General features: G+C 48.8%; 4 protein-coding genes and 1 long non-coding RNA gene across 13 annotated transcripts in view; 4 read left to right on the plus strand and 1 right to left on the minus strand.

The window, feature by feature from the left end:
- Positions 1-687: 687 nt before the first annotated feature.
- On the plus strand, positions 688-131,753 carry NOTCH2 (notch receptor 2). Of its 4 annotated transcripts, XM_048861934.2 has the most exons (33): positions 699-1,222; positions 22,166-22,247; positions 33,318-33,577; positions 34,083-34,418; positions 42,046-42,168; positions 64,154-64,387; positions 65,845-66,000; positions 72,957-73,145; positions 74,364-74,477; positions 76,945-77,058; positions 81,916-82,149; positions 83,375-83,485; positions 87,191-87,383; positions 91,291-91,436; positions 93,509-93,628; positions 93,745-93,897; positions 97,684-97,912; positions 103,131-103,332; positions 106,611-106,764; positions 107,832-108,016; positions 110,115-110,247; positions 114,790-115,035; positions 115,797-115,909; positions 116,881-117,410; positions 118,390-118,737; positions 119,017-119,159; positions 120,212-120,422; positions 123,064-123,160; positions 123,604-123,772; positions 125,835-126,127; positions 126,547-126,694; positions 127,321-127,418; positions 128,075-131,753. In XM_048861934.2, exons 1-33 carry the CDS (start codon positions 1,147-1,149, stop codon positions 129,419-129,421), a joined length of 7,287 nt encoding a protein of 2,428 aa, XP_048717891.1. In that variant the 5' UTR covers positions 699-1,146; the 3' UTR covers positions 129,422-131,753. The 4 variants fall into 4 exon arrangements, 3 of the variants coding, with proteins under 3 accessions (XP_048717893.2, XP_048717892.1, XP_048717891.1); XM_048861935.2 differs by lacking the exons at positions 116,881-117,410; positions 119,017-119,159; positions 120,212-120,422; ... (4 more) ...; positions 127,321-127,418; positions 128,075-131,753 and having other exon boundaries at positions 696-1,222; positions 118,390-118,508; XR_007358112.2 differs by lacking the exons at positions 65,845-66,000; positions 72,957-73,145; positions 74,364-74,477; ... (22 more) ...; positions 127,321-127,418; positions 128,075-131,753 and adding an exon at positions 54,789-54,883 and having other exon boundaries at positions 691-1,222; positions 64,154-64,243.
- A 41,303-nt stretch (positions 131,754-173,056) lies between these two features.
- On the plus strand, positions 173,057-199,794 carry HMGCS2 (3-hydroxy-3-methylglutaryl-CoA synthase 2). Of its 3 annotated transcripts, XM_048860626.2 has the most exons (11): positions 173,057-173,231; positions 174,911-175,365; positions 177,975-178,100; positions 184,915-185,079; positions 186,215-186,383; positions 189,395-189,490; positions 191,708-191,878; positions 193,818-193,924; positions 194,755-194,880; positions 196,050-196,173; positions 199,077-199,794. In XM_048860626.2, the coding sequence occupies exons 1-10, from the start codon at positions 173,119-173,121 to the stop codon at positions 196,154-196,156; spliced, it is 1,635 nt and encodes a 544-aa protein (XP_048716583.1). In that variant the 5' UTR covers positions 173,057-173,118; the 3' UTR covers positions 196,157-196,173; positions 199,077-199,794. The 3 variants fall into 3 exon arrangements, with proteins under 3 accessions (XP_048716583.1, XP_048716585.1, XP_048716584.1); XM_048860627.2 differs by lacking the exon at positions 189,395-189,490 and having other exon boundaries at positions 173,060-173,231; XM_048860628.2 differs by lacking the exons at positions 189,395-189,490; positions 191,708-191,878.
- PHGDH (phosphoglycerate dehydrogenase) lies at positions 199,722-214,088 on the minus strand. Of its 2 annotated transcripts, none has more exons than XM_048860630.2 (12): positions 213,842-214,088; positions 212,866-213,017; positions 211,594-211,659; positions 210,382-210,436; positions 210,191-210,289; positions 209,117-209,249; positions 208,236-208,384; positions 207,167-207,319; positions 206,607-206,739; positions 205,041-205,168; positions 204,274-204,502; positions 199,722-202,484 (listed from the first exon to the last, which is right to left on the minus strand). In XM_048860630.2, exons 1-12 carry the CDS (start codon positions 213,977-213,979, stop codon positions 202,447-202,449), a joined length of 1,473 nt encoding a protein of 490 aa, XP_048716587.1. In that variant the 5' UTR covers positions 213,980-214,088; the 3' UTR covers positions 199,722-202,446. The 2 variants fall into 2 exon arrangements, with proteins under 2 accessions (XP_048716587.1, XP_048716586.1); XM_048860629.2 differs by lacking the exon at positions 199,722-202,484 and adding an exon at positions 203,056-203,399 and having other exon boundaries at positions 213,842-214,087.
- Positions 214,089-214,161: 73 nt separating this feature from the next.
- LOC142072989 (uncharacterized) lies at positions 214,162-225,508 on the plus strand. Of its 2 annotated transcripts, XR_012669632.1 has the most exons (3): positions 214,162-214,515; positions 215,054-215,192; positions 220,272-225,508. It is a non-coding gene; the product is annotated as an uncharacterized LOC142072989 (long non-coding RNA). The 2 variants fall into 2 exon arrangements; XR_012669631.1 differs by having other exon boundaries at positions 214,162-215,192.
- Positions 225,509-228,206: 2,698 nt separating this feature from the next.
- PDE4DIP (phosphodiesterase 4D interacting protein) overlaps positions 228,207-284,481 on the plus strand; it is a 152,576-nt gene continuing 96,301 nt past the window's right edge. Inside the window, exons 1-5 of one of the 2 annotated variants that reach the window (XM_048861884.2) lie at positions 228,207-228,462; positions 246,095-246,150; positions 251,414-251,634; positions 255,818-255,928; positions 278,110-278,186. In XM_048861884.2, coding sequence (XP_048717841.2) covers positions 228,230-228,462; positions 246,095-246,150; positions 251,414-251,634; positions 255,818-255,928; positions 278,110-278,186 — 698 coding nt within the window. In that variant the 5' untranslated portion in view covers positions 228,207-228,229. Of the gene's footprint in view, positions 228,463-236,635; positions 236,810-246,094; positions 246,151-251,413; positions 251,635-255,817; positions 255,929-278,109; positions 278,187-284,481 lie in introns of those variants that run through there. The other variant, XM_048861887.2, reaches the window with a different exon arrangement.

Below are 284,481 nucleotides of genomic sequence, written 5' to 3' on the forward strand. Positions count from 1 at the left end.
AGACAGGAAAGTATCTATTTAAGTAGATCTAGGCTCTAGACTGTGTTATTTTATATGTAGCCATGTGTTTCCAATACTACTTCTTGCTTTCACTTGAATCTCTACTCATTGTTAAATAAACTTGTACTTACTTTCACTGTAAACATGTCTAAGTGCTGTGTGTAAAGCCGAGCACTGATCTGAGATGGGAGTTGGACTGGTAAGCTGGAGAATACAGTTCCTTTGGGAACAGTGGGCTGGGAATCCTGTGAGAGATCAGGGACTGGACCCTCCAGGGTGATGCTTGGAGGATGCAGGGGTTGGAGCATGCATGCCCTAATCTGCAGAGCCAGGGGTGCTAATGAGGCCTAGAGGGCAAGGCTTGTGTTGCCATGCCATGGCAGGTGGAGCTGTACCATGGCAGATAGTGAAGTCCCTCACAGCCTGGGAAGCATGATGTTCCCTGTCCAGCTGGCCTGTTGGGTTCCCTTGCCCCCCAATAGGACTCCCTGACTTAGGGGGACAGCCATCTATTCCCTTCTGACCCCCCACCCCAGGACTCCCTAGCTTTGGGGGAGGGCCAGCTAGTTCCCCTTATCCCCTATAGGCTCCCTGTGGGGGTGGGGTTGTCTAGTTCCCTTCTGACCTGGCTCCCCCAATAGGGCTCCCTGTCTTAGGGGGAGGGCTGTCTAGTCGTCGTCCCCTGCTCCCTCACAGGACTCCGTGGCTGAAGAGGGGTCACCTGGTCCCCCCCGCTCCCCCACAGGGCTCTGTGGCTGGAGGGGGGGGTCGCCTGGTCCCGCCGCTCCCCCACAGGGCCCCGTGGCTGAAGGAGGGGGGGGGTCGCCTGGTCCCGCCCCGCTCCGCTCCGCTCCCCCACAGGGCTCCGTGGCTGGAGGGGGGGTCTAGTTCCCCACACAGGGCGCCCTGCCGGGTGCCCACGGGTCTGCGGCTCCCAGCCCGGAGCCCCCTAGCGGCCGCTCCCGGCGGGCTGCGCCGCGATCCCCGCCGCCGGAGCCGCCCGACCGCGCAGGAAGCGGGGGAGGGCCGAATGCCAGTCCCTGCGAAGCCGAGTTCCTGCGCGCAGCGCTGCTGAAAGATCCCTCCGCGCGGCCCCCGAGCCGCCGCTTCGCTGCCGGGCGGGCTCCGGCGCGGGCTCGGGGGGCGATGCGGGAGCAGGGCCCGGCGCTCGGGGCGCTCCTGATGCTGCTGCTGTTGTTGAGCCGCGGGGAGCCGGCGGCGGGTGAGTGCGGGGCTGGGGCTGCCTCCGCTAGGGGGCGCGCTGAGGGGACGGGGCGGCTGCCCTGCCTGGGGACGGGGGTCTCTGGTGGTGGGGGCTGAGCCTGTCCCGTGCCGGGCTCCGCGGCGCGGGCGTCTCTCTGCCCTGCCCTCGTGTCCTGGGGTCCCCTCAGCGTGGGGGTCTCCCCAGCGGACTGTCCCTGCTCCAGTGTCTGGGGTTCCCCTCGGTGCGGGGTCTCAGCCTTTCCCCTGTGTCCTGGGGTCCCCTCAGTGTGGGGGGTCAGCCCCATTGCCTTTGGGTCCCTTTGGTGCAGAGGTCTCTAGGGACTATCGCCGCCCGGTGTTTTGTAGTCCCCGTGCTATGGGACGGTCTTTATGGGGGACTCAATCTTGACCCATTGCTTTGGGGTCTCTTTGGTTTGGGGGTCTCTGGGGAGCTCACTCCTCCCCAATCATCCTGAGCCCCCTGCTTTGTGTCCTTGGAATCTGACCTCTTCTTCTCCCTGCCCCAGGGGTTGCTGCCAGGCCTGGAAACTGTATGATGGGGCTTCACCAACATCCCTGAAACTCCCCAGGCTAGTCCCCGCATCCTGCCTGCGGGGATGCTCACGGAAAGAGGAGAGCACCCACTGCCTCTGCCAGCCCCTCAGACTGGGGGCAGGGAGAAAGACGGCCAGCCTGCCTCAATACAAATAGGGATGTGTTAATGAAACTCTAAAAATCAATAGGGGCAGCTTTGTGTTGGGATGCTAGGCTGGGTCCCTGTAGTGTTTACTTAGCAAACACAACTGCTTAATGCCAGTGCATGAGAGCCAGGCAGCATATCTGACCAGAAACTAAAGTGGAAAAACTCTAGTCTCTTATTTTGGCTAGGGAAGTGCAGAGTAAATAATGAAAGCTCCATTAAAACAATTTAATCCATTGTTAATTTAAGGTGTTCATGGTAGCAACACAGGGAATTAAAATAATCATTTTGACTTTAAGGTGCTCCTTGAAGAAGAGCAGAGTACCACTTGAGGGCCAAAGATAACCAGTTCTGGCGGAGTTTGTCCTGGGAGGTGCTGAGCACCCTCAGTTCTCATTTACTTTAGTGTGTTTAGCGTGTTGTAGTTGTGACACTATTGGGAGTGTAAGCAGGATGAATCACTACCACCTGCTTACAGCATGAGACAACCTTGTCTGTGCCCAATGGGAAAAATTCTCTCAAATCTGCCAACCACTGGGAGGACAAATGCTCCAGGCTTCATGAATCCCACTCTTTCGCTCTAGTGGCTGGTAATTAGCGTGTCCCACCTTGATACGCTCAAGTGCCCAGTTCCTTATCTTCCGGATACCCGCACAATGTACACTATTCCACTGCCTCCATGGAAGCAGTGCCCCCCAGTTCACTAGCTTCACCTCAGTTCAACACTTTCTTTAGTGCAAGGCAAGTCATGTCTATAATAAATCCAGATAGAAGTTTATTTAACAACACTAAGATAAAGATCCAAAATAGATATAAGTAAAAGGATTGGAAACACAAGATTTACATGAAATGCAAATCTCGAGCCTATAATTTTTAACAAGTTCTGTTCCCATCTAATAAGGTATTTCTTCCCAGTGTTCAGTCCTTACAGCACTTGTCCAATCTAGAGAGTTGGGATCTACTTTTCAGGAAACACTCACGCTGGCAGAGTGTTGCCTCTGTAATGGATAATGTCTTGTGCCTTTTCTTTGTCTCTGATACGGTTCCAGACTTTTGTCCCTGTTCAGAATCAGAGTGTTTCATTAACTTCAGCTGAGCCCTGAGGATCCCTTATTCAGTCTCATCTTGGGGTTCTTTTTCCTTTGTAAATGCTCAAGTCTGCATTTGGTCCAGCCTGTAAATACAGGGCTGTGTTAGATCAGGTTGAAAGTTGTTGACTGCTCTCACTCTTGATTGAAGAAAAGGAGTACTTGTGGCACCTTAGAGACTAACCAATTTATTTGAGCATAAGCTTTCTTATGCTCAGATAAATTGGTTAGTCTCTAAGGTGCCACAAGTACTCCTTTTCTTTTTGCGAATACAGACTAACACGGCTGTTACTCTGAAACTCTTGATTGAGTTAGTTCTGAGACCCACCTCTCCTCAAGTGACATGCTTCATCTCATACAGTTTTGGAACAGAATTGTTCACATTTTACATCTCTCTTAAAATATTTCCCATACAATGCGCAATAACTATGACAATCAGCTAGTTCTTAGTTTTTGGCAGAGACCATGCACAACCCCCTACGATGAATTATCGAGAAGATGGTTAGACACAGGTGTAATATACCTGCCTGGGCATGTCTATGTCACAATAAGGTTAAATCTAAAGTATTTAAGAGCATAGCTTGGTGTACAATACTGTGAATGTTGAACTTGTTAAAGGAAACTCTTGAGTAACAAGACTAGTAATTTCATTTCACTAAGTGTTTTAAACACATAATGAATAAATAATCTGGAAGCCCCTGCTTTTTGAACATATATTGTTTAAAGGAATGATTTAAAGGTTGAGCTTTAGTTTAATTTGGAAACATTGGAAAATCAGTTGAAAATGGTTAGGTTCTCTAAAAATAAGAAAACCTGATAAATTAGCAAAATAAAAACAAAACAACTGAAATGCTGTAATTTCCATTGCTTTCTAAAGGAAAAAACTAGAACAAAAAGAACTAGGTTTTGAGAAGCACAGTTTCTTCAATTATTAAATTGAAGGCCCCTATTGAGACAAAAACAACGAGGAGTCCTTGTGGCACCTTAGAGACTAACAAATTTATTTGGGCATAAGCTTTCGTGGGCTAAAACCCACTTCATCAGATGCATGGAGTGAAAAATATAGTAAGCAGTATAAATATTACAGCACATTGAGACAGTAGCTCTAGCTACTTGGAGGCACACAGACTTCTTAAAATTACTTTGACTCTTTTTAACTATGTGTTTAGTAAATATTTAAGGTATAAATAATGTGAACAGGTCTGTAGAGCTGAAGATCACACTATTTTTCATCATTTCACTATTACTTTCTTGAGACTGTTGGGAGAGGTCAGGTTGCACCTGTGTTCTGGTCCAGATGGAGAATATAGCTCACGTTGTCTTGAGAGTGATAGTTGCTGTTGGATTTCATACCTCTCTGAGAAGCAATCTTTTTGGTAGATTAATTTGTTGATGGCCTTCAGTACACTAATCAGTCTTTTGTTCTTTATTATCAATACAACGAATTCTAAATTTCTCATTCGTTTATGCCATCCTCACAGGTTGCCTTACAACAGAGATCAGCAGCCTTTGGCCCGCGGCCCACCAGGGAAAGCCCCTGGTGGGCTGGGCCAGTTTGTTTACCTGCTGCGTCCACAGGTTCGGCCGATCGCAGCTCCCACTGGCCGCGGTTCACCGTCCCAGGCCAATGGTGGCTGCTGGAAGGGCGGCTAGCACATCCCTTGGCCTGTGCTGCTCCCTGCAGCCCCCATTGGCCTGGTTCAGCCAACCAGGGCCAGTGGGAGCTGCAGTTGGCCAAACCTGCAGACACAGCAGGTAAACAAACCGGTCTGGCCCTTCAGGGGCTTACTCTGACGGGCCACATGCCAAAGGTTGCCGATACCTGCCATAGAATCGTAGGACTGAAAGGGACCTTGAGAGATCATTTAGTCCAGTCTCCTGCACTCATGGCAGGACTAAGTATTATCTAGACTATCCCTGGTGGGCGTTTGTCTAACCTGCTCTTAAAAATTTCCAATGATGGAGATTTCCACAACCTCCTTAGGCAATTTATTCCAGTGCTTAACAACTCTGACAGTTCAGTTTTTCCTAATGTCCAACCTAGATCACCCTTACTGCAATTTAAGACCATTGCTCTTGTCAAGTGGGGTCCTGCAGGGCAAAGGTGCTGACTGCCTCTGTTCCTGGGGTGGGGTGTGCTCTATCCCTGCTCTGCCCCAGGCCCTGCCCCCACTCCACTCCCCAGTCTCTCACCCCCACCTATCTGTTCCTGCCTCTGCCCATTCCTACCCCGTTCTGCCTCCCGCTTCTTCCTGTCCCTGCTCCTCCCCCTCTGCCCCCAGTGCCTCCTGCATACTGCTGAACAGCTGATCATGGCGGGTGGGAGGTGCTGGGAGGGAGGGGAGGAGCTGATCAGTGCGGTCTGCTGGCAGGTGAGAGGTGCTGTGCGGGAGGGAGAGGCACTGATCCCAGGGCTGGAGCACCCACTATATTTTCCCCCTGGGTGCTCCAGCCCTGGAGCACCCCTGGAGTCAGTGCCTATGCTGCAGGGGTCAGTTCTGGGTCCCATTCTGTTCAATATCTTCATCAATGATTTTGATAAAGGCATAGAGCGTACACTTATAAAGTTTGAGGACGATACCAAGCTGGGAATGGTTACAAGTGCTTTAGAGGATAGGATTAAAATTCAAGATGATCTGGACAAACTGGAGAAATGGTCTGAAGAAAATAGAATAAAATTCAGTAAGGACAAAGGCAAAGTACTCCACTTAGGAAGGAACAATTAATTGCACTCGTACAAAATGGGAAATGACTGTCTAGGAAGGAGTACTACAGAAAGGAATCAGAGGGTCATGGTGGATCACAAAGCTAGATATGAGTCAACAGTGTAACACTGTTGCAAAAAAGCAAACATCATTCTGGGATGTATTAGCAGGAGCGTTGTAAGCAAGACCTTGTTGTACAGATGACATGACAAAAGAAGTGGATGGAAGAAATTAATACACTGGGGGTGGAAATTGTGCTTGGGGTTTGACCAGTTGTGGCATGGAAAGCGAGAACTTGAGCAATTTTATGCCATGGTGTGGTGAAGAGTGAAGATTTGCATCTTCACTCTTGGGCCCTGAGTAGTCTGATTAATATAAACTACCCACACCTGAGAGGTTTCAGAGTAACAGCCGTGTTAGTCTGTATTCGCAAAAAGAAAAGGAGTACTTGTGGCACCTTAGAGACTAACCAATTTATTTGAGCATAAGCTTTTGTGAGCTACAGCTCACTTCGTCGGATGCATACTGTGGAAAGTGCAGAAGATCTTTTTATACACACAAAGCATGAAAAAATACCTCCCCCCACCCCACTCTCCTGCTGGTAATAGCTTATCTAAAGTGATCACTCTCCTTACAATGTGTATGATAATCAAGTTGGGCCATTTCCAGCACAAATCCAGGTTTTCTCTCTCCCACCCCTCCATTTGTGCTGGAAATGGCCCAACTTGATTATCATACACATTGTAAGGAGAGTGATCACTTTAGATAAGCTATTACCAGCAGGAGAGTGGGGTGGGGGGAGGTATTTTTTCATGCTTTGTGTGTATAAAAAGATCTTCTGCACTTTCCACAGTATGCATCCGACGAAGTGAGCTGTAGCTCACGAAAGCTTATGCTCAAATAAATTGGTTAGTCTCTAAGGTGCCACACATACTCCTTTTTCTTTTTACCCACACCTGGAAACAGTCAACACTTGCCTGCTGGGAGAAATGTTCCATTTACTTTGTGGATAGGATTAGTCTGATTTTGGACTGGGTTATCTTCCTCTATGATGGTAGAGCTATGTTTGGAGGCAAAAATTATTTCCTTAGTATGTTTTGGCCAGTTTTTCTCAGTAGTGATTGGAGAGGTGAGATTACAGCCTTGAAAGGATCAGTGTCCTTGGTTGTAAACCTGTGGTGGATGTTGGGACCATTATTTTCAGAGATAGCTAATGCCTCCTTGTGGGGCTGCAAGATGCTGGCTTTGCTCAAACTAATGATTCTTCCACCTTTGCTTAAGAAACTCTCTTGACACTAAACTTCTCCAACTACTGTTGTCTCTAGACCTCACTGTCTGGAAAAGGTTGAAGAAGGCGGAGGGGAAAAATAACTCTGGCATCATCTGATGTCATCTGACTTTCTAGATTTCTCAGTCAGTTTTAGATCTGGATGTAGTATGCAGACTGAGCTTGCATTATTGGTCGAGGCTCTTCCTAGTGATAGATAAAGGTTAGTTGTTGATGCTGATCTTTCAGTGATACCATTGGTCATAAGATGATATTCACCAGTGTTGGGCAAGAAATACTTTTCCCAGCCTATGAAAAATTTCTAGGTACAAATTTTCCCAACTTGGGCTGAAAAGTCAACATTTCAAAAATGTTCACAAACCGAATATTTGAAATTTTTTTTTGGTTCAGGTCACTTTGATGTAAACTGTTTTCTGTGTTTTATTTTTACTATTAAACTTCAAAGTGAAAAGCTATTTTGAACTGAAAAATAATCAGGATTTTTTTGAATATGTCCAAACAAAACGTCTTGACAATTTCAAAATTTAATTTTCAAAAAAATGGAGTAAAAAAATTGTCAGAACTGACCTTTTCCTGCAAATGTTTCGGTTTTGACAAATCAGCTTTTTTGTCAGATTCCCAACCAACTCTAACGTTGACCCACTTGTGGTCCTTGGGAGTGAAGTAATTGGAACTACTGTGAGGAAAGAATGGAGCCACTCACAAAGTATTTTTGGATGGGTATTTAACTGCCTTGAGGGTTCTTGTGCAAGGAGCCACAAGTTTCTGATGCCAGCCTTTTTGCTTAATGCAGAATGAAATAGATGTTATGATCTGGACTACTCAGCTCTGTCTTTTCATGCAATGCAGGTGGTGTAGTGACTTGCTTTTCCTGCTTGAATGAGTGGCTGAGCTGAAGCGCAATCTATAAAAGATTGAAGTGATGGTAGGTTCTGGGAAATGGAGGTGATGTCAGGAACATCTGCTCTTTCTAGTGAGAGAATATATCTGATGATTGTTACTGATGTTCACAGTTTGGGGGCCTTTTTTGATCAAACAGCTGCAAGTAATAGGCGAACATAGGCATTTTTATTTTTCCTGTGTGGGAGATTGCATCCTTATCTCTTGGATGCAGACCATGCTACAGTTCTCAACACCTTTGTTACTGCTAGATTGAACTGCTGCAATGCATTCTCCATGGGGCTTCTCTGGAAGGCATTTGGAAATTTCTGCTATTGCAGGAGTTAGTGGCCTGCTTACTTAGGAGTGGTGTGCCTAAGTAGTATCCTTGCACTTCTGTGGACTTTATTAGCTATCCATTTATTTCCAGATGCAATTCAAGGTATGATTTAGATTTACAAAACCCTTCATTATTTGAGCCTAGCTACCTTATACCTTTCTCTCATTATGCATCGTCTAAGCATTTAATATCCGCTGGAATGCTCTTGCTAACAATCCCAAGACTTGAACTCTTGACATAAGTTTGGAGGGGGCATGGGAAGGCTAAAGAGGTAAGTTATGCTTGGTTTTGGAAGATGGCCTTTGGCTTTTGAGTCTCTTTAGTTAGATAAGGAAGTTCTTGTCAACTTAATCAGTTTTGTAGTTTATTTGTGCTGTCTTTAAATCACTAACACTATAAATCAACTGATACTTTTCTTTCATAGACGTTGCATAGGATTGGAACATCCTATTTTCAGAAAAATGTTCATATTGTGAAAGGGAGCAGTACAGTTGTGTCTTGTGAATGGTCTTGCTGAATTTGTTTGTTAAAAGGTGTTGCACTGTAACCTATGTTGTCATAGTTATATTGATCTTGAGAGGCTGGAATTTGGATGTACATTGTTTATCAAGTTATGAGGCAGTGAAAGGAGAACAGTCGAGTTTAGAACACTTGTTTCTTTTGGAATAGGAAATTTTATCTAAAATACCCAGTGGACATAATTTTTAGATGCATGTCACTTCAATCCCTTGTATTTCAAGTTTGTCTTGTTGGCTAGGATTCATGGATCTAAGGAATGTGGGGAGTGATGACCATTAACTTTGAGGCATTGCACACTCCTCCTCAGGGCATGTCACCCAGGCTGGAAAACGGGAGCCTACTTTTCAAAGCATCTATGTTAAAAAGCCCTTTGTAGTTACGTAGTCTTAGTTTCTATGAGCTCATTCAAAGGTCATCGTGCCAACTAGAGTCAAGTCAACATGAGGGCAGCATCTTGTCAAAGCCCCTCTGGAAGGAACAATGACTGTGTCATACTTAACACACAGTCCTCTGAGATCTCCAGAAAAAAATCAAACATTCTATTTGGAAAATACTCTATTTCTAGAGCATATGCCCTCTAAGAGTATAAGGATGAAAATGGAGCTTTGTATCTCAATAGTATATTAGCTTCTGCTATTTCTTCCATGCGGGATATCTTAGTCCTATATGTGCGACATCACTGGTAGTTGTTATGGAAATAATGCTGATGACAAGCATCGGATTATGCTTTCTGGAGGGTAGAAACTCTTATAAATCCTTTTTAACATTAACACTAAAGAATGACAGACAATTTTAGAGAGAACAACATAAGCATAATTATTTCTATATCAAACGTTTTTCAAAGTTTCCATAGAGACGTCAGTTTCTCTTTAGATCTTTAATTGTATTAACTAAAATGTTAGTTACTAAATGAGGGTACTTTATTAAAGCTTTTCTGTTTTAACCAAATACATTGTGTTGTAACTTTGGTTTTTAAGTTTTTAAATGGTGTTTTGGCTTTGTGTATTAGAAGAACTTCTTTCAGTCTGAAAATTATGGGAATGCAGGAAGCAATGGCTGTAAGGATGATACAGCAATAGGACAGGATCTATTGATAAAGAAACTGTAGTCATATAACTCACTCCCTAGTTCATTGTGTATTCTAACTTTACCTTTATGGTTAATTCTTTATAGCTAATAAAGGGTTGCATTCTTAACAAAATAAACCATTCAGGGAAGCAGTCATCATGATAAAAGCAAATCTTTTCCTAACAGTTCAGTCATGGTATATAAATTATAAAATATCTAAGGATGACTGCATGATGGAATTGGTATCTGGGTATGGAGTTCCTCACCTCTAGGTCCCTAGTTTCAGTCTGGTCCAGGCAGGACATTTGTGAAGTTCTACATCTGATGGTAGGAATGGTGTTTTGTTAGGACACGTGTTTGTTGCTGCAGGGGGAAGGGGCTTGGGAGGGGCTCTTTCTGGGGTTTGTCGTTCATACAACTGAGGGAGTGACTGTCTGGGTCCAAATCACATTTCTTCTGATCTGAGTTTCTCATGAGGCATGAGTACTCTGATTAGTAATGAAAAATATCTAATTTGAGCTTAATCATTAAAGTGATGCCATGGGCAGTGACTGAACTGTCTGAATTGGGAACAAAAATTCCTTAATTCCAGTTCTGGAATTTGGGCATTAGTCTCCAGTTCTGCACTTGGGAGGGCAAAAAGATAGGTCTTCACCAGCATCTGATTATTCAGGCTCTGACTGAGAGGAAGGCTGAAGAGGGATTATTGCAGGACCTAAGGTCTTGAGTCTGAGAGCTTGTGGGACAAGCCTTTGCTTCATTAGATGTAGTCAGAGGTTCATCCCTTAGACTCTTGAATCTATGAGGCCTAACCAGGATTTCTGCCTCTGCAAGTTCTTTTCTTTTCTCAGTATGGTTCTTTTAAAGGTCCTTTAGCAATTTTGCCTTTGATGCACTATAGGCAAAGTCCATAGTGTTGTTGCTCTTTTCCTATGAAGTCAAGAATTTTTCTTTAAGAGGCCACTTGAAAATTCTAAATTATCTCTCTTCTCTTTAGAAAGTCTGTGGCATCAGCTCTGTACTGTTCCATCCCTCTGGAGTTCTTTCAACATTTCTGTTGGCAAACCTTTACGTAATCTATTTTAGGCTTTTGTAAAATGTCTACTATCATTGGTAACTGTACATTGGAGAAAGGGCAATTTTCTCTCAACTTTCCATGTTCCTGGGATGCATGATTGTTCTTTTGCTGTTTTCTTCTTCGTTCTACCCAGTTTGTCACCCTGGGAAGCTACTGTTACTGCAAGAATGTTGTGACGGGTTCGGTCACAGGGACCCCCTTGAGGCTGTCACCTGATGAGCTGTAATTACCTCTGAGCCTGTTTTCCACTGCCAGCTTGGGACTCCAGAACCCTGCCTTGTTGAGCCAGACACGCTAGTCTGCTGCAACACAGACCCATGTCTGGTCCACGCCCCCAAAGCTACAGACTTTAACCAAAAACTACTCAGCAAGTCACCGATCTCCAGCATCCAGACACCCAGTTCCCAATGGGATCCAAACCCCAAATAAATCTGTTTTACTCTGTATAAAGCTTATACAGGGTAAACTCATAAATTGTCCACCCTCTAGAACATTGATAGAGAGATATGCACAACTGTTTGCTCCCCCAGGTATTAATCACTTACTCTGGGTTTACTAATAAACAAAAGGGATTTTATTAAGTATAAAAAGTAGGATTTAAGTTGTTTCAAGTAATAACAGACAGAACAAAATAAGTTACCAAGCAAAATAAAACAAAACACACAAGTCTAAGCCTAATACATTTAAGAAACTGAATACAGGTAAATCTCACCCTCAGAGACGTTCCAATAAGCTTCTTTCACAGACCAGACTCCTCCTTCGTCTGGGCCCAATCCTTTCCCCTGCTACAGTTCTTGTAAGTTCCAGCTCAGGTGGTAACTAGAGGATTTCTCATGACTGCAGCCCCCTTTGTTCTGTTCCACCCCCTTTTATAGCTTTGGCACAAGGTGGGAATCTTTTGTGTCTCTGGTTCCCCACCCCTCCTTCTAAATGGAAAAGCACCAGGTTTAAGATGGATTTCAGTACCGGGTAACATGGTCACATGTCCTGTGAGACCCCAAGCCTCCATTCTTTCCGGCCTGGCTCTCACAACACAGGGAGGCTTACAAGTAAACAGAGCCATTTACAACCAGTTGTTCTAGTTAATGAGAGCCATCAAGATCCCAAGCCACCATTAATGGCCCACACTTTGCATAATTACAATAGGACCTCAGAGTAATGCTTCATATTTCTAGTTTTAGATACAAGAATGATACATTGATACAAATAGTATGAACACACTCAGTAGATCAGAAGCTTTGTAATGATACCTTACAAGAGACTTTTTGCATAAAGCATATTCCAGTTACATTATAGTTACACTCATAAGCATATTTCCATAAACATATGGAGTACAACGTCACAAATGCCTTCTTTATCAAAGAGGTAAACCTTGCTTTTTACTTAAACATGGGTAAGGCTGGTCTCTGTCTGATCTCCGCTAATAAGGTGTTCTGCAGCTGTAGTTTTGCTGCTCAACACACTCCAGATGGTAGAAAGTGTTCCTTGCCTCTAATGCAATGAGTGCTTCAGAGCAGTGGGAAATCCAGCAGGGTCCCAGGGCTACCTTGAGGAGCACTGTTCGGATTCCTCGGTTCAAGGAAGAATTGATGTTCTCTCGTGTTCCTCAAATTTCTTACCGCTCTCTGGTAACATTTCTGTCTTTCCCATGTTCCGTTTGAGCCAGCTGCTCTTCACTGACCTTCCTAGTGCTTGGAAAAATTGTGGTGATGGCATGGGCTGCATTGATGAAGGAAACTCACAGCTGAATGTCATCAGAGTATTTACACTGGACTCATGGTCTTTCAGTACCTTACTGCAAGGGTGTGGATAAGGGTGGGCTCAACTTACGGTGGCTGGACAGTGATCTGTCCTCAGGGCAAGCCTGCAGGTTTGGAGACTGAATTTCCACTTTCCTTCATGGTGGGGTGTGTGTCTCCTGTTTGCCCCAGGGTGTAGCCATGGGTGGGTCTGGGAAGGTGGCCAGGGGTTGGGGAGAGAAAGGTGGGTAGAGAGAGGACGGGGAAGGGAAGTGCCCTGGGCTGTGTTGCTGTGCCTGTAGCCAGCTGGGAAATGCCTTCCCCACCATAAATCCCTGCCCTGTTGGAGGGTTGGAGACCAAAGCCCCAGCCAGTCTTCACCTCGCACTTTACTGATAAATGGATGCTGCGCCCCTCCCCGCCAACCCCAATGCCTGTGGGTAGGAATTGTCCATCTGTCCTTGTCCCTGAAGTCAGATAGAGGCTCCTTCCTGCCCTGGCTCTGCATCTTCTCTGCCAGTCGCACTGTGGAGCCCCCCTCAGCCCAGCCAGGCTCGTCGACCAAGGGAGAGTCCTGGGATGGGAAGAGAGCCCTGGGGTATGTCTGTGCTGCAGCTGGGAGCATGCTTCTGCTTACCAGCTGAACTAAACAGACACTCACTAGCTATACTTTAACTAGCCACCAAGTACAAACCTACCTGGACTCAGAGCCAGCTATTTTAGCATGCTAGTTCAAGCAAAGCTAGCACAAGTCCATCTATTGCAGTTGGAAGCATGAACGTGGTGTCGACATACCCATAAAGTCTGGTTACATTCAAGCTGGGGGTTTGAGTCCGAGCTTGCATAGATGTAACTGCACTAGCTTTGCTTGGGCCAGTGCCTAAAAACAGACGTGTAGCCAAGGCATCATGAGCAGCAGGCGGGGCTAGCTACCCCAAGTATGTACCCAGTGTCTCAAACGGGCATGGACTTATGGTGACCAGTCCCTCCTACCACTTCCGTGGCTGTATTCTGTTTTATTTTTTTCATTGAGCTAGCATGAGTATGCCTCCGACATACCTCAGGCTCGGATTGGGTGGGCCTCGGTGCTAATTCCAGCCCACCTGTAGCTACACCCCTTCCTTATTGATCAGTCTCATGTAATGTTGGTGTGGGTGCGGGAATAGTATTGCTCTTTGTAAGGACATCCAGATGAACTTGCTGAAGCCTGATAGTGATCAAGGGGATGAACAGTGTAGAGGAAACTTCACTGTGAGATATTGCTCCTGATGTCCATGGGCAGTGGTTTCAACATATCTGAGAACAGTTAGTTTCATGGAGTTTTCTCCAGTGTTGTGGAAGCTTATACCTTGGGAGTGTCTTGTATTGCAAGCTTTTTTTTCCCATGTACAGAATCTCACCATAGTAGCTTTCTCTAGAAATGAGGACTTAGTGCCCTGCTGAGGATCTTTAGTTTATCCTTCAGTTCAAACCACCTATAGTGAAGAAAGTTGCTGGGGCTTTACCAATTTCCATGCAAGGATCTGAGTACTTCTCTCGTCTGATTCATGGTTTCCTCTTGGTCTTAGCTAGATAAGCTGTGGATATATCTAAAGGTGTTAAAACCTTACACCCACAGTAACATAAGAAGCCAGGAAGATCAACACAGTGGGAGGAAGTCGCATTCTGCTATGTTAATTGAGATGAAAAAATTTGAAAATACTGGGCTTGTGGTCTTTTTATTGCTTTAGGGTATAAAAATGCCTGGAATGGCTTCTTAATTAGCATTCTGCTTGTTTTTCCATAGAACTATCAGGAGTATAAAGTCTAATCTTCCTGGTTTTGTTGGAGGATTAGTGGGAGGTCTAGGGGACGTTGTGAGCTCTTAATACCTTATTTGAAGATGTGGAATATTTAACGTTTTGAGTGAATTAATCCTTTTTTAATCACTGAAGTTAAATAAGTCTCTACAGAAGCAAAACAAAGTTTAATCAGTTTGATTTAAAAGGCCTTTCCCTCTTCAAAAACTTTTTATTGTCATTATTAACATACATGAACTTTTCATACAAGTATTAACAAGTCTTATCATAACCAATGTCTGCTGCCTTTAAAGACTCATTTGCATTTTGGCAACACCTTACCTGTATTTTGCTTATTCAGATTCCCAAAATGGTAACCAGTAATTATAAAATCGACTTCATCCTGATATAAGGCTATCATTTTCTCATTAAAAGAATTTTCTGTACTTTATTTCTCCATGCCACTACTGTTGGAGGAGCTGTCCTTTTCCAAAAGTGAACTATCTCACCATCTGGCTGCTAGTAATAATTCTGTTTATCGATGGGCCCTTCCCAGAGTCAATACTCTTCTTTGTACTGTAATCTGATAGATTTACCATGGGTTTTGTGGATAGCCTAACTAGTTAACTTAAATTCTATTTCTGTTTTTTTCTCTAAATTTTAGGGCATTCCCACCCTTTATGCAGAGAGGTCCCCATTCGTTCATATCTTTTTCAGCATTTGGCTCCTTTTTTATATATTTTCCTTAACTTAAATGGAGTGATGTACCATTGGTAAAATATTTTGTATACACAAATAGATAAGGTATTGATCCTTTCTCCAGATATTTTCCCTTTCTTCCAAAGTGATATTTATTTTAGATGCTCTTTCCATTTTTCTGTAGAGGTAGTCTTATCTTCTAGATCAGAGGTTTTCAACCTTTTTTCATTTGCAGACCCCTAAAAATTTTCAAATGGAGGCGTGGACCCCTTTGGAAATCCTAGGCATAGTCTGTGAACAACCAGTGGTCCGTGGACCAAAGGTTGAAAACCACTGTTCTAGATCCATCAGTAATTTTTCCTTATACCATGTGGAGATAACCAGCATTATACCTTTTGTGTTATCCCAGGCTGTTTCAGAGGTCTTTTCCCAAAATCAGTGTTTCTATCCTTGCTCATGGTCTCCTGAAACTTGGGCTTCCTAAATAGAATTTCATGTAATGCCTTAGTAACAAATAAGCCCAGACTGGTATAATAATATTCCCCATGAGTTCTTCAATGGTATTAATATCCATAATTTTATTATAGAATAGCTCTCTGATGGTTGTGTGTACCCTTTTCCCTCCTATTTATTATCTATTGGATTACATAATCCTTGAAATTCTAGATTGTTTCTGATGGCTGTAAGTGGGGACGGCAGGGTCTACCTGTTTATATCAAATTCCGTATCCACAGTTGTCACCATGGGACGTGGATATTTTTCTTTTTGTGTTAGTCTCTATTTCTCAGGTAAAAAATCAATGCACTACATTTATTTTTAAAGTCCTGTTTGATTTCCACCCCATGTTTACTGGGGTCAGCATGGTACAAGGCTGATAACTTTAATTTAGCTGTTCAATGGTATTTTAATAAATTTGGTACTGCCAGTCTCTCTTCGAGTGGGTCTATAGAGTTTTTTCTTTTTTTTTTTTGGGAACTTATTGGACCATACAAAGCAGCAGTGTGGCCTGGGACTTAGAAGACCGAGGGTCTATTTTTGTCTCTGCCTGCTGGATGACCTTGGGCAGGTGTCGTCTTCTCTCTGTGCCTTAGTTTCCCTATCTATAAATGTAATAATGATACTGATCTCCTTTGTGAAGTGCTTAGAGATCTGCTGATGAAAAACACTAGACAAGAGGGAGATATTTATTATCGTTACTCACGTTCTTTTTGGTATCCGTATTGGTTAGAGCCTTAAGTGGGAAATTTCATTATGGCATAATTAATTGTAATGGCTGGTATGTATCCAAGACATGTATATTTTTCAGATTGAAATAATGTAAGGAAAAATTCATATGCTGATTGAGGATAGGAGAGAGATTGACTATTAAATATTTTGTTTAGATAACAAACTCAAATACATCTTGTAGCTTTCTCATCATAGATTCTTCTATCTGTGTGTGTGTGTGTATGTGTGTATATATATAATAATTGTATAGCCTCATATATCCCTTAATTCATTAATTTTTCAGAATGTAAGCCATAGGTGGCACTAAAATTGGAAACTATTAGTATCACATTGTCTGCATGCAGCACAATTTTATGTTCTGTTTTATTAATTGTTAACCCCTGTTATGCTGCTATTCTGCCATATACTTTGTGCCAGGAGTTCCATAAAGAAGGAGGATAGCGTTGTCTGGTTCCTGTTTGTAGTTCGAGTTCTTGGGAGTGTACCCTATTAACTTTTGTCCCAGTAGAAGGGGAGTCATATTTATCCATGTCTTCATATTGCTTCCAGAACTCATCCTTGATAACAATGTTTCTAGGAAAGGCCACTCTACTTTATCAAAGGACACCTCAGCTTCTAAGGTTAACAGCAGACCTTTATTTGGGTTGTTCCGTTCTGCCTATCATGAATTACTCTTATGACTTGTCTGTTATCACTCAGTTGTATGTTATGGATGAAACCTGTTTGATCAGTGTGTATTAATTGAGGCAGGACTGTTTCTATTCTGGCTAGTCTTTGAAAATATTTTGTACATTGAGAACCAAAATTGGTTTAAATGAATCATGTGTAGTAGTTTGTCTTTGCAGCTTTGTTGTTATTTCTTATACCATCTTTCATTATAGTGGGAGTTTCCTTACTCTGAGAAATCATTAGCATGGTTGGCTTACCTGTAGTGATATCTAATATCTGTCATCATATAAAACTCTACTGAAAACCACTCTTGTCCTGGGATTTTTGTGTTGGCTTTGATTTTAATAGCTTCTGTGACCACCTTTCTTTATTGGTCTTTCTATGTCTATCAACTATTCCTGAGTTAACCTTGCCATGATAGCCTCAACATATTCTATAATTTCCCCCAAGGTGCCTTATAGTTGGACGCATAAAGATTTTGATTGCCTGAATTCAGCAATCTTTAACAGTTTTACATTTCACTACTCTTTTACATTTTATGTTTGTATTTGACTTGTCCCTTTTTTAATCTATAGTCAGCCTGTGGAGCTCTTTGCCAGAGGATGTTGTGAAGGCCAAGAGTATAACAGGGCTCAAAAAAGAGCTAAATAAGTTCATGGAGACTAGGTCCATCAATGGCTATTAGCCAGGATGGGCAGGGATGCAAACCAGGCTCTGAAGTATCCTTAGCCTCTGTTTGCCAGAAGCTGGGAATGGGCAATAGGGGATGGATCACTTGATGATTACCTAAAAAGAAAAGGAGGACTTGTGGCACCTTAGAGACTAACCAATTTATTTGAGCATGAGCTTTCGTGAGCTACAGCTCACTTCATCAGATGTATACCGTGGAAACTGCAGCAGACTTTATATACACACAGAGAATATGAAACAATACCTCCTCCCACCCCACTGTCCTGCTGGTAATAGCTTATCTAAAGTGATCAACAGGTGGGCCATTTCCAGCACAAATCCAGGTTTTCTCACCCTCCACCCCCCCACACAAATTCACTCTCCTGCTGGTGCTAGCCCATCCAAAGTGACAACTCTTTACATAATCAAGTCGGGCTATTTCCTGCATAGATCCAGGTTTTCTCACATCCCCCCCACCCCCATACACACACAAACTCACTCTCCTGCTGGTAATAGCTCATCTAAACTGACCACTCTGTTTATTCCCTCTGAAGTAGCTGGCATTGGCCACTGTCGGAAGACAGGATAGTGGGCTAGGTGGACCATTGGTCTGACACTGTATGGCTGTTCTTATGAGTTTATTGATCTTATTACCCCATCATGATACCTCTGTTTCAGCCAGCTATGAGTGCCTTTTCATTTGTCTCCAAGTATGGCATTTAGATGCCCGCTGAAAGCCTTCCCTTAATAGCCATACTCTAATTCTCTTAGGGATGTGCCCGGCAGTCCTAGCAACACACAGGGGTAAGCACAGCACCAGTGAGGACACAGTAATTCAGATGTGGCTTTGTACTGTGGCTGCTCACACCCAGCCGCCTATCACCCAAGTGAATGCTGCCGTGAAGATGTACTCTAAGAAAACAGATTTTCTGACAAAAGAAAAGTAGATGAAGTCATAGCAGCCTCCTTGGATAAGTTGCAAGCTCTTTCAGGCTGAAGAGGCAGATCAGTTATATACTAACCTAATGATTAATGAAGGCAGGAGGTATCTTGTGAGACAAGGGGTAAGAATCAGTGACAACATGACTCAAAAACCTTGTTTGATCCACTTGGTCCGTGTGCAACTTTAGAAGAAAGGTCTGGTCAGTCTATTTTGTCTTTCCAGATAATACCCTCTTCCTTCATGTTGAGCATACAGTAAATTTTCAGTTAACTCAATGTTTAGCATAACCTTAATATAATGTTTATTGGAAGCTTTACTTTTATTTTCTGACTCTTGTGCATAGCTTGGTAAGGTAGCCTAGATATGGCTTTTGATGTAAACAAAGTAACTGAAGTTGCTTATTTCTTTGTGTTCATTATTTAAATTGTCTTCCTGCATTTCATGGTAATTTTAGCAGTGCTTGCACAGAGAAGAAGCTAATTTTGCTAGGGGAGCCATAGACTCTAATTTCCCTTGTGCATTTAAAAGAATGTTTTCAGGTTAAATTATTTTAGCTTTTTAATTGAGTACCTCTTTCAATAATTTTAGATATTTGTAATGTAATTGGAACAATTTTAATCTTATTTACATTTGATTGTTTTTGTTTAATCTTTTTGTATAGTCTATTTTAATTGTCCAAGCTGAAGGAAGTACACAAAGTAGTCGCTTTCACTTCTGTTTAGTGAGTATTGGGTTATCATGCACTATCATGTACTACAGTTAAATGCTTGATTTGTACTGTCCAATTTGTACAACTATTGAATCTGACAACATAACCCTCAGTGGTTTAATGATCTGCTAGGCAGCAGTTCAAGGTGATGCTATTTTGTTGAGAACACAGAGGGACTTAATCATTTTCCTTCTGTACCAGTCTTTGGGCTGATAAACTGGGACAGAGGCTGCACATACTTCTTCCTACTGTAAGAATCTACTCTTCTTTGCCTGTGCTGCTGTACTTTGCTTCACGGGTCTGCAGGGTCTTTATAGAAAAGCTGAATGCAGTCAAGCTCTTATTTCCTTATTCTTGGCCATGCCAAGATGCTATTGAAAGTTAAGTCTATATTGGTGGCCAAATGCTAGTTACACTTTTGAGTGGGTTACAAAAAGTCAAATAGTCAGTTTTCATTGTAGTGACAAGGCTTCAAAGTGAATATGGAAATCTGTTTGCAAGTACTGGTGAAGTTGTAAATATAACTGTGGGGTGTGGGTTATGTGGCCATTTACTATGTAGGAGCTATGGATGTTGCTGGTAATTGGAGGAAGAGTAGGTCATGGGTGCAAATTGTAATCGGACTGAACTTTTTTGACAGTTGCTGGAAAATAATTGTTGTAAATCTATGTTAAAGCTCTTGTTGCCTAGTAACCCTGACCTAATAGGTTATCCTAAGGGGCTCAGAGAGGAATTTTGTTCATTTCCTGACTACTGAGCAGAGGCTGTACTGTCTCTAAGTGCCTCATTTTCTGAAATCAAGTTAATAAGAAACAGGCATTCACATTTTGTGAGGAATAGAATTGCTGTAGCTTTAGATATTGGACTTAGTTTTATTTTATTTTCTTGGGGCTGCAAGTGTACAGTGTTCCTACAAACCTCATAGGGTATATGAATTATTTACACGCTCAAGGATTGTTGAGAAATAACATTTCAAGCCTGATATAGTAACTGCAGTCCTTTCTGAGTTTGTCTGGTTTGCAGATGTAACTGGAACTGGATGCTGAGAAACTTTAGTAGGCCTGATACCTCTGCCTCTGTTGCTTTGTGTCTGGGGCAGCCCAGTAGCTCCGTTCCTTGTTGGAGAAATTCGTGTCCAGAATTCAGACCCTAAGGGCTGGTTGGACAAGGACTCCCCCTCCACCTCTGTTTTATCAAATTACTCCTGAATATAGGTGTCTGCTTCACTCAACAACAAGTAATCCAAATACAGAAGCTGAAGTTAAATGTTCAGGATTTGATACAAATCAACAAAAGCAAAACTGAAATAAGGGGCTGCCTGTCCTGCAGCCTGTGGAACACATGGGTCTGTAGATTAGAATAGCAGTGCGAGACGGGGCAATATATTACTGAAGCTCCTAGAGGCCTCGACCAAGATCAATGATGTTTAGTGCTTTACAAACACACAGTATCCTTAAGCTGACAGTCTAAATAGACACGGCAGACAAAGGTCTTGGGGACAAGTGGGGGTAAAAAAGGCACAGAGGTGGAGTGACTTGCTCAAGACCATCTAGCAGGCAAGTGACAAAACCAGGAGTAGAACCTAGGTCTCCTTATTCTGTTAGTGCCTTATCCACTAGACCAGGGGTCTCAAACACACGGTCTGCAGGCAGCCTGTGGAGTTATTTCCTGTGGCCCGCCATAGTCGCCTACTCCACCAGCAGCCAAGCTCCCTCCTCCCCCCTCCCTAGCAGGAGGGGGGATGCGGCGCGCTCAGGGGAGGAGGTGGTGCTGGGGCGAGGATTTGGGGAAGGGGTTGGAATTGGGGTGGGAAGGGGCGGGGCCTCAGGGACTAGACGAGTAGCCTGAGGTATGAAGTTCAGCATGTATGATTCTTTGCTGTGAGTAGTTGGGAAGAATTTTTGTTAAAAGTGGCAATGTATTTTGTATGCATAGTTACTTTTAAAAGTTCCTGCCATTGCAGCTATGTTGATCGTCATCAGTGTTACTGACCACATAAGGAATAGTTACAGGTGTTTATATTTTATTAAAACCCCTCTTCACATTACAGTTTTAAAAAAGTTAATACATTGACTTTTAATATCATACTATATTACTCTTCATTTTTTACTATGCTTTTGTATTATTGTATGAAAAGGTTTCAGTGATGCGGCCCTCAGGCCAATGTACTAGTCCTTATGTGGCCCTCGTGGTGATTTGAGTTTGAGATACCTGCACTAGACCATGTTTGATGCCTCGCTAAAAAGTCTCTAAATTCAGTCTACAGAATGTCTTTCCTTCTCAGTATGTAGATTCTGTTATACAAATCTTTGTTTCTTAAGAGCTAATCTGCTCCTGTTTATCTCCCAGCCATAATCTTCTGATCAATCATAATTGCCACATTAACTGTGATGTTTTAGCAATTTCTGGATTAATTTGGAGAGTAGCAAATGTATGTGAGATATTGAGGAACAGAGCCTCTCTTTTAATGCATATGTCCCTAGAGATTGGAAAGAAGGGATGGAAAAAGAGTGTGGTGCAGGATATTCTAAGTAGAAAGTTCATCAGGAGCTGTTTTATTTAAGGGTGGCTCCAAACCCAAGGTGTAAAGTTTGAAACCACTGTGTCCTATACATTGAAGTAATGCTACTGTCTTTGTTGTTTGCTAAAGTTACTGTGCTTTGTTTTGAAAGTCTGTCTGTTAAGAGAAACTAGATGTTTTTAGTTCCCCCTATGTTGCTCCACTACACAAGCATTGTGGATTTGATTCTTTTTGCAATCTCTTGGGCTACTTTTGAAGTTTTAAATATTAAACACTTCAGTGTTTTAATACTGCTATGATGTATGATGATTACTGGCTTAACTCTCCATTGCTTTTCTTTCAGCTTTACAGTGCCTAGATGATTTTAAGCCTTGTATCAATGAAGGAAAATGCATCTCCTATCGCAATGGCACAGGATACTGCAAGTAAGTAAGCTTTACTTTAATCCTGTCCTCTCCTCTGCTTTTCAATCCAGTTCTAACACATAAAGAAAACAACCCAAAGGCTGTAGCCAGGTTCAGGCTTAGTGTGAATTTTTGATTGACATGAAGAATCTTTAAACCCATGGTTGCCTTTGGATTATAGGCTGCGTACCTGTGGAAGAACAGAAAAATAGAGATTAGAGATGGAAAGACTTGTTACCGAGCTCTTGAAAATAGTTCCTTGCATTACTCTGGTTCTCCTTTGAGCACTGTCTGAATGTGTCCTCATACTTGGGTGATGCATGTCTCTAAAGCCATGGTGCCCAAACTTTTCCTATCTCCCCCTGCCCCCTTACCAATTATAAATCTGGCCGTGCCCCTCCTCCCCATTACTCCACAGTTGGGTCAGCAGAGGACGTTGGGCTGGGGGCAGAACTGGGGCTAGAGGCAGATCTGGCCTGGAGCCGGACAGGGAATAAAGGCAGATCTGGGCTGGGGGCAGAGAGGAGCCAGGGCAGAGCTGGGCTGGGGGCAGAGCTGGGCTGGGGTGGAGCAGGACTGAGTGGCGCTCCCTCCACACCCCGCCATGGGAGCTGGCCCAGGCCCTGCTATACACGCTCCTGAACGTTCCTCCAGGGCGTGCCCCACTGTTTGGGGACCACTGCTCTAAAGCGTAGCTTGGGACTTTCTGGCTAGCAGTTTACCCTTAACTTAATGTTTAACTTAAAAACCTGTTAGTTTTTGTCCAGGTTCTTAGACTGGGCCTTGATAGTTTGACTTCTTTACATTAAGTTAGGAATAGAGGCTGTGAAAGTGATGAACCTTATGGGCAGATTTCCCTATCCTGCTCCAAAACATCTGTAACTTGTAGCAGGTGAGAACTCACTCCTCTTCCAGCAGCTTGGCTTTATTTACAAAAGGAACTCACAGCTCAAAATCCAGGCCAAACTTAGCTATTTGCAGGGTTCCTCTGAACTCTGGTGCCAACCACCATAGGTTCTGTCACCTCTTTATCTGAGTGGGAGTAAAAAGCCCCATTCAGCACTGGGTCACAGGAACCCACCTAGTATTTCCTAGCTCATAGGGTTGGTTTCCTGGCAAATTCATGCAGCCTTGTTATAAATGTGACTTTGCTTTTTGCTACTGTATGGAAAATCTCTAAACTGCAACAGGTGCACTGGAGCCGTCTGTAGTTTCTGGAAAATGACATTGCACCTGTTTGAACACAACTCACTTTTGGTAGGTTAACTTTGCAACTACAAGGATGGACATTTTTTAAAAGCAAGCTTCACCTCTGCAGCAGTTGATGGTGTTGGTCATCCTCATTTGCTAAAGTCAGCTTCCCATTTGCCTGTGGTAAATGGATTTTTCAAGCCTTGCTTACTTCATTAATGTTAGTAGTACCATTTTGTAGCACATTGAAATCCTCTCTTCTTGGTGCTTACATTCTTCAAATATTTGTAGATTTCATCCCACCTACTTAGGCTGGCTAAGTAACCAGCTATTCGTATTTAGCTCTTTTCAACATTTTCTTCATAAATCAGTCCCTCCTGCCCCTGAATGTTTGTAACCCATCTCTAAAGTCCCGTCAACTTGTCAGTATCTTTCTTCTGATAGGGTGCCCAAAACTGAAAGCAGTATTTTGTGAAATTGCACCTGAGATGTGTAGAGGGAAAATCCTAATCTCCCTATACTGGGATGCCTTTTCAGTTACAAATTGATGGGGTTTTTTTTGCAGCCATTATGCACTGCATGCTAACACTTGCTGTCCTCTATCGCCTCTTAGGTTTTTCACCCTTATTGCTTTCCAAGTTTCTCCGTTCCATCCAAGGGTGAAAGTAAGTTGAGTGATTTACCGGTACGCTGGGGCCAGCTCTGGCCCCCGGAAGGGGCAGGGCCTAAGGCAGAAGGGGAGGGGCTGAGGGGGGGTCAGAGCCAGCCCCAACCCACCCTGTAAAATAAGTGCTCCCCCTCCCCCACCGGGGTAGCAGCAGCAGCAGCCTGGGGCTCCAATAGCTATTTAAAGGGCCTGGGGCTCCCCTGCTTCTACCGCCCTGGTCCTTTAAATAGCCTCTGGAGCCCTGGAGTAGAGGCGGCGGGGCTCCGGAGGCTATTTAAAGGGCCGGGGCGGTAGAAGCAGGGGAGCCCTGGGCCCTTTAAATAGCTGTTGGAACCCCGCCGCCGCTACCCCAGGGCTCCAGCAGCGGGGCTCTGGAAGCAATTTAAAGGGCCTGGGGCTCCAGCCACTGCTGGGAGCCCCATGGAGCCCCAGGCCCTTTAAATTGCCCCCTGGGGAAACCGGGCTGCCCCAGTACGGTGCACTGGCTCTTGCCGGTATGCCGTACTGGGGCGTACCCTCTTACTTTCACCTCTGTTTCCATGCTTTCGATTATTTGCCCCAGATGTATGAGTGACATTTTTTAGAGCTAAAGCTTACTTTCTCTCCTTATCTGTTAAATAACTTTGTTTCTGTCTTGTGACTGGTGTTGCAATTGCTCCCAATCAGCACCACTTGTAAATTTATTAATCAGGTGTCTGTCGAGGTGTGTAGATCATAATAAAGGTGTTAAATAAAACTGATTCCAACACTGGTCCCTGTTGTACCTTGTTACAAACGTCTCCATCTTGATATAGTCCTATTAATCGTGTTCTTGACTATATGACAGTTTTCAATACACCTGGTAACTTAGCTACTTTAAATTTCTCATTTAAGATTTTGACGCTGTTGGTTGTTCTACTAAATCCAGCTGTTGCTCACTTCACTGTCAAGCAGGTGTTTCAAGAGGGACACCCAAGTAATTTAAAGCTACGATTGCTGGCAATACTTCTGGCTGGTGGTAGCTTTAATCGTTTGACAAAAATGTATGATTTAGAGGTGTTTGTAACTCTTGCTGCTGCCTGCCTTCTTTTCTGGTAAAAGTCTAATGCAGGCCCAATCGTTCCTTACTCCCAGTCTCACAGCTCAATCCTTCTAAAGGCACCAATGAAAACTGAAGACATGCCGTGCAAGTTCTGACACCTGTATGACCTTGCACCAAATTTCCAGTTCTGGTTGAATGGTTTGTTCTTTGCAGAGAGGAAGGAAATGTAACAGAAAACTCAAACTCAGTCCTTTAAGGTGGAATTTCCATGTTGGCTGTTAGCATCCTGTTTTCCTTTGCAATAACTATGGGGAACTTTTAATAGGGGAACTTCCCATCTGCTGGGGCAACCTAAACTATTTTCTGAAATATTTTTATAGCTGCAAGAGTAGAAACATTGTGTTCAGGAAGCTGAGCTTTCAGACCAGGGCAAGTGGGCTGACTGTGGGCTGACTGTGAGCTCTCCAGTGTCACTCACTAGTTAGCTAAATCCCCACCCCTCCCACTTGGTTGTGTTTTTTGAGTTTGCTGCAGTACTTCCTCTGTTTGGCAATAAGTTAATGAGAGGCTGTCTTCCTCTTTCTTCTCTCCACAGAGTTGTTTGTTCCAGTGTGTTATCAGACTAACTTGTTAAGGCTGGGAGTAGGGGAAGATTTAGGGCCTGCAGTGGACTTTTCCCAGAAAGAAGAAAGGCAATAGCAAGAGTTATATACAGCTTTAAATCATACATTTTTTTTTCAAATAAATGGTTAAAGCCACCACCACCCAGATGTATTGCAAACAACCACAGCTTTAAATTACTATCCGTGAGGAACAAATGGACAGATGAAGTAGAAGCCCCATACATCATAGGTAGATATACACTGAATAAAAATTGGGTTCGACTAAAATGTTCATAAGCAAAATAACTAGTCTAAATGCTTGGCAAAGCAGCTAGAAAATGACAGCTTAGTACTGAAACCACTGTCATCAGAATGGTAATTCTGTACTGTCCATGTCCTGCTTAAAAAGAGACCTGGATTTAGGTTAGAAAAAGTCTTCTCTAACGTGGCCAACTTCTGGCGGTTAATTCTTTCAGGGTGGGGATGGAGATCTTGCGCCTGATGTTAAAGCCGTGTTGGATCCTGTATATTCTGTTAAAGCATACGGCTCTTGTGACTGGTTTATATATGCTTTGGGTAGCTCCGTTCCCACTGTGCCAGTTTTCTTATGGCACTGTTTGATGGTGCTTCTAATCTCCTTTATCCTTGACTTTGTAGTTAGGCAAATTCCTCCCTCCTGTTTCTGTCTATCCTGAGGTCAGAATTAATTTTCTTTCTGAGGTGTCTTTTCTTAAATACTGAAATATTTTTCTCAAATGGATTTTATTGACACAGTTAGAAATCAAAGAAGCTGTAAAAAGTAGTAATGCACTTGCCTAGACAGCAAAGAACTCCACTAAAGAGGCCTACAGCCTAAATTATAAAGTATTGTTCAGGGTATCACTGACCTGAGTTTTCAGAACAGACAGTGAAATGAATGCAGCTGTTAGAAGTGCTGTGGAAGAAGGGGGCATCTTGCTAAATTTGTACAGGGCCTTGTGCAATGGCCTGCATTTTTGTACACTTTGTATGCACTTAGGGGTAGGCAGAGGGTTGGGGTGTGCATGTTCATAAACCAGAGGATAGACCAAAAAAAACTTTTAAAGACTTTTAGCCAATTTCTGTCTCTTTTGAATTCTGACTTTTGCCAGACCCACAAGATCAAAAATGCAACAATAGCCACAGGCTCGCCATCACACTGTTCACCACAGTAACCTCCCCAGCAGCCCCAGGCCCTGAGCAAATGCCAGGTACCTCCCCAACACAGCTGCCAAGTTTTGTGCAATGCCATGTCCTACCCCTGCCTCTGCTTGGGGCGGGATGGTATGTTGACCATAAGCTGAATTCTGTGGTTATATGCAAATCAAAAACTTGGATAGAAGCTGCACTGCCTCCTGCCTTCAAGCTCAGTGGAAGGACTTAAAAGCAGCTTGGGTCCTGTGGAGCAACAGGATGGTGGTAAGGGGTTTCCAGGCCAATCTGAATTCATTTAGCCCATCCTCTTCTCCAGCACTTTGGCCAGCTCTTATTTCAAGTAGGCCCTTCTTAGCTGGCTCTTCTCAATCAGATTCCAGCTGCAGGGACCACCTGGGCTGAGAGATAGTGCCCCAGAATGCCTGCAGGGCCCAGCCTACAAAGAAGAGCTCCATGAACTGAAGTGGATGTCTTCACAGGACCTGCTTTCAGGGGCCAGGGTCAGTCCCAGATCAATCAGCGGAAAACATCCGCTTAAAACTTGAATTCAGAATAGGGGGTGGCCTTTCCCTCTCAGGATGAGATTTTTGATCTACCCCCTTCCCCCTCCCTTTAGGGATTGGAAGGAAATCCTAAAGGCTGAAGGAAAGGGAGGAGCTCCTCAAAAGGAGAAGTGCTCACTCTTTCCATCTAGAATCCAGGGGAAGAAGCTGGCACTATATTCCCTAGTCTCCCAACATTCTCTGGAGTTGGGCTATGGGGACAAAAAGCTGCCCATGGCCCAAGTGGGCAGGAAACACAAAGCTGAGTCTCACCATAGAGACTTCTGGTCCTTTTGTTGTTTGTTTATTGGTATTGCAGTAGCACCTAGGAGTCCAAGTCATGCACCAGGACCCCACTGTGCTAGACATAGTACAGACACACAACAAAAAGACAGTCCCTGCCCCAAAGTGCTTATAAGATAAATAGTAAGAAGAGAGGGATAAACTAGCCAGAGAATCCTGTTTTTCCTCCTGAGTCTGTATGGGAATCAAAAGGAAAAGACTGAGTAAAATCTGTCCCAGAATATTTGCAAACTGGGTCAGCTTTGTCGTGGGGCCTGCGTTTTCCCTCCAGTGATCCTCCAATCAAAACAAAGGGGGTGTCAAGTGGGTGCAAGCATTCTAGGAAATTCCTCCCTTCACATACCAAATTAGAACTATATGCTTCCTCCTGTGCAGCCCCAGATGATATCCTTAGGCCTGAATGGGAAACTCCCATGAAAACCAAACATCTGGAAAGATTAGCTAAAGTAATCTGCAGTCAGATAGACTGAGCTGGTGAATGTACCAAAAATGGATGTAGTACTGTCTGGCGAAGAACAGCCATTCAAACTGAAAGGACGTTTCTTTCAAAGGACCCCACAGAAGGGATAAACACAACATTCGGGAGAAACAGCAACTTTGGTAGCACAACTGCATCAGCGGCCTCCATGTGTTCTGCTGGTTCTGTTTCTTTGGCATTGACAGCATTGTTTGAATCCAACTCCTTGGATTTCCAGCTGTTTTTTTTTTTTATTTGAATAACTATCTTTAGAGTGTTTAGCGAGGGGAACATCTATTGTGAAACTTTTTGAGAGCCTGCACTAAGGCACTGTAGGCAATTGCAGACTGGAGCTGTGAAGGAAAAAAGTGGGTTGGACTAAGTTCTGACTAAAGTATTTGTGCTGGAAAGTAGCCCAGAGAGAGTAAAGGAGAAGCTTTAATTATAAACAGCTGCAGGGCTGATGCAGCCCATAACACATTTTTCCACTTCAAATTCTTTGTAGCTTTCAAAAATCATAATTGGAAATAGCCTATGTGTGAAACTTGTTCTTAAGTAAATGATTAAATTCTTGCAGAAGTAGACAAAGAAAGCTCACGTGCTTCTAGAAAGTGCCAGGACCAACTTCATGCTCCCATCACTGTTCCTGAGGGTTAGATGGAAAACTGAGGAGAAACAGTGGCTTTTGTTTGGAAAGGGTATTATTTCCTGTTCTGAGCCTGTCATTTTGGAGCTGACACAAGCTGCTATAATTTTAAGCTGTTCTCTGGACAAGTGGCTTTTTATGTAAAGAACTTGAAAAAGCAAATCTTTCTGTGCCTCATTACTACGGAAACTGATCCAAATTTACAGCAGTGGCTGGTGGATTAGAAGCATTCAAATCAGCTTGACTGTAGTCCTCAGAGTTGCCAGGCATAAACTGATCCACGTTTCTAGTGACATGATGGGGCATGTGTGCAGGGTCTTCTGTTTCTCAGAGTATATTGTCTCATAATGCTTATGCAGTAAATCAGCATTCTCTATACCTTCCTTACTTCCATACTTATTTATACCTAGCCTGGTTGCAGTCCTGGTGTCTGGCTGGTGGGTCTCACCCACTTGCTCAGGGTCTAACTGATCACCATCTTTGGGGTCGGGAATGAATTTTCCACCAGGTCAAGTTGGCAGGGAGTAGACCATTTTATTTTTTTGCCTTCCTGTGAAGCATGGGGCACAAGTCACTTGCTGGTTTGAATTAGAGTAAATGGTGGATTCTTTGTAACTTGAAGTTTTATAGTCAAGATTTGAGGACTTCAGTGAGTTAGACAGAGGCTATGGGTCTATTATAGGAATGGATTCTGTAGCCCGTGATGTGCAGATCAGACTAGATGATCGTAATAGTCCCTTCAGACCTTAAAGTCTAGGCATCTACAGCAGTTCAGATCAACTGAGGAGCTTGAGCCATCAGCCCCAAAGGAAGCAGAGTATTTTCAGAGAAGGAGCCTCAATTTCAGAATTTGCTTCCCCAAACTTGTTAATCTTGGGTCACCCTGCAAATCTTTTGTGTTCTCCCAGACTTTTTCTGGTGTGGAAGGGTAGGAGTAGATTAAAGAGGGTTATGGGAGAATTCTGGTTTGGGGGGATGGATGGAGAAGATCTTCCGTTTTTGGACAATGCTGCTTATTTATAGTACATGGAACTGTTCCTCTTTGTACATGTATCCAAAGCTTTTTCACAGATGATAAGACAAGAAGAGACCATTGTGGTAATTAAGTCTGACCTCCTGTGTAACACAGGCCACAGGTTAACCCTGAGTTAATTCATGTTTGAATTGGAGCAGAACTTTTAGAAAAACATCAATCTTAATGTAAAAATTGTTGGTGATGGAGAATCCACCATGACCCGCGGTAAATTGTTCCAATGGATACTTACTCTCATTTAAAAAAATGTGCCCTTATTTCTAGTCAGAATTTGTCTAGCTTCAACTTTCAGCCACTGGGATCCATGTGGAACCACACTAGAAACATACCTGCTTGAAGATGACTCCCTGGTTACAGTTGCATTTGGAGACCAGACAGTTTTTAATCCATCAGATGTGTGCATTTTAAACAAATTAGTAAACAGTTGATTTCAGTTCTGTTGCCGCTAGATACTTTGCCTTGAACCTCACTAGAGAACTAATCACTCTTCTTGGACTCAGAATCTCCCTCCCCTGGATCTGAGTAACTATCGCTGACTTAATTTGGAATTACTCATATCCTGGAGTGGGGAAAATGGAGCATCTGGAGTTCATCCCTAAAATATTTGTATTGTGTGTCATGTCTGATGCCCCTAGTTGCCTCTTAAACAAGATGTACATATTCTGATTCCTCATCAAACCATCTAGAATATAGAAAAATCTGCAGATTGACTGTCCATTTTTCTCTGCGTTTTTGATATTTTGGCTTATTTGATGTACATTTTGCAGGTTGCTCCTTTAGCTGAAGGAAATAAATGGCAGTTTCTGCTCAGTGCTTCAAAATGGATTGAAAATTCCTAGTCCAAAGGTCAGTCAGCAGATGGATTACAGCACTGACAGCACTGTGTTTACACAAGTCTTGCTTAGTGAGAAATAGTGATTCTGCACATATAAATCTTTATAATATTGCCCCAATTATCATTAAATGTACCAGTTTATTTTTGTATTTCTTAGAGATGGAAGAAAGATGGTCTAGCGCAGTGGTTCTCAAACTTTTGCACTGGTGACCCCTTTCACATAGCTAGCCTCTGAGTGCGACCCCCTGTTATAAATTTAAAACACTTTTTAATATATTTAACATCATTATAAATGCTGGAGGCAAAGCAGGATTTGGTATGAAGACTGACAGCTTGTGACCCCCCCCCCATGTAATAATCTCGTGATCCCCTGAGGGGTCCCGACCCCCAGTTTGAGAACCCCTGGTCTAGTGGTTAAAGCATGGGTGGGCAAACTTTTTGGCACGAGGGTCACATTTGGATGCGGAAACTGCATGCAGGGCCATGAATGTAGGGCTGGGGCAGGGGGTTGGGGTGCGGGAGGGAGTGTGTGGTGTGGGAGGGGGTGCAGTGTGCAGGAAGGGTCTCAGGGCAAGGTGTTGGGGTGGAGGAGGGAGTTTGGAGTGCAGGAGGGGACTCAGAGCAGGGGGTTGGGGTGCAGGGAGGGGTGCAGAGTGTGGGGGGGGCTCAGTACTGGGGGCTCAGGGCAGGGGGTTGGGGTGCGGGGTGTGGTGGGGGGTTGGGGTGCAGGAGGGGGATCAGGGTAGGGAGTTGAGGTGCAGGAGGGGTGTGGGCTGCGGCAGGGGGCTCAGGGCAGGGCTTCAGGGTGCAGGAGGGGTATCAGGGCAGGGGGTTGGGGTGCAGGAGGGGTGCGGCGGGGGCTCAGGGCAAGGGTTCGGGGTACAGGAGGGGGATCAGGGCAGAGGGTTGGGGTGCAGGAGGGGTGCAGGGTGTGGCAGAGGGATCAGGGTAGGGAGTTGGGGTGCAGGAGGGGTGTGGCAGGGGGCTCAGGGCAGGGGTGCGGGGTGCAGGAGGGGGATCAAGGTAGTGGATTGGGGTGCGGGGTGTGGTGTGGGTTTAGGGCAGGGGGTTGGGATGCAGGGGTGTGTGGCAGGGGGCTCAGGGCAGGGGTTTGGGGTACAGGAGGGGGCTCGGCAGGGGGTTGGGGTGCAGGAGGGCTGCGGCAGGGGGCTCAGGGCAGGGGGTTGGGGTGCAGGAGGGCTGCGGCAGGGGGCTCAGGGCAGGGGGTTGGGGTGCGGGTTCCGGCCGAGAGCCACTTAGCTGGAGTGGCTCCGGGGTGGCAGCGGTGCTGCACCGCTAAGGCAGGCTCCCTGCCTGTCCTAGCCCCGCGCTTCTTCCTGAAGTGGCCGGCACCACATCCCTGTGACCCCTGGGAGGGCGGGGCGCAGGGGGCTCCACGCGCTGCCCTCACCTGTGGGTTCCACACCCGAATCCCCCATTGGCCGGGAATGGGGAACTGTGGTCAATGAGAGCTTCGGGTGTGGAACTCACGGGTGAGGGCAGCGCGTGGAGCCCTCTGCGCCCCCTACTCCCGCAGGGGCTGCAGGGACATGGTGCTGGCCGCTTCTGGGAGTGGCGTGGGGCCCGCAGCACCACAGGGGTGGCCATCCTGTGGGCTGGATCCAAAGCCCTGAGGGGCCATATCTGGCCCTTGGGCCGTAGTTTGCCTACCCCTGGGTTAAAATGTTAGCCTGGGACATAGGCGCTGGGGATTGGTCCTGCTTTGAGCAGGGGGTTAAACTAGATGACCTCCTGAGGGGTCCCTTCCAACCCTGATATTCTATGAACACCTTCTATGAACTCTGTGGGTGCGCTTCACACCCACTGGCAGCCAGTTGAAGGGGGGGAGTGGGGATGAGGTGTGCTCGGGGTTGGGGGTGGAACTGGGTGGGAAGAGGCAGGCTGGGGGTGAAGTCTTGGGGGAAGGAGTGAGTGGGACGGTGCCTGAGGCTGGGCAGGGGTTGAGCACCCCTGGCGAAAGGAGGAAGCCGGTGCCTATGGCCTGAGACTTGGGAGACCCAGGTTCAGTTCCTGTGTTGCTAGAGGCTTCGTGTTCAACTTTTGACAAGTCACAGCCTCAGCTCCCTATCTGTGTAGTGGGGATAACAGCACTTTCCTACTTCACAGTGGTGTTGTAAGGGGAAAAGTACACTAAAGGTTTTGAGATGGATAATATCTGTTATTCAGATTGGTTGTTTACTTCTGCAGAGGACATTATTAGGTATAGCAAAATGGAATTAACTAATACTCAAGTTTAAAAATATTGAAGGGTTGGGGAGACAGTATCTGTCTGTCCATCAGTCGTATGGAGGGGCGGGGAGGGTGGGACAGAATGTTTTTGCCTCTCATTAAATGTAATTGGAGTTTCATTAAGTTTTATATATGAATTAATGTTATGACCTTATACTTTCAGGATGCTCACTCTGGACAGTCATAAATAACAAAAGGGCTTTCCATAAATAACAAATACGGTCTATGCATTCGGGTCTGTAATGTTGCTGTCTAGGTAGGAAAGACTTTGGGTGTTAATAGTGCCAGTACTGGGACCTTTCACAGTAGTAGCTTGCATTGTGAGGATCAGTGTGAACACACTGCTAATCATGATTTCCATTCTCTTGTAGGTGTCCAGAGGGTTTTCTTGGAGACTACTGTCAGTACAGAAACCCTTGTGAAAGCCATACCTGTCAGAATGGAGGAACTTGTGAAATCACATCTGTGGTCGGAAAAGCCACTTGTAAATGTGCTCTAGGATTCACAGGAGAGGACTGCAGATACTCTGAATCGCACATCTGCTTTGTGTCTCACCCCTGCTTAAATGGAGGGACCTGCCAACTGCTTCTCCAGGACACATATGAGTGTGTCTGTCCACCAGGTTACACAGGTGGGACTTTGTAATTGTGTCCTTAGTCATCCCCCCTCCCATTTGAAGTACCTTTAAGCTGGATGTACCCTCTTAAAAATGTTCTAGTGTTGCCCTAATATGCTGTCAAACTAATAGCTTCTGCACTGGAAATGAGAGCTAGGAGATATAGCATGAAAAGATTTTGTTTTTGTTTTTTTTAAAAGCCAAATTTTGGGCCTCTCACCCTTCATAGCAACACTTTAAAAATACGAATGTATTTTAATCTCTTGGGGCTTGTCAAGTGGGGAAACTGACCTCAACAGCTATTCTGGAAGAGATTGTGTATATCAGGAGTTATTCCAGAATAGCTATTGCACTTTAAATTCATGCTGTATCTTATTCCAGAATAACTGCCCCATGTAGGCAAGCTCCAAGAAAGACATCTCAGCTTTGGGGTGTCATGGGGATGGAGGGAGAGAAGTCTACATCTTCCATCCAAACAATTTCTGATTGACAGAAGTTCACACATGTCTTGGTCCTACAGGAAAGGACTGCCAGTGGATTGATGCTTGTGTGTCTCAGCCATGTGCCAATGGAAGTACGTGCATCACATCTGGAAGTGGGTTCTCCTGCACCTGCCCAGCAGGCTATATTGGCCCAAAGTGCGAGATGGATGTAAATGAATGTGCCATACCAGGACAATGCCAACACGGTGGAACTTGTCACAATTTGCTCGGTTCTTACCAATGCCAGTGCAAGCCAGGCTTTAGAGGACACCGCTGTGAGAGCACCTATGTGCCATGTTCACCATCGCCATGTATGAATGGAGGGACATGTCATCAAACCAATGACTTTACCTATGAGTGTAACTGTCTGCCAGGTAAATACTTAGCCCTTCCCAAAACCCAGCTGGAATGCAGTGGTGAAGCTGGGAAATCAAGCACTTAAGTTTTGGTTATTTCTGATATATGGTCCTCCTACAATATTGGAGTGATGTGGGGGCTAGGACAAAAGGAACATACGTTTGGATAAGGAAGGGAGCTGAGATGAAGGCTTAGTTGCGTGGGCTCACTGTTTCCTAATATGAAAGGGGAGGAGTCTCCTAGTGATAGGGAAGGAGAAAGGGGTTAAAGATCACAGGACTGGAAGGGTCATGGTAAGAAAACATGGGTGGGTTCTGGGGCCCAGGTGAAAAGGCTGAATATGTCAGTTAATATTATTGAAGAAACAAATTGCTCAAATTTACCGACGTCTGAGACAGCTTGATTTCTCAGCCTAGTGTTGCTTTCATGTTAACCTATTGCCTTTTAATTTCCCTCTTTTTTTAAAGAAAGACTTCGTTTATGGTTAGCAGGCTCTGCAGGCTTCATCAGTGAAGCTTCAGTTCCTTGAACTGGAGCTATTGGACCTCTGTGGTGCCCAATGTTTTGTTATGCCTTGTGCTAGAATAGGGGTGAGCAAACTTTTTGGCCCGAGGGCCTCATGAGGGTTGCAAAACTGTATGGAGGGATAGGTAGGGAAGGCTGTGCCTCCCCAAACAGCCTGGCGCCCACCCCCTATCTGCCCCCTCCCACTTCCCGCCCCTGACTGCCCCTCTCAGAATCCCTGACCCATCCAACACCCTCCCCCGCTCCTTGTCCCCTGACCGCCCCCTCCTGGGACCCCCCGTCCCTAACTGCCCCCCCTGGACCCTTATCCAATCCCCCTCCCCCCTCCCTGTCCCCTGACTGCCCCGACCCCTATCCACACACACACCCCCTGACAGGCCCCTCAGGGCTCCCATGCCTATCCAACCCCCACACCGTTCCGAGTCCCGTGACTGCCTCCCCAGAACCTCCGCCCCATCTAACCGCCCCCTGCTCTCCGTCCCCTGACTGCCCCCCGGGACCCTCTGCCTCTTGTCCTACCCCCCCTGCTCCCCGCCCCTTACCATGCAGCTCAGAGCAGCAGGAGCTCGCAGCCCTGCCGCCTGGCCAAAGCCAGCTGCGCTGCCTGGCAGGAGCAGCGGGCCAGAGCGCTGGCGGCGCGGCGAGCTGAGGCTGCGGGAGAGAGGGGACAGCAGGGGAGGGGCTGGGGGCTAGCCTCCCCAGCTGGGAGCTCAAGGGCGGGCAAGATGGTCCCACGGGCTGTAGTTTGCCCACCTCTGTGATAGAACCATTGCAGAGGAAAACAGAGATCAAGAAGTTCTAAGGCCCTGATCCTGCAAAACCAATGGGACTGCTCTGCTCACATGAGTGAAGTTACCCTTTCTTGCAGGGACGCAAGGTTGGATGGGAGCGCCTTGCACCTTTTCCCTGCAGACCAGTGTTCTCTGGTTAAAATCTGGACCTTAAATATAGTCAGGAAATGACAACATAGTTACCAGAGTAGTGCACCCACATATCATTTTGATAGTTACTGTTAATGTGTCTCATTATACAACATGTACAGTGTGGGTGAGTTCTTGTTGCTCTGAGAGCCTTTCCTTTGTATGTCCTGACTGACATTCATGTCTAAATTGGCAGTGTTGTGTTGTTGTAACTTGGTTTACAAAACTTCCCATTTAAAAAACATCAAAAGGGAAAAAAAGGTTGGTGAGCCAGGGTACTTCCACTGACTGCCCAGGTGAAGGCAAAAGCATCCCGGCATTCCTCACCCCAGTGCAACTAAGGCACCAAGAAACGTCCTGATGTTTTGGGAGATGATTCCTGGTGGCCTGAATTCTGACCCCTTCTGGTGGGAGGAGCGGGAGGGAAAGGGGCCAGCAGAAGAGTGTGAGGCACCAATGGAGAATTGAGGGAGAAGCTAGAAAGGCTTGAAAACAAGGAGTAATGGCTGAGCAGTTACAGTGGTGTCAATAGTATTCTCTTCAGTGATGCAGCTACTCTGAATGCACAGTATAGTTGATTGTAAAACTTTTAGGTTCCCAACTCATATGTGTGTGTTTATATAATCCAAATGTTGCAATTACTTAAGTCACATAGCTGAAATCAAGGGAAATTCCTGCATTCTAGAGGTAAATTTACCAAAAGCTATGCCAGTGTAAACACTTCTTATACTGGTATAATTTCATCCACACCAGAGGTTGTACCAGTTTAACTAAGTAAGTTCTTCTCCAGTTTTAGTCAAATTGGTATAAAAGCTGTGTAGACAATCCCTAATTCTAAACAGATGGAAAGTTTCTCAGGTCAGTCAGTTTTAGTAAATTACACTTATGAGAGATGTTTAACTTGCAGCATTTTAAACTCCTTTTAATTGTGGTGAGAATGAGTTTTATAGCTGTAAATATCTGACAAATAAGGAGTTGACTTGGCAACAGAATGTTAAACAAGTCAATAGAGGAAGTTCGTGGCTGGGAAAGTGACTATTCTTTGTTATCCATCACAATAATTACCAATTTACTAAGATAAGAACCCTAGGGAATTCCAAGAGCTTGTCCAGGAAAGAATCTGTCAGACTAGAACAGACTGTGTGTGAGAACTGGAATACCTTGTAGAAAGAGGAAATAACTTCATGTGTTTGATAGCGCTTCGTACCATGTCATACAACTGTGGCCTCAAACTGCTCTTTATTTAAACCAGAACATCCTAGAAATGTGATAGAAAAGGCGTATTAAATAGAATGGTCTATCCTGCCTGGTGTGATGCAGGGCTTTTCCTGTAGTATTGGTAGACACTAATCTCTCTAAAGGTATGTTTACACAGCCATTGGGAACATACTTCCCAGTGAGAGTAGACAGACGGGCTAGCTCCACTCAAGCTAGCATGCGAAAGATAGCAGTGTGGCAGCAGCAGCATGGGAAGTGGCTTTGGCTAGCCACCTGAGTACGTACCCAGCTGCAGGCTGGTCCCAACAGAGCAGGGAGACAGAAAACATCAGGTGTCTGGATGCAGCAAAATAATGAATTCTGTGGCATCTTGGAAAAATACTAAGTGTTGTAGCTGCAGTGTCAGTCCATGGGGCCCTGAATGACATGAATGGGGGCAGTTTGCTCCTCTGCATTAATTCAGACTTAGGCAGGCATAAATGCTTTGTTTTACAAGCTGAGAACTTCAAACATGCACCTTGACCAGAAGGGCTAGAAATCAGTGCCTTGTGCTAGAACGGGGTGAGCAACCTTTTAACAATTAAAGCTGAACTTTAGGACAATTCTGCAGCAAGAGGTGAGTTCCGCTACAAATTCAGCCACAGTATTGCTGAGTGTATACAGCCTGAAATAGGCATAAAAATCACACTACTAAAGTTTCAGCTGTATTTTATAAGGATTGAAATAAAGAAAATTGGATGGGGCATTTGGGAGATCAGAAGTTACCAAAAAACTTGACCACTTGCATTTTTGGAGCTGGAACTCCACAAGAGTGTGGCCCTTCATGCTTCACATTCATTTTGATCTGCTGTCCTTGGTAAGGTGCCTGGGGCTTTTGACTAAGCTTGGTGGTTGAGGCTGGTGGTTTCTATTCAAAGCCATTTCCATACACTTTTTACGCACTGCATTGCTCAAAACAGTACCTGACATGTGCGTGCTTTAGGAAATGTGTACCAGGAGATGTGTGCTTTAAAAATATTTAGGATGCTATGCACTGCTTGTAATGCCTGTTTGAAGTTGGCACAAGCTTCATAAAGTGCACACAGTACTTTCGTTTCATGCTGAGTTGCTGTATTGATCTAACTGACATGCAGCTTCCCTAATGATTGTTGTCCTGTGTTGCTGGCATCAACAAATAAATGCAAGGACAGGACCCAGTAGTTGGTAAATTATTCTTTTTCCTCTTCCACTGGCTGCTCTTAGTAGTATTCTGCAGGTGTTATTTACTTAGACCTCACAAACCCTCTGCAAGTTAGGCAGATGTGGATATCAGTATTTTCCTATGAAGAAACTGAAGCACAGAAGTCACTTGCAGCGTTGCCTTTGGCAAGTCAACTATGAGAACTAGGGTCACTGTTAATTGTGGTAGTGCCAAGGGCCAGCCAAGGACAGGGCCCCATTGTCCTAGGCACTGTACAGACAGCAATAGTACACAATCTCTGCCCTGAAGCATTTACCATCTCAATAGAACAGACAAAGGGTGGGGGGAGAGGATAACATACAAGCATAGTGATCAGTGTGGTGGCCTGCAAACATCCGGTTACTTCCACAGTTTTTCTTTTAACTTTTTGGGGGTTGAGGTTTAGTGAGGAGATTTGCTAAACAAAAAGAGGTGGGGAGGTATGAAGGGCAGGAGTGGAGACAAGCTGAGATGAAAAGACGAAGGAAGAGGGGATTGGAGCGAACAGCCAGTCTGCACAGCAATGTCCAGTCAATCCTGTAGAAAATAGACCTCTATGTCTGACGTCCCCTGCTTCTGCAGCTGCTCTACTGGCTTTGGTCTGTAGCTGGCTCCTCCCTGCACTTTCTTCCCCACAGCCATGTGGCCCTGGGGAGAGGAGTTGCCACATTGTCCTAGTGCCCCCAAAGCAGGGTTTCCCCTACATAGGTTTGGCCTGGAAAGTGCTGGGGTGAATGGGACTTGGTTGGGCCCCATTTTATCCGAGTGTAGCAATACCTGCTTAAATTGCTTCTGAGGCTGCTATCTGTTTGCTAGATAGATTGCTAATCTGCTAGATCAGTGGTTCTCAACCTTTTTTGGCTCAGGACCCATTTGTAAATGTTTATGGCCTGTCACAACCCAGTAAATAGTCTGGGGGTGGAGGCCTTGGGGTGGTTTCAGTTGTATTCTATCCACTGGCAGAGTTGGGTCCTGCCCGGCACTCACCCCACCCATAGTCTGGGCTCCTGCAGCTCCTGTGCTGTGAGGCTGGCTGGGTTTGGCTCTCTGCTCCAGGTGTTGCAACCTCTGGGGTTGCAGCACTGCTCAGGTTTGGCCCCACCCCGCTGACAGGACCAAATTTGTGTGAGTGGAGTTGTGACCTGGTTCATGGGATTGCAGGGCCACTGACTCAGATCTTGCCTACCCGGACTCCCATTGTCATGACGACTGGGCCAAACCAGAGTGGAGTTGGGACCCCAGAGGTTGCAGTGCCTGGAGCAGGGAGTGAGCCCAGCCAGCCCCGTGGGACAAGGAGCCACAGGAGCTGCCACGCAGCCCTTTGAAACATTCTGGTGACCCAGTTTTGGGTCTGACCCACGGGTTGAGAAACCCTGGACTACAATACAACTCTCAACCTTGGTTTCATTTTGCCTATCTGTATAATGGAAATAGTGATTTATTCCCCTCACAAGATTTCCCAGAGGACTAAACAGTAAATGTAGTGTAGGATTCAAACATGGGACGTGCTCCATGATTTAATAGCTTTCTTCTGTTTCTGTGTTTTTTACTCTTTAATTTTACACACACATCAAAGCACCTGAAATTCATATGAGGTACAGTGGAATTGCTAAATGTACAGTTCTCCTCTGGGCCTTGCCTGTTAGAGAACGGGGAAAGTCCTAATGTCACCAAAGCCAATGAAAGTTCCTCATTAGCTCTGGGGGCTGGCACTTTAGCTTTTGGAGCTGATGGTCCTGGGCGTGTTTGCTGCTCATGTTGGTTGTATGAGTGCAGCATGTGAACAATGATCTTGTCTTCTTACAAAATAATTTTACCTGGGGAAGTTTGGGGGTGCACTCAGTATTCATGAGATGAGACAGCTGGAAAAATCAGGGGTTGGAAAACTTTTCCAAACAGCCTAATTTCTGTGCGACCTCGAACTCAAAAGCAGGTTGTCCTGACTCTCCAATGCAGAGGTGGCCAACCTGAGCCTGAGGAGCCAGAATTTACCAATGTACATTGCCAAAGAGCCTCAGTAATATGTCAGCAGTGCCCCATCTGCTCCCCAGCCCCTCCTCCCTGCCGACAGCCCCCCCCAATCAGCGCCTCCTCCCCCCACCCACCACAGTCAGCTGTTTCACGTGTGCAGAATGGGGGAGGGGGAAGGAGCGAGGGCATGGCAGGCTCAGGGGAAGGAGCAGGGGCCTTGGGGGAAGGGGTGGAGTGGGGGCAGGGCTTGGGGCAGAGCAGGGGGTTGAGCAGTGAGCACCCCCCAGCACACTGGAAGTTAGCATCTATATCTTCAGCCCCGAAATCAGTGCCTAGGCAAGGAGCCGCATATTAACCTCTGAAGAGCTGCATGCAGCTCCGGAGCCACAGGTTGGCCGCCCCTGTTCCAATGTGTCTTAGATGCCTGGTCCTGTGAGTACACTTGTGAAACCTGTTCAGTTTGGGATTTATTTGATCTAATGTTCACCATGCTCTGAAGTCTGTGAGGTGGGGGAGCCCATGACCATCACTTCTTGGGAGCCTTCTATCAGATACAGGGAGGCACTGCTGCAGAGCTGGCATCAGAGCTACACCTCTCTAATCTAGCTCTGAGGTGTCCACAACAGAACACTGACACAAGAGGGGAAGAGTTCATGCTCTGGATGAAGGAGTTGTGTCATTGTAATAATCCAAAAATCCTCAGAGACTAATCTGATTTACAAGCTATATATTCTGGAATTGTTCACTCCAGCCACATTGAAATGCAGCCTCCTTTAGTACAAGAAGTGAAGAATGCCTTATCCAACAGAAACTGCAGGGTGATTTTAAGGAGGCGTGATGTAAGTGAGTTGGAGTTTGGCCGGGGTACAAGGATAGCTTCCTATGAGAAGTGCCTTGGGTTCTTCAGGCACCCTAAGTGGTCAGGGCATGAAAATCAAATTGAGGAGGGTAGAGGTGGGTAAGACTGGGGAGAGAATACAAGCAGGAAGGAGTCCCCAAGCAGAAAGGCTATTCTGCACTGGCCTGGAACATAAAAGGCAACTAAATATAGGGGAAGGGAGGAAGAATGAGACAAACCAGCCAAAAGGAAAGAGAATAGCTAGTGAGAGAAACTAAAATGGAAAACAGGAAAGGTTTATAAAAATGAAGAGAACAAGCCATTCATGTACATGCCATGTTACATAAGTATTGTTGTTTGCAGAGGCCAGCTGCGAGCCCTATAACTGTAAAGACCAGAGGGGGCGAGGGTTGGGAAGGTGGTTGCAGACTTTAAGAGGCTACCTGAGTTTTTATTGAGTAGTAGTTCTTCTTTCAGGATTTAGTTTATAGGTTGGGTGAGATGAAGCTAATCCAAGTAGACACACCTGGGAGCCGGGTATTATCAAGAGGCACTAACAGCTGCTGCAGCATGTTTCCATTAAGGCAACAGGGAAGTCTATAAAGAGAACAGAGAAAGATAGTAGGGGACCAGCCACCAGGTACTGCCTAGAATGGGGCCAGTTAAACTGCTGATGTTCATAACTCCTGGGATATGTTCTTGTTGCTTGGTCCGGCCCATTTCCCCCAAGCCAACCTACCTGTACAAGCCAACCTACCTGTACAAGCCCTTTGGGCTCAGTAATGGCAGAATATTGTTACTGACAAGTCTTGGTTCAGACTGCTGCTCCATTGTGCAGCAGGGAGCTAGACCAACAGGAAAAGCATGTTAAACACCAGTTCACACAGACAGGTAATCCTCTTTAACGGACCCCTGAAAATAATTTCAGTCTCATATGTTTCAAATTTGGCCAGGCTTTGAAGGAAGCACCTGCGAGCAGAATATTGATGACTGCCCAAATCATAATTGCCAGAACGGCGGGATTTGTGTGGATGGTGTGAACACTTACAACTGCCACTGCCTCCCACAGTGGACAGGTAGGTACTGTGTAACGTATTTCTGTTGAGGCTCAGTGGCTCATAGGACTGGGATGCAAAAGCTTTTACTCACCAGTTTAAATCTAGTTTAGGGTGGGAGTGTCTGAAAGCTGTTAACACCTGCTGAGTAGCCTGTGATGGTGAGTGTCAGTGACATTCTTAGCGGATGGTGACCACATCAAAGCCACCTCAACAATGGAGGATTAATTCCCATTTTACCACTGGGTGGTGGTCCCAACAGATCAGGGATAAGGTATATTGGTGAGGGGAAAGAGTGAGAGAATATATAGGAATCGTATGTTACTCCTGCTATGCCATTTCTTTTCTATGGCTTGACACCCATTGAGACTTTCACAAGCATTAAATAAATATAAAACAAAAAAATAATTGCACCAAATACATGTGACTGAATCTTCACTTGGATTGTGCCTGTGTGACTGCTGCTGGATGCTGTCACTGTACAGCTATAGCACACATTCCACAGCTGCATAAAAATGCAACTGTACTGTGTACAAAGTTGTGTGGTGGTCAGGAAAATATTGTACAAGATGTAAGAGAGCAGCCTACAGGACATGCTGTCTTGTTGAATGGTAAGATGATTCTGGCCTTCATAAAGAGCAAAACTAAGGGTATGTCTACACTACGAAATTAGGTTGAATTTATAGAAGTCGAATTTTTAGAAAGTGACTTTATACGGTCGATTGTGTGTGTTCCCACTTAAAACCATTAAGACTATTAAGTCAGCGGAGTTCGTCCACAGTACTGAGGCTAGTTTCAACTTCCGGAGTGTTGTACTGTGGGTAGCTATCCCACAGTTCCCGCAGTCTCCACTGCCCATTGGAATTCTGGCTTGAGATCCCAATGCCTGATGGGGCAAAAAACATTGTCGCGGGTGGTATGGGTATATGTCGTCAGGCCCCCATTCCCTCCTTCCCTCCGTGAAAGCAACGGCAGACAATCGTTTCGTGCCTTTTTTTCATAGGTTACCCGTGCAGGTGCCATACCATGGCAAGCATGGAACCCGCTCAGCTCACCATCACCATACGTCTCCTGGGTGCTGGCAGACGTGCATTGCTACACAGCAGCAGCTCATTGCCTTGTGGCAGCAGATAGTGTAGTGTGACTAGTAGCCATCCTCATCGTCTCCTGGGTGCTCTGGCCAGCCTTGGTCAGGTCAGTCGGGGCACCTGGGCAGACATGGGTGCTCCTGGCAGATCTCAATGAGGTGTGTCGGGGGCACCTGGGCGGACATGGGTGCCCCAGCGGACCTCGGTAAAGTCTGTCGGGGCGCCTGCACATAAATGGGAGTGAACTCAGGTCATTCTCTTCTTTAAGTTTTGTCTAATGGAGATTCAGTCCTGCCTGGAATATTGCCAGAGGGATAGCTCTCCCAGCCAGCAGCACCGTCTGCTGCCAGCCTACCCCTCCCTCCCTACGTGAAAGCAACGGCCGACAATCGTTTCGCGCCTTTTTCCGTGCGGGCGCCATATTGCTGTCAGCATTGTCATGCACCCGCCGCTTCTGCTGGCACTCTGCTCTCCTGCTCACACCATACCACGGCAAGCATGGAGCTCGCTCAGATCACCGCAGCAGTTGTGACCGCTCTAAACACCACGCGCGTTATCCAGCAGTATATGCAGAACCAGAACCTGCAAAAGCAGGTGAGTAGGTGACGGTAGCGCGGTGAGGAGAGTGATGAGGACATGGACACAGACTTCTCTCAAAGTACGGGCCCCGGCAGTGTGGCCATCCTGGTGGCATTGGGGCAGGCTCATGCCGTGGAATGCCGATTCTGGGCCCTGGAAACAAGCACAGACTGGTGGGACCGCATAGTGTTGCAGGTCTGGGACGATTCCCAATGGCTGCGAAACTTTCATATGCGTAAGGGCACTTTCATGGAACTTTGTGACTTGCTTTCCCCTGCCCTGAAGTGCCAGAATACCAAGATGAGAGCAGACCTCACAGTTCACAAGCAAGTGGCGGTAGCCCTGTGGAAGCTTGCAACGCCAGACAGCTACCGGTCAGTCGGGAATCAATTTGGAGTGGGCAAGTCTACTGTGGGGGCTGCTGTGATGCAAGTAGCCAACGCGATCACTGAGCTGCTGCTATCAAGGGTAGTGACTCTGGGAAATGTGCAGGTCATAGTGGATAGCTTTGCTGCAATGGGATTCCCTAACTGCGGTGGGGCGATAGACGGAACGCATATCCCTATCTTGGGACCAGACCACCAAGGCAACCAGTACTTAAACCGCAAGGGGTACTTTTCAATGGTGCTGCAAGCACTGGTGGATCACAAGGGACGTGGGATGGCTGGGAAAGGTACATGACGCTCACGTCTTTAGGAACTCTGGTCTGTGGGAACGGCTGCAGCAAGGGACTTACTTTCCAGACCAGAAAATAACTGTTGAGGATGTTGAAATGCCTATAGTTATCCTTGGGGACCCAGGCTACCCCTTATTGCCCTGGCTCATGAAGCCATACACAGGCACCCTGGACAGTAGTCAGGAGCTGTTCAACTATAGGCTGAGCAAGTGCAGAATGGTGGTAGAGTGTGCATTTGGATGTTTAAAAGCGCGCTGGCGCAGTTTACGGACTCAGATCTCCGTGAAACCAATATTCCCATTGTTATTACTGCTTGCTGTGTGCTCCACAATCTCTGTGAGAGTAAAGTGGGAGACGTTTATGGCGGCGTGGGAGGTTGAGGCAAATCGCCTGGCCGCTGATTACACATAGCCAGACACCAGGGCGGTTAGAAGAGCACAGCAGGTGTGCTGCGCATCAGAGAAGCTTTGAAAACCAGTTTCGTGACTGGCCAGGCTACGGTGTGAAAGTTCTGTTTGTTTCTTGATGAAAACCCGCCCCCTTGGTTCACTCTACTTCTCTGTAAGCCAACTGCCCTCCCCTCCCTCCTTTGATCAGCACTTGCAGAGGCAATAAAGTCGTCATTGTTTCAAATTCATGCATTCTTTATTAATTCATCACACAAATGGGGAGATAACTGCCAAGGTAGCCCGGGAGGGGTGGGGGACGAGGGAAGCACCGGGGAGAGGAGGGAAGGACAAGGCCACACTGCACTTCAAAACTTATTGAATGCCAGCTTTCTGTTGCTTGGGCAGTCCTCTGCGGTGGAGTGGTTGGGTGCCTGGAGGTTCCCCCCACCGCATTCTTGGGTATCTGGGTGAGGAGGCTATGGAATTTGGGGAGGAAGGTGGTTGGTTACACAGGGGCTGCAGCGGTGGTCTGTGCTCCTGCTGCCTTTCCTCCACCTCAACCATACGCCAGAACATATCAGTTTGATCCTCCAGTAGCCTCAGCATTGCATCCTGCCTCCTTTCATCATGCTGACGCCACCTCTCCTCTCGCTCATCCCTCCTCTCCTCTTGCTCATCCCTCCTGTCCTTGCATTCATTTTGTGCTTTCCTGGACTCTGATATTGTCTCCTGCAACGCATTGTGCTGGGCTCTTTCAGTGTGGGAGGCCTGCATGAGCTCAGAGAACATTTCATTGTGAGTGCGTTTTTTCTTTACTTCTAATCTTTGATAGCCTCTGGGACTGAGATGATAGGGGGAGCGTTGAAACATTTGCAGCTGCGGGTGGGGAAAAAAGGGAGATTAGTCATCTTTAAAAAGAGACTTTAAAAGAGATTTTAGAGAACAATGGGTGGATTCTTTCATGGTGAACCAAGCTGTTAACATTACATAGCATGTGTGGTTTCTTTACAAGGTCAAATTTTGCCTCTTATATCGTGGTCCTGCCGGTATGGTGTGAGATCACACACGCAGGGCTGGCGGGCAACAGAATTTGGCTTGCAGGCAGACATGGTAAGCCACAGTCTTTTGGCTTCTTTAACTTTCCTAACATGTGGGAACAGTTTCCAACAGCAGCACCCTAATTTCACATACCAAGCACCCATTGGGTTTGCCCTTTAAAATGGCTTGGCCATTTAAAAGAAGGGGCTGCGGTTTTCGGGTTAACTTGCAGCACAAACCCAACTACTGCCTGCCCCCTTACCCCACACACACTGAATTCTCTGGGATGATTGCTTCACCCCTCCCCCCACCGCGTGGCTAATAGCGGGGATGATTTCTGTTCAGCCACAGGCAAACAGCCCAGCAGGAACGGCCACCTCTGAATGTCCTCTTAATAAAATTCCCCTATTTCAGCCAGGTGACCATGAATGAGATCATTCTCCTGAGGATAACACAGAGAACGGATGTTGCAGGAAGGCCAGCAAACACTGGGACCATAAGCTGCCATGCTTTGTTATGCAATAATTCCAGACTACGTGCTGCTGGCCTGCCGTGGTAAAGTGTCCTACCGTGGAGGATGGAATAAAGCTGCCCTCCCCAGAAACCTTTTGCAAAGGCTTTGGGAATCCATCCAGGAGAGCTTCATTGAGATGTCCCTGGAGGATTTCCGCTCCATCCCCATACACGTTAACAGACTTTTCCAATAGCTGTACTGGCTGCGAATGCATCCCAAGTCTTCAGGGCAAATTAATCATTAAACACACTTGCTTTTAAACCGTGTATTATATTTACAAAGGTACACTCACCCGAGCTGCCTTCTCCGCCTTCAAGGTTTAGGAGCCCGGGTTGGGAGGATATTGGCTCCAAGGTGATAAACAATTCCTGGCTGTCAGGGAGAACGGTTTCTCCGCTTGTCTGGTGTGCGCTATCTTCAACCTCCCCCTCCTCGTCATTTTCCTCGTCCCCAAAATCCTCATCCCTGTTGCGTGAGACTCTCCCCTTGCAGGAGTCCCAAGTACAGGGGTGGGGCAGTGGTAGGGGCACCCTCTAGAATTGCATGCAGCTCATCATAGAAGTGGCGTGTCTGGGGTTCTGACCCCAAGCGGGCATTTGCCTCTTGGGTTTTTTGGTAGGCTTGCCTAAGCTCCTTAAGTTTCACTCGGCACTGCTGCGGGTCCCTGTGATAGCCTCTGTCCTTATGCCCTGGGAGATTTTTTCAAATATTTTGGTATTTCGTCTTTTGGAACAGAGTTTTGATAGCACGGATTCATCTCCCCATACAGCGATCAGATCCAGTACCTCCCGTTTGGTCCATGGTGGAGCTCTTTTGCGATTTTGGGACTCCATGGTTACCTGTGCTGAAGAGCTCTGCATAGTCACCTCTGCTGATGAGCTCACCACACTGGCCAAACAGGAAATGAAATTCAAAAGTTCACTGGGCTTTTCCTTTCTACCTGGCCAGTGCATCTGAGTTGAGAGTGCTGTCCAGAGCAGTCACAGTGGAGCACTCTGGGATAGCTCCCAGAGGCCAATACTGTCAAATTGTGTCCACACTACCCCAAATTCGACCCAGCGAGGTTGATTTCAGCATTTATCCACTCGTCGTGGAGGAGTACAGAAACCGGTTTTAAGATCCCTTAAAGTCGGAAAAAATGGCTTCGTAGTGTGGACGGGTGCAGGGCTAAACCGATCTAACGCTGCTAAATCTGACCTAAACTCGTAGTGTAGACCAGGGCTAGCTAAATGCATCAGTGTGATTATGGTGCAGTACCAGCCACTCCTTAGTTTGCAACTGACTTTTAATTAAATGTAATTTTGCCCCCACTTCAAAATCCACCAGTAAAGAAACAGCTGCAAAACTAGTAGACTACATCTGGAGCCAATGTAGAATTTTTCCTACAAATTGTTCATGAATTATGACCCTAAACACAGGCTTCTTGTACTCTTGTGGACCTCTAATGCGATTTGCTCCTTAAAAAACAAACAAACAAAGCTTAATTGTACTTTCCTATGAGATCTAGTAATCTTCAAAGCTGTACACTAGATTAGGCCATATTAAAGTTTTTTAAATACGAAAATCTCTGGATCAGCAGCTCAGGCAAGCGTAAGGTAGGGAATTTGGCTGCTGGAGACTGAAGGTTTCATAAAATCTTTCTAGCTTTTTTCCTGGTACAGATAATCAGCCTCATTGTAAACAGTCATAAAGGAGGCTTGTAAATGGAAAATAACTTTCCACCAAAATTGAACTTAATCAGAAAATTTGTTTTTAAGTGAAAACACATCAGCGAGTGAGGTGTCCCACAGCGTGACTTGTAACACTTTTCTCTATGTCCAAGCTTACGAAAAGAGTGGAGGAAAATAATTCATGTTTGAAGAGTGGCTGCCTCTCCTAGCCCTAACCTGCAGGAGACCTGCAGAGCACAGAACTGGAGAGAGCAGGGGCCTTGGAGGGCATGAGGGAGGCACTCGGTGGGAGAACCCGAGTGAACCTTTTGAGCTCTCATGCTTGCCCCACGCTGCAGACCTTAAAAGATTTGTTTTGACCTATAGCATCTGCAAGCTTTAAGCTGATTTGGGGGTCCTCCTGAGCCTTAGATTTATGGGGTATCCTTTTGACCCCTCTCATGACACTTAGTAATAGTCCACTGAAGAGGCCACTCTGCCTTGTTGGGGCATCATGAGCTTAGCTAGGCATACAGGTTTGTTGGCAGGGGCTGCTGACTAGCCCATCCTACAGTTCACGTGAGGGAGAGGTTCCTGATAGGCCATGAGCTTGCTAAGGCTTGTGGGAAGGTTGGGGCTATGGTTAAATTCTCAAGGCTTTCAGAGGCAAAGGCTGGAGTTCCCAACAGTGAGCACCTTGGGCTGTGGGCTGCTAGGCTCAGGAAGTTTTTCATGATCCTTCGAAGGCCCTTAAGGGGCAGAAGCGTTTACCCAGGCAGAGCCCTCCTCCTGTGTACATCCTAAGGTCTGCAGGAGATGGGTATTCTCTGGAGGATCTTACATGTGCATTAACAAGGCTCCCCTTCTGCAAAAGCAAAGGGAAGGAAAGGAATGCTGCATACCTTATCCCCTTTGCTCTCTAGAACCAGGCTAAAATTTTACAGAAAAGGTTTGTGTGGGAATTACCTTCATTTTAAGGTAAAGTTAAGGTTGTGGGCACATCAGAGCTTTGTGTACGTTACCTTTCAAGAACACTGGCATTTTAGACCCTGCAGACTTTAGACGCTATGAGAATTCAGAATTAAAGCTGAATGTATATGAATGTATACAACCCAAACTGCTTTATCCATAACAAGCAGTTCCACCTTCAGCAATACCTCAGCATTTTCACTGCTACCTCTACTCTGAACTGAGGGCTCGATTCTGTGAAGCGCTGAGGACATTAAGTGCCTTGCATGAGGTATTGGCACCTTACTGAAACAGGTCATATGGCAGGTGGCGATCAGTTATCAGTGTCACTGGACAACAGCTAAAATGTGGCCAGATCTTGTAACTGTAGCACTTACATTGAAAGAGCAAAGGTTAGCAGCTCACTTCGTCGGGTGCGTGCTGTGGAGAATGCAAGGGATGTTTGTTTTTGTACACGCGGGTCATTGGGGGATGGGTGTTTGTCACTGCAGGGGGTTTTCTCTCCCCCCACCCCACTGTCCTGCTGGTGGTAGCTTGTGTGGAGTGATCGCTCTCCTTGCAATGTGTGTGGTGATCGGGGTGGGACATTTTCAGCACAAGTCCAGGTGTTTTCTCCCCCACCCCCCAACTAAAACCCCTCCAACGCATTATCAAGGATCTACAACCTATCCTGAAGGATGACCCAACACTCTCACAAATCTTGGAAGACAGGCCAGTCCTTGCTTACAGACAGCCCCCCAACCTGAAGCGAATACTCACCAGCAACCACATACCACACAACAGAACCACTAACCCAGGAACCTATCCTTGCAACAAAGCCCGTTGCCAACTGTGTCCACATAACTATTCAGGGGACACCATCATAGGGCCTAATCACATCAGCCACACTATCAGGCTCGTTCACCTGCACATCCACCAATATGATATATGCCATCATGTGCCAGCAATGCCCCTCTGCCATGTACACTGGTCAAACTGGACAGTCTCTACGTAAAAGAATAAATGTACACAGATCAGATGTCAAGAATTATAACATTCATAAACCAGTCGGAGAGCACTTCAATCTCTCTGGTCACGCGATTACAGACATGAAAGTTATGATATTACAACAAAAAAACTTCAAATCCAGACTCCAGCGAGAGACTGCTGAATTGGAATTCATTTGCAAATTGGATACAATTAACTTAGGCTTGAACAGAGACTGGGAGTGGCTAAGTCATTATGCAAGGTAACCTATTTCCCCTTGTTTTTTCCTAACCCCCCCCCCCAGACGTTCTTGTTAAACCCTGGATTTGTGCTGGAAATGGCCCACCTTGATTATCATACACATTGTAAGGAGAGTGATCTCTTTACATAAGCTATTACCAGCAGGAAAGTGGGGTGGGGGGAGAGAGAACCTTTTGCAGTGATAAACACCCATTTTTTCATGATTTGTGTGTATAAAAACAAACATCTTCTGTATTTTCCACAGTATGCATCAGATGAAGTGAGCTGTAGCTCACGAAAGCTTATGCTCAAATAAATTGGTTAGTCTCTAAGGTGCCACAAAGGTACTCCTTTTCTTTTTGCGAATACAGACTAACACGGCTGTTACTCTGAAACCTGTCAAAGGTTAGTATGGTGATCAAACAGCACAGGTGGTATTGGAGGAGCATGTGTACAAAACACAAAAGATTAACGTTCTCTGGCACACATTTTCAATGCTTTATGGTGCACAAATTTTTAAGACCTATGAGGGCAGAGTTGCTTTAACATTGAATGTTCACACTTCCAGTGATTTGGATTTCTTTTAGGTTAACCTTGACTCTGAACTTTTGTGTTTCTAATTTTTAACTCATAATGTTCATTTAAAGGAATATACATTCAATCCAATGATACTTTCCTGGAACCTTAGCTTCATTTTCACAACAAAATTTGTTTGGAAATGTTAGTCTTTACCTGGCATCTCCCATGAATGTAGCAAACTACTTTTCATGCTAAGGGAATCTTCACTTTTTATATCCATGTCATTCTCCCATGTCAAATTAAATTAGATAAATATTATTTTATATTGTGTCCAAAGTGTACTGGGCACTTCAGACAAAAGACATGGTTGCTACTCTTTAGAGAGTCATCTAAATGGTGTAGCATGAGTTTCCCACCAGGATGTATCTTTCTGTCTTGAATCTTTGCATGGTAATGTGACATGTTGCCAATATTCCATGCCCATCCAACACAGCTGGGGGTCATCCTTTGTTTAATGTTACTACTACTTCACCGTAATCTAGTATGGTTATCACATAAACATTCAGAGAGGATGCTACTATTACAAGCCCACTGAGACATCCTCAGAATTAAATTGTGCCTCAAATCCAAGTGAATAATGTTGGGTAAATGCAAGTATTATTGCTATCAACCCTGCAGGGTTTGATACTTCTGTGGTTGGGATTTCTTAAAATAACCAGATATGGAGCTGCAGGAACAGATCTTTACATGTCTTGCATGAGTGTTTTGGTGAGGCATGGAGCATCTCTTGTGTAGCCAAACTAATTTTCAACTGTTTACGGCTGTAGAGTAGAGCTTTGCTAATTTTTAACTGAGATGGACTGGGAAGCAAAAACTGTTTCATGGAGTCTCTTTTGAAAGTGACAGCTCATACTGCTGGTCTCTTATGATTCAGTAAAGGTAAGCACTGCTTTGGAAGCCAAAATCCTGTGGGATGATCTTGAATTGATGCAGTGCCGCTCCACTTATCGCTTTTTTGGGAAAAAGTGTGGTCACAATTTATGTATGTGTAGGCAAGCTTATTACTATGCTTGGCCTATAGAGATGTTACATTTTGTGAAATGGTTGGAGGATGTAAGTGCTAAGCCTTCGTAGTGTTGTTCCACAGCCTCCTCTTGTAGAGTTTGGTTGTCAAGCTGAGTCCAATTTAAACTGTTTGTTTGCAATTTGAATTTCTCCTTTATAGCAAATCACTCTTAATCTCTGTGCCATGTCCTGTGTGGAGCAGTATTGTGGATACCTAATGTAATCTGTGCTGCATCCTGGGAAGAACAGGACTGTGTCGTATCAAAGCCCCTACTTGTTGAAGAAGCCATCTGCCAGGCGCAATTCTTTGTAGTCTGGCCCACCTCACATTGCAAATATGAATTTCTCTGTTGGTGCCCAAATTCAGCCCTTGGAAGCTGTTTGGTGCTTTCAGCCTAGTCTTCCTGCCCCTGCAGCAAAGCTAACAATCTGTGGAGACTCCCCACTCTGCTGGGGAATGCTCTTGGTTTTTCCTCTCCTTTACTCCTCTTCTCTGAGGAGTCAATCATGCTTTCATTGCACAATGTCCAGAAACTGTTGTCGTCAGTAATGATCAGCTGCTCTCACCTTCAAGAAGCTCAACTGTGGTCTACCTGTCATTGCAGGTAAACCCTGATGTCAGGCAACTTCCTGCATTTGTCATTGGCAAACTTTCTCAGGTGGTTCTTGGTGAAGCTCCCCCAAAATCATCTCTAGGTTTCTGTAACAGGGAAACCCTCAGAGGCAGACACGGAGGGAATGCCGCAAGCCGTCTGGTGGGTGGAGCCAGGAGGGCCAGGCCCCACATCCTGGAAGCAGAGGGGCGGGACAGGAAGAGGAAGTATAAAAGGCTAGTAGACAACCACAGTGGCCATTGTTTTTAGATGTCATCAGGGCTTTACCATAGCCCTTTGTTCATGGACAAAGCAATCCATGGTTTTTAAGGTGGAGAGTGCACCTGTTTATCTAAGGGGCATCTACATTCAAGTGAAGTGTATGTACAACCATATGGGGCCAGGGCAGCTGAATCCACTGGTTAACTTCAGCTTGGATTGTACTCAAGAAGTGGATTTGTCTCTGTCAAACCGTTCTTACTTTAAGCTTCTCTTCAGGCATGGGGGGTCGATGCTTTCTTACTTCAATTGTTGTGACTCTGGTCCTGTGCTTCTCATCTGTTGCACCAGGGAGCAGAGCTTTAGGCAGGATTTTTCAAAGGAACCCACAGGGTTAAGCATCCCAGCTCCTATATAATTACAGTGGGATTTGGGCACCTTTTAATCCCCGTGAGCATGAGCCTGCCCTGTGTACTGGTGAATGAAAGTGCCACAGTGTGGCTGGCAGCCTCCGAGAGGAATTTTGGTCAAGTCAGCCTGAAGTGGCATGACTTTTCTCTGCCAAGAAGGCTGACAAATATAAAAGAGCTAGAGTGAAAAAATTGCTGTAAGATCTTGTGCTCTCATTTCTCATGTTTAAATTTACTCTTTTCACAGAAACCACTTTCTTCAGTTTCTGTTGCAGAAATAGATATAGTAACAAGTAATACTCATTTTGTGGGGGCAAAAAACGGACTATGCACAGGATAATTTTCAGCACCATAGTACTTCTCCATAACATTTCAAGTGATAAAACAAAGCCTTTAAATTAACCCAGTTAGAAAGGTGATACTGGCCCTGAAATCTCAAAGTAATCAGCTCACTGAGCCCTAAGCTACTGAATATATTTGCTTCTAACTTTTCAGAAATTTTAAATCCTTACCCAACAGTGAGTGGTATAATGTTTGTGATGCTGGCAGGCCCTTCCATGGGAGTGCAAGAAGCAATGATCACCCTTGCACTAAAATGTACAGAAGCTGGTAAGAAGCTATGGGAGAATGCACACCTATTCCCTGTAGCATCTCCATTGGGGGTTAGCTGTTAAAAAGGGGGCAGGGATGGGAGGGGGAAAGGTTGGATTATGATCCCTTTTCTCTCTTCTACTCCCTGCACAAATTGGCAGAGCTAGCTATTGTTGGGGGAGGGCACACTGCACCCTGCAGAGGTGGCAGAGCTGCAGCTCAGGGATGCAAATTCTGGGAGATCCCAGAAAGGATTCCCACGTACTTGACCACAATTCATCCTGGAGTCTGCCATCCACATTCAGCTTCATCCACAGTTTGAGGGTAAATTCATGCTAGGTAAGGAAGTCTGGAATCAAAGGGATTTAAATTCCTGCTTTAGCTAAGATTGCATTGAGTATGAATTATGAAATATCAATCAGATCTTCAATATCATTCTGCGCTGCTTGCTAATTCCCAATAATGAGTCTGGATTAGCAAATGACCACTAAGGAAACAGTACAACTTTAATATGTTAGATGATCTCTGGTAGAATGAACATCTGCCAATCCGGAACACATGTTCCTCTTGTTCCCTCATGTTCGTAGTGATCTTCCAGCTTTGGAAGTACTCTTTGAATGTGCCAAGCAGTCTCTTGAGGGGCTTGTACATTGGCACTGAATGACATTTGCATAAACTTGTCTCCAAGATAAAGAGGGCTGGACTGCCGGTACTGAGTCTGGATTGGTGGGTGAGATGAGACTAACTGATAAGACAGTTGTTCTAACTCCTGCTGACATCATCTTTGGTCATTTTCTCCTACTAAGACCTGGTCTACACTTATAAGTTTGGCTTTCATAGCTGTGTTGACCATTCTCCCTCCCCTCTGACATAGCTATGAGGAAGCCCTACTTAGATGTTGTTATACCAGCAAAAATGTTGTTTTGCTCATATAATGTAGTCTGTTTGGGGAACTGGTATAAGCTGTCTCTCCACTGGGGCAGGTTGCTGGTACAGCTATACCAGGAAACCCCTTCAAGTGAAGACCAGACCTTATAATGAGGTGATTAATGTCTTTAGGTAATTACTAAAAATACATTGCTGTATTAGCTTGAGAACATGGAGCATTTTTGTGACTTTTGTATTTTGTCTTACAGATCTCTTCACTTACTAGGTCTTTTCCAAGTTTACTGTGTTTTCTAGAGGAGGTGAAGAGAGAGGGGATGGACAAGATGAAGAGTGGTTTAATGTGGTGATGTATCTCCTTTCGACCACTTCTCCATCACCATCCCATCCCAAAGCACTTCACCAGCCACCACCCTGTCAGAGCACCCAATCATTTCATACCACCAGTGACTTTCCACATCATTCATTTTTCTCGTTTATATTAGTGCCTCCAAAGAGGCCCCCAGGAGGAGCTGCATGTGCAACCACTAGATCATGGAACTGTTTTCGGGCAATAGTTGGCGGTTAGGGGCATGTACAATTCACTAAAGCCCAACATTTTAAGTCAGAAGGCTTAAAATCCCCTCTAACAGTACCTCGGTTTCTCTGTCTGCCTCATGGAGTGGTCATGAAATTTTTCCAAGTTTTCCATCATGTTATCTTAAAATGATTGTAGTTTATATCTAACCTAAATCAGGGATGCAATTCAGAGTCAGGTCTTATATTTGATAATAGATACACACTGGTAGTTTTTGCTATCTTGGGTTGCCTCCAGCTTTGCCCAAGATGGCAGATCATCAAAAAACCTTGCATTTAGGAGCCATTCCTAATCACCCGGGTAAGTTCTTTGTTTCAGATAGGCCTAAAAGGTGCTTTTTATGCCTTGGGGAAGAACCACTCTGCTGCCAGTGGCTGTGCTTGCGATGCCTACAAATTCTTCAGAAAGACCAAAAGACATGGGTCCAGCAAGGTGTTGTGGTGGTGCATGAGTTGAGGAGACCTCTTCTTGAAAAGCCTCCCCAGATGTAAATAATGTGTCCACTAAGCCTCCCCCAGACTGAGAGGGGTAGTCGTGGCTATGGTGCCTGGTGGAGAATTATTGAAATGAGTTCTAGGGTCTCAGAATCAGCGTTCATCTGATGTATTGTATCCATGAGATCTGATCCTGAGCCCTAGGAGAGTCTGAGAAAAGACTCTGACATTGAAACACAGGATTGCCATGTTAGAACGGACCCATGGTCCATCAGCCCCATTATTTATTCGCCGATGGTGGCAGACATTGGATGCTTCAGAGGAAGGGGCAAGATGCCCCACGTAGGCAGTTGTGGGGTAATCTGCACCACCATGAAGCTCTCAATCCCTTACAGAGATTGCATTAAACCTACATAAAACACCCATCCCTCTTAGCCAGATTCAAAATTCTTGACTTCAGTGACATTCTGTGGCAATAAATTCCAGAGTTTAATTATGCATGTGATGGGAATATTTCCTCTGACACATTTTGAATTTCCCACCTATCAATTTCATTGAATATCCCCTTGTTCTTGTGTTATGAGGCATGGAGAACAGAATGTCTTGATCTACCTTCGCTAGACCATCCATTACGTTATATGTTTTTATCATGTCCCTTCTTTCTCTCCTTTCAATGGTAATCAATCCATTTCTTCAAACTATTGCCACAGGAGTTTTCCATGCACCAATCAGTCTTGTTATCAGTGTCTGAAACCTCTCTATTTCAATACCCTTTTCGAGGTGGGAAGTACTGTACACAGTGTTCCAGATGAGGCTTCATCATTGATTTACATATATATATTCTGCATTATACTAAATTGTTAGCTTTTTCATCTGCACTTGCCCATTGAGCAGAGGTCTTCATTGACTTTCCCCTTCAATATACATTACCTTGCATTTATCAGCATTGAATTTCACTTGCCATTGTGTTGTCTGTTCACCTAACTTGGTTAGGTTTCTCTAACATAAATAACTTTGTCATATGGAAAGTTTGTTACCTCACTGCTCCGCCCACCTTTCCAGATCATTAACAAGATGTTAAACACTGGACCTAATGGAGATCCTTGAGACATTGTGCTGTTAACCTTTTATCATGATGAAAATTGACCACTTATTCTTACTATTTTCTTGTGTCTGCCAGTTTTTGAGCCATGACAGCACTTTGTCTCTCACCCCATCACTACTTAGTTTCTTTAACAGCCTCTTGTGAGGGATCATGTGAAAGGGTTTTTGAAAATGTAAATTACATCACCTGGTTCTCATTTGTCCCCTGCTTTCACATGCATGCAAGTCTAATTGGCGAAAGACAACTTTCCTTTCCCTGTCATATCTTTCAGATGTTTTTGTTCTAGTTTAAAGGATCCATTCAACCAATTCACTAGATACAAATGTGAGATTTACTGATTTGTAATTCCCCAGATCATCCCTCGAGAATAGGGCCTCCACACCTGGGCTGATGGGATCTGTCTCCTGCATTGGACTTTCTATCTGATCCACTTGGCAAAGCCCCCGTGAGACACTCTGAGCTTGTAGATGGTGTTATATGACCTGGAATCATGTTCTGCACTGATCCACCACTACTCTTCCTTAGGATATGTGGTATCAGGTTCTCTAATATTCCCTCCAAAGCAGTCTTCCTCTCTGCAGTGTTGGATGAGGTCTGCTGTTGTGGAAGGCTTTGTACAGGTCTATCTAGTCTATCTATTTGAAGGGTGCTCAATACCAGTTAGATCTGAGCTTAGTGCTTTGGTGAACTTGCTTCTAAGGAAAATGGGCATTGGTATACTTGATCACAAATGAACTCCAAAGGGAGTCTGGTGAGCCCAGGAAGTTCTTGAGAGCCTCTGTCCTATTAAATGTCTTCAACACTAAAATAAGGTCTGGTCTTCACTACGGGAGATCGGTGTTGCTGCAGTTGATGCAGCGGGGTCGATTTAGCAGGTCTCGTGACGACCTGCAAAATCGACAGCAGAGCACTTTCCGATCGACCTCGATACTCCAGCTCCCCAAGAAGATTAAGGTAAGTTCGTGGGAGAGCATCTCCCATCGACGCAGCACAATGAAGACACTAGGATAAATCGACCTAAGCTACGTCAACTCCAGCTACATTATTCACATAGCTGGAGTAGCGTAACTTAGGTCGACTTACCCCGGTAGTGAAGACAAGCGCTAAATCTAAATGGGTATTATTAGTGGGGAGAGGAGTGTTGACTTGAGCTGGGTGGGGGTTTTTCGGTAAACAGTAAATTCACTGAAAAATGCATTTTTGGGGGCACCAAAACTGTTCATGAATTTGGGTAGAATTCAGTAAATAGCTTTGTGTGAAGAAAATTGAAAATGTTGCTACTGATGTGGAGTGGGATTCTTGGTGGAGGGAGAAGAGCCAATGGGACATGCTTTCTGGAGGTACATCTGCTACTGTTTCTCTGAATGTTTCTCGGCTGCTTCCTCATCTCCAGGTAATGCCTCAGTTTTTCAGAACTTAGTTTACCCAGTGGCTGTGGTTCTATCTCTGCAGCTGCCTTGCTAATGAAGCCATACAGTTTTTTGGCATCCTGGAGCTCCTAGAGAGAGGTATGGAGATATCAATGAGGGCTTGGTGGTGCTAGGTAAGGAAGTCTGGAATCACCCTGACTCTCTCTTCCTTCTGTACCAAGGAAATCTGAGCACTGATACCAGGTTCCCAGGAAGAGTTTCTAATTTTTCTCCATCTTGCACTAGGCTGACCTTGTAGACTCTGCTGTGAAAGAGGTGCATAAAGCTGGGAACATGTCTTCAACCCCTGAAAACAGCCTACATGATTAAATGTGCTGGAAAGAAAAAAAAATTCCTTGGTGTCCTTAAATTTGAGAGCTGCCAGCTACCTGGCCATTATGGCCATATATAAAACTTCTTTGTGCTGATCAAAAGCTGCCCTTTTCAAAAATCCCATCAGAGATATCGGAAAAGTGTTTGCTCTGCAAATGGGAGCCATAGAAATAATGTACATCTAAAGTATCCTATTCTGTATAGTTGCTCTTGGAGAACTTAATCCCTGATGACTTCCAAGAAACAAAAGCACAGAAAGTACCTCTGTTTCATAGTCAATAAACATTTAGCGCTGAAGGTTGTTGTCTTATTCTGTCTGTTTTCTGTTTTGAAATACTACATGGACTAGGTGCTTACTCTGTACAAGGTCAGTTAGAGCCAGTCTTCATTTCACTGATTTCTCTGGCTCTGCAAATATGTGGGTCAGAATAAGATTGAAGTGGTTTCTTGGAGAAACTTGTTGTCATAAACATACAGCATAAAATCCCTCCTTTACCTGTAAGGGGTTAAGAAGCTCAAATAATCTGGTTGGCACCTGACCAAAAGGACCAATAAGTGAAGAAGATCCTTTCAAATCTGTGGGGGGAGGTTTTGTTTGTGCTCTCTCAGGACAGAGAGAGGGACCAGGCAGGAAGAAACCTTCTCCTAAAACCCTACCTGAAATAAGCATCTAAGATTACAAAAATTGTAAGTAAAGCAAGGAAATACGTTAGATTATCTTTTGTTTTAGCTTGTGAATTTTCCCTATGCTAAGTGGGAGGTTTAGTCCTGTTTTTTGTAACCTTAAAGTTTTGCCTAGAGGGGAATCCTCTGTGTTTTAAATCTTATTACCCTGTAAAATTACCTTCCATCCTGATTTTACAGAGGTGCTTCTTTTACTTTTTTCTTTATAATGAAGTTCTGCTTTTAAGAACCTGATTGGTTTTTAGTGTCCTAAAAACCCAAGGGTCTGGTCTGTGCTCACCTTGTTTACCTATTTGGTTGGTATATTATTCTCAATCCTCCCCAGGAAAGGGGGTGAAGGGACTTGAGGGGATATTTTGGGGAAACAGGAACTCCAAGTGGTCCTTTTCCTGAATCTTTGTCTAACTCACTTGGTGGTGGCAGCAATGATATTCAAGGACAAGGAAGAATTTGTGCCTTGAAGAAGTTCTTAATCTAAGCTGGTAGAAATAAGCTTAGGGGGTCTTTCATGCGGGTCCCCACATCTGCACCCCAGAGTTCAGAGTGGGGAGGGAACCTTGACACTTGTGCATCCCCTGCTCATTTTATATTCCGTGTATGAGCTTTCCTTTTATTAAGGAGTTGCATAGTTCCCCAAATTTGCATAGAAGCATAGAGGATTAGGGTTGGAAGAGACCTCAGGAGGTCATCTCGTCCAACCCCCTGCTCATAGCATGTTTGTGCTGAAAGCATTGTCCAACAACACTCCACCAATTCATATTGTGCATAACTGCAAATATACAACAAATGCCTCTTACAGGTTGCATTGGTCCAGATTCCAGTCATTGTGATGGGGCAAGGCCAGATGGCTATAGAATGTTGCATCCGATGAAGTGAGCTGTAGCTCACGAAAGCTTATGCTCAAATAAATTGGTTAGTCTCTAAGGTGCCACAAGTACTCCTTTTCTTTTTGCAAATACAGACTAACACGGCTGTTTCTCTGAAACCTATAGAAAAGTAGTGGGAGATAGATATATTAGCTCCAGGCTAAACAAATCCCTGGTACCGGGATAAGTGAAATGGCAGCTGCTCCAGGTCAATTAAGACACCTGGGGCCAATTAAGAACTTTCCAGAAGGCAGGGAGAATGCTAGGTTGATTGGGACACCTGAAGCCAATCAGGGGCTGGCTGAAACTAGTTAAAAGCCTCTCAGTTAGTCAGGTGGGTGTGCATGTCAGGAGCTGTGGGAGGAAGTTGCGCTGTTGGAGAGGCTGAGTAGTACGCACCATATCAGGCACAAGGAAGGAGGCCCTGAGGTAAGGGTGAAGTGGAGCTTGAGGAAGTGAAGGCTGCTATGGGGGAAGTAGCCCAGGGAATTGTACATGCCATGTTTCTAAAAGGTCAGCTACCATAGCTGATACTATTAGGGTCCCTGGGCTGGAGCCTGGAGTAGAGGGTGGGCTTGGGCTCCCCCCACCCACCTTTGTCCCCTGATTAATCACTTGAGACTGGGAGACAACAGCGATTGTGCAAGGAAGGATAACTTCTCCTCACCTCCCTCACTGGCTTATGATGAAAATGGCTCAGTAGACTGTGACCCTTGTCTCTAGAGACAGAAGGGTTATGTGCAGGGTCACAGTAAGCCTCTGAGGCTAGCGAAATCTACCAGGAAACATGGGACCCACAGAGGCAAGGACAGAGCTTTGTCATACTATGTTACAGGTACATCTGGAGAAACTCCATTGACTAAGTATTTTAGACTTGTTCCTTATTTCAGAGCTTTTTTTTGTCCCTCACAATCTCTGCTCAGGCTTAGTCTGTCTATGCAAATTTTCAGAGGTAAAATTTGAGTATATCTTGTGCAAGGGATAGATTTTTTTTAAAACAGTTTTTAAAAGACATTTAGGGTTAATGTTACTTTCCCCATTATTCTTAGCTAAAGACTTGTCAGCAGAGGCTGAAGATTAATCTTCAGAGAAACTCCCAAGAATAGGATTCACTGGGACCGAAGCCACAGGTTTCTTTAGGCACAGCTTCCATCCATCATCACCTCCTCACAGTGTTCCTCTTCCCCATTCTGGTAGCTCAGGGGCCAGGATCTTCCCTGAGGACATGGGGTTATATTTCCATTGAGAACAATGGGAGGCAGTGACCATCTTTTCTAAAGGCAACCCGTGTCCTCAGTCCCATTAAGAACAATAGATGATGATTACCACTTTGAAAGAGGGCAGTCCTTGAGTTTCTCTGAAGACATGCCAACTTCTGAGAGAGTAGCTTCCAGTCATGAAGAGTAACTAGAAAAATGACCACTAATCCAGTAGTGCCAAAACCAAGCATTTAAAAACCATAAGGCTTTTAAAAATACGTGTTGGGTTTTGATTTACCTTCTGGTTTTTGAACCTCTAGGGTTATGCTTGGGGCATGATTTCAAGCTTTTCTTCCTTAATCAGGAGGGTTGGAAACTTTTTAAAATGAGAACTGAAATTCTTATGTATTCACAGAAGTCCAGGAGTTGGGGCTTTAAAAAACACTAAATATCGCAAGATAAGATAAAATCCCAAGAGTTGGCAGCAGTGATTAATTTGAATTGTCTCCTCAAAAACGGCCTGATGCATTACTCAGCCTGGAGGGGAAACCATGAAAAGATGTGCAGGAAGATATAAGTGGGTGCAGGAGGAAAAGGAAATTTGTGTGTTGGGGGGAGGAAAATGTGGTGAGCAGGAAGGAGAGAGACACCAAGGCTCTGGTGATTCAAAGCAGCTGTAAACCCAGCTTAACTGGGCAGTGCTCTCCAGTTGCCTTGTGTTGCTCTAAATCAGTGTGAAGTGGCCAGAACCTAACTGAATCTGGAACTGAAAGTTACAATTTGAAAAAAAAATTCAGGATGAACACTACATATCTTCAAATTGTTAGTGTTCTGTCATAAAACATGGTAGTGTTCTCTTGGTTTCTTGTTTATGGCTCATATTTATAATTTAAATATGGAACTGATGTGACAAACTACATTAACATGGAGCTACAGTTGAGCACGTCAATAATTTAGAGCATTTATTAGTGGACTGTAGTTATCCCCCAAATTAGCATTATGGATCCAGGAAATTCAGAGCGAAGGTTAAACTAGCAGGCATGTTAGTCTGGAAATGCACAGTTAAATCACCCAAACAACCTTAACTCTGCAAAGTAGTGTCCCCATGATGGGAAAAATATGTATATACATTCGATATAGATCTTTAAAAATCAGTTTAATCTACTCCAGGACCACAGTCAATGCCTTCATTCTTACTGCATGGTGTCACGACAGGCATTATACACCTGGATTCATGCTAAGCCTATCAGACAAAAAAGGCCATTTGCACTTCTGGTGCTTTCACTGCAGCCCGCAAGCTGTTGAGAAAAATTTCAAAGCATGGCTAAAGCTGATGCCATTTTCTTGAGACTTTTCTTTGCAAATTCAGTGGACTTAGAGGAGAAAATAATCAGTCAATCTTTGACTGGATATAAGTTAACACTCAGAAGGCAAGAGAAACACAGCATCTTTAATGGATCTTTAACTCCAGGAGCATGCACTTTAGACTGAGGGTATGTTTACACAGTAAAAGTTCTGCACAGGTTAGCCTATTTGTGCTATCTTGAATCCAGCCTGTACAAGTAACAATAGGAGTGAAGACATGCAGCACGGGGTTCAGAACAGGTAATATAGGCCCAGCACAGACTTGGATATGTACTCGGCTTACTAGCCTGCTTTGAAACCCACACTTCTGTTGCCCTTAAAGCTTGCTTGGGTAAGCTAGTCTTGTGCAGTTTTCCTGTGTAGACATACTCTGAGTCTGCTCAGGCTTCTAGCAACATCTAGTTTATACTGGTCATGTCCAGAGACATGATGCAGATACCCCTAGGATAGGTATCTGCAAAACTACTCCTTGCTCATATCCCCATGTATATTGTGACAGGGTCGAGCCAGATGGCTACAGGAGAGTAATAGAAGGCAGATATATTAGCCCCAGGTTAAGTAGGTTCCTTTTCCCTGGATAAAGTAACAGGGAAGGTTCCAGAACAATCAGGAACCTTCTGGAGACAATTAAGACACACAGGCTGATTAGAACACCTGCAGCCAATCAAGAAGCTGTTAGAATCAATTAAGGCAGGCTAATCAGAGCACCTGGGTTTAAAAAGGAGCTCACTTCAGTTTGTGGTGTGCGTGTGAGGAGCTGGGAGCAAGAGGCACTAGGAGCTGAGAGTGAGAATGTGGACTGCTGGAGGACTGAGGAGCACAAGCATTGTCAGACACCAGGAGGAAGGTCCTACGGTGAGGATGAAGAAGGTGTTGGGAGGAGGCCATGGGGAAGTAGCCCAGGGAGTTGTAGCTGTCGCACAGCTGTTCCAGGAGGCACTCTAGACGGTGCATTCCACAGGGCCCTGGGCTGGAACCCAGAGTAGAGGGCAGGCCCGGGTTCCCCCCAAACCTCCTAACTCCTGGTCAGACACAGGAGGAGTTGACCTGGACTGTGGGTTCACGAAAACGGCCAAACTGAGGGCTGCCGTGAAGCTCCAAGGTGAGCAAATCCGCCAATATGCGCAAGACCCACCAAGGTAAAGGAGGAACTTTGTCACGATATGTTCTTCCAAGGCAGTGTGCCTCCCCTTTGACGTGCAGTGTGCCTCCCCTTCTAGGGCTGGAGGAAAATTCATTGTCACAATAACTAAATGGCCAGGAGCCTTTCTGTTGAGGCTGTGAACATGATAGTTGTGTTAATAGCTATGCCTGCTAAGGACTGGATTGGGACACTAACTGTTCAGACAGGGTACTGGTAAGCTGATGAAGTTGTTTGTTAGCCCAAAGGACTTATTTGTTGCAAGTACATCTATTTTCACTTGGCAATGCATGGGTCACCTCCATTTAGAGGTTAAAGCAATAGTGGGTACCTGGGTGTGTTTAATCAATTATGTTTTTCTTAGAAGTACTCCCAAGACTGTCATTTTCTATTCCACAAACTGTCCCGTATTCAGGATTTCTGACTTTCCCTCAGTTAGTGGAATGGCATCTTGTGGAAGGCTTTCCTGGAATTCTGTTAAACTCATCCTCTTTACTTGCCAGGTCAGTTTTGTACTGAGGATGTGGATGAATGTCAGCTCCAGCCCAACGCCTGTCAGAACGGAGGGACCTGCACCAACCACAATGGAGGCCACAGCTGTGTCTGTGTCAATGGCTGGAGCGGGGAGGACTGCAGTAAGAACATTGACGACTGTTTCAATACTCCCTGTGCTGCCGGGTCCACTTGCATTGATCGTGTGGCTTCATTTACATGTATCTGTCCAGAAGGAAAGACAGGTAAGGATGAGAAATGTGCATAGCTCTGGGATTGCTGTTCTGTGCTGCCGGCGGACAGCTAGAGGTGTAGGGTACCATTTCTAAAGTAAACTAAAATGTGCCTTTTAAAAAACTTTAAAAAGTGTTACTCATTTCTGGCTCAGGGAGCTCACACTGCAGGAGCAGCTCCCCTATTCGGTGAGAGGGTGTAAAGCACCCTCCTCTTTGTGACCATCCACCATTTGTGTGGAAGAGGACCCTCTCTTGGGAATGTTCCTAGCCATGCATGCAGGAGCACAAGTGAAAGGGAAGGTTTCTTATACTCTCTGCACCCTCCTCACCTGTGCAAAGACCAGCCAGCATCTGGCCTGTCACAGGATAAATTGTGAACAGTAAGATTATAATTGTTTAACGTTGAGGCTTCCAATAGAAATGCTTAAAAGCATAAATGAAGGCTAACAGGACAACCCTAACTGTCCTTGTGTGTGCACATGGCACAGGGATAGATCCTGGCTCACACCCAGGCCCCCTGGCACATTCGGGAAGTGTGGAGGAAGTGGCCTTGGACAAGGAGAAACTGGGGCAGTTTGGACTTTAGGGCAGGCAGCTGCATCACTGTGTGGGGCCCGAATGCTCTCTGATGGCACCCTGTGGGTGGTAAGGGACTCCTCTGTGACCAAGGGCAGGATAAACTGGCCACCCTGCACACACCAAGGGGAAAGACCGTTGTGATCCCTTATTTAAGGGAGGAAGAATTACTTGCAGACCCTGTGAGGGCTGTACTAACCTGAGAAGGTATGGTTGGATGGGGCCCTGTGCAAGAACTGGAATACAGCTTGTCTATAAAACCAGAGCCCAGGAATGGGGGGACTGGATTTTGGAGCTCCTGTGCCTCTGAGATAACACACCCATACAACTAAAGTGGGGAACTGGGACGTGGCTTCGTACAGGAGGAGTGGTGCTTTAAAGCTGCCTTACCTGGCCTGGTGGGGAATCCCCTGCAGGTGTAGATAAGAAGCTAAGAGCATTGACATACCAAGGGAGCTGCACTGGCAGTCTGGAGGCTATGCAATAGCTCCTGAGCAGGTTGAGGACTGAGGAAGGGAGCTGCATTCGTGTGTTCACCAGAAGATGTACCATGCTAGCTGGGGAGGGGAGAGAAAGAGGAAGAGGTGCTCCCAGCTGATGCTTTAAACACTAAACCATTATAGCATACAAGGAGTACTGACAAACGCTTTGAAACCATAGCAGTATGACATGCCATTTTATTATGCTGTACAGTACATGGTCAGATTCCAATGGCAAATGTCTGCAGAAGACATCATCTTCTGTCATGGTTCCATTTGCCTCTTGGCATGGGAAATGGGACCTAAATTAAAAAAATCAGTGTGGAGAATGCTAAATGTGTAGTGCAACCTGATGAAGAGATTTTATTCTTTTCAATGAACGGCTTAGTGTGACCTCCTTTGCTTCTGTAGGTCTCCTGTGCCACTTGGATGATGCATGTGTTAGCAACCCATGCCTGATGGGAGCTCTGTGTGATACCAACCCTCTGAATGGACACTACATCTGCACCTGTCCCCAAGGCTATAAAGGAGCAGACTGTACTGACGACGTGGATGAGTGTGCTATGGGTGAGTTCCCATCTGCTCTTTGTGCTTTTGCTAATAGGTAGGTTTGTGGATGTTCTACTTGAGAGACTGATGGAGGAACAGCTTGGCGAAGTAAGTGATCTATGTGATACAAAGGCCCAGGATACAGTCTTGCATTGTTCCATCAACAATTTCAGACTTACGTCGTACTTTTGATCCTCACAGCACTTTACGAACACTGTAACCTCTCTCCAGCTCTGAAAGGTAGGCTAGAATGACCACTCCTCTATGAAAAGGAGGACTTGTGGCACCTTAAAGACTAACAAATTTATTTGAGCATAAGCTTTCGTGAGCTACAGCTCACTTCATCGGATGCATGCATGCAATGAAGTGAGCTGTAGCTCACGAAAGCTTATGCTCAAATAAATTGGTTAGTCTCTAAGGTGCCACAAGTCCTCCTTTTCTTTTTGCGGATACAGACTAACACGGCTGCTACTCTGAAACACTTCTCTATGGGAAGCTGAAATAGAAATTAAATGACTGCCCAGATGTTGGAGTCTGTCACTGAGATCAGAACTCAGAAGTACCAGACTTCCAGAGATCCATCTTGTCAGAAGCCGGTCTCTGAGAGTGGGTAGTATTGGCTGCTTCAGAGAAAGGTGCAAGAAGCCCTGCGTAGTCAGTTATGGGATACTTGCCCTCACAGAAGTTTCCAATTAATCCCCAATACTTAGAGGTTGAAGCAAGAGAGCTTGTATTCCTTCCATAACTCTTCCCATACTTACTGCTATAGCTCTGGATATTCATGTCATCCATATAATATCTCTAATCCTTATTAAACCTGATGAGCTTATGGCCTCAATTACATCTTGTGGTAATGAGTTCCATAGCTAATTATGTTAATTGGAAAATGTTTCCTCTTAACCATTTTGTATATACCACCTTTAAATGTCACTGAATGACTCTGGTTTTGTGTTATGAGACAGGGTTAAGATCCCAGTGAATCTTCTCTGTATATTTTGTATACATGTATGTATTTATTTTGTATATCTTATCTGTCTGCTCCCAAGCCATTGTCTTCATAGAAGTTTTTCTATGTCCCTAATAATTCTTATCCATCTCAGAACCCCTTCCAATTCTTTCTGATGTACTGAAATCAGTAATACTGTACCATATTCCAGTTGGGGGCATGCCATTGATTTATATAATGGCATGATTTCCATATTTTCTATCCCATTCCTTCTGCATATCTAATAAACCCCACCAGATGATCTGATGGCCCCTTCTGGCCTTAAATTCTATGGTTCATACTCTCTTCAGGGAGTCTCAATAGGATTGATTCTCCATTAGGATCTTTGCTTGGCTCATATAATTATAGAACCTAAACTTCTATATAGACTTATGTGTAGTGCTGGTGGGGAGCCGGTGGTCGTGGTACATGTAGGTACCAGTGACATAGGGAAGGGTAGAAGAGAGGTCCTGAAGGCCAAATTTAGGCTGCTAGGAAAGAGATTGAAGTCCAGGACCTCCATGGTGGCATTCTCTGAAATGCTTCCAGTTCCACACGCAGGGCCGGTTAGACAGGCAGAACTTCAGGGTCTCAATGTGTGGATGAGACGATGGTGTAGGGAGGAGGGGTTTAGATTTATTAGGAACTGGGGAAACTTTTGGGAAAGAGGGAGCCTATACAGGAAGGATGGGCTCCACCTAAACCAAAATGGAACCAGATTGCTGGCACTTAAAATTAAAAAGGTCATTGAGCAGTTTTTAAACTAAGGGCTGGGGGAAAGCCGGCAGGTGTGGAGGAGCACATGGTTCGGACAGTGACATCCCTTGGGGAGGATCTACTAATGGAGATTCTCTATGACCTAGTAAGGAGGAGAGGATGGAAGATGATCAAATACAGGTAGGATCTGATGAGAAACAGTCAAATGAAGAAAATTCCCATTCAGTTACATCATGTAATAGACAGCTAAAAAGTGACAAGTTTTTAAAGTGCTTATACACCAATGCTAAAAGTCTAAATAATAAGATGGGTGAACTAGAGTGCCTCATTTTAAATGAGGATATTAATATAATAGCATCACAGAAACTTAGTGGAATGAGGATAATCAATAGGACACAGTAATACCAGGGTACAAAATATATCGGAAGGACAGAACAGGTCACACTGTTGAGGGAGTGGAGCTATATGTGAAAGAAAGTGTAGAATCAAATGAAGTAAAAATCTTAAATGAACCAAACAGTACCATAGAATCTCGATGGATAGGAATTCCATGCTCTAATAATAAGATATAGCAGTAGGGATATATTACTGACCACCTGACCAGGATGGTGACTGTGAAATACTCAAGGAGATTAGAGAGGTTATTAAAATTAAAAAAATTAATAATAATGGGGGATTTCAACTATCCCGATATTGACTGGGTACATGTCACCTCAGGACGGGATGCAGAGATAAAGTTTCTTGGCACCTTAAATGACTGCTTCTTGGAGCAGCTAGTCCTGGAATCCACAAGAGAAGAGACAATTCTTGATTTAGTCCTAAGTGGAGCACAGGATCTGGTCCAAGAGGTGAATATAGCTGGACTTCTTGGTAATATTGACCATAATATAATTAAATTTAACATCCCTATGGCGGGGAAGACACCACAGCAGCCCAGCACAGTAGCATTTAATTTCAGAAAGGAGAACTACACAAAAATGAGGAAGTTAGTTAAACAGAAATTAAAAGGTACTGCCCCAAAAGTTAAATCCCTGCAAGCTGCACGGAAACTTTTTAAAGACACCATAATAGAAGCTCAACTTAACTGTATACCCGAAATTAAAAAATCATAGAGAACCAGGAAGTGCCACCGTGGCTAAACAACAAAGTCAAAGGAGCAGTGAAAGGCAAAAAGGCAGCCTTTAAAAAGTGGAAGTTAAATCCGAGTGAGGAAAATAGAAAGGCACATAAACTCTGGCAAATGACATGTAAAAAATATAATTAGGAGGGCCAGAAACGAATTTGAAGAACAGCTAGCCAAAGACTCAAAAAGTAATTTCAACAGATGTTTTAAGTACATCAGAAGCAGGAAGCCTGCTAAACAACCAGTGCAGCCACTGGACGATCAAGATGCTAAAGGAGCACTCAAGGAGGATAAGTCCATTGTGGAGAAACTAAATGAATTCTTTACATCGGTCTTCACGGTTGAGGATGTGAGGGAGATTCCCAAACATGAACCATTCTTTTTAAGTGACAAATCTGAGAAACTGTCCCAGATTGAGGTGTCATTAGAGGAGGTTTTGGAACAAATTTATAAACTCAACGGTAATAAGTCACCAGGACCAGATGGTATACACCCAAGAGTTCTGAAGGAACTCAAATGTGAAATTGTAGAATTACTAACTGTAGTCTGTAGCCTATCATTGAAATCAGCTTCTGTACTAAATGACTGGAGGATAGCTAATGTGAGACCAATTTTTTAAAAGGGCTCCGGAGGTGATCTCAGCAATTACAGGCTGGTAAGCCTGAGTTCAGTACGGGCAAACTGGTTGAAACTATAGTAAAGAACAAACTTGTCAGACACATAGATGAAAATAATTTGTTGGGGAATAGTCAACATGGTTTTTGTACAGGGAAATCATGCCTCACCAACCTACTAGAAATCTTTGGGGGGGGGGGGGGGTCAACAAGCATGTGGACAAAAGGGATCCAGTGGATATAGTGTACTTAAATTTTCAGAAAGCCTTTGACAAGGTCCCTTACCAAAGGCTCTTAAGTTAAATAAACTGTCATGGGATAAGAGGGAAGGTCCTCTCTTGGATTGGTAACTGGTTAGAAGATGGGAAACAAAGGGTAGGAATAAATGGTCAGTTTTCCGAATGGAGAGAGGTAAATAGTGGTGTCCCCCAGGCAGAGGTGAAAGTAAGTCAGTACGGTCCAGTACGGTGTACTGGCAAGAGCCAGTACGCCGTGCTGGACTGGACCGGGTTCCCCAGGCTGGCGATTTAAAAGGCCCAGGGCTCCCTGCAGCGGCTGGAGCCCCGGGCCCTTTAAACCGCCTCCCGAGCCCTGCTGCCGGAGCCCTGGGGTAGCAGTGGCAGGGCTCTGGCGGTGATTTAAAGGGCCCAGGGCTCCAGCCGCTGCGGGGAGCCCCAGTCCCTTCAAAGCGCCACCTGAGCCCTGCCATTGCTACCCCAGGGCTCAGGCAGCCGGGCTCAGGCAGTGATTTAAAGGACCCAGAGTCTCTGCAGCTGGGAGCTCCGGGGGTGATTTAAAGGCCCTGGAGCTCCCAGCTGGAGCCCTGGGGCCTTTAAATCTTTAAAGGCCCCGCCTCTTCTGGTTGAGGCCACGCCTCCGCTCAGGACTCCGGCATGCCGGTAAGTCCTTTAAGTTACTTTCACCCCTGCCTCCAGGGGACTGTAGTGGGCCCAGTCCTATTCAACATATTCATAAATGATCTGGAAAAAGGAGTAAACAGTGAGGTGGCAAAATTTGCAGATGATACAAAATTGCTCAAGATAGTTAAGTTCCAGGCAGACTGCGAAGAGCTACAAAAGGATCTCCCAAAACTGGGTGACTGGGCAACAAAATGGCAGATTAAATTCAGTGTTGATAAATACAGTCATGCACGTTGGAAAACATAATCCCAACTATACATATAACATGACGGGGTCTAAGTTAGCTGTTACCACTCAAGAAAGAGATCTGGGAGTCCTTGTGGATAGTTCTCTGAAAACATCCACTCAATGTGCAGTGGCAGTCAAAAATGGTAACAGAATGTTGGGAATCTTTAAGAAAGGAATAGATAATAAGAAAATATTGTATTGTCTCTACATAAATCCTTGAATACTGTGTGCAGATGTGGTCGCCACAGCTCAAAAAAGATAGATTGGAATTGGAAAAGGTTCAGAAAAGGGCAACAAAAATTATTAGGGGTATGGAACGACTGCCATATGAGGAGAGATTAAAAAGACAGGGGCTTTTCAGCTTGGAAAAGAGACGACTAAGGGGGAATACGATAGAGGTCTATAAAATCATGACTGGTGTGGAGAAAGTAAATAAGGAAGTGTTAGTTACTCCTTCTCATAACACAAGAACTAAGGGTCACCACATTAAATTAATAGGCAGCAAGTTTAAAACCAACAAAAGGAAGTATTTTTTCACACAATGTACAGTCAACCTGTGGAATTCCTTGCCAGGGGATGTTGTGAAGGCCAAGACTATAACAGGGTTCAAAAAAGAACTAGATAAGTTCATGGAGGATAGGTCCATCAGTGGCTATTAGCCAGGATGGATAGGGATGGTTTCCCTAGCCTGTGTTTGCCAGAATCTGGGAATGGGCGACAGGGGAGGGATCACTTGGTGATTACCTGTTTTGTTCATTCCCTCTGGGGCACCTGGCATTGGCCACTGTCAAAAGACAGAATACTGTACTGGGGTAGATGGACCTTTGGTCTGACCCAGTATGACCTTTTTTATTACTGGCAATCACAGTTTTTCCCAATATAGCCTAATCTGCAATCTTTATAGTGTTGTTGCCGCCTCTCCAGTTTATTCCTGGTGGTTCAGATACCAGTGGACTGTTTGTGATAACAGTCTCATTTCGCTGCTGGGAGAAATAAGGAAAGGCAGTGATCCAGTTACTTCTGCCCCAACGGCAGCTGTTCCCTGGGATTAAGCTCATTTATCTGGCCAGAGGAGTAAAATGGATTGCTGATTGGCTCACTCACCCAGTGTGGGTTTGTTCTTTCCAAAGTGGACCCCAAAGTTGGGTCTGCATGCCAATGAAGTCATCAGCCACTGAGTCTGCACCAGGACATGGAGGGATGGACTAGATAACAGAAGCAGCTTTTCCATTGCAGCTCCCAGTGTGCAGAAGAATGACCCTGACAAAGGCCCACTTGCTCCTGGTGGCTCTTGGTCACTTGGGCTCATCAGTTATGTTGATGCTTGGTTACTTAGACCACTTAGTGCTCTCTCAAGAACCACTTTTCTCTTTGCTTCTGGTACTTTTTTTTTTATCTCAGATGTCTGATTCTCCATCCAGTTCAGGTTGTTGCTGTAGCACTTTAGGGTCAGTGTACCTGTTTCCTGAGCAAACAGATATAACCTTTCCATTTATATGAGATCTTGTTTTTCCCTGTTTGGTTGTTTTGGACCATCTCTGTGTCAAATCTATTTTGAGGATAATGCCTCAGAGTTTATATGGCAGCTGTTTCAGTCCTTCATGTGGTAGAGGTTAATGATGTTATGTCTAACAGCAAGGAAGCAGCTAGATTCTTTAATTACATTTCCAGACTTCTTACCATTTGTTTAGAAGTTACAATTTTTGCACAGCTAATATTTTGGGGCTTGTCTAACACATTTTCAACCTTGACACTGAGATTTTTGTGTGTGCCCACTGCCCATTGTACCTCTTGAAGACCATCACTAACCAGCATACCTGGTGCTGGTGTCTTCTGGAGAGGGCAATTCCTTGAGTGAGTTTTACTCCTCTACCCTACCTTGGACAATAATGCTGTGTGAAGCTCCTCTAGGAGAGGGCCCTAAAGGCTAGTCTGACTGAGATAGGTAGCAAAGGCCTGGCTGTCACCTGGGCTCAGGAGCATCCTGAAGGCCTCAGCCCTGAAGTGGGTGGGCAAGTTGAAGAGGTGATTTGGATATGAGGCCTTCAAAGAGGCTTGAGTGCCCTGATCCCCGGTTGGGTGCCTCTGTCATGCCATCTTCAGCTCCATGGGAGTGAGGAGAGGAGCAGTGGTACAGACCAGAATGCTCTTCTTGACCTGTTGATAAGGCTGGGAAATTTCTCTTCCTATCTGAAAACAGGATGCCATTGAATCTTTCCTCAGGTACAGAAAAGGCAGCAGGCACCTCACAGTAGAAAGAAGAGTCCTTTCTGCCCTACGCTTCTTGTCAGGAGGCAATGGCACGAGAAAGGCCTGACTGGAGATGGTGCTGAGGCTGTCATGACCAGAAAAGTAGATTCTGATATATAAATATATGTCTATTGCAGCAAACAGCAACCCATGTGAGCATGCCGGGAAATGTGTGAATACAGAAGGCTCCTTCCACTGTGAATGTCTGAAGGGGTACACAGGGCCTCGCTGTGAACTGGACATTAATGAATGTCTTTCCGAACCATGTCAGAATGATGCCACTTGCCTGGATAAAATTGGAGGGTTCACATGTCTGTGCATGCCAGGTAAGGGGACACTTTCCAAGCTGGGATGGGGCTTCTAGCAAAGATAGAAAAGCTCAGAAGTGTGAGGAAGAGGAGGGTTGTCCACTGTGCCAGAGTGTAATGGGAGTGCCCAAGAGCTGTGCTGAATGAAGTCACTGGAGATCATTTGCTCTGGGCAGATGGTTGTGAAGTCTTGCTGGTGTGTGAGGGGAGGAGAAAGCAGGGTGGTGTGAAGCAGAAAGAGAAACTAGTCTGTAATTTGTTAGTGAGCAAGGCCTAGCTTGTTAAATTAAATACAAGCACACAAATTGGTTACTTCTTAACCTTCTTTGTATCTTAACTTTTGGTTTTGGATAATTTCCCGGGCTTTGTCAAGTCTAGGTTTTCAATGTTGCAAGTGATGCAGTTCCCAGTAGATTGGGAAGCTATTCTATAGACTGATAGATATCACTATTAAAAATATTTTCTGACATGTTTGAAATCTTTACTCTATAGCGTTTACCACATCAAGTACACCAATGCTCTGTCCAACCTATTAACTTCCCTTTAGTAGTGACCAATGCCCAGTGCTTCAGGGAAAAGGGAAAAAACCAGTATGCCCTTGGCCAATTGTGCAGTGATATGCAAATACAGAAAAACCATTCCTTCATGACTCCACTAGGTAATGAGCTGACACGCTGAAACATAAAGTGAATTTAACCAGACTTAGTAAGTCTTATTCAGTAAGTCTAGTAACAAATGAAGGCGTTGCTCCACTCTTTCCAAAATCCACATACAATATTTTGACCCTGCCCTCCCGTGGGAGTGAATTTCAGAGTGACTACCTGCTGAGTTAAAGTTTTCTTTTGTTTTGTAAATTATCTCCTTTTATTGTCAGTGACTCTGTTGATGGGCACCAGTGTATTTGGTCACCTCCCAAATCATTAAAAACATAATTGTGTCTGTCTCTTTTCAGCATGCAGAAGAAAATGGTACATTTTAATTCAGATTTCTGTCTTTAATGTGATATTGGGAGATCATGCATGCAGCTCTGAAAATGTAATGTTCAAGTTGAAAACTCCACTGTAACTCATGTATTTATGCCTTTAAAGTATGGTCTCTTTACATCAAAAATGACAATACAAACTGGAATCTCTACTTCAGTTAAATCTAGTTTTGATTTTCAGTCCTGGAATAAGGTGTAGCCAACATCCCAGCACTTTCTAAAGCCTTTCTGCCATTCCTTGTTATCCTTTCCAGGGTTTAAAGGTGTGCACTGTGAACTGGAGATTAACGAATGCCAGAGTAATCCCTGTGTGAACAATGGAGAATGTCTGGATAAAGTCAATCGCTTCCAGTGTGTCTGCCCACCTGGTAAGGGTTCCTCTCCTGCACCACCTCTACTTCTGCTTACAAAGGGCACAACAGACTGTTGGAATGGAGCGAATGCAAATCTGCTCAGGATGTGCCTTCCCTGCAGAGTGCTCATGCCCAAGTTAGAATTCCTTTAAAGGAGAACAGAAATGATTAGCTGTAATACTTGCTAAATAAATTTCATATGCAACTACCCTGATGCAACATTAACACTGTGCATTTAACTGGACAAATGTTAAGAGTGAACATGTAGCTTTACACAGCAGCTACAGCCATGACTTCACTTGTTAAGAATGTCATGGTGAATTACAGACCAAAGTCTGTAGAGATTATATTTTAAATCTATTTTAATTTGAACCAGTTTTCATCCTCCACATAATTTTTTTTTGGCTTCCTCAAGGTTTTAGGTGAGAGCCTTTCCTCAGCAACACAACTTGGTTAAGTCGCTAGCACAGTACAGGGAGTCAGAATTCTCTGCAGAAAGGGGCTGCTGCTCATCTAAGGGACCAGCACCAGGTTCAAGGTCACCAGGTTAAGGTCCAATGTCTTGTAAGCCAACCGGGGGAGAATTAAATGCTTTTTTTCCTGGGCCAGCCCAGGGAAATCTCCACTTTCCTTCAGTCCCTTCCCCCCAGAAGTAGTCCTTGAGTCCTCTCTTCCCTTCTCCTGGTGCCACTCCATCACCATAACTGACACAATCTACTACCTTGTTGATAGGCGTTATCAATAACAAAGCGTTGTAAGGCATGGGGACATCTTGTCCTGTGCTGTACAGTGCATCCCATACTACTGTGTTAGCCTTAGCTGTAATTGTGGCTAAGGGGATGCGTTAGAAATAGATGAATTATTTCTTCATGTGGAGTTCCTCACTTTGACTGCCCGAAGTCTCCTCCATTTGTTGTTTTGTTGATGGCATCCTCTGTTTCCCAAGCATACCACTGTGGAGGGTCCTCCCTTTGCTTTGTTCTTGTTGTTCCATGCCACCCCTATTCTGACATGTCTGCACTGCAAATGAAGATGTATTGCTTTGCTCATGAAAGCTTATGCTCAAATAAATTTGTTAGTCTCTAAGGTGCCACAGGTACTCCTTTTCTTTTTGCTTTGCAAGTTACAGTATTACTAAAGTACAGATATGCAAGCCCATGTTTGCTTTAATCTAGCTAGGGTGGATAACAATAGCAGTGAAGATGTGGAGGCATTGCCTGTGGCATAGGCCAGCAACCTAAGTAGGTACCCAGAGTCTCAGGTGAGCTGAAACTGGGCCAGCTAACCTGTGCCAACATGTCCTCATTGCCATTGTTACCTGTGCCAGTCAGATGAACACTATAAGCATACCTTCACTTGCAGTGTGACATATCCTGAGTATCACAAAGATTGTTCCTGCCCTTTTGACTTGGAGGATAGAAGTTACCTCTTGGCAGGGTGTTTTGCTGGACCAGGAACCAGTTAATCCAGGGAGGGGTGCGGGCTAATGATGAAACACAGTTTGGATCTACCAAACTATATGTGAGCAGTTTTAAAGATTTGCTAAGAATTAATCCTGAGCAATACATCTGCCAAAGTCTGCCTACTCTTTGATGCAATTGACGCTGTGCTCAGAGATTTAATGGGGAAAAAAGTGGTGGTACTCTCTAAAGCTCCACTCAAGTCCAAGCTTGTTCGTTTCAAAGTGAGATGTTTCAGAGATCATATTTAGGCATTGAAGGATTTGATTTTTGTTGGTAAATGTAGGTAAATGTTGATTTCACAGCAAAAGTATTTCCATTGACGATAATCAAAATTCACAGATAAGCAGCATTTTCTTATATTTCCTGAAAACTTCTTCTTTTATTTAAGAATATTTACTTTGTATATTTTGACGTGATGTTGACAATGTTTTAATGTTAATAAAGCTTTACCTTTTTGACTCTCAAAATGTCTACTTTCATTAAATAATTATTGTCTGACCCCTCCATAATTTCCTGCAACTTTGAAAATTTAAATTCATAAAAATAGAAAAAATGCTTAAAAATGAGCATCAATACTATCTGTTGACATTATTTAAAAAATTGAATTCTTCTAAGCCTAATCATAATGATTGTCCTTCTTACTTTGAGGTAAGTAGCTAACAATATGACATTGAAAGTATCATTAGGATTCAGAGTTAACAACTCATTACGGTTAATGAGAAGAGTTCACACTTCTCCAGAATCAATTTCAGGCTGTCTGCAGACTCTGGCAGGTGGCCAGTATCCATTTCTTTGTTAACATTCAACACTCTTCTTCTTAACCATAAAATCTAAAGATCTAACAAATGAGAGCTTAAATTATGGAACCAAAATGGCAGTCACAAGGAGAAAAACTGGCTGGTTGAAAAGCTGCAAATTGGCCAGTTCTTCAGGTGGGCCTGTTTGAGGAGCAGGAAGCGACAGGGGATGGATTCTACTCTGAATAGCTTCAGGATTCTCACTTTCCTCTTGTCTTTCAGGTTTCACTGGAGCTGTGTGCCAGATCGACATTGATGATTGCTCCAGCACACCTTGTCTAAATGGAGCCAAGTGCATTGATTATCCAAATGGCTACGAATGCCAGTGTGCCACAGGTTAGCCTTGTCACATCTTCTCACATTCAGCGCAGTGGCTAGAGCCCCTTGAATAGAAACTAGAATGTGCAGCCTATGTAGTGAACAGAGATGGGCAGTGAAGCATTAGGTCTGTGCTGTCTCTGAAGGTCTTTTTTCCAGGAATCTTTGCTGCCTACCTCTCTGCAGCAGAGGGCAGCACTGAGTGTCTCTTAGGGACAGAAGTCCCCTGGTTTGTAACACCAAAGGATTCACAGTTGCCTAGAAGGAAGTCTAGCTTCACTTTTCAGTGTCATCACTTTTTCCATACGAAGAGTCCCTATTTATTGGTGTTTTTCCATTCGGGGATTCCCCAGCATGGAATGCTTTCTTTGGGACTTCAGGATGGGCCCAAGTGAAAACTGCCTGAGACCAAGAAAGATGGGTAGAGCAATGCTACACTGTATTGCTTCCTGCTTGTCTGCTTCCAAACTACTTAATATAACTGTGAGGAATGGGCTATGAGCGTACATGGTGCCTTAAAAGTTGAACACCCAGGAAATGTGGTACACAGTTAGTAGCCACCTGCCAAAAAGTCTGATTTAAGTGGTTTGCCCAGGGTCACATAGGAACTCCATGGCAGAGCCAAGGATAAAACCATCTTCTTCTGGATGACATTCAGCTCATAGGTTGCATTTGCAACCTCAAATGTGACAGTTCCTAACTTAAGTACATGACTTTCCAGCCTAAACTTTTTTAACATAGCTTTTTAATGGGCCTGATATAGCTATAAAAATTACAAGACGTCAGTTCAAACAGAAGGTTGCAGGTGCCTTAGAGCTGTCTAAGACCAGCCTTAACTCTTCAGCTCTGAGCAGAAACTGCTGAGTGAGGCTTCATTTAGGACTGGGTCAATTAGACTCTTATTCTGGACTGATCTTGGCCACTTATTTCCAAAGGTGTTGAACAAGTTTCCTACCCCTGTTCCTCAGTTTCCCACTTTGTAACATCTGATGCTATAAACCCACATCATCGGGGCTCTTGAGGCTCTAGAAACTGTGGTACAAGGAAAGAGGCCCCTGCAGCTGCCACTGTCTCAGACAGGCACTCTTAGTCTGGATGGATTCATTTTGGCTTATTATCAGTGAATCCATCCCAAGTGTCAAATTCTATTTAAAAAGCGGCTAAGGTAAGATAAGTTGTTTAGCAGCAATAACGTACTCTGCTCTGTACAGAATCCACAGAGACAGACTTGCCCCAAGACATCCTAAAAGTACCAGAGAACTGAACCCCTAACTTTAGATCAGACTTAAATAAAACATTCTTTCCTTTTTTTTGGTCCTCATTTTATGTTGAGCAAGTCCTCTTCCCCAAAGAAGGGAAGTGGCAAAGGGTGCCGGGAATAGTCTAATAATGCTACACAGGGAATGAGTAGACACTAAGCTGTTTGGGACAGGAGCCTTGCCTTCCATTATGTTTTTACAGCACCTAACACGTTGGCTCTACTAGAAACAACAGAATTTACCAAAATGGCATTTGGCTTTATCGGGACAGGTTCACAACAGTTTTGGAAGAGGAAGACTATGCAAGAAACAGCAGAACAGTCCTAAAATAGTGGAAGAAATTATCAAGAGTTGTGTAAATTTACAATCACATGAAGTCCTTATTATCAAGACTAGCTGTTATTCTAAAAGACTTTCTCTAGTTCAACTACAAGTTATTGGACTTGACATAGGAATTGCTAGGTGAAATTGCATGGCTTGTTACATAGGAGTTCAGGGCAAATGATCATGAAAAGTCGTTCTGGCCTTAAAATCTATGAATCCAACACAAGCCAATGGCTGACTGGGAAGCATCTCTCTTTATTCAGAAATGGCTCTGCAACATACGATATGACAAGATATCACACTGCAGACTATGCCATAGTTTTACTCCAGATTTTGTTCAGACATCAGTATCTCAAAAGAAGACCGAATTGCTATAGAACAACCACTAGAAATGGGAGCTCTAGAGCTTGTGGTTCCTGGTAAAGAAAAAATCAGTTTTCTCTGTTTAATGAGTTTGAAAGAATATGCAGGAGGATGTGTTTTGATACTGTTCCTCTAAAATGAACCTGGCACACACAGACCACGTCATCCCAGTTACAGAATGATGTATCAGGTTCCTGAGACTAGACTGTATCTCTGCCTCCATAAATCTCTCTTATTCCATCTTTTGACCGTGTTAAGCATTTCTATGAAAATTCTGGAAGTAGCATTTATTTTGTGTGTAATTCCAGGGATTAAGAAACCCTCTTCGAGACTCTTGTCAGAACATTGTGAATGGGTATGGTAGCAACTTGTAAACTGTGTGTCTCTACGATGGCTTGCAGTTTTAAAGCAACGTGATACCTCTTAATAGCTAATTCCACAGGAAATGCAATAGATGCAAGAGGGAAAGTTTCAGAAATATCAGAATGCAATGGCTCTAGGCCAGAGAAGAGGCGTTGTTACCACGTGAATTCTCTTTTGAATACTGATTGTGACAGAATAAATGTCACTAGGAAAACAAAAAACCCAAACCTTTTCTGGACTTGCAAGCAGCTGTGGAAAGTCTGTGCCTAACTCAAGATAGGGCGTGGTCCAGCTGATTTTCACTCAGTGTGAAGGGGAGCCTTAGTTATTAATCTTTAGCAAAGGCTGCTGGGAGGGGAAAGAGGGGTTTGCAGCCATATATAATACAGGGCTACCTGACTCGAGGGGTGCCAGGAGGAGCGGCAATACGAGAAGGGTGGGCTGCTCAAGGAGTGCCAGGAAAAGGCAACACCAGATCAGAGTGCTAACTAGATTGAGGACATGCAGGACCTTGAAAAGCAGGTGCTGATTTTGGGCACACAGGCTGGGGCCTGTTTCCCTAGAGAGACTTTGGATTTCCCAGAAAAGGAAAAAAGACATGGGGTACAATGAACATGGGCAGTTTTGAGGAAAAGAGACTGAAAGCAACTGTGAATGGCCATGCAGTTGAAATACTAGCGTGTCTGTTTAAAGAACTGCTACGTCCCTGGCTTCCTCTTTCCCTCCATTTCTGTGATGGAGACACTGAGAGCAAGTGTCTTGCATGGCATCATTCATTATAGATAGAAAAAAAGATTTTGTACCAGGACTCCTCTATTCTGCTCCATGTGAAGGATCATCCCCGACTATGTTCTCCAGGGCTTTGTCTGCTGTAATTCCAAATGTCTCAAATTATAGGGCACCCACATTATAATAGTGCATTAACAGGGCCTGAAAAATGTACCTGGCAATTCCTAGACCTAGGACTAAATCGTTCTAAGCCAGGGTGAAAAATGCTTGTCCTGCCTCCTTCAGTTTAAAGGAATGAATCAGTGGGGTATGACACTTTATAGTAATTAAATTTAATAGCTGTAGTATTGTAATAATATTTTCAGTCAGCTTTCTAATTAATAAATTTAAATATGGAGAACTCTCTACTGCGCAGAGGCACAGGAGGTGCATGTCAGCAGCCTTTAGCAGACAGCAGTGTATCACCTTACAGTTGGCTCATGGTTGGAGTGTTTAAAGGTTCTTGCCAGCCATGAGGACTAAAAGATTTTTGAGCTAAAACTTACCTTTTCTGCAGACCTCCAGGAAAGCTTCAGTGAAAAAGTCAATTTTTTCAAGGCCTGTGCATTAATTTCTTGTATTGACAAGAGTTAAGTCCTCTGGGCTGCTGGATAGTGGAAATATCTAGTATTATTACTCGTAGTCTAGTAAGAGAAGGGATTGTCTTCAGTTTGTTTCATATGGATGTCAATAAACAGTTCTGATAGTAATTTGAATATTTTCCTCCATAATTGCTCAGATTTGAATGCATTCTAGGTATCAGTCTCTGTTGCAAAGATTATCTATGCAGCTTTTTCTGTGGCACACTGTGCTTTGTGCACCATATAGGGTCTGTTGGCTTCTCTGGGGTTGGGAGATGGGTTACAGGTTAGGTGCCCAAACAGTTCTGTATATTCTGAATACAATTTTGCTAATTTGTTATGATGAACACTGTCAAGGTTCCTTCCCCACTCTGAACTGTAGGGTACAGATGTGGGGACCTGCATGAAAGACCCCCTAAGCTTATTCATACCAGCTTAGGTTAAACGCTGCCACCACCAAAGTGTTACGCAAAGAGCAGGGGAAGTGCCCACTTGGAAACGTCTCCCCCCCCCCCCCCCCAAATATCCCCCCAAGCACTATATCCCCTTTCCTGGGGAAGGCTTGATAAAAATCCTCACCAATTTGCATAGGTAAACATAGACCCAAACCCCTGGATCTTAAGAACAATGAAAAGTAATCAGGTTCTTAAAAGAAGAATTTTAATTAAAGAAAAAGTAAAAGAATTACCTCTGTAAAATCAGGATGGTAAATACCTTACAGGGTAATCAGATTCAAAACATAGAGAGTCCCTCTAGGCAAAACCTTAAGTTACAAGATGATACAAAAACAGGAATATACATTCCATTCAGCACAACTTATTTTATCAGCCATTTAAACAAAACAGAATCTAACACATATCTAACTAGATTGCTTACTGACTTTTTACAGGAGTTCTGACCTGCATTCCTGCTCTGGTCCCGGTAAATGCATCACACAGACCGAGAGAACCCTTTGTCACCCCCCTCCCCCTGCGCAGCTTTGAAAGTATCTTGTCTCCTCATTGGTCATTTTGGTCAGGTGCCTGCGAGGTTATCTTAGCTTCTTAACCCTTTACAGGTGAAAGGGGTTTTTCCTCTGGCCAGGAGGTATTAAAGGTGTTTACCCTTCCGTTATGTTTATGACAAACACTGTGTTATTGTGTTTGATATTCAGTGCAGAGGACATCATATAATATATCTCTAAGCATCTTAATCACAGCTCTTCATTTTTCTCTTAGGTTTTACTGGCACTTTGTGTGAAGAGAATATCAACAACTGTGACCCTGACCCTTGCCACCATGGTGAATGCCAGGATGGAATTGATTCGTACACTTGTGTCTGCAATTCTGGGTACATGGGTGCCATATGCAGTGAGCAGGTAGATGAATGCCAGAGTAACCCCTGCCTCAATGAAGGACGCTGCATTGACTTGGTGAATGGCTATCAGTGCAACTGTCTCCTGGGCACTTCAGGTACATAAAGCATAAGATGGCAGGGCAGATAAAACTCAAGACTTTAAAAAAAGTCACACTCTTATCAGAAATGATCATTTTTTATCTTCATGTAGCTAGTCATTTACTTCCCTTTTTATAATCTTAAATTTCTAAAGTGGGTCTTTTGTACTTTAGTTAGATAATTGTTAGCAGGAAGTATCAGTGTAAAATATGAAATACTAAGAAATTTCACACTTAAAATGCTCATCTGTGCTGCAAAGTGCAAGTCCAGGGCCTCATTAGCATCCTTACAGTGAGAAGACAAACATAAAATTGATAAACAAATAGCTCATGCTGTGTTTGCAACCAGCACCACTGTCTAATGGATTGAACATCTGTGAGTCAAGGATGCTACAAGGCTTTGACCCATCCTTTTTAATCTAAGTATTAGTAAGGGCATTCTGTTTGGGAAAATTGCTATAGGGAAAAAAATAAAATATTGAGAATTAAAGGGCCCTGATCCTGCAAACACTTAGGCAGTAATATAATGTCACTCTCACAAATGATCCTGAAGTCAATGGGACTACATTGCTAAAATTATTTTCTTTTTTTTAATTACAGACTTTAATGGCATGAAATCTGCCACTTTGAAACAACTTTTATTTCAGTGTTAAGAGTTTAGCCTTTCATACATTAACAAACTGGAATGTACACCATAACACATCGAAGATATTGCAGCATCAGACTTGATGCTGTTGAAAGCTTTACTTGCACATTTAGTTAGAGCTACACTTTTCTCTCCACTGTTCTTGCTACAGTTTTTGCTGTAACAATACAAGTAGTGTTTGTTGTACTCTGTATACTTAACTTGGGCAGTATTCTCTCTTACAACTAATTCACTTCTTCCCCATCCTCAGAATTGAGGCAGTCCCTCTCAGACTGTACACAGGTAAAACAGCAAAAATATTTTTCTTGTGTCCAAAATGGCTGATTCTTATGCTGGAAGGCTGCTGATTAGATACAAGGAAACAAATTCTCCTGTTACTCATTGACTCTATTCACCTTAATGGAGTTTCACCACACTAATAGACGAGGACTCAGAGCACCACGTGCTGATATCTAATCATATGCATCCCCTTGTCATGCCTAAGCAATTTGACTACTGCAATTTGAATTTGGCTGTTTTCAGGAAACTTACAGCATTGTTGTTTGTATGTTAGGGTCGGTCTGGTTTTCACTTGAATTTCATCACATTTATTTGCAGGGGTGAACTGTGAGAATAACTTGGATGACTGTGCAAGTAACCCCTGCATTTATGGAGTCTGTATCGATGGCATTAATCGCTACGATTGTGTCTGCAAGCCTGGAGTTACAGGTAAAATGTACTTTCATTTAACTAAAAGAAAAGAGTACTTGTGGCACCTTAGAGACTAACCAATTTATTTGAGCATAAGCTTTTGTGACACTTCAAGTGAGCTGTAGCTCACGAAAGTTTATGCTCAAATAAATTGGTTAGTCTCTAAGGTGCCACAAGTAGTCTGTATTCGCAAAAAGAAAAGGAGTAACACGGCTGTTACTCTGAAACCTTTCATTTAACTGATATTTGTCCTCAGTTTTGCCTTGAAGATAATCATCTCTCCCCTAGGAGGATGGTCTCTTCCTTCTAAGGCAGGGGTTCCCAAACTTGGTTCATGGCTTGTTCAGGGTAAGCCCCTGGCGGGCCACGAGACACTTTGTTAACCTGAAAACGGTAGCTGAAGTGGTGGCCTGGCCTGCACTGCTTTCCGCAGCTCCCATTGGCCAGGAACAGCGAACTGCAGCCACTGAGAGCTGCAAGCGGCCATACTGTAGATGCTCAGGTAAACAAAGCGTCTCGTGGCGCACCAGGGGCTTACCCTGAACAAGCCGCGAACCAAGTTTGGGAACACCTGTTCTAAGAGAAATTCTTTGTTCATTGATAGCAAATGGCCTATTTGATGTCTCAAGAAATAATTCATATTCTTAATGAGTCTCAGTGTCTCTTAATTTCAGCGCAAATTCTGCCCATTGGCTAAAGAAATGTCCTAACTTGGTGCCATGAATTGTAATTCTTTTGGGGTTATTTAGTCCAATTCACATGACTCTGGATCATTATTTCTTATGAAGCTAAGTCCCAGTCAGTGGGTTTACTTACAGTTTCTTTATTGGAACAATAAAGTTGTACATCATAGGAAGGGGTCTCTGTTTGAACAGAACTTGGAAAATTGGGCCAACTTGTATACAAATTAAATGTTTCCCCTTCCTTCTGCAAATATGAAACATTCCGTTAGTTTTATAATGTGCACAGCTACTATCCAGCTAGTATTGGTACAAAAGTCCCCATCAGCCAGCCTACTTGGATGGAGTTTATTTCATGGTTTAAATTGTTCTGTTTGTATTAAAATCATTTGTATCCTGCAAATGTACTAATTGAAAGAAATATTTTTGGCCCATTGTTTTAGTGATCTGAACTAAACATCACAGCAGACCAGCACCAATGCTCCTAATATTTTATGCAATGTTGTAGCTGGGTTAGTCCCATGATATTAGAGAGGCAAGGTGGGTGAGGTAATATATTTTATTGGACTAGCTTCTGCTGGTGAGAGACAAGCCTTTGAGCTTACACAGAGCTCTTCTTCAGGTCCTATGGTCTTTGTCTAAAAGGTCAATACATGCTTTGCCTGCTGTGAGCCAGACTGCATAATGGATTCATAAAATTAATGCACATGAGGGAACATGCTGAATGTCCTGTTAAAACAATCCCTTCAGCTAATATGTCACTATTTTTACTGAAAGATTCCAATCAGAACTAATCCAAAATCTCTTCTCAGAAATAGCCCCAAAAAGATATTACTAATTTTATGCATTTCTATTGACAAATCTTCTTTAACTTCCACCTGAAGGAAGGAAATTCACTTAAAAAAAAATATGGAGGCATAACTAAGCCCAAAGGGAATGAGGTATCATAGAATATCAGGGTTGGAAGGGACCTCAGGAGGTCATCTAGTCCAACCCCCTGCTCAAAGCAGGAAAAATCCCCAACTAAATCATCCCAGCCAGGGCTTTGTCAAGCCTGAGTTTAAAAACCTTTAAGGTAGGAGAATCCACCACCTCCCTAGGTAGCCCATTCCAGTGCTTCACCACCCTCCTAGTGAAAAAGTTTTTCCTGATATCCAACCTAGACCTCCCCCACTGCAACTTGAGACCATTACTCCTTGTTCTGTTATCTGGTACCACTGAGAACAGTCTAGATCCATCCTCTTTGGAACCCCCTTTCAGGTAGTTGAAAGCAGCTATCAAATCCCCCCTCGTTCTTCTCTTCTGCAGACTAAACAATCCCAGTTCCCTCAGCCTCTCCTCATAAGTCATGTGTTCCAGTCCCCTGATCATTTTTGTTGCCTTCCGCTGGATGCTTTCCAATTTTTCCACATCCTTCTTGTAGTGTGGGGCCCAAAACTGGACACAGTACTCCAGATGAGGCCTCACCAATGTCGAATAGAGGGGAATGATCACATCCCTCGATCTGCTGGCAATGCCCCTATTTATACATCCCAAAATGCCATTGGCCTTCTTGGCAACAAGGGCACACTGTTGACTCATATCCAGCTTCTCGTCCACTGTAACCCCTAGGTCCTTTTCTGCAGAACTGCTGCCTCGCCATTCGATCCCTAGTCTGTAGCTGTGCATGGGATTCTTCTGTCCTAAGTGCAGGGCTCTGCACTTGTCCTTGTTGAACCTCATCAGATTTCTTTTGGCCCAATCCTCTAATTTGTCTAGGTCCCTCTGTATCCTATCCCTACTCTCCAGTGTATCTACCTCTCCTCCCAGTTTAGTGTCATCTGCAAACTTGCTGAGGATGCAATCCACGCCATCCTCCAGTTCATTAATGAAAAAAAACGGCCCCAGGACCGACCCTTGGGGCACTCCCCTTGATACCGGCTGCCAACTAGACATGCAGCCATTGATCACTACCCATTGAGCCCAACAATCTAGCCAGCTTTCTCTCCACCTTATAGTCCATTCATCCAGCCCATATTTCTTGTTCCTGACCACTCTTGCCTTTGGACCTCCTCTAGCTTTGGGTGCCATGTTAGCCGCCCAATGACCTTCCTGCTGTTGTGCTGTTAAAATACTTCAGCACACTTGTGAATCAGAATATTCCAGTATTCAGGACCTGCAGTTTCCTTCAGGTCAAGGGCACGAGCTGGAGTGTGAAATAGATGATTCACTTTTTAAGGCCTGGAACGTTGGGTTTTTTTAAACTTATTGTAGTGCCCAATCTATGCCAGTCACTTTGCAGACTCACAGGAAGGAACAGACCCTTGAGGAACTTGCAGTCTAAGCATAGATGGCAAGTAGGCAGGGGTTAGGGAAAATAAGAAGCAGTATACTCTTTTATTTAATATACACAAGATCTAGATGCACTGCAGGCATTATGGCAGGAATGGGTGGGGATTCAAGAAATACTGAAATGTGGAAACGGTAACTGCCTATCTGATAAACCCAGGAAGGTTGCACCAGCCATAGTACAAGTATCAGGCGGTAGCCGTGTTAGTCTGTATCCACAAAAACAACAGTCCAGTGGCACCTTAAAGACTAGCAGATTTATTTAACAAATAAATCTGTTAGTCTTTAAGGTGCCACTGGACTGTTTGTTGTTTTTGTGGATACAGACTAACACGGCTGTTAGTAATCTGTTAGTAACGAATAAATCTGTTAGTCTTTAAGATGCCACCAGGCAAAGTACAATTACGTAATTTTCAATCCTCCTAAAGAATGTATATAATTTTGTTCCTGTGGCAATTCTGTTGTAGCTCTTTAACTGTTCCAGAAGGCTTATGAGATGTAGATGCTCTGCTCCTGATACCAACACCCCTATCTTTCAAAAATGTTGAATGCTTTAAACTCCCATAGTCTTAAACCTGAGTCAAAGCTGTCGTACCTTGCCGTATGTTGACTTTGTATTGATGATGAGTCACTGAATCTTGACAAATGTTTCTGTATGTATGCATGGTAAAGTTGTGTGTGAGAAATACTCGTTAACAAGTAATATTCTTTTCAGGTCCAAGGTGTAATATTGATATTGATGAATGCATCTCCAGTCCCTGTCATAATGGTGGAACATGTGTAAATGAAATGAATGGATTTCGGTGTCTGTGTCCTGAAGGCTTCCATCAACCCAGCTGTCACTCACAAGCTGATGAATGTCTTAGTAACCCTTGTGTACATGGAAACTGCACAAATGATGTCACTGGGTGAGTTCTAGCATCGTGTTTAGTGCTTTGAGATCCTTGTGTACAAAATGCTATATACATGCAAAGTATTCAGTAGGTTTGGGCTTTTTGACTATAAAATCTTTATTTTTAAGACCAGTTTCTAAACACTTCTCTCCAATGTTTTTTATGGAAAAATCTGCCTCAGGCCTTGACCACTGGTGAGTGATAAGAGCAGGAGGGCACTGACACATATGGAGTGTTTCTGTGCTTGAAAGTAGTTGGTTTTGATGGGATTTCTTCCTTGCATCTGGAGTGCCATATGCTAAATGTGTCATTTGCAATGAAGAAAATTGACCTTTTTGTTCCTGCTTGGTTCTCTTATTGGTTGGTTGCCCATTGGGCTTATTGTTAATGAGCAGTCCCAGCTTCTCTAAACACCTTTGAATGACAGTTTTTCAATAAATACCCTAAATATCATCTGCTGTGAAGATTCTGGTTCTCCCCAGTTTATTTCTTAATTAGACAACTGTCCAAACTTGTTTATATTGCAGCTTATCATGGCCACGTCACAGTCACCAGGGGCTAGCTGCAGCTCATCCCAGGTAGTTTTCTGTGCTATTCTAACACAGAGCCTCTGGCTGGTCATACAATCTTGCCCCTGCCATTCTTTATAGATTCTTATGCCATGCTTATCATCGTAGTATCTGAGCACCTTCTAGTAGTACATTAAGTGCTGTGCCTCATATGTGCTTTGTTCTCTCATCTCTCCCCCGGAGAAAAATTGTGTGTGCAGTGCAGGGCTTAGTTTTGGTAGGGTTTTTATTGTACATGTGGCTGTGTGTTTATATTAGAGAATACAGGTGAAGTGTGACTCACCCTTGGAGTGGTCTGGGATGGTCCTTAGTTCCTGCGGGATTTCTTTCGAAACTCTTAGACTGGCCCTTGAGAAAGTTCTGCCTGGCACACAGACAAACTTTACCTCAATTGTAAAGTGTTTTGTTGTGCCTGAGGAGTAGAGTTGTTGACCCCGGTTTTCATCCTGGATCTTTAGGTCGTCTTTTCGATATTCTGGTTCTGAGCCCTTGTGCACCTTTAAGATAAGGATGAGAACTGGATATTCTAGGGGAAGTCAGCATAGAGAGCAGAGGACAGATTTAGTGGTCTTGCGGTATCCCGTATTGTTGAGAGGCACTGCAGTGTTCTGTACTAGCTGGAGTTTCATAGGGGCTGAGGGCTTTATGCCCAGATATGTCACATTGTTGCAGTCCAGCCAAGGGGTGGTAAAAGCATGTACAACAGGGGCGAGGTCATCATCTGCCAAGATGGGGCAGAGTCTCCTAGCCAACCAGAGATGGTGACACAAAGCATTACTTGCATATGCTGCTAGGTAAGAGCCTAGGGTCCGGGAAGAACATAAGAGCCCTCCTAAACAGACTGAATCAAATAATTGTGAACCTTCAATCAGAGGAGACTGCATTGTGGCTGAAAACTCTTCAGAATGCTTTTCTCTGCTCCTAACATCACCTCTGTCTTGCTCGGGTTCAGTTTCAGCCAGCTGTTCTTCATCCATGAGCTGATCTCATCCAAGCACTGGGCCATCTTGGTGGTACTGGTGTATGGTGAAGGATAAATAGAACTGTGTTGTCGGCATATTGCTGGCACAAGAATCTATGTCCTCTTTATCTGTTCAGATGGCTCCGTATAGGTGTTAAATAAGACTAGAGAGTGAATTGATCCTTTTGGAACTTCTGTAGATGCAGCAGTGCAGTTTCCTGTTACTGTTTATGTCCCTACCGGATGGATTTAAACCATTTTAGAGTGCTCCCCTGGACCCATCATGTCTCTTAGGCAGAACTGCAGTATCTCATGGCTGGCCATGGGGAATGCTGCAGAGAGACCCAGGAGGCTGAGATTGGATGTCTGCCCTCTATCCACTGACAGCAGGAGTTCATCCAGCAGTGCCACTGAAGCAATTTCAGACCCATATCCTGCCCCGAATCCAGATTGTGCCAGGTCTGGAATATTAGCTTCAGTTAGATGGCCTGTGGCTAGCGACGCTACGAGCTTGCTCAGGAGTGGGAGATTGATACTAGACAGTGCCCAGCTAGAACCAACGTGTCCAGGGCAGGTTTCTTCAGTACTGGTCACACTATTGCATGCTTGAAGGAGGAAGGAAAGATTCCTTCTCTGACTGAGTCATTGGGTATTTTGGTCAGGAGTGGCACCATGAGTCTCTTTCATAAGCCTGGGGTGGGTTCAAGCTCCTTTAGGGTTTCCAGTCTTCCTTAAGGAGTGAATCTGCTTCACTCCCAGAATGCAGGCAGGCTGTTGTTGGTTGGGTACAGGTGGAGAGGGCCCATGTTGTTTGAGAAGCTGTTTGTAGTAAGATGAGGCCCTGAAACATAAGCCCTTGTATCAGAGGCCCAGTATAAGGTCTAAAGCCTGAGCTAAAGTAATGGTCAAGACTTCGCTAACATAAAGCAAAGTTAAGCTGTGAGCCAGAGGCAGGCCCTGCTCACAGAAACTGGCAAGGAAAGGGCTGATGCTGCAAGAAGATACCTAAAAGGTACTGGACACTAGATATCAGAACACTCCAATACTTTCACATTCCACATATATAACGAGGAACAAGCTGACCCATCCTAAAGACAGGGGCAAAAGGGTTATATGATGGATAGAGTTGTTTTGTTTGAAACAACATGTACAAGGTGAGAGGCAGCATCTTGCTACGTAGAGGGGTTGTACCTTGTTAAGTAGAGGGGTTGCACCTCAATATGTCAGGAGTGATGTGTAACTTGTTTGTACATCCCTGGGGCAGTGTCTTTGTCCGGCCTAGGGGGCAATGGAGTGTCCATTGTCAGGGAGCACATATGTACTAGCAGAACTGTAGACATCTGATCCGGGGAGCTAAAGACTGTGTTTCGTTTAACAATAAACTTGGCTGGGTGTCTTCGTACCTTATCGGAGTCTGTGGTCATTGGGGGTTCTCTCGGGGTCTGCTGTGTCAGCTATCTGCGCAGAGCTGGGGCAGCACACAGAGGGAACACATGCACATAGCTGACTGTTATCCACATTGGACAGAGCAGAGCACCACACCAGTGGCATCTGACAACACCATTCAAATGTGAGTGATCTTTGTAGCACAGCAGGATGATGGTTCTTTGCAGCACTTAGTTCTGGGCTCTGGTGCAGGCTGTAAGCACTCAGAATTGATTAACCTGTTTACCACCCTGGATAGCTCCTTAGGGCAGCTACTATGGAAGCTCATAGGAAGATTCTCTTGATCTGTAATGCAGCCTCAGCCTAGGCTTAAAGAAATTCTTTCTCTCAACCTTAATTTTCTGCCATCATCTCTTGAGTTTCTGCCCCTCTTCATTTGGCACAGGATGCCAGAAAACCAAGGAGATCTGTGTGGGTGATGTGAGGGGAGGGGCATTGTGTCAGTGGTTGAGGCTAGAGTAGAAAGATAATGATTCACCAGATCCTTGATTCCTTGTCCTGTGAATGGAGTGCTGCTGTCCTTTATTAAGCTTTGGAATTTGATGGAGTGGATTGCCACTTCTCTTGGCTGCTTTCATCTGGAATTGCTTCACTTCATCAGCTCTCTCTATTTGGATTTGAAAGCCATCTTTCTTCCTTGCTTGTACCTTGTCATTTCTTTAGCTTCTACTAAACATTTTGAGATGGCTTGCCAAGAAAAGCGTGATGTGGAAAAAAGCTGTATTTTATTAAGATAACTAATACTGGGCATGTAGCTTTAAAGATTGAGTTGGTTTTAATATTAAGGAAATTGTATCACTGGTGTGACTAAGGTAAAAATGATTCATGAATCTTTCTAACGAAAATTCATCTCCATGTCCCTCCCCTTTCAGGTTATCTACCTGCCTAGTCTTGTGGATAGAACAGCTGCTTCAGAGTAGTACTGAAACATGCTATTTTCTTTCAGATACATATGTCTCTGTGACATTGGTTGGGTTGGAACAGACTGTGAAGTAGAAGAGAACGCATGTCTGTCAAACCCATGCCAGAATGGAGGAATTTGTGACAGTCTGGTGAATGGATACAGATGTACCTGCAGGAAAGGATTCAAAGGTGAACTTGAAGGATGACTTTTTGAGCTCTGTTGTCTTCCATTTTATTGCATCTTAGTGCAACAATCTTCTTACTAAACTAAATGAAACATGAGGGATAATCTCAATACCATCCTCTGAAATTTAAAATTCGAGTGATATTTGAATTGAAAACAATCTGATAATATAGGCATGATACAATTATAGATGTAATTCCTGTCGAAAAATAGTGTTTGTAAGTCTATTACAAAGAGCAGGGAGTTTCTCCGTAATTATGGTTCAGACTTGTTCTCTATTAGAGCACCAATTTTGGCACTCCCTCTAAATTAAAAGCCCTTTCCACTGCAGACATTAGAGGTCTGACCTATGGCCTCCTCAGGCATTTTTCCCACATTGGAGGTGGTTGACACAATTAACTCTTGAGCAATGAGACTCGTAAGAATTTTCACCACATTAACACCTATTAACTATTTCCACATCTCTTGTCTTAAAAGTGGCTAATTAACTTAATTGAATAGGTCTTGACAAGGTTTAACGCACTGGACTGGCTTTTTAACCAGAGTATGTGACTGGTGAATTAGGAACATAAAAATGGCGTGTCCGACAGTTGACTTTGAAGGTAACCAAAACCCAAATAATTTAGGACTATGTCAAAAACACTTGAACCACAAGCTGGAAATGCATAGAAATTTAATGCAGACTACAGAGCACATGTTCTATGTACAGAGCACTCAGTAAGCAGATGGTCTCATTCTATACCCGATGAAGTTTTATAGTGGTTTTCAGGAGTAGCCCAGTGTGGAGAACATTGCAAAATACAGTCTTCCTGTGACAAAGGCAAAGATACTTGTGGAGATGGTGATATCTGGAAAAGTCATAATGTTCTTGCTGAGGCAAATGAAAGCACTCCTGACCATTTAGAGTGACCAGACGTCCCGATAATATTGGGACCGCCCTGCTATTAGGGGCTTTGTCTTATATAGGCAACTATATCACCCAGCCCCTGAAAAACAAAAGTGTCCCGATTTTTTACACTTGCTGTCTGATCACCCTGTGACCACTGGTGCTGTCAAGGGGCAGCTGTAGATCCAACCAGAGTCAGAAGCAGCCTCAGCATAGCGGGCTGGACTAGCTGACCTTTTGGAGTCCCTTCCAGCCCCACATTTCTCTGAATATGGTGTGCAGACTCAATCAATCACAGGAGCTTGCATTCTGAGCACCAGATATTTTTACCATTCCGCAGCAGTGGCATTTGCCACAGAAACGCATCCCTTGCTATGTTTCAGAGTAGCAGCCACGTTAGTCTGTATTCGCAAAAAGAAAGGGAGTACATGTGGCACCTTAGAGACTAACAAATTTATTTGAGCATAAGCTTTCGTGAGCTACAGCTCACTTCATCGGATGCATTGCTATGAAAGCTAAACTTTCACTTAAACGTTCAGTGTGTTGCACACAAAAATGAACAGCTTTTAAGAGTCTGCATGTGACTTGGCTTGGTTAGTTTCTTCTGACAATCATGTCACATACACAGACCTGGCCAAACATCAAAAGGGTGAGAAAAGAGGAAAATGAAAATGTCAGAACTGAAAAATGTAGCAGGAACGTAATGCTAGCAGAGGAGGAAGTAAAAGGATGGGAAGTAAGGGAATAATAACAGGAGAGCAAAATACTAAAACTTTCCCTAACCCCCAGCATCATGAGTATGGGGTCTGTCTGAGTGAAACAGACAGACTCTACCTCTCTCTTTTAAATGCTGCCATCTTTCCACTACTAAGCTGCTCACAGCCTGTCTAGGTCACCCAGAGGTTCCTCTCTAAACCTGCTATCTGCTCCAGACCCATCGCCCTGGGTGACTGACTGCTGTAGCCTCCTGTCCTCTCTCCTTCCCCCAAAATACCTCAGACTATTTGGGTCACAGTGATTTAACCACCTCTTGTAGCCAACACCAGGTAGAACAGCAGTGATCTTCCCCTCCTCCAGCATGGATTACAGTCCACTTCCCTCTGGATAATCCTTTGGATTATAATCTCTTCATTTTTCCTTCTTAGGTATAATAAGCCCTTAACAATTTTCCCCTCTGGTTTCCTCTTGTAGGAGTGAACTGCCAGCTTGTGCTGTCTCCCTGCTCTCCTGATCCATGTGAGAACTCTGGAATCTGCCAAGAATCTCCTGACTCAGAGGGCTACACCTGCCAGTGTGTTGCTGGCTGGGAAGGTAATGGAATGGGGAGGGACACTCTTCCATTCTGAGTTTAAGCAGCAGCATGACTGCAGTTGCATCACTGGAATCTTAACCTCCAAGGTCTTGTTCTAAAACCTTTCTTGTTTCAGGTCAGAGATGTACAGTGGATATAGATGAGTGTGTGTCAAAGCCTTGCAAGAATCATGCTGTGTGCCATAACACTCAAGGCAGTTACTTGTGTGAATGCCGCCCAGGCTTCACTGGAGGAGACTGTGATAGCAACATTAATGACTGCCTTTCAAGTGAGTGCAAAATGGCTAGTTCTCTGAAACAGGCAATTTCCTATTTGCCCTAGAAACAACTTTGCTGTGGTACTGATGACTGCTATTGGTAGATGCACTTAACAGTTTCTGTTGTTATCCTTTATTTCAAACATGTTCAACTTTGTGAAACTTCCATTTTTGGAGCTGAAATGCCCTTTGCTTGCTCTCTGATGGAAGCTGGCTGTAGTATTTAAAACAGTAGGAGTTATGCTCAAGTTTTGAATTTAAAAGTGTAAAAATGTTCTACACACATTCATAAGGGACACCATCAAATTGAGATTCACATCTGTCTGAAAATGTTGTGCCTACTGAAGTGAAAGTAACGTCTTAGATAGCCAGAAGTAAAGAAACTAACTATACCGTCAGATTTTTCTCTTCCTGAACCCATCCTTTATAAACGACAGAGGAACAGAAAAACACTTCATGTTTTTCGGGAAGATTTGTGTTTAAAAGTTCACGTTTTACAGCTTTACAGAGCTGTATCATAAACTGAATTTTCTTAAATTAGTGAATTATTTTAAAAATTGACAATGTCCTTTTTAAGAAAGTTTCATTTTTTGCAGAAATAACTCAGACAAATAGCAAAGAGCTAAGCTTTCGGGGAAATGATTTAAATGTATGAAGTTTCCAGATAGGGTTCTAAGCATGTATGGTAGTAATGTTCACCCAAGGGAGATTAGTGATTCTCCAGATCCATCTCTCAAATGCTGTTGCAGAGACAGATTTAGCATCTCTGGTTCAGCCTCTTCTTTTGAATGCCTTCTTCTGAACAAAGAGATAGAAAAGAGTCAGTATTAATAAAATGTTATTTTGATTTGGTGTACCAATCTTGTAGACTTGTCTCCTGGAATGATGGCTTTAGATGGTTAGCTCTGTCCCTGTCCTGGACGCCAATGTAAAATGACACTTGTATATGCTACATTTAAAAATGTATTTGTCTTGCCTGTTTTGATAGTTATAAAATTTCTCTCAATTCTTAAGTATTCTTCCCTGTCTCATGGTAAAGTCAGGAGATTTGTCTAACACATATCCCTATTCATTAAAACACACCCAGCAAGAAATTAAGAGACTTTGCAAACTTCTCCAAATGAAGTGGGCTATGGTAGTAATGAAAACTTTCCTCCTGTGGGGCCAAGAGTGTTTTTAACCCCAGAACCAAATAACCTATCCAATAGTGGAGCCAAAGTGATGAGCTGAGTCCCCTGAACTTGTTTGTAGATATGCTGAGCAGACAACTGAAATGTCTAGCTTTCAGCTGCAGTCATAAAGGGCTGGCTGCCATAGGCACAGTCCTTTATAGCTGCCAAGGGTCTGGCTTTTATGTCCTTGTCTCTGCAATAGTCCGATGAGCTTTAAATGGGTGCAGGTGCTCCCTCTTACACTGCAGACTTTAAAGATATGAAGATAATTCTCAAATGGTGAATCCTTGGATGCATATTGTGTAATCTTTAATTCCATAATTAAAGCCTCTGTCTTGATGCACCTGCACAAGAAGACAGAATACAAATTGTACTGATGTTTAGTATTTCTTCACTAGAGTTTCTAACTGTGCAGCCTTAATTTTGCTTTTCATTTTTGAAATGGGTATTGTGGCAGCATAGATCAATTCCCTATTGTGCTAGGTGCTCTCCAAATGTAACAAAGAAGTTCCTTGCCCCAAAGATCTTACAGCCTAAATATAAGGCAACAGGTGGATGCAGGCAGGGGAGCACAAGAAAACAGTGAGCATGACAGGCTGTGATCTCAGCACAACAGCTGTCTAGCCGTTACATTTTTTCTTAGGAATAATGCCAAGGAGGGACTTGAAGGATGATGAGGTAGCTTTGCAGGTGGCTATGGGAAGCTCCAGCCATATGTCAGGGGCTGCATGGAAGGAAGAACGAAGGTGCTTGATTGAAATTGTAAGAAGTGTTGTGAAGGCTGGCATCTTTGGCAGAGTGGAGGTGGGAGCTGACATCTCAATGGCATGAGAGATGAAAGGTTGGCTAGGGTTAGGCCTTGAAAGTGATGATCAGCAGTTTGCTTGCAATGGAAAAGGTTGAGCCAGTGGGAGGGAGACAAATAGAGGGATGAAAAGGTCAGAGCAACTGATTTAGGAAAATGGTCTTTGCAGCAGCAGCACTGTGAATGGACAGAAGGGGGGGATTGTCCAGGCTGGATAAGAGAAGGTTGTAGGGAATGAGTACCTGGACAAGACTTTTAGCTATTCTGATGGATAGGAAAGGGTTGAGTTGAAGAACACACCTAGGTTATGGATCTGAGTGACAGGGAGGTGCGTGGGTCTTTCAGTGCCCCTATGGGGAGCACCCTGCCTCAGTGCTGCTTCTGAGGGCAACCTTACCGCACTAGACAGCAGCATGGGTTATGCTGGATCAAATCTCAGCACAGATGTATTCAGAATCACAGTGTCTGAGGAAGGGGTTTTGTTGTCTAGAAGCCTGGACAGAGCGCTGTCGGGACAGAGAAGCTACCTTTGGCTGTGTTGTCTGTTTATAGAAGTTTGGGTTGTGAGGGGCTAGGGTTGAGATTTAGTGCTCATGAAGGGAATAGGACCAGAGCTTGGGCATTGATTTTGTTTTGGGTGAATGAGAACCTTGTAAAATAAACCTAAATTCCCAGAAGTATTTTCTTGATCAGAGCCTCGTGTAAAGTTTCGCCCTTTATGGGATAATCCTATAGAATTAATGATCTGGAGGATGGCGTGGATTGCACCCTCAGCAAGTTCGCAGATGACACTAAACTGGGAGGAGTGGTAGATATGCTGGAGGGTAGGGATAGGATACAGAGGGACCTAGAAAAATTAGAGGATTGGGCCAAAAGAAATCTGATGAGGTTTAACAAGGACAAGTGCAGAGTCCTGCACTTAGGATGGAAGAATCCCATGCACCGCTACAGACTAGGGACTGAGTGTCTAGGCAACAGTTCTGCAGAAAAGGACGTAGGGGTTACAGTGGACGAGAAGCTGGATATGAGTCAATAGTGTGCCCTTGTGACCAAGAAGGCTAACAGCATTTTGGGCTGTATAAGTAGGAGCATTGCCAGCAGATTGAGGGACATGATCATTCCCTTCTATTCGGCATTGGTGAGGCCTAATCTGGAGTACTGTGTCCAGACACAAGAGGGATGTGGAAAAATTGGAAGGAGTCCAGCGGAGGGAAACAAAAATGATTAGGGGGCTGGAGCACATGACTTATGAGGAGAGGCTGAGGGAACTGGGATTGTTTAGTCTGCAGAAGAGAAGAACGGGGGGGGATTTGATAGCTGCTTTCAACTACCTGAAAGGGGGTTCCAAAGAAGATGGATCTAGACTGTTCTCAGTGGTACCAGATAACAGAACAAGGAGTAATGGTCTCAAGTTGCAGTGGGGGATATCAGGAAAAACTAGGTTGGATATCAGGAAAAACTTTTTCACTCGGAGGGTGGTGAAGCACTGGAATGGGCTACCTAGGGAGGTGGTGGATTCTCCTTCCTTAAAGGTTTTCAGACTCAGGCTTGACAAAGCCCTGGCTGGGACGATTTAGTTGGGGATTTTTCCTGCTTTGAGCAGGGAGTTGGACTAGATGACCTCCTGAGGTCCCTCCCAACCCTGAGATTCTACGATTCTATGAATTCAAATTATGTCCCTGATATAGATTGGGTCAAAAAAGTGTGTAAAAAGGCACTTGTTTTTGAAATTTTATAGCCCTTTTGCATAAGTGCAGCTGAACCTGGCCCTGCCACGGTATTTGTATATCCATTGTAATACACAGTGTGTTGTTATTGCAGATCCCTGCCAGAATGGAGCTTCGTGTGTGGATGGGGTGAACTCTTTCTTATGCACCTGTCTGCCTGGGTTTCAGGGGGATAAGTGTCAGACAGACATAAATGAATGTCTGAGTGAACCATGCAAGAATGGAGGCACCTGCACGGACTACGTCAACAGCTACACCTGCAAGTGTCAGGCAGGGTTTGAGGGGACCCACTGTGAGAACAACATTGATGAGTGTACCGAGAGGTAAGTATATGTTTAAATATGGAGGGAGGGAGAGAATAGAGACAGAATGCTGTCCAGTGGCTTAAGGCAGTCGTGTTCAGGAACAACCCTGGGGACTGCTGTTTTCCTGCGTGGTGGTGCTGGGACAAGCTTGAGCCTCAAAGACCACAGATGCTTGCCTAGCTTGTGCTTGCAAGAAGGCTATGCTCTCCAAAGGTACCAGCTCATATAGAACTACACGTCTGGGTCTGTGCTTATTGTGCAAGTCCAGGTGGCAAATCCCATAGTTCAGAAGTTTTGGCCCACTGTTACCAGTTACCAGTAGGCTGTGCGCCTCGTGCATGTGGGTATGAATATTGCTCCCTTCCATTTTGTGATCAGTTCCTGCTTGATTCCGCTCAGCAAAGGAGCTTTGGTTGGTGACCCGGTTCCACAGGGAGACACACTTCCAGTGCTGTTGCATTTAGTTAATCTTGTCTCTCTTGTACTCAGCTGAGAAGCATGCATCCTAGTATATTAAGGGAATTGGCTAAAACTTATTGAACCATCCACTTCATATTTTTGAAATACAATGGGCTACTGGGAAGGTACCAGCAGTCTGGAAAGAAAATGAGTTTACATTTACAATGGAGGTTTATGCATAAGATTGCCACATGTGACTGGGTTTTTTTTGGTTAGGATTGCTTTATTGATAGAATTACTAAATTAGTGGATAAAAGGAATGTCATAGATGTAAAATAAAGTATTTGCCACTGTCTCAGTGTAACCTGAAAAATTAATTCATATTGTCTTGGATAGGATCACTGTTCTATGGATTGAAAAGTTAAGACTAAACAAATGAGATTGATTAACCCTGTACCAAGCTGTGGGGCGGGGAGGGTTACTGGTGGGATAATACAGGCATTGGGGGTGGGCCTGATGTTTTTTAACATGTTTGTGAGGAGGGAGTTTGTGAGTTGTGATTGTGAAGAGGGAGTTTACCACTATTGAAATGTGCAGATGGAGCTAAAAAGGAGTTGCCGATACTGAGGAAGACAGGGAAAATACAGACTGAACTAGAGAACTCAAGGTTACGGACTGAAAACAGTGGAAGCTAATTAAAAAATAGAGGCACTATTAAGAGCTTATGAAGAGGCAACTAGGAGGCTTGGGACATAACTCCTCAAATGTTGTATCTGGAAGGGTGTAAGCATCAAGGAGAGGAACTGAGTAGAACTAACTTGGAGTAATGGGACCAAAATTAAGAGAACTTAAACTGGGGGAAAATCTTCCTGAAAGATGTATTAGTCAGCAGCTCCCAAACTTTATTGGTTCATATACATGTGACATTCTCCTCTGGTGTTATCTGGACCAGTGATCTGCTAGGTCACTCCAATCCTTGACTCTGGGAGCCAGCCTTACCCTGCTCTGCTGTGAGAACCCCCCACTCCTGGGCTGTTCACACACGGCCTCTGGCATGTAAGCTGCTCCTTGGATTGTGCAACCGAATGACACTAGCCAATATCTCTGGCCTCAGACACAACCCTAGGAACCTCCGTCTTGCAGTATCCAGTTATGCTCACTGAACACTGCAAGCTTATATGAGTTCATCAATTTAACAAATAAATTGACATATACCAGGCTTCTTATCCCAAGAGGAGTCTCCGACATGCTTCAAACCAAATGCACTGCTTTAGGTAGAATAAACAAACAAATGTATTAACTATGAAAGATAAATTTTAAGTGATTATAAGTCAAAGCATAACAAGTCGGATTTGGGCAAATGAAATAAAAGCAAAATGCATTCTAAGCTGATCGTAACACTTTCAATGCCCTTACAAACTTAGGTGCTTCTCACTACAGGCTGGCTGGTTGCCCTTCAGCCAGGCTCTCCCCTTTGATCAGCGCTTCAGTCGCTTAGTATAGTGTCTGTAGATGTAGGTGGAAGAAAGAGAGAGCATGGCAAATGTCTCACCCTTTTATCATGTTCTTTCTTCCCTCTTGGCTTTGTCCCCACCCCCCTTCAGAGTCAGGTGAGCATTACCTCATTGCAGTCCCAAACTGGCTAAAGGAAGGGGGGTGACTCACTCGAGAGTCCAACAGATTCTTCTGTTGCTGCCTAGGCCAGGGTCCTTTGTTCCTGTGAGGCTGGGCTGGGTTTGTCTCATACCTGCCCTGATGAGGTGTGAACTGCCTCTCTGCTCTTGGAGAGTTTTTGCCTGGGCTTATTTTAAGCCATAAGGATACATTTTCAGCCTCATAACTACGTACATGAAATTATAACCTATAAACTTACTGTAACAACAATGCTCAGTGCATCATGAAACTTCTGAAGACAGCCAACATGACAAACTTTGCATTGGATACCACACAATCATTTTACAAGGATGAACATGGGGGTGCTGGGTGTTCCCCCGAGGTACAGAGCGTCACAATGCCATCTTTTTTAAAAACAAACAAACTTACGTTTGAAGTACCACATGCAGATTTTTCCATTTTGTGGACATTTATTTTAGCTCTTCATAAGTGTGTCTTTAGTATTTCCAGACTGTGTAGTAAAATAAATGTCTAGGGAAGCCTAAAATGTTCTATTATGACATCATTTTCAAGCCCTTCAGGTTGTTAGACAGCGAATCAAAAAGAAACACAATGAAGCAGCCATTATTATTACAATCCGCCATGATTATTATTATTATTTCTCTTTTGTGTTACTGAAATTGCAAGAAACAATCAATACATATTTGTCATTGATATATTTTGGTGTGCTACTGAACTACATCAATGACTTGATTTTTTAACTGTATAATTTAAGTTGGAAGTTTATATGGATTATTGTTGGATATGGGCCAAAATTCATTTTGCTTCCCTTTTACAAAATTTAAATCAAGAAAAATTACAAAACATGTTGAGTAGTTCTCAGAGAAGACAAAAAAGTAAAGGGTGTGCTTGCCTCACGGAACATAGCTGCTTTGTCAGGGGAGAATTGTGAGCTTCAGCCGAAGTTCTGGTGCTACACTGAGGTTCATCCTATACTTGGTGTTAATAGTGATAAAGGTAGAAAAAAGTCTCACATAGATACATAGTGCTGAAGGGCATAACAAAATTTCAAAGCTCTGCCAGAGCAAAGTGCCTCTCTCCGGGCTTGTCTACACTACGCAGCTTTTAGCGACAAAGTCACTAAAAGTCAGCATGTGTGAATGCTCTTCAGGAGTATTTTGTCGGCACTTTTGCCGACAAAATACTTCCAGCGCTCCTGCCGACAAAGCCACGTTCACACTGCCACTTGCGTCAGCAAAACTTTTGTCTTTCATGGAGGGCTTTTTTAAGTACCCGTGAAAGACAAAAGTTTTGGCAACAACTGTGCAGTGTAGACATACCCTCTTTCTCAACCAAAAGTCACAGAGCTGCACTTTGTTGAATTTGAGTTTGAATGCACCATCACATGACAATCACCTCTTCCTTTCCCTTTGCTGAGAAGCCACCTGACAGGGTATTGTCTTGTATTGAAAATGGGTCCCAGATCCATTTCTCACTTGTTACACTGGTGGGAGAGTTTTCATTAAACTAGGTGACCAAATTCAGGCATTTGTCTCTGATCTCAGGAGAGAGGTCAGGATGAATTTTGTGGAGAAGTTTTTGATGATCGCTTCCCAATTCTTTTCTCCTAACTGAAAATAAGCATGAGTTCAACACTCAGGTTTTAATAAAACCTTTAAAGCCTGATCCAGAATCACTATCAGATTGACAGGCAGTTTTAGCAAGTAGTGCCTCACAATGAATACAGCAGCAAGTGAACTTAGCATTAGGTGCCAGTTGAATTTTTGCCAAAGCACCGTGACCAAATTTCCCAGTCAGGGCGTAAGGTCTGTCAGAGCACACAAATGCAATTTTGCCACTCTACACCATTTGCTATGATAAACTCATTCAGTTTGTTAAATTTCTTCTACCATTGAACATCTTGATAGAGATTCAAAAAACAAGAATTCTTTAACGGGTGTTTCTGATTCAAACGTGATTCAATCAAAAAAAGTTGGAGGCATTGGAGGGAATTTAGAGAAAAGCAGCAAAACTAGTAATAGGGTAGATCGGCAAAAGGCATTGATTTGAGGAAAGTTTAAAGGAATTACATATGTAAAACTTGGCTAGGTGCAATAAAAGTGACTCTGTCTACAAAACACAACTGAAAGCTGTGTACACCTGGGAAGCAGAGGTATTACTGAGGAGTAATAGAATCAAATATAGATGAGGAAAATTTAGGCTAATAAGAGATTTAACCTTCTTGAATAGTCTTTCTAGACAAGCAATGGAATCCTTATTGCTTGGATTATTTAAAACTTCAGAGGCCAGGGCTTTGTTCTGCAAATGTAAAGCAGGGGTCACTCCTGTGTGTTCTGGGGTCCATAGCCAGATATTGCAGACTCAGGGAGCAAAATATGGTTTGGTGTCCCCGCTCCCCAAAGCGCACATGGTGCTCTCTGGTCTGAGAAACCTGCCTCACAAACTTGTCTTTGATCAACAAAATAGACTGAGCTTCAGTCTAAAAGGTGACTTGGTACTTATACACTGTGATCTACATGGAGAGGAGAATTCGAACAAAGGGCGAACAAGAGCCAGTTGCTTGGAAGCAGAAGCTAGATAAATTCAAACTGGAAATAAGATGCACCGTTTAAAGTGAGGGTAATTAACCAGGAACAATTTATCCAGGGATATAGTGGATTCTCCATCACTTTGTCTTTAAATTGAGATTGGGTGTTTCTCCAGAGAAATGCTTCTAGCTCAGCCAGAAGTCATGGGCTTGATGCAGGAATCACTTGGTCAAAGTTGCAGAGAGTAAGGCCAGAAGAGACCAACCATTATAATCATCTAGTCTGACCTGCTGTGTAACACAGGCCATAGCATTTCACCAACTCTAACCCCACCACCATGAGAACTCTCCTCTGCTTAAATAGCACTCGTTCCTCTGTATTTTGGTCACATGGTTACACATTGGTATGGAGTGCTTCTGCCCACACTGAACCCTAGCCTCTGGAGAACTAGGCTAGTGGCTCTAGCACAGCACAAAATTCACAGTATGGCAAACAGTGGAGTGGACTGACAAAGCCATAGTAAGTATGCTGTAGGCCCGCCAAGGGACAGAGCAGATGATCCAATCCAGCTCTTTATCTCTCTGTTGTCTGTATCCTATACAAAATCTTTGGCTGTCGGTTAACTTGCGTTTTGTTGTAGCTGAGTTTTGTTTTCATGCTTATTTGTTTTTCAGTTCTTGTTTCAATGGAGCCACTTGTGTGGATGGGATCAACTCCTTTTCCTGCCAGTGCCCGGTGGGGTTCACTGGGGCCTTCTGCCTGATGGAAATTAATGAATGTGATTCCCATCCTTGTTTGAACAAAGGGACTTGTGTGGATAGCCTGGGGACCTACCAATGCATCTGTCCCTTGGGTTACACTGGGAAAGACTGCCAAGTAAGTGGCATTGAGTTCAGACTGTTACAGCAATTATTTTGTCTGGTCCGTTCTCACTTAACATTTTCATTTGAACTGTTACACAGCAGAAAAAGTGTACAGCTGGTGTAGACACAGCTCACTGTGTCTAGTACTTTTTGGGTAACAAAGCCCACAATTAGCTGTAGTAACTATGTAATAACTTTCCTGGTAACTATGCCCTAGTCTACACTGCAAACTTATATTGGTATAACTATGTCACTCAGGAGCATGGATTTTCCACACCCCTGCGTGAGGTATACCGACCTAACCCCTGGTGTAGACAGCGCTGTGTCAACGGGAGGGCTTCTCACATCGACACAGCTACTGCCTCTCGGGGAGGTGGATTACCTATGCTCTCCATTCGCCATAGGTAGCGTTTTCATGGGCATTTGCGCCGCTTCAGCACTATAAGTGTAGACAAGCCCTATGATAGATGCAGTTGTGAGATCCCAAACAAACTAAATTTTTCCACAAAGAGCCAATCAAGGTAATTGAAACAAACATCCTCTCTGGATCACAAACAATCAAAGGAACTCTTGTACGGGAATAACTGACATGATCATCCAGTACGTTAGATTCAGTAAGACTAAAATAGCACAATGAAGCAGTTTTGTATTCAGTAAGTGGGGTTTCCCATTGTACAGTACCTGTAATAAACGTCAAAGCTGCTGCTCTGTTCTGCAAAAGATTCAGCAGTGATTACCAAACATCTCTGCATGAATTTGATTTAACGTGACTGAAGTTTAAGGAAGTGGTAGGAAGCAAGCAATTGAACTGAATTAATCAAAACTGATCACGCTGATAACATTCAAACAGTGTTTGAATTTTACTTCCAAAAGGATTTGTGCTTATCTCAGTCTTGCCACTCAGTTCTTTTAAGTGCAGAAAATCTATTTGTATTAGTTCAAAATCAAATGTGTCATTGAATGAAACTTGGCTTATTGACATGGATGTAGAGCACTAAGTTACATTCTGCCAGTAAGATATTTGTGATGCTACTGTAATTGAAACATAGCCATGATGCCTTAGGTCTCTGTTCCAGCCTTGCAACAGTGAGCTTCAGCATTGGCTTCATTCAAGAGAAGGCTGCTGAGCTCTGTCATTTGTAGACAATCTGAGCGTGTCATAAAAACTGCCAGGCAAAGACTGCAACTTCATGAGAATTTTGCAAGTTTCCCTTATGCTTACATGGCTTTGTAACACCATGAGCAATTTTTGGAACTTAGTATTAGGTATACTGCTTGACACTTAACCTAGCAGGTTGGCTGCAAGATGCTGCCAATTAATAAAAAACAAAACAAAACCCCAACAACAACTGATTGATGCAAGATATTTAGTCAGACATGAGAAATAACCCAATGATGGCTACAAGCACCCACACAGGAAAATACGCAATACTGTTTGTACATTTGAAAAAGAAAACACAACGTGGTGTCCAATAATGCAGAGAAGTATGACAGTAAAGCCTTTGCCATTTACAGAGGCCATGAAAATAAAATGTAAAAGATGAGAACTTCTCAGTCTGAACACCTGGTGTATGGAGTCTCTGCACGCTACTTAAAACCTCACCAAGAAGCCTAGCATTAAAGATAGTCCCAAAATACTGTAAAGTTCAGTAGTTCCTCTGCTGCCATCATGTACCTTGTGATTGGTTGGAAAAATACTTAATGTTCCTGCTTCCTAATGTTACTGGGTAGACCTCTGAGGAAATTTCTGTTTCCACAATGAACACAAGAAGAAGTTTGATCATATCATAACATGCATTGTATATGACAAGGAACTCTAGACTCCCTGAATTTAACAACTCCATTGAAGAGTATAGTGGAGAAAAATGATTCTCCAAGGGGATATAATGTCTACAGGCTGCAGACATTATAGTTTGTCTCTGTGTAAAGTAGGTTTGATATAATTAATGAAGAGCTGGAACAGCAAGGACTAAATAAAAGGAATGAGAAGCTATAGAAACCAGTATGTTAAGTAACCAATAACTCATTACAAGTGCAAAGGTCACAGATTAAGCCCAGAAAAGAAAGGGCTAAAACACGGATGGGGGGGGATATAATCCTGAGTTCATTCCTTTCTTTAATACTCAACGATCCAGATTTCTCTCCCAAATCTATCTGAGAAGGAGTCTGACATAATTCACATCTAGGTGCTGAGAAAGCAAATAAGCTGGTAAAGGTATAGTCGTCTCAGATTGTTGTTTGGAGTGGTGGTGTAGCCGTGTTGGTCCCAGCAGAGCTCTGTGTAGCTCCAAAGCTTGTCTCTTTTACGAGTAGAAGTTGGTCCAATAAAAGATATTACCTCACCCACCTTGTCTCTATTGTTATCTTGGGACAGATATGGTGGAGTGGTAAGCCTAATTAGTTGAGTGGGAACTCAGTTGTTTTGTGTCTTTCATACAAAACTGCAAATTCTTTCTTTTGAACAATGCATTCCTTGTTTATGTTTAAGAAATCAATAGGCCCAGTATTCTTTGATCCTTTTACCAAGAGTGTGGAATGGTGGGGAAATTTAAACTAAACTGCAGGAAAGCAGGAGAATTCAGAAAGAATGAGCTCTTGCAAAGGGGGGAATAACTAGGCAGGAGAAGCTAACGAGGCAGGTGGTGGAGGCAAAGAGCATAAATGACTTCGACATCTCACTTCCCTCCTGGAAAAGGAGGAAACTGTGGGGCGGGGATTCAGTGAAAAATGTGGATTCTGGGATTGTTGACTTACTGAGGCTTCCTGTTAATGTGAAGGTGGGAGCCTGGGAAGAGGCAAAAATGATTCTCCAAGGAGTTGTATGTGAGAAACATTGTAGCAAATCATCATTGAAATTAAATCTTCATACTTCCATTGGTAATGTTACTTCTCTGTCCGCCTGCTCACTTTGCTGATGGCACGTATCACCTTGGTTCCGTGAGGGAGGGTCCCAGGGGAGAGCTCAAAAGTGGGCAGCATGCTTCCTTTCTCAGTGCCTGGAGCATCCTGGACAAAGGAAGCATGTAGCTGAGATTAGAGTACCCTCTTGGGGCAAGGTATCTCTCAGGTTTCATCGAGAGGAAGACTCAGGCAGGTGACACTGTCCCAGTCTGGCATAGAGGGGCGAAGTTGAAAAACTGACATTGCACACGTTTGGATTCAGGGACTTAGAGACTGGTCCTATCAAGGAGTTGGCTAGCTGGCTGGAGAATTTCCTTTGCAGTGCCTTCTCCAACCTACTGCTTTGAATACTCTTTTTGTACTTCTCAGTTGTTTGATCTGTTTTTTCAGACACTCAAGGATCTGTGCAACAAGTCTCCCTGTAAGAACAAAGGCACATGCATCCAGAGGGGAACTCAGTCTCAATGCATCTGTCCATCTGGTTGGACTGGCGCCTATTGTGACGTGCCCAACGTCTCCTGTCAGGTGGCTGCTTCACAGAGGGGTAAGTAGTGCTCTTCTGTGCTTGTAGCAAACAGTAGTTCTCAAAGTATTGTCATTGCGGATCTCCCCTCCTGAGATGCATTTGGAATCTGGGACGTGTTGGCCCTTATGAGGCCACAGAGAAGCAGTATTAAGCTGTGGAAGGCTCTAGGTGAGGTTTTATAAGGAGATATGGCCCCCAGACACCCTCTGTCCCTTATTGAAGCATTAAGTCCAAACTCCCTCTGATTCCTTCAGTTTGTTTACTGAACACTTTTCTTCTCCCTAGTTAGGGACTAGTTCTCCGGGAAAGCTACAACAGCTCACACTACTCTAAGTCTGTGTTCAGGGTTTCAGTAATCTCTGTTCCGTAAGGGCTGCTCCTTTGAATGCTGTTGGGCTAATTTGTTTTTGTGCCCTTCTGGTGAATCCCCAAAAGACCAAGTTGAAACCCTGCCTTCCTTGTAGATGAGAGGTCTGTTACACATCTGATGCCTTAAATATGTGGTTAAGTGATATTGGTCAGTAGATGCTTCATCTGCCTACAACTTTTGGGCCCATACTCCATTACCGAATTCAAATGATGCAGATGGAAAAAACCTGATGTAAATGGAATGTGCTGCAGAATCTTCCTAGAAGAGTCTTCTTGGAACAAATCCAAGGCTGGGTCCAAGAATGTCTGGAAGAGGCATTCTCAATACAAGGGGTGAGAAGGGCTTCTCCAGCAGGTGATGAGGATGGGGTGGAAACCAGTATTTGCAAACTTAGGTTTATGTACATTTTAGATGCAGAGACTCACCAAGTGGTAAATTATCTAGTGATATGAATAAAAGTATCCAAGCTGGCATTGTTAGTCATTGTCTGCCATGGGGCTAACGGCAATGTCCTGTCCAGAATCTGGGTGATTCTTTGTCAGGGTGAACAGTCTTGTTTTAAAGAATAGTTCCTGGTATAGAAGTTTTGTGTAGGTTGGGTCTAGCTGTAAGTATTCCCAGGTGAACTCACGACTATGTGGGCACTTGGGAGCTTTTTTTCTGAAATGTTACTTTGAGATGGCTGCTTACTTTGCTTAATTAATTTTTATTCTAGGAGTCCCCATAGACCAATTGTGTCAGCATTCCGGCATTTGCTTTAACGTGGGAAACAGTCATCGCTGCCAGTGCCGCATGGGCTACACTGGCAGTTACTGTGAAGAGCAGTTGGACGAATGCACCTCCAATCCATGCCAGAATAGTGCCACCTGCAGTGACTATCTCGGGGGATATCGGTGTGAGGTAAAGCTGGATGATAAGGGACAAAAGGAAGATGCTTAGCTCTTACTCACCTCCATTTTCATTGTACAAATCTTCACTCACATCCTATCATTTTTACTGTGATCTGTTTCCCATAATGGTTACCAGGTCCTTTGCAAGTGTATCTGATCATTTTCCAAACAACACTGAGACCTGGGGCATGTCTACACTTGCCATTTAAAGTGGCAAAAGTCCCTTTTTTGCTCAAAAACCATGAGAGCATCTACACTTGCCAATGACTTTTTGCAGTGAAACTCAGAAGTTTCACCACAAAAAGAAAACCACCTCCAGGAGAGGTGTACAGCTCTTACCGGTGATGCTTTTGTGGTGATGTGCAAGTGAAGACACATTCTTCCTGTTTGCACAGCTTTTAGCCTCCAGAAGATATCCCACAGTGCCTAGGTGACCACTCTGGCCAGCAGCTCTGCTGCTAGGTAAACAGACATCCACCCCTCCCCCTGTAAAGCCCCAGGAACTTTGAAACTCCCCTTCCTGTTTTCTTGGCAAGTGCTCACTTATCTGGCCAGGTGACAATGCCTGCTCCAGAGAGCAAAGGATCCCCTGCCTGGAGCCATGCTGAGCTGCTGGAGCTGATCAGTGTTTGGGGAGAGGAGACTGTGCAGGGATCTAGTATGTCCCGCGATCACACCCCCGCCCCCCTTCCCACAAGACCCATCGTCAAACTGGAGAGAGCCGCACTGCGGATAGCTGCCCTAGAGTGCAGCTCTCATCAGCGATGGAAGTGCTGCTAATGTAAATGCTCTCTGATGCCTGAGGAATTAAATGAGTACACAAACCAGTGCTTTACTTTCACCGGTTCCCTATCACCAGTGAAACTTACAGTGCAAAAACTTTGCAAGTGTAGACATACCCTTACTCAAGTTGTGTTTGGTATGCACAAGACATACCCAAGACAATTACCTGAACTATAAGCAATTAAAGAGCAGTGTGTGTCCCCTCATAGGGTAGAGGAAGGTGTTGGGCCCTTTCTCCTTCTAGGGGAGAGTAAGTGCCATGTTAATGACATTTTCCGATTATATTTAACGGAAAGAGTTCTATGTACCAGTTAATCAAAGTCCAAAGAGCTCTAAAGCTATTAGAAATGTGGTCAAACAGCAAAACAAGGTTTGATGTGGGGAAAAACACAGCTAATACATCTGAAAATAAGTTGAAACTTGTATACTGGCAGGGAGGGAGGCAACACTTCAGAAGGACCTTCCGGCAGTATTCAGTATAAGGCGATATGGTAGCTAGTTACTAAAATGTTATGCCCCCAGGGGCATGGATTTCTTCACCTCTCCCATCCCTAACTTTTGTGATTACATGAAAAGAAACTAGAACATATTACAAAATTTCCTATACTCATCTTGCTAGGGAAGTGGGGTTCACTTGCTTCCCAGGTTGGGAAGTGCCTCCAAGTGCTCTCCCTGACCTCTATGGCCAATATACAGGGCTGTGTAGATTGATTCCAGAGGTTATTGTGTCCAACCCTCATTCCCAGGCCCTTGGGAATGGTGGTACATGCAGGATCTTGGAGGCACGTTTCCTGAGGGGTTTGCATTTACATAACACTTAAAACACAAGTCAACTTCTACAGCAGCTGAATCTAATCAGGAGTTCCATGGGTGTCATGTGAGATTCTTATATGCAATGTAGTTGTAGCAGTGTCAGACCCTGAATATTAGAGAGACAAGGTGTGGGAGGTAATATCTTTTATTGGACCTGAAGAAGAGCTCTCAAAAGCTTGTCTCTCTCACCAACGGAAGCTGGTCCAATAAAAGATATCGCCTCACCTACCTTGCCTCTCTCATGTGCATTCTGTAAGCTGTCCTCAGGAACAAGATCATTCGCTTTCAGACATTCAGTGGGGAGTTCAATAGTTCCTTGGTCACATTCTGTGCTTGGTTACCTCTGCTGTCCCACTGAAATCATTGATGTGGCACAGCAACAGATGAGGGCAGCATTTGGCCCACAGAGTATTTTGTCCTGTTTTAGCCTAGGGTATGTCAGTCTCAGAGTATGCTACTGTGTTCATTCTGGGTGAAGATTATTTACACTTGTTTGGTTTTTATACCGATAGTGTGCGCCAGGATACCAAGGAGTCAACTGTGAGTATGAAGTGGATGAATGCCAGTTCCAGCCCTGCCAGAATGGAGGAACCTGCATTGATCTTGTCAATCATTTCATGTGCTCCTGTCCACCAGGAACTCGGGGTAGGAAACTCAGCAATTATGTAAAAGAGTCACTTTCTGTTCTGGTAGACTGGCTTTAATGCCATAGAGTCCCCAGGGCTTATTGTACTTCCTCCTGAAGAGGGCTGTCAAGTCAAGCGCTCTGAGTGCCTGAGAGAGACACACATCTTCCCTGTTACCTTTAAAAAAGGAACTGGATAAATTATAACATCAGGACTATTTTAACCAGGATGGTATTAGCTGTGTAAAAAGTGTGTTTAGTGCTTGCATAACTCCAGTGTCCTTTCTTCTTCAAGTTCTTGAGATTTCAGCCTCCACTTAACCTCAGTCGCGGAATCCTTTTTTGGGAAGGAAGTTTGAACAAAACTGGTCTAACTTGTTCCACTGCAGCCAGACTGATTTTGATTACCCCATAGTCATCTAATAGTTGGCAAGCTTGTATATTTCAGTGATGGTGATTCCATAACCTCCATTGATAGTGTGTTTGATATAACGTTTGCTCAATTTAATCTCCATTTTCCCTGCTGTACATTAAGCTACTACTGTTAGTTTTGCCATAGTAGATATAGATAAAGGTGTTATAAAGTGCACATGGGATCAAATGTTTTCACTAGTCAGCAAATATTTATCTCTGCTTAGTCATTTTCCAAACTAAACATGCCCAGTTCATTCAGCTTTTCTGCATAGATTTTGTTTCCCAAACCAGTTTTAAACTTTTTATCTTCCTCTGAATCTTCTTCAGTTTCTTTTCTGAAATGTGATGCCCTTACTGGAGCACAGTTCTCCAGGTAAGGCCAAATTTGTGCCAGGTAGAGCTGAATAGATGACTCAGACCTTAAACAGGATTATATAACTACATAAACCACTTGCTGTGTGTTATTAAACTCTACTCCAACTCAGATCACACACTAGTATGAGTGCCCAGCAAGGATCCCCAGTCTAGATAATCACTTATTCCTATGTGAACCACTTTATATTTTTATTTAATTCCATTTATTGTTTTCAGCCCATTACTCCAGTTCAAAGATCATTTTGCATTTCAATCCTATACACCTAAGTATTACGCTATGTTGGCATAACTTATGTCGCTCAGGGGTGTGAAAAAACACTCCCCCCCCGCGCGTGACATAAGTTACACCGACATAAGCAATCGTGTACACGGCACTGTGTCGGCGAAAGAGTTTCTGCTGCTCGTGGAAGTGGTTTTATTCTGCTGATGGGAGAACTCTCTACCATTGGCAGAGAGCATCTTCATCAGATGTTGTCATAAACATACAGCTAAGGGTATCATAAAATCCCTCCTTACCTGTAAAGGGTTAAGAAGCTCAGGTAACCTGGTTCTAACCTGACCAAAAGGACCAATAAGGGCAGAAGATACTTTCAGATCTGTGGGGGAAGGTTTTTGCTTTGTTCTCTTTGTTGGTTCTATCTGGTCAGCGAGGAATCAGGACAGGGAAAATACATCTCCCAAAGCCCTACTTGAACTAAGCATCTAGATTACAAAAATTGTAAGTAAAGCAAGGAAATGTGTTAGTTTATTTTTTGTTTTAGCTTGTGAATTTTTCCTGTGCTAGAGGGAGGTTTATCCCTGGTTTTTGTAACTTTTAAGTTTTGCCTACAGGGAAATCCTCTGTTTGTTTAAATCTTATTACCCTGTAAAATTACCTTCCATCCCGATTTTACAGAGGTGCTTCTTTTACTTTTTTTTCTTTATAATAAAGTTCTGTTTTTTAAGAATCTGATTGGGTTTTTAGTGTCCTATAAATCTAAGGGTCTGGTTTGTGCTCACCTTGTTTATTTTTCAAGCCTCCCCAAGAAAGGGGGTGTAGGCTTGGGAGGATATTTTGTACGAATAGGAACTCCAAGTGGTCCTTTCCCTGATTCTTTGTCTAAATCACTTGGTGGTGGCAGCATACCTCAGTCCAAAGACAAACCGAGATTTGGGGAAGTTTTTAACCTAAGCTGGTAGAAATAAGCTTAGGGGGGTTTTTCATACAGGTCCCCACATCTGTACCCTAGAGTTCAGAGTGGGGAGGGAACCTTGACAGATGTGCTACAGCGGTGCAGCTGTATCGCTGCTACAGCTCTGTACATATAGACATGGCCTTTGTCTGCCTGTCTAGATACTTAGAGAGACAAGGTGGGGGAGATAATATCTTTGATTGGACCAACTTCTGTTGGAGAAAGAGAGATGCTTTTGAGCTACACAGAGCTCTTCTTCAGGTCTGGGAAAGGTACTCAGGCCACTTGAGCACTTATGTCAGCAAAATTTGTCACTCGGGGGTTCACCGACATAAGCATTCGTGTGCACAGCGCTATGTTGGCGGGAGAGCATCACCCTCCTTCCTTATACTGAAATAATTCTTTAGTGCAGACCTGCCCTTTATCGTCAGAAGCTCAGCTTTCATTCAGAGTTGCTGGTACAACGTATGTATAGATGCCAGCTGTTTTCAAGCCTTGCTTTTTGGACATTGTGTATCTGAGTTCATACACATTCTCTTGGAGTTCTTTAACTTGCAGATGCTGCTGAGTGGCTAATCCTGAGGAAAATGTCCAAAGGAAAATGAGTTCTGAGTTCAAAGGAATGAGTTCAGAGGCACACAACCTTAGACCCAGGCAGGCTGTTTGTTGAGCGATGCCATGCAGAGACAGCCCCCTTTGTGAGGATTTTTTACAGATCCACTGAGGTCTGGTCCACCAGGTTTGCGTTAGAGACAGTCCCAGTCACGAGCTTGTGGGCTTCACAGGGCGCTCTGGGCATCTTCCGGCGACCCTCATTTACAATTTAATTGCAAATTAAGGGCCCAGTGCAGCAGTGCACTCTGGCTTCTTTGTGCTGTTCTGATAAGTCAGATTTGCAGCTGCTTTCTGTTATTTGACCAATACACTGCAGCTACTTTTCACTGCTCCAGTGGGGCTCAAATCTGCTGCTGTAACTGAATCTATCCCCAAAAGTTAAATGGAAAAAAATGTAAGGTTGCTACTACTGAACCCATTAGAGAGTACATGGTAGAATTCTTTTTTTTTTTCTCTTTTTTCTTTTTTTTTTTAAAGTCTTCATATATTGAACTTCCCTAAAGGAAATTCTTAAACAAAATCGCATTATAGTAGAGTTAATGTTTAACAACATACTACTTCCGTTCTGGCTTCTCCTTTGTCACCTGTTTTTCAAAACATAGCTTTCAATACAAGCTTGCATATGAGAGCAGACATTTCTTGCCCCGTTAACTTCTTCCCCTGTGAAGGATATGCAGCATTAACTACATTGTTGAAGTGCTAGGGAGGAAAGAATTCTTGTGGATTCTGTTTGTTTGTGTTCCTATCACAGTTTCTTTCACCTAGGCTCTTTGGCTTCCTTCATCACCACTGTTCGTTCTCTCATCCTTTCATGACTCTTGCAACAGGTACTAATACAGCATGTCAAACCAGCTTTTTGCTAGGGTCACAAGTTTAATGGATAAAAGCAGGGCATGCATGCTAGTTATATGAGTGAAATGGTCCATGTTGGAAGGAATAGCCAAATTCCCAAATAAAAACTGGGATGCTGGCTGGCCTTTGGGTCTTGTAGTGGATAACAAATGAGTCAGTAATATCAGGGTGTTACAAAAGAGCAAAGATTCTAGTGAGTTACATAAATTGGAGTTTCAGAGGAACAGCCGTGTTAGTCTGTATTCGCAAAAAGAAAAGGAGTACTTGTGGCACCTTAGAGACTAACCAATTTATTTGAGCATGAGCTTTCGTGAGCTACAGCTCACTTCAACATCTGATGAAGTGAGCTGTAGCTCACGAAAGCTCATGCTCAAATAAATTGGTTAGTCTCTAAGGTGCCACAAGTACTCCTTTTCTTTTTATAAATTGGAGTATTCTGTGTAAAGCATGAGGAAAATATGGTTCAACTGGATTAGTTACGGGTTGGTTCTTCAGCTGAATCCTATATCTTATTATCTGAGGCAGCACCAGTAGTGGATTTAGAACACTTTCCCTACAGTATCTGACCCTCAGATAGAATAGGTTAAACAGAACAAGCTGCTGAGGGGAACTTGTGGAACTACCATCCCTAGCAATGTCCAAGGCTTGTCCTAGATGCCCAGCAGTGGTGCCCTGCCAGCCGTGAGTCTGTATTCTGTCCACAGACACTTCTGTCAACTTGTTCCGTTGCTGATGATTTGAAGTATGTTCATCCAAACTCTCGTCATCAGGTTTAAGGGTTACCATCAAACTAAATTAATATTGGTAGTTTTTAGCCTTTCAAGTGACAATACAGAACTGTCTGGCAGTTTCAGCAAACAATCGCTTTGAAAGATAATTCCTCAACCATAGGACTAAATCAAATTTTCTAAAAAATATATATACCCTAAATTAAACGAAAGCCACTGAGACCTGGCTCGATCTAACCCACACATTCATTGGGGATGATCTGAGGCTGAAGTAAATGCATTGGGCAGGGATCCTAACCGAGGTGAATCTGGTATTAAATGGAAGGTCGACTTTGGTAACTTAATTAACTATAAGAAATGAGGCCGTGATGCCTGAGGGTTTGGTTTCTCTCACTTGTTTTAACAGGCCATCTTTGTGAGGAGAACATTGATGACTGTGCTTCAGATCTGGGAGGACCCCTTTGCTTTAATGGAGGACAGTGCATTGATCAAATTGGGGGCTACAGGTGCCACTGTCTCCCAGGCTTTGCAGGCGAGCGCTGCGAGGGGGATATTAATGAGTGCCTTTCCAACCCTTGTAGCCCTCATGGTAGCCTAGACTGCATTCAGCTGGTCAATGATTATACATGCGTATGCCGCAGTGCCTTCACTGGTGAGTATCTGGAAATGCTATCCCAGTTTCCCATTGACTTGATCAAAACATTATCCTTATTGTCCTGCCCTTCTCTAGGAGTTGATAGGTTATCCGGTCCATTTCCATGACAATCCATGATTGTTCACCCCACAGACTTCTGCTGTTTTAGCCAGTCTGGTTTTAAGATCTTAGAGCAATGGGACTTCCGTAAATACCGCTGGAGAGAATTCCACAGCCTGATACACTTCACTGCCAGGAAGTTCTTTCCTGATATTCATCTTTCCTGATATTCATCTCATCTATCCTAATCTCATATTCCTAGTTTTTCCCAATTCATTACCCTAAATCCTTTCCCTCCTTAGTGTTTACAGTTATCTGAGGGGTGCACAACTCTCATTTCTACTTCTCTGCACACTGCCATCTTAAACAAGCCATACATATTTAACTTTCTCCATAAATCGCTCCATCCAAATCCATGATCAAATTTTTTGCCCTTTTCTTGACTGCTTCCAATTCTTTGATACCATTTTGGTGGTATGGCCAGAATTGAATGTGGAACACGAGCTACGTTGTACCGCTAGGTACTGTCCAGAGGGCGTTCTGCAGCTCCACCCCAGGTGCCACAGTTCAGGGACACTTAGAATCACAGAGTGAATGACGCTTGCGGATTGGTGGAGGATCTTTTGTCAGTGTCTCTTCTTGAAAAATAAAGGGAGGATTGAGCAGCCATTTGATTTTAACTGTGTGTGCTCTCCTTCCCTTGTGTGTCTGCTTCTCAGGTCGTCGCTGTGAGACCGTAACAGATGTGTGTCCCCAGCAGCCTTGTCAGAATGGTGGTACTTGTGCTGTTGCCAGTCACGTGCCTGATGGGTTCATCTGCCAGTGTCCTCCAGTAAGTGCCATGCCCTTACACGGCATGTTTTAGCTCAGACATCCCCACATTTTCTGGCTTTATTGTACAGTAAGTCCCAGTGGCAGCAGGTAGTGAGCCCCGTCAGTTAGCGTCCGCTCATGAGCAGCGCAAAGATCCTCAAAGCATCCATCAAACTGCTTATTCTTTGAGTATGGCGAGCACTGATGCCTGCTGTAGGGGAAGTGTGCACCCTCTGAACTTTGTGGGAAGCTGTGTCCATTGGAGCTGCACTAGCATCCATGTGCCTCCCAGCTGAGCATAGGCGTGCAGCCCCACCCACCAGTCAGTTCCTTCTGGATGCCACAGGTGGTAAGCTGAGATTTGCCATTCCCATCCCGAGTAGTACCCTTCTGAGAAAGCTTAGCCAACTTCTCTGTCCTAAAGATAGTTTTAGACATTTAGTGTTAGGTTTTTTGCTGCTCCTTTGAGTACTTGTTTACACAGAACTCCACTGAGCCCTTTTCATGAATAAAAAACAAAAGAAAATGTGTTCCAGCTTGTCAAAACCAGGTACACACGCAACTCCATTCAGTGATCAATCCTGGGAAATGTCAGCCCCAAAGGTGTGAAAATTCTTGACAATTATCATCTTGTGAGAAAATGAGATTCTGATGGAGATTGTCTTGCAACCTTAACTATAGCACATGCACTTCAAGGGTGCACTATGGACTTGTAAGGCAAGGCCAGATAGATAAGCTTCTTGGTGTAGGGACCAGTTCCTTAGTGGGCTTTCTGCTCAAAGTCCTGGAGGTTCCAGGAACCAGTGTGTCTGTGGTTAGATCTAGGAAAGCTCCACAAGTTCCTTGGGTAGAGATACAGGAGTTGACATGGGGGTTGGGTCTGTGAAATAGATAAACTCATGTTTGTGCACCCTTGAGCATGACATAACCAAAATCTCTTCACCAGCCCTAAGAACATTAATCAGTCTGATCTCCCCACTTTTCTCATAGGGTTATTCTGGGTTTAAATGTGAGTTTGGCAGCCACAGTGCCTGTGGGCAAGTGAAATGCAAGAAAGGGGAGCAATGCATTCAGACATCCTCTGGGCCCCGATGTTACTGCCCAAAGCTCTCAGCTGGCACGGCATGCCAGACTGGTACAGGCTGTGCCAGTGCGCCGTGCCAGAATGGTGGAAGCTGCTATCCCAGGACTCAGCCACCTTACTACTACTGCCAGTGTCCAGATCAGTCTGAAGGCAGCCAGTGTGAACACTCAGTGCGCCCCAGCCAACAGCCGCTGGGCTGTCTGGGCCAACACTGTGCAGAAAGAGCAAAAGATGGCTACTGCGACGAGGACTGTAACACGCACGCCTGCCAGTGGGATGGAGGTGACTGTTCCCTGACAGTGGAGGATCCCTGGGCCAAATGCTCTTCCTCGCTGAACTGCTGGCAGCACTTCAATGGCCAGTGCGACGAGCTCTGTAACACCCCCGAGTGCCTTTTCGACAACTTCAAGTGTCAGCAGAATAGCAAGCTATGCAAGTAAGGCCTGCTCCTGACTGCTAAGATCTCTGTAACTAACACAAAGTTCTTGCTAGTGCTTCTAACAGCTTGAATGCTTGGCCTGTGCTGCCTCTCCCCCCGCAGCCCTGGGAAGGGCGCGTGTTCTCTGCACCCTCGCTAGGCCCCCCGCATCAAAGAACTCTCCCTCTCTCATCTGTTTTTCAGCTTTCTTTGGAAATAACTTTTGGAAGATGTGTGTTTACGGGCAAAGTTACATAGTCTGCTCAGTGACACCGCATGCAAAGCAGCTTACTGAACATAGTGCAAAGTCTGCACCTCTCTCCTACTTCCCAAAGAAACTCAAACTACAGCAAACCCCTCCAACCAGAGCAGAGTGTTTCTTGAGGTCCTGGGGAAAATGAACTTATAGGTGTCTTTTCGTGTTCTGACTCCTACCCCATACAAACTTGGCACAGGAGTGAGACCCACAGCTGAACTCCTGGGGTGCTCCTTTCTAATCACTAGCAGGCAGCAGGTGCTGCAGCTTTGCCATGGTAACCAGTCGCTTGATCCCCATGCTGGGTGCAGGACCATTTACTGGACTGAGCAATTCTCTCCCTTTAACGAAACCAGATGACCTACAGGTATTACGTCTCCTCCACCCACTCAGAACCAGAGTTGGGGCCAGCTTCACCCCAGAGGTGAAATACCTCACCCGATATGCCACAGCCCCTCCAGTCTTCTCCTCAATCTGAACCCAGACTGGAGCTGATTAGCTAGTGGGGAAAGGTTTGTATCCTGTTCTGCAGGCCCCAGACTAGAGGTATAATGAAACACTGGTGTGCTGCTAGTGGGGAAAGGTTTGTATCCTGTTCTGCAGGCCCCAGACTAGAGGTATAATGAAACACTGGTGTGCTGCTAGTGGGGAAAGGTTTGTATCCTGTTCTGCAGGCCCCAGACTAGAGGTATAATGAAACACTGGTGTGCTGCTGTTTGTAACCCCATGCCCCTCTCCTAGGTATGATAAGTACTGTGCAGATCACTATGCAGACAGGCGCTGTGACCAGGGCTGTAACAGTGAGGAGTGTGGCTGGGATGGCCTGGACTGCGCTGGTGACAAAGCTGAGAAACTGGCAGAAGGGACCCTTATTATTGTGGTATTGATGCCCCCCGATGAGCTGCTCAGTGATGCCCGCAGTTTCCTGCGGACTTTAGGATCCCTTCTTCATACCAACCTGAGAATAAAACTGGACTCACAGGGAAACCCCATGGTGTACCCGTACTATGGGGAGAGCCTGGCATCACGGAGTCGGCGATCGCTCTCGGGCACTCGCAAGCCCAGAGAACTTGAACAGGAGGTCATTGGGTGAGTGAATTCCTTTGTGCATCACTAGTGAGACTGTATTGATAGGTACTGTGGGTGTGAGGTGTGCTCAGATGTATGCAGTATTTGTGGCCTAAAATATGTCTGTGTTCTGCCACAGGAGAAGTATAAAACTATGGAGATTGTTGGAGATCTAAATACAATGCTAGGCTGGAAGAATTAACCTGGGAGACTAAATTTTAACTTAGGGATGCACCATTTAGAAGGACCAATTCTCTCTTCCTTTGCTTACTTCTCTGCACTTTAATTCTGTTCCTGCAGCACAAAGGTGTTCCTGGAAATTGACAACCGCCAATGTATTGAAGATTCAGACCAGTGCTTTAAGAGCACAGAAGCCGCTGCAGCTCTCTTAGCAGCTCAGGCCATCAAGGGCATGCTGCCCTACCCCTTTGTGTCTGTCCAAAGTAAGTAACGTTGGAAGAGATGGGGGATATGTCTGGCTCATGAAGGAAGTAAATGCTTGATTTAATGTATGAAATGGCATGTTTTAATTGTTGATTAGCACTTCAACACCTGCCTGCACCTTACTGTTCAAATACAGCTTCTTGAATCCTGCAAAAAACTTAGTCATATTGCGGGCTAATTTACTGACCCCCCCTTACAGGTATGTGTGGCCATTATGTGCATGTGTGGTACGCTTCATGTGATGATTTTTTTTTACATTTTATAGTGTGGAGTGTAAAACGAGTTGTAAAATGCATATGTGGAGGTGATAATTTGCAGAGCCATGTGAGAGATTTGTCACACACCTTTGACCATCACATCTGTCTGCTAGAACTCATTCAAACATTCCAACCCCCCTGAGCTGATATTTAAATAGGCGCCTTTAATAAAAATTCAGCCTGCCAGAAATTTCCTCTTCTCCAAATCAGAATTTCCCTAGATTCCACCAGAACCTGAGCCCTAGTTACAAGATTCAGCACTTGACCAGAAACAACTTCTTTATACCTAGTAGTGTTGTGACTTTAAAATCTGATCTCTCAAACTTGATTTGGGAATGGATATCTTGAACCAGATGAGCAAAGAACAGGATCTTTTTAAAAAGAACAGGATCTTCGTCAAAACAACTGAGTGCACCATTGAAGATCTTATTCATGAAGCCGTGTGCAGCTTGTTCAGGAACTCCAAGCAGTGTTACACTTCTTCAGAATTTGCTTTCTGCAGCCCTACAACCTTTTAAAACGCACTCTGAAAAACATATAACAAAGGCTAGACGATAGAATGAAAGTGCTGTGTTCATTGTACAGTTATACTGGCTTGTCAGAACTTACTGTGCATAGCCAGAGTCTGAACTTCCTAAGGCCTTGGCGTCCTTTGTTCTAAACCCACTGTGAAGTAGAGAAAAATCACTGCCTTCATGAAGAAGGAAACCCTATGTACAAAAAGAGCAAAGGAGGATTGAAGGCTGCTCTCCAAAAAAGCACTTACCTTGCTGTATTTTAATTGGGATTTTTAGGTGAACCATGGCTACCAAAGAAAACCCAGTTGCTTTACCTACTTGCTGTGGCAGCTGTGATCATCCTTTTCATCCTGTTGTTGGGTGTGCTTGTGGCAAAGAGAAAGCGCAAGCATGGCTCCCTCTGGCTTCCGGAGGGTTTTGTTCTACGCCGGGACCCCAGTAACCACAAGCGCAGAGAGCCAGTTGGGGAAGATGCAGTTGGACTGAAGTAAGTCTCTACTGGGTCATTGAATGCCTTTACGCTAATGCATGCTAGGTTTTTGGGAGCCAACCAAACCACCATGTAGTGCATAAGTCCCTAATTAAAGGTACTTAAAACTTTGGGGGGTGGGGTGAATTTACATGTCAGTCTAAAATTTCTCATGCTTTTTCTCTGTTCAGATGTTCAGGTGAGATGGTCTTTCATTTGATAACTCATATAATGTCACAGATGGAAGTCCCAGCCCATGGATAAATTTAAAACTAGATTGCATAAAGCACCAGAAAACCCATTGTAGGTAACAGTCTTGCACTACACTCTAGGGGATAAACTAGATGTTACCTATCAGGGTTGGTGTCTGACTCTGAATTTTAAATCATGAAGCGCGATTGTGCATCAACAAAAAAAATCATAGCCTAGCCCCTATTCTGGCCTTCTCCAAATGGCATGAATAACTGAGGAAAGTCTCATTCTGTGTGGCTTCTCTGTGCACCATAATCCCTGCTTACAAGCCCCATGTGGGTTTTAGGCCCTCGGCCTTAAAAGTGCTTGCTTTTACCTCCCAAAATGGAAGAAACATGTCACGTTCTCGGTGGGCAAGAAATGAACAGTGCAAGATCCTTCCCTGCACACTGGGTATTGACATGGTGCGTGGAAGCGATTGTGATAATCTGTTGCAGGAGTATCCATATCTTGGCAAATGGCTCATAAGAGCTCAGTCTAACAGCAGGGTAGTTCACACTGCTGCAGGAGACCTGCACCACCTTCAGATCTGAAGTTAAATCTGCATTCATCCCATTTTACATCCTACCCCTCATAAGGGCCACTCTGGATTCCACCAGGTCTCCAGCCTGCTTGCTGCAGGACAATTTCTGAGATCTCATCCCTGTCTAGATGGCAAAAAGCCTTTACCAGTCTCCAGTTCAATGGAAGTCTGTTATGCAAGGCTATGGATGCCACCTTTGCAAGGGTGATTAAATCAGATGTAAAGAGTGTTTAAAGTTTATCTAGGAGAGTATTTCCCACTTAGCAGGTCAGGCTCCCTCTGTCCCAGTCATGTTATTCTCCATACTACCAGGTCCACAGTCCTCCCTGCCTCATCCATCTGGGCAGTCTCTGACACAGTCGTTTTCAATCCACCTTCTCCTAAGGGGCTAATATCTTCTTACACAGCCCTTCTCATGGCATCAACAGGAAGCCCTTTGCCTCCTTTTGGCCATGGGCCTCCCATGTTCCTTCCCTTGCTTAGCCGCTTCCCCGGGGCCAGTCTTGACGCCACAGCTGAGGTCCGGACACTCCCTTCGCAGGTGCACCTGTTGCTCACAGGCCCAACACGCCCATCCCTTCCCTGTTCTCCCCACAGGTGGGGCTCTCCTGGGTCCTACCTTCCTCCTGTTCTCTGGGTGAGGTTTCGGTCCCCTATCCCTGTAGGGGCACTCTGCCTTCCAGTGTACTTGTTGCCCACAGGCATAGCATCCTCCTGGCCTCCTGTTCCAGGTGCCTTGCATCCCCTCTTGCTCCGTGCAGTTTCTATGGACTCCCCTTCGCAGCAACTTGAATAGGTTCAGCTGCTGCTCTGCTAACTGGGTCATAGGTCTGCAGGTACTCTTGTGCCTCCCATTGTCTCTGTTGGGTTTCGAGTACCTGGAGCAGCAGGACTTGAAGCTGCCCTTGCTGCTTTTTGGCCCCTTTTCGCAGGGGCATGGACTTTGAAGTCCAGTCTGGGAGGGTATATAAGCCCTCAGCAAAACATGCTTCCACATATTGCATCTCCATTGTGTCTCCACCTCCACTGTCTCTCAAATAGTCTCTGCAATCTCTGTGATGGGCAATTGTCCCCGCAGCCTCTATCCTTCCCTTATATCAGGGGTGACCATCTGCCCACATTCTCCACCACGTGTGACAGGGTGTGACTCACCAGTCTGACACCGCCTGCTGGCCGTCCCAGGGATCAGCACTGCTAGCCAGTGTGCCCTCTTTCTGTGGTGCCTCACACACTGTCACTTCTGCTTCTGGACCCATGTCGCTCCAAGGACCACGGCATCCTCTTCAGGACACAGCCCTCCGGTTGTGCCATACACTGTGCTCCCCCTTCTGGGGGACAGTACCACAGTTTGACTGTCCAGCCACTTCCTCAATGGCGAGTGGGGGAGGGACCCACTACTCCAATTCCCCACCCAGGGACCCTACAGATGGCAGTCACATGCTGCATCCCTTCCAACCTCTTAGTCTACTTCCCTGGCCACTTCCCCGCACTATCTTCGTCCTTACCTCAGGGCCTCAGCAGGCTAGCAGTCAGCCAGGAGCTTGCTCTCACTCCCCTTATCTTGTCCAAAGTGCTAGCTTTTTTTCCTCCTGCAAGGCAGCCAATTCTCCCTCCTTGAGCTCCAGGGAGCAACTGAACTTGCTTTCTGCCCTGCAGCTCTTCTTATATGGGCCTGTCCGGCCCTGATTGGCTGCTTTCTGAACAGCCCCTCTCCTATTGTCTGCTTTCCACGCAGCCTCCCTAGGGCTCCATTAACCCCTTACCAGCCAGTGTGAGGCAGATGCCCCATCACACATACACACAACTAGTTAAATTTAGAGTGTTAGTGATCTCGCTCTCACTTTGTCAGTCTGCAATGTGACACACATTCCCCCATTTATTTAGGAATCTGTCTGTTCAAGCTACAGAGGGTAATTTGACTGACTGCAGTCCCAGCGAGCACTGGACTGGCAATGGAGGACCTCTGCCTAAGAGAGCAAAGGTAAGAGGTGCTAGGCATTGAACACTGCCTTCTCACCACTGAGACTCTTCTTGTTCTACCTGGGATAAGGTTTGGTACTTCTGTAACATGCCCCTCCCCCAAAATACCCCCTTAATCCTGAACATCTAAAAACCTTCTAAAAGTTAACACTGTCCAAACCGCAAATCTTAAAATCAGGGTAACTGCTCCAGTGCAGAACAGGAACAAAATCACTTCATGCCAGAGCCCCTTCCTGTACAGACCTCCAGACTCTAAAGGAGAAAAGAGAAGCTTTGGCAATGCTAATCTCTTTGTAAATCCAGGTCAGTTCTTGCACAGTGGGAACTTCAACTTCAAGAATGCCACGCTGTGTAAATGGAGACGCTTGTTTTAAAAACCAGTGTTGAAAGTGTCTGCTGCTATTTGACTGGGTTTTGAAATAAACTTTTATTTTCCCTGTGCAGGCTGAAGACCAAGCTTTGCTGTCAGATGGAGAGGAGCAGGTAGATCAACGCCAGTGGACACAGCAACATCTAGAAGCAGCTGACATCTGTAGGACCCCATCTCTAGCCCTTACACCACCGCAGGAGGATCAGGAAGTGGATGGGCTGGATGTCAATGTCAGAGGTCCAGGTCAGTCTGGAGTAAACTGTAGCGCTATGAAAAGAGAACTCTCCCCGGGGCTCCTGCCAGCTTCTCCCAACATTAGAACAACCACACCTAAAACAGTGAGAACTTGTAGTCCTCATGTAGGGTAAAGATGCAGAACATGCAGAGACACCAGCAAAATTACACAAAGTTTGACCAAGAGCTAAGGCTAGAGAGAGAGACCTACTATGCAGTCTAGAAAAAAGACTCCGGGAAGACAGACTCGTGGTCTGCATTGCTTGGAGTATAGCGTGAAATAAAGGAAGGGAATTCACAGTATCAGAAAATGGTAGGACAAGGAACAATACATAAAGACAGTCTAGGAAGTCCATTAAGGCCCTAAAACTCCCAGAGGCGGTGGTCAAGGTACCATTGCAGCAGAGATGAAGGATGAATTGCTATCCTGGAAATAACCAAGAGTGGTGGCGCTGGAACCCTTTAATAGTGGGGGTGCTAAAAGCCAGCCCCCTTACCCCTGTCGGCGTGCTCTCCCCAGCTGGGGCTGGGAGCAGTGCCGTGTCTCCAGGAGGTGGGGGACCCGGACAGGGGTAAGGGGGCAAAGGCTGGGGACGGGCACAGGGCCAGGAGTGGAGCCCTGGGCATGGGGCCTGCAGCCAGGACCCTGCATGTGGGGCCAGTAGCAGAGCCCCAGCTGTGGGGTCAGCGGCCAGGACCCTGGGAGCAGAGCCCCAGGAGCTATGTGCGTGGGCACAGGGCCAGTGGCCAGGGAGCGGGGCCAGCACCCCAAGAGCAGAGCCCTGGGAGGGGGACCCCAGGCACATGGCCAGCAGCCGGGAAGCAGGGCTGGCAGCCGGGACCCAAGCCCTGGGCTGGGGAGTGGAGGCCTGGGTGTGGGGCTACTGGCCCCGCGTAACACCTGGGGGTGCTGTAGTATCCTCTGCACCCCTAGTTTCTGCGCCTATGACCAAGAGCTCATCTAGTCTGGTAGCGGTGTTACTGCACTGATCTGTGCCAGCAGTTGCTGAGAGGCAGTTGAGCAGGGTTATACTCCACAAGAGCATGTAGTCTGCGTAGAAGTTGGGGGGAGGATTTCCTTCTGACATTAGAGCATGAGTTTATACCATTAATCTGCACAAACAAGAAGACATCTACTTAACAAGCAGCCTTGGTCAGCTGTGTGTATATGACATTCTGCTGTCTCCTAGGGACAGAGGAATAATATTACAGCTGATACTGTAGTGGTCTTATGTTCTCTGATATGTCCTCACCTTGAGTACTGAGATCAGTTTTGGTCACCATAACTCAGACAGCCCTTGTGACTTTCATCTTTTCTGTTACTGGCAGTCTCCTAACTAGAGCATCAAGTGATCACTTAAGTTTAGGAAGAAACTTTCCCCTTATGCTCCAGTATTTCCCGGTTGACTAGATGCACTGGGAGTGTTCTGCTGGCCTTTGAAGTGGTTAGTTGAAGCTCTCTCATCAGCTTGCATGGCCCTGTGTGATCTGTTCTATGCTGAAGTGATTCCTGGGAGCAAGAGAATTGGCTCTGACTTTTATTCTGGATAGTACAGCACTAAAGATCATTTTCATTCGTATACTGTAATATCTGCGGCATGTTCTGGGACGTTCTTACTCCAGGGCCTGGTCCAGTTTTCTCATCCAAATGTATGGAAATCTTTTCATCAATTGTAATTATTATTGGATCCCCCTTCTTTTATTGCTATTGTAACATCATCATATTTCCTTTCTGACCCCCGTGATAGCTACTAAGTGGGAAACAGTTATGAGCAGGAAAGTTTCCTTGGTGAGCATGGGGCCTAAACAATCAGATTCTGCAGTCTCTAAGCTTTCATTTGAACTAAGTTCCTAGCCCTGTGGTTGGGAAGAAAGCCTTCCAAATGTGAACAGCATAACACAGCGCGAACAGGTAAAAGGGAGCTGCATGCACCGACGTGGAAGGAAGGGATTGTCACTGGCCCAGTGCAAGTGCACAAAAGGAGAGGATATATGGTGCTAGGAACAGGCACAATCTGCTTTCCTTTGCTGTTATGCAGGTGTTACCATTCAAACTTCTCTTCTGTTGCAGATGGGTGCACTCCACTCATGTTGGCATCTCTCCGTGTGGGCAGCTCTGACGAAGATGAAGAAATGGAAGATTCTTCAGCAAATATAATAACAGACTTGATTTATCAAGGTGCCAACCTGCAAGCCCAAACAGACCGTACTGGGGAGATGGCACTGCATTTAGCAGCCCGCTATTCAAGAGCAGATGCAGCAAAACGCTTACTAGACGCTGGTGCTGATGCTAATGCACGAGACAACATGGGCCGGTCTCCCCTTCATGCAGCTGTGGCAGCTGATGCACAGGGTGTCTTCCAGGTAAACCATTTAAGGAATCCCTTTTAGGACACTAGCTGAGATAGTGGCGTTAGGCAACTGCAATGCATGGCACATCTGCCTGCCCACCCAGAAGGATGCATCTGGGCATGTACTGTGTCCTTGGCCATGCTGCTCTCAGACTGTGAGCAATGCATTGGACCAAGGGTAAAAGGATGAAGGTTCTTTGTAGGTCTAGTTTTTTCTGATATTAGTAACTCAGGATTCCACACACACGTAATTATGTTGCACGTAATTATTCAGTTTTCACTTGCTTTTTTGTTAATATCTTGCCTATTCTGAGTCCTCATATTTCAGCCCTGATATTGCTACATGAATACAACATTTCTCTGAAGTTTCTCATTAATTCTCAGTCTTGTTTCTTAATGGAATTGAAAAATCACCCTTCCCCTGTGCCTCAGATCCTGATCCGTAACAGAGTGACGGACCTGGATGTGCGGATGAACGATGGCACAACCCCACTAATTCTGGCTGCCCGACTGGCTGTGGAAGGAATGGTGGCCGAGCTGATCAACTGTCAGGCTGATGTCAATGCAGTGGATGATCATGGTATTGCGGGGCCTTGGGGGTTGAGGGCTTCTGTATTCAGACCATTTCTCAGGGTGTAGAATGGGAACAAAGCGCTAACACCTGCACTGTTGATAACACTGGAGCTAGAAGAATAAACAGGGTAGAGGGTATCCTGTACAGGTGGGTTTTGTAGTGATTAAGTGCAGCACACTGCAAAATGACTGGCCAACATAGGGTGGGTTGTTTGGAGATGCCTGAAATGTATGGAGGAGAGTTGTGCAGGGGGACAGTGGTGACGGTTGTGCTGAGACTTTCTGCAGCATCTCACAAGCGTAGAGAACATGAGACTCCTAGAGAGACTGTCCCATTGCATGTAGTGAGATGGAGTCTCATGGGAGGTTGGACTGAGACTTTCTGCAACGCGCCTGGCGGTTCTGGGTGTCATGGAGGGAGCCTGCTAGGACTTTCTGCAGCTTTGTGGGAACAGATGGGTGTATCACAGGTGGTCATACCAAGGTGTAGCACATCATGGAGGCTGCAGGGCTGACTACTGTACTGGGAAGATTTGTAGGTTGCCAGGCTCGGCTGTTCCCTGGGCATGCTGTATTACACCTCTCCCACTTTGCTCATTGGTTTATTGCTGAAGGGACTGAATTTCCCCATAGGTAAATCTGCTCTTCACTGGGCTGCTGCTGTTAACAATGTGGAGGCAACATTAGTGCTGCTGAAAAACGGAGCCAACAGAGACATGCAGGACAACAAGGTACAGCTGTGTATGCTCAGTAGGGGTGTCCCTTCACACATGGTCTGCACCGCTGGTCACTCAGCCCCGTCTCTCTCCAACTAGCTCCATGCTTTGCAGCTGGGCCGTTGCCGTTGGAAATGATTTAAGCCAAGATTTTTCAAAACTAGGTGCTTGAAGCAAGGCTTCTAAATCTACACTTAAGAATTAAGTGACCTGACTCTTCAAAAGTGCCAGGTACCCAGAAGCTCTTATTGACCTCAAGTCCCACTTCTCACTCCCCCTTAGCCAGGACTCAGACTGGTTCACAGGTGAGCCCAGGTCTTCCACATTCCAGTAGTGTCTAACGACAGGCCATTCTTTCAGCTGGAGGCTCATTTCTTTCCCACACAAGCCTTTGCTGACTGTATTCTTGTTTGGTTCCCTTCTCACTCCCCCATTTCCAATGCAGGGAGTTTATTTCTCCCATAGTTCACTGAGCAGTCCCTCCTGAAGCCGTGCTGGCTAGTTCCTCTCAGTGGAATTGTAGTGAATTTTGTGTGTGTGGAGTATTCCAACTCTGTTCCCCACTCACAGATTGCAGTTCCTCCTATTGCCCCTTGCTCAGTCGACATTGTTTCCTCTAGATCCACAGTAATCACAAAAGCTGTTGAGATGTCTCCTCTTTGTGTTTTCAGGAGGAGACACCGCTTTTCCTGGCAGCACGGGAAGGGAGTTTTGAAGCAGCTAAAATCCTGTTGGACCATTTTGCCAATCGAGACATCACAGACCACATGGATCGCCTTCCCCGAGATGTGGCACAGGACCGGATGCACCATGACATTGTGCACCTTCTGAATGAGTACAACCTGACCCATAGCCCTTCTGGGCATCCTGGCACCATGCTGAGCTCAGCCCTCTCGCCAGTGATCTGTGGCCCAAATAGATCCTTCCTCAATTTGAAACATGCTTCCTTAAGCAAGAAGCCAAGAAAACCAAGTGCCAAGGGCCTGGTGCCCACCAATCTCTCCAAGGATGCAAAGAGGAAGGGGAAGAAATCTGTGAGTGAAAGCAAGGGGCAGTTTTCTGAGAGCTCAGTGACCCTCTCACCAGTTGATTCCCTGGAATCCCCCCATGCTTTTGTATCTGAACCAACACCGTCTCCCGTGATGCCATCACCAGGGGTTTTACCTTCGTCCCCACACACGCAGCACACTGCCACATCAGTACAGGCTGCACACACCATGTCCTTCTCCAACCTCCATGAGCAGCAGCCCCTGGGATGTGGATCCAGTACTATGCTTCCTTCAGTCAGCCAGCTGCTTTCTCAGCACAGAATCACCCCTCCAAACTGTGGGCTCGATCGGCTCAGGCCGGTTAACATTTCTGCTGAATGGATGAGTCGTATGGAAATGAATGAATCACAGTATAATGAGATGTTTGGCATGGTCCCCCAGGTAGTGCATTCTCACCCCAGCATGCCTCAGCAGAGTGGCATGATTCAAACCGATGTGAAGCACGGCGGAGTCTCCAGAGTGTCACTGCCACCTATTATGACTTTCCAGCTGGTTCCCAAAGGTGGCATAAACCAGCAGGCAATGCCCCAGCAGGCACAGGTAAACTGTGCTCAGAATATAGCTGGTCCTCTTAGTTCCATGTACCAGGTACCAGATCTAGCTCAGTTGCCAAGTGCCTCCTTTCCCATGGCAGTGATCCCTCAGCAGGATGGACAAGTAGCTCAGACAAACCTCCCAGCCTATCACCAGTTTCAGAGCTCAGTGGGAAAGTACCCCACTCCGCCATCTCAGCACAGCTACTCCTCCTCTGCCACAGAGAGGACTCCCAGCCATACCAGGCACTTGCCAGGGGAACACCCATATCTGACTCCATCACCTGAGTCACCTGATCAATGGTCAAGCTCGTCCCCACACTCTGCCTCAGATTGGTCTGATGTGGCCACCAGCCCCAGCCTCGGCAGCAACCAGCGAGGGCCTGCAGCACATATGTCAGAGCAGCAGCGGAGCAACATGCAGGTTTATGCCTGAAGAGGTTAAAATGGCTGCTGAAGCTGAGCTGACTGCGGTTCCCATGACAGTCACCCAGGATGGAAATGAAGAACCATTTTAGTGTTCAAAAGTCTGAATGCGCCCATCCACCACCCGCCTTCCGTTGGAAGAACTGTGATTGCTGTAGGTTTTACGCTTCCCGAATCAGAGAAGCTGGGGATGGGGAAGATGTGTTGGCCCACCTCTAGCCAGTTCCCCAGGGACTAGTGCGTGATTGCTCTCTATATGATATTCTCTAGACTTTGTCCAGTCTGCTTTTAAACTTATTCCGCCACTTTCTTTGAGAGACTGTTGCTCAGCTTAATCCTTCTTCTGGTTACAGCTTCCTCATAGTCAACCTCAAATAACTGTAATTTTACCCTATTGCTCTTCTGACACTCCCTTGGTACCATCCCAGATTCTTCCCTTTTCCCCACAACTACTGGTTCTGACTGTGATCTGAGCTGTCACCCTCCCATGGCTCCCCTAGACCAATGTCCTGAACTCCCCCTGTCCATTAACCAAATCGCCGCCATAGACATGAGGACAACTGTCTAGAGCCACCTCCCGCCACTGCCTAGCTCTTCCCTAATGCAGTGCCTAGGCCCTCCTGAACCCTCGCCTACATGAGTGCTTGTACAATGTTGACTCTTCCAGCAGGCAGCCCCTGACTTATTCTCAGACAAGTCTACATGGCATTCTCCTCCTCCGAATACCTGGTCAGACTTCTACCTCAGCTTCTACCCTCCACGCTCCCACCTTGCACAGACAAGTCAGACCCCTCCTTCACACTACTCTGCCGTGAATGCCAGGGCTCAGGGCCGGCCCACAGAGGCACCTTTTCTCAAAGAGGAAACTGCCCAGAAAAGAAGCCGTAGTTCAGGAAAACCCTCAGCTTAAGCATGAGGAAGTTTCCTGACCCCACACCACAAATTCCTGATCCCATTACACAGTATCACAGCTAAGAGTCAAATGTGTTTGACTGTGGTGCTCTCGAGTCCTGCAGGTTGGGTGCTGTGTCTTTCTGTGCTGTATCATGAGGTGGCTAGGTTGTAATCATGTATATGCAGCATTTTTGTCCTTTTGTACCATTCACCTGTGTTAATGTGACCCTCAATCCTGGGGATAGGGCATATTGACCCTTTTATGCCCTTTGGAGGTGATCAGAACAGCCTAATATAGTGCTGTCCACTAGAAGGCAAGAATGCTAGAGTCTTCTTCCTAGGCTTTAGTTAGTTGCACCTCATCTAAAATTGGAAGTTGGTTAAGTTGGAGACCAAATAGTTCAGAAACCATCATCTGAAACATCTGAGCAGATGGATTCATTGATTCTGCAATATGCTTCAGCACATACCAAAACTGCAGACTTGTGATGCTGTTGCCCGTGTGATCCCACAAGACAAGTAGGAATTATACTGCAGCTTCCTCTAAATTTTTAGTGGGTTTACAAAACCCAGCTTTCATCGAGCCTTAACTGAACAACAGAGCTGCTTCTCCTCTTGTCCAGATCTCTGTACTGCCCTGTGAGAACACTTCCCTGCAGGGTTCTGGACAGGTCAAGGGTAGAAGTGTAAATTCCTAGAAGTCGCATTAATTCTACCTCTTCAGGAGATCCCTGCAAATGAACATTCCAAGGAGATTTTTGAGCACTATTTTGCTGCCAACAAAAGATAGGGAGTCTGCTCCTCTCTGAGAAGCAGTTACTGCACATTTTACCAGGTACAGTATTTCGAGTGATACTTTTGTCCTAGTAAAGTTAGGAGCACAATGCATTTTCTTTTGATTTTTGACTCAAAGGTACATGAAGGCAGGGCCCTGGCAGGAATCATTCCGTGGGCCACCTTTCTGGGCTGAAGTTGCTGATTCTTTTGTTTAATGCTTTTTGACGCACACAGCCTCTCTTCCCCGCCCACACTGAGGTGTGTACTGTGAAGGAGATAGAACTCAGCCTTTTGGGGGCTTGGGACTGAAATAATCAAGGATTGCTTAAATAAATGCCAAAGAAACCAAGGGCTTTTGCCTTTTAGCCCTAAATAACCCCAAGTGCCTTTTAAACTTTGGCAGCCATTTCAAGACAGGTATGTTCTTTGCATCTGGTGTGTTCGAACGATGTCCCTTTCTGCCTCTTTTATACTTCTGGTAAAGCTGAGATCTCCTTAAGGTGGTATTTTATCTCATAAGCAGTAACCATTCACACAGCAGCATTTTCCTACAGTAATAACAGGAAAATATATGCTTATTTTTACATTTAAAAAAAAAAGTCTATTATGAAAATAATTGCTACAAAATGTATAAGCATTTTTTATCCCCAAAATAAAGAGTATATGTCCAGTGTCTGCGTACCGGTGTTTTCACTCGTTGCCATAGCTGCGAGCTGCCACTCTGCCCAAACTTATACATGGTCTCACTTGGCCAATTCTGCATGGTGTCCCCTGCACCTCCATCTCGGGCCAGGGCACAAAGAGCCCACACAGTATTCAGTGTTCACTCCTCCCCTGATGAAACCCTTATCCCCTCCTAAGGGGGAGGAAATCTCCAAGGTTCCCGTCAGACTTCTCCCAGACTGGTGTTAGGAAGGGCACCACCATCACTGCACAACAGACCCTGTGGCCAGTACCCAAACCCTACAGATCCCCAGCCAGGGATTGGCAGGAAACTAGGCCCATCCATTCCCAACCACCCTGGTGTCAGCTGCACTTGGGATCCCCCTTAAAAAAGGGCTTCTGTCCTGGATGGGGTGTCCTATGACACGTCTCAGGGGTACCCAGGGTTGTGAGGCACCTCACCACCACCTGCCCTTGGCATGAGGGCATCATGTCTATGCCTACTGTGGATCAGCTCCCTGAAAACGCCAGCCTCTGGCAGCACCAGCACTGCCTGCCAGGCCTCTGCAGGCCTCGCTCTCTGTACAGGTTAGCGATAGGTACACGCCATCCCCAAGCATCCCTCTGCGGTGCCCAGCCCCCGATTCACTGAACATACACAGAGCTCTGATTCTCTCCTCCCAAAGGAACGGCACACACCAGCTTACTAGATTCAACTCAGGATCCCCGCTCTGCTTAACACACAGCTTGCTCGCTGTCTCTCTCGCACACGCGGTCTCTCTCTCTCTAGTGAAAACAAGAATCAGTTTATCATCAACAGACAGAGAGTCAAGTGAACATGGGTAAGAATATTGGAAACAAATGGCTACATATAAAACACAATTATAATATGCTTTCTAAAGCCTAAATGTCTCAAGACATTCCCCTGCCTCCGGTGGGATCGTTTACCCCAACTCCTTTTCCCAGCATTTTCAACTAGGATGGCTGAGATCTCCCTTTCATAAGATTAAGCTCACTGGCAGCCTGTCTTTGCAGAGAGAAGGATGTGAGGGTATGTTTCTATACACCCAGATATACCAGACCTTTGAGCTTCACCTGAAAAAAGGGTCCTCCCCTCCACTGTTTACCTCTTTCTGCCAGCTCTTCATTAGCATGTAACTCAGTATGCTAATAGACTTCTTGTAAGACACAATAGTGCACAGGGGAGGTAAGCATCTCCCACCTCCTGTCTGGAGAAGTTTATCACTGGGCACAATACCTTTGAATGACCTACCTTTAACTACAAGGCCTCGAGATTATAGCTTTCAGTGTATATCCATAACTCCCATTTTCCATCCATACATCTCGCAATGATTATGATGATCAGTGTGACACAGGCTTTCATTAGATACCTTACATGGTATTCTTTTGGGGGACCCAGAGGATCTGTGTACCCCATGCCCTTTGCCAGTTGGCATCCAGAGGCATCCAGTCCTTGGATCACACCGTCCCATGTTATAATATCTTTTACCCAGGTAGTTGTAGTAGTGTTCTTATTTCCATTACTATAGTGCATAGGAGCCCTAGTCACAGACCAGGAGCCCATTGTGCTAGGCGCTGTACAAACACAGACCAAAAAGACAGTGGGGATGGTGAGGAGATGATGTGCATCCACCAGCCAGCCCAGTGGGATCTTCATGACGGAAAAAGTAGTGCAGAAGGGATTACATGCATGGATGTAGGAGGTACATCTGGGCCCATAATGATTTGTACTTTAGACAGCTCCTTCCAGTTGAGAATATCAAAGCATCTCATCCCCAGGTGAGAGAGGCAAGAATTATCATTCCCACCATACAGGTGAGGAAACTGAGGCAGTGAGTGGCGAACTAACTTGCCCTGGTTCAGAAGAAGCCTGTGGCAGAGGGGATAGTGCAGGAGAAGCTCGATCTAAACCAACAACCAGTTATATGAAGAAGTTATCCCCGGACGGTGGGGACAATCACGTAATGAAAGTGATGTCGATGAAGAGCAAGCCAATGTTCCTTTGCAGTCTCGTGCCTCAGTGCATTACAAGTTGCTTTGCTGTGGTTTGGAGAACAAGAAGAAAGCGATGCGGTGCACTGTTCTGCAATTTATGCAACATAACTACTGTCGTTTTGAAATGTTGGATTTTATGAACTTTTCAATTTTATTAACTCCTCAATCAGTTCATAAAATAGGGGTTCTGTGAGTCTAGTGATGCCCATGCCTGTGCTGTCACCAGCAGGCCATCTGCCTCCTACAGTACCATTTTGTTCACCTCTGGGGTCGTGTTTTATCCTGGTGTGTCTTTGGCTCTTCAAAAAAATGTATGTTCCTTTTCCATTCAAGAGCAAGTAAGCTGAAGAGAAGACCTGAAAATTGAAGGATATATTGATATTCAAGGCCTGGTTTTTCCAGCCTTACTCCTGTTGCGTGGCGTCTTATCCTGAGTAGAATCACGGATGTTGGTGGGTCTACTTGTATTAGCTGCTACTGTTGTATTAATTTAGATGGACTATCTGGGTCAAAGGTGTTAACATAATCCAGTCACTGTCCAGCATTAAACAGTTTTAAACAAGGTTTGGGGCTTTATACAGAGACCTCAGCCTGCTTAGTACCATGGCAAACACACCATTACAAATCCTTTTATTAAAGATACAGAAAGGAAGAGAAAAGAGCTAAAGCATTTGAAATGTAAAGGATTAAATAAGGCTTTCATTTTAACAGCATCCTTTGTGCCCTTCAGCTTGATAGAGTTTTTAGAAGGGGAAAAACCCTTTGACAGTCTTTTAGATGGTATCGAAGGTGGTAATAATGGTCCTTTTTGGTGACAAGAGAAGACATTAGTTACGATGAGCTGGAGCAGTGTCAAGGCTGATTCCCCACTCTGGCACTTGGAGTGCAGAAGGTGAGGGCACACAAGTATTCTAAAAATTAATACTGGCCACTCCAGGCTGATATTAAACTCCCAAAGTCACAGCTTCTCTCTGACCTTGGATGGGTAGATGCTGCCACCACTCCAGTGCAAACCCACTCCCCCCCTTTTGAGAACCCAGGAAGGCGCACTTGGGAATTCCTTCCTGTGGGTTACCTCAAGCCCTTTCACCCTCCCTCCAGGGAAGAGCTGAGAAAGAAAACAAAGGAAATCAGCTTATCGTGACATGCTGAAACTGGTAACCATGTAATATCACCCCACAGTGATAAGGGTGATAGGAATCATGGTCAGGGTTTAATAGTCAAACAAAACAGCAGTGTTATCTTCTAGAAGAGACAACTAACCAACCACTTCTCTGAAAGGTTTCCAGGAATCCTCCAGGTGCTGTATTTCTCCCATATTTCAGCTATGAAATTCCTGGAAGTAATCAGTTTTCCACTGTAGACCATCCCTCTCCAGTGTAACCACCCATGGTTTCATGGCTTCCTTTTCTCTGAGCCATTACCTGTCTTGAATCCAGCGGTACAAAGCCAGGTTGCATGACCCTTCCTCACTTTGATGAACAGTATTAGTGGCCCCAATAAGTTCAACAGAGCACGGACTTGGCCCACAGCAATGACTGCTTCCTATGGTGCTGCCTCCCCTGCTTCTTCACGGAGAACCTCATGTCAGAGTGAGTACGTCTGCTTCATCCCCAGTAAAGGTAAGAGCTCCCTTTGCCAGTCTCCACTAAGATTTCACACACTTCTTTTGTGGCAAAAACAAACCCAAAGGTTTCATTTTGTTTTTGAACATTGGTGTGTTTTCAAAAGTGCCTCCGCGTTCCCCTCGTTGTATTTGTTAGTCCTCCCGGCTCATAGGTGAAGGGCTCTTTGGTGGACTTGGAAGCAGCCTCCTCACTTTGTTGTCTGAGAGGCCTTTTAATACTAATACAATGTGTGACTCTTCAAATCCTAAATCCTGGCAAGTTCCCCACCGCGTTAGTAATTCTGTGGGGACTCAACACATGGAGAGTTTAGAGTTTCCAACTTAAGTACAGTAAGTCTTAGTATTCCAGCCACAAGCAGTCAATGAAGCAGACCCCTTTAAAGAAAGCGTAACTTGCTGTTTGCTCTAGATCTTTGGGTGTCCAGGACTCTCTTCCCCCTTGGAATGCAGAACCAGTTCTGGGCTCTGGGACTTTGGACTTCCTTGGAATTCTCTGCCTCTAAGCAAAGTATGGAAGCCATCTTCCTTTTCCTTCCCTGTAAGCTAGATCTTGAGTCTAGCTGGCTCCTTGCAACTTAGAGCTGCAGAGAAATCTCCTGGGACTTGGAATTAGTGACCCAAGACAACCCATCCCCTCTTTCCCCCACTACTTCCTTTCCTCCTCGGAGATAGACAAAGGAGGGAGAAGAGGCAAGGTAAGGAAGGGCTGGGAATTCATCCACTTGTGCAGCACTCCAGCAGCCCCACAATATACACACACACGGTCCAGTCTGTGTGGTCTGCCAGGAAATGGAACAGAGCCACCACAAGTTCTGGTCCCACCCAGGCAGTAATCTAAAGGATTCATCCCTTTCCCAGCTGATGCATGGGCAGTGCTCAGCAGGCAGACTTTGTGTTCTCTCAGAGCTGGCCCTCATGCTAGAGTCTCATTGTTTTTCTATGAAGGCTGTTACAGCATCTCAGCCTTTTCAGTTGTACCCTCCTTGGGCCAAATGCTGAGACAGCACCTGCAGCTCCTGTGGTGGCGAATTGCAGCCGCTCAGCAGTTTGTGGAGCCAAATCCTAAGGACAGCCCACTTGAAAAGATGAACTCACTGTTAAAGCTTATTTTACTAACACCCATTTCCCCCTTCAGTTTCTATATGTAGTATGTAGCGCAGTCTCTGTGGCCTGGAGGTAAGTGAGAATTCCTTTGCAGAGCATTCTAAGAAAGGGGGGCACATTTCAAGGAAGGCTCCTTTTCTTCACGTGTCAATTTTTCCATTACTCGTGTGTTCCATATTCTGGCCATCCAGATGGACTCTGGACTGTTCACTCTCCAGTGGGCTTCTGCAATCTGCTCTGCAGCCACCAGCCTCTGAGAAATCAGTGACGCTCTATAACACTGTGACTGGTGATACTAGTGGAGAGGCTGCAGGTTTCCATAGCATAGCTAGTGCTGGAATGAAAGAGGAAACTTTGATCCAAAAGGGCTGGATTTGGTGGCATCCTATCAAAGCTGAGCCAGTTTCACTACGTCTTGCCAGAGCCTATCTGTGGCTGTTGTGCTTTTTTCTGACATTTGAAATGGCTTGTTTATCAGAGACAGAGTCTCATGTTGTTTTGTATTTTTGTGCACATGGAATTTAAGTTAAAATTTTCTTAGAGCTCTGGAAAATGTGACCCTTCCTTGCTAGCAGGGTCACCACCCCTTGGTATTTCAGCCCACCATGGAGGTAAGAGAACAGAGAATACAATTTAAACTGCATATTAAAATGGAGTTTGCAGTTTGGGTAAAGATACAGAGTTCATGATCTCCCACAGAGTTCATAAATTGCACATGTACAGATTCCCCAGATATTCACAGTTTTGTACATAATGGTACGGCTGGCCCAAGGAAAGGAGGAGATTGCTGATTTTAAAAGCCCCATGGAATTGGATATTTCTGGAATATCTAGAAATATATCATTTAAAGCAGGGTATTATTATTAATTATTTGTATTATCATAGCGTCTCAGAGCCCTAATAGTGGGCCAGGCCCCACTGTGCAAATATCACCATTTTCATTAGGCTCCTTAGTCCACTGGGGCACTGGTTGGTGATTGGAGCCCCAGCACTAAGGCAAACTACTTTGGCATAGCCCTTGAGGGTCAAGGGAAGAGAGCCCTCAAGTATCCATTTCCCTTATTGGCATTAGAGTTTATTGAAGAGAACTGTGAATTTCCGCCATGACTGTTTGATTCTCTGACACCTGGTTCTCCCTGCACAGTTTGTGTAACTTTCTGCTTGCAAAGGTCTGTGATCTGCTGTGAACTTTTCCCATGCAAACCACTTAACTCCCTGAGCTTCCCCATCCGGCTTGCTGACACATTCCCTCCAAGCTCATTCCGCCAGCTTCCTGTGTGCCTGAGCGATCAGGTTCTGTTCAGCCCTTTGCAATCCTGTTCCCCAGACACTTGTCACACTTACTGTGAGAAGTTAATAAGGACTTGACTCAACAGTAGCCAGCTGTTGCAATCAGAGAGTTAAGGCTATGTGCTCAGCAAGACAGCACTTTGTGGGATTTCTGGCCCCGCTACTTCAGCCTGTAAATGGCCATGTGCCTAAGTCTCTAAGCACTGGAGAGCTGAAGTGCAGGTCTCTTCAGCCGGATGTGTTGGTATGGTGGCACCGTCTTGGAGCCCCGCCATGGACCAGGACCACACTGTACTAGGCGTTGTAGAAACACACAATGGGAAGACTGGCCAGCTTCTTCTGTCACAGGGCCCCGGCCTGCAGGCTTCTGAAGGCTGCCCCGGAGAACCTCAGCTGCATTGATTCTTCCAACTGTAAGAAGATGCCAGGTGTCCAAATCCAGTCCCTTTAAAGTGGCCCCAGTGTTAAACAGAGCTGCTGTTCTGACTGTTCTTAATCTCTGCTAGTGTTGTGGTGTTGTATCACATGTAGTGGGTCTTTGTTCCTGGCTCTCTCAGACCTTCACAAACGCCAGTCACAGGATGCTAGTCTGTCAGGTCCTCTCTCTTGAGGGTGGCAGGCTGGCTGAGTTTCCAGCCACCCCAATAAAATGTGTGAATGTGCGGAATTGCCGGGCACCACTTCCTGGTTGGGCTCGTGAGTGTATTAAACAGTTCATTGGTGTTTGTCCTGTGTCATCAAGTATTGGCCTTGCCCTGAGCAGGCTGCTGTCCCTGGAGGGAGACCAGAGAGCCAGTCCTAGCGCTTCTAAGCTCCCTGCAGGAAGGGGACGTCTGTATGGGAATTCGCAGAGCTGAAGCTGAACGCTAAACGCAGGTTAGGTTGAGCAAATTAAACTTTATTAAACCCGTCCCCTGCTCCATCCATGTGGCTAAATTGCTTCCCTGTTCCACTTTTTGTCCCATCAATAACAGCCCCTCCAGGGAGCAAAGGCCCTCTGACTCCAGTTCACTGATTACAACCATTTTAATATAAACATTAAACACAAATAAGTGATGCCCACCCCCCATGTGGCTTTAGCCAGAGGTTCCTAACACAGAGCCAAGTTGGAGTCTCATCTTTGCCACAGACTCAGCTGGTTACATAGTCTTTCAGAGAATGTGAGCTCCTCAACCGGTGACCACACCAGCAGTGACCTGTCTCTGTCGTCTGTCTCCAAGTCTAGCAAACTTTGTTTCTGTGGAGTCTCCTCCCTCCCTGCGTGGCTGGCATCCGGAGGGTATTGGCTCTCCATTCTGGTATGGTCTCTGGAGGCAGTCTCTGGGAACTGTGTCTGCTGGCTAATGTCTCCCATTCCTTCAGAGGACTCCTCCTGGTGTAGTCCCCCCATATGACCTGGGTGCCACTGCATCCCTCACAGCTCCTTCAGGCTTCTCCTTCTGGTGTCTCTCTAATGGCTGGATCCTCACACAAGTGCCTGTCTCCAGGGCCGGTAGGTCCTTGGCTGACCTGTCTTACTCTAGCACCTGCATGCTCTGATTATTGGCCATCACAGCAGTATCCTCATCCTTCTAGCTACAACAGGCCTCTCCTCATTGGTAGGAGGGTTTTGGTCCATTGACCCATCTCTGCCTGCTCTGGACTGTGTTGGCACCCTGTGATGGGGTATTCCTGTGTGCCAACAATGCTAGCCAGATGACTGAACCAGAAGAAACAGCCTTGTGTAACAAATAGTCTTGTGGCTATTTTCACAGAAGATTCCACCTTCCCATTAGTCCACAGGTAGCTGGGGAGGGAGGGAGGTGTGGTGGTCAAACACCCCTTTGAGTCCAATTTCCCTGACTGCTTCTGAGGCAAACTGAGGTCCATTGTCGGTGAATACAGGCCTCTCACAAAGTGGACTTCCATTTGCCAGTCATTGACTTACTTCTTGTATCAGACAAGACATCATCCTCCCAAAAATCAGAACTGTAGTCCACTGTAATCAAGGACTGCTTTTCCTTGAAGGCAATAAGTTGGCTCCCACCTTTTCCCATGGTCGGGGGTGCAGCTCCTGTGGTAACAGTCTCTTTCTGCTGGTGGTTCTCACACTACCGGCAGGTGTCTACCAAGGGACGGAGCTGTGTATTCATTCCTGGACAGTAAACCTACTCTAGAGCTTGTGTCAGCAGGCTATCAATGCCCAGGTGTGAGGCATGTACTGTTTGCATAATATCCCTATGTAGTGAGGCGGGGACAACAGCTCTGTGTCCTCGAAATATGATTCCATCCTGTACACTCAGCTCATCTGTAATTTGAAAACATGGTTCTGATCTTACCCATACTTGGCTTTTGTCTTCTGCTCCCTCTGCTAGTGTCACTCTGTTGACTGCCTGATGCTGGAAAGTACAGATGCTACAAAAAAAGACAGCAGCAGCTTTGTTGTTGAAGCTGGGAGACAGTGCAACATGTTAATGGTTTGCTCTGAAAGGGACAAATTTAGACTATTAAAAGCGATTGGTTAAAGTTTTGGTTCAGATCTCTGTTTGGCCAATTTGCTTGGACTTATAAAGGAAAATGTTCATACAGCATTAGTTACAATCTAAAATACTGTACGGCTACTTGATGTTCACTAGATAGTGTAGACTAATCAGGTAACTTCACTTATTTATATTAAAGAATAGCAGAAGAAGTACAGTCTGAAATGAAATCTCAGCACTTCTTATCCTGTAACCCTGGAATGGGGGAAGAGTTCTTTCCACACAGGGCTCAGCGAGCTCTGCTTAGTTCTGTGACCCTGGAAGAGAGCGAGTCCTTCCCGCATGGGAACTCAGCAGGCTCTGGGGTTCCACAAGTTGACCTCAGCTGTAAATTCCTTGATTTCAGAGCTTGCTGGGGGCAACCCTCTGATTCCTATTGGCCATTAACCAAATGGCTCTTGTCTTTCAGCTTCCTTACTTCCTCTGCTGCTTCTGGCAATATCCAGTAGACGGCATCAGTGTATAACAAATTTCTTCATTAGTTTGAGGGTTAGATTCATTTCATGGATTGTATTTCATTATTAGCCCTGACTATCAATTGGATCCCCCTTTCTAAGCGATTTCTCTTAAAATCCAAAAGTTATACTCTGGTGAAGTGATTATATCTTTCAGCCTTCCTGTTTGTGCAATACAATTTGCATCATTTTTAAGGTGCCAAAGTCATTTACAAGGAAAACAAGTAAACCCCCTTATAGTCTTGTAAATCTAGTGGACATGGTGCATATGTTGTTTGATTATATCTAACACTCTTCACTTCACATCTTTCAAGGTTTAGCATCGGATATGAGACATTACATTAGAAGAGGAACATGACAGATTTTTCACAGAGGGACATAGATTTGAGTCACACAGCAAACAAATGTACAGTTTCTAAGCTGGGGTGAAAGATTTTATATATTTAGGCTTCCTGAGGTATCTGGATGTTTGACCTCTGGAAGTTTCAGGTTCTTGGGTCACGAGCAAGTTATTCCGAAGTGCTTTAAACACACATTTTGTTTTCTCTCTCCTCTGGCTCTTAATTAGCATAAAGGAGACCAAAGGGCAAGGGTGGCTAGGTGGAGTTACTCTAGTCTGTCACCCAGCAGGGGTTCTCCTTAGCTATAAGTTCATCCATGAATTATGGGAGTTTGGATTGAGAAACTAACAATAGTTGGAAAATTTCCTTATCAAGCATCAGAGCCTTCCTTTCCTGGGAATGGTGTGTTTTAGCCTTAGCTTAATAAATGCTCACCAGACAAGATGTCTCACCTGTTGGGATGGGCCTATTGACTCTTTAGCTCTGAGAGGAAGCTAAAGTGTGGAATATACATAAAGGTGATTGCCACCAGATAGTTAAAGGGCAGTGTGAACGAGTCTGCTGTCTGCCACCTAGTGGTCACCGCCGCTGGTGGTCACTCTGCCTAGTAGTCACCTAGGAGGGATAGGGAACCTGGGCCCTCCCGTTCCACCGGGTTCTGACCTTGTGCCCTGTGAGGCCTGGCCAGCATCTTTCACCTTGCAGTGCCTCAAGTCAGCCTCCCTGGGCCACTTCGTATCTCCCGCTTCCCCATAGTGTGGTGCAATTTGTCCCTGCAAGCACTACCTTGCAGGTGGACTATCCGTCTCAGACCTGTGAGAGCTGCTACACAGCAGTGCTCCTTTTTCTGATCTGAATCTGTCTATGTCCCCCTCTGGAGCTCTCAGAGCAGGTTCTTCTCCCTGTTCTATCCACCCAAAACTGAGTCAGCCGGCTCCCTTTTAAATCTTGCCTCCAACTGGAGCATGCTCAGCAGGGTTCGGAGGGGTAGGGCCTCCTGAGCTCAGAGCTGCTTTTTAACCTTCTGTTGTCCAAGAGGAGATTATACACCCCATCAAAGACCCTCCTCCTCAGATCAGGTGCCGGGGCATTGCCTTGTGGTCCTTGCACTACCACCACCCCCGGCTCTCAAAAAAAAGTCTGTTTTTATGGTTCTTCCCAGCCCTGTGACATGTCTGGAAGCTGCAAGGTAGCAAGCAGAGGTACCTATACATGATCCTGGGGTTGGTATCCTTGATAGAATGTAATCACTGTAATGGTGCATGGTCTGCCACTAAGAGAAAGGGGTTCCCCCACAAGTAATATTTTAAGGCATCCACAGCCCATTTTACTGTCAGAGCCTCTGTCATAGAATCATAGAATATCAGGGTTGGAAGGGACCTCAGGAGGTCATCTAGTCCAACCCCCTACTCAAAGCAGGACCAACTCCAACTAAATCATCCCAGCCAGGGCTTTGTCAAGCCTGACCTTAAAAACTTCTAAGGAAGGAGATTCCACCACCTCCCTAGGTAACGCATTCCAGTGTTTCACCACCCTCCTAGTGAAAAAGTTTTTCCTAATATCCAACCTAAACCTCCCCCATTGCAACTTGAGACCATTACTCCTTGTTCTGTCATCTGCCACCACTGAGAACAGTCTAGAGCCATCCTCTTTGTAACCCCCTTTCAGGTAGTTGAAAGCAGCTATCAAATCCCCCCTCATTCTTCTCTTCCGCAGACTAAACAATCCCAGTTCCCTCAGCCTCTCCTCATAACTCACGTGTTCCAGTCCCCTAATCATTTTTGTTGCCCTCTGCTGGACACTTTCCAGTTTTTCCACATCCTTCTTGTAGTGTGGGGCCCAAAACTGGACACAGTACTCCAGATGAGGCCTCACCAATGTCGAATAGAGGGGAACAATCACATCCCTCGATCTGCTGGCAATGCCCCTACTTATACAGCCCAAAATGCCATTGGCCTTCTTGGCAACAAGGGCACACTGTTGACTCATATCCAGCTTCTCGTCCACTGTAACCCCTAGGTCCTTTTCTGCAGAACTGCTGCCTAGCCATTCGGTCCCTAGTCTGTAGCTGTGCATGGAATTCTTCCGTCCTAAGTGGAGGACTCTGCAGTTCTCCTTGTTGAACCTCATCAGATATCTTTTAGCCCAATCCTCTAATTTGTCTAGGTCCCTCTGTATCCTAAAAAATCCCTACCCTCCAGCGTATCTACCTCTCCTCCCAGTTTAGTGTCATCTGCAAACTTGCTGAGGGTGCAATCCACACCATCCTCCAGATCATTTATGAAGATATTGAACAAAACCGGCCCAAGGACCGACCCTTGGGGCACTCCACTTGATACCGGCTGCCAGCTAGACATGGAGCCATTGGTCACTATCCGTTGAGCCCGACAATCTAGCCAACTTTCTATCCACCTTATAGTCCATTCATCCAGCCCATACTACTTTAACTTGCTGGCAAGAATACTGTGGGAGACCATGTCAAAAGCTTTGCTAAAGTCAAGGAGCAACACGTCCACTTCTTTCCCCTCATCCACAGAGCCAGTTATCTCGTCATAGAAGGCAATTAGATTAGTCAGGCATGACTTGCCCTTGGTGAATCCATTTTGACTGTTCCTGATCACTTTCCTCTCCTCTAAGTGTATCAGAATTGATTCCTTGAGGACCTGCTCCATGATTTTTCCAGGAACTGAGGTGAGGCTGACTGGCCTGTAGTTCCCTGGATCCTCCTTCTTCCCTTTTTTAAAGATGGGCACTACATTAGCCTTTTTCCAGTCATCCGGGACTTCCCCCAATCACCATGAGTTTTCAAAGATAATGGCCAATGGCTCTGCAATCACATCCACCAACTCCTTTAGCACTCTCGGATGCAGCGCATCCGGCCCCATGGACTTGTGCTCGTCCAGCTTTTCTAAATAGTCCCAAACCACTTCTTTCTCCACAGAGGCCTGGTCGCCTCCTCCCCATGCTGTGCTGCTCAGTGCAGTAGTCTGGGAACTGACCTTGTTCGTGAAGACAGAGGCAAAAAAAGCATTAAGTACATTAGCTTTTTCCACATCCTCTGTCACTAGGTTGCCGCCCTCATCCAGTAAGGGGCCCACACTTTCCTTGTCTTTCTTCTTGTTGCTAACATACCTGAAGAAACCCTTCTTGTTACTCTTAACATCTCTTGCTAGCTGCAACTCCAGGTGTGATTTGGCCTTCCTGATTTCACTCCTGCATGCCCGAGCAATATTTTTATACTCCTCCCTGATCATTTGTCCAATCTTCCACTTCTTGTGTGAGCTTCTTTTTTGTGTTTAAGATCAGCAAGGATTTCACTGTTAAGCCAAGCTGGTCGTATGCCATATTTACTATTCTTTCTACACATCGGGATGGTTTGTCCCTGTAACCTCAATAAGGATTCTTTAAAATACAGCCAGCTCTCCTGGACTCCTTTCCCCCTCATGTTATTCTCCCAGGGGATCCTGCCCATCAGCTCCCTGAGGGAGTCAAAATCTGCTTTTTTTGAAGTCCAGGGTCCGTATTCTGCTGCTCTCCTTTCTTCCCTGTGTCAGGATCCTGAATTTGACCATCTCATGGTCACTGCCTCCCAGGTTCCCATCCACTTTTGCTTCCCCTACTAATTCTTCCCGGTTTGTGAGCAGCAGGTCAAGAAGAGCTCTGCCCCTGGTTGGTTCCTCCAGCACTTGCACCAGGAAATTGTCCCCTATACTTTCCAAAAACTTCCTGGATTGTCTGTGCACCGCTGTATTGCTCTCCCAGCAGATATCAGGGTGATTGAAGTCTCCCATGAGAACCAGGTCCTGCGATCTAGTAACTTCCGTTAGTTGCTGGAAGAAAGCCTCGTCCACCTCATCCCCCTGGTCCGGTGGTCTATAGCAGACTCCCACCACGACATCACCCTTGTTGCTTACACTTCTAAACTTAATCCAGAGACTCTCAGGTTTTTCTGCAGTTTCATACCGGAGCTCTGAGCAGTCATACTGCCCCCTTACATACAATGCAACTCCCCCACCTTTTCTGCCCTGCCCGTCCTTCCTGAACAGCTTATATCCATTCATGACAGTACTCCAGTCATGTGAGTTATCCCACCAAGTCTCTGTTATTCCAATCACATCATAATTCCTTGACTGTGCCAGGACTTCCAGTTCTCCCTGCTTGTTTCCCAGGCTTCTTGCATTTGTGTATAGGCACTTGAGATAACTCGCTGATTGTCCCTCTTTCTCAGTCTGAGGCAGGAGCCCTCCCCTCTCGCGTGCTTCCTCCCGGTATCCCACTTCCCCACTTACCTCAGGGCTTTGGTCTCCTTCCCCCGGTGAACCTAGTTTAAAGCTCTCCTCACTAGGTTAGCCAGCCTGTTTGCGAAGATGCTCTTCCCTCTCTTCGTTAGGTGGAGCCCGTCTCTGCCTAGCACTCCTCCTTCTTGGAACACCATCCCATGGTCAAAGAATCCAAAGCCTTCTCTCCGACACCAGCTGTATAGCCATTCGTTGACTTCCACAATTCGACGGTCTCTACCCAGGCCTTTTCCTTCCACGGGGAGAATGGACGAGAAGACCACTTGCTCCTCAAACTCCTTTATCCTTCTTCCCAGAGCTACGTAGTCTGCAGTGATCCGCTCAAGGTCATTCTTGGCAGTATCATTGGTGCCCACGTGGAGAAGCAGGAAGGGGTAGCGATCCAAGGGCTTGGTGAGTCTCGGCAGTCTCTCCATCACATCGTGAATCCTAGCTCCTGGCAAGCAGCAGACTTCTCGGCTTTCCCAGTTGGGACAGCAGATAGATGACTCAGTCCCCCTGAGGAGAGAGTTCCTGACCACCACCACCACCCGCCTCCTTCTCTTGGGAGCGGTGGTCGTGGAACCCCCAACCCTAGGACAGTGCATCTCATGCCTTCCAATCAGCAGTGTCTCCTTCTGTTCCCTTCCCTCAGATGTATCATCTAGTCCACTCTCCGCATTAGTACCTGTGGAGAGAACATGAAAACGGTTACTTACCTGTATCTGCGTTGCTGGTACATGGACGCTCCCCTTTCTTCTTCTGGAGGTCACATGCGGCCAAATTTCTTCACCCTCCTCCTGTCCCTGCAGTGCAGCCTGCTCTGAATCTTCAGAACATTGTGTCCGTAGAAATATATCCTGACGTCTGTCCAGGAAATCTTCAGTTTCTCTTATGCAACGCAGGGTCGATACCTGTTGCTCCAAACCTTGAACTTTCTCTTCCAATATGGAGACCAGCTTGCATTTTGTACAGACAAAGTCACTTCTGTCCTGTGGAAGAAAGACAAACATGGCACATGCAGTGCAGGTCACAACAGCTGAACACTCCCCATCCATATTACCTTCCTTCTACGAGCTTCCTCAGAAGTTGTAGTAACTACTCAGAGAGGCTGGCAAGATGTAAGCCTCAGTGGGCTCTCCCCAGGCAAACTCCCTCTGTTAGCCTCTCTGCTGTTCACTGCTCAGCTGGTTCACAGCTGACTGGCTTTTTATAACAGTCAGGCTCACTCAAGGCTCACCTGGACAAAAGCACTCCCAATTCACACTTTTCAAACAACCAATCAAGCACACGGTAAAACTGTCAAATTGTCCCCACAACAGACACTCAGATACTCACTAACACAGTCTCCTTAATGCAGCCCTTAGCATACCTCCTCTCAGACAGATCCCATGCAAACTCCCTCTGTTAGCCTTTCTGCTGTTCGCTGCTCATAAATATAAAGGGAAGGGTAACTAGCTTTCTGTATACAGTGCTATAAAATCCCTCCTGGCCAGAGGCAAAACCCTTTCATCTGTAAAGGGTTAAGAAGCTAAGGTAACCTCGCTGGCACCTGACCCAAAATGGCCAATGATGGGACAAGATACTTTCAAATCTGGAGGTGGGGGGACAAAGGTTTTTGTCTGTCTGTGTGATACCTTTGCCAGGAACAGATCAAGAATGCAAGCCCTTCAACTCCTGTAAAGTTAGTGAGTAATCTAGCTAGAAAATGTGTTAGGGTTTTTCTTTGTTTTGGCTTGTAAATTCACTGTACTGGAGGGAATGTATATTCCTGTTTTTGTGTGTTTTTGTAACTTAAGGTTTTGCCTAGAGGGATTCTCTATGTTTTAAATCCGATTACCCTGTAAAGTATTTACCGTCCTGATTTTAAAGAGGTGGTTCTTTTACCTTTTCTTTAAATAAATTTCTTCTTTTAAGAACCTGATTAATTTTTCATTGTTCTTAAAATCCAAGGGTTTGGGTCTGTGTTCACCTGTACCAATTTGTGAGAATATTATTATCAAGCCTTCCCCAGGAAAGGGGGTGTAGAGCTTGGGGGAATATTTTGGGGGAATAGGACCAAGTGGTCCTTTCCCTGTTTTGTCTAAAACACTTGGTGGTGGCAGCGTTTTACCTAATCCAAGGGCAAAGACTTTGTGCCTTGGGGAAGTTTTAACCTAAGCTGGTAGAAATAAGCTTAGGGGGTCTTTCATGAGTGTCCCCACATCTGAACCCTAGAGTTTAGAGTGGGGAAGGAACCTTGACAGCCTCCTTCTCAGTGACTGAATAGGATGTTTCTCATGGGAACAGCTTCCGACTGATATACAGTACAGGGTGCTCCTCTCTGTCGATATCGGAGGCATCCATATGTAGCGTGAACCTCTTGGTGAGCTCAGGATGCTCTTTTAGCTCCCGGAATGCCTTATCACAAACTGTGGACAACCTGATCTGCTTTGGGCTGGTGTCCTTTATTACATCAGTCAGGGGTGCTACAATGGTGGTAAAATTGGGCACAAAGAATCTGTAGTATCTGGCAAGGCCTACGAAGTGATGCACCTGCTTTATTGTGGCACATTGCTTTTGGGCCTGTACTTCACTGACTAGCAGTCTTTGATGCCCGCCCCCCACTCGGTAGCCTATGTATGTCACCTCCCAACTGGCCAGCTTGCATTTGACCAGGTTAGGTATTAGCTCTGCCTCCTGGAGGGCCTGTAATATCACCATCATGTGCCTTAGGTGGCCATTCCAGTTCCGACTGTAAATGATGATATTGTCAGTGTATGTGACATGCAGGTGGAGCACTTTATCCATTAGGCACTGAAAGGTGGCCATAGCCTCATGTAGGCCGAAGGGCATGGTCTTAAATTGCAATAACCATGGAGAAGAGAGTCTTTTCTTGCAACTTGGGAGTTAGGGGAATCTGCCAGTAACCTTTTGTTACGTCAAGGGTAGATATATACTTGGTGTCCCCCAGTCTGGCTAGTAGCTCATTGACCTGGAGCATAGGGTACATGTCAAACTTTGATATAGTGTTCACCCTCCGGAAATCAATGCAGAAGTGGATTGACCACTCGTTACGGGACTCCTTGACTACCCCCATCTTCAACATAGTCTGTAGTTCCTGGCGGACCACCTCCCACATCTTCCTCAGCAGGGGCTGGGCGTTCTCAGGTGAACATTCAGCACAGTGAACGCCCAGGGATAGACTTCTGTCAGCAGCTGCGACTGGCACTCTTTCTCCAGCTGGAGGTTCTCTCCCAGTGGAACTGGTCCAGGGTCTTGTCCTGGGGGCATGTGTGGGCCAAATTCCGACTCAGGTAGAGATGTGAGGAGTCCCTCCTGCTCACACTAGGCTTTTAGCAGGTTGAAGTAACAAATTTGTGTCTTCCTTCATTTTCCGACTGGTGTAGCTGATAATTAACTGCCCCTACCTTCCTCACTACCTCAAATGGGCCTTGCCATCAAATCATCAGTTTCAACTCCAAGGTCGGAAGAAGCTACAGAATCCTATCCCCAGGCCTGAACTCTCTCATCTGGGCCCTTCTGTTTTAGGTTCGTTCTTGGTTCTGTTGGGCCTGCAGCAAGTTTGCCTGGGCAAATGTCCCTAGCCTCTCCACATCCTCTCACAGGTGGATTACAAACTGGACCACGTTGGGCTTAAGGGATAGCTGCTCTTCCCACATCTCCCAGAGGATGTCCTTCACCCCCAGGGTTGTCTCCTGTGCAGAAGCTCAAATGGTGAGAACCCCGTGGAGGCTTGCAGCACCTCACAGAAAGCAGAAAGGAGGGGTGGGAGCAACCGATCCCAATGCCACGAGTTCTCAGCGTCAAACTTCTGCAGCATCCCTTTTAGGGTTTTATTGAAGCACTCCACTAGCCTGTCCATCTGAGGGTGATAGAATGATGTCTTTAAGGTCTATAGCGCCTTCATCAGTTTTGACAACATGTTGGTCCCCTGATCGGTTCAGATCTCTGTAAAGTTCCAGTGTCACAGAGCCAGGGGCTCCCCCTTATGCAGCGTCAGGGAATCAGCGCTCACGCTGGGTTATTCTATCGAGCATCCTGGCTTGTGGCTGGACAACTGAACAAGTAGTAGGTCAGGCCTCTTGGCTGAGGGCTGAGCAAAGACGGCTGAGTAGCGGCCCAGGCTTTCTGGCCTAAGGGGCTAGCGCTCGTGCAGGGCCGGGAGCAGGAGGTCCTAGGCCCACCCTGCTCCACTGTGTCCCAGCCCGGGCCCTAGACATGACAGGTGATCCCGTCACAGGGTTGGCAGGGAAATGTGGGGTCACTGCCTCACCTCCTGGTAACACAACAGGACCAGTGTCTCTTTTCCCTTGGCTACTACCCACTGGTACCTGATGGGGCTGCTCCGCAGCTTCTGGGGCCTGGGTCTCAGTCTCCTGTTGGGCGGCCCGCACTCCACTCCCTGTGAATCCCCTCTCCACCAAAGGGCTCTTCTGGCATAGGCTCTTTAGTGTAGATCTGGCCTCAGAGTGGTGAGGTCCCCCCAACGAGAACAAGCTGCTTCCTGCACATTCCTCTAGAGCAAGAGAAGATCTGAGCTGTGCGACCCATGGGAGAGGATGGGGGTTTGTGCAGTGGAGGGAGGATAGATCTGGGAGAGGATAAAGCGCCGTGATCTGAAGGGGAATGAGGCCCACAGTGCTGGGGTAGGAGGCTTTCTGCCTGCAGTAAGACGGTGGATTTGGGGATGGGGTAGGGGGTCCTGGGCTGGTGAATATACAAGGACACAGTCCCCGCTCCACAGCCCTGCAGAGTGCAGCAGCTGTAGGGAATGCTGCTGGCCCAGGCTGCAACTGTCACAGATGGGACCATGGCTCAGGGTAGAAGAGTCCTTCCCTTAGCCCCATGCAGAGCACTCCAGCACTCTGACCCATTCCACTTGGGGGCAGGAGTTGGCCTTGTCAGCGAGTTCCCCCTCATGGCAGAGCTCTGAATTAGGGGAGGACGCTTTATCTGAGGTACTCGATGGAACCAGATCTTGTCAGTAACCATACACTCCATACATGGTCAAGGTTCATCTAGGAAAATGGGCTAGTTCATCTAGAGGGGAAGTGGGAATTACTCCAAAACAGAGTAACAAGACACGAGTTAATATTAAAATATTTGGAGATCTGCTCCAAGCCTTACAGTTAATGAGTGATTGAGTTATTGCACAGCTCTGTATTTCCTGGAAAAGGAACTATGCAAAATTCATGGAGTGCCTCCTTAATGGGGTACTCAGGGGAGAACATTCCTGGTCATTATAGGCAACAAGAGATCACATCATCAAATTGAGTTATTGCACATTTCCGGAGCAAGGTTGACAAAGAAACCACAACAGTCCTACAGTGGAGAGCTCGTGTTCAAACTCCTGCTCCCTTCCCCATGGAATACACCACATAAACCCTACTGCCCAAGAGGCAGGTTGCAGAGTCTTTCCCACTTCCTGTTAAAGGAATGTCACCCAATAGAGTCTAATCGTGCCCTGCAGTACAGATTTACTATGCCTGTCCTTGGATGGGAGTTCGCTCCACAGCATGGTGCAAGCCACAAACAATGCCCTTTGCCATCCCTCTCATGGTGGCTGGGCTCCCCCAGCCATTGTCTTCCCAAGAGGCACAGCTGCTGTGGAGAAGGGTAGGGAGAGCTGAGTTTTGACAGAGCTCAGCCCTTGTCAGTTTTGAAGATAAAGGCCCAGAATCATGAACGCTTCCTGGATCTGAAGTAATGGACAGTAAACAGGCTGCCTTGTCTGGACAGCCTTCAGGGGTATCCAGAGGTGACACAAGCATGGGTCTCCGTGGCCAAGTCTGCATCCAAGAGGAATGGGCTTGGGTTTCTGGCCAGCTGAGCTAGGAAGTATTTGTGGCCACTGCTGCAGGGTGGGCATCAGTTAATGCTTCAATGGCCATCGGAGTCAGGAGCTACTTGAATTTGAGAGGGGGGTATATAGTGTCAGTCGTTGGGGCTTGTTGGAGGAAGCAAGTTCTGCAGCGCTCCTTTCAGTGTGTAACTGTAGAGCAGAGCATAGGTGTAATCCAGGAGTGGGGGCCTGACGTCCAGCTCTGCTTTGCTCAGGTTGACACTTGGCGATTAACTCCGCCACACACAGCATGCTCAGTGATCGGGAGGATGCAGTTGCCATGGGTAACCCTCTATTGCTGTTTTCGTACGCAGAAGCTGTACACTTAACTGACTGTCCTGCCGGATGGGTCTCCCAAAAGTCCAGCTGCTACACATACATCCGGGTGCTCCGGAGGTGGGCTGGCACTGTGGTAAGGACTCTCTCCATCTAAGGGCAGCTACTCCGGCAAGGTCCCACTGGCCATCCCACTATCAATAGACCCAGAAGAGCGTCCCAATTCAGTCACATCCCACATGTGCCTGAGGAGGGATCCCAGCCGGTGCCCCAGAACAGTCCGTTCCCCAAATCCAGGACTCTATGCTGTGTCCATGGCTCTCATATCAGAGCACCTGTGGGGCAGGATGTGGGTTAGATTTGCACAGACTTCCCTGGCTTCAAATACATGCGGGGAGGGAATTATTCTGGCTAATGATAGGCAGTGCTGGTGGAATGGTCTCCTCTCGATGTGGCCTGGCACTTCCCATTGTAAGCCCCTGGTTTTTTCAGTTACTTATGACCTCCGCCACAGGCTTGCACATTTTTCGAAAGCTTTGGAGCCAGCAGGAGCGAGCCACCCAGCCTGGCTCGACAGACTCGGGTTCGCGCACTGAACAGAGCGGTGCAGACACTGGATATTGCAGGTGTTGCTTGGGCTCTGAAGGACGGAGCCTGGGGGGTCTGGTTTTACTACAGGCTCTTACCTAGATCCTGACTTTTCCTAGAATTGTTCCAAGAGTTTTTCTGGCTATTGCTTGTGACCAGCCAGTCCACAGCCAGAAGCCCTGGGAGGGAGCAGCGTTTGCGCTCCCTCTTCTGTGAGGAAGGCCAGGGAATAATCACTCACCAAGCTCTTTCAAAAATAAAAGCCAGGTTTCCAAAAGTAGCTACTGATTTTCAGGGGCCTCAAGTTTCGGCTGCCCAACTTACAGATTCCTAGATTCCAAGGCCAGAAGGGGCCACTGGGCTAACTCGGCTGACCTCCCGTATGGCACTGTGGCACAGGTGTTCCCTGAACATGATGTGCCATGCGCAGGATGCTGCAGACGTGCTGGGTGTCTGGACCTCCCCTGGCCCCCAGGCTGTCTTGTCCTAGAAATAATATCCCACAAAATCTTGAGGGTGCCCATGAGATGGCAGCAGACACCCTTCCACACAGGGGTGGGCACCCGGGCCCAGCAGCTGCTGAAAGGCAGGCACTGGGCAGCTCAGGCTTGCAGGAGGCAGAGCTCCACGCAGAGCCCTGAAGAGTTTGAGAGCCCCAGGCTGCCAGCAGTGTGAGAGCCAGCCCTAAGTCCCCTCAGTTCTGACTGCGGCTGTGTGTGTTGGGCCCCTCGGCTCCGGAAGGTGGGGACACTTTCTGCAGCTGTGGGTGCTCGATCTGAAATCAGGGTTAGCTGGCAGCTGGTCCGGCGAATGTGCCAGTCCCTGCTGCAGAGGGTTTCTGAAGCTGGAGGGGAGCCCCTCTGGTGGCTGGGGTGGATCAGAGTGAGGGAGGAGTTGTGGGTCAGCCAGTGTCAGGGCTAGCCGGGAGGCATACTGCTTTGGGTCTGGTGTGGGGGTGAGGTGGTCAGGTAGCAGAGGGGGAACTTTGGCTTTTGGTAATCACAGTGCAAGGGATGTTAGGCAAAAGAGAACTTTGTGTGTGTGCACAGGAAAAAGAAAAGGAAAAGGGGAGGAATGATGGGAACACTGAGCCTTGGGGTGGCTCTGGGAGATCAGATTGTTGCTTTGGTGGGTGTGCATGAAAACTCTGTGGGCATGGAGGAGACAGTTACACCTTGTGTAAAATTAATATGGCTAATATAATGTTATGGAGGTTAAACTATATGGAAGAAATGTGCATTTTCCCAGGACATATGCAGTGTATATTGGAGAAGGGGTAAAAGAAATGCAAACAAAACATGGTACTTCATTAAAATCCTATTAGGGCTCCAAAAGGGGCCACAATAGGTTGTGCTTTCTTTTTCGGATCTCTGTGTGTTTTGGAGCAGGAGATAAAAGTGGAAAGTAATCAGAACTCTAGTGGAAGTGGAATGTTTCACTTTTAAGACCGTCTCTGAGCTGCTAATAGCTTTGGATCCAAAAGCAAGCTAGTAAGTCTCTGTGTAAATGCAGATTACCTAGCTGATGGGCACAAAGGAGCTGCAAATAATGAATACATCTGGTCAGCAAACAAGCTACTAGAAGACTCAGATTATGGCCCTCCAGGAAAGGGAGGTGAAAAAACAAGTCAAGCCTGAAAATAAGGAGGACAGGTTAACCTTAAGGGGTGTGTGTGTGTATACGTACAGTGCTAAAATCTGAAGCTGTGTCTCAGCTTTTACCTGAGAATAAACTGAAAGCTTGGTACAGCAGAGAAACTATTACAAACATGGTCTGTTGTACAAGAGAGGAAACTGAGGTACACCACCTCATGGATTTCATAAATGACCAGGTAGCAGTAAGTGGGGTAATTCACTAGCCTGACTATAGAACAAAATAAGGACAGCCTAGAGGTAATTCTTCTGTTTTTCCTGCAATTAGCAAGGAAATTTGTAAAAGAAAGTGGTGGTATTATTATTATTAAGCAATAATCTGTCCCCACCAGGGGGATGGAAATTGTTTCTTTTGTTTTTCAGACACACTACAAGCAAGCTGGCGCCAGCGGGAAAAATAACCCAGAATACCATGGATCTGTGTTTTGTATTTGTCTTGTTGCTAGCATTGTTGTGTTTTAATGAACAGAAAACCTCATGACATGGGTGGGGGATGGCTTCAAAAGGCTGACCTGGGGGTGAGGGGGGAAGATGTGTATGGGAATGCAAAATGCTCAACTAGGAGGCCAGCACCTGTGTAATAGCTACCGTGGTACCTGGAAATGGAACGGCAACTAAGGTGGCCCCCACAAGCCCTATGGAAATAATGAGAAGGGGAGGAGCTCACTGGGAATCAATGGAGGGGTGTGTAAAATAGTGTAAATCAACAGGAGATGTTTGGATGTGCCCCTTTTCTATGACTATGGAGGAGCAGGATCAATGGCCTATGCAAGGGGTGGACAATTGGGTGTACTGTGTATCAGGTGTTTTGCTGGGAATGTACATATTACTGGGGGCACAATTACACCAGCCCATAACCAAAATACACCCATCTATACGCTGCTATCTGGACTTTGGTGCACAAATGAATCTGTGAATCTTATTGCTGTGAATAATCAAACCAGGGCATACGGCCTGATTCCATACCAAGTGGTCAAGCTGGTTTGGAAAATATCCCATTTCTCTGTGAACATTCAATGGACTTATGATATGGACAAAAGCAAGCAAAACCTGTAGGGACAGCTTGTTGCAACTGCCAGCAACTGGACACATAAGATCATGACCCTGTCAAAGGAGGAGAGGCAGTGTTTTGGGGGTGTCTCGGATGTTGGACCATACTGCAGTGGTCAGGACTCAGTGTTGCTGTGGATTTTGTATTGTTAACTTTGCTTGTGTTAACGTTGCATATGGAGATAACCTATAAGTAATAAGCCCTCCAAATCCTACAGTGTACTAGACAACCTGGACCCAACCTTCTCGGGCCCACTGTAATGGGAAGTCTGGAACATTAATTGGAATAGGTGTGGTATGCCCGTATGAGAGAAGGTCCAGGGCACTATACTACACAAGGGGCAGTGGGACAAATGGAATATCGACACCTTCCACCTTGATGCCTGGCCCTATCAGGAAATGTGTCGCCGTATGTCCTATGCTTTTCCAGGGATACCTGGGCAGGAGGATCCCAAAAGAAAAAGGGAAAAAAAGGGGTGGAGTGTTAGGATATAGATATTCAGGCCTGTCTGTAAAGGTCTACACTCTAAGAAATTAGATGTATTCTTATTACTTGGCTAGTTAAAGGTATAAAAGAAAGAATTAAAATCACTGTCTGCTGCTGTAAGGGCCTTCTCTTACTGTGACAGTCTGAGGCCCTGTTCTTAGGCTAAAGCCTTTGGCTAAGCAACAGAGGCAGCCATAAGCTGGGAAGCGACCAGTCACATCCTCACATTCCAACCTAGTCACATTGAAATAAGGTGCTATTGGGCTGTTAGGAATATACAATCCTGTCCTGATAGTGCCTATCGGCTCCAGAGAAAGGAAAGAGCCTAGAAGATGTAAAAGGAAACTTAGTTTGATAGCATCCTGTCTGGCAAGAACTCACTTATCGATAGCTGGGATGTGAAATCCTCATTTCTGTGTTTGTTCTATCACTGTAGTCCCTATTTCCCTATTGTTTGTCTGCATAATCTGTCTGGTTCTGTGATTGTGTCTGTCTGCTGTATAATTAATTTTGCTGGGTGTAAACTAATTAAGGTGGTTGGATATAACTGGTTAAATAATCATATTACAGTATGTTAGGATTGGTTAGTTAAATTTCAGGAAAATGATTGGTTAAGGTATAGCTAAGCAGAACTCAAGTTTTACTATATGGTCTGCAGTCAATCAGGAAGTGGGTGGGGAATATGGGAACAGGGAATGGGGGTGGGGAAATTGGAATCATGTTTAGCTAAAGGGGGAAATGGGAACAGAGACACAGGTAAGCCTCTGTGGTGTCAGAGCTGGAAAGGGGAACACCAAGGACGGAAACTGGAATCATGCTTGCTGAAAGTTCACCCCAATAAACATTGAATTGTTTGCACCTTTGGACTTCGGGTATTGTTGTTCTCTGTTCATGCGAGAAGGACCAGGGAAGTAAGTGGGTGAAGGAATAAGCCCCCTAACGGCTGGGGTGGATCAGAGTGAGGGAGGAGCTGTGGGTCAGCCAGTGTCAGGGCTAGCCGGGAGGCATACTGCTTTGGGTCTGGTGTGGGGGTGAGGTGGTCAGGTAGCAGAGGGGAAACTTTGGCTTTCACCAATGGTTGGGTGTGCATGGCCGGTTTGATAACTGTTAGGACCAAATTTATCTGGGGTGGGCTGTGGGAGGCACCGTGTGGCTCAGACCAAATAGCCTGGGCATTGCAGCGGTACCCCCTGTGTCCCTGGAGCAGAGGGATAGGGCCCAGCGACTCCTGCTGGGTGGCACGTAGAGTAGCTTGGAAAAGTAAATGGAGTCCATCATTGCTGCAGAGGTCCAGGTGGGGCTCTTTGAGGAAATGTTCTAAGGCTGTGTTGTCACTGCAGAGTTGATTTGGGTGACCAGCACCCCATGGGTCTGCCTCCGGGGTACAAGCTCCCATATTCCAACTGACTGCCAGACCATAGGGCTGTTCGTCCCCTGCGGACCTGGGCACAATGGATTTTAAGCAGTAAAACGTTGCTGCACCTGGAATTCTCTCTTCTGGGTAAATACAGAAATAGAGCAGGGCAGGAACTGGAATTTCCATTTCATGGGCAATTCAAGGATTTCAAAATGTGTTTAGTTCCAAATCTGGAACAAAACCAAAGAATTTCAAAATTTCTTGTGAAATAAAATTTCCCCAAAATGGTGTTTGATTCATTTCATATTTAGATTTGATTTCCACATCAAATACATATTTTATAATATAAAATAAATTGCAAAATGAGCAGTCTTTTTGAAATAAAAAGTCAAACCATTCTGTTTCAAAACTGTCAAAACGGGAAGTTTTGCCCCAATCGGAATGCTCTTTTCATTTTAGCTAAATTAAACTGATGTATTCCCAAGACAAATACACAGAACAGCATTTCCACTGGAACAATATTCCACTGGAAATGTTTTCATCAGCTCCAACAATTTCAATCCACCCTTCTCCCCCACCAAGGTGTGAGCTGGATTAGCCATGGCTGAGCCAGTGATTGGTTTTCTGTATACCCTGGCTTTTTTTCCAGAGGTCAGTCCTCTTTACGTAGAGGCTTTTGCTCTGGATCTTTCAGTCACACCCCACATATTTTCCCTGTCCCTACATATTCCCTCTGTGAGCTGCTGCTGAGAGAGTTCGCAGGAAGGAGATTGTCAATGTCACATTGAAACATGCAGTTGCAGACTCCTCTGCAACAAAATAGCAGCAGGGGGAGAGAGAATTGGAGGAATTACAAAAAAATCATGTCTGCAATTTTAATGACGCTCTGCAAATTCTGAGCTCTCATTTAAAAAAACTAAAAAGGGCTGCAAAGATACAGCCCTCATTGTGACAGCTGGGATCAGTCCATCAAAGGGCATTAAGAGGGTAATTCCCCGCCTCCCCCCTGAAACATGCTAGTAACAGCCCTAATGTGGACACATTTATGCCATGCTGGCTCATTTGCTTTTCTATAAAGGAATAGCTATACTGCTATAAAGCACCCGTATACTGATATAACTGAAGCTTGGGCTACACTGTAAAACTGGTACTGGCATAGCTCTGTTGGTCAGTGTGACAAAGCGGGACTGTTCTTAATGTTTCCTCTGAATAGTGTGGGGGTGCCTCAGTTTCCCCTATGCAGTTCTTAAGTATCTAGGTGGTGGGATAAGGGTGTATGATCATTGCAGAGCCCTAGAGGGTAGGTGCGTGCAGGGGTCTGGACACACAGAATGGCCGACACCCTGTTTCCTGGCAACTGATGGCCTGGCCCTTCCCCCCTGCAAGGTGGTAGCTAAAGGGTTGGAGAACAAAGGAATCAGGTGACCTCCTGACCTGGGAAAGGGACAAAGCCCAGAGGAGGAGGGCTCACTGCCCCCCAAAATGGACCCAGCTGAGGGGTCATGCTCTCTGCACCTACAAGCTCTGTTTTAGACTGTGTTCCTGTCGTCTAATAAATCTTCTGTTTTACTGGCTGGCTGAGAGTCAAGTCTGACTGTGAAGTTGGGGTGCAGGACCCTCTGGTTTCCCCAGGAGCCCGCCTGGGTGGACTCGCTGTAGGAAGCGCACAGAGGGGCAGAGGATGCTGAATGCTCCGAGGTCAGACCCAGGAACGTGGAAGTTGTGTGAGCTGGGTGTCCTGAAGACAGTCTGCTCACAGAAAGGAGACTTCCCCAGAGTCCTAACTGGCTTCATAGGGAGCAGTTCCAGAGCATTGCCCAGGGACTCTGTGACAGTCAGGGGGTGAAAAAACACATCCCTTAGTGACACAGTTATGCTGGCAAAAGCCCCAGTGTAGATGGAGCTATGTCAGCAAAAGAGTGCTTCTATAAACATAGCTAACATCGTTCGGGGCAGGAGGGTTCCTACATCATCAGATATCAGGAGGTAGCCGTGTTAGTCTGTATCCAAAAAAACAACAAGGAGTCCGGTGGCACCTTAAAGACCAACAGATTTATTTGAGCATAAGCTTTCGTGGGTAAAAACCCCACTTCTTCAGATGCACATCATCAGAAAAACTCCTGGCGGTGAAGGCTGTACTGATGCTGGGGGCTATGCCAACATAGCTAAGCTGACAGAGGTAAGGTGGCAAAAGGTCTGTAGCATAGACATAGCCTGAGTCCACACTATAGTTAAAGTAGTACAACTTTTATATGTGGACAAAGCCCCACCTTATATGGGATGAAGTTAGAGGAAAATTACTACAGCTGCAAACAAACAGGCTTCCACACAGCTTGAGTTCCTGCTTTGTTTCCTTTTGTTTACCAAGAACCATGTCCTGCTTTTGAAACTCTACAGTGCATAGGGCTCTAGTGGCTGAATAGCACATGACTTGTAAACAGATAATTGACAACCCCACAGCAGAAACCAATGTGTTGCTAATCCTGCTTTGCAGTAAACCACTGCTGCTATTGGTTGGCAGGGAGCAGTGTGGGAAACCCTGTGTCCCTGACCCCATTCACTGAAGTATAACTGGAACAAAGTTATAACGCTTTACTTGTGAGCAACCCCTTCCCCCACCCAACGATCTGTGATTGTGCTGGAGATGGGGCTGAGCTGTGAAGATGAACTCAGCCAAATGGTGTGTATGGGGTTCAGATATGGGTTTCCAGGCCAGCCCTGTCACATTTTAACTGTGCAGTGGCAACAGCATATTCAATGGAAAGGATGCAAAAGTGCAGGGTTTTGTAGCAATGTTAGCATGCCTGCCTGGCAGGTGTAGGTCAGATGTGGTGCCTGTGTAATAGTATTATGCTTACTAATGTTTAATATTAACAAGAAATCTATTAAAAGTATCTTGTTATACCATGCCTTTTATTGAGACAATTTCTTTTTGAAGCCAGTGTGTTCAATGTCCTCTTGAAATCTTTGCATAGGCTTTTAAATTTAATTATAGCCTTGGGTTTTGGGTGAATTAAAAGGTAGGGGTGTCATGCAGATAAACAGACCCCTTTTGTACCTGTCTTCAGATTTTAGCACTGCATACACAAAGTGTGTGTGTATGTATGTGTGTGTGTATATATACACACACTTAGGGTTAACCTGTCCCTCTCTTATTTTTAGGTTTGACTCCTTTTTCCACCTTCCTTTGGAGGATAGTAATTTGAGCCTTTTGGTTTCAGGTACTTTGTTTGCTGAGCAGGTATGTCCTTTATGTGCTGCTCCTTTGTGCTGCCCTTCATGGGCAATTCTCTCAGTTTAGTTAATTTGCATCAACACAGGTGCTTTCTGGCTTGCTTTTGGATCTAAAGCCATCAGCAGTTCAGAGACTCTGTCTTAAAGGGGACACAATCAACTTCCACCAGAGTTTTGATTTCTTTCCACTTTCAACTCCTGTTTCCAAAACACACAGCGATCTGAAAAAGAAAACACAACCTATTGTGGCTCCCTTTGGAGCCCTAAGAGGATTTTAATTAAGTAGCATATTTTGTTTGCATTTATTTTACCCCTTCTACAATATACACTGCACATGTCCTGGGAAAAGTGCGCATTCCTTTCATAGTTCAACTTCCATAATATTATATTAGCCATATCAATTTTTACATAAGGTGTAACTGTTTCTTTTGTGCTCACAGAGTTTTTATGTACCTTTTATTAAAGTGACAGTCTGATTACTCAGAGCCACCTTAAGGCTCAGTGTTTCTAACATTGCTTTTTTTGTGTGCACTTCACCCTTGCTGTTGTTCCAAAGGGACACTGTTTTTTTAAATTTTGTTTTCTTTTACTTCAGCTCTTATCTGCTATTTCGTTACCAAAAAACAAATCCAGAATTTTTTCCCATTCTTCTGGTTTTGACTGCCCTGCTGCAGCCACGACTTTGGTCTTTAAAAAGATATTTAACATTATAAAGCATTAAGGTACCTTAAGGGTTAAATGCTAAATACCAAAGCCAAACAACACTGGTTACCTGTGTCTGGCAAAAAGTATTTCTCAGTTTTGCAACCTTGAATGAAAGATTCAAATGGATTTTAGTGGTATTATTTCAAAACAAAACAAAACCAATTTATTTTAAAGCTAGAAACCAGGAGTGTTGATTTAGGTTCTTAAAACCTCACATATTTACACAATATATTTATACACACACAGAGAGATGCATACATACTCTTTTGCTTAACATTTCTTACACTGCTTTAATTTTTTACATAGCTGTACATAGATTACATTTGTATACATTTGGGGGTAATTAAGTTTCAATAGAAACCCCTTATGTTCTTTTAGTGAATTTGACTAAATTGTCCATAGTCAAATTATTTAAATCAGACTGTCTCTTTGCCTGAATTATTTACAGACATTTTTTCGGAAAAGGGCCGGCCCATTTTTTCTTCAGAATGTCTGCAAAGAAACCAAGAATTCTCTTCCTATAACACTTTTCTTTTTTAACATACAACATTCAACTGCTCAGTTCCCTCCAGCCTCTGCAGAGTTAATGTCTTGCTCTCGTTGCTTAAATCACTTCCTTAGCTCCCAAAATGACCCCTCCATCAGCCCAGACATCAGTTCCAAGTATTGTCCCAGGGATCTAAATCCTCATGCCTGTACTTACTTACTCCTGCCACTAGGCCCCTCAGGGCTCCCAACCTGTTTTCCAATCTTTTTATCTGTTGCCTGCCTGCTTGTCTGGGCTCGATCCTGCTTTCCTCGGTGAACCGTCCCTTCGGATGGTCACAAGCTTTGTCCCACTAACCATTTAGCAAGGAGGGTGGGCTCCTCAACTAGCCCCCGCACCTCCTGGTCCCTTTTCTTAAACATTTTTCTTAAAATTGTAAAATCACAACAATATTACTTAAACCTACCCTACCCAAACTCCTATATCCTTCAGAGTTTGGTTTAACACAGCAAGATCTGTTTAAAAGGAGCAATCTCTTGAACAAAAGGTAATGATCCTTCTCCTCCTCCCTTGGAGGTTTCGCCTTTGGATTGCTTCCTGTTAGTGATAGCACCTGGGTACAAATGTTTAACAGGAAGCAATCCAAAGGCGAAACCTCCAAGGGAGGAGGAGAAGGATCATTACCTTTTGTTCAAGAGATTGCTCCTTTTAAACAGATCTTGCTGTGTTAAACCAAACTCGGAAGGATATAGGAGTTTTGGGCAAATACTTTTTGTGAGACCCTGAACTCTGAAGGATATAGGAGTGTGGGCAGATAGTGATAGCACCTGGGTACAAATGTTTATCTGCCCACACTCCTATATCCTTCAGAGTTCAGGGTCTCACAAAAAGTATTTGCCCAAAACTCCTATATCCTTCCGAGTTGGGTCTCACATAGAAAATACCACTTGAACATATTTTCTTTATTAATCTCTTTTCCATGCCCGTGCTCGTGCTGGGACTTAGACAACACAAAAAGTCTATACCCACTAAAAACTCTGCCTGAGAGAGCAGAAGGGGGAATGCTAAGCCCCCTACCTTTTGGGCTCGACCCTGCTACAACTGAGGGTATATTCACCTATGCTATTTTTCCCCAACAGACAGGTAGGAGCAAAGAAACCTAATCCTCCCTCTCTACGACCAGAAGTTTATAAACCTAGAGAGTTTGTACAAACAGTTTATATATAGTTTTCCCCGACAGACAGGTCGGAGCAAGGACTCTAATCCTTCCCCTATTGTCTGGCACCTCTACAGCTGGGGGTGTGCTCACCAGAATGATCAATCACTTTGTACATATGGTATACCTTTTAGCAGTATTTTCAACCATCACAGTGCATGTCTTCCCCCTTTCGCAATTCTCCACCAAAAATGTTATGCTTATAAGAAGCACAAAGGATCTTTTTCAGGGGAAAAGGCAATACGCTGCATTTATTGAAGATACAACAATTAGCATATGTATTCAATTACATACACACTGTCCCACCAGTCGATGTTATAGTTACCAGTCCAGAGTCCAGATTAATTTAGTGGCCAGCTAGGTTGATCACAGGTACATAGGCACCAACTTCTTCTGGCGCCGGTGGGTACTCGCATCCCCCTGGCCCCATCCCAACTCCACCCTGCCCTGCCCCCTCCCCCCACTGCCCCACCCCCATTCCAACCCCTTCCCCAAAGTCCCCGCCCCAACTCTGCCCCGTCCTTGCCCCTACTGGACTCCTTCCCCAAATCCCCGCCCCAGCCCCGCCATTTCCCCACCTCCTTCCCTGAGCGTGCCATTTTCCCTCTCCTCCTCTCTCCCTCCCACAGCTTGTGATGCTGTTTTGTGGTGGCAAGCACTGGGAGGAGAGGCAGGGATGGTGCGCTCAAGGGAGGAGGCAGCGGTGAGCTGGAACGAGGAGTTGCCGGTGGGTGCAGAGCACCCACCAATTTTTCCCTGTAGGTGCTCCAGCCGCGGAGCACCCACAGAGTTGGCGCCTATGCATGGATAGGAGGGAGCCAGGTTCTGTTGGTCGCGACACAATGGTCCGGGGAAGTCTTGGCAGGATGAACCCAAAGTTTCATGGCAAGGTACCCTGTTTATATAAAAAGAAAAGGAGTACTTGTGGCACCTTAGAGACTAACCAATTTATTTGAGCATGAGCTTTCGTGAGCTACAGCTCACTTCATCAGATGAAGTGAGCTGTAGCTCACGAAAGCTCATGCTCAAATAAATTGGTTAGTCTCTAAGGTGCCACAAGTACTCCTTTTCTTTTTGCGAATACAGACTAACACGGCTGTTCCTCTGAAACCTGTTTATATAGTGATTTTCCTTCACTGGGATCAGTGAGTTTTGCACCGTCATGCTGTAATCAATTGTAGTTTGACGAGTGCTTGTTTTCTTAAATTGTTCTTCTCATCCTTTATCTCGTTCTTTCATAAAGTTTCTCAGGGAGTTACCCCATGCTGGTTTTGATCACAGCTCTCTTGTCCCCATTGATAGGTGCCTGTCTCATCTTTAAAATCGTTAATCTGCCCTCCTCTGACATTTCAATAGTGGCGTTTGCAACCTCCTGGCAGCTTTACATCTGTCTTCGGTTCCTCCCTAGAATATCTGGTCTGGTGATGGCCTTCACACTTATCTCTAAACACACACATTCCTCATTCACACACAAAACAGAACTGATTTACACAGAACATTTGAACAGGAACATCAAATTGCAATGCAAGAGATAAACAACCATTGCATTCTTTTATTTATTTAAAAATGCTAAACCTACAACTAAGTGGTGACCCTTAAAAATCAGCTCAGACACAGATTCTGGCTGATGCATCTCTACCAATGGTGTATTAGGCCATTCCTTTCTGCTTTCAGAAAGGGTTGCTGGTGGGATATGGTCAAATCATACACCAATACATTAAACACATGCTACATTATTATTCTTTATCCTTCATTCTAAATTATACAAAATACAAACATAAAATCCTATTACTAGAATAGAAACAGAAATATATTAAACTGCATGTAACAAGACAGAGGGGGCTGGAAAATCCTCCAGAGGTGCAACATGACTCAGTCAATATTCCTAGGAAAACCTTAACGCCAGCCTTTTCTCCCTGCTTTCAGTCGAGCCAGGGTCTGCATGCTGGAGCTAGGGTGAAATTCCATAACACCATGCCTACAGCAGCCTGCCTGCCTTCCAAATCCCCCTGAACCCTCCAGGCCCCAGCTTAGTTTCATTCCAAGGCTTTCAATGAGTCTTTCCCTCAGGCCTTGCCCTTTTGCACACATTTCTCTGTGGCCTCTCACCTACATTGCAACAGGGCTCAGAGCTGCGCAGACTGGTTCCTCCTCACCCTGCAGATCAACCCTCTGGGCTGCACCAGCACCAACATGCAGACACTTAGCGCTTCCGTCTAAGCCTGTGGGGTATGGGCCATGGGACTCTTGCAGGGACTGCACGTGCTCTTTCTAGTTCTCTCTATTTTCATAGAATCATAGAATATTAGGGTTGGAAGAGACCTCAGGAGGTCATCTAGTCCAACCCCCTGCTCAAAGCAGGACCAACACCAACTAAATCATCCCAGCCAAGGCTTTGTCAAACCGGGCCTTAAAAACCTCTAAAGATGAAAATTCTACCACCTCCCTAGATAACCCATTCCAGTGCTTCACCACCCTGCTAGTGAAATAGTGTTTCCTAATATCCAACCTAGACCTCCTCCACTGCAACTTGAGACCATTGCTCCTTGTTCTGTCATCTGCCACCACTGAGAACAGCCGAGCTCCATCCTCTTTGGAACCCCCCTTCAGGTAATTGAAGGCTGCTATCAAATCCCCCCTTGCTCTTCTCGTCAGCAGACTAAATAACCTAAGTTCCTTCAGCCTCTCCTCGTAAGTCATGTGCTCCAGCCCCCTAATCATTTTGGTTGCCCTCCGCTGGACTCTCTCCAATTTGTCCACATCCTTCTTGTAGTGTGGGGCCCAAAACTGGACACAGTATTCCAGGTGTGGCCTCACCGATGCCGAATAGAGGAGAATAATCACTTCCCTAGATGGGCTGGCAGTGCTCCTACTAATGCAGCCCAGTATGCCGTTAGCCTTCTTGTCAACAAGGGCACACTGCTGACTCATATCCAGCTTCTCACCACTGTAATCCCCAGGTCCTTTTCTGCAGAACTGCTGCTTAGCCATTCGGTCCCCAGCCTGTAGCAGTGCATGGGATTCTTCCTTCCTAAGTGTAGAATTCTGCACTTGTCCTTGTTGAACCTCATCAGATTTCTTTTGGCCCAATCCTCCAATTTGTCTAGGTCACTCTGGACCCTATCCCTACCCTTCATTGTATCTACCTCTCCCCTCACCTTAGTGTCATCTGCAAACTTGCTGAGGGTGCAATTAATCCCATTATCTAGATCATTAATAAAGATGTTGAACAAAATCGGCCCCAGGACCGACCCGTGGGGCACTCTGCTTGATACCGTCTGCCAACTAGACATCGAGCCATAGGTCATTACCCATTGAGCCCGACAATCTAGCCAGCTTTCTGTCCACCTTATAGTCCATTCATCCAATCCATACTTTTTTAACTTGCTGGCAAGAATACTTTGGGAGACCGTATCAAAAGCTTAGCTATAGTCAAGATCGATCACATCCACCGCTTTCCTCATATCCACAGAGCCAGTTATCTCATCATAGAAGGCAATCAGGTTGGTCAGGCATGACTTGCCCTTGGTGAATCCATGTTGACTGTTCCTGATCACTTTTTTTTGTAGCCTCATCAGATTCCTTTGGTATGGTTGTGTTGGTGCTGTCATTGTAAGGGTGAAAAAGTCAGCCCCGTGGCATATGTGACCCAGGAATGCTGGGGCCTTCAGAGCAGATGCAGGTGTGTATGTGTCTCCCATCACGTCCTTTTCCCCAGTATGTCTCTCACCTGGGTTGAAATGGGATGGAGGGCTCCCAGAGTTGCATTTTGCCACCTGGCTTAACTTGAAAGATCTCAACAGCCATGGAGAAGCTGGGCCCAGAATTGCTGGGTGCAGCCAGTGAACAGGAGCTTGATTATAGGCGTGCACCTGGCCAAAGAAGCAATGCGTGACTACTGCACCACGCCGGGAACAGTGCTGGCCTTGGTCCTCCCCTGATGGGAAGCCAGGCACGTTCAGATGTCAGCTGATGTGTGCTGCTGTGCCTGTCACTCTGGAAACGGGGCACATGTTCCTGGAAGCCTCACAGGCAGCATTTACCCAGGAAAAGCTACTGAAAGCGTTTGCTACCACGTTCTCCAGCATTGTCCCAGCACAGCCGCAGAGCTTGGACTTGGCTCCACCCACCAGGCCAGAAGCCTGAGACCTTTTGTCCCTAGTATGCACCAAGCCATGATGAGCAGCTAGGTCCACGATGAATGCCGCAGAGCTTTCCAAGCAAGGCCCCTTCTGGGCTGGAATTGCTGGGTCATGGGCTGAAGGGCACTCTTTGAAATGAAATGGGTCTGCTGCCTTAGGAAGCGAAAGCCTCTTTCCTTGGTTTTGGTTTTGTTAAATCCACACAGTCCTTTCGCCGAACGGGGTTGCAAAGAAAGTTTGGCTGTTGAAATTTGTAATGGGCACGGAGTCCCTTGTGGAGCAGCTAGGCTGTAGAGTTTGGGAGTGAATCAGGCTGGCTTTACCAGTGTTAGATCCCAGTCTGATCTCAAAAAGAAAAGGAGTACTTGTGGCACCTTAGAGACTAACCAATTTATTTGGGAGTGGCTAAGTCATTATGCAAGGTAGCCTGTTTCCTCTTGTTTTTTCCTACCCCCCCCCCCCCAGATGTTCTGGTTTAACTTGGATTTAAACCTGGAGAGTGGTCAGTTTAGATGAGCTATTACCAGCAGGAGAGTGAGTTTGTGTGTGTATGGGGGTGTGGGGGGGATGTGAGAAAACCTTGATCTATGCAGGAAATAGCCCGACTTGATTATGTAAAGAGTTGTCACTTTGGATGGGCTAGCACCAGCAGGAGAGTGAATTTGTGTGGGGGGGTGGAGGGTGAGAAAACCTGGATTTGTGCTGGAAATGGCCCACCTGTTGATCACTTTAGATAAGCTATTACCAGCAGGACAGTGGGGTGGGAGGAGGTATTGTTTCATGATTTCTGTGTGTATATAAAGTCTGCTGCAGTTTCCACGGTAAACATCTGATGAAGTGAGCTGTGGCTCACGAAAGCTCATGCTCAAATAAATTGGTTAGTCTCTAAGGTGCCACAAGTACTCCTTTTCTTTTTGCGAATACAGACTAACACGGCTGTTCCTCTGAAGTCTGATCTCAGGCATTCATGGCGTTCAACCTGCAAAGGGCTAAAGGTGGGGTGAAGATTTTACAAGGAGCCAAACGGAGGCATGCAATCTGTTCATCAGGAAACTGACCAGGCTGGGGATTGTAACTAGCTCTCTAACCTTGGCTCCAGGGTTCTGCATTTCTGAGCATAGGAACCTGTGGGTGAAACGATTGGTACACCTCAGTGAGAGGTGGGTGGGTGTGGGTGTAGTTGTGTGCACGCATGCAAAATATATCCATCTGGGGGTAAGTGTGGTTCTAAGGCTCAGGGGCCGTGCATGAGGGTGAGCAGCAAAGTGGGCACTCCCTTTCAGGGAACTCGGCAGTACTCCAAACCAGACAAGAACCTTTCAAAGGTTCCAGGGCCATGCCAGCGTGGCCTTTCGTCAGAGCCCTGCCTGGGTTTCTATGGCAACTTGTTGGCTCACTGGCGGGAGAATGAGCCCTTGTGTTTTCCCCTTGTACATTCATGGGCTGGCCTGCAGTTGTGACCTCGGGAAAACAGCTCCCTGTGAAAGTAACGTTTCTCCAGGTTTGCTGGGAAGTGGAACAGTAGCAGCTAGGGCTGGAGGGAGGAAGCGGTTTCCAGAACCCTGTCACAGTACCCTTTCACAGGCAGCTGTCCTTTCGCTGAACGGGGTTACGAACATGCCCTTCCTGGAAATCTTTGCAGAGTGTCTGCTGAAGACCCAGGTGGCTCGCTTCCCTACAAAGCCCCCTCACCAGCAAGCATGATCAGGAAACCCCAAAGTGATCGCTTGTAATTTTAACACACTTTTCAATACACCACAATATGCAATAGCTGTGGACATCTTTAATATCACAAATGTTTTGCAAAAAGGAATGGCACCATAATCCATTACTTTCTTGAGGTGAGCCTGAACCATACATTTAATGGAGCAAACTGTAAGATATCTAGAATTGATCTGCTTTTGTTCAGTTCCAGTAAAATCTGCTCTCTGGACAGCTGTGGTATTCAGGAATCCTAAATACTTCCACCTTCTAGCAGGGCATGTCTTTTGAAAATGGGTTTCTTGTGCTGCCAATAACAATGTGAGCCTAGAGTTTTGGATTTGTGTCAGGAAACTGGAGTGCAGTGGTGTGTGCTGTGAAGCCAGTTTATTTCTCAGTGGCTCTGCTAGCACTTGCTGATGAGCAGTCTGTGGAATGGAATGCCGATATTCCTCTCTGCGGCCGCAGCCTTGCCAAGGCAGGAGATTAGCCCCAAGTCAGAGATCCCTGTAGCTGTACTGGTGCTGATTCCTGAGCATAAACAAGGACGTGCAGAGAGGTTTGTACTGGCGGAGCTAGCTGAGATTTAGCTACAGAACAAGCATCCATCCCCCACATGCTGCCCTGCCAGCAGGCCTGGTCCCTGGTTTGAGCCGCTGTCCTGGGAATGGAGTAGTTCAGTCTCCATGGGCCATGCGGTTCTTGGCCACTCTGCTGGGTCTGCCAATGAGTGCTAAGCATGGCGGTGAATTGGTGATGTGGGAGCTGGAGTTGACAGCCACCCACCCTCCTGACTGGATCCAAACTGGTCACTTAGAGGTTCAAGGCTCCGCAGCCCATTTGTCAGGCACGGGTGTGCCCCAGGAAGTGTTAATGTAAGAGTGGGTTCCATATTCTAGGTGCCACAGGCGGCAATGCCTAGCTATTCGTTTGCCCAACACTTCCCATTAAAACCCTCGGTTTTCAGTGGCTTGTAACTTTACCAAATTTTAAAGTGATATTTCCTGTGCCAGGTGCCTGCCTCGAGCGGAATAGTTTGGGGAAGGTTCAGCCATTTCCAAGGGGTAGAGGAGGTGATAATATGTTGTTTTGCCCATGTTAACTGCAAATGGGTAATGAGATTTTTCTTGGCAGGGTGTAGCCTGTGTGTCTGGAAGGTGCCAGCTGGGTTTCCCATGAAAAGCCGCCCAAATGTGGCCAAGTTGCCAACATCAGCAAGGTCTCAGTCACATGCTCAGCAGAGATTGGTTTGCGCTTGGGAGCTGAAGTCTCTGAACGTTCCATCTGCACTGAGCATGCTCCAGCCCCTCATAGCTCCTATGTGTGACCAGGCTGCGCAGGTGCTATCCCCATAGAGTGACTGGGCACGCTCCAGCCCAGGGTTGCATGGGCTGAGCAGGACTTTCTCTGCAATTGCTGCTGAGAGCCGCTGTGGTGCTGAGCACCAGAACTGGAAGCAGGGAGACTCTCTCCTGGGTGCAGTGCTTTCCCTCTACTGGTGCCAAAGCAGTGAGGACGGGGACGGTGCAGTCTCACTTAGAATGCAGGGTGAGAAATGAGTGGAATGACCTGGGGAGAGGGGGTTGCAAAAGCCAGAGGGGGCTGGGAGACACTGGCTGGAAGGTTGGGGGAGAACAGCGGGAAGCAGGAGCTAGTGGGGCGGCAGAGGGGCAGGAGCCAGGGGATTGGATAGGAGCCAAGAGAGGAGTCAGCATCTCGGGGCTACATAGGCAGATAGCGGGAGTACAGGAGCAGAGGGATGGAGCAGGAGAACGTTGGGGGCAGATAGCAGGACAGAAGGCGAGATGTGGGGAAGGATAGGGGCAGGGGAGTCTATCCACTAAAGCACAGTCTCCTCCAGAACCTGGAACTGAACCCAGGAACCCTGAGTGTCTACACTACTTTTCAAACATCTGTGAAACTCCTGGCAAAGTGTGTGTCATCCCCCTATACTGCCTGATGCCTAGAGAGGAAAACAGTCTACTGCTGCTGATTACTCCATGTTCACAGGTGTCCACTCAGTGTGTGTTCTTCACTTTCTAGTGGTGTGGGTCCCTGAGGTCAGGTTTGCAGAATAGCTGAGCACTCAATGACATCAATGGCAGTTGCACTTTGAACATATCAAGGGCTCTCAAACAGCTAGTCCCCTGGAAAATCAGGCCCAAAGCGTCTCAAGGTTGGCACCCAAAATTAGTGGCCACTTTTGACAATTTTGGCTTTACTCTCTCTGTGCCTCGGTTCCCCTTTTGTACAGTGGGGTAATATCACCCTCCCCACCCCTTCACAGGGCTGTTGTGAAGATAGCTCCAGTGCTGACTCTGAAGCACTCAGATGCTGTGGGGAGAGCACCGGGAAGGAAATGAATAATTCTTTGTCTGAGCAAGGTTTGGATGGTATGTGGCAAATAAAGTCTGAGGAGAGAATAAGGAAATACTGAATAACTGCCCATCTACTGACTGTGGGGAAGATGGCATGTGGTCATGTAATTAAAGACCGTGTCATAATGAATATGCACAAAGGGGCTGAATTAAGGTTGCACAAGTATCCGTAACTGTGGCATTTCCTAACTTTTGCATGCTTGGCTTTGCAAACATAATCACGTGTTTCTTCAGCTGTGAGATGTGTATGCGAACGCATTATAGCCACCAGCCTGAGGTAGGAAACATGCCGGTGGCAAAGCCATCCCCTCAGAAATTCAGAAATGCCAGCGCTGAGGCTGCCTGTTGTAAACATCCACCCGGGGACTGTGAGACAACAAAAGGAGACCTTTGGCCTGAACTCTGCTGTCAACAGAACCCCCAGCAGCAAAACAACCCCTCCCTTCCCGGAGCCGGTCAGCGCTGCCGTGGGGGTGTGCAGGCTTCCCTCACAGACTGGCCTGCGGGGCACCACTGCCCCGTGCTGCATGTGCCCACAGCCCTCTCCCTGCCAACCCCCCAACTAGGAAGCAAAGATGAGTGGCCGACGGCTCGGGAGCTCCCAAGCGTAGAAGTAGCAGGAAGACAAGCTGCCGTAGGAAGGGTCATCACCTGGGCACAAGACCTGGGAGAGCAGCTAGCGTGGTTACAGATTAATGCACAGTGAGAGCTAGAATTACAACCATGACAGGGGAGTGCAGTTACGGCCTGGCTCCCACTGCAGTACAAAGGGGAGCTTAGTCCTCTGCCCTGAGGACCTGGCACCTGTAAGGCAATGGAAAGACTCGCCTGGACTTCAAGGAGCTCTGGAGCAGGCCATATCTGGGCCAAAGCCTTGGAAATGCCCCAGGCAGAGATCTGGAAGGGTGCGGGGGGGAGGGAAGGGAGGAAGCACGTTAACCAGAATAATTGAAACAGGCTGAGATTCTAAAAGCAACTCCCCTCCCCTACTCCCAGCATAGACGGGTCGTTTAACAATCACGCACACACCCTGACATAAGCACCGGTCACTCCGTGTTTACAGTGATTGCTAGTGCTCAGATGGGGCGCTCTGCTGGCCCATCTGTTGCCCTCGCCCTCTGGCTGCTTCTCCCCCTGCAGGTGGTGCTCCCTTGCTGGATCGTAAAACAGATGTCCTAAGTGGGGCCCTGATCTCGGGGGGGGGGGGGGGCAGCGGGAGGCTGCAGGGCACTGCTATAACAGACAATAAATGAGAAATGTGGCTAAGTCCCAGGCCAGCCCTTATCCATCTGCAGGGTCAGATCTCCACAGGCCTCCCCTGCACATCACCCCAGCTACCACTTCACACACAGCCCCTTGGGTTTCCCAGCCTCCCTGGCTGGCCACCCACCCGAGGGCTCTAGGGGAGAACCCTGGAGCAAGCAACTTCTCATCTCTTACACGTCCTTGCCTCCCACCCACCTCAGCCAGTCCCTGGGCAGAGAGACCCTGGGTAGCCAGAGGATGTGAGGGTGCTGGAGTGGGAGGTCACAGAACACCAGCCTGGTGTGGAGGACCAGGAGGCTCTTAACCAGCAATTCCAAAGAGGCGGGAATGATGCGACCATCTTGGTGGCTGCACAGTTACACTCCATGCAGGGCCCTGGATGGGACAGGTTCAGTTTGGCTGGGGACACAGGCCCAGATCCAGGTTCTTAACTCCCATTGGAATCAGTAGGAATTAGGAGCCTGAATCCTCCTGTGGGGCTGGGCCATAGGCAGGGTGCCATGTACAGTACAAAGGGGTGCCAAGCTGCGACCATGACTCAGCTGTCAGGGGGTCTGGAGACCTAAGACTGTTTCCATGCAAAGACCCACAGTGTTTCAGACACAACCAATTGACACAGGCACTGCCTTCTTGTGTAACAGGCCCCTGCTTAGCTGTAGGCTGGGGAAACTTGACAAGCTGGTTCTCAGAGCCGGGATGGAGAAATTGGACAGATTTTTTCCTTCTGGAAAAGTGTCTAGCTTTGTCTTTCTCCACTGACAGTTCCCCAGCCGCTGCCCCGGACCTCTCCGCGTGCCAGAGAACACGCTGGGGAAAGAGCCCCTCTGGCAAACATTCAGCTGGATGAGTTTGAGTTGGGCACCATGGAGCATGCAGCTTTCCCTGGCGTGTCCCATCCCCTGAGGTACCTGACCCTCTCTCAGGTGCTGGGGGAGCTTTTTTTGGGGGGGGGGGAACAGGTGCAGACTGGAACCTTCAGCAGCCCTCCCTCCTCCCAGAGCGTGGGGTGGGCAGGGGTGGTGACGAGGGAGTTGTGGTGGAAGCAGGCCCCACAGGGCATGAGGCGAGCCCTGCAGGGAGATGCAGCGCTGGGAAAGGAGGTGAGGAGGGGAGCAAGGCCGTGCAGGAGGCAGTGGTGAAGGAGGGCCTGGGGGCTGTGGGGAAAGGGTGCTCCTGTTTTGTTGTGTTGGCCAGTGTGCGGTGACCTTTGGTTGAGCAATGAGTGAAGCACACACAGTTCGCTCCCTTGATAAGTACAGGGAGGGACTTTGCCTGGCCCTGCTGCAGGGAATCTATATAAGTGCTGGCGGGGCCGGGGAAGAGACCTCGCTGCTGCTACTTGCCCATCAGCCTGGGGAAAATGTTCCGCCTCTTCAGTCAAACCAGGCGCTGTTTGCAAGTGAAGCGAGCGCTGAAGAGGCAGGAGTGGCCTCTTCGGCCAGCACACCTCACAGCTGCCGCACAGCAGGCCAGGTGAGGGGCAGACTGGGGAGCTAGGCCTGAGGGTCGGGACATGGGGCACTCTCCTTCGCCCCTGCTGGGACGCTCTGGGAATCCTGGCAGCTCAGTCCCAGTCAGCTGGGAGTGTGTTTGAATAGCTCTCTGCTGGGGACTGACCTGACTTGCTGTACTCTGCACTCCAGCATGAGGGAGGCTTTGGCACTGCCAGGGAATGGGGACCTGACACAACAGCCACACTGAGATCTGGGAGAAGGGAGCGCAGTGCAAAGCTGGTACTGCATTAGGAGGCGATGTGAGCAGGGTGAGGACAGAGCAGTAATACAAAGGGCCCGGGGTTTGACAATAACAGAGTGGAGGGACATAATCCCAAAGGCAGGTATGCAGCGGGAGGGAGAGTGCTGGGACCCAGGACGGGTGGAAGACCTGGGCGGGAGGGTGGCAGCTAACTAGACCCAAGTTTGCAGTCTGGGTTGGCTGCACATGCAAGGCCACCCTGTCCCACATCAGAGCGGGGAGAGAGCCTCTCTCTGCAGCCATGGTGTAGCTACATCTGGAGTATCCGTGCAGAGGGGCATCCAGCTGGACCCCAAAGAGAAGGATGACAATTTTTGGAAGCATTTCAGAGAAGGGCAGCAACAGGCTGGAGCTGAGGGAAAGCTGCGAAGATTATTTGAATAGTGACGTGATTTGAATAGTAACATGGAGCACTCACTGTACAGAGCACTTTGGGCCTGATGCCAAGCCAGTGAAGACAATGGGAGCCTCTCCATTGACCATGGCCTATGAATTGATCCCTTTTATACGTGAACTAATTAGGGTGTAAACAACAGAGCAGGAGAGGACTAGAGAGCTGGGAGTAGTGGTAGGGAATGTAGGTAAAGGCAATGTAATGGAGTATAAGGAGATCGGTTAGGCCGTGGAATAACACCCCAAGGAGCAGAAGGGAGCCCCCTGAGTTTGTCCATTTAACACACGACTGGCAAGAGGACTGGAGGGAACAATCCTTCACCAGCTGGGGGAACGGACTACTCAGAGCTGCAAAAAAGCTTGTTCTTCTCCAAGTAGAGTAACAAACAGAGCTGTTAGTAATAGGGTTGCCAATTTTGGTTGGATGTATTCCTGGAGATTTCATTGCATGACATAATCTTTAATTCCTGGAGACTCCAGGCCAATCCCGGAGGGTTGGCAACTCTAGTTAGCTGTAACTGAAAACAAGGGGTGTCTTGGAATAAAACAAACACTGCCTTGGGGGTGGGGGGGGGGGACAAGTTCTATAACATGCAGATTCCCTTCTGGAGCATGAATCAAAGCAGCTCTGTGCATGTGTGGAGAGGGGCCCCTGCTGCTGCTTTGCAGACATCTGCAAATGGGGACATCTCTGAGACGGGCTGTGTAGTTAACAGATTGCTGCCTGCGAGGAGGCTGCTGTGCCCTCTCTTGGCTCTCCAGTCTGTGTTGGGTGAGGGTGTGCAGCCAGATATCACTGCTCGTGAGAGGTCTGCTGTCTCCTCTGGGGTCTGTCTTGGGACAGCTTGTGTTATATGCTGTCACAGTCTCAGGTGTCTGGTATGGCCTCTGTAGCCTGCACTAGGTCTGTGCGTGCACACATGCAGCTGGCTGTGCCCCTGGGGAGTCTGTGATCTCCTCCCACCACATGTCGGAGGACGCTCAGCACTCTCCTTCTCTTTCAGTTTCTCCACTGCTTCTGTGGAGCACTTGTCTCGGTCGGATTCATGGCCAAAGGACGTGGGGATTCTCGCGCTGGAGGTTTACTTCCCTTCACAGTACGTAGAACAAGTGGAGCTGGAGAAGTATGATGGTGTGGAAGCCGGGAAGTACACCCTGGGCCTGGGCCAGAAGCAGATGGGCTTCTGCTCGGCCCACGAGGACATTAACTCCCTGTGCCTGACTGTGGTGCAGCGCCTTGTGGAACGCAGCCGCCTCTCCTGGGACTCCATTGGACGGCTGGAGGTCGGCACAGAGACCATCATTGACAAGTCCAAGGCCGTCAAGACTGTCCTAATGCAGCTCTTCCAGGACTCGGGGAACACGGACGTTGAAGGCATCGACACCACCAACGCCTGCTATGGAGGCACAGCCTCCCTCTTCAACTCTGCTGACTGGGTGGAGTCCAGCTCCTGGGACGGTGAGTGACATCCAGCTAGCATGGGTGTAGATGCCACTGCTCTGCCACCCGGGGCCCAGCCAGGGCTGCCAGTGAGAGATGGCCAGTGGCAGTAGGGCAGGTTCTTGGGGGAATGGCTGCCCCGGCTTCATAGTGGTTGATACCCCAAACTGGTGGCCTTCCAGGCTCTGAACTGAGGCCTTGAGGGAGACAGTGTTTAGAAGATAGTGGGGGTTTGGTTTAGGGTTGCCAGGTGTCTGATTTTTGACCGGAATGTTAAAAGTCCAGTTGGTGGCATAGCGGGGCTAAGGCAGGCTCCCTGCCTGCCGTGGCTCTGCGCGGCTCCCAGAAGTGGTGGCATGTCTGACCCCAAGGTGCAGGGGCGGTGAGGGAGGCTCCGCGCGCTGCCCCCATCCCGAGCACTGCTCCACAGCTGCCAGACATGCTGCCGCTTCAGGGAGCCATCTGAGGTAAGCCCTGCCCGGCCGTAGCCCATAGCCCACATCCCTTCCTGCACCCCAAACCCCTCAACGCTGGCCCCACTGCAAAGCTCGCACCCCGAGCCAGAGCCCACACCCCAACCCCCACCTCAGTCTGGAGCCTCCTCCTGCACCCTGAACCCCTCATTTCTGGCCCCACCCCAGAGCCCATACCCCCAGCTGGATCCTCATCCTTTCCTACACCCCAACTCCCTCCCCAGCCCTGAACCCCCTCCTGAACCCCAAACCCCTCATCCCTAGCCCCACCCCAGAGCCCACACTCCCAGCTGGAGCCCTCACTTCCTCCCGCATCCCAACGCCCTGCCCCAGCCGGGTGAAAATGAGCGAGTGAGCAAGGGAGGAGGAGAGGGAGGGGTGATGGAGTGAGTGGGAGTGGGCATTGGAGAAGGGGTGGAGCAAGGGCAGGGCCTCAGGGAAGGGGCAGGGCAAGGATGTTCTGGTTTCTGCCATCAGAAAGTTGGTAACCCTAGTTTGGTTACAAACTGGCAGTGTGCTCTCTGGGCTGGACCTGCTATACTGGAACTGAAGTGTCTGAATCAGGTCTGGTGCTGTGCCTGGCCTCTCTGTCTCCCCATGGCTTCCCTTACTGCAGCCTTGCTGGGAGCCCCCTGAGCAGCCACTGGGCCTTGCCTGGTGCAGCTGCTCGGCAGCTCCCCCGCTGGCTACCTGCAGTATCACAGGAGGGAGGAAAACAGCTCTGACTATCCCATTGCTGCATTGGAGCTACAGGGAGAGCAGGCTGGGAGCTTGGCTGCACCAGGAGCTGCGAGGAGGGAGGCACAGGAATTAGCTACACTCACTGGGGAATCCTCCTCATGGTCGGGGAATCACCAGCCAGGTGCTTGCCCAGGGTTTCTGCTCCCTGGGTGTGGAGCAGCTACTATTACCTAAGGACTTGGGGAGTATCTGCAGAGATCAAAGGTCCAACTCTGTCTTGCAGCGGGGATGCCGGCTCGGCCTGCAGCCTCAGAGAGTGCTGTAGGGAACAGCAGGCTCCGGCTTCTGTTGCCGTTAAATCAGTGTCAGATGGAAGCAGAGTTGTTCAGTACAAGTTCTAGTTGCTTTAATGCAGAGCAGACATCCCAAGCAGTGCAATAGCAGGGGATGGGCCGCTCTGTGCTGGTTGGGGCCACTTGATGTTTTTTAAGCATGTTCAGCCCTCAGGCTGAAAGAGTTGAGCCCTGTTGTCTCCCATAATGAGGAACATGGCCAAGCGCCAGGCAGAGCCCGGCCTCTGTAGTCCCAGAGCTCCACAGTCCTGTCTCCATAGTCCTAACCCCTGCCCCCTTTTTGTGGGGTAGGTAGATGTACATCTGTGACAGTAAGGCAGCAGGTGACATCTGAAACCATGTCACCATGGCAGTTTGGCCATGCCCCTTTCTGCACAGGGGACCCTGTAAACGTCTGCTTGGCAGATTGGGACTTTAAAGGTGACTTTCAAAGCTTTCTTTCCCCGCAAAATTGCACTTGTGCCCTTTTCTTGATTTTTAGGATGTAAAGAGGGCTGGAAAGGCTTCTAAAGTTATCCTTGTGTCCTTGCCTTAAAAGGATCCAGACTCAGTGCTGGCTCTGGGCTTCCCTGGTTTGGTTGTAGGACCTCTTGGCTATTTCAGAGGATGTCTGTTGTTCTCTCTTGCAGGGATGTTGCATATTTAGCAAAGGCTTCCTTCCCTCGACACGTTACTTGCTGAAGTGAAGTCGATGCTAACAAAAGCAAACATGGACTAAACCCTTCATCTCACCTTGGGTGCCACTTTTTTGAGTCTTGTAATGTCCTGACTGCACGAGTTGTCTGGCAGCATCCCAGGCTTCCTGGCTAGGCCGCTCTTAATTTGTAACATACAAACAAGGAGGAAGAAACCTTTTTAAATAAAAAACTTAAACATGTCAGGCCCCCTTTATCCATCAAAGGGTCTATCCATCAAAGCAAAGGCAGTGGTGGTGAAAAGGGCACATGCTCAGTTTTGTTTCCCTTGCAGGTCACAAGTCTCAAGGGATTTTTCCACCTTACCTTTATGCAAACTTAACCGCAGTGTAACTTTCGGCAGAGGGATAAACAGAGTTTTAGACTTGCATGTGATTTTTTTCATGTTTATGCCTAACCAATTCTGTGTTCTCATCCTACCCTAGGGCGCTATGCAGTGGTGGTCTGTGGTGACATTGCAGTCTATGCCACTGGCAATGCCCGTCCCACAGGAGGGGCAGGAGCTGTAGCGATGCTGGTTGGACCAGAGGCCCCCCTGGTGCTAGAGAGAGGTTGGTACTGTTAATAGAATGACTTTGTCTTTCCTAGGAGTTTTTGGTGCTTGGCCAGAGCTGCCCAGGTTCTAGGAATAGGCCACTGTCCAGGGGCAGCTTAGCCCTGGAGACACGTGGTCCCAGGTTGTGTCTCTGGACATCAATCCTTCCTGAGCCTTGCAGCAATTGGTCTCCTGTGGAATTCATATTTCAGGATGAGGGAGGGACATGGGGCACTTCATGGCTCTTAATAAGATGATCAGTAATGAGTAAGGGCTATGGTTTTGGTCTGAAGTCAGTGGGAGCTGCTGTGTGCTCAGCACCCACTCAACTTGGGTTAATTCATAAGTAGGCACCTAAGAGCCTAATTCTAGGCTCCTTTTTTCAAAATCTTGGCCACTAAGTCTGTGTATGAAAAGAAAATTGTCGAGTACCAAGTCCAAGCTGCTGCAGTCTCCTCCATGCAGAGGTGAATTGTGCAAAGGAGGCCTTCATGAAAATAAAATGTAAAAGAGGAAAGAACTTCTCAGGTGCAGTCATCTTACAAGCCTGATGTCTGGCTCCTCAGAACTACTTAAACCTCATGGAAAGAGATATTTGGAGTGGTGCCCCAGTGCGTCAGTGCCTCCCTTTGACCAGACAGGGCACTGCACAAAGTCCGCTTGGATCAGCGGGGTGGTCAGTCCACTCTTCTTCTCTGACTCTCTGTAGTCCTGTTATGGGGTCAAAGACGTTAATTTCCATCCTACTGGGGTTTATGGACTTCCCCTTATGCTTGGCGGTGTTAGCTGGGCCTTGTCCTCAAGGGGCCGAGAACCCCCTTTGGCTGTTAAGGGGTAGGTGTGGGAACCCGGGCCCGCCCAGTCCGCTGGGTCCAACTCAGGGCCCTGAATCCAGGCAGGCAGAATCAGTCCTCCACAATTCTCCTGCTGTGCCCTGAGCTTCTTCCTACCTCCCTTGGGTCTGTCGGTTTCTGCAGCCTGTGGCTCTGGCTATTTTGTCTCTGGGTCATTGTCATTCTGGGGCAGCCTCTCACTAGCTTCCTGGCAGGACCCTCGGTCCCTGGCCTGCTTGCCTTCTCTGGCAGCCACCAACCGCTCTGCTTTTTAGCTCTGTTATTCTCCTAACTGCTGTGAGGCTGCTGATCAAGGTTGATCAGCAGTTCCTCTAGTAACTCCTTGGTTGCCAGGTCCACATGGGATCTACACGCCCCATGACATGACGCAACATGTAACATGGTCTTAAAGCTAATTGCGAAGAATTGCTGAATTTCCACAGCCGCCATCAGCCTCGTGGTTGGCTAAATAAAGAGAGACTGATTGAAGCCCCAGCTTCAAAAATATGTGGTGGCACTCTCAGAGAAACTATGTGTCAAGTGTGAATCGGCCTGGCTGCACTGAGGGCAGTGTAGCTATGTCACCTTTCACCAGCTGAGACGCTGGCCCTGTGTCTGTGCATTTCCATCCAGCTAGCATAAGTGTGGTGAAACTTGTCATAAGCATAAGGGCTTTGATGGAAACGGAGCATATGGTTTAGGCAACAAAGGATTTTACTAAGAGACACTAAATTTGCAAAAACAAATAAAGGGTTTTTTGGAAGATCTTGCCAAATTACAAACCATGGACACAACTGTCCCAGGTCCAGTACACATGTGGCTTGACCTAATTAACAACAAAGGACTGGAAGTATACAAGAGATATAAAATAAATAAATACAAAGATCCAGAGAAGCTGAGATCTTTCCATAATCTGGCCAACATGACTGATCCAGGAACAGGCTACTTTAGCTGTGCCCATTCCCAGGACTCAAGTGTGTTATGGTTCAAACACACCTTTTCCCTGACATTTGGCAAATGGAGCAGGCACTGCACAGCCCTCTGTCTTACCCGTCACTGTCCAAGCTGGGATGAATCATACAAGAAAACAGAGCAATCTAAGAGCGCGGATATCAGACTCCTGCTGCCTGTGCACAGCTCAGGAAGCTTCCTAGCCGCAGGCCTGAAGCAGGCAGCGCGAAGCTGTATGAACTCAGACTGATGTTGATCTGTGTGAGAGCCACTGCCAGCAAACAGGTTTCAGAGGAACAGCCGTGTTAGTCTGTATTCGCAAAAAGAAAAGGAGTACTTGTGGCACCTTAGAGACTAACCAATTTATTTGAGCATGAGCTCAATAAACTGTAGCTCACGAAAGCTCATGCTCAAATAAATTGGTTAGTCTCTAAGGTGCCACAAGTACTCCTTTTCTTTTTGCCAGCAAACAATACATGTCCTTGTCAGTGATGTAGTCCCAGAGACCGCCTGTGTCACAGAGACCAGGTTGGGTGGGCGCGCTGGTGTCACGGACTCACAGGTCGTGCCCACGCTGGGCCCCGTACGGTCCCTGGGGAGAACCCCCTTCAGTGTGACAGCCGTTCTCAGGGGTCCACTCTCTCTCCGGGGTTAAACCCCTCCCCCCCTCCTGGAATCACACCTCTCTGAGCCTTAGCACGCCTGTCTCTCACCGTGGGCCCCCTCAGGGAGTCCACTCGCTCTGGACCCCTGGATCCTCCGCTCCCAGAGGGAATAATGCAACTCTGTTCTCTAGACCAGAGCGACTCTCAGCCAGTGTAAAACAGGAGAGTTTATTGAGCATCTGAATGCAGCATAGGAAACTCTCAGGGCCCTCCCTCAGCACAGTACATCTAAGTCTCCCCTGCATCCAGGTGGGCTCTGCCTGCTCTCTCCCTCCAGTCCTGAGCCCCCGTGCTTTCCAGCTGGGCATCCAATAACACCTCCCCCAAGTCCCGCCTCTGTCCTTTGTCTTCTGTCATGGTAAACAGTGTGGCCTGGGCCTCCTCTCCTCTCAGCCGTCCTTTGCTCCCCACTGGCTGGAACTGACTGGTCAGGTCACCGGGGTTCTCTCTCTGCAGCCCATTGACCTCCCACTGGCTAGAACTGGCTGAGATTCCCAAGCTGGGCCTCCTGGTCACCAGTTGCTGGGGTATCCGTTCTCCAGGCCATTGGCTTGGGTCCCAAGTTCCGTTGCTGGTCCTCTGTAACAACAAACTGCCTCTCCCATCATCTCATTAAACCAGTAACACCCAGGGAAACTGAGTCCCACCCTGTCTGCATTGCAAACCATTGAAAAACCAAGAAATACCCAAGAGAATCCCCACTTCATCACAGCTGGCTTACTGTCTCCCCCAGCCTGTCTCAGGGCCAGGAACCAGGTGGCACTTCATTTGTCTTCTCTGCAAAGGTCCAGTTCAAATGAGGTACCTCTGATGAATGGCTTTAGATGACCTTGTCTTACCGGATGCTAGAACCAGGAGCCATTGCTAACCTAGAGCTCACGTTCACTACGGGTTCACTACACTGACCCTTGTTAACAATGCTGGCGCATGCCCCAGACTTGGTGTCCTGGGAGACGTTAACATGCGTGCTGACAAGGCCTCCAATGCTAAAGCCTAAAGTCCTCACTTGCAGCCCTCGGATCTCACAGGCTGTCTCTGGTCCAACCCACACAGTGTGTCACACCTAGGTCTTTGGAGTCGATTCGCTGCTGATCACATCACAGCCCAGTCACTGGCTGGGCTGGAACTTCACCTCCGTCAGGCAGCGACCGGGCAGCTGTGAGAGCTCTGACAAGGCCCGTGAGCCTGACCTGATCACACAGCCTCTTAGATGCTGTTGAATTCCAGCACAGCCGCCCGCCCAGCACAGAATGGGGAGTCGAGGAACCGGTGAATCATCATCCTGGTACTTCCACCTTGACCTCTGACACACTGTCTCCCCACCCCCACAGCCCCTCCATCTCTGTCACCCAGCTGTTCCCAACTCTGAGCTGGATGGGGGATCGGAATCTGGAGTGTGGATGGCAGAAAATGAAGGCTGAAGCAGATTGAAACACACAGCTGCCCCAGGCCTAAGCTGAGGCTGTATTACAGGCCCTGAACTGTCCTATCTGCCTCCATAGTAGCTGCCTTAAGGAGCTGTCCAGGATGGTAAACAGCTTCCTCAGTCCTGAGGGCCTACAGCCTGCACCAGAGCCCAGCGCCAAGGACTGCAAAGAACCATTGTCCTGCTGCACTGAAATGTTAATGCCCGTTCAGGAAGGCTTCAAAACAGGGCCCTCTCTGCCTGTATCCAGCCACCAGCAGCCCATTCCTGGAGTTCAGCACATTCACTCCTCGGGGAAGGCTGGAAACCCTACAGCAGCTTGAATCCACCCCAGGCCCTTCCTGGCTAGTGAAGGAAAGTCCTGAGCAACCAGCCTCATTCAGGGAAGGAATCTTCCCTTCCCCCTTCAAACACGCAACCGTCCAAGCAGCACTGAAGAAACCTGCCCTGGACACATCGGTTCTAGCTGGGCACTGTCTAGTATCAATCTCCCACTCCTGAGCAACCTCGCAGAGTCATTAACCAAAGGCCAACTATATGCCCATCTAACTGAAGCTAATATTCCAGACCTGGCATAATCTGGATTCGGGGCAGGATATGGGCCTGAAAGTGCTTCAGTGGCACTGCTGGATGAACTCCTGCTGTCAGTGGATAGAGGGCAGACATCCAATCTCAGCCTCCTTGATTTCTCTGCAGCATTCCCCACGGTCAGCCGTGAGGTACAGCTGTCCTGCCTCTGAGAGGTGACAGGTCCCGGGGAGCGCACTAAAATGGTTTAAATTCATCCGGTAGGGACACACTCAAGCAGCAGTGATAGGAAACTGCACTGCTGCCTCTGAACCCATCGCTGGTGGAGTCCCTGATCCTAAGTCAGCATCTACATGCAGCCCCTAGGTGAATTGGTCAGAGGACATAGACTCAAGTGCAGCGATATGCAGATGACACACCGCTCTGCCTCTCCTTCACCACATACAACCACACCACTGTCACCAGGATGGCCAGTGCTGGCGGCCAGAGGAAGCACTTTGAGGAGTTTGCAGCCATGGTGGCACAACTGGTCAGCTTAGTCCATAGCTTAGGAAGCTCCTGAATTCCTTGCTGACGCTGAGCTCTCATGTGGCAGTGTCCATGAGAAACACTTTCTGCTATCTCCATCTGGCTGGGGAACTCTGCCCCATGCTGGCAGATGACAGCCTGGCCCCAGTTGTACACACCTTCATCACCTCTCGGATGGGCTGCAGCAGTGTGGTACACCTGGCCATGAAACCGGCAGCACTTAATAAACTCAAGCTAATATAGGATAGGGCATCACATCTCCTCAGCAACATGGGATGCCATGGGCCCAACAAACCATCCTCTGCCCCCTATGCCAGCTTCCCATAGAATATCGGGTTCACTGCCTGTCAAGGTTCCTTCCCCACTCTGAACTCTAGGGTACAGATGTGGGGACCTGCATGAAAGACCCCCTAAAGTTATTCTTGCCAGCTTAGGTTAAAAACTTCCTCAAGGTACAAACTTTGCCTTGCCCTTGAACCCTATGCTGCCACCACCAAGCGTGTTAAACAAAGAACAGGGAAAGAGCCCACTTGGAGACGTCTTTCCCCAACATATCCCCCCAAACCCTTTACCCCCTTTCCTGGGGAAGGCTTGATTTAAAAATCCTCACCAATTTGCATAGGTGAACACAGACCCAAACCCTTGGATCTTAAGAACAATGAAAAAGCAATCAGGTTCTTAAAAGAAGAATTTTAATTAAAGAAAAAGTAAAAGAATCACCTCTGTAAAATCAGGATGGTAAATACCTTACAGGGTAATCAGATCCAAAACATAGAGAATCCCTCTAGGCAAAACCTTAAGTTACAAAAAGACACAAAAACAGGAATATACATTCCATTCAGCACAGCTATTTTACCAGCCATTAAACAAAAGGAAATCTAACGCATTTCTAGCTAGATTACTTACTAACTTAAGGAGTTATGAAGAGCATTCCTGATCTGTTCCCGGAAAAAGTATCACACAGACAGCCAGACCCTTTGTCCCTCCCCAGCTTTAAAAGTATCTTGTCTCCTCATTGATCATTTTGGTCAGATGCCAGTGAGGTTATCTTAGCTTCTTAACCCTTTACAGGTGAAAGGGTTTTGCCTCTGGCCAGGAGAGATTTTATAGCACTGTATACAGAAAGGTGGTTACCCTTCTTTTTATATTTATGACACTGCCTCAGTCCTTACCTTCCAGGTGCTCGATCTCTGCTTTGTCCCAGGGTATCTAAGAGGCCAGGCTTAAAGCTCCAGGATGAGGACTGTGGTCGACAACTTTGCACCTCAGGCCTCCCTCCCTACTATAAGGGAAAACTCGTGTGTGTGTTGGAGACTGAGCTTTCTTGGGGGCTGGGCTGGAATGAACTCCCCTAGGAACCCAGGACCATCCCATCCTTCACCACCTTCCCTTCCCAGTGCCCAACACATTTCTTTGATCTGTCTTCTCTGTTATAAGCACAGAGCAGCACGTACATATTTATATAAAAACACTCCAAGCACTCCGCCACACTCAGAATTTCCCCTTTAGAGGGAGGCTAAGAGAAAGTGGGCCACACGCACAAGATGTTAGTCGTGTTGCGTTATGCACAACTGGAAGGTGCTCAGATACTACACGGACAGGGATGGTAAAAGAATCTACCTACCTTTCCAGTGTATCCAGAGAAGGTTCTCTTCATAGAAAAGATCTCAAATATGCAGGCTATAGAATGAGGTCAGAGCAGGAAGAGGAGGTGGAAAAGTGGCTCATGAAATATAATTTTGTGAATTTTACGGGATGAATATTTTGTGTGTAAAGGGCTGTGGTGGGTTTTGGCTGAGAGGTTCGTTGCAGGTGGGGAGCTGGTATGGAGAGGGTTTGAGGTTCTGTTCCCCTGCTGTCTCCAATACGCAATGGTGAGCCTGTTTTCTCTCCTCCAAGGTGTTCGGGGAACCCACATGGAACATGTATATGATTTCTACAAACCAGACCTGGCTTCAGAGTATCCCATGGTGGATGGGAAACTCTCTATCCAGTGCTATTTCCGGGCCCTGGATCAATGCTATTCTATCTACCGCAAGAAAATCCAGAGCCAATGGCAGAAAGGTACAGAGCCTACAAGTGAAGTGGGAAATCTTGTGTGTGCGACAGGTTAGACAAACACCTGTAAGGGATGGTCTAGGTTTCCTTCGTCCTGTCTCAGTGCAGGGGGCTGGATTAGATGGCCTCTCAAGGTCCCTTCCTGCTGGACATTTCTATTATTCCATGTCAGCTGGGGTACCTGCTCCTCTGCCTCTGTGGAGCTCACAGTATGTCTCTCTGTCTCCCCCACCACCCCCATTGTGTCTGTCTCCCCCACCCCACCCCATGTTGTAGGGCCTGTGGATTTCTGGGTAAGAGGACAAAGAGGTCAGAGACTGGAGGGGCCAAGAGTGATGGGAATGCATTGGTGGGGATAGGAAGTGGAGACACCAGAAGTCCATGAACCTGTAATTTGTTGGCCTCTGACCAGGCTGGTAGACAAAGTGGTGGGAGAGCGGTTGGAAAGAAACTAGTTAATGCGAGGCCAGGGGCCAGGCCTGGCTGGGTGATCAGACAGACAGCATATGTTGAAATGGTGGGTGCTGTTTCCTCCATCTGAGGAGAGTTTATAACCCATGTTTCCCTGCTGTGACCCATCCAGGGCTCTGTGCCCGGGGAGCTCGCTGGCGGCAGCATGCCAGAGCCATGAGGGCCTTCCCCATCGGACAAAAGTGTGAGCGCCTGGCTGCATGGGCTTGTGCTGAATAGCCATTGTAACCAGCCCACTGCCCCAGAACAGAACAGGCCCCTAGACTGAGCCCAGGTAGTGGTAGTTGAGTCTGCAGCACTCATAGTTTGCTGGATCGAGAGAGCCCTTCCAGCTCCAGGGGCCAGTCCCTTTTCAAGGTAGCTCCTGCAGCAGGAAGGGTGAGACTCTGTGCCAGAGAGCTGTGAGGAACTCTCCTGCCCTAGTTTAGTATGAGGGTGAATATATCTCCCCATATTGTCCCCATTTCTGGCATCCATGGGGTTGTTGGTGTCTCCTTATGCAGCATTGGAAGGCTGTGGGTCTCTTCCCCACCCACCCATCCCATTGCCTTCTGTGGGGCAGGTCTATGGGTCTTTGCCTTCAGTGCCTGCTGCAAGTGCTGCGGCTCTCTGTGCAGAGTGGGATTGATGGGTCTCTAATGGGTGGCTTCTGTCTCCTGTTCTGCTGCAGTGGGGGTGGACAAACCTTTTACCCTGGAAGACTTCCAGTTCATGATCTTCCACACGCCCTTCTGCAAACTGGTGCAGAAGTCTGTGGGGCGAATGATGCTCAACGACTTCCTAGCAGCTCCCAACCCCGACACACAGAGCGGCCTCTACAAAGGGCTGCAGGCCTTCAGGTGGGTGAGCGCTACAGAGCAGGAGTGGCCTCTGCCAGGGGTGTGGGAGTCTCTGGGCTGCCGACATCCATGGAGGGGCAATTCCGCTAGTGGGGGCTGCAGAAAATTGGAGTGTGGTCCACACATCTGTGGTACATCCCCCATAGGGACTGTGCAGGGAAAGATTCTTTTTCAATGTCTGTTGATAACGATACCCAGCTTTAAGTTAGCACTTGTCATCTGCAGAGCTGTACAAAGCAGTTCAGCAGCATTCTCCCAATTTTACAGATGGTGAAACTGAGGCTCCGAGAGGGGAAGTGACTTAACCAGCAGGCCAGTGGCAGGGCCAGGAATAGAACCTGGTCCCCTGAGTTCCAGTCTCATGCTCCATCCACTAGGCCATGTTAGGAGCATCTTGGTGGGAACTGTTTTTTCCTTGGGGCGCTGCGGACGCTCAGCGGGGAGGTTATTGCAGGAAGATTTTTGGGGTGAGTGTGTGATTTCCTTAGCGAGGGCAGCAGGTGATGGGGAGGCAAAGGGTGCCCTGGCAGGGTGTTGGGTGTCAGAGTACGTCTTACTCCTCTGGCAGGGGCTGATGCATTATGGCAGGCAGCATTTCAGTGTGAGGGTCTGCAGACACTCAACTCTGTAAGCTGGGGAGGCTGGCACATGGAGGGTGGGGCGGGGGCAAGGCTCGCATGGGAGCTGCAGGCATTCAGAGGGGTCTGAGTCCTCTAGCTAGTGGATGTTGGGACGAGTAGGGCTCCTACCTCAAGGGATGCCTGTGGTCAGGTGGGACGTGGCTCTCTGCTATTTGCTGTGTTGAGGTTTGGGAGAGCGCTGAGTGCATGTGACCATAGAGCCAGAGTCAGTGGACAGGAATGTAGCAGCAGCACCGAGAGATCCCCAGTCATGGACCAGGACCCCACTGTGCTACGTGCCACACAGACACGGAACAAAGAGCTGCTCCAAAGAGTTCCAGTCTAAGTGTGAGACAAAGGACAAGAGGTGGATACAGTCGGGGAGCAGAAGGAAACAGTGAGACAATGCTGGTCAGTGTGATGAGCAGGGGTCTCAGCACACTGACTGCCTAGCTGCGTCAGGTGTTTTGCAGGCATCGTGGCAAATTGGCTATCCTGGCTGGATTGGGGCTAATGATTCTTTGGGAGAATCGTTTTTCTCTTGAGAGATGAGGATTGTTATCGAAGAGCTACAGATTGTCGTTTGCCAAGGAAGCATTGGTAGCAACTCGGTAATGAAGCCTGAGCGGAGCTGTGCACTGAAAGCAGGGATTCAACCACTTTGTTATGTATGAAAATACAGCAGCTCCTCCCATCCCTGGAGTGGCTGCTCTCTGAGAGCAGAATGAACTTTCAGAGAATTTACAAGGCAATCTATTAGTTTAGGAATCGCATTTCTTAAAGGAGGTATTTTTAATTTTATACCAGACTTTTTTTTGCCCCTAATAATCTCAGTAACAGAATAACACTGACTCTTCAAACTTCCCATGGAGTTAAAACGCCCTGGAATCTTGTGCACAGGCTCCAGCTTATAGACTTTAAGGCCAGGAGGGACCATGGTGATCATTTAGTCTGACCTCCTGCACATGGCAGGCCACAGAACCTTGCCCACCCACTCCTGTAACAGATCCCTAACCTCTGGCTGAGTTACTGAAGTCCTCAAATCATGGTTTAAAGACTTCAGGTTACAGGGAATCCACCATTTACACTAGTTTAAACCTGCAAGAGACCCATGCCCCATGCTGCAGAGGAAGGTAAATAATTGGATTCATGATAATTTCCCCCCCATCATTCTTCATAACTGAAGGTTTCTCCTTCTGCAGAGGCTGAAGGTAGGGTGACCAGGTAGCACGTGTGAAAAATCAGGACCGGGGGCAGGAAATAGGAAACTATATGGGACAAAGCCCCAAATATCGGAACTGTCCCTATAAAATTGGGATATCTGGCCACCCTAGCTGAAGGTTAGTGGTCTACTAGAGAAGTCCATGAACTACCCTTTTTCAAAATGGCTGCTATCTCCTATTGTCCTCAGTAGGACGGAAATGCCTCCGCACACCCGGGGGGAGTGCCATCTTCCCTGAGTGCTGCTGCAGTTTCAGTCCTATGGAGGACAATGGGAGATGGGAGCCATTTTGAAATGGGGCAAATTCTTTGTGACAATCTTTCCGTTATGAAAAATAGGGGCAAAACATGGCCATCAGTCGAAATAGCTTTTCAAAAACTGCCCATTGCATCAGCTCTACTCAACAGAAAGGTCAGATTTCGGGGGCAGGAACTAGGGCGTTTGTGTGTTTGTGCAGGGTGTGTGTATGTGCAGCTGAGACCATCCCAATCCCACGTAAGGGATGCCAAAAATGGGGGAAAAAACAACAATCAGGCTTTTAAAGAGACAAGGTGGGGGAGGTAATATCTTTTGGAAGCTGGTCCAATAAAAGATATGACTTCAACCACCTTGTCTCTCTGATATCCCGGGACCGACACAGCTACAAGGACACTATATGCCTTTTAAAATCAGTTTAATCTTATCTGAGTCAATAAACATGAAAAAGCCTCAATCATACTTGTGTGATCTCACAGTTAAGGGCAATTGCATCTGTATTCCCCTTCCATGGTCCAGCCAGGGCACTCACTCTCAGGCTTCTTGCTCCCCAGCCGTCACCTCTCTGGGGCAGAGACACGTGTTTCTCTCCCTCCTGTCTTTTCTGGCTGCATCATTCCCTGCCTACACTGTGAATCCCCCAGCAAGTCAGGTGGCCTAAACACACCTGGTTTGTTTTTCTCCTCAAAGGCTCTGATCAGTGTAATTGTTCACAGCTGAGTTACCACCTAGCTCTTTCTAAGCAAGAACATTTATTCTTAAGATAAAAGTGTTACAGAGAAAACACTGCAAACAATAAAGGAACCTATGCTCAAGCTAATAAGCTCACCAGAGATCACCCCCTGTCTCTAGCAAGGGCTCTAGCAGGCAAACAGTCATTCAAGCCCCTCCAAGTGGCTTTTCTGTGGTTATAGGTCCATAACCACCTTGGCTGAGAGCAAGCCCACCAGTGAATCTGTGAGTCCCTCTTTTATCCAGCTGGGACCTCTCATCTTGTCCTCCTATAACAGGTGAGCTGCAGACAATAGGTTACTCCTGAGGGCACAGTTAAGAGAAAGGCCAGAGATGAGAAGTTGCCTCCCCCCACAAGTATTTCCTGGGAAACCTACTCAACTAAAAGTTCAGCCTTGTCTGGCCCTGTCAAGTTTCCTTCCCCACTCTGAACTCTAGGGTACAGATGTGGGGACCTGCATGAAAGACCCCCTAAGCTTATTCTTACCAGCTTAGGTTAAAAACTTCCTCAAGGTACAAACTTTGCCTTGCCCTTGAACCCTATGCTGCCACCACCAAGCGTGTTAAACAAAGAACAGGGAAAGAGCCCACTTGGAGACGTCTTTCCCCAACATATCCCCCCAAACCCTTTACCCCCTTTCCTGGGGAAGGCTTGATTAAAAATCCTCACCAATTTGCATAGGTGAACACAGACCCAAACCCTTGAAATGAACAATGAAAAAGCAATCAGGTTCTTAAAAGAAGAATTTTAATTAAAGAAAAAGTAAAAGAATCACCTCTGTAAAATCAGGATGGTAAATACCTTACAGCGTAATCAGATTCAAAACATAGAGAATCCCTGTAGGCAAAACCTTAAGTTACAAAAAGACACAAAAACAGGAATATACATTCCATCCAACACAGCTTATTTTACCAGCCATTAAACAAAAGGAAATCTAACACATTTCTAGCTGGATTACTTACTAATTTAACTGGAGTTGTAAGGCTTCATTCCTGATCTGTTCCTGGCAAAAGCATCACACAGACAGATCCTTTGTCCGTCCGTCCGTCTCCCCCGATTTGAAAGTATCTTGTCCCCTCATTGGTCATTTTGGGTCAGGTGCCAGTGAGGTTACCTTAGCTTCTTAACCCTTTACAGGTGAAGGGGTTTTGCCTCTGGCCAGGAGGGATTTTATAGCACTGTATACAGAAAGGTGGTTACCCTTCCCTTTATATTTATGACAGGCCCATTGTTTCAAAGAGTCCCTTGAAGATCAGAACACTGCCAGGGTTTGCATTCGTCCCGGCTCCCTACTAGAGACATTCCAGACAACCCCCCAGGAATACATGAACATTTTCATTTTTAATACAGTGAACTCCTAAAATGCTTCAACCTGATTCAGTCAAGGTTGGTGAGGATACACAGGTAATTGCCACATCTGTCACCTACGGTTCTCGTGTTGTCAGCATGGGGCAGAGTTCAGCTTTTTGCTGCCGCAGAGAGATTTAGTTCCGCTGTTAAAAATAACACATTCAAGTACACCCTGTGTCCAAGAGTTCACTGTCTGGGGAGAGGCCAAGACGGGGCAAAGTTCAGGCTGTTTGGGTGCCTAGCTGCATTTCCAGACTGTAACGTGTGTGGATTTGTTTGACTTTACCCTACCTTCTGAATTTCCTGAGTTTGGGAGAACGCCACCATCCCACTTGTATTTCACCCCAAGTAACAGGTCTGCACTCCCAGCCTTGATGGAATTGTTTGCTGTCTGGGAGCTGTACTACTGCTATGGCAGGTGAGATTTCCCACAGAGGCCATGACCACGTGGGGCACAGAGGTGTCCCTAAAGGGCACGTGGGCTTTTGCTGCAGGTCAGATTTCCATGGGGGGATGGTAGCTGTTTGGTGAATGACAGTTCTGTGTCGGGGGTATTGAGGTTTCTCTAATGCCAGCTGCAGGCGTCTCCCCAGATAATGCTGAGTGCTCCTTGCTGCTCTGCATCCCTACTGAGTGACTGGCATGAGGCTGAACACAGCAGGTCCGTGTCTGCACTGGCAGCAAAGGCATGATGAGTATCATGTCACCCAGCTCGATTGCTAAAAATGGAAACACAAAGCGGGTGTGGGAGCAGCAGCTGTTCGAGGGGCTCAAGACTTTCTAGCCGGGCTCCGGGGAGTTTGAGATTTCCCTAGCTGGTGCCATGGCCCATCAGGCAGGTGAGATTCTCTTCCAGGGGCAGCGACTGTCCAGGAAGGGGAGCAATTCCCCAGTAGGGACTGTGCAAATTCAAGCAGGGTGCAATGTGAGTAGACAGGGCTGCAGGACTACAGGCTGGCGGCACTTCAGTAGCCGATATTTGCAGAGCTGCCAGCCATCGACCCTTGCTGTTATCCACACAGTCCGCTGTGGGGAGACGGATAGCCAGAGGGGATTCGTGCTGGGCAGCTGGTGCATTTTCTCAGTGCAGTTGGTCCCCTTGGCTGCTGAACCCACGAGTGAACCTCCTCCTCCCTCTTCCCAGGGGGGTGAAGCTGGAAGACACCTACTCCGACAAGGATGTGGAGAAGGCCTTTCAGAAAGCTAGCTTGGAAATGTTCAGCCAGAAAACCAAGCCCTCGCTGCTCCTCTCCTCTCGCAATGGCAACATGTACACCCCGTCTATGTATGGCTGCCTCGCCTCCCTCCTCGCACAGTGAGTGCCAGCTCTAAGCCTCCCTTTCTGCCGAGCCCTGCCCCACCCCTGCGTCCCCAGGCCTTGGGACTCCCACAGCCCGGCAGAGAACAAGCCAAAGGGTTGGGCACAAAGCCGACTTTCAGTTGGGGTCTGAGCCTGCAGCCTTTGTGCTGAGCAGCAGTTACTCCTCGTCCAAAGGGTCTTTCTCAGCTACTGAGCCGCAATGCAGGGAAGACTGAAAGAAGAGCTGTGATTTTTCCAGGTCTCTGCCTGGGGTTACGTTTTTTTAAAAACTGGAGCAAAAATGACTCAGCCATTTGAGTACCAAAGCTGTGTGTGTGTGTGTATGTTGGAGTGGTTGGGCATGTGTGTGCACACAAGCAAGAGTACGTGTGCACATGTGGATGTATGTGTGTGTGTGAGCAGGCATTTGTGCGGTGTGTGCGGATGCGGGCGTGTATGTGTGTGTGCGTGAGCATGTGTGTGTGCATGCGTGCAAGCAGGCAGGCGTGCGAGCATGTGCGTGTTTGAGAGCAGCGGGGTATGTGTGCTCAGTCGTTCATGTGCGTGCATGTGAGTGGGCAGATGCTTGAGTGCATGCATGTGTGTGAGAATGGGTATGTGTGTACACATGAGCAGGTGGGGGGGGGGCGCAGTTTGCCATTATAAAATATTTGTTCTTGCAACCTTCTCCTGACTTGCAGTTACTCCCCATCAGGAGAGCTCGGCCCGAGAAGGGGGCACATTGCAGGGTTGCACAGTGACCTTTTCTCTGCCATGACCTGTCTGTGGGTTTTTCCCTTTCAGTGCTTCACTCTGCAACTTTAAAGGTCTTTTTATTTCATTCCTTGCATAGAGTTGCCTGGAACTGCATGCCCAGCTCTGTGCACCTGTCAGGGGAGGGAGACCACGCCCCAGAGACACCCTCCTTGGGTGGGCTTCATGGAGCTAGATGGGTGGCTCCATCTGCTTGCTCCCTGCCCCCCTCAGAGAGCAGAGGCTTTCTCTCCCAGCAGCGAGGGCAGCCACAGGAATTTCAATTAAATCCAAGTTATCGGTGCCGTTTAACCAGACCCAGTGTGTGTCAGAGGCAGAGGGGAAAGAAAAGACTCAGCCCCTCTGAGGGTGGGGTAGACCCTGCTCCTGCAGGTTGGCAATCGTGCACTTCAAGGATGATGGTGCTAACTGTGCTTTACAGAGCCTGCCTGCACCTGGCCCTTAGCGCACTCTCTCCCCCACAGCTCCTAGTTCTGCCCAAGACACAGCAGCGTCCCCTGCTCTCCCTGTTCTCATGCACACTAATGCTCCCCGCAGTGCTGCTCGTCTAGCCTCTGGTTTTTATATCACGCCCATCACCAGGGTATCTTGGCTCCTCATGCATGCTCTCCCAGCTGCTGTCTTGAGGCATGTCTGAACCTGATCCTTCTAGGCCCCACTTCAGGGAGCCTGCTGGTATGGAAAGCCTGGAGACAGTTTCTCCCTGCAGTAACTGCAGATCTGGTTTCCTGGTGGCTCAGACGCAGGTGACGCTCCTTTACCTCACTCGTCATCACCAAATCAGCCCACAGCGGTGCCCACTTGCAACTCCAAAACCTGCTTCTGCTCCTCGCCTGGATCCCACAGTCCTTAACGCCAGTGACAGGAGCAGGAGGCAAAACTCTTCTGCCCTTCTCTGCCCGCTTCCTGGGGTTACCTGCTGTCATGCAGGGGGATCTTTTCTATTTTATGGAGGTACAGCCTAGGTTCAGCCCGGGGGCCGTTTCTGGTTGCCCCCCACTGATTTAAAATAAAATCTCTGATTTCCAGCATGTCCTGGGTCAGAGTAGCTCACCTACAGCCCGCACACTGCCCCCTGGGACGTCAGCTTGCCAGGCTGTGTGGGTAGTGCCCAGGATTTGAGGCATCTGCCCTTTAGCACGGATGTTCTCCACTGACAGCTTGGTTTGAATTGCCACAGATACTCTGCTCAGCAGCTGGCTGGCTCCAGGATCGGGGCCTTCTCCTATGGCTCGGGATTGGCTGCAAGCTTGTTTTCCATGCGTGTCTCGCAGAATGCTGCCCCGGGTGAGTCCCTTCCTATTTCCTCCCCTCGCTTGTCATCGGACGCCTTAGGTGGCAGTGATGGCTGTGGAGGGTCATCCTGCCTGCTCTGGCCTGGGGATGAGGCTTCGGTTCCCAGCCCAGGCCTAAGCCTGGGGAGCTCCTGAGTCCCCAGCCCGGACATGGTTGTAAATATCCTGAGTGCAGGAGCAGATAGTGCAGGGTGGGGGCCGGAGAGTGGGCCTGGACAACCCCCGTGTTGAACGGGTTTTGGGGGGGTTGCCTTCCAGTGGGCGGCAGTAAAGGGGGACCCTGGAACTGCCACAGCAAACCTGATCCAGAATCCAGCCACTCTTGACTGATATAGCGGCCAGCACCCACTGCTCCAGAGGCAGGTGCACAAACCCGGGGGGCAGTTAAGGGGTTGCTTGTCCATGGTGTGGGTGTGGGCAGGCCCCTGAGCAGCTGGCTAAGATTGGAATGTGACCTGACTCACCATGTGACTTCAGAAAGCCCTAGGGAGGGACACTGTCCCAGCTGGGCTTCCACCCTCATCCCGAGCTGGGTGCTGGGATCGGAGCTCAGGCCACCACACAGTGTGGTGAGGTGAGATTCATTAGGGATTCTTTGTCGGCTTCTGAATGGCTTTGCCCACCTGGGGAAGGAGACAGATGGTGTACAGGGCCTGTGGGGACAGCCTTGGTCTGCAGGGGGAATTACCTGGACACCCGTCCCCTGCAGGGGATCTGCGACCTGATGGGGCAGTGTTCATTGGTTATGGATCCCTTGGGTACTCTCGGCTTCCCTAGCCCTGATTTGCTCGCTCTCTCACCAGGAGACTCTCTCTTTGCCAGGTTCCCCCCTGGACAAGCTGCTCTCCAGCCTCTCTGACCTGCAGACTCGCCTGGATGCCCGGAAGCAGGTCCCCCCAGAGGAGTTTGCAGAGATCATGAAGCAGAGAGAGGAAACCCATCACCTGGGTGAGGAAGCACAGTCAGAGGGCCCAGCTGCAGCCAGCACTCTGGTGCTGACACCTCAGTGGGGCTGGACTGCCTAATGTTGGGCCTCTAAATCCTCAGGAAGGGGCCTGATTTTCAGTCATGCTGAGCACCTCCAGCTCCTCTCAAAGGGTGGGTGGGAGTGGAGGAGGGTGCAGGTTCGGGCCTGCGACCCCTGCCCATGGCGACTATTACTGGGAAGCCCCTGCTGCTGCTTGGGGGGGCTGAATCCGAGTGGAATCTGCGTGATGGCCATCCAGGAAACATCAGTGCATATCAGTGAACTCCGGCAGCTGCAAGTTACTGGCAGACAATACACATGGAACCGCACATGGTCCCCTCTAGGGACATGCCTGAAAACCCTTGGGGTAACAGAAAAAGGGCAGGTGTCTCTTCACCCTTCTAAGGGCAGGCTGGCCTTAGATTCAGTGTCCCAGGCACGATGGAGAAATTCCTACTGACATCCTAATCCTGCAATAGACACTGGCCCCCTTGCTAAACCACCATGAACAGCTGGACACACACATCCCTTCGTTAATTACCTGGCAATGCTCCCTTACCACTGGCCCTCCTTCTTCTTTTGATTCTGTACAAACTAAGTCCAGGGAAACAAGGTCTCTTCTGCCCTAAGTACCCTTCTTCCCTGCTGGGGAAGCATGGGACCCCCCTCTCTCCCGCAACCTCTGAGTGGAGGTGCAGGCCAAGGCTTTGGAGGATCATTTGAGGCCCTCACCTGCCAGGAGCCTTACTGAGCTCAGATGTGCTGCGTCCATCATCTAGTGTCTGTGCTGGAGAGCTGGCTGGCTGGAGCTTTCTGGAGCCAGTCTGGCCAGAGCGCCTTCCGGCTCCCAAGTAGTGTATTTGCAGGCAGCGGGGGCCAGTAGCTGGAGCCCAGGACTGGAAGTCAGGAGACCTGGCAGCTGTTCCCAGTTGTAGCATTCATATCATCTCATCCCTGCCAGGGCTGCCCAGCCAGAACTGCGCTGGGAGCCTGCAGGGAGATCCAGACCTCAGGGTCACGCCTCCAGCAGCTGCCCCTCTCCCCGTGGCAATGCTGCCAGGTTGTTTACAACCCCAGCACCAGGGGATCCTGCCCCACAGTTGCAGCACCCTGGAGCAGCCACGCTTCAATCCCGTTCCTCTCTCTGCAGTAAGCCACACTCCCCAGGGCTCTAAGGACGACCTGTTCCCTGGCACCTGGTACCTGGAGCGAGTTGATGACAAACACCGCCGGCAGTATGCCAGGAGGCCACTCTAGGGGGGACAGGCTGCCAGGTGGGTCTGAATCCTCCTTGGGGGCCTGGTGATTGCAAGACAAACAAAGGCAGATGGGGAGTTGGGCGACTGGGGTGGAGGAACAGGGAATCAAGGCAGTACTTGGAGGAACTTCCTTTCTGAGTCCATTTCTCCTGGGGCATGGGAAGAACAGGGACTCTGGAGATTTCCACAAGGCAAGGATGATTCCAGTGGGAACAGAGAAGGTCTGGGACCATCCAGCAGCTGGGTGCTCATCAGAACATTAGGAATGGCCAGACCCCTGGTCCAGCTAGCCCAATCTCCTGTCTTGGACAGTGGCCAGAGCCAGTTGCTTCAGAGGAAGGTGTAAGAACCTCACAACAGGCAGAGGTCATGTAATCTCCCCACCATACTGGGTCTCATCCTGGTCTCCAGCAGTTGGAGATTGGCTTACGCCCTGAGGCAGGAGGTTTGGTGTCCCATCCCAAATGTTTGTCATTGCTGATCATATGTCTGGATTCCCCTGATAGACAGATAAAGGTCTAGTCCCTCTTTGAGTTCTGTGAAATCCTTGGCAAGATGCAAAAAGGGACTGGCTGGTGGTCAATCTGGGCTCTTCTAGTTCTTCTTCCTCGTTTCACATGTTCCTTGCATGTGTGGGTAGACACTTCAGTGCACTAACACCTCTCAGTCTTCACCTGCTCTTTGAGGGCAGCTCCACCTGCTGCCTTACTCAGTGCTAGTGACCCAGCAGCTGCTGCCAGCATAGAGCTTGAGTTTCTCACTCCTTACCCAGCAACATGCAACACTGTCCTAAATCTGGGCAGGGTTTAGCAGGGGGAAAATGCCCTTGGAGAGAGGAGCTCACAGAGGGGAGCTGAGTGAAATTGGGAATTTCCATCTTGACATTTCAACCTTTTGTTTGGTCCTGAAATGGGACAAAAGGTTGGAATTTCCCATTGAACAGCAAGGTCTAAATCAGGAGTGGGCAAACTATGGCCCGTGGGCCACATCTGACCCATCAGGACTTTGGATCTGGCTTGCGGGATTGCCACCCCTGTGGCGCTGCGGGGCTAAGGCAGGCTCCCTGCCTGCCCTGGCCCAGCTTCCAGAAGCGGCCGGCACCATGTCCCTGCGGCCCCTGGGGGAGAGGGGCAGAGGGCTGCACGCTGCCCTCTCCTGCAGGCACCACCCCCTGAAGCCCCCATTGGCCGGGAACGGGGAACCGCAGCCAATGGGAGCTTCGGGGGAGGTACCCGCAGGTGAGGGCAGCGTGCAGAGTCCTCTGCCCCCGCCCTCCTCCTGCGGGGTCTGCAGGGACGTGGTGCCGGCCGCTATTGGGAGTGGCATGGGGCCAGGGCAGGCAGGCTGCATGCTGCTGCCATCCCAGAGCCACTCAAGGTAAGGTAAGCTGCGCTGGGCCGGAGCCCGCAGCTCAAACCCCTCCTGCACCCTGCACTCCAACCCCCTGCCTTGAGCCCCCGCCGCACCCTGCACACCTCTTGCACTCCAACCCCATGTCCTGAGCCTCCTGCAGCACCCTGCACCCCTCTTGCACCTCAACCCCCTGCCCTGAGCCCCCTGCCACACCCCTCCTGCGCCGAGCCCCCTGCCACACCCCACACCCCTCCTGCACCCCAACCCCCTGCCCTGAGCCCCTAAGCCCCCTCCCACACTCTGCACCGCCTTGCCCTGAGCCCCTTCCTGCACACTGCACCCCCTCCCACATCTCACACTCCCTCCTGCACCCCACCCCCTGCCCCAGCCCTACATTCATGGCCTTGCATGCAATTTCCCCATCCAGATGTGGCCCTCGGGCCAAAAAGTTTGCCCACCCTGGTCTAAACATTGCGTTTCAGCGTTATTGAATAAAGCAAAACTTTTCAATGTTCCTCACATCAAAATGCTTCTATTTGGAGTCATTTCAACATTAAACTGTATTTCCTTACAGTGGCACATTGCCTTGTGGGGGTCACCTGTCCTCACTGGGGGCCAGGCTCCCTGGTCAGATTACATCTCCCATAACAGCATGTGATTCCCATGAGCCACCACATAGCTTGGTCAATGTGAAATTCATGCCTTATGGGAGATGTAGTGCTCCAGGGGCCCAGCCCATGGGAGAGAAAGGGGCCAGAACTACCACTCCCATAAGGCAACGTGCCACGACATGTAAATACAGCTTTATGTTTTATTGAACTGCTACAGAATTAAACATTTTGGGTCAGTTCAAAACTGAAATATTCTGATTTGGTTCGAACCAACCTGAAATGAAATATTTTGCTTAGATTTTCACAAGGGAAAACTGAAAAGTTTCCAGAACTGTATTTTCCATTGGAAAATCATGCAGACAAATTCCCAACCAGCTCTAGGAGGATGGTAGGACTCAGTGCCAGGACTCAACAGAACTGCTCAGAGGGAGAGGCTTAGCAGCTAGGTGGGGCTGACAGACCCTGGGGGAGGGGCTTAGCAGTTGGGTGGGGCTGACGGCCCCTGGGGGTGGGGCTTAGCTGGCACTTTGGGGCAGCAGGACTCTGGTTCTCTGGTCCCTCTACCCGCATATGCTGCATGCCTGTTTGCACTTGGAGCTGGGGGGGCGATTCCCAGCTGGAAGAGACATGTCTGTGCTAGCTCTCCTGGAGCAAGTGTGCTACAAACAAACTGTCGCTGTGCACTGTGAGCTGTGGGAGGGGCTAACGCCTTCCCCAAAGGGGGGAGCAAACTGTCAAGTGTCCAGAACATGGGCCGGCTCTTGTCTGTTGAAGTGGCTGGGGTTGGACGGGTTCTGAAGGAGGAAAGAGCGCCCCCCCACCCCCACCCCAGGCTGCAGTTACTGGGCTGGTGTCCTAGGTGGGGAGCTGGGGTCTGTACCAAGGCTGTGAGCTACCATCAGGGGTGGGAGAGAGACAGCAAATTAATCCACTCTTATTGCTCTGTCCCTGTAGACCTGCCCAGCCTCGTCAGAGCAGATCCCAAGGCAATGGCCAAACCACCAACACAGAGCTCACAGGCTCCCACCGCACCAACTGCAAACACCCTGGCTCCATTATCGCAAACGGAAAGACTGGTTGCTTTTCCCAGGGACTGCGTACCTGGCTGAAGGGCCCCATAGAGCTAATGCAGCCCTGCGTGCCTGGCTGAGAGCTTCACACCATTCGACCATGTCAGTGCCCGGTTTAGGATGTTCTCTGATGCCAGGCGCTCATTCTGTCCCTCCCGTTTGGCACCCCTTTGCTGGAGGAGTACATTTCTGCAGTGGCAGGGTGATAACCTGGGTGTGTGCGGATCGCCCCCCCGCCCTTTAGCCAGCTCCAATAGACTCAATGGGAGCAAACCACAGGGTGCTATTGAAAAGAAATAAATTCCATAAGCCTTCAGAGCAATGCTGATCTAGGCTGAACAGAGCCAGAGCCTGTCCGCAGGTTTTGTTTGAAATTCTCCTCTAGGGTGGCTTAAAATTCAATAGATTTTTTTGTTCTCTTCCTTTCTTCAGAGCTTTCCCCTAGCGGCCCTTAGCTCCTCCCTCCAGGGGTGGTGCTAGCTTTCCTTTGGCTGAACTGGCCTACGAAGAATGGCTCAGACGATGTCACTTGGCGTAGTGCTGTACTACTTTGTATTCCATATGCTTTTATATTGCATACAGAAATAAAGCCATTATCAATAGCGGAGGCAAACACAGCGACATCACACTGAAGGGAAACCAAAAGCCACAGTTAAATGAGAGGCCCTCATCTGTGTGTGTGTGTGTGGGGGGGTGACAGCGTTACTGCCACCAGGTGGTGCAATGATCTGGTCGTGCTGGTGAGGCTGTTCTTCAGACAGTGCTGTGGAGTCTCAGGTTGTGTGTGTGAGCCCCTAAAGGGGAGGCAACAGGCTGGACCAGTGGGCTGCACAGCTCTTTGCTAGACAATAGGAGGCTGGGAATCAGAACTCCTGACTTCTATTCCTGGCTCTGGAAGGAGATGGGGGCGGCTAAGTGCTGTGTTTAACTATTCTTTGCATTTATATGGTGTCCATTCATTATTGCATCCTCCAGCATTTTGTGATGCTGGCTGTGCAGGAGTCAGTCTTATTGTAGACGTCATAGTCCAGCACACAGATTTGGCACATTCCATCTGAGAGACAGTATGGCTAAGTGAAGGATTCTGGGATCTGCCATATTTGAGATCTGGATTTCCCAGGCTTGCAAAATGGGTATGGAGGAGAATGTTCCTGCCCTGCCACTTCAGCAAGCACTAGGAGATCTTGCTCTGTAATAAGGGCTAGGCTGTGCAGTGCAGACAACTAATTCCAGTCACTGGAAGAGCTGTGATTAGAACTCAGTCTTCTCCAGGCTCGCAACCTTGCCCACCTTTCCCTTAGCCAAAGAATACTTCGATGGTGGAAAAATAATTCTGCGCTTGTCTGTGCAACGGCTTGGTAATGATGCAGGAGGCTGCCTGGAGCTTGGGAGCCAGCTCAGTGCACTTAGAATGCCCAGGAGACTAAGAGCAAGTGTCTAGCAAGTTCTACTGAGCACGTGCAAATGGTAAATTTCTGCAGCCTCTAACTCGATCACAGCTGTCCATGAGGATACGAAGCAGCACCTCTGAGCGCATGACTTGCCCCTGGCCAAATTGTCACGCTCCTGCGCCAAGGATGGTGATAATCAAATGGGTTTAAAACTTATACATATATTAAGAGGAAATGAGAAGATTTTTAAACCTAATTCTGAAAGGATGACCTAATTTTTTCTCAAAAAAATAACCAGTGGCAGTGACCAGTTGGGGAAACTTCAGCCTGAGGGGTTAGTTTGATGACATTCTAAACAAATGAAAACAAGAGGTATAATGGAAAGCGTTACACAGCTTAATCTCTAGGGCAAGGGTGGGCAAACTTTTTGGCCCGAGGGCCAGATTAGGCAATACAAATTGTATGGTGGGCCATGAATACTCACAAAATTGGGGTTGGGGTGCAGGAGGGGGTGCGGGCTCTGGGGTGGATTTGGGGTGCAGGAGGGTGATTTGGGCTGGAATCGAGGATAGTGGAGAGCGGGAGGAGGATCAGGACTGGGGCAGGGGGTTGGGGTGTAGGGAGAGGCTGAGGGGTGCAGGCTCCAAGCGGCGCTTACCTCAAGTAGCTCCCGGAGCAGTCCCTTCTCCAGCTCCTACACAGAGGCACGGCCAGGTGGTTCTGCACACTGCCCCATCCGCTGCAGCTCCCATTGGAGCACGTAGGAGCTGGAGTAGGGCCATGCCGTGGCTTCCGAGAGCCGCGTTTTGTGGCCCCCAACCCAGCGTCTCGGCCGGAGTGGGGCCGAGCGGTCCAGCCCCCAGACACAGCGGGGGCTGAGCAGTGTGGGTGCGGCTCGCAGGCTGTATCTGGCCCTCAGGCTGTAGTTTGCCCACCCTTGCTCTAGGGCTTGTGCAGGCTTGCTCCTCCTTGCAGTCTAATACACAAAAAGGTGTACCGCTGCAGAACGCCTCCCCTTTTTAGGGATGGGAGAGGCAGAAACGCTGTCAGGCCTTCTCTATGGAGCCAGAAAACGAGGGCTCAGCCCCTCTTGCAGGTCACCTTATGCATGTGTTCTGCAGTATATGCACTCGCTAGGTTTTCTAATGGTCCGAACTCTCATTTTACAGTAGAATATGCTAAAGTCCAGCAAAGCGTGGACTTGACAGGGAAGAGCTGTGTGACAAATGTGCTATGGAAAGGGCCAGTTGTTTTTGCACCATCTCTCTTTCAGGGAGAGAGAGGAGGTGCCAAGGCCCTCTCAGCATGTTAAAAATGGGCAAAACTTTTTTCCAACTCCCCCCTTCTTAACTTGAATATGGCTGGAGAGATGTAGGTTAGTCTCCTACAATCAAGCATGGCCCTGAGGTCAAGTCTAGAATAGTTCAGCCCCATAACATGAGCATCACAAAAAGCACAAGGACATGCAAATAGGATTCTAATAGAAACAGTTTCTGTAACCTTAACTCTGGCACTTGCACCAGCTCAGCCTGTAGTATAAACAAGCACTTCTAGCCAGCCTCACCTAGACTTCAAGCAGGGCTTGGTTTTTAAATTTCAACCACATCTCCAGCCAAACCACTTTTGAAGAAAACTGGCACAGGAGTTTGACTTACAGAGTGTCTGAACCAAACTCGGCAAGGGCAGGGGTGTTGCGAACGTTGGCATGTCAGTCCAGCAAAGCATCTGTTCCAGTTTGGGACTGGTGGCTGAATCCTTGTCACAGGCTGACTGGTCCCTTTAAGAGTGGGTGGGGGTGGTGTCCAGTGCACCTGTGGCCGATTACCTGCTGTCCAGTTGGTCTTAAGACAAGGCACCTGGGGTCTACAGCAGCAGAAGAGGAAGCTGCAGAGAGCAGAAGGCTGCAGGAACATGTGTGATGTCAGACTCCACCCAAGTAGAGGCCTGCCAAATGCAGGGAAGAACTAGGCTGCAGCTAGAAGGTTGGGAAGCCCCAGCAATGAGTGGTGGTCTGAATTCTACATAAACCAATGAGACTCACAAGGGGAATGTATTAAGGGCTGAGGTCTGGAGTTTATTTAAGGAGCCCTGCAGCGGGTAAACGGATGCAGGGCCGCTCTATAGCGACCAGGAAGGGTCACTTGGGAGGCAGCTGCCCCTTCTACAGTCCCACAAGCAGGGGCTGGGGCCAAGTCTGGAGGTGTTCCTGGCCCCCCTCCTTTGGGTGCATCTAAGCAGCTGGAGAGAGGCTGGATCTGTGCTGCCAGGGCAGGGCTGTAAAGTGCCAGCCTGCACCGTGGGCATGCTGTGGTGCCAGTGTAACAGTGACCTTGCCAGGGGAACAGGAGCGCGCAAAGACATTCTCCCTGCTGCGGGCAAACTCCTGCTTCACCCCCAGCATACCCTGTGACCTCTTCCCCTCCCGCCCTGGGCCGCTGCGGGACACTGAACACAAGACACAAGCACACGCTCTCCTCCCAAATGCTGTATTGACTGTGCTGGGATTTCCTAACTACAACCAATGCTGTGCCTGGCCCCAGCTGAGCTTGCTGGCTGGCACAGTGCTGCCAAAGGAGGGGTTGCATGCTGGTCTTGAACCCGGCCTGGCTTTGTTGGGAGAACAGCTCCCCTGGGAAGCGGCTGCAAGCTCACTGTAAAGGGCTAGAGTGTGAGCTGGAAGGCCTCTGTCACATGCTGCTTCACGTCACCAAGGGCCCCGACTGCTGAAGAGATTCCCAAGATGCTCCACTCTTCTCCCGCCACAGCACAGGAGCTGTGGTAGGACTGGAGCTGTACCCGAGCCATCCCCAGCAGCCCTGCAGATGGGAACAGCACAGAGAGCTCACGCTGTGTGCCTGCTGGGGCAAGGGCACCCAGCAGCAACACAGCCCTTAGCTCTGCCCTGCCGTGACTTAGCACCCCACTGAACATTCCTGCGGGGGCAGGACAAGGCTGAGAGCAGCAGTCCCTTGTGGCTATGGGGCTGGCAGCCCCTGAGCCTTCCCTCATAATCAATGGAAAACTCAGCCCGCCCTCTGGCCAGCATGGCCAAGCAGCCCAGGCTGGTGCAGACAGGTCCTCTGGGACACCAGGCCCATTGTCTGTCAAACCTGTTTCAGGAGTAGGGGATGTTTAATGGCAAAGCAATACCCGGCCCCTGCCTTCCCCATCACTCCCCCACCTCCTGCTGCAGCCGTTGCCTGCCAGAGGCAGGTGGCCTCATTACAGCCGTAGGTTGTCTTCTCACAACCCCTGGCCCTCAGTTCCCATCATGCTCCCCTCCCGCCCCCATTCCCAAACGTCTGCCGGGAACTCCCCTGTAATCCCCCCACTGTACCCTTTCCCCTATATCTTCCTAACAGAGTGCCTTGGATGAGGAGCACAGGGTGGGGTCCAAGAGACCGGGAGCCCATCACTGGTGCAGGTGGATCATGGACCTGTAGCCCCCTACATTCCTGCTTCTCAGGACTGAGGCTTTGTCTGAGCCAGGACTCCCTGCCGGGGCACACTGCTCCCCCTGGTAACTGCCTAAGGCCCTGCAGCCTCTTAACTCAGCCGGGCACAATGCTGGCCCCAGAGAGGCAGCAGCAGTCAGGGTGGGATCTTACCCCTCCCCTTGGTGAGGTGGGACATTCAGGGCCTAACTGTAACTCATGGACTGGGGGTGGCAAAGGCAGGCTCCTTCCTCACCGATCACTGCAGGCAGCGTGCTGGCGTTGGCAGCTTTGGCTCTGTAGAGCAGCAGGTGGCCAGTGAGAGGAACTGGCTGCTTGAAGTTGGCTCCGTTGAGCTCCTGCAGGACGGGGGTGCTGCCTTGGACTGAGCCCACTAGACTGGAGGGGGTCCCCTGTAAGGTGACCTGCAGGAGGCTGTCACCGGTGTACAGTTCCGGCACTGCGTTGCTGTGAGTGGTTGTGACCTGAAGGGGAGAGGGGAGATGACCGCTCAGCAGCCCCATGTCATCGCGGTGGTACTTCCACGCCCCCAGGAGGTACAGCTATCCCCAGGGTACAGCAAAGTGACTTGCCCATGGTCTCCCTGGGAATCTGTGGCAGTGCAGGGAATTGAACCCGGGTCTCTGAAGCCCTAGCCCTGGACCATCCTTTCCCTCTCACCGTCTGAAGGGGCTGCAGGCCAGAGAACACCCAGTTGGTGCTAGCCAGGGGCTGGGGCTTGTCAGGGCCCCCTCTAGGGGTCCTACAGGGGGAGACCATCCAGCAGATGCCAGGTGTCCCTGCCTACATGTAAGGGGTGAGGTGGGAGGGTGCCCCGCTAGTGCAGGGGCAGGGAGTGCCTGCTGGGGGATATGACGAAATAGAGGTGGGCTCTGGTGTTGGCAGACGGGCCAGTGAAGAGTTTGCCCCACACCAGGCAGGCCCAGTGAAGAGACCTAGGGAGGAGACTCCATGTGCACTGACTCCTGGCTGTGTGACTGGGGTCCCAGGCAAGCCGTGTACCTTCAGTCCAGCCTCCTGGACAAGCAGCAGCCCATTCACCAGGTTCACATCCTTCTGTGCTGCTCCTTCTAGCAGGCCGGTAGCCACAGCAGGGCTCAGGTAACTCCCGGCCTTCTGCAAGGGCACTCCTGCAGGTGCGGGGAGCCATGAGGGTTACACAGACACGCTAGCAGAGCCCCAGCCGCAGTAGATCCCCACCCCATGCCAGGCTTCTCTCACCGCTCCCTGCCAGAGGCCACGTTTTAATACAAGGACTCTGCTGTCCCGCTCCCACTCATGTGGCCCAGCCCTGTCTATCGCCATCACCTCCCATCCCATCAGCTCCAGCAGCTGCTCCCCTGGAGAAGTGACAGGAGCAGAGTAACAAATGTAAATGAGCAGCTAGCACCATAGGTCCACCCTCGCTCACTGCCTTCCAGCTTGGGAGCCTCTGCTTCAGAGTTTTGGCCAACCTGGTTTCATAACTCCAGAGCAAGTGGGTGTCTGCCATTTCCCCTGGAGACTATTCCCCAGCTTGGCTTCCCCTTTCCTGCTGCTGTTCCTCCACCGCACTGTGTGAAGCCAGGGCAGGTCCAGCCGCCCCCCACCAAACCCCACTCTGCTCCTTCCTAGAGCTGGTGGACACTCAGAATTTCCATTTTGCAGGAAGTTTTGACATTTCTAAATGTATTTGTGTTCCAAATCTGACTGAAAACAAACGTTTTCAAGATTTCCCGTGACATGTGAATTTCAAACAGGTTTGGGAAGAGTGTCTGGGGAATTTGAAGTGTTTTGTTTGTGCATTATTTCACAACATGACTTCCAAACCTCTTCCAGTTTTATTGGATGGGGTTTTTGATTGTTACGTTTGTACATCATTTCACGATGGGGCTGGAGCAGTAGTGCATGATGTACAAATATAACGATCAAAAACCCCATCCAGTAACGTTCGAAGAGGTTTTGAAGTTAACAAACAAAATTTGGAAATGTTACAAAATGAAAATTTTTCCCCGTGTGAGAACTTGTTGAAAGTGATATTTTAAAAAAATGTTTAATTTAGACAAAAGTGGAATTTTCCCCCACAAAACGAGTTGATGAAAAGTTTCCAGCCCACTCTCCTCTTCTCCCTCAAAGGGGAGACGGGGGGGGAGCAGACAGGATATTGCTGGTTAGTCCCTGGCCTGGGCCCTTAGGGGATGTCTACACTGCATTGTAAAACCGACATTTTGCAGTGAGGACGCAGGTCAAGCCAGAAGGTTTGTGTAGTGCAGTATGGCCAGGTGAGACCTGGCTCCAGCAATTGTAAATGCAGGTTTACAGTGCAGGGTGGACTGGATGCTCAAGCATGGACTTGGAAACGTTAAGCCCAGGACCACAATGCAGTGTAGACATAGCTTCAGCTGCCACATGCCTTGTCCTGCCCCGCCCAGGGCAGCCCTGGCACTGCACAGCACCCCCTCTCTGCGGCACTGCTGTGTCAGCACAAGGGCAGAGACACAGGGCCAGCATGCTGCCCACCCAGCTCTTGGAGAGCACCACCGCTTGAGAGGAGCAACCCAGCTCTGCCACCCAGCCCTGCGAGCTCACCCAGTGTGGAGACCTGCACGCTTCCCTTCACCGGGCTGGCCAATGTCTGCAGCAGCACACCCAGGGCTTTAGCCAGGGCGATCCAGGGCTTAGTCTGAGGTTCCAAGGCACTGCTGAGAGCCTGGCCGTTTACCTGTGGGCAGGGGGAGGAAGAGGAAAGGGGGCTGAATACATAGTGGGCTGATGGGAAGGGAGAAAGCCACTCGCTAGCTCCTGTAAAGCGCTTTTTACCCAGTGATCTGCCAGCACTTTACAGGGGAGGGCAATAGCATTACCCCCACTGTACAGATGGGGAAACTGAGGCACACAGCAGGGCGGTGACTTGCCCAAGGTCAGCCAGCTGGCAGAGCCAGTAATTGAACCCAGTTCTCCTGAGTCCCGGTCCAGTGCTCTAGCAACTAGGCCACACACAATCTGAGTCCTAGAGCAGAGGCAGGACCTGAGGCAGCATGAGATGCTCAGTTAACTGTTGGCAGGGCTGTCTGCTTGCTCAGAGCTCTGCTGAGGCAGCGCCCATCCTCGCCCGCAGCCTGCGTCCCTCCCCGTGCCCCCTCACTCACCACGCCAGCCAGCACCTTCCCCTGGGCCAGGTCCACAAACTGAAGGGCGATTTCTTTGCCACAGCGGCTCTGTGCTTCCCGGGTGCTGGCGCCCAGGTGGGGGCAGCTGATCACGTTGGGATGGTTCACCAGGGTGCGGTCCTGGGGCGGCTCCTGCAGACACAGCCTGTCCCATTAGCCCGAGCCGCCCTCCAGGTGAGTGGCCCTGCCTGAAGGGGCATTGCAGCAAAGCACGGTGGAGACGTGGGCACAGCTCCTGGGCTGCAGGCTGGTTGAGTAGCCTGAGTGGCATTTCAGTCCCAACGGCTGATACAGGTGGGGAGGGTACAGCTGGCGCACAGCAGGGGTGTAGTACCCAGCATAAGGGGGCGTGTCCCGTCCCTATGGCCCGCACAGGGTGGGGGAGACTTCGCTCCCACGCAGAGCACAGAATTAAGGCTCGTTTGGGAATGTTACGGAGTTTCCGATGGGCCATTTCTGAGGGCCTGGCAAGGCTGGGCCCCAGCTCCTCCCCAGAGCCGGGTGCAGATGAGCAGGCGGGCTGCCTCTGCATGGTGGGGGCTGGCTGCCAGGGAAGCGAGTGTCACAGCTGGGTAGGGGGAAGCAGAGTCAGCCCAGGCCTACAGGTCTTGGGCTCAGGGCTACAACAGCAAGGGTGGCTGCGAGGGCTGGAACGTAACGCTCTCCAAGCAGCTAAACCCTGGTGTCAAACCCAACAGCAGGCACAGGGCCCTGAGCCCTGGCGGAGTGGAGCCCATGGCCAGTGAACGAGCCAGGACATGGGGCCAGCGCTCTGCACCCGCTACCCCCAAGGAGCTACAAGACCATTACATGGGCCAGGAGTAACCCACCCTGGGCAGCAGAGTGGGGATGAACAAGGGGCAGGCTCCTTTGCACCTCTCAGGCCTGGCCCAAGGTCATGCATCTGGGACGGACCCTCTGTTTCTGTGCCCACCCCCCTCCTAGGGCAGCAGGCCTTGGCTTGGGGCCAGGGCCCCCATCTGCTGTGGCAGTTCCATGGGGGAATGTGCTCTGGGTCCCGCCTCCGCCCAAGGCCCCATTTACCTACCTCGGTGAAGACGTCGAGGCCGGCTCCCCCACACTGGCCAGACTGCAGCGCCCGGAGCAGCGCCCCCTCATCCACAATGCCCCCTCGAGCACAGTTCACCACCTGCACCCCCCGCCGGCACTTGGCAAAGGTGCTGTCGTTCAGTAACCCTGGGGAGAGATAGCAGGGGGGTAGAGTCTGACAACAAGCTAGCCAGCCTGGCTCTCCTCCCAGCGTGGGCTGCCCTGGACCCACCCGCACCTCCCAGGGAATCCCAGTTAACTGTGTGCAGCTGGTCCCGGCTGGCAGCAGAGCACACACCTACTGGCCTGAGCCCTGGGAGGGACACACCCCAGTCCAGGCCAGAGGGAGTGCTCTAGGGGAGTGTCCCTTAGAGTCCTCTCTTCTGCGATCCCATCCTCCGCCTCAGCATCCCCCTGCCTCCATCTCCCTTCACTGCTGGGGCGTTCTCCTTGGAGGGCCTAGCTGTGAGCCCGCAGTCAGCGTGACAGGACCCCCCCTTCACCCTGCCTGGGCTCCGCTATTGGCAGAAGGAGAATGGGAGCTTGTGCACTGGGCTACCATGGCTCTGCCAACCTGCCACCCTCCTGACTGCTGCCCCTGCCATTCCAGCCCTGCCCCTCGGCATGGCTCTGCCAATGCGCCAGCCCCCTTACTGCTGCCCCCCATCCCTCTGGCACAGCTCTGCCAGCCCGCCGCTCCCATGACCACTGTTATCCAGATCTCCTGCTATGGGGCCCTCATCTTGTCCTGCATGGGGTTGTACCTGACTCTTCCCCTAGGCCTGTTTTCCCCTCCAGCCCCCAAGCCCTGTTAATCCCATGGCCTTCAGAGGGGAGAGGCAGAGGCTGGCGTGGCTGCTCTGGGCCCTGCTCCCCTACCTGTGGTGGAGGGCAGGAGCGGTGTGTGCACTGTGATGAAGTCGCACAGGGGCCAGATCTGCTCCAAGGGTAGCTGCTGCACACCGAAGGCAGCCGAGTCCTCGGGTGTGATGATGGGATCGTACCCTATGGTCTAAGCACAGCCACAGCCACTCGCACAGCCCAAGCTGACCTCCTCAGCTTTGGGTGACAGGCCCCCCAAGCCCTGGGGGAGGGGACCTTGGGCAGTAGGGGGCCCGTCCTGAGGGCTGCCCTGCCTTTTCCGAGGTGCAGCAGGGAAAAAGCCCAGTGGGCAAAAGGCCGGGGGGAGGGGGCTCGGTAGGGTGCCCCCTGGGGGCGGAAGGGGGAATAGCTACCAATGCACAGGGGGCAAGAGGCAGCCCTGACCCGGCGCTCCTTACTGAGCAGACCCAGAGCCCTGTCCCGGCTGGCTGGGCTCTAGTCCAACTTGGGCCATCCTGGCTGGAGGCTGCCTTTGCTGCCTGAAGCGGCGCGCGCCCCGCGTAGTAACTAATGCCCCTTTGCTCTCGCCAGAGAATCCGCACAGCACCCAGGCACAGGGAGCTTCCCCCACAGCGTCAGCACCGTGCTCCCAGCCTTCCCATCGCACACTGCTGGCTAACAGGGCAAGTCTCTGCCTTCCCAGCCGCCAGCCGCCCGCGGCCCCACGGATGCGCTGTGGCGTAGGAGTGCAAGGGGCAGAGTTAAGGGGAGCTTCCCCCATTGCCTTTCCTGGCTGGGCACTGCTCCATAGTCACATCAGTCTGAGGCACAAGAGATGCCCATGTCCCCAGAGAGGCTCCGGGCAGGTACAGACAGAGCAGCCCCCTCCTTAGCGCCCCCCAGGGGCTGCAGCTGCACGGAGAAGCAGATTAACCCTTTCTCCTCCATTCCCCTGGCTGGAGGGAGAATTAATCCCGTCCTCCCCCCACTACCTGTGTGTACTGCGGGAGGAGTATGGGGCACATTAACCCTCGCTCTCCCCCTCCCTGGGCACGACCTGCCCTGCACCTCACCAACCCAACCGAGCCTCTGGGCAGGTTAACCCTTTCCCTTCCCTGCTGCCACCCTTACCTTCATCCCGAAGGCCTGCATCCTGGTGGCCACTTCTCTCCCGATGCGGCCCAGGCCCAGGATGCCCAGGGTTTTCCCATAAAGCTCCATTCCCATGAACTAGAGCAAAGAACGCAGACAGGGCTGTGACTAGAGGCTCCAGGGCAACCCACCCCCCCAGCAGTGCCACGGAGATGGCACCGGACTCTTACTTTCTTACGGTCCCACTTCCCCTCCTTCATCGAGGCGGCTGCTTGGGGGATTTGCCTGAAACACCAACAGCATCGTGGTCAGCAGAGCCTGCAGCCCCTGGCTGAGCCACCCGGCGCAATCCACACTCCATGGGGGCTTCCAGCACCCCAGGGGGCTGTGGGGCCTGGTAGGGGGCGCTTCTTGTGTCTGTGCCCCCAGCATGGGGCATGCCCACTGTGGGGTCAGTGCCCTGCAGAGCATATGAGCCCCAGGGGGAGGTGTGTGGGGGGGAAGAGAGGTGCTTTGTGGGTGTCGACTCACCCCAGGGTCCATGCTCTGCAGGGCTACAGGGCGGTGGCTTTGTTCCTTTCCACCCTTCCCCAGCTGGTGTGTGGGGGTCGCGGGCTGTGGAAGGACCTGGGCACATGGGTGGGTAGTTTGGAGTTGGGGGCCAGTGGCAGTGATTGTGAGCAGGGGACAGCCAGGTGCCAGGGCTCTAGGTAGGGGCTGAATCAATGGTAGGGACTAGGGGGTGCCCTGGGGGCTCTGTGTGGGAGGGATAAGAGCAGTGATGGGGGGGTGGATGCCCTGGGGGCTCTTGGCGGGGGAAGACAGGTGCAGTGATGGGGTGGGTGGGTGCAATGATGAGGAGCAGGTAATGGTGGCTGCATGCCAGCGTGACTGAGGTGGGCAGTGCAGAGGGACTCGAAGCTGCCTTTCAGTGGTGGGGAGGAGCATGCCAGTGGGACACAGGCAGGGTCCCGTGGCTCCCTGCTGGGTGTGGAGCTCAGAGCCACATGGCTGGGGATGGGGAGCCAGTGGCTTCTGGATGTCTGGTGCTCTCTGCAGGGTGGCTGGCAGTGCCGGGGAGTGGGTGGGAGCCGAGTACCCAGGGCCCTATGCTGGGGGCAGTGGGTCCGGAGGCTCCGTGCTGGCAGAGGTGATGGGGAGACAGGGCTTATGGATCAGTGGAGGAGATGGGGAGTCGGTGCTCTGGCTTTGTGCCTGGGGCAGGTCAGAGGGGACGTCCCAGGGCTCCAAGGCAGGGGTGGGGTGGGAGCTGGATGCTGAGGGCAGGGGCCATGGGGAAGAGGCACATGCTGGGGCCGAGCACAGATGAGCCAAGCACAGTGCACTGTGTGGGGGACTTGGGCTGTGTGCTATTCCTGAGATCCCCAAGCAGTGACAGGGGATGACGGGTGACGGTTGTCCTGGGGGGCAGACGTGCTCACCTAGCCAGGCTCAGGATCATCCCGCAGGTGAGCTCCGCTGCGCTCAGGCTGTTCCCGGTGGGCGTGCTGAGGGCAGAGCAGAGCACACTGGGGTTAGCACAGACATCGGGGACAGGGGAGCCCTGGTGGGCCCCATGGGGCAGGCCTGGGAGTGCTCCTTGCAGTCACTTTCCCAGGGCTTGCGGACACTCAGCCTGAATGAGACTTGCCAACATTCCTAGCCATGATGGCTTTGAACTGGCAGCACTGACTATACTGTCACTCCAAGGCAGGGGCCTCCGGGCACAGAACTCAGTGCTTCGCTGGCTCCGTCTGCCGCTGTCACGTCAGCCTGCAACATCTAGTCTCTTCCAGCCATGCTGCCCCCCACTTTCTCCCTCCTGCTGAACAGCTGGGTTGGGTCAATTCTAACCCCCGCCATCCCCATGGTAGCTGTGTTTCCCCAACTGCATCTCGTTTTGTTCCCATGCCCCATTGCATAGGCTCTGCAGTTGGGATCGGTTCTTGGGGGCCTGCCACAACCTACTCACATCGGGGGATCTGCCCTGGGGGACACTGCCCCCTCCCCCAAGCGGCCCATCAGAGCAAGGGAGGGCTGAAGCATGAGTGAATAACCAATCTGTCAGTCTGGTGGCCAACATGAAAAACCCAGAAGAACAAAACATTTTGTTTGACTCAAAAATGAATTCGTCATTTAATATTCAAGAGTTTTTTTAACTTTTGCTTTTTAACCAAGTTCAGCTGGATTTCAGAAGTTGTTTCAAAACAGAACGTCAAAAGGCTCCATTGCAAAAGTCAAAGCGAAACGTTTTCAAAGTTTCACTCCATTTTTGGCTGAATCAATTTGCTGAATTTGGCCCCAAACTGCATTTTCAGCAGAAAACTAAGTACAAAAAAAAAGGTACGTGGCCCTAGGCGGACCACCCAGGAGCACCCTCAGAGCCAGCTGCACTGCTAAACCTCTGGGACCTGACCCAGAGCCCTGTGCCCCCCACGAGACATGCTCAGAGAGAATGGGAATGGAACCGTGCCCCTTTCAACTCCTGTCTAGTCCCTGGAGCCTTTTCTAAGTAATGGCATGGCAGCAGGGGAACCACATGCCCACACATCTGCAGGTATGCACCCTGGATCTGCTCAGATGCTGCCCCCCTCCCATGCACACAAGCGCTGACCTCGGACACACGTGTCCAGAAACTGGACACACGTTGCCAAGGCCAGCACAGCCATTGTGCGGGAAGAAGCAGCTCTGTCCTGGAGTCACACTGCTCTTACTTCATCACCAGGATGCCCTTCCTCGTAGCTGCCTCCACATCCACGTTGTCGACACCAGTGCCGGCCCGACCGATCACCCGCAGCTTCTCAGCGGCCTGGATGATGTCTGCGGTTACTTTGGTCGCCGAGCGGACGATGAGCCCATCGCAGTCCTGAAGGAGTGAGCGCCGGAGCGGATGGGAAGAGGAGGCCAGAGCCCTCCCCCCGCTTCCATAAACCACTGCTCCCCCCACCCCCTAGTGTGGGTCTTAAGGCCAGAAGGGCCCCTAGCCAGCCTGACCCCAGTATAGCAGGCCCCCAGGAGCCACCCCCAGGGGTTCCAGCCCAGAGCCTGGGGTTTAGACAGAGACGCCCCAAGCCGGGTGCAAAGTGTCAGAGACTCTACCCCGTCCCTGGGCGAGGTTCCAGTCTGACTCTGCCCCCTCTCCCAGGGTTTTGCTGCCCCAGGGGCAGAGACCCACACGTCCCAACAGGGGGGAGCCTTGGGTGTCCTGCCTGCAGGAGCCCCGGTTCCTCCTGCCCCGGGTCACACCAAAACCTCTGCTCTGCCCCCAGCTGGCGCCCTGCCTCTCTCCTGGAGCCCCTCTCCCCGCCCATGCCCGCTGAGCGTGCCTAGCCCCCACCCCGGGCACGGGAGCTGGGGGGCCCACTGGCTCTGGGGGGTACTGGCTGGGGCGGTGCGGGAGGGGGGGGCAGGGCTCCCCAGCAGAGGCTGGACCCGACCCCGCACGTGCAGCCCTTGGCTGGACGGTCGCCTCAGCTCCTGCCCCCCCCGGCCCAGGCCTCCAGTCCCCGCGCCACGCAAAACCCACGGCTGTTGCATCAGGCGCGGGGCGGGGAGCGCGGCACGGAGCCCGAGCCAGCCAGGACTCGGGGGCCCTGTGCCGGGCACGGGCCAGCTGGCACCCGGGAGCAGCCCGCGTCCTCTGCCCAGCCTGCACCCCACCGAGCAAGGCAGCTCCCCGGCAGCCCCCACCTGGATCTCCGCCAGCAGCTGCTCCCGGCTGAGGTTGGGCTTGTCCAGCGCCTGGATGCCGCCGGCCTGCAGCAGCTGCTTGCAGCAGGGGTCCAGGCTGTCGCTGAGCAGCACCTTGCTCAGCGTGGCGAAGGCCATGGCGAGCGCAACGGCTGCGACCAGCCAGGGACGGGCGGCTGCACGTTTGGCAATCCGGGAGCTGCGCCTCCAGCTCCGCAGCTCTCCCTAAACCCGGCTAGCCCCGCCCCGGTCTGTCACTCCCCGGCTCCGCAGCACCCCCGCCCCTGCCTCCCCCGGCCCAGCAAGCGGGACAGCGCTGCCCTGCCAGCCGCGGGCTCCTCGGCTCGGCCCGGCCCGGCCCGGGCCCGGGAGCAGGCGTTCGGGGACCTGTAAGAGCGCACAGGAGCCTGCTGCCTGCCCTGCACCTGGGCTGGGGCTGCCCTGCACAGCAGGACCCAGGCTCTGCCTCCTTACAACGGGGAGGGGCCCTTCCCCTGGAGGTGGTCTGTGCCCTGTGGAGGAAGAGAGACCCGGCCAGCAGCTCAGCTCCCCCAGGCCTCAGTTGATCTGTCTGCAAAGTGGGTTTAATAAGGTCTCCCTCCCTGGCAGGGGCCTACACATCCCGTGTCTGTAGAGAGAGCCTCCCATGGAAGGGCTGTGAGATCAGTGCTATGGTAGGAGTGTTATTACTCTCAGTCTCACTGAAGGCCTCTGGGACTTGATTCCTCTGGCTGAAAACCAGCCCCCGGAGGCCAGTCGGGATTCAGGTCCTGGCAGGATTTGGGCTTATGCAAAGCTCATTGGGGTGGGTGTGTAGCTTTACACTAGCAAAACCCTCCCCCTTTCAAGTGCAGCACACCCATCACTTGCCCGTTCTTGCAAAGTGAGTTGGAAAACCGCTCAGGAGAGGGGCAAGCATCTGACAGTCGGCAACCAGGGCCAGATTCTGTCCTCAGTGATGCTGGGGTAAATCTGGAGTCACTCCACTGAGGTCACCAGTGTCCCTCCAGTGGTAGGTGGGTGTAACTGAGATCAGGATCCCTCTAGATTAGGAACTCGTATTCCTCCCAATTACTTTTGCTGTGATTTGAGGCAAAGCATGCTGTTAAGAATTTCTATTTTGTGGCTGGACGGTCTTCTCTGCCTCTCGTCTTAAAAATTGAAGGACCAGAGTAGATTGTCCAAAGCTCCATTTTCTCCTCCATGCCATAGAAGAGTCGTCATTCTTGGCTCCTCGTGCTTGTGACAAGGTCGAATGCTGTGAACAGTAGGAACGGCAAGAAGGAATCCCCAGTAACGGTGATTTGTCCATCATCTCTGCCATTGCAAAGGAAACTCTTGTCCAGGATGGGTGAGTTGCACAAAGAAAACAGGTTTCAGAGGAACAGCCGTGTTAGTCTGTATTCGCAAAAAGAAAAGGAGTACTTGTGGCACCTTAGAGACTAACCAATTTATTTGAGCATGAGCTTTCGTGAGCTACAGCTCACGAAACATCTGATGAAGTGAGCTGTAGCTCACGAAAGCTCATGCTCAAATAAATTGGTTAGTCTCTAAGGTGCCACATGTACTCCTTTTCTTTTTACAAAGAAAACACGCTGCCTTCCAGATAAGGATCCACATGATTCGTCCCTCCCACCATTGGCCACCACTGACCCATTTGTAAAATCAAGGCCAGTTCTAATATCTCCCATCACAAGCTTCCAATTGGGCAGGGCATGCACAGTCCAATCTCCCCAGTTAGACGTCCACATGACCTGCCAGTCATGCCCACCGGCCACTCAGGAAAAAACAAAGCCCCCTTTGATATCTACAGGTCATAAGCTTCCCTATGGCCCATGCGGGGCTAGCCAGGAGGAAAGAGGGTTTTCAACAGACTGTTACCCAGGAGCTCAGACTAGTTGATCGCAATGGTCCCTTCTGGCCTTGGAATCGATGAAAAGACAAGAACATTATTCATTAGGATTCAAATTTCTGTTTCTTTAACCAGACTGCAGCCAGTTACATGGTATATTTACATGTCAGGTCCAGTCCTGCTTCAGTGGAAACCAGTGGTAAAACACCCAGGCTCAGATCCTCAAAAGCATTGGAGTGTGTAATTCCCAGGAGGATCTGGGCCCTACTGACTTCAGTGGGAGCAGATCCGGATGCCCAGGCCCTGATCCTGCAAGCACTGAGTGGGTCCCATTTGAAGTCAGTGGGCACAGTCCTGTTCCAGTTGGATTGCTCACCTGTGTAAAGTTACTCACATGCATAAGGCATTTGAAGGATCAGAGCCTGTGGCTGGTTCACTGGGAAGTGACGCTTTGGGAGTGGGGCAGGGGGGAGCATCTTTATGGCATTGATGGCTTTTAAAGTGAGCTCAAATCTGCCTGCTGAATGGCTGCAATGTGGCTTTTTTACCCAATACAACTTCTAACAATCAAATCTGGATCCTAATTGTAAAACCTTCACTGTGTGTCTTTTTTTTAATGTATATTAATTGGAACATATTTAGATGGGATGCTCTATGTTACTGACTTGTGAATCTGATTACAAGTTTCACACAATAGTTGGTGTTTGTCTGAAAGCCCACAGCCACGCGAGTGAATCTTGGCTTTTGTTTTTCAAAAAAGTTGCTGGCCCTGCTGGTTGCAGAGAGAAGCTTGAAAATGTAATGCCAGAGGCTCAGATGTCAAGAGGGCCAATACAGAAAGATTTACTTTCAAATCTCATGATTTTCTAAGCCAGTCTCACAATACTTTTGAGCCTGGCTCATGATTTATTGAATGTTTCGGGTTGGCAACTCTGCTGCCCCATTTCCTGGTTGTAGGGTGAGAAGTTCCGATGCAGCTGTTGTCACCATTTGTTTAGAGCAAACTGTGACCCAGCTACTGCCCAGTTCCCATCCTCTGTTTTCTTGCCATCAGCAGCTTGTGCATCGGGGCAAAGAATTTGCAATCTAAGTTCACGGGCGGCTGCCAGGCACACAGGGGCAACCCCTTGCCTCCAGGGGGGGTGTAGCTGTGTAACTGGGGGCAGGAGTTGACGACAATGGGGTCACGTAGGTGGCCTGAGTTAACAATTCTGTCACTGGTGCAGGCCCTGTGAGGGGTCCTGTTTGCTCTCCCCGAGCTGTATGGGGCTGAAGGGCTGACAGGAGTGCAAAACGAGGCCAGCACTGCCAGATGCAGGTGCCTAAAGCTCAGCTCATGGGTATTTGGGCACCCGACCATGCGGATGGGATTCCAGAAATGCTGAGTGCAGCACTTTCTGCTGCTGTCACTGGCAGCCCCATGGGAGTTAGGCCACTAAGCCAGGGGTCTGCACGCGGACTGAGGAGCTGGACTTTGGACTGTTGAGTTTAGAAATGCTGGCCTGTCTCGGACACTGGTGTAACAGCGCTGCCCTGGAATGCTGCGAGGAGCAGAGCTGCTGAGCAAAGGGCAGGGTAGAATGGGCCAGCCACCCTCCACTGTTCCCCGGGAGCTCTCCTGCCCACTGAGCAGGGGTGCTGCGCACTGGAGGAGATGGCTTCCCAGGGCAAGCCCAGGAAATGTCTTGCAACCCTTTTGGCTCTGCCTTCCCTTCCCAGAAAATGTGTCTTTACAGCTACAATTGCAGAACCAGCCTCGGCCGTGAGATCCTACTGCTGTACTTGCCTTGCACCCCGCTCCCTTCCCATGCTGTGTAACTACCTACAAGCCTGCTGTGAGCTAGCCTTTAGCGCCTGCTAGAAAGTATGTAAAGGCAGGACCACGGCAGGACTAGTTGCTAATCCCAAGGGGTAATCCCTGGGTGCAGACTGACTTGCTTCCGCAGCAAGGGTAATTGTTGAGTCTCCACGGCTGTTACGTCAGCTTTGGATAAAGACTCTTGCAGTGGCATTCTTCACCCTGGCTGTGGAGTGGGGCTGGTGAGCTACACATGTTGTTGAGCAATGCCTGATAGTTTATACACTTGGGTCATGATGGCAGAGGCCAGACAGGTCCCCCTGTCAGATTCTCAATGCAGCAGCCACTCCCAGTGTCTAAATACACGGGGCCTGCCCCTGCTCCCAGATAACTCAATGGGGGTTTCTCCTGTGACACCAACAGGAGCAGGATTGGACCTGGGATTAGCTGGGTGTATTGTAGAATCATAGAAATGGAAGGGACCTCGAGAGGTCATCAAGTCCAGCCCCCTGTGCTGAGGCAGGGCTGAGTAAACCTAGCCGTAGACCATCTCTGGCAGCTGTTAGTTCTTAAAAACCTCCCATGATGGGGATTCCACAATCTCCTTTTGAGCCTAGTCCAGATCTTAACCATCCTGTGATGGGTGAAATCCCCACACTGGCTCTCCAAGAATGGAATTGGGCTAGATGGGGCCAGCAGCTAATTAGGCTGTAAACAGGGGAGCTTTTGGCTGGAGACAGCTACTTAGAGAACAGGCTCAGGTGTGTAGGGACAGGCAGGGCGTATAAAGCCAGGTAGCGGGCTGCAGAGAAAGGGCAGTCCCTCGCTGGGAGGAGGATTCTTGGAGCTGGTACTCCCAGAAAGAAGGGGAACCAGGTGTGGGAGGAAGCAGTCCAGGGAAGGAGCAGAGAGGGTAGAGCCCAGAACTGCTGAGCTGAGGGTCCCAGGACCAGAACCTGGAGGCAGGCCAGCCACTGAGGGAGTGACACTGGGACAGTGAATGGGCTGACTGCCTAGGACTGCTGATGGTCTGAAACCTGGAAGGGGGAACGCTGAGTGACCTAGCAAGAGGGCTAAATCACGAAGAGGATGCTGAGGGTCCTGGAGTGAGAGGAGCCGCAGACCTGAGTCAGAGTGATGATGTCCAAACCGCAGGGGGGGCTTCTGCCTCGAGAGCTAATCCCCAGAGCGACCAGGAGGAGGCACCAGACCAGCAGTGAGTGGAGCACCCCATGACACATCCTTAAAGTCAGGAGGTTTTTCCTGTTATCTAGCCTGAATCTCCCTGGCTGCAGATAAAGCCCATCACTTCTTGTCCTCCCTTCAGTGGACGTGGAGAGCAGCTGATCACTGTCTTTTATAACATGTCTGAAGACTGTTATCAGGTCCCTCCGCAGCCTTCTCTTGGATGTGGTGCAGCAGTACAATCTGGGGCTGGACTGTGTCCCAGCTGGGAGGGAGAACAGGATGAACACAGAATGAATGGGATGGAGAATAAGACTGAGATGAGAACAATGCCATTATAGAAACCAACGGGACGCACTCTCCTGGACACGAGTGCAGTACAGTACTCAGCTCCTGTTGTCCAAAAGAAGAGAGCAGAAATAGAGGGGTTCATAGGCAGCTGGCAAAAATGGACAGAGGCCTGGAATGACTTTCCTGTGGAGAGACTGAAAAGGCTGGCCCCATGCAGGTTCCAGAGGAGACACTAGAGGTGTGCAGAGCAACTCAGAGAAGGCAAATGACATGCTCCTGATCACCCACACTCACAATCCAGGAACAAGGGGAAAGTCAAAGAAATTGAAAGGCAACAAATTGAAATTGATACAAGGAAATACATTTTACACCAAGCATTGTCTATGGAACTCATTGCCACTAGATCTCATTGAGACCAAGCGCTTAGGAATATTCAAAATAGATTTAGACTTTTATATGGCTAGTGAGAACATCCACAGCTACACTGACCAGGAGACAAAACCATCAGGGCCATAGACCCTCCCGTGCAGGCTATAAACCAACCACTAGATGATAGGGGCAGGTTATTCCCTCCCTGACCTCAGAAGCAGCTAGGGCTGGCTACCCTCAATGAGACGAGGCTTGACCTCTTGACCTACGTGGGGGAGGAAGCTGTTCCTGAGGGAGTGGGGAAACCAAACTAAACTATTTGTGTCTGGCAATGAGATTGCTGCTTTTAAGTGTCTTCTGTCCTAGCCCTTTCCTTGGGAACACTGAAGACACAACAAAGATGTACTCCTTTAATCCAGGGAAGGTTTAACTTTAAAGCCCAGTTCAGATATCTTGCTGAGGAGATCCAGCCCAGATTTTCCTGAAATAACCTCAGTTCCTGCTCCAATCTGTTGGCTGAGGAGTGGGGGTGGGAGGAGCTGTGGAAATTGTGCTCTCCTAATGGTAGAAATCAGGAGTAACTGAAAGGAAAGTTTGGCCCTTGTCTGTGGACTCCAAAGTTCAGTCGCTCAGTGAAGAAAGGCTCCAGGAGTTTTAATCAACCACTGGAGGTGACTAGGTATAAAAAGAAGACCATGCCAGCCACAGTTAGAACTGCAGAGCAGTTCTAGTGATAAATGCCTGTTCCCCACATTTGTGCTTTCCAAGTAATTCACCATTCAAGGTGTAATTTCCCATGCTAGGGCTCAACCCCTAGGGACTGGTTTTTAGAGTTCGACCCACTTTTGACTTAAGGGAGAGTGTGGGGAGTGGCAGGGGAACGGAATCTGCTTTTATAATGATGAAAACAATTCTAACCAATCCCTTTCCAACAGGACTCCTGCAAAAAGTGAAACTGAGGCTGGAATCCTGGCCTGGGCACAGTCCTCACTAGGGACTATAGACCTGATCCAACTCCCATTGAAGGCCGTGAGTGTCCTATGGGCTGAAGCAGGATGCCGGAGGTGCACAGGCCTTGTGTGGTGTTGCCTGTCTGCATTGGGTGAATTCTGCTCCAGTGCAGGTCATGGCACATGTCGTTCCTTTCTCTGTCAATGTTTTTTAAGCAAAAGCAAGCAAAGTATGTTTAAAAAAGACTCTGTTAGGAACATCCGGGGAGTGGGGGGGAAGCCTGCCAAGCCAGGAAATGCTGCAGTTAAGGTGGCACTCGCAACCTTCACTCTGCACTTTCTTATGGGCATTAGGATCCAGTGCCCAGTTGGAGGATCTCATGCCATTGTTTCCACAGGTGCCAGCCTCATCCAGGGTGCAGGCAGGACAGTACTCAGTGAGTGGCACAAGGGTCTGTAGTAAAAAAGCAGGGGCTGTGCGGTTCTATGCCTCCTGCTTGGTTCAGTGCTGTTTGCAGTGCTCCAGGTGTGTGAACTCAGAGCAAGCCCACAGCAGGAGACAGCCTTGCACTGAATTCATGCTGGTGCACCAGTGAGGTGAGCCAGCCTAGCTGTGCAAAGGGTGGACAGCGCATAGAGGGTGTAACTCTTGCCTCCTTCAGGGGAAGAGGCCTTCCACATGGGATCCTTCCCCCATCCCTCTTGTCACCTACCTCCATGGCACCACTCTCCCCATCCCACAGGAAATCGCCCTGCGGGCAGTGCATCTCCCTACCCTCTCCCCTTCCGCAGAGGGTGCCCTGCAGGGTTGTGAGCTGGGGATGGGGTGCGGGGGTCAGGATGCAGGTTGCCCTGCCACCAGCCCCAGGATGGGGAAATGCCCCTTTAACAGGGCCCTCCCTGGCAGCAGCAAAGGAAGACTCCAGGGATCCTCTGTGCAAATGGTCCTGGCAATCCACACAGGGTTTGGGTGCTGCCCTCTGGCCTGATCGATGGGACAAGGGGGGCTCTGCTCCCCTCCCTTGCTGGAATGGCAGCAGCTGTGGGTCTCCAAATAGAAGCTGCTGTTGCTGCAGGAGATCATAGAATCATAGAATATCAGGGTTGGAAGGGACCTCAGGAGGTCATCTAGTCCAACCCCCTGCTCAAAGCAGGACCAATCCCCAACTAAATCATCCCAGCCAGGGCTTTGTCAAGCCTGACCTTAAAAACTTCTAAGGAAGGAGATTCCACCACCTCCCTAGGTAACCCAGTGCTTCACCACCCTCCTAGTGAAAAAGTTTTTCCTAATATCCAACCTAAACCACCCCCACTGCAACTTGAGACCATTACTCCTTGTTCTGTCATCAGCTACCACTGAGAACAGCCTAGATCCATCCTCTTTGGAACCCCCTTTCAGGTAGTTGAAAGCAGCTATCAAATCCTCCCTCACTCTTCTCTTCTGCAGACTAAATAATCCCAGTTCCCTCAGCCTCTCCTCATAAGACGTGCTCCAGCCCCCTGATCATTTTTGTTGCCCTCCGCTGGACTCTTTCCAATTTTTCCGCACCCTTCTTGTAGTGTGGGGCCCAAAACTGGACGCAATACTCCAGATGAGGCCTCACCAATGCCGAATAGAGGGGAACGATCACGTCCCTCGATCTGCAGGCAGTGCCCCTACTTATACATCCCAAAATGCCATTGGCCTTCTTGGCAACAAGGGCACACTGTTGACTCATATCCAGCTTCTCGTCCACTGTAACCCCTAGGTCCTTTTCTGCAGAACTGCTGCTGAGCCATTCGGTCCCTAGTCTGTAGGGGTGCATGGGATTCTTCCTTCCTAAGTGCAGTACTCTGCACTTGTCCTTGTTGAACCTCATCACATTTCTTTTGGCCCAATCCTCTAATTTTTCTAGGTCCCTCTGTATCCTATCCCGACCCGCCAGTGTATCTACCACTCCTCCCAGATATAGGAGCGGGTCTGGTAGCACTGAGGCTGTAGTGACCTCACTGCTTTGTGTTGTCTAGCCACTAGAGGGGGGCACAGACCAGGTTAATGTGGGTTACAGCTCCCTGGGCTAAGGCATCTCAGCCTGAGCACCAGGATGTGCCTTCACATCGCTGACCAGTGACAGGGGAGTCTATCTGCAGGACTGAACCTGAGACTGCTGCTCTGTTTTAGGTATTTATCTGGCCTGCATCACTGTAGTGTCTGAATAGTATCTGTGTTTATCCTCAACACAACCCCTCTCAGAGGGAGGACAGTGCTATTAGCCCCATTGTACAGAGGGGAAACTGAGGCACAGACAGGCTAATTGACTTGCCCAAGGTCACCCAGAGAGTCTATGGCAGAGCAGAGACTTGAACCCAGCACTCCAATGTCCCAGGCTCGTGGCCTAACCACTGGGCTGTGCTTCTCAAGCTAGCAGCTCCCTCTTGCCTGACATTTGAACGAATACCCCAGCCAAATTACACAGCTCCTTGGACACTTGTGCAGGAGCTGGCTGCAGTGGTTAATATTAAACTTCTCTTGTTGACCCTGCTGCTCAGCCCACAGGGGAATGTGTTCAGTGCAGGACTTTGAGACCAGCAGTCCCATGGGTGGGAGTTAGAAGGGTAAATAACTGTTTGGTTTAACGTTACAGCCATAAAACCACATTATTGTTACAGGTACCTCCTGGGCAGTTCCTGCTTTGGCCCTGTATGCCTGCCCAGGCCCCTGACTGCATTCACTGGCCAGTGCTTGTGGATTAAATGTCTGTCTATCCCTCTGTCTGTCTGCCACGATCCCCCCCACCCCCACATAGTACTGGACACCGCTCAAGCCTTATAAACCAGAAATAACAACAACAATCTCTTTCTCTGCCGTCCCCACCTCTAGCAGAAATAGGTAGATTCGTTTCATGGGTTTGTGTGTGTGTGTATTTGTGGTGCAGTGTGTGGAGAACTAAGTCTCAGAGCTGACTGTTGCATTCAGTTCTGTATGCATTGAGGCCTGTGGTCTCTTCTCTCTTGTGTCCGTGACTTCCACAGTCCACTGCTCTGTGTCCCACATGCGCCAGACTCTCCCACTGGCCGCTAGTGGCATCGTTCTGGTGGGAGGTAGTATTTGGGGGAGGTCATGCTCATGCAGGGAGAGCTGATGCCCGGGAGCTAGCGCCAAGTCCATGGGGGCTGTGATTACCCTAGCTCGGGAGGCAGTGCAGCACTGGGGGGATCTCTGTGTAGCTAGACAGATTAGCTGGGGGCATGAGGCTTCATTCCTAGGGCAGCTGAGTTGCCATAATGGGTGCCCGGAGCTCAGGTACACATGCATGGGTCACTGAGGCCGGGTCTGTGTCTGCTAGGACCGGGCGCCACCTTCTGGCAGGTAGCAGAGGGACATGGGTCCCTTGTTGCCATAGCTACATGGGCAGTGGCACTGAAGGGCCCAGAAGGGAGATGGAGCGGCTGAGCTGAGGGCAGGTGCCCTCAATAGTGGAGGCATTATAGAGCAGGCATCTTCTTCCTCACTCTTCATTTCCCTGTGCAGGGAGCGCTGGTGGGAATGCTTCCCTCACTCGGGGGACACGGGTGCCACTTGGTCCTGTTCCCTCCACAGTAGCATCTGCGTTGGGTGCAAGGGAAAAGGCAGAAGGGGAGGGGTGCAGCTCTGTGGGTGGGTGGAGCAGGGTTTTCCTGGGCCCTGGGTTATCTGGAGAACTCTCCCTGGCCAGGGATGTCAGACGTGCTGCAATCTAGTGTAACCCTTCTGCCCGTCAGAGTTGGCAGCTAAAAGGGCTGCGTTCAGTATCTAGGGGTTCTGTTTCAATAACACAATGCAAAACCGGCTCGAGCCCCCACCCACTGACCTGGGACAATTACATACCACCCCACTGAGCGCCTCTAAGAGGCAATACTTCCCCTCTTGCAAGCACAGAGTCTGAGTGTAGCAAAAGCCCTTTAATAAAGGAGGGAAACAATGCAGCATTATGTTGGGGAAACACCACAAACAGGATTCATAACACCAACCATGAGCAAAAGACCCACCCCAAGTAAGTTTGGCAGTGTCCTTTTCCCCTCAGGATCTTAAGTCCAGCAACCCAATCCCCCCCCACCCCAGTTCCTGTCCTTGGTCAGTGCAGCCCCCCCAGAATTCAGAAGTTCATTTGCAGAGTTTACCTCTCAGCCTGGGTCGAAGTGGAGGAAGGTATGGGGGGCATCCTACATGCTCCACTGCTCTTGGGTCAACGGCCAAGTGCCATACCTCTCCATGGGGTTCTGCTGTAGTCTTCACCACCAGTCGCGCCTCTCCACCAGCTGCCCAGCTATCCACTCCGCTCGCCAGCCATCCAGTCACCAACTTATTTTCAACCCCCGCCCCAGCAACTTCAGCTCTTTAGTGAGTTCAGCTCTCAGTGAATTTTAGCTGGTAGTATAGGGAACTATCAGTGCTAGTGCACCACTCGCCCAAAGTAAATCTAATGCTTAGACCTAGGTATCAGCAATTTCAGCTCTGTAGCATATAACAAGACTCCTAATAGAGCCAAAATTAGCTCTAGTTATTACGCTGTAGGGAGAGAGAAAGGAAAAAAGGGGGTTAAAATAGTGTTTAGGGTTTTCAGAAGGAGAGGACTACCAGGTACACATCCTTGTTCCCAACCTCTTTCAATTCTCTGGCGGTTTGGAACCCATGTCCCTTGCCTAGCAAGTGCTACTTCGTTGAGGGTGAGTCCCTCTGTTATAAAATGCCAAGTACAGTTCTACTGTCCTTGATTCACATAACCAGGATAACAACCCTTTACTACTCCTGCCCCAATAACAGAGAAACTGGGGATCCCACAGCAGCCAAAGTGACCATTTGGGCAAGCAGTCTAGGCAGTGTGGGTGTGCCCATGCAAACGAGATCAGCCCCTGAAGTCCTTTTCCACAGCTCACCACCAGATGTCAGGGTAGAGCTCATTCTGACTCTGCTTACGCTAGCCTTAGGTGTTATCTCGATGCTAGTCCCTGCTCTGTCACTGGCCTGCTGCGTGGCCCTGGGCCAGCCACTATCTGTAAAATGGAGTTAATGGTACTCCCCTGCTCTGGGAAGTGCTTGGAGATCTACAGCTGAAACGAGCGACGGGATGTTATTATTACAAGGGTCTCCCTCAGACGCTGTGGGAGTTGGCTGACATTTTTCTGTCAAAATGTAACTGCAATGTACATTGGCTTTTCTTTGAAAATTCATCCTTTTATGCAATAAAATTTCATTTTTATTATATTAAGTTTTTATTGAATTTTTTTCCCAAATTGTAAGAAAATCATTTTCAAACCCCCCAATTTTTCCTTTTTTATTTCCTTTTTTTCATTGGAAAAAAAGATCAGTTTTCATTGGAAATGTAGATGAACATGAATTTCCCGTGGAAAAGGTTTGGCATTTCTTGACCAGTGCTAGACTCTAACCAGCCTCGGATGCTGAGGTCATGCTCCTAGAGCAAAACATCAGCTCACTTACACAGCAGTTAATGTCAATGTGGCTACAGCACCATAACCCTGCAGGCTGCTTTGCAGACCCATCACAGGCATAGGACTCAGTCCCCAGCTGCGTCTGTTGCTGCACGATCATCTGCCTATTGCCCCCGGGGGGATGTCGCATCTGTACGCACCTCCTCTGCTGGCTCCCAGCCTGGGAACTTCCCCAAGGGGCTGATGCTGGAAGGACAGATGGGCCTTTTGGGGTAGGGGAGAGTACTGGATTGATGGATGTGTGTTCTGAGTGGGGACTGTCATGTCACTGTGGGGCAGACCTCATGCTAGGGAGCCCCATGCTGAAATTGTGGTCGCATAGCACTGTACTAGCATGTGGTCAGAGATTTATAGCTTCCTATGCTGTGTCCCTGTTGTTTAAATGCTGGGTTGGTCTGAAATGTCTTTGGCCCCTATAACAATGTACAATTCCCTTGGCATTTGGCCACATTCAAACTGTGTTAGGATGCTGCATTTAATCCAGCGCTAACAAAACACAATCGCATCCCTTGTGTTTCAGCTAGCCTCCCCTCTCATAGTGAAGGGAAGAGTGCTCTCTCCATGCGGTGGCGCTCTCTCCCAGGGCAGCCCTGGATGGCAGGGAGCATGGCCAGACCCTCAGTCGCATCCGTGCAATTCAGCTGGAAGGCCAATGCTCGCAACAGAGGCATCTGGTGTGTGTGATTCTGTGCGGGACAGAAGAGGGGTGGTCAGCACTGCTGGAAAGCAGCCCTCGGGGATCTTGCACTGGGCACTCCAAAACCGGAGACCACATCTGAAAATGTTGTTTAACTGTCTGCTTTGCCACTCTGGCTAATACAGTGCTTTGGAGGCTGGGGGCTTGGATTTCAGTCCAGTAGATGGTAGAGCCCAAAGGCCCCAGAAATATCAGAGAGAAGGAGAGAGAGAGAGAGAGAGAGAGAGAGAGATCACTAACACGCAGGGTGGGAATGCCATCACTGCTGCTTGTCCTGCTCCTGGAGGAGAGTTTCCACTGGGATGGCCTGCGAGCAAAGGCCCTGACTCCACACCACCCTCTGTGGGCTGGGGGAATAGCAGGCCACTCCGGATGTCACCCCGGTTCATACTGCTGCAGATCCTCTCCCCTTTCTGGCCAGGGGTGGAAAAGCCTGGAGATTACAGAATTTGGCTTCCCTAGGTTTCACAGGAGAGGATAGGGATGGTGAGTCCCCAAACCTCTGCCCTTCCCGTTGCACAGCCTTCTGGGAGCATCTTGTACAAGGGAAAGTGATGTGAGAGGATGAGGCCTCCTCACACAGGGCATCCTCAGCATCCCTGAGCAAGGACCCCCGTTCTATAGCCAGGAGCTGGCAGGGATGGCTGGGTTACTAGCAGAACTGCGGATCCTGCAGGCTCAGCACTGCCCTTGGCTGGGCTGCATGGGACTCATCACAGTGCAGACCCCGCAGGAGCCTAGGCAGCTTCCCATGCCCCCAAGGCACCTGGTGCCAGAAAGCTGGGCATTTCCCTGAGCTGTCCCTTGCCATCCCTTCCAAGCTGTAAGACCAGGGGAGTGGTGTCTTCCGTGAGCCGCAGAGCAGGCGCCTATAATGGGGTCTGGCCTGGGCCATGCATGGCTCAGTGTGCCTGGGAAGTGAGGGCCTGGTGGGATGGGGGCAGAGGATGGTAGGGGGAGGTATGCTGGGCAGGGGATGGAAGGGGTTGCTGTGAGGGGTGGAAGACATATGGGGAAGGGGGTTGCGGGGGCCAGGATGTTCTGGGGGACTGGTAGGGTGGGATGCTGGGTGGGGATGGTAAGAGAAATGAAGATGTGGTGGGGGATGCTGAGGGGGATGGTAGGGGAAGACAGTAGGGACAGGATGATGGGGGATGATGGGGGAGGGAAAGGGATGGGGGATGCTGGAACAGGGTGGGAGAAGGGAGTGGGGGGATGCAGGATGCCGGGGGTGGGGGAAGGGGCATGCGGGCAGGCTCCTGGGTGGGGTAGGGGTTGGTGATGCCAGGAGGATGCAGGATGCTGGGGAGGCCAGGGGAAGTGGGGATGTGGGATGCCTGGGTGCAGGGGAGAGGGGTGGGGGAAGGGGATGCTGGGGGGGGGTGTGCAGGGAGAGGCGTTGGAGAAGATTCTGGGGACCGTGGGAGTGGGGGATGCTGGGCTAGGCGGCGGGGAGGAGGGATGCTGGGGGGAAGAGGGGGGAAGAGGGATGCGGTGGGGAGGGGATGCTGGGCCAGAGCCGGGGGATGCGGGATGGGGAGGAGGGGGCAGAGGGACCCTGGGGAGTAGGAGGCAGGGGGAGGGGGGATGCTGGGCTGGAGCCGGGGGATGCGGGATGGGGAGGAGGGGGCAGAGGGACCCTGGGGAGTAGGAGGCAGGGGGAGGGGGGATGCTGGGCCGGGGCGGGGGGATGCGGGATGCTGGGGGGGCGGGGGAACGGGTGAGAGCTGCCGGGGGAGGGGTGAGGAGGGGATGCCGGCTGGAGGATGCCGGGCGGATGCTGGAGGATGCCGGGCTGGAGGATGCTGGGCCGAGCCGAGGGCGCCGGCTGCGGAGCCGCCTTCCCAGCCGACGCGCGAGCGGAGCCCGGCTCCCGGAGCAGCCCATGAGGAGCCCAGCCGGGGCCGGCACAGCCTGGGCTCCTGCCTCGCGTGGCCCCGGCTGCTGCTGCTGCTGCTCCCGGGAAGCGCCTGGGCTGGATCTAGCCGAGATGTGGACTCCGGGCCGCAGGTGAGCTATGGGCTCGGGCTGATTCGGACTGGGGGGCAGTCAGTGTGATGGGGGGCAAAGTGATCTGGATAGGGGGGCAGTCAGTGCAATGGGGGGCAGGGTGATCTGGACTGGGGGACAGTCAGTGCGATGGGGGCAGAGGGGCAGTATGGGGGTGCACTGTCAGGATGATGTCTAGTTTGCAGGTGTCTGCTTCCCCCTACTCTCCCTCTCTATTAACAGGGGTGGGGGCACTGCCCTCCAGGAGCTGGAGAGAGGGTTCAGCAGGGGCAGGAAGGGTGGCCCAAGGTGGGATGGCGACCAAGAGGCTGGCATCACTGGTGGGGGAGCAGGGCAGTGAGGCCCAGGGTCCAGAGATGAGGATGGGGCTGCGATGGGCCATAGTTTAAGGAGGGCCAGAGGGAGCCAGCGGAGGGGCTGGCGGGCGGCAATTGGGGCCAAGGCCGGAGGTGACCGGAGCAGACTGGCATTGCAGCAGACGGGAGAGGGCTGATGTGCTGGAGGAAGCCACAGAAGGACTATTGGCTCCCAGTGGGGGTGTGATCTGGGGATGCCATGCTGCTGTGGTCCCTGCAGGCAGAGCCAGCCAGCCTTTCTGCACGTTGGGCCCTTTCCTAGGCAGCTGTGTTGGGAGGCCCGAGTCCCTGTGTCAGCTCTTACTATCAGGGATGTGCTCTGTGCTGGGGCTGCACAAACTGGGCCCTCTGCTGCTGCCCTGCAGGCTGGGATAAGGGCAAAGTCCCTTTTTGCACCTCTGAGGCCTCCTGCCCTGCAGGGGGCTAGTTTGTGCCGCAGCTGCTGAGCCGTATCTCCTTGGATTCCCGCTCTGTCCTCGGCGGGGCTGGTGCTATGCTGGCTGTAGCACAATCTCCCTGCTCCCCTATCGGTGCGAGCCCACGCTGCGGGATCACCATGTCACTCCACTGGGCTGCAGCCTGCAAAGGTGTGGGGACGGGGCTTGGTCTCAGTGGCTGGGCAGGAGGGGATTGCTGGGTTGTAACCAAGTGCCCCAACATAGTGCCACTGTGACCGCTCTCAGACTTCCCCACAGCTGGCCCCCGAAGCTCAGGAGCTGAGCTCATTGATGCATGGTGTGCAGGCAGAGAAGCGGGCCCTTTGCTCCTGGGACCCACCTGTGGGTTCTCTTCTCAGCCAGCTAGGGCAGCATGTGGTTCACAGCACCCTGTCTCCCTCCCTCATTGCTGCACCACCTCAGAGCCCTGCTCCACCTCACTCAGCTCCCGGGACTCCTCCACCTGCCCTCCAAGAACTGCCAGCTGCATCTTCCTGATCCCAGTGGCCCACTGCCACTCACAGGGACCCTCCTCCTGCCTCCCTCCTTACAGCAACCGTCAGCGCTGTCCCTGCTGCAGAGTCCCTCCCTCACCCTCTGAATAGGCTTGGGGTCAGACGCTGTAAGGTTTTGCCGAGGAAGCAATATTGGTAACATCGTTCTGTCTGGGCTTCAAGTTCCTGGTGCGAGTGCATCTTCAAGTTCCTCAGACCTCTCTGCTTGTGAATGGGGCATGGGCATTGGCTCCAGCACCCCTGTGTTGGCTAGTTGAATGTGTGCGGGTATTTTGGGGAAAGCATGAGGGCCTCTGAAGGCCTGTGATGGGGTGTGCAAAGCTTGCTGCTGGGTTTAACAGGACGTAATGTGCCACTGGCAAGTTACCCTAGCTCAGAGCATTAGATCCTGCCTTTTGATTTGCGTAGCATTAGTATTTTGAAATGCCTTGGTCCTCTAAAAGGCAGCAGATTGCACCTGGCCTCTCAAAACGTTGCAGGGGAGAACAGCAACTCCCCATGCCCTAGTTGATTGTCTCCTGTCCCCCCAGCACAGCTCCCACACTTGCCTGTCTAGCTATATCTCCTAATGTAAGAGGAAGGATGAGCATTTCTATTGCACCCAAAGTCAGGAGGTGCAAAGGGATGGTTCTGATTTCAGGGAGTGCTCAGTGGCCTTTGCTATAGTTAAGGTTACAGAAGAGTTTTGACTCTGTTCGATTCTCCCTGCTGTTACATGCTTCGTTTTTGGAGACATTCACCTTTTGGGGCTGAAAATTGTCATGCTCAATTTCTCGCCAAAAGTGCTGCTTCTTTTTTTCCTGCACAGTTTGAGCAAAATTCCTCTTCTGCTGTTTTTGAGTTGAATGAGGGGGAGAAGAAAACATTTTTCTGTTTCAAAATAGTCACACTTTAGGGAGGGGCATGCTGAAAAAACAGATGACATGTGACATTGTTGAAGACTAGCTTGGTTTAAAAAACATTGGCTGAAGGTCTGTGCAACAGGGTGGCCTCCCCAGGGCTGGAGAGCCTGAGGCTGAGCCAGCCTTGACAAGGAGGATGAGCCCCATCTGGGGGGAATCAGGGATTCTAATGTAAAAGCAGCTGGAAGTTGCACTGAAGGGGAAAAAGCTCCTGGCAGCTGAGGCAGAGCCTGTGGAGAGGGAGGAAAGCTCTCTAGGTACAGTGGCCTGGGAGAGACCCTGACCAAGCAGAGCGGAGGCTGCAGAAGCCCCAGACAGAAAGTCCTGGGAAGAGGAAGAGACATCTTAGGTTGTATGGATCTATGCGTGGACTTGGTTTTGGTGTTTTGAGTTTTATTTATGGTTTATTGTGTATTCATAAGCCCAGTCTCCAAGGAGGGGTATTTTTTGACCAGGAAAAAGCCTCAATTGAAGTTTATTTGAACAGACCAAGAGGGGAAACTGAGGCAGGCTGCCTGTAGCATGACCCAGGGCCATGAGGAGGCACACGGGAGGTAGCTGGCCTGGTTACAGTCTGAAAGTTACTTACGGAGCATGCGGTGTACATTTTTCACTGTCAGTAGGTGCGTGCCTACAGAGAGGTCTGCAGTGCCTTCGTGGCCAGCATGACAACTGGCATGTCAACTTCAACCACTCCTGGCTTCAAAACTCCGGAGCCCATTTCCTTTAGGCTTTGTGTGTTTTGTGACTGTTTCCCTGACAGCAGAGTCAAGCCCAGACTGAAGAAAATAGTTTCAGGAGATTCACGGATGTTTAAAATCAATGTGTTGAAATGTCACTGGAATAAGGGAAACAAGCAGAGTACCTGGCTCAGTGTTAGCACCACAGGCTTCTTTCTGTGACTCTCTGCGGTTGACACATGATGGAGCTGAGCCTAGAGAGGAGAGCTCTGTCTCTGGAGGTGATGGGGTGAGCTCCTCAAAGACTGGCTGTGTGGAACACCTGTCTGGTTGCATTGCTCTGGGGTTTGCTAGTGGATTTGATCTCTGACACGCACCCAGTTCCATGCCGCTGGCTGTCACCCGCGCCTAGAAAGGCCGAAGCAGCTGCTGCCGCTCTGAGGCCGTTGGCAGATCACTCTCCCCGGCTGGGAAGCAGGGAGAGTGCTGGCACTAGGTTCTCACTCTGTGGTGGACCGTTTCCTATGCACAGCTTGATGCATCAGCTGCCCCTTGTGGGGGTCAGAGAGGGATTCCCCTCCCCCAGCACCCATGTACAGCATTGCAGACAGGATACCACGTAAGCTGGGCCAATAACTGGAGCTGGTGCCACGAGCCCGGTGTTCTTTCTGTACCGCTCCTGACCAAACTGCCTGCCTGATTCCATGCCTCCTTGGCCAAGGCGCTCTCCTGGTGTGTGTGAAGGGTGAGTGAGCTCAGGCTGGGACTGGCAAGGTTTCCTTGTTCTGCCCTTGAGAACCCATCTCTGCGGAGGTTGGCCTCCTTGCTCAGAGGAGTGCAGGCGGGTGGGGTCACTCTCACAGCCAGCCTTTTCTTTCTCTGCTCCCATAGCTGCACATGTGGCTCGATCCTTCGCCATGAGAGGCAATGGGAGCAGGCCAATGGTGAATGCCAGTGTTCCTTACAGGCTCAGTGACGGTGACGCCCCCGGCCTCGGGGCGTAAGCTGCTCTCAGTGCTGTGGTGTATACCCCCCTCTGGGAACCCCCTCGGGGTACATGGCTCCTGCCACAGCTGGCGTGATAACAAGGCAAGCCCTTGTAGTGGTACCCATGGTCTTACAATGCAGGTGCTTTTCTTAGGGGCAGGCTGCTAGGACAGTCTCTGAAAGTCTCTGGGTAAGGATAAAAGGGGTAAAAAACAAGGGTGATGTCATGGTGGGGGGTCTACTACAGACCACCTAACCAGGAAGAGAAGGTGGATGAGGCTCCTTTTAAACAACTAATAAAATCATCCAAAGCACAGGATTTGGTGGAGATGGGGGACTTCAGCTACCCAGCCATCTCTTGGGGAAAATAATACAGCAAGGCACAGATTATCCAACAAGTTCTTGGAATGTGTTGGAGTCAATTTGTTCTATATTTAATTTTGACAAACGGGGAGGAACTGGCTGAGAATTTGGAAGTGGAAGGCACCTTGGGTGAAAGTGATCATGAAATGATCGAGTTCATGATTCTAAGGAATGGTAGGAGGGAAAACAGGCCAATAAAGATAATGGATTTCAAGAAGGCGGACTTTAGCAAACTCAGGGAGTTGGTAGGTAAGATCCCATGGGAAGCAAGTCAAAGGGGAAAAACAGCTCAAGAAAGCTGGCAGTTTTTCAAAGAGACTTTATTAAAGGCACAAGAGCAAACTAGCCCACTGCGTAGGAAAGATAGGAAGTATGGCAAGAGAATACCCTGGCTTAACCAGGAGATCTCCAGTGATCTGAAACTCAAAAAGAGAGTCTTTTATAAAAAGTGGGAACTAGGTCAAATTTTGAAGGATGAATATACATAAACAACACAATCATGTAGGAACAAAATTAGAAAGCCTAAACACAACACAAGATTAAACTAGCTAGAGACATAAAGACATTTGTAGACATTTGTCTACAAATACATTAGAAGCAAGAGGAAGACAAAGGTCAGGGTAGGCCCATTATTCAATGAGGGGGGAAGACAATAACAGAAAATGTGGAAATGGCAGAAGTGCTAAATGACTTTTTTTGTTTCAGTTTTCACCAAAAAGGTTAGAAGCGATTAACATAATGAACGTCAGTGAAAATTAGGTATGATCTGATGCTAAAATAGGGAAAGAACATGTTAAAAATTACTTAGAAAAATTAGATGTTTTCAAGGCAGCAGGGCCTGATGAAATGCAGCCTAGAATACTCAAGGAGCTGACTGAGGAGATATCCCATTAGTGATTATTTTTGAAAAATCATGGAAGACGGGAGAGATTTCCAAGGACTAGAAGAGGGCAAATATAGTGCCCATCTATAAAAAGGGAAATAAGGACAACCCAGGGAATTTAGCTTAACTGCAGTACCCGGAAAGATAAAGCAATCAATTTGCAAACACCTAGAAGATAATAAGAAGATAAGTAACAGTCAGCATGGATTTATCAAGAACAAATCATGTCAAACCAACCTAATAGCTTTCTTTGACATGGTAACAAGCCTTGTAGATGGGTGGGAAAGTGGTAGATTTTTAAGAGCAGGGTAGACAAACACCGGTCAGAAATGGTCTAGAATCTGATAATACTTAGTCCTGCCTTGAGTGCAAGGGACTGGACTAGATGACCTCTCGAGGTCCCTTCCAGTCCTACACTTCTATGATTCTCTGACAGGTATAACTGGCTCTGAACCAGAGTCACACACATGGCAGTCCGGTTATTGAGTAGAGGTTCAATGGTGGGTATAAGGGTGAGCTTTTCCTACAGGCCTGTGCTGCCCCTATACAGACAGCATGGGCCTCTCTCTGCAGGCAGAAATCTTCTGGCTTGTGGGGCTAGTAGGGTTGTCTGATATCCTGGACATGTGTAGCTCAGTAGCTTGTCTGGCAGCCGTACATGATGATGTCTGGCTTGTCCAGACGGGACTCTGGCTACCCTGTCCTGCTAGACAGGTTCTTCCAAGCTGTGCTGACTCCATGACCAACTCCTCTCATCTCTCCCCGCCTTGAGGACATGAGTCCAACTCTTCCTCCAGCCCCCGCTGCTACCCTCCCCCTGTGAAAAGCTCAGGCCAGCTGCACTGGGGTTTGTATTGAAACTCGGTCCCGCAGTAGCTGCTCAACTCCTTCTTCTGCTTCCCCCAAGGGTCCCCCTGCAGCTGCTGATGGCAGAGGCCACTGCTACCCTGCCACTGACCTGACTCCCCCAGAGGGATCTGGGGGACCAGACTTCTCCTGTTGCAGCAGCTGGGCTGCCTCCCCCAAGTCCTTCCCCTCCTGGTGATTTCCCCTGATTCCCTGAGCAACAGCCCCACGGCTGCCCAGCTGCCTGCTGTGACCCATGTCTGGAGCTGCCCCTCGGAGCCTGGGCGCTGCCCTTGGCCTGTCACAGAATGGCACGGTTCCCTGGTAGCCCCTCCCTGGGTTCTCTGCAGCAGTGACTCATCCACTGCTCCCACTGCTTCTATTGCCAGGCTGCCTTGAATTCCCACCTCCCGCTTGGACCCGTGTCTGCCCCTTACAGCTGCTGGGTGGGTTCCCCCAGCCCGGCCACCCAGCCTCCCTTCAGCAGCATTGTTACACCTCTCTGCTTGGCTCCTTGCTGGCGTTGGGCCTCTCTTGCCACCTCCTCAGGCCCAGCTGTGCTGGGGGAAGGGAGGTTAGTTTCTTTCTGGCCACGATGCTCCAGGCGAGTGCAACTCTCCTGGCCCAGCCCCTGTTAAAAGGGTCCCAGGGTGCCTGCTCCCCAGGCCTCTATTTGGGCTCAGTCAGCCACGTGGCTTCCTATGCTTTGGTGACCCAAGTCCAGGCCCTTGGGGTTTGCACCCAGTGACAGGCTGGTGGGATCCACTAGTGCAGGGGCACAGCGCTATGCGGCCTGCCTCTTCCCCCTGGAGACAGCTTGGTGCTCTTGGGGCTGGAGGCCAGGAACCTGGCTGGGGGCTCCTCTGCCCTCTGACAGTGACCTAGGACAAGTCACTTCCCCAAGACCTTTCAAATGTGGGGGCTAAGCCTAGGCCCTTTGCCCTGCATTTAGGCATCAGAACAGAAGCAGCGTGATCTCCGAGATGCTGGGACCCACAGCTCCCATCTGAGCTGGGGGAGCTGCAGGTGCCAGCATCTCTGCTCACCGGGCTCCTGATGCTGAGGTGCCGAACTCTGGGAACCCGAGTGTGCAGACATAGGCCTGCATCTCTTCCGCATGTACTGCTTGTGGAGATGGACGTGGTAGCCCCGGGATGGGAATGTACAGCCGCCACAGCCTGCTAATCAGTCCGGCTGACTTGGAGTGTGAGCTGCGTTTGTTCAGGGGTGATGGCATTGGACAGAAGCCTCTGTCGTTTGCAGCCAGCGACGCACCAGCAGGGAGGCTGGGGATGCAGAGAAAGCAGCTGTGTAACAAAGCCGACGTCTGGCTGTCTTGCTCGCTGCGTCTCCACCATTCGGAGTGCGTTTTCACCGTCCCCCTCTGTGGGCGGCAGGATTTGTGGCCGTCCTTCGGATAATTCCAGACTGCTGCAGGCCCAGTTCCTGTCCAGAGCACAGGCTGAGACCAGACCAAGAATAGCCTGCCCGGAGTGCTGGAATGTGCAGCATGGGGTGTTGAGGGGGGGGCAGCCTGCTTCGAAACAACGTGCTGCTGAGACGTGACCCCCCCACTGGAGACCGTTTCCATGGAGTTGTGACACAGGTGTAATAATCAGCTGGGCTTCTCTGGGTAATGCTGTCCATTTACCCCCAGAACCTAGTGTGCACATGTCACGGGTGCATGGCGTCTTCAGACAGGATCCTGCACGGCAAGGGGGGAACAAAGGCTGGGAGGGTGGCGGATCCAGCAGGGACCCACTGGGGGACTCAAGATTCTCCTTTCTGGGCATCTGATGTGTGTGGGCAGGGGGCTTAGAAAGCAGGCTGGCTCTCTTGCTCATCAGCGTGGCAGCATTCGCAGCTCTGCACTCGTGGGGCTGGAGGCTGTGCTTTCCACCCCAGGAGCTTGCATAATGCCGTGGGCTCCAGGTGCCTCGGGTCCTGCTTCCCTTCAATGGAATCCTTGTTGCTCTACGCCGGTTGGGGGGTAGCTGTGCACAGCACACAGGGCGCTAGTGTAGTTGTTTGATGACTGTCCGAGGCTCCACCTCCGGCAGAGCTGACAGCTCAGCCTGTGCTGAGAAACCCGTGCCAGCCAGTCATCTGGGAGTCTGTGTGAGTCCTCTGTGCTCAGCTGCTCTCCTGGCCTGCCTGCTCCAAGGTGTGCTGCTTTGGGACAGCCTGTGCTCTGTGATTCGGATAGAGACTCTCTGCGCCAAACCAGGCAGGAAGGAGACTGGCTCCTCTGCAGGGAGATGCTGTGCTTTTAGCTAGAAACACCTGGGCCCTTCTTCTCCCTATGCGGATCGGTGAGGTGCTGTCCCCAGGAGCAAGCAGAGGGGCCGCAAGATGGAAGGGGCTGCGACAAGGAAAAAGTAAGTGTTGGGTCTGGCTTCTCCCTCTCGCCTCCTAAGCTGACTTAGCACAGACGGGCTGTAAATGTGACTTTCCTGTGCAAACCCCATGCAGGCTGCCTCCCAGAGCGGCTCTTGGGATCCCTCTCTGTCTCACCCTGCCATCCCGGGCTGTGCTGCCCCCTACAGCATGCCATGTGGGTGGGAGCCCCATTGCTGGCTGCAGCACACCCCCCCATGGTAGCTCACGCGCACCTTAGCTCTAGTCCATGTGCACTGGACAGAGGGCTAGCACAGCAGGCCTGTTAGAACCATTTGTGTCACCAGCAAAGCTCCTCTCCCGCTAACGCAGCATTTTACCCCAGGCCGATCCATAGACAAGTCAGATAAGGTAGTGCTTGGTGTCCTGAAGCCATACTTGAAGCTGTGAGGCTGCCAGACCTCACTGGCTACCTGGGCTGGTCGGGATCAGTAGTTGGAAGGGGGCGCTCTCAGCTGGTGGATGGGTGACCGAAGGAACACCTAGATGCTTCAGGAAGTGCTGGGCTGGCTGACATCTGGCAGGTTCCATTTCAGAGCCCTGGCTGCTGGTTCAGTGGTGGGTGTAGCCGTCCTTGTATAAAGTTTGTGGATTAGTTTCTAAGCGCTGGCATACGCTTGAGCATTGACTGGAATAGTTATTTCATTGTAAGCCCTGTGTGGGTTTACTCTTATTCCGGCGTAGCTGTTTTGGGACCTTTCCAAGGCAGACAAGGTGGGCACGGGAAAGTTCCCAGGAAAGCATTAATTCTCTGTTTCAGTGAGAGCCGTAGCATTGCACTGATGTAGTGTCCGAGGCTGGCTCTGATCCGTTATGTGCTCCCAGGAGGAGTGGGAGCAGGCGTGAAGGCTGCGGGGGAGAGGGCTCTTAAGAAGGTGGATTTGTAGGGGTGAAGGTGACGTGAGGAAATGAGACCAGACATGTCATGTTTAGGTCTGGTTGTGCCTCAGCTTGAGTGCCATAGACAATTGCACTACCAGTAAGCTAAGCATCGCCCATTTAATCCCCTGGTGCAGGGCGTTCTTGGGGAGGGGTGCGTGGCTGTCAAACGGGCTTCCCACCTGGCCTCACTGGAGCCTTGATTGTAACCTTGAGACCATGCTTGTCCCAGCCCCCCTTCTGCTAGCCTTTGCATGGGAGAGAGAATGGGGGAGGAGTTGGGCTGGAGGCTTGCGTTAGTGGGGCGCTGGGGATGGAGCGGGGGAAGCTGTTTTTGCGTGTCTCTCAGCTGCATCCTCTGTGTCCAGCGCTCTGTACTGCACCTAGAGCAAAAGATGGGTGGAAACACTCCAGCCACATCCGTTGTGCTGACTAGCCCCTGCCCTCCTGGCTCCCGTGCCATGTGCTGCTCCTGCACTGGGGGAATTCTCCCCTGCCCCCGTCGGTGTGGGTCGGGAATCTCTCCCTACCTTGTCTGACCCTGCTTAGAGCAGGTCTCCACCCTCCAGCCTCTGTTGCCTTGTCACCGCTGGAGCTCTTGCTGTTGCGACCATTGGAGGGAGCTGAGCCCAAGGCAGCAATGATGGGAAATGTTTGACCAGAAAGACCCCATGTAGCAAAGGCTGTGAGCTGAATGGGATCCTTCCTTCCTTCAGCAGAGTCCCAGGTGAAGTGTAGCTCGGCAGCGCCACGCCAGCCCCTCAGGGACATCTGTGCAACCCCACTGTCTTTGAATGAGCCCATCAGTTCCCTGCGGAGGCCCAGTGCCCTCAGTGGGGTTGTCTGACGGAGATATGGTGAACAGTTTGGGTGGGGTCTAGGGGCAGAGTGGTGGGCGGGGCCTTGGGGAAGAGGCTGAGTGGGGGAAGGGCCTGGGGGCAGAGCACGGCACCCACAAAAGATTAATCTGGCCCTGCGGGTGCTGAGCACCCCCTATTTTTTTCAGTGGGTGCTTGAGCCTTGGAGCACCCATGGAGTTGGCACCTATGGATATACACTGTATCTACCCTTGGAGCTGGGTGAGGAGACAGAATCACGCTAACTCTCCTGGAGCTCGGGGGCTAAAACTAGACTGTAGCTGTGGAGCACGAGCGGTGAGATGGTGTCACGGAGTGTGGGGGAGTCCGGGCCCTGCACCCGTCTTCCTGGGATTCATTGAAACTCTCAGCCAGCCAGTAAAACGGAAGGTTTATTGGACAACAGGAACACAGTCCAAAACAGAGCTTGTGGGTACAACCAGGACCCCTCAGTCAAGTCCTGGGGGAGCAGGGAGCTTAGACCCCAGCCCTGGGGTTCCCTGCGTTCCTCCACCCAGCCCCAAACTGAAACTAAACCCCCCCAGCAGGTTCCCTTCTGCAGCCTCTGTTCACATTCCTGGGCAGAGGTGTCACCTCCCCCTCCCCCTCCTGGCTCAGGTTACAGGCTCTCAGGTCTCCCATCCCCAGGGCACATTCCCAGGTCAACACTCCCCCCTCCTTGCTGCGTCACATCCTCACAGATGGCAAGTGTGTGCCCAGCGGAGACGCTAGGTACATCCACAGGGTGGCTACCTGCTCCCACTGCTTGCGCTGCAGTGGCTGCTCTGTATTTTTACCACGCTAGCTCGATGAGGGCAGCTGAGTGTGTCTCCTTGAGCTGGAAATAGGACCCTGAACTTGCAGTGTTGATGTACCCTGTGTCTTCTCTGCCCCTAAAACCTAACTCCATGTAAAATCCTAGTGGAGATAAGGCACTGGTAGTGCTTACTTTGACATAGCTAGTTGAGATAAATGCCACATGGAGGAGTTAGGCTGAGTACAACTAGCTACGCTGAGAATGACCTGTGCCAGGTAATTGTCTCCAGTAGGATTTCACAGCAATTGAGCTCTCCCCAGCTCTACACGTTACACCCCTTTTTTGCCACAAAGACAGACCCTCAGCGCATTGGCTCCGCAGGGCTAATAGGAATAAAAAGTACCAAAAATGGAATATTGCTGTCACAGCTTAGCTCTTGAAATCCCTTGATTTGTGTGCTTCATTTCTTCCTGGTGTTTTAATCACAGAGCTTGATGCTTTGGTGAATGCAGGAGTGATCTAGGAACCTCCTAATGTTCGGGTTAGCTCCCCAGGAGCTTCCCCAAGTGAAGAGGAATGTAGCTTTGGAAACACGCAAACGTTAATGAAGCAGGTTGTTTGACTCACTGGTGTGGCACCTCCTGCTGGCTGTTCTGGGCATTAGCTCTTTCCAGCCTTGGAGCGCCTGCTTCTGGCCGATGTCTCACCTGCCTCAGGCCCCCATGTCCCTCCCAGACCCCGGTGTCCCTTACCTCAGGGTGCTGCCTCCCTGCAGTGCCCCCACACTCTGGGTCTCCCCTCCCAAGGGAACCCCCAACCCTCTACACCCACCTTGCCTCAGTGGCTACTACTAGTCATCATCCAGCCCCTCTCACTGGGACAAACTGCAGACTGTAATGGCCACTCATCATCGGCAAGGGGGTTGGATCAGCTGCCTCTGGCTAACCCCGGGCTACACCTCTTTAGCCCCAGTACCTGCCTTTGGCCTTTAACAAGGCCTACAGCCTGGGGAGTTGCCAGGGTGGAGCTCCCCAGCTCCTCTTGCCTCTGCTCTGCTCTGCTCTGCTCTGCTCTGCTCTGCTTACCCTAATTCCAGGCAGCTAGGTCCTTCTCCCTCCCAGGCTGGAGAGAGACTAGTCCAGCTCCTAGCTCACAGCCCTTTTATAGGGCCAGCTGTGGCCTGATTGGGCATGGCCCCAGCTGTGGCTGCTCCCCCACTCAGCCTAGCTTTTTCCACCGGAGCGGGGTAACTGCCCCGCTACAGTTAGCATTTTGCCTAGTTCCAGTTATCCTCTCTTACAGTGGAAGAGAACTGGTCTCAGCTAAGTATGCTCTCTACGTCTGTATAGGTTCTTGTGTTACAGTTTGGACAGTGTGATAAAACTTTTCAAACCGTGTGAGGGGGATGTGGTGTTAATTTCTTGATTCATCTAATAGTTCATTAAGGGTGCAGTTTGTGGTGTATTGAGAATCGAGTTAAAATGACTAGCTATCACTTTAAGCGTAAGGTGTTTCCCAGGCCTGCTTGCAGGCTAAGGGGCTCTGTAGAGAAGCATGTAATCTGGGCCTTCAGCAGGCAGTCTGTAAAGAGCAAGGGGGGTGAGTTGTGCCGCTCTGCCTTAGGGAGCAGCCTGCTTTGTCTCTTTGTGTTTTTGGTTCCTACGTGTTAAGTTTCTGGATGCAAAGCAGTGAAGTCATGGAAACCTTCCTGAAACATAAAAACATAAAATATGCTAACTTCTCTTTGTGTGTGGTGAATGAAAGACAGTTCACCCCAATTCAGGGACCCCACTGCGTCAGCCCTGGCTTGAGAGGAGGTGCATGGATCAGCTGCTTGGACATGAGGGTAAATTTCATCCTAGTTTCATTTTGAATTTCTTCCTTCTGCAGCTGCCAGGCAGATAGTTTTTCTCTTTTATTCCCCTACTAATGTGCTTTAGCTTAGTAAATTGTAATGCTGTTTCTCCTTTAGGGAACTCATTGCCTATGTACTTGTCTAATGCTGTGTAAAGTGATGAGCATTCCCTTCTCTCTGTTGGGGGTGTGTGTGTGTGTGTGTATTTATTTAATTGGTAAATAATCGATTACATTGATTTCCTGTGTATACCCTTGCTGTGGGATTTATAAGAGTTGTACATGTGCAGTACCTCTGGTATGGAGCTTTCTTCCTCAGCTCATGAATTGTACATGAACTGGGGAAAGTCACACTGTATGTGTGTGTGTGTCTGACAGGGGAAGCAGTGTCCTGCGTAAGCTCCTGCCTCGTAGCTCCTAACTCACGGGGGAGAAGAGCTCTCCTGTAACTTCCGGAGGTACACAGGGCAGCTCCTAACGGGCCCCCACTGCCCTGCATTTTGCAGAGTCACTTACACCTGTGCAAAGGGAAGTTAAGACACTACCAGGTCAGAGCCATGTCCCTTGTTGGCTTTGCATAGGCATGGATGGTGACCTCATGGGAGGGGAGCTCAGCCTGTGTAGAGAAGGGCGGTCTGGGGGTGGCTGGGCCAATGAATCCACATCACGGAATTTCCTAAGAGATGTGGTGACGCTGTGTTAGGAGACTGTGAGGGCTGCAAAGTTAAAGCAGTCAAAGGTAGGGACGAGCCGGGAGTGGGGTGTGTCTGTGGCTCATGCAGGTACAGGCACTCTTTGACGTCCTGCCGACTGGGCAATAGCATGAAAGGACTCCTTGTTTCTGAAATGAAACTGGCTCTTTGTCAAGAGATCTATTTACAGAGGTGCTGCAACTGCAGCCAGCCTGCCAACCATGTGCACGCGGACTGATTCCTCCTAACCTTTCCCTCCTGCAACTCGGGCTCCGACCTCCCAGTTCCATGCAGGTTGCTGCTGTCTCTAGCGCTGGGTCTCAGTCTGTCTTTCTGCAGTGGAGATCCAGAGCGAGGCTGCATGAAGGGGCATGCCCTGTTCTCGGTGGGAGGCCAGTGGCTTGAGATTTCTCTGTCTTGCACCCTGCAGTCTCCAGGGGGAGCAGCAGGCCCACTTCCCCAGTATCTACTGACCTATCTCTCCACTGGGGAGTAGGGCATGGTTGGGGGATCTCCCCAGCTCTTTCCATGGAGGAGGCAGCAGCTCTGTGTGTCCCCCACCAGAAATTGGGGAGGGGGGGTTCCCCTGTGTCCCCAACTGTCCAATCCTCACTGCCCCCAAGAAATCCATCCCCCAAGTATATTCATTCTTCCCATCCCGTAACTCACCGCTTATTGATGCAATGACCGGCCTGGCCGAGGCAGGAATCCTGAGCGCCAGGAGGAGCTGCTGCCCTTCCAGCTGTAATAGACGCCATTGCCTTCCACTGCCCACCCAGCAATCCCACCCAGCCCTGGGGGCACAGGGCTTGTTAAAGGAATACGCAAACAGGCAGGAAGTTAGTGACTCCCGTGTGTCTCTGTTCCGGGACATCAGGTCACTGGTAGCTCCGCCTGGAGCCTGCCATGTTTTCTTTGGAAGATTCCTCCTGCAGAAAAGTTTGCCAATGCAGTGTTTGGTTCTGTATCAAAGCCGGGCCACAAGCCCAGCCTCATGCTCCTGGGTGCATGAGCTCTGCTCACCGGGACACGTGCACCTCCACTGGGCTCGACTGCCTTGGGCACAAGCGCCCCGCTGGGGGGTTGGGCCAGCACCGTGCTCTCTGTTAGTTTGCTCGCATAGCATCTGAGCAGGGCCCCTCAAATGAGGAAGGAGCAGAGCTCACCATGCAGGTGGGGCGTGCTGCCAGAAGAGGTTAATGCAGTGGTGCAGAAAAGGCAGAAGGCTGAGTCCGATGGGTAGCAGGAGTTTCTGCTCAGGAGCAGGGCTGGCTCTAGGCACCAGCAAAACAAGCAGGTGCTTGGGGCGGCACATTTCTAGGGGTGTCATTCCGGCGCTGGCCCTGCCACCCCTAGAAATGTGCCCCCGCCGCCCCAGCTCGCCTCCGCTCCGCCCGCTCCGTTGCCACCGCTCTGCTTCTCCCTGCTCCCTCCCAGGCTTGCTGCATGCGGAACAGCTGTTTCGTGCTGCAAGTCTGGGAGGGAGGGAGGAGAAGCTGAGCAGCGGCAAGCTCGGGGGAGGTGACTGTGGTGGAGCGGAGGCAAGCTGGGGCGGGGAGCGGTTCCTCTACCCCCCCATTACTTCCTGTGCTCCCCCCACCCTTGCTCACCTCCTCTCCACCTGCTCCCCTGAACGCGCGGCCTCTCCCTCGCCTGAGAGGGAGGGGGGAGAAGTGGAGCAGCGGCGTGTTCAGGGGAGTAGGCGGAGCGGAGGTGAGCTAGGGCGGGGGCTTGCAGGGGGGGAGCTGCAGGAAGCAATGTGGGGGGAAATGCGGCACGCCTGGGGGAGGAGGTGGGGCCGGGGATTTGGGGAAGGGGTTGGGAAGGGGTGGAGTTGGGGTGGAGCTGGGGGGGGGCACAAAAAAAAAGTGGGAGCTGCCAAAAAATTTTTCGCTTGGGGCGGCAAAAATCCTAGAGCCGGCCCTGCTCAGGAGGAGCCCTCTGTGCCCTCCTCCCTCCCCTCCCAAGGGGGGCTTGGATTTCTCTTCTCTTTGCCAGCAGCTCACACAGACCCACTCAAGTCTGAGTTGAGGGAATCTGAGCTGCTCATGGGTCTAGAGTGACTCTGTCCTGAGGGCACCTCCATTTCCATCTCAACTCCGCCATCCACCTGCAATGGCTTCGCTGTCCTTACACTTATTGTCTGGCGCCAGACAGGGCCCCTCATGGGATTAGGGACCACACACACAAACACTTTTCTGTGGCTTGTAATTTGGCCAGGTCTGGACAGACTTTCCTGGAGCAGCAAAAGGTCCGGGCGGCTCTGATCCCAGACCTGTCCTCCTACCCCTGCCAGGTTTCTAACTTCCTGCTGTCAAACCCTGAGCTGCTCTGAGGAAAGGTTGCAGATAACCTTTATAAACACTGGCAGTGCTACCTCCCGCCTGCCCCTCTATGTCAGTTCTCAAAACTGGCAGAGCTGCTGGAAAATCAAACATATCAGCAATAAATGGAAAGCTGCAGCAGAGCCGAAATGTGGCACATTTCAGCCCCCAAGGTTACAGTTTAGCAAAGTTATAAGCAACTGAAGACAGAAGGTTCTTGCCATGCACAGGACTAGGCAGGCTGCAAACTCAGCAGCGCTGGGCGTTCAGCCGGCTCATGGAGGAGGAATCTCCGTGAATTGCAGCCAGTCCATAATGCGTGACCCAGCCCCATGCGCCAAGGCCCTCATTTTGCAGTGAACACTGCATGGGCTCAGAGGTCTGCCCGCACAGCACTCAGTGTGGGATCAGGACCTGAATTTCTTCCTCTTGCATGACAGCCTCAACTACAGCAGTTCTTACCTTAATTGTAGTGCCTGTCCCGGTTATCAGGTGGACTGCACCTCTGAGCCCTTCTGGTGTCTCCAAGAGCACCCCATGGGAGCTCTGGCCATCACCTCTCAGGGTGGGGGTCAGGCGATCCTGCCACTCTCAGAGCAGGAGCTGGGTTCAGTCCACTGTGAGTACCTCAGCAGGTCTGGTGTATGCCCAGACTCTGCAATTCTGTCCCTCCAGGACAGGACAGTGAGAATTAGTGACCCAACAGCTTCCTTTAATTAGCATTTGTTTAGAACAAAAGCATTTGAGAGAGAACAGATCTTAAAATAATGGAGCAAGCTCAATGCAATGGGTGTTTTCCCCTGATGCTTGCCATTCCCTTGACTGGGAAAGCACCATTCCATGGGGCCTGGGTATGTCCACATTGCAGCTCGGAGCAGGGTGACTCCAGCTTGGGTAGGCACACCTGGATGAGCTGGAATCTAGCGAGCATGGCTAAAAGCAGCAGTGAAGATGGGGGGTCTAGCCCATCACCACATGGGGCAATGTGAGTACGTACCCGGAGTTCCAGGGAGGCTTGTGCAGCCTCTGCTGGGGTCCAGGCTGCCACGTTTTCACTACCATTTTTAGCCATGCTACCTAGAGCAAAGCTAGCACAAGTGTGCCCTAGGCTGCAGTCACCCCTCCGACCGCTGTGCAGATGTAACCTTTGCATCCCTTTGTGCCAGCTTGAACGCCTAGACAGCTGCTGACAGTGCCTCCTCTCTGCAGTAATCACAGCACTTCGAAACTGCTTGTAGCCCTGTGGTCTGGCGGGTCCCAGAATGTCTCCAAGTATAAATATTATAAGATTTGTACATTGCAGCTCCTACGGTGTCCACAACATTGTGTATCACTCCATTTCTGTCACAGCACCTAAACCCTTTAGGAGATGTCAGGCTTCTCTCCTCGGGGAGCCATCCTATTTATGCCACATGCTGGAGCTTCCCCAAGCCCCACATCGGGACAGGCCTAGAGAAAGTGGCTGATAAGTCTGTTGTCAGTGTACCCAGCCAGAGTTCCCAGCGTCGATGAGACACTAAACCAAAGTCAGAAATAAACAACTGGGCAGTGCTGCTAGCAGGACTACTTGAACATGACGTGAACAACCCTAGAGTGAACTGTGGGCACAGAACTGCTCTAATAGTGCTGTGGGATGGGGAATGCATTGAGTGCTTAGAACTCCCCGTATTGAGATACTTGGGGAGGACGGTGCTGGGGACACTCTGAATGGGGATGCTGGGATTTTGTATCGGGATCTCTCTGGATCTGTGGCCGGCGGGGTGGTTTCTGTGGATAGGGGACAGTGCCACAGGTCATTATTGGGGTCTCGGTCAGTAAAAGAAGGGAAGCTTTCTGCCTTGGGAACCCAGCCCTGCTGTGCAGTGCTGTCTATTGACATCGCCCCATGTGTTCTTCTCCGCAGGGCTTGCTGTGATGGTGACGGGAAGGAGATGGTGCCCGGAGCCAGTCACTTGACAGGTAAGGAGCACTGCCCTGTATTGAAGAGCTGGCCTGCTCCCAGGTCGGGCATGGCCCTGCTGTCTGTGTGGGCGCCTCTGATCTGTGGTGTTCGCTCCGCCCACTCTCAAGACCCTTGTAAATGTCAGGAGTGTGCTGTGTGTCCCCCATCCCAGTTAGCACTGGAGGTCTAGCAGCAAACTTCGGTGTACCCCACTGGTCACCTCTCTCCAGCGCAATTCGTGGCCATTTATAATGACCCTTCCGCTGTGGTCATTCAGCCAGCTTCCACCTCATCTGGCAGCACATGTATTCTAGCTAATTCATGTTATTCCTTTGAGTACGCTGTAACCTTGATCCACTAACTTTGTAATTCCCTCAGCAAAGCAATCCAGTTGGTCTGGGATAGCTAGTTAGTTACAGACTCCAGCACATTACTCATGCTTCCATTACCCTCCAGCTGTTTTTAGATCTCTTTTCCTCTTAATGTGTTGTCATGTGATCATGCAGACTCTGTCTCTGCATAGTGACCAATCTTCCATTATAACCCTTATGAGATAGGAGAGCAAGAGTGGCTCAGTGGTTTAGGGTGCTAGCAGGAGGCTTGAGAGACCTTGATCCACCCTGCCCCACCAAAGACTTCCTGTGTGACTTGGCCAAGTCATTTAGTGTCTCTGTGTCTCGGTTCCCAGCTGCACAATGGGGATTTTCACCCTTCCCCCCAGGGAAATACATCCGAGTGTGAGGTGCTCTGGTACATAAGAGAGAGTTCTTGCCCATGTTCTGTTTCTTTGGCTTGGGAACGAGTGCACTTCTCACAACCATATCCCCTGCTTTCCGGCTCCCTGTCCGGACCTTGATTCCAGGCCCAGGCCCAGATTTCTTTCCCTGTGGGCTCCTGAAAGTCCCCAGGAGCTGCTGGGGACCCTAGTACTGTCTGTGTTGTGCGTATGGTTCCTGCTGGCCCACTGAGGCCTGCAGCAGGGCCTGTGGGCTTCAGGGGTGCCGCAGGGGCAGGGGCTGGAGTCAAGGTATGGCGCCTGAGGAAGTAGGGACGTGCAATAAGAAGCTGGCTGAGTACCATGCCAACCCCTGACGCTTCATAGGTGTCCGTGCTTCCTGGCTCTCTGGTACCTGTGACTTGCAGAGCAGCCTGGCTCAGCTGGTCCCATTGGATAGCTGAGCTCAGGGGCTCCCCAAGCTGATCTGTTTCCGGTACATGTCAGACAATTCAAACTGCCAAGGACATGAGGAGGACTTCAGACAAAATACTTGACGCTTTGGGTAAAGCTGAGGGTTACTATCAGTGAGCTCAGGATAAAAAACCCTGAAAAAATGCTGTAATGTAATCACATCAGAATGGCCATAGCGGGTCTGACCAATGGTTCAGCTAGCCTAGTATCCTGCCTTCTGACAATGACTGGTGCCAGATGCTTCTGAGGGAGTTAACAGAACAGGGCAATTTATGGAGTGATCCCTCCCATTGTCCAGTCCCAGCTTCTGGCAGTCAGAGGTTTAGGGACACCCAGAGCATGGGGTCATGTCCCTGACCATCTTGGCTAATAGCCATTGATGGACCTATCCTCCATGAACTTATCTAGTTCTTTTTTGAACAAGTTATACTTTTGGCCTTCACAACATCCATGAAGAGTTCCACAGGTTAACTATGTGTTCTGTGAAGAACTACTTCCTTATGTATGTTTTTAATTTGATGACTATTAATTTCATCGGGTGACCCCTAGTTCCTGTGTTTGTGATGTGCTAAATAACACTTCCCTATTCATTTTCTCCATAACATTTATGATTTTTATAGATCTGTCATATCTGCCCCTTAGGCATCTCTTTTTTCTAAGATGAACAGTTCCAGTCTTTTTAATCTCTTCTCAGAAGAAAGCTGTTCTTTACGCCTAATCAAATTTGTTTCCCTTCTCTGTACCTTTTCCAGTTCTATTATATCTTTTTTTGAGAAAGGGGTGACCAGAACTGCAGGCAGTATGCAAGGTGTGGGCGTACCAGGGATTTCAGTTTTGGAATTATGAATTTTCTGTTTTATTATCTATCCCTTTAAGGATTTTCAACGTTCTGTTCACTTTTTTGACTGCTGCTGCAGATTGAGTGGATGTTTTCTGAGAAGTATTCACAATAACTCCAAGATCTTTTTCTTGAGTGGTAACAGCTAACTTAGACCCCATCATTTTGTATGTATAATTGGGATTATTTTTTCCAATGAGCATTACTTTGCACTTTTGAACACTGAATTGCATCTGCCATTTTGTCACCCAGTTTTGTGAGATCCCTTTATAACTCTTTGCAGTCAGCTTTGAACTTAACTATTCTGAATAATTTTGTATTATCTGCAATTTTGCCACCTCACTGCTCACCCCCTTTTCCAAATCACTTATGAGTATGTTGAACAGCACTGGTCTCAGTACAGATCCTTGGGGGACCCAACTATTTACCTCTCTCCATTTATTCTACCCTTTGTTTCCTATCTTTTGACAAGTTACTGATCCATGAATGGACCTTTCCTCTTATTCCATGACTGCTTACTTTAAGAGGCTTTGGTGAAGGACCTTGTCAAAGGCTTTCTGAAAGTCCAAGTACACTATATCCTCCTGATCACCCTTGTCCATGTGCTTGTTTGGTGAAGCATGATTTCCCTTTACAAAAGCCATGCTGTCTCTTCCCCAACATATTGTGTTTATCTACGTGTCCGGTAATTCTGTTCTTTACTGTAGTTATAAACAAAACAAGCCCATGAAATCCAGAGAAGGTCAAGTAAACAGCCTTAACTGACCCCTATAGTGATGCCCTGAGAAACCACGCAGGAACTCAGAGACCACCTTATCCATCCATCACAAAGCATTTCAACTCCTGGGTGAGCACAAAGGCTAGATAATATTGGCCCTTTAAGCTTGAGTGGTTAGTCAATATATGGGGTCTTGTCGGGTTGTTTCCCTTAGGAGGAGAAACTGATGATACAAATCAAATGTTTCCTTGGTGCAACCCTGTTTATTTACAAAGAATGCATGGTGGGGCCAACCAACAGCAGAGAGTTACTGGCTGACAATACTAAGCCTGCTGCCAGCCAGCACTCTGTGCCAAAGAAGCTCTTTTGGCTTCCTTTCGGGGACACATGACCCCTGCTTCTCTGACTTTCTCCTGGCTTCTCACACTCATCTCTGCCATTCAATTAGTGCCCCAGCCCAGGAGCGGATTTACCATGAAACAGACCGTGCAGTGGCACGGGGCCCCCAATGACAGGGGAGCCCCCCAAATGCAGGACAAATATCTGACAGCCTGCCCCTGAGTCCCAGCTGGTGGATGCCTGCATGCTGTGGCCCCACACCGCTCCTGGAAGCGGCCGGCTGCTAGCAGGTCTCTGCGTGCCCTGGGCCGGGGGCGGGGAGGTGGCTCCATGCTCTGCCCCTACCCCGGGCAGTGCATGGAGACCTGCTGCCCCCCTCCCCCCAAGGGGTGCACAGAGATGTGCAAGCAGCTGCAGCACAGCAGGGCTAAGGTGGTTCCCTGCCTGCTCTGCCTCCCTTCCTCTGTGCTGCTTCGCTCCTGGAAGCAGCCGGCATGTTCCTGCAGCCCCTGGAGGGGGTGGGGGCGGGTGTCTCTGCACGCTGCCCCAACCCCAAGCGCCGACTCTGCAGCTCCCATTGGCCGGGAACTGCGGCCAATGGAGCTGTCTGGTCAGTGCCTGCAGGCAGTGGTGCATGGAGACTCCCTGCCCCCCTCTGCCTAGGAGCCACTGCCAGAGGGGTGTGCCGGTCACTTTGGGAGCCATGCTGCCCAAGGTAAGCACCGCCCCCCTGCTTCCCCCCTCAGCCTGGAGCCTGCACCCAAACTTCCTCCTAGAGCCCGCACCTGCACCCCACCCCCTGCCCCAATAAGGTACCTTTCTTTTTTTTTTTCCTTCGTCCTTCTATATTATAAAGTAATGGGAAGTAAATGAAAAAAGTAAGGGGGAGATAAAAGAGAATGTTCTTTTTCTTGGAGGGGGGGGATTGAAGTTGCACACAGGGCCCCTTGAACTTTAAATCTGCTACTGCCCCAGCCCTTGGCATTTGCCATCAGTTCCCAGGGAAACTCCTATATTCCCTGAGTTAGTTCTTGCTCAGGTCTTCCATGTGGCCAGTGCTTTGCAGGGTGGTGTCTAGTTCAGCTATCTTTCTCCATAAAGAAGCTTAAATGCTTCTTCCATTTAGCCAGAATGGAGGACAGCTAGCATACCCATCAACTTCCGCAAAGTCTGTGCCTGTCCATAGATCAAAGACCTGCTTTTTGGCAGCTACCAACATCCTCGAGCATAACAAATTATTCTTAGTTGTACAGCTTGCAAAATCTGGGTGCAGAAAAAGCTGGACTTTCTAAATTCCTGATTAGTCCTGCAGGCTGTAATTCCCTTTTCTTCACTAAGGCACCAGTTATACACAGTATTTACTGTATCTACAGAGACAATACTCCCAGACCCCAATCATGATATTATAGCACTTGCTTGATGAGAATAAAGGGATTAGTTGAGTGACAGATTGGAGGTGCCAGGACAGGGTCTACTCTAAATTGTAGGTGTTTTTGCAGCAACAGACTGTTGGCTTTGTAAAGCCCTTATGAAAAACTGATGGGGTAACTGGGAGATGGGCATGGCGTGACCCCTGTACCAGTGCACCAACCTCAGAGAATTAAAATGGCCATGACCGTTCTCTAGGAACTTCTCCTAGCCCACACGAAAAGCTCTTGGATCCCAAAATAACCCAGTTTATGTTGTACCGATGTGATGCTGCAAACACTTGCTGGCATGAATGATGGCGTGTCAAATACAGCTCTAAGCCTAGATGTGTGAGGGATATAGCAAGGGAGGTTTAGAGGCTGGCATTCCCGATGCAGGAATCCCAGGGTGAGGTTCTCTGGCCTGCATGATGGAGGAGGTCAGAGTGGATGAGTGCAATGGTCCCTTCTAACCTTAAGATCTGTGGCTCGCTCCAGGGAAGAGTAAAGGTTGTTTGGGTGCCTAACTAGTGCATTTCCATAATTTCATATATTAGCCTCGCTTTGTAATTTAACCTTGACTGAATTTCCAATGATTAAGTGGGAAAATTTCAGCATTCCTGTAAGGCAATGTTAGCCATCATCTGAGGGTATTTACTTTTAAATTACTGATAGGTGCTTTAACTCCAGCTTGATGCAGTTTTTATCTGGAGGTATGATCCAGTTTGCTCGCTAAGCGTGTGTATGAAACAGACACTTCACCTGCGTTTCCTCTGTGCTCCCTTTCCAGCTGTTCTCTGCGATGCCCCAGAGCAGGGGACCCTAGACATCTCCGATGAGGATCCCCTGAGGCAGACACCTATGTTGGGAGACTTTGAGGCGGCCCGTCACCCAGTGCCGGCTCAGACTCCACCAGGCCTTGAGAAGAGCCCTCTAATGCAGACTCATGTCCTCACTGGCCTGGAGATGGGCCCTGTAGTGCAGACCCAAACCCTGCGAGATTTTGAGAAGGTAAGTCCCACTCTGGGGCCAAACTTGTCCTGATGTCGATAGGAACTTTGCAGGTGCAAGGGCTGGATAACATGGGGGACTGCAGACCCAGCCTGTTATTCCTATTGCAAACAGGACAGTTAATGTGATGTTTACCTTGCTCTTTTGTCTGCTGGCTCAGATTATTTGTTTAGGGCCTTGTATTATTTCTCTCATCAAGGTCTGTCCCAATTCCCTTTGCATCTCTGTGAGCATCCTGTTGCTTTCATCCATTGCTGGAAGCATAAAATAGTGGTTCTGAGGAGTCCCAACCATGCTGAGCCTCATCTTTACAGCCCTGTGCAGCCTCTGTTTTGCACTGAAGTGCCTCCTGGATCCACATGAAGCTTGCTGGGTGGAGAGTGATTTGATGGGTTGGTTGGGACTGAAGCTTCAACTCTCAGAGCTCTTTGATCTTCTCTGGAGCCTGTAGCCTTTTGTGCCTTTGGCCTGTGCCAGCTCAATGAGCAGTGTTGTGGCTTCCAAATGACCAGAAGAGACTGGGTTACAGGAGTGGGTTATTTCCTTACTAGGGGAGAAGGAGTTGAGATGGACATACTCCTCTTGGACAGGGAGAAGAGGACACACTCTAGCTTGCAGAAATAGCATCCCTTTCAGAACTCCCACAAAACTGCTCTGTACTCCTATCCCACCCAGACTAAGGGGGAAGTTGATAGAGATATAAAATAACAAACTAGGAATAGTAGCGTGACAGGGCCAAGACTCACCACCGCTGGCACCTCCCACTGGTTGTTCCAGAAATAGCTCTGTCTGCTGCAGAGCGTCCTCAGCGCATGGTGTCTTGCCTGTTCTGCTGCCCTGGGACCTGCGTTGCTCCCCACTCAGCAGTGTCCGCTTCAGGACACTGCCCTCTGACAGTGCCCACTACTCCAGACACACCCCCTTCCGGGTGGCGGGTTAACAGCAGTCTTTGGGACTTGCACCTGCCTCAGTGGCCAACCACAACCCAAAGTCTAGCCCCTTAGCTCAGGGGCAAGTTGCAGTCTGTCTTGGCCACTGTCTTCTGTGGCCAGGTGCAGTATAAGGGGAGGACCCAGGCCCGCCCACCCACTACTCTGGGTCCCAACCCAGGGACCCTCTAGTGGCAGCCTCTTTCTGCCCTCCTTTGTTCCCCTCTTGTCCACCTATTCTTCCCTGGGCCACTTTCCCTTTGGCCCTGTGCACCTTCTAGGCCCTTCATAGCAGGGTCTGCAGCCTGGCAGGTAATGGGGCTGGAGCCCTCTCCTGCTCCCCGAGCCTGCCCAGCACTGCTCTGTCCAAGGTGCTGGCTCCTTGCTTCAGGAGCCTGTCCTTCTCCCTCACTAGTCAGGGAAAGACTGCCTTCTTTGCTGCTAGGCCGTCTTTATATAAGGCCTCCCCCAGCCCTGATTGGCTGCCTCTTCCTTCCCCTGATTGGCCCTCCACAGGCCTTTATTGATTGGCTGCTGGTCTGTGCAGCCTCAAATTCCTGTTCCAGCCCTTTTCTCAGGGGGTGGGGCAACCGCCCCACCACAAGTAGAAAATTGATAAGGGAAACAAGGGGACACAAGGAGACCTTTATGGCCAGCAAAGGACAATAAGAAGGAGTTTTGCAAGCATATTAGGAACAAAAAGAATCTTGACAATGGTATTGGTCCATCACTAGATGGAAATGGTAGAATTATCAATAATGCAGAAAAGGCTGAAGTGTTCAACAAGTATTTCTGTTCTTTTTCTTTGGGGAGGGCTGGGGGAGGAAGCAGTACCCTCGCTCGGGCCCTGCAGGGGCTGAGGCTCCAAGGGCAGAGGGAGCACATGAAAATAGGTTAGATCTAACGCAGAGCTGCTTCACCAACCCTGTTACCCTCTAGTTCCATTTGCTGGAATATAGGGTTAACTAATCCAGAAGAAGACTTTTATTCAGTGCAATACTGGACTATATTGGAGGGCGGACCAGTCAACAACTTGTTGCGTGCACTAGTTTCTAGCTATGGCACAGAGTGGTGCAGCAGCAGGATGACTGGGCTCCTTGCATGTTATTTGCATTCGGTGAGAGAAGGCAAAGCAAAGTCCCCAGCCACAGGCTTTCCAGACCTGGAGATAGGGAGCTGGTTTAGGAAGCCGGTCACTTTCCTCCTGGAACTGAGTTAGATTAGAGCTAACATGGGCACAGAGCACTTCTTGGTGAAAGAAAAGTGAGATTCCAGTGCGTGAGTGACTTGGAGATAGTGGAGCTGGTACATGTCATATTAGTGCCAACCCCAACTGCTGAAAAATGGAGTCTGTCCCCACTCCTGGACTGAGACTGTTTTAAAAAATTTATGAAATTAAAAAGAAAATGGAGTTCTCTTTATTTGCCTTCTGGCTTCTGTGCCTTCGGGGAGTACTCGGCTCGCTTTTTCTCTGCAGCCAGGAGCACTGGAAACTTATATGTAAAAAAACAAAAAGACAACTGAGCTTCTCACTAAGTCACTTGGGCTCTGGGGGCTGGGGCTTGAAGGGAAACCCCAAATATTGTGAGACTCATGATACAATAACAATCGTTGGCAACACTGCATGTGTTGTGAAAACAGTCATAGAACCTTCAAAGGAAGGCTGTTGTTAACACATGAGATGGATTGCATCAGCTGTGTCTTTCTTAGGGTGCTATCACACTTCAGTTATGTTCAGGGGAAATGCCCAGTTTGACCCCAAGGCAGCAATAAAACAAATCACTCTCTTTGCCACCTGCATTGAAGCAATAACCCCCAAATCATCTGCCCTCTGCAGAAAGCTCGGGCCAGCCCCCTGCAGAGGGATGACTTTCGCCCTTCTCTGAATGAAATACCATTGTCTGTGCACAGTGAGGTCTCCGGCAGAGGGAGGGGCAAAGCGCAGCCCTGTCAGGGAGCATATCCTGTTTCTGTGCGGAGCCCCAGTGCCCCCTTACACTTCTTTGCAGCCCTGCACAGGGGTTTTCGCTGCAGTGTGACTACACGTAGTTACTTCATATCATTGTTTAGGGGCCAATTAAGAATTACAGACTGTAATATCAAGGCTTTGAACTTTAAACTCCTGCCCCGTGTTTTGGCTAAACCTGGCTCTGATTGCATTCCTCACTGGAGGCTCAAAATAGGAGCCTTGATCTTCTGCCTTTCAGCCACGGGGTGGGTGAATGGGGGGTGTTTCAGTATTTCCACACTGGAGAAAAGCCTTTTCTTTATACCTTCCTGCCTGGAAAATGGCAGACAGACACACAGGCTCGGTGTTTAGGGACATCCCTGGCTGCAGCTCTGTGGGAGACCTTGGTGCCCTTTCAGTGCTGCGCTGGAAGATCTGAGTCTGCACACACAGGGCACGGGGCAAGGCAGTTCCCTAGGGGCTCTCACCGAGTGGGAATTAGCCTTACTGTTATCCAGCAGCTCCGAGAGCTCTCTGTTGGCCAGGCCTATCGCATGTCACACGTTGTGGTGCCCTCTGGGTAGCTGTCATCGTTTCTCTCACTGGCCTGGGTCCTGCAGTTGGGGTAAATGGCTCTTTTCTCTTCCGTCCCTTCCTTGCATTATGCACCTTGCACAAGAGAGGTCAGCAGGACACCGATTAGAACTTGCCCTGGGCCTTTACCTGTGTCTCCCATGGGATCGGCTGGGGCCAGGCTCTGGGAGGGGGGAGGGGAGACCTTTGGGAGATTCAGCTGGTGGACACTGGAGTGTTGAGGGATCAGTGGGGAATATTCTCTCTTCTCCCTTCCCTGCTGCGTCCTCATCACGTTTCCTAGCTGCCCTCTCCCCTCCTGTGCGGGTCTCTGCTGGCCAGGCCCCAGGCTCCCATTAATGGCTTGCAGTTGGCTGGGAGGTGGACGTGGAGTCGCTAGGGCCGCTGTCCGGATCAGGTTACACCACTTGTGTCTGTCCATGCAGGATGTTCCCCTGCCAGGGATTCCACAGATATCTCCTGGAGGTAAAAAAGGAAAGCGAGCTGCACTCTTGCACCCAGTGGGAGCTGCTGAGCTGTGGGGAGGCTCCAACCGGGAGTGCTGCAGCCTCCCCACCATGTCTCCGTAGGCCGCCGTGGGCTGGGGCAGCTTCCCGGGGGCTTGGCTCATTCCCTTCCCTTGGCAATGTCCCCTGAGTGAGGGGGGTGGTGCGGAGATGCCCCCCTCCATGGGTCACCCACCATGTCTAACGGCTACCGTACTCTGTCCCAGCACCTCAATGACCTGAAGAAGGAGAACTTCAGCCTCAAGCTGCGCATCTACTTCCTGGAGGAGCGCATGCAGCAGAAGTATGAGGCCAGCCGGGAGGACGTCTACAAGCGGGTGAGTACGGCAGGCTGGGATGGATGGTGCAGCCGCAGCGTCTTCGGGCCCCGCAGGGCACTGCGGGGGCTTGGGTGCCTTGGGGTAGGCCTGGTGGGGGGTGGTCAGCAGGGTCTGGGTCCTGGCCGGCACTGCCAGGGAGGGTCTGAAGCTCCAGAGCATTGTTAGTGGGATGGGGTCTCACTGGAAGGGATTTGGGGTGAGGGTGGAGGGGAGGCGTCGTAGGAGCTGGGGCGAGGGTGTGTCAGCAGTGTGCTATGTGGGGAGGGGAGGAATCACACAGTTCTCGGTTAACGGGATCCAGGCCCAACGGGTGGATTGGTGTCTCCGAGGGACTGGGACCCAGTGGGGTGAAGAGAGGACTTCTTCAGTAAACAGACTTTGGGCTGGGCTCGGGTGAATCAGTCAGAGGAGTTCAGTCACCAGGTGGAGCAGTTTGTCACTTACAGGGGTAGGGGTGCAGGGACCATGTCTTTAAGGGGATCCGAGGCTGGGGGTGTAGTTTAGGGGGATTCAGCACCTGCATCCTGGGGGGCTTCTGGCGCTAAGCAGAGGGGTGGGGGTGGCGCTGATTGAGGGGTTTATTCAGCCAGTCCCTCAGATCAGTGCCAGGGTATGGTGTGTGCGTGTGCTGGAGGAGCAGGAGGGTGGTGTCAGGCTGTGTCTTGGCCTGGGCACTGGGGTGGGAATCGGAGACGTCAGGGACTCAGCATTGATACACCCATCAGCCCTTTCTGGCCTTCTGCAAAAATCCCCATAAACTAGCGATGGGGGAGCCACCAAATACAGGGGATGCGGCTGAGGGTTCAGGGAGTTGGGTGCTTCTGTGAGCCAGTGGAGGATCCCCCCACCCCCCGAAGGCCAGCTCCCTCCCCCCAACAGCCCCTTTCCACAGCTCCATCCACAGCTGTCTCTGGTGGGGGCCTGATGGGAGGAAAGCAGGCACAGACCCACCCTCCCCCAACCTCTATCCAGAGCCCCCTTGTTCCTCTCACCATGATCTGTCCCCATTTAGCCCCCACCCCACTGATTCTCTGCTCCACGTCTATCACTGGTCCATGCTGCCCCGGCTCCTGAGCCATCCTTCACTGCTCCCCCCATGCAGTTCATGCTGTCGGTATTGCCCATCCCAAGGGTTTCCAAGTCATGAGTCAGGCCCCCCAAAACCCCACCAGTGGCTTAATCCTGATTTTTTAAAATTAGGAATTGGGATTTTTAAAAATTTGCCGACTCTTTGGGGATTGTGTTTCTCCACAAGCACCAGGGCTAGAGTCTTATTTCTAAGAGCAAAAGCTGAGCGTCTCACCTATTCACACGACTCCAGGAGCTGGGGCTTTAAGAGTAACACCACGTATGGCGAGAGTTGGTGTCTCTGTGCTGGGCCCCAGGCCCCTGTGCTGGCCGGCCCTACCATTGTCGCTGATAATGTCCTTGCCCAGGATGTCCCCTCCCTGCTCTCGCTGACAAGAAAAATAAGGAGCAGCTGTTCGTGTAATTAGGCAGCGAGAGGGTCAATGTAACAGGAGTTGTTGGTGCACGGAAAAGAAGCCTTTTGACTCTGCTCTGGCCCCACGGATCAGAGTGGTTGGGTGATCGGAGATAGAGTCCTCGCCAGTCGAGAGACTCCCTCCGGGTACTCCCATGCCATGGGGAGAAGCGCAGTAAAAGACAGCAGATGGTTTCTCTCATCCCCGCAGTGACCCCCCCTTTTATCTGGGGTAAACATTCCTCAGCTTCCTTCACTGCAGCGTTGGCTAGGTCCTGGGACAACACGGGTGTGTGAGGCAGGTACACACTGATCCCCCAGTATGACACAGGGACTTTCCCAACTCTGGGCTCCCGTCCCCACCCCTGGTGGCCCCTTGCAGGACAGAGACAAATCCTTGACTCGGATGGGAAGATAACCCAGACCTGGGTGTTACAGTATGGGTGATCCCTCACCTTGTTAACCCTTGTGCAGCCCTACCAAGCCAGCCCACTGTTTCATACTTAGTCTAATCCATCCATACTCTCCCCCCCACCCCCCCACATCACATTTAAGTGACAAGAGCAGAAGGAAAGAAGAAAACGAAGCGTGCCTGGTAAGGCAAGTCCCACTCTCACTTAATCATTATGGTTGAAAAATCAAGGTCCTTGAAGCTAAGACATGTAGGAAAGGAAGGTTTTTGCAGCAGCATGAACTTGGCCATGTTGTTATATCGGGTATTTCCTGGCATTAGGGAAGGATGCTAGTTTCTCCATGGTGAAGGTTAGAACACGCTTTCATTTCAGGAGGCCAGTGTTGGTCGCTCCCACAACCCCCACTTTGCCCCAGGTAAAGAAGTCACGATTGGGCGCTATATGCACAAGCTCAAAGCCAGGTACAGTGATCAGGGGGTCTGAGATGGGGGAGGGGGAAGTGTGCAAAATTCAGCTCAAAGGAATTTGGCTGAGAAAGCTGGAAAAGGGGGTGAGAATGCAAACAGGCTCATGCTTAGCAAGCGCATTCTGCACTGCAGCCAGCTGTAGTTATTCTGATTTCACACACATACATTTGCTCACACGCTTACCCGTTGTGCGTGTGCATTCGAGTATGCGCAGATGCATAAGTACCTTTAGACACACACAGGGCTACCTTCACACATGCATCCACACACTCCTGCCTGTCTGTATGCAGCCACACCCTGTGCACACAAACACTGCCGTTAAGTCTTTGCATACTTGCACTGAGGTGTGTCAGTGTGTGCCATCATTCTCACACCCTTGCACACACATTTTCATGTGCATGCACATACATCCCTGCGTGTGAGCGGATGTGCACTGCACTGTGGGAGACCTAGGCAAAGTGCTGACAGCTCTCCTCTGCCTCCAGTGTGTGAAAAGCACAGTGAAGGCAAAATGGGCCAGGCGCTGCCAGCCAATGGCGAGGGAGCCGCCCGCTGTTCCCAGGTAGCTGGAGTTATAAATAGATTGGTTACTGGGAGGATGTGTGGAGCTAACTGGCTGGAGCATTACCCACAGCCTGCAGCATGGCAGCTGGTAGAACGTGGTGTGATCTGGGCTTTGAGTGTCAGTGTATTGCTCTGCCCAGAGGGCAGGAAGATGGGTCCAAGTTCGACAGTGCACAGTAGCTCATCTGATGTTTGGAGTGTGCAGAACCCCATTGCACACCCAGGCACTCTCCAGGAGCAGGCTGCGCCCTTGTTCAGGTGGGATCGTGCCAGGAAGTCCCTTGAGTTGCCTCCCATGCAATTACATTTTCTGACCTTTAATGCAATGTAGCAAAGGTGGGGCATTTAACGCTGCATGGGACACCTTCAGCAGCAGCGCTCCAAACCTGTGCTAAGTACGTTTGGCGTTAGCCCAGCTCAGCTAGAGTGCGTCAGGAATTTATTAATGACACATTGGAAAATGGCAATTTGTCAAAACGTAAACTGTCCACTGGAATGTACCAGTTTTGAGAAAACGTTCATGGGGAAAGGTTTCCCAGGGCCAGGAGAGATGGGAGTTTTTTTGGAGGGGAGGGGAATAGTCACCTACCCTGGAATAGATAGTAGCCCAGGGGTTAAGGCATGAATATGGGAGACCTAAGTTCAAATCCCTGCTCTGCCTAATTTGGAACAGGGACTTGACCCTGGACTGTTCTGTTTTTATTATCAAAAAACTTCAAAAGGTCCCAGGTTTGTCCTGTTACAGGACAGGAACTCTTTTGAAATCTCAAACTTTTGTGAGACAGGAAAGCCATTTCCCACCCAGCTCTGGTCAGCCCACCTTGGCCCCCTCCCAACAGACCCCACTCAGCAGGTAGAAGATTGGCCTATGTGGCCGAAAACCAGGAGGAGGCCAAGGCGGATAGGAGACACTGGGCTTTGTGCAGGGAACAGCTGATCTCTGCTCTGGAGGGCAGGCAGCTGGAGTCGTACATTCTGTTCCCAAGGCAGTAAGTGTTGCTGGGGTGTTCAGCCAGGCAGCTCAGGGTATGCTAACTGCCGCTCCTGGGCTTCACATTTAAGGTAGAGAACTAAGCAGTGGCTATGGCAGGGAAGAGCACACTGCTCTGAGCAGCTCCTGTCCCTACTACAGCAACCATCAGGGACCCAGTGCCTAGAGAGTTGGTTTGTAGTAACCACAGGGTCTGCACAACTTAGGACTGGCTTATGGTGTGTTGGGGACCGTGCTGGAATATCAAGCTGTCGCTTTGTGTGGGTTTGCAAAGCTGGGGTTTGGGCAAGTTTCCAGGCACGCTTGCAGGCTCGGACGCTCTGCAGGGAAGCGTGCAATCTGAGCCTAGCTGCAGTTAGTTTGCAGCTTCTACTCCTGAGGGAATTACGCACCAAAAAAATAAAAATTCTGCCCACAATATTTTAAAATTCTGCATATTGTATTTGTCATTAAATAAATATGGAGGCTCTAGCATTGTAGTGGGGAGCACAGAGAGGTGGGAGATCACCCTGAAACCCCTACCCCCTGGGACATGGACTTGGTGGTGAGCCTGCATCCAACCCTGATACAGTGCAAAAGCCAGGCCTGCCGCAGATACACCCCTGGGCCCTGCCCTTCTGTGCCAAGAGCACCAAGATAGTGAGTGAGAAGGACAGAGTCTTGCATGCATGTCCAGCCCTGGCCCCCAAACCAGGTGTGGGTCAGGCATGCTCAGCCGGGCAGGATCCAAGTGTGGAGTGGCTTAGTGTGGGGGGACACAGGTGCGGAGTGAGAGGGTTCTGCGTGGGGCAATCTGGGTGCTGGCGGCTCAGTGGGGGTTCCTGGTATGTGGGGAATCTGGATGCACAGGATCTTGTTGGGGGGTTCCAGGTGCAGGGACAGGAGGACTCTGCAGGGGGGTCTAGGTGAAGGCGGTAGGGGCTCAGCAGGAAGGTCTGGGGGGATGGGGCTTGGCAGCAGGCATCTGGGTGTGGAGCGCTCAGTGGGGGGGATTTGGATGCTGGGGGAATGGAAGTTGGTGCGGTGGAGATTCGGATGCAGCTGCTTGGGGCCTAGTGAGGTGGGGATCCAGGCGCGGGGGGGGGGGGGGGGCTTATTGGGATGGGGTTTTCAGTGGGGGGCTGAGGGATGGTGGTCTGTGTGCAGGGGTGGGCGGTCCAGATGAGGGGGGTGGGGCTTCATCGGAGTCCAGATGCAGAGGGTGATGGGGCTCAGCTGGAGAGTCTGGGTGTGGGGGTTGAGGCTCAGTGGGGTGAGGGTTCGGATGTGTGGGGCTCGTACGGAGGTTCTGGGTGTGTGGGGGAGAGGCTTGGTGGGGGGAGTCTGGATATGGGGGAGTTCAGATGCATGGGGGTTGGGCGGATCAGGAAGCAGCTCCCGATACAGTGACCCCTCCCCCCACAGCTGAGGAGTGATAGGAGCAGGAAGCAGCGGGGGGCAGGAATGGACTGCGGAGCTTCCTGCACCCAAGGGAGGTTTCTGTGGGTGGGTCTGACCCAGCCCCAGCTGCTTCTCCTCATCCTCCTCAGCCCAGCCGGGACTACCAGCTGAGCCTGATGCAGGATAGGAGACAGGACTGGGGCATCCCCAGCCCCCCTTCTCCCCCGCAATGATTTACCTATCTGCCAGCTTCTCTGGGCACCTGAAACAATGTACCTGTATTGCTGGGGAGGGGCGCTTGACCACTCTTGCAGCGTCCCTTTTCTTCCCTGTCAAAAGTAATTTTTCTGCAGGAAGAAAAGAAATCTGCTGGGTACATGAATTCTGTGCATGCGCAGTGGTGCAGAATTCCCCCAGAAGTAAGCTTTGAGCAAGATGGGGTGAGTTGTGCCTCTCTGCTGTAGGGAGCAGCCTGCTTTGTTGCTCTCTGTTTTTGGGTTCTTGTGTGTTCTTGTTCTGAATTCTAAGAAATAAGGTCATGTTGCATCACGGCTTTCCAGCAAGAGTATTTGGTGGTTTTATCTAGCTTCTGTGTGTGTTTATGATGTGAACATAATCCCAACTGTACATATAAAATGATGGGGTCTAATTTAGCTGTTACCACTCAGGAAAGAGATCTTGGAGTCACTGTGGATAATTCTCTGAAAACATCCACTCAATGTGCAGCGGCAGTTGAAACAGCTAACAGAATGCTGGGAATAATTAAAAAAGGGATAGATAATAGGACAGAAAATGTGTCCTCTATATAAATTCATGGTATGCCCATATCTTGAATACTGTGTACAGATGTGGTTGCCCCATCTCAAAAAAGATACATTGGAATTGGAAAAGGTTCAGAAAAGGGCAACAAAGATTATTAGGGGTATGGAATGGCTTCCGTATGAGGAGAGATTAATAAGGCTAGGACTTTTCAGCTTGGAAAAGAGAAGGCTAAGGGGAGCCATGATTGAGGTCTATAAAATCATGATTGGTATAGAGAAAGTAGATAAGAAAGTGTTGTTTACTACTTCTCATAACACAAGAACTAGGGGTCACCGAATGAAATTAATAGGCAGCAGGTTTAAAACAAATAAAAGGAAGTATTTCTTTACAGAATGCACAGTCAACCTGTGGAACTCCTTGCCAGAGGATGTTGTGAAGGCCAAGATCATAACAGGGTTCAAAAAAGAACTAGATAAATTCATGGAGTATAGGTCCATCAATGGCTATTAGCCAGGATCGGCAGAAATGGTGTCCCTAGCCTCTATTTGCCAGAAGCTGGGAATGAGAGACAGGAGATGGATCACTTAATGATCCATCCCCTGGGGGGGAGGGATAGCTCAGTGGTTTGAGCATTGGCCTACTAAACCCAGGGTTGTGAGTTCAATCCTTGAGGGGGCCATTTAGGGATCTGGGGAAAAATTGGGGATTGGTCCTGCTTTGAGCAGGGTGTTAGACTAGATGACCTCTTGAGGTCCCTTCCAGCCCTGATATTCTATGATTACCTGTTCTGTTCATTCCTTCTGGGACTGGCCATTGTTGGAAGACAGGATGCTGGGCTGGCATGGACCTTTGGTCTGACCCAGTAGGGCCATTCTTATGTTCTTAACATAATGTAGCTCAGTCAGAGCAGTAGAGGGCAGGAGGGAATCCAAATTGTAATGCCGTTGGCAAGTTAACCACTGAACTCTCTAAAAGGGTCTCCCATTGAGAGAGGTGGGGAAGTGAGTTGGACATGCTCAAGCTCAAACTCTCTTAGCCCTACGTATGCCGCCCGTAGTGCTGAGAATGTTCAAGGGAGCCTGTCACTTGCCGTTCATGGAGCCAGGATGAAGTGTACAGGGAGGCTGCGCTGGGTGAGCTCACACATTCTTGTCCCCTTCTGTTAGTTGCTTTTCTTGCTACATTCTTCTCTGCTGGCGCCTTGGCACGTGAGTCACTAATGGAGGCTCTAGGCTGCTGCTTTACACCCAGTGGGCTAAATCCAGCAGTGATGTGTCGGGGCAGAGTGTAGGTTACACCCTGTGATGTTTGTGAGTTTAAGTCCAAGTGAGTGTTTAGGGGCCTTACACTGGTGCGGGGGGGGGGGGGGGGGGCAGGTGAAGACGTGACACCCATTTAGACTCAGGGGCCTGCTGGGTGTAGTTTACACCCCCTTCCCCATCACCCCGCATGTGGTCCCAAGCATCTGTGACAGTGATCTGTAATCTGTGTAATCACTTCTTCATTGTAACTGTTAAATGCACAAGTGTGGCTGAGATTTTGCCCCTGAGAGCTGTACCCAGAGGGGGGCTGTGGGTGTGATTGCCCTTGGACCAGGTGGAGTTGGGGTGTCACCCCATTTCCTTCCCCTCACAGCCCCCCTGGAGAGCTCTTCGGGGGGGTGGACTGGGTGGGCAGCAGGCAGGAAGCAGATTGAGGACAGAGCCTGGCGTCTCCCTCCCACTGCCCCTGGAGATCTTTTGTGTTGCCTGTCTCAGTGTCTTGGGACGCAGCCGGGGGCTCACAGCCGAGATCAGGCCCTTAAGTCATTGGTCTGAACAGCGGCGACTAAATTTAGACACATATCAGTGACCTGACTGAATGTGGGGGTGGCTGGGCTCCTCTGTTAAGTCAGTCACTTAGATGCCTAAATTTAGACATCCAGCTTTGACAATGCTGGCATGAGTCCCATTCATGCTGGGACAGTTTGGGGATCACTCTGAGCAGTCAGGGGGTCTCTGACCACCTGCCCTGTAACCCTGGGTGCCTTAATGCTGTGCTGCTCTGGCTCAGAGCCTGATACCAGTAGCTGGCTGCCAGGCATGAGCGTCTCACCACCTGATCTTCCAGCAGCCTAGTTCCCTCCAACAGCCCTTCTGGTCCCCAGTCCCTCCAAATCCATCCACCCTGAGTTCTTAACTAGCAGACACATGGCCTTTTCCCTTCTGGATCGTCACCCCGGCAGGAGTGAAACTGGCCCCTAGTTATCAGCTCACTTTGGCACACACCACACAGTTTGCACAACAGAGACCTGCTTGGGTAAAAATAAACACAAGGGTTATTTAATAGAACAGCCCCGGATTCAGAGCTGAAATAGATAGGGGACAAGAACACAGAGAGGCTACACAGAAAACAACCAAAGCTGCAGCCTCAGGTGTTATCCTTTCACAGTAGATAAAACTCTCTTTTCTCATACAAGTTACCTTTGCTGAGCTTCTCAGCATGCCAGTTAGCTATAAAATCCCTCTTAGTAGCTGTTCTCTATTTGCTTTACCTGTAAAGGGTTAAAAGTCTCACTGCGATACATAGGTAAAGGGAAGTGAGTGGGCACCTGGCCAGAAGAGCCAATGGGAAGGCTAGAACTTTTTAAAATTGAAACAAGACTCCCCTTTTGTCTGTCTGAGGTTGTTCTCCCAGAGAGAGGGAACAGGGCAGCAACTACGCTGTAAGAAGCTTGGGGCCAGGTATGAAAAATCATCGGTATCATACCTAGAAACTACTCATTTAAAACCTCACATAAGTAAGTAGATCAGGAAATGTCTAGGAAGACGTGATTAGGTTTATCTCTTTTTAGTTCTTTATGGCTTGTGGACTCCTCTGTGCTAACCCCAGGTGCTGTTGTTCTGCTTGTAACCTTCAAGCTGGACCTCAAGAAAGTTATTTTTGGTGTTTAATCCTTGTAGTTTCCCGTTTAAAAAAAAAAATCTAGCAATAGCCTGAGTTTCCAGAAGTATTGTCTTTCTCTCTCTCTCTCTTTTTTTAAATAAAATTTACCTTTTTTTAAGAACAGGATTGGATTCTTGTATCCTAAGAGGTTTGTGCACGTTGTTTAATTACCTGGTGGCAACAGCTGTTTTCCTTTGTTTTTTCTTTCTCAGCTCTTCCCCAGAGGGTGGGTGAAAGGGCTTGAGGGTACCTCACAGGAAGGAATCCCAAGTGCGCCTTCCTGGGTTCTCAAAGGGGTTTTGCACTGGGTGGTGGCAGCATCTACCCATCCAAGGTTAGAGAAAAGCTGTGACCTTGGGAGTTTAATACAAGCCTGGAGTGGCCAGTATTCATTTTTAGTATTCTTGCGGGCTCCTACCTTCTGCACTTGACGTGCCAGAGTGGGGATATAGCCTTGACATTGGTGCTAGGAGCTAGTCTCATCTGTTTGGGGATGCAGCCCCTCGCTGCCAGGCTGACCACCTCCCATGGAGAGGTGGGGCTGAACGTTGCAGCACAGGTTAGGAGCATGGTTTAATATCTACCCAGATACATGGATTCATGACCACAGGCTGTCTATGCATCTCTGGGGCTGTCAAGTGCAGAACATGACCAGCTTTCAGAAGAGACCTTCCTTGACATTTTTATACACAGCAACATTGTATACAGCCAGTTGACTCAATTGCTTATTCTTTGGGGTTTGGACCCTCTGTTCTTCCCTTGGGCGGCTGCACCCTGACCATCACCTGTTCAGTTAGGACAGGCTAGTCTAAATCTTCAGCCAGAGACAGAACTGCATGTAGCTACAGCGCTGGGCTTGCAGACAGGGCAAGTTTGACTCAGTGGCCCCTGGTGACACCCCATCTCGCCATTAGCATGGCTAAGACACCTACGGAGGGTGAGCTTGAGAAAGGGCCCTGTCCTATGACAGTCTGGGATTTATTCCCAGCCATGCTACAGGGCTGTGATCTTGGGCAAGTCACCCATCTCTCTGCCTCCCATCTTTTGAGTGGTAATAATAACCCTTTCCTAGCCTCCAGAGGATTAGCTCGCTAAGCCTGAGGTGGCTCGATACCATGGTGATGAGCATACTAGATAAGCCAGTAACTCATGGCAAGCGTGAGTGGTTCTGCCATTGCTTTAAGTGGCAGCCCCTGCATTTGTCCCAAGCTGGATAACAAGCTGTTTTGGAACCTCGGAGGTGCCAGATTTGCTCAGACCCGAAGCCCAGCTAGCCCTGTCTCTGACAACTTCAGCTGCTTTGGATCATGGTGGGATGGGGTGAAATACATCTGCCCTGATCTGTTTTGGGGCACATGGGGCCCAATCCTGCTCACTGGCTTCAATGGCTCATGAGCCAGCTTTGCGTGTTACTATGCTCCGCTGAGAGCGTCTCAGATCCAGAGCTGACTTTCCGCGTGCTCTGCTGATGTGAGTGTTTCACTGCTCCGTCAGACACCAGACAGCTGAAAGGAACCAAGGGCAGCCAGTCTCTCCTTAGCAGGATGGTGGTGGTGTCTAGGGGCCGGGCTTCTCATGTGCTGGCATTCTATGAAGAGATGGGGCCACCCCAGAGAGCTCCCAGGTGGATGTGACAAACGGATTCGGGGGGGAGCACATAAAGGAACAGTGAATTAACTCACGTAATAGGTTCCCACTGAACATTCAGATGCACATGGCTGTTGGCTGTGGCTAGATGAGACCAAGGCTGTAATACTGCTCCCCAAGGTGGTTATCACACAGCATTGGCTTATCTAGATGCTGCTAACCGAGACAGAGAGCTGCCTGGTACAAAACTGGACTCTAAGTATAGCTACTGACGCTCCTTGAAGCAGTGGTATCAGGTCCGGCATCCCCTGTCAGTCACCCAGAGGCTTGTAGCTGTTGTGGGGCTCTGAGGGGAGGTGCAGCTCTCTAGCAGCAGCACCGTGGTGTCCCAGCCAAGGTGGAGCTTACTTCTTAGGAGTGAACAAAGGGAATCCAGTCGTAGCACAAACATGCTCTTCAGGAACAGCCCATCTTCCCAGGGTCTGCCCTCTTCCATGACAGCCTGGGGCCTTCTACTGGGGTGAGCTTTGGACTCCCGTCAGCTCCTCCTGCCTCTCATTGGTAGAAGTGTCTGCCCTACTTCATGGACTGGCAGCAGCAGGAGACCCCTCCCTCCGCTGTGGTGCCCTCAATGGCATCCTAAACCATTGGGCTGTCCGCCCTTGAGCCCAAACCACCCTGTTTCCCTTTCCTGGCCTTCCTAGCCAGCCCATTTGAAGCAGCTCCCCCTGCTCTTTAGTAGCACTCCTAAATCTGCTGTCTCCCCTGCCCCTGCAGGCTGTCCTTCTATCTCCCATGGCAGTCCTGGTCTCAGCCACATGCTCCCCCATCACGTGACCCCTGTACTCTCATCCCCTTCACCTGGGGAGGTGAGCAAAACCAGAGCCACACCCCTCCAACCCCCATAAAGGGGCTAGCTCACCCTGGCAGCAGTGGACTCTGAGTGGTATGTTCCACTCTAATGCCAGAGAGGTTCATGCAAAATCTAAGGGGCTCGGAGAGGAGCCACCAAAAGGATGCTGGGGTTGGCAGGGCTTGGCTTATGGTGGCTGAGGGAGAACTAGACAGCTGTGAGGGTCTGAAAGATGGAAAGTGTCAAGGAAGAAGCGGAGCTGTCTAGCTTCGGCCGGGGGGGCTAGCAAGGGGTTGCTGCATTTGGGAAAAGGGAGATGCAGGCCGCTGTGCACAGGCACGTGGGGCACAGAACTATCTGGGTCCCTAGGGAGTTGCAGATGCTCAGCAATCTCTGTGGGGACAGATGAATCTGAGCCACGTGCCATAATAAACCCTCTCGGGTGTAGATCCCCTTGTGCAGGACTGCGGCTGGGCATCGCAGAGTCTTGCCATATCCATGTGCTGTGCATGGAGGCAGAGTGAGAAATGTATCTTTCCAAAGCAGGCATCCTGGCTGGGCAGCAGACTGGTGGCTTAATAACTTGCCATGGTGTCTGCTTGCGTTCAGCCCTTTTCCTGCCTGTGTGCCCCAGAGCACTCAGCTCAGCGGGGACTCACCCCTGCAGGGCACTGCAGCGGGTCTGCTTGCCCAACAGCTCCCCCATGGCCCTGGCTGTCCATCCCTGTTTGCGGTGGGGCGTTACAGCCTGTGTTTATCCCTCTTTGCTATTTAAAACCTGTGCTAGACTCAGTCCTCTCCCTGGGCAGAGCCAGGTCATCGTCTCTGAAGGACGGCAGCTCGGGATTGCTCTCACTCTTGCCTGAGGCAGTGTGGTACCACCGTGTCAGTGAGCTGGAGGCTGTGATGAAGAGCCAATACCCCTCCTTAGCTCTTTCTGCCAGAGCCTCCCACTGCAGCCTGGGATAGTGCGCATTTTTGCTGAGATGAATTGCCCAACCCCAGCCGCAGGGGGAAGAGAGAAACGACTGGCCCACTGCAGCACGCAGGGTTTCTCTCGGACAGACTAGCCGCTCTACATTATTTTTACCAGGGCCAGTGTATGACAAAGTGCTTGTGTCAAGGCTGATTCCCCACGCTGGCACTTCAAGTGCAGAAGGTGGGGGCCCACAAGGACTCTAAAAATTAATACTTGCCACTCCAGGCTTGTATTAAACTTGCAAGCTTACAGCTTTTCTCTGACCTTAGATTGGTAAATCCTGCCACCACCCAAGTGTAGAACCCCTTTGAGAACCCAGGAAGGCGCACTTGAGAATTCCTTCCTGTGGGGTACTCTCAAGCTCTTTCACCCCCATCCCCTCTGGGGAAGAGCTGAGAAAGAAAAAAAAAAAAGGAAATCAGCTGTTGCCACCTGCTAATTAAACAACACATGCACAAACCTCTTAAGACAAAAAAATCCAATTCTGTTCTTAAAAAAGGTAAATTTTATTAATTAAAAAAAGAAGAAAATACATCTGGGAATTTAGGCTTTTGCTAGATTAAAAAAAAACTACAAAGATTAAGCATCAAGAATAGCTTTCTTGAGGTCCAGCTTAAAGGTTACAAGCAAAACAAAAGCATCTGGGGTTAGCTCAGAGGAATCCATAAGCCATAAAGAAATAAAAGGGAGAAACCTAATCACATCTTCCTAGACATTTCCTGATCTACTTACATATCTGGGGTTTTAGATGAGTAGTTTCTAGGTATGATACCGATGATTTTTCACACCTGGCCTAAGCTTCTCACAGCATAGCTGCTCCCTGTCTGCCTCTCCAGGAGAACAACCACAGACAGACAAAAGGGGAGTCTTGTTTCAATTTTAAAAAGTTCTAGCCTTCCCATCCGCTCTTCTGGCCAGGTGCCCACTCACTTCCTTTTATGTATGCATAGCAGTGAGACTTTTTAACCCTTTACAGGTAGAGCAATTAAAGAACAGCTACTAAGAGGGATTTTACAGCTACTGGCTGGCTGGGTGTCCATAAAAGGGAGCTCCCCACCTTCATTTATTGCAGTGTGGTTCCAGGCGGGGCCCTGGGGGCCTTGGCTGCTGGAGGGACTGAGTAAGGCCTGGGTGTAGGAAATACTGAGTGACAGCATGCTGCCAGGCTGCAGCATATTCCCCTGGCCGGCCGGGGAATACAGGGAGGAGGGTGATTCCTTCCTACGAGGTCACTGCACCTCGTGGAAGCCTGCTGACTCTGACAGTGTCTGCTGACACTGTCCTCTGATATTGCCCCAGAGCCACCGAATCGTAGCAGCTCCGGTAGTACCCAGCGAAATGGGAGGAAAGGTAGACGGGGAAGGAAGCAGTCCCTGGGCACTGGGTTAGGCCAGGCGTCTCTGGGCAAGGGGCTTCTGTGCAGTGTGTGGATAGCCTCACACCCTGCCGCACTGATTTCCCACTTATAATGGGATTGATTAGGGGCCTGAACCTCTTCTCCCAGGTTTACACTGGGTAACTGCACTGACTTTAATGGAGCTGCTCCTGATTTATACCAGTGTAAAGGGAGAGTAGATTCTGGGTGTGCAAATCCTTTGGCCCCTCCAGGAGGGGAGCCTCCCAGACCGCCCCCCTCTCCAGCAGTATGCTAGGTGGAGGCCCTGCTGTACCAGACAACAGCCTGGGCTCAAAGGCTGCTCTGGAGTGCTACCAGCTGGGAGCTGACTTGCTGCAGCTGAATCAGGGATTCAGCGCCTCCTAGGGAGAGTGACAAGGGCTCGGTGCTGCTCAGAGAGCCCAGGGAGGGGCTCTCATAAAATCCTCTGGGGCTTGTAGCCTTTGTTCTTATGGCTGTAAGGTTGCTGCCTGCAAAACTGCCGGGCCAGAGAGTGTAGCCAGAGATTATTGCCCAGGTGGGTTAAAGCAGCCTCGTAGATGCTAAACCCTGCCCAGAAGGGGTGACTTGGAGCTAAACCATGTGTTTGTCTCTTTGTGATTGGCTATTTAGCTAACGGTCAGGACTGGAGAGTGTATGCCCTGCCTTGGCACTGCATCATGGGTGGTAGTAGTCCAATCTGGATGTTGGCTGTCAAAGGGGGATAATTTTCTTTAACACTTACTTGGGTTGGCTCTGAGATAGTGATCTGGCAGTGCTGGTTCCCTGCGTTGTCTGGTCATTGCATTACTAAACCACTTGAGAGCCTGTATCTCTGCATCCGAAGAAGTGACCTATAGCTCACGAAAGCTTGTGCTCAAATAAATTTGTTAGTCTCTAAGGTGCCACAAGTACTCCTTTTCTTTTTGCTGATACAGACTAACACGGCTGCTACTCTGAAACCTGTATCTCTTTGATCACTTGTCCGGTTCTTGGGCCCAGTTGGTGCCTGCTGGATAAGTGGGGATGCTGCGAGTCTGGGACTGAGCAGAGGGTGCAACACACTGGAGGAGTGGCATCATTCATCCATGTGGTGGCATCATTCATCCATGTGCTATAGGGTTCAGATACCACTGGGTCAAAAGTTTCTGTGCCTGGCTGCTGCTTTTGGCGTTGTTAGGTGAGGAAAGAAAAGCGGCTTGACTGGAATTACCAGGAAGCAAGGCAGGATGTGAACAACGGACAGAGGCAAAAATTTCCTCTCGTGCCCTTTGTTAGCTAGTTGTGCGCTGTAGCCTGGGGGCTTCTGAGCAAGGGAAGCAGGTAGCGGACCCCCAGCAACCACTAATCCAGTGCCCTGGCTGCTTGGGGGCTGTTGTAGTGTTTTGGGAGCTGGGAGAAGCGGGGGAGCTCTGGCCCTAACACAGGCACCCCCTGTGGTAAGACAGAGCCCCATATTGGAGGGCTGAGTCATTCGTCCTCACCTGGCCTTGCAGAGCAAGTGAGGGCGTAGCTTGGGAACACTGGAGCCCTATGACAGCTGATGGCTCTGGCTCAATGTGTGTTCCCAGCGTGGTGCGGGAGGGCGGGCCGTGGTGCAGGCAGCGAGGATAGTGCTGTGGAGGGGATGGGAACCAGAGTGGCTGGGCGAGAAGATCCCCACACTGCCCGCACCCAGTTGTCAGAGCAGAGGTCCTTTGTGTTGCTGTGAATGCTCGTCTACAGCCAAACCTGCCTTACTCTGAACTTGGGGATGGGCCAAGTGTTTTCTACTGGCACCATGAATACCCACTCGTGCTCTCCGTGTGGGGCGGGGCCTGTCACCACCCACCTGTGGGCCAAACCCAGGCCCAGCTGCCCCCATCCGTGCTGCTCCCCTCCCCAAGACCAGCAGCTCAAAAGCAACTGGGTCACGTAGCACCTTGAAAAAATTTGTTGTGGTGTGAATGGGTGGAAAGTCAGGCTGACAGTGCAGTCTGGGCCCCTTCTCTGGATTCTCCCCAGTCACTGGAGGGGTGTGGATGCGTTGTACGCATTAATCCATGCGAAGCACTTATCAAAACCTCTCCCCGACTCCCTCTTCCTGTCCCCTTTCCAGACCCCATTCCAAGACCAAGTAGCATAGCTCCATGCCAGCTAGTGCGCTGCACCCCCATGTTCTCCCCCCAGCTATGCCTAGAATCCATGAGAATGTCAAGTCTTTCGCTGCATGCACCACACCAGCTCCAGGGCGCAGGGCCCGGGGTGCAGCTGCAGGGAACAGGTGGGAGCAGGGCAGGATGAGGCACTATGAGAGCAGGGACTGGAGAGAACAGAGCCGTGGGAACTGCAGGTAACAAGGGGAGCTTCACTTCCAGGGAATGTAGGGACCTGCCCCTGTGGGAGGAAATTAACTAAACAGCACAGACACCCAATGGGGCAGGCTGCTCCCAGCGCACTGCAGGGGCCTTTTTCTGTCCTGCACCTTCTGTCTCTTGTAACCAGCCTGTCCAGCTCATCTGGGACCATGTGGGTCTGGCATGGGGAGGGGAGGTGTCCCAGACAAATCTCCATCTTCAAAAGAGAGGCACTGAGGTGTCTAGTGCAGCATTTCTCAAATGTGGCCACTGTGGCTGCATGCAGCCACCATGAGCTTTTCTTATGGCCACAGTCTCCTGGGCTGTGATTGGGGGTGGGGGAAAGGCAGCGACCACTCCCCTTCTTTGTTGTTCCTGGATCAACTGCCTGGGTGTTGGCTGCTGGGGCTGCAAGCAGGGGTTGGGACCTGCCCCCCCTCTGGAGACGGGTGGGCACAATGCTGGAGGCAGTGGGGCTCAGGCTCTGGGCTTCACCCCTGGGGTGGCAGTGCAGCAGGCTCTGGCCACAGGGTTTTAGGCTCTGGCTGCATGTTAGCGGGCCCCGGGCTCTGGCCGTGTGGCTTCAGGCTCCATCCCCATCCCCCAGCCACGGAGCTTCGGGCTCTGGCTGCGGGGCTTCGGGCCCTGGCCCCGCATTGTCTCCTCCAGCCCCTCCCAATTCCATCGCCCCTGGCCCCTGCTGCCTATCCCGACCCCGCATCCAGGGCTTAATTTGTCCCCAGGCTTGCTGGGGCTGAGTAAGTCTGTTGTGAAAAGTGAGATGTTTACTGCTAGCTTGTAAGTCTGCTGTGAAAAGTGATATTAACAAACATACAAGTATCACTTTTCACAGCAGACTTACTAGCGAGCAATAAATAAACTACAATGATTTGGACGTGTACACGTGCGTATTTATTTGTTGTTCCTAAAGCTAATTAAGTATTTTAGGAAAAAGTGTGAGAGCTGCCACCAGCAAGAGTTGATGGCTGCCCTCTGAGGCCACCAAAAAAATTGTCCTGAGGACCCCTGATCGAGTGAGAATTGCTGGGTGGATTTAGGGAAGCAGGACATAAGGGTCCCTAATGGAGCCTGGCCAGGATGCTGGGGTTCACCCCTTCCCCTGGCTATAAGAAAAACAACCAAACCCCCTGTGACCATAAATGGAAAGAGTTTTGTGTGCTGTCTCTTGCTAAAGCCAGCCCTCCGGCTGCACGGAGCCACCTAGCACCATGCTACAGGACGCTCTGACTCAGGGGAAGAGTGCTGCATACTGAGTCGCCTGCAGCCACCATACCGGTCTCCTGTCCAACCCCCGAAGAAGTCTGACCCACTCGCCGGGAGCGGGGGTGCGGACGGAGCTCCTTCCAGGGCTGGGCAGGAGAGCGACAGCAGCTGTCCACCCTTCTTGCAGGGGATCCAGGTGCATTCAGCATAGCTAGGTGCAGCAGAAACTGCTCACTTGGTGTTTAGACCACAGGTTTTGCTGCTTTGTAGTAAACATGAAACTTACTCCTTCAGCTTCCATTTCTGGAGACAGCTGTGCTGGGGACAACAGCCCAGCTGCTGGGGATGGGGAGACACTAGGCCCTATTTTACCTAGAGGGGGCCTGATCCAGGCCTCTCGAAGTCAGTGGGCATAGTTGTATTGGATCAGGCCCATGTGGTGGTGGGGTTAGCTGCTCAGCGGAGGTAGCAAGGAGCCTGGTATAAATGCTTGCAGAGATGTTTTGGTCTTGAAGAGCCAGCTGGGGTGCTGGGAAAGTCAGCATTTTGGGATTGCTGGTTTGCTGGATTTGGACAAACCCCAAAGCAGCCTCCGTGGGACCAGCCAAGGAAGAAGGTGGGAGATTTGGTGGGAAGGTCTGGGGGGAGAAAGCAGAAGGAGACTCCGCTGGTTGGAAGGCATGAGATGCACTGTCCTGAGGTTGGGGGTTCCACGACCACCACTCCCAAGAGAAGGAGGCGAGTGGTGGTGGTCGGGGACTCTCTCCTCCGGGGGACTGAGTCATCTATCTGCCGCCCTGACCGGAAAAACCGAGAAGCCTGCTGCTTGCCAGGGGCTAAGATTCGCGATGTGACGGAGAGACTGCCGAGACTCACCAAGCCCTTGGATCGCTACCCCTTCCTGCTTCTCCACGTGGGCACCAATGATACTGCCAAGAATGACCTTGAGTGGATCACTGCGGACTACATGGCTCTGGGAAGAAGGATAAAGGAGTTTGAGGCGCAAGTGGTGTTCTCGTCCATCCTCCCCGGGGAAGGAAAAGGCCTGGGTAGGGACCGTCGAATCGTGGAAGTCAATGAATGGCTACGCAGGTGGTGTCGGAGAGAAGACTTTGGATTCTTTGACCATGGGATGGTGTTCCATGAAGCAGGAGTGCTGGGCAGAGACGGGCTCCACCTAACGAAGAGAGGGAAGAGCATCTTTGCGAGCAGGCTGGCTAACCTAGTGAGGAGGGCTTTAAACTAGGTTCATCGGGGGAAGGAGACTAAAGCCCTGAGGTAAGTGGGAAAGCGGGATACCGGGAGGAAGCACAGGCAGAAACGTCTGTGAGGGGAAGGCTCCTGCCTCATACTGAGAATGAAGGGCGATCAGCAGGTTATCTCAAGTGCTTCTATACAAATGCACAAAGCCTTGGAAACAAGCAGGGAGAACTGGAGGTCCTGGTGATGTCAAGGAATTATGACGTGATTGGAATAACAGAGTCTTGGTGGGATAACTCACATGACTGGAGTACTGTCATGGATGGTTATAAACTGTTCAGGAAGGACAGGCAGGGCAGAAAAGGTGGGGGAGTAGCACTGTATGTAAGGGAGCAGTATGACTGCTCAGAGCTCCGGTACGAAACTGCAGAAAAACCTGAGTGTCTCTGGATTAAGTTTAGAAGTGTGAGCAACAAGAGTGATGTAGTGGTGGGAGTCTGCTATATAGACCACCGGACCAGGGGGATGAGGTGGATGAGGCTTTCTTCTGGCAACTCGCAGAAGCTACTAGATCGCACGCCCTGGTTCTCATGGGTGCTTTAATTTTCCTGATATCTGCTGGGAGAGCAATACAGTGGTGCATAGACAATCCAGGAAGTTTTTGGAAAACGTGGGGGACAATTTCCTGGTGCAAGTGCTAGAGGAGCCAACTGGGGGGGGAGCTTTTCTTGACCTGCTGCTCACAAACTGGGAAGAATTAGTGGGGGAAGCAAAAGTGGATGGGAATTTGGGAGGCAGTGACCATGAGTTGGTTGAGTTCAGGATCCTGACACAGGGAAGAAAGGTAAGCAGCAGGATACGGACCCTGGAGTTCAGGAAAGCAGACTTCGACTCCCTCAGGGAACGGATGGGTAGGATCCCCTGGGGGACTAACATGAAGGGGAAAGGAGTCCGGGAGAGCTGGCTGTATTTCAAGGAATCCCTGTTGAGGTTACAGGGACAAACCATCCTGATGTGTCGAAAGAATAGTAAATATGGCAGGCGACCAGCTTGGCTTAACAGTGAAATCCTAGCGGATCTTAAACATAAAAAGGAAGCTTACAAGAAGTGGAAGGTTGGACATATGACCAGGGAAGAGTATAAAAATATTGCTTGGGCGTGTAGGAATGAAATCAGGAGGGCCAAATCACACCTGGAGCTGCAGCTAGCAAGAGATGTCAAGAGTAACAAGAAGGGTTTCTTCAGGTATGTTGGCAACAAGAAGAAAGCCAAGGAAAGTGTGGGCCCCTTACTGAATGAGGGAGGCAACCTAGTGACAGAGGATGTGGAAAAAGCTAATGTAGTCAATGCTTTTTTTGCCTCTGTCTTCACGAACAAGGTCAGCTCCCAGACTGCTGCGCTGGGCATCACAGCATGGGGAGTAGATGGCCAGCCCTCTGTGGAGAAAGAGGTGGTTAGGGACTATTTAGAAAAGCTGGACGTGCACAAGTCCATGGGGCCGGACGACTTGCATCCGAGAGTGCTAAAGAATTGGCGGCTGTGATTGCAGAGCCATTGGCCATTATCTTTGAAAACTCGTGGCGAACGGGGGAAGTCCCAGATGACTGGAAAAAGGCTAATGTAGTGCCCATCTTTAAAAAAGGGAAGAAGGAGGATCCTGGGTACTACAGGCCAGTCAGCCTCACCTCTGTCCCTGGAAAAATCATGGAGCAGGTCCTCAAAGAATCAATCCTGAAGCACTTACATGAGAGGAAAGTGATCAGGAACAGTCAGCATGGATTCACCAAGGGAAGGTCATGCCTGACTAATCTAATCGCCTTCTATGATGAGATTACTGGTTCTGTGGATGAAGGGAAAGCAGTGGATGTATTGTTTCTTGACTTTAGCAAAGCTTTTGACACGGTCTCCCACAGTATTCTTGTCAGCAAGTTAAAGAAGTATGGGCTGGATGAATGCACTATAAGGTGGGTAGAAAGTTGGCTAGATTGTCGGGCTCAACGGATAGTGATCAATGGCTCCATGTCTATTTGGCAGCCGGTGTCAAGTGGAGTGCCCCAGGGTCGGTCCTGAGGCCGGTTTTGTTCAATATCTTCATAAATGATCTGGAGGATGGTGTGGATTGCACTCTCAGCAAATTTGCGGATGATACTAAACTAGGAGGAGTGGTAGATACGCTGGAGGGCAGGGATAGGATACAGAAGGACCTAGACAAATTAGAGGATTGGGCCAAAAGAAATCTGATGAGGTTCAATAAGGATAAGTGCAGGGTCCTGCACTTAGGACGGAAGAACCCAATGCATAGCTACAGACTAGGGACCGAATGGCTAGGCAGCAGTTCTGCGGAAAAGGACCTAGGGGTGACAGTGGACGAGAAGCTGGATATGAGTCAGCAGTGTGCCCTTGTTGCCAAGAAGGCCAATGGCATTTTGGGATGTATAAGTAGGGGCATAGCGAGCAGATCGAGGGACGTGATCGTCCCCCTCTATTCGACATTGGTGAGGCCTCATCTGGAGTACTGTGTCCAGTTTTGGGCCCCACACTACAAGAAGGATGTGGATAAATTGGAAAGAGTCCAGCGAAGGGCAACAAAAATGATTAGGGGTCTGGAACACGTGAGTTATGAGGAGAGGCTGAGGGAACTGGGATTGTTTAGTCTGCAGAAGAGAAGAATGAGGGGGGATTTGATAGCTGCTTTCAACTACCTGAGAGGTGGTTCCAGAGAGGATGGTTCTAGACTATTCTCAGTGGTAGAAGAGGACAGGACAAGGAGTAATGGTCTCAAGTTGCAGTGGGGGAGGTTGAGGTTGGATATTAGGAAAAACTTTTTCACTAGGAGGGTGGTGAAACACTGGAATGCGTTACCTAGGGAGGTGGTAGAATCTCCTTCCTTAGAAGTTTTTAAGGTCAGGCTTGACAAAGCCCTGGCTGGGATGATTTAATTGGGGATTGGTCCTGCTTTGAGCAGGGGGTTGGACTAGATGACCTCCTGAGGTCCCTTCCAACCCTGATATTCTATGATTCTATGATTTGTTATAGGCTCCCAGCGGCTGTGTCTGGTAGCCAGGAGACTTGCAGGGGAGAACCTCTCCTCCAGGCAACCAGCTTCTGTGGCTGGGAGACAAAGGGCTGAGAGGAGATGCTTAACCCAGGGCCTTTGCTCTGCGGGTGACCTGGCTGTCCAGGACCAGGGTGATGGAGCATCTCTGACAGGAACTGCTTACATGTGGGACGGAGTAAATGGCTCAGCAGATGACAGAACAAGGAGTAATGGTCTCAAGTTGCGGGGTGGGGGAGGTTTAGGTTGGAAACTAGGAAAAACTTTTTCACTAGGAGGGTGGTGAAGCACTGGAATTTGTTTTCTAGGGAGGTGGTGGAATCTCCTTCTTCAGAGGTTTTTAAGGCCCAGTTTGACAAAGCCCTGGCTGGTATGATTTAGTTGGGGATTGGTCCTGCTTTGAGCAGGGGGTTGGACTAGATGACCTCCTGAGGTCCCTTCCAGCCCTGATATTCTATGATTCTGTGTGCAGGAAGGGATGGGAGCTGGGGGTCCCTAGGCCCTGGGCAGGGTTGGAGGTTAAGTGGCAGGGCCAGGGAGCACCGGGGGTGTGAGGGTAACTGCCTGTCTGTTCCTCCTCCCAGAACATCGAGCTGAAGGTGGAAGTGGAGAGTCTGAAGCAAGAGCTCCAGGAGAAGCAGCAGACCCTAGATAAGGCTTGGTAAGTGACACTGTCCATAAGCAGCCGGCAAGGCCTTGTAGCCCTGCAAAGGTGCTCATCCTCAGGGCCGGGGGCGGTGAGTTATATTCCCTTGTGGTGCCCGGGCTCCAGCAATATTCAGGGCTGGAGACCCTGCTCCACCAATGTTTGGAGCAGGGTCTCTCCCCTGGCCCTGCCTGGAGCAGCCCCGGGTCCAGAGCGTCCGCCCTGGGAGCACCCCTGTCTGAGTGAAAGCGGCGCGGTTCTCCCTGGCCTCTGCTGCCCTAAAGCTACAGCACAGCACAAGAGCAACGCCAGCAGCAGGCTGAGGCAGCTGCCGGGGCTACTGCACCTCGGGAGGGGGAGGAGGCACCCACACGTGCTTGGCAGCCCTCCCCTCCCCTCTCCCGGCACCAGGCGGGAGACATCTGGAGTGGACCTCCTTGACTCACCTGAGCAGCTGCTGGGGCTTTGGCAGTGTTTGACCCTGTGATCCACCCCCCACCCCACCCCCCGCCACCACTCCTGCAAACACTGGGCAAAGGGCAGCCCCAGCCCCAGTGAGGCTATGACGAGGGGGAGCAGGGGAGGAAGGAAGCCACATGTGATGGCAGTCCCCTCCCCGAGCCCACACCCGCTCTCCGGCCCCCAAACTCCCTCCCAGAGCCTGCACCCCCAGCCTAGAGCCTGCACCCAAACCCTGTCCCAGAGCTTGCACCCCTCACCCCCTCCTACACCCCCAGCCCCTGGCCAGAGCCTGCACCCAGCACCCAAACTCCGTCCCAGAGCCTGCACCCAGCCCTCCGCGCTCCCTTCCAGAGCGTGCACCCCTCCACCCATCCTGCACCCCTCCACCCATCCTGCACCCCACCCTGTGCCCCAGCCCGGAGCCTGCACCCAGCACCCATACTCCGTCCCAGAGCCTGCACCCAGCCCTCCGCGCTCCCTTCCAGAGCGTGCACCCCTCCACCCATCCTGCACCCCACCCTGTGCCCCAGCCCGGAGCCTGCACCCAGCACCCATACTCCGTCCCAGAGCCTGCACCCAGCCCTCCGCACTCCCTCGCAGAGCGTGCACCCCTCCACCCATCCTGCACCCCTCCACCCATCCTGCACCGCCAGGCCCTGCCCCAGCTCAGAGCCTGCACCCAGCACCCAAACTCCATCCCAGAGCCTGCACCCCCACCCCCTTCCCATACCCCCCTCCTGCACCCAAACTCCCTCCTACACCCCCACCTCTTACCCCAGCCCAGAGTCTACAACCAAACTCCGTTCCAGAGCCTGCATCCCCTCCCTCCGCAGTCCCTCCCATCCCCAAACTCCCTCCCAGAGCCTGCACCCCTCCACCCATCCTGCACCCCCATCCTGTGCCCCAGCCCGGAGCCTGCACCCAGCACCCACACTCCATCCCAGAACCTGCACCCCAGACTCCATCCCAGAGCCCAACCTCTCAACCGTCCTACACCCCAATTCCCTGCCCCAACCCAGGGCCTGCACCCCAGACCTCCTCCCCCAACCCAAAGTCCCTCACAGAGCCTTAGGCGGGGGTGGTGGGGGTTGCTCTGAGCGTTCTACAAACCTGCCGCCCTTGTTCAGGGCATGATGCTGAGAGGGGGAGACGAGCAAACCCAGCTCCAACCCGCTCTCTGCCCTCCTCCTGTGCAGCAGCCAGACCATTCCCCAGTCCTGTGCCCAGAGCAGCCGCTGGTGCTGTGTAAGGCTGCGGGGCCCAGTGGTCACCCTACGTCTTGGGAGGCATGGCAGTGCCGGGGCAGGGCAGGCCACACTGTCCTTCGGGCCCTGGCTGCTGTTGGTTCCAGCTGTGCAATTGGAAAACGTAAATAACGCCGTTGTGCAGCCCGAATGCTCGTTCTTTGCATGAAGCAACAGCACCCCCCAGCATGGCTCCCACCTGCGAGGACAGAGCCTACGTGCCTTGTGGATCTTTCTGAGCCACCTGCTCAGCAGACTCTCAGCGTAGCGCTCCCCTGGGCCCTGCATTGGGCCACCAGCCCACCACCACTGTGGGAGCAGGGCACAGGGGAAGGGAAAAGGATCCTGGTGGACAGCCCCGGTTCCCCGCTGACCTGGCTCTGCCTCCCAGCTGATGAAAGCCCTTTCCATTGTCCTGGGGCGTAAAGCTCTATGCAGTGAGAGCCAGGCCTGCGGCACTCGAGGGGAGAGTTAATAGCAACTCAGGCCTGGTCTGCACTACGAGTTTATGTCAGATTTAGCAGCATTAAATCGAATTAACCCTGCACCCGTCCTCACAACGAAGCCATTTTTTTCGACATAAAGGGCTCTTAAAACCGATTTCTGTACTCCTCCCCAACGAGGGAATTAGCGCTGAAATCGACATCGCCGTTTTGAATTAGGGTTAGCGTGGACGCAATTCGAAGGTATTGGCCTCCGGGAGCTATCCCACAGTGCACCATTATGACCACTCTGGACAGCACTCTGAACTCAGATGCACTGGCCAGGTGTACAGGAAAAGCCCCGGGAACTTTTGAATCTCATTTCCTGTTTGGCCAGGCGAGCTCATCAGCACAGATGACCATGCAGTCCCAGAATCGAAAAAGAGCTCCAGCATGGACCGAACGGGAGGTACGGGATCTGATCGCTGTATGGGGAGAGGAATCCGTGCTATCAGAACTACGTTCCAAAAGACGAAATTCCAAAACATTTCAAAAAATCTCCGAGGCCATGAGGGACAGAGGCTACAGCAGGGACGCAACATAGTGCCGCGTGAAACTTAAGGAGCTCAGACAAACATACCAGAAAACCAAAGAATCAAACGTACGCTCCGGGACAGAGCCCCAGACATGCCGTTTCTACGCTGAGCTGCATGCAATTCTAGGGGGGGCCGCCAACACTACTGCACCCCTGTCCGTGGACTCCGATGATGGGGTACTCTCCGCCATGCCTGAGGATTTTGCGGATGGGGAAGAATAGGAGGAGGAGGACGAGCTTGAGGGGAGCACACAGCACACCGTTTTCCCCGACAGCCAGGATCTTTTTATCACCCTGACTGAAATACCCTCCCAACCCAACGAAGCCAGAAAAGGGACCTCTGGTGAGTGTACCTTTTAAAATATAATACATGTTATAAAAGCAAGCGTTTTTTAATGATTAAGTAGCCCTGAGGACTTGGGATGCATTCATGGGCAGTACAGCTACTGGAAAAGTCTGTTAACTTGTCTGGGGATGGAGGGAAATCCTCCAGGGACATCTCCATGAAGCTCTCCTGGAGGTACTCTAAAAGCCTTTGCAGAAGGTTTCTGGGGAGAGCAGCCTTATTCCATCCTCCATGGTAGGACACTTTACCACGCCATGCTAGTAGCAAATAATCTGGTATCATTGCATGACAAAGCCTGGCAACGTATGGTCCCGGTGTTTGCTGGCATTCAAGCAACATCCGTTCTTTATCTCTCTGTGTTATCATCAGGAGAGTGATATCGTTCATGGTAACCTGGTTGAAATAGGGGAATTTAATTAAGGGGACATTCAGAGGTGGCCGTTCCTACTGGGCTGTTTGCCTGTGGCTGAAAAGAAATCCTCCCCGCAGTCAGCTACGTGGTGTGGCGGGGGTGGGGGTGGGGGCAATGATGTTGAGCTGTTTGCGTTTGGCTAGCAGGGATCTTCCCTGATACCAGCCACACGGTGGGGTGAGGGGTAAAGCAATCATCCCAGAGAATTGGATGGGATGGGGGTTAGTTTGGTTTCTGCTGCTGCACATTAACAGGAAAACAGCAACACTAAATGGCCAACTCAACATGCTTTGCTTGGTATGGGAGAGGAGGGCGCTGCTGTTATGACGGTTGCAGAAGCCGAAAGACTATGGTTTACCATGGCCGCCTGCAAGCCAAATTCTGTTGCCCAGCACTGCGTGTGTGATCTCTAATACCAAAGCCGCAGGCACTCAATATAAGATGCAAAATGCGACCACCATGAAAGAGTATAGCCATTGTTCTCTAAAATGTATCTTTTTAAATACTTCACTCCCTTATTTTCCTCCAGCAGCTGCAAATGTTTCAAGCCTCCCTCCTCCATCCCAAAGGCTATCTCAGATAAGGCGGCAAAAAAAACGCACGCACAATGAAATGTTCTCTGAGCTCATGCAGTTGTCCGGCACTGACAGAGCTCAGCAGAATGTGTGGAGGGACACAACAGCAGAGTACAGGAAAGTGGCCGATGAACGTGAGGAGACGTGGCGGCAGGAAGATCAGAGGAGGCATGAGGCAACGCTGGGGCTACTGCGGGATCAAACAGACATGCGCCGGGGTCTGGTGGAGGTTCATGAATGGCAGCAGGATCACAGACTGCCGCTGCAGCCCCTGTTTAACTGCCCTCCCTCCTCCCCAAGTTCCATAGCCTCCTCACCCAGACGCCCAAGGACATGGGGGAGAGACTCCGGGCACCCAACCACTCCACCCCAGTGGACAGCCCAAGCAACGGAAGGCTGTCATTCAAGAAGTTTTAAAGTGGCCTTTTCCTTCCCTCCTACCCAACTCCCACACCCCACCCGGGCTACCTTGTGAGTTATCTCCCTATTTTTATAATCAGTTAATAAAGAATACATGTTTTTTAAATGATAATGACTTTATTTCCTTTGCAAGAAAGCTGTGATCAAAGGGGGGAGGGCGGGTGGCAAGTTTTAGAGGCATTAAGAGGAATTTAGAGGCAACCCCCCCTCCCCCCCAAATGAGCAGGTTTTCGTCAAGGAGAAACAAACAGAAGTGTCACACAGTACCCTGGCCAGTCATGAAACTGGTTTTCAAAGCTTCTCTGATGTGCAGCGCTTCCTGCTGTGCTCTTCTAACTGCCCTGGTGTCTGGCTGCGCGTATTCAGCGGCCAGGCGATTTGCCTCAACTTCCCATCCTGCCATAAACGTCTCCCCATTACTCTCACAGAGATTGTGGAGCACACAGCAAGCAGCAATAACAATGGGAATGTTGGTTTTGCTGAGGTCTGAGCAAGTCAGTAAACTGTGCCAGCGACCCTTTAAACGTCCAAATGCACATTCTACCACCATTCTGCACTTGCTCAGCCTATAGTTGAACAGCTCCTGACTACTGTCCAGGGTGCCTGTGTACGGCTTCTTGAGCCAGGGAATTAAGGGGTAGGCTGGGTCCCCAAGGATAACTATAGGCATTTCAACATCCCCAAAGGTTATTTTCTGGTCTGGGAAGTAAATCCCTTCCTGCAGCCGTTTAAACAGACCAGAGTTCCTGAAGATGCGAGCGTCATGAACCTTTCCCGGCCATCCCACGTTGATGTTGGTGAAATGTCCCTTGTATGACGAAGTGGGACTGTTCTTAATGTTTCCTCTGAATAGTGTGGGGGTGCCTCAGTTTCCCCTATGCAGTTCTTAAGTATCTAGGTGGTGGGGTAAGGGTGTATGATCATTGCAGAGCCCTAGAGGGCAGGTGTGTGCAGGGGTCTGGACACAGAGAATGGCCAACACCCTGTTTCCTGGCAACTGATGGCCTGGGCCCTTCCCCCCTGCAAGGCGAGAGCTAAAGGGTTGGAGAACAAAGGAATCAGGTGACCTCCTGACCCGGGAAAGGGACAAAGCCCAGGGGAGGAGGGGCTGGAGGGTTTTTCAGTTGGGGGCTGGCTGGGACATGGAGTGAAGGGCAGACGTGGTTGTCTGGCTCACTGCCCCCAAAAATGGACCCAGCTGAGGTGTCCTGTTCTCTGCACCTACAAGCTCTGTGTTAGACCATGTTGTGACGAAGTGGGACTGTTCTTAATGTTTCCTCTGAATAGTGTGGGGGTGCCTCAGTTTCCCCTAGGCAGTTCTTAAGTATCTAGGTGGTGGGGTAAGGGTGTATGATCATTGCAGTGCCCTAGAGGGCATGTGTGTGCAGGAGTCTGGACACAGAGAATGGCCGAAACCCTGTTTCCTGGCAACTGATGGCCTGGGCCCTTCCCCCCCTGCAAGGTGAGAGCTGAAGGGTTGGAGAACAAAGGAATCAGGTGACCTCCTGGCCCGGGAAAGGAACAAAGCCCAGAGGAGGAGGGGCTGGAGGGAGTTTCAGTTTGGGGCTGGCTGGGACATGGAGTGAAGTGCAGACGTGGTTGTCTGGCTCACTGCCCCCCAGAATGGACCCAGCTGAGGGGTCCCATTCTCTGCACCTGCAAGCTCTGTTTTAGACCATGTTCCTGTCGTCTAATAAACCTTCTGTTTTACTGGCTGGCTGAGAGTCACGTCTGACTGCGGAGTTGGGGTGCAGGACCCTCTGGCTTCCCCAGGAGCACCGCCTGAGCGGACTCGCTGTGGGAAGCGCACGGAGAGGCAGAGGATGCTGAATGC

The sequence above is a fragment of the Caretta caretta genome, chromosome 8, assembly GCF_965140235.1.
Source record: "Caretta caretta isolate rCarCar2 chromosome 8, rCarCar1.hap1, whole genome shotgun sequence".
NCBI lineage: Eukaryota > Metazoa > Chordata > Testudines > Cheloniidae > Caretta > Caretta caretta.

Coding starts and splice junctions, on each gene's coding strand:
- NOTCH2 (XM_048861934.2), top strand. CDS start 1,147: ATGCGGGAGCAGGGCCCGGCGCTCGGGGCGCTCCTGATGCTGCTGCTG. Junction 42,169..64,153: donor CTGCCTCCCACAGTGGACAG/GTAGGTACTGTG, acceptor TTTACTTGCCAG/GTCAGTTTTGTACTGAGGAT. Junction 66,001..72,956: donor CGTGGATGAGTGTGCTATGG/GTGAGTTCCCAT, acceptor TGTCTATTGCAG/CAAACAGCAACCCATGTGAG.
- HMGCS2 (XM_048860626.2), top strand. CDS start 173,119: ATGTTCCGCCTCTTCAGTCAAACCAGGCGCTGTTTGCAAGTGAAGCGA. Junction 175,366..177,974: donor GGAGTCCAGCTCCTGGGACG/GTGAGTGACATC, acceptor ATCCTACCCTAG/GGCGCTATGCAGTGGTGGTC. Junction 191,879..193,817: donor CTCGCCTCCCTCCTCGCACA/GTGAGTGCCAGC, acceptor GAATTGCCACAG/ATACTCTGCTCAGCAGCTGG.
- PHGDH (XM_048860629.2), bottom strand. CDS start 213,979: ATGGCCTTCGCCACGCTGAGCAAGGTGCTGCTCAGCGACAGCCTGGAC. Junction 209,250..210,190: donor TGCAGGCCTTCGGGATGAAG/GTAAGGGTGGCA, acceptor GGCTGTGCTTAG/ACCATAGGGTACGATCCCAT. Junction 203,400..204,273: donor CACGCTGCCTGCAGTGATCG/GTGAGGAAGGAG, acceptor TCCCATCTGCAG/GGCTGCTGGGGATGGCTCGG.